We start from the raw sequence: 280838 nt of genomic DNA on the forward strand, positions 1-280838 counted from the left end.
CTGAAGATGGGAAGCAGCCTGAAGAGGCGGGGAGGAGAGAGGGGCTGAGGGAGGAGGGGAGGGGGGAGGGGTGGGGGAGGAGGGAAGGGGGGAGGGGGAGGAGGAGTAGAGGAGAGCCGCCTGAGAGGAGAAAGCCCGAGCACTAGCATGGGTGAAGGGAACCGAGAGAGAAGGAAGAGGGGCAGGTGGCTTCCCAGCTGCAGGCCCTTCTGGAGGCTGCACGAGATGCCTCCCCGGGGCACCGCCCCTGCCCTTCTGTGGGTCCTCCTATGCGGTCCAGGCAGGGACAGCACATCCTCCCTGGCCCTCCTGTGTCCCTGGCGTCCCTCCCTCGCCCTCAGCAACCAGACCAGCAGTGGGGAAGCTCCAGCTGCCTGGGTTCCTGGCCTAATTACTATCGTCTTTGGAGCTGCACCCTGGGGCCTGGGGCCTCGTTCTGGCCTCCTGCCCTCCCCACTGCCGGGTGATCCTGCAGCCGCATGATGGCAGGAACACCGGGCATCTGGCCGTGCCTGGCCCCTGCAGGCTCTGGGAAGCTGGGCCTAGGTCACTACTGCCTCTGCCTGGCCTAGCCTCCAGGGGCCTTTCCTGTCTCAGACTAAATTGGAGGCCTGCCCCTGCCCCTGCCCCTGGGGGGACTGAGGCAGGCACTCCTTGCCCAGGCCTGGCTGTGTGTGAGTCACGCTGGCGAGAGTTACACTCCAGAAAGGAGCAGGGGCAGCAGGGAGAACCTTTCCTGGGTGGGATGCTCGAGAAGGGTCCGCTGAGGATGCGGCCTGGCTCCTTGGGCAGCTCTGGCTGGGCCGCCCTTTCCTGGAGCCGGGGTTCCTGACTTGGGGCAGTGGATGGGCTCCAAGGAATTGCGTTGGTAGGGATGACACAAAGCCCAGCGCATAGTGAAGTGTCCCTGGGACACCTAGCACAGTGCCTGATACCCAGGGGGGCACTTACCACTAATATGGGCCATCTTGTTTAACCTCAAGGTGACATCCCCGCCAAAGAACAGCACTGATGATGGGACCACCTTGCAAGTTGTGTGTGTGTGTGAATGTGTGTGTCTGTGTGTGAATGTGTGTGTGAGTGTGAGAATGTGTGTGTGTGAATGTTTGTGTGTGTGTGTGTGTGTGTGTGTGGCTCCAGAAGAGGAATCGCCCCGCTTGGACGCGCACCAGTCGGAGAGCCAGCTTTTTCTGTGGCAGCGCAGACAGGGTGGGGCAGCTAGGCCGGGAAGGGGACTGTCACATCTGAACTATCTGAGCGAGAAATGATCCTGGGCACTTGTATCCAGACCGGATGGTGTTCCATGTTAAACGGGGCGCGGCGCCGGTGGGCAGGGGCAAGTCTCGGGGGGGCGGTCAGGTGTGAAGGTTGGCGGGCAGCACAGGCAGGTGGGTGTCTGTGAGACGATGCAGTAGGCCCCGGAGCCAGGTCTGTGGATCGGCCCCTGGAGCCGCTGGGGCAGGACCGCTCGTGGAGGGGCTTCTGGGGGCTGTCCTGGGGCTGGGGAAGCCACTTCCCAGTGGCGTGTGCAAGTGTCCACGGGTGATGGGAGGGGGCTTGGCTTTGAACATGTGTGATGCGTGTGACAACGTGTGTACAAGGACGGGGTGTGAGTGTGTGTCTGTGTGTCTATATGTGTCTGTGGATGTCCAGGGCGACTCTCTGAGCCGTGATGGCTTCAGCTTTATCAGGAGCTGTCATGTTCAAGGGCAGCATAATCCGATGTGGGGACCTAATCCTCCCTAATCCTTTCCGGGCATTTCCTCTCTGGCTTCTGACCCCCAGCCATCTGTGCTGCTGTGACCCCAGCCTCGGCCCCCAGCTCCTCTCTGGCTGTGGCCCCGTGGGCAACTTCAATTCTCTGCCCTTTGCCCTCACGATGTCCCTCTTCCAGTTGTAAAACCAAGTCCTGGGGTGGCGGGGGTGCACGCAGCAGCCGGCATCCCTCGCTGGCTCCTGAGTCCCCGGTCGCGTGGAGTGGGTGCCCAGGCAGGGCCGGGGGCAGGAGGGAGGGGAGGAAGGCTTGGGCCTCCTCATTCTCCTAGTCAGCCCAAAGTCGGGAGCCCTCCTCCTCTGCTCTGTCCGTAATTCCTGTCCCTTCTCCCCGCACCTGACCCTGGATTCCACCTCCACTTTCCCTGACACCCCTGTGCAGTCACGGTCCCCTGACCTCCCTGTGGCCACACGCCATTCTCCACCCACAGCTGGAGGGGCTGTTCTGATTGGGTTGCCCTACTTAATCAAGACCCTCCAAGGATTCCTATTGTCCTTTTAATCAAATCAGACTCACACAGGCCGACCAGACCCAACAGGAGCTGGTTGTGAGGCTGCTGGGACCTGTCTCTCCAGGCGTCCGCCCAGCAACTCTTGGGGCCTGCCAGCTTGTTCCACCCCAGGGCCTTTGTCCCTCCCCTCTCCCCGTACCTCCACTTGCTGGCTCGGACTGCTCTTCCCTGCCCCCTTCCTGACCGGCCCCTTCTCATCCCTCAAGTTACAGCTCCAAGACCACTCCCCCCAGAGGCCTCCCCCTGCTCTATCTCATTCCCCTCTGGGGCTACATCCACAGCACCTGCCCTTGTATGACATGAGCTCATTGTTTTTTTTCCTTCCACTTTTATAGACACATAACTGACATACAGCACTGTATACATTTACAGCGTACACCCTCATGGTTTGACGTACATACATCGTGAAACGATGACCACAGTGAGTTTGGTGACTATCCATCATCTCATATAGATACAAAATTAGAGAAACAGAGAAAATATATTTTCTCCTTGTGATGAGAACTCAGGACTTACTCTTCTAACAACTTTCATGTATAACATGCAGCAGCGTTAATTACATTTATCATGTTGGAGGTTACATCCCTAGCACTTATTTACCTTATAACTGGCAGCTTGTACGTTATGACTGTCTTCATCCCCTCCCCTGCCAACTCCCCACGTCTGGTAACCACAAATCTGATCTACTTTTCTGTGCATTTGTTCGTGTGTTTTTTTTGGAAGTATGATTGAACTACAACACAATGTTCGTTCCTCTTACACAACAGAGTGATTCCATATTGCTAGGCATTTCAAAAGGATCACCACCATAGTCTAGTGATGATCTGTCCCCCTACAAGGATATTACAAAATTATTGACTGTATTCCTCTCACTGTTCATTTCATCCCCGTGACTCATATATTTTGCAACTGAAAGTTTGTACCTCTTAATCTCCCTCACCTATTTCTCTCCTCCCCCCTATTATTTATTAAATTTATTATTAAATTTATTAAAATTTATTATTATTTTAGTTTATTATTTTTATTTCTATTATTTAATAATAAATTTTATTTTATTATTAAATTTTAAATTTATTATTTAAATTTACTGGTCTAGTTTCTGTTTCGCCACTGGAAGGTCAGCCCCATGAGGGCAGAAAACTGATCTGTCCTGTTTGTGGTGCAGCTCTAGCACCCAGAACGGAGCCTGGCTCTGAATACCCAGTGAGCGTATGAGTGCTGGGACCCGAGGGAACCCAGCGGCACCCAGTGAGCCCAGGGCCTCTGAGCTGTGCTGGCAGAGCTCACTCTTTTTTTTTTTTTTAGTGAAGAATGCCTTTTATTTATTTGTTTTTTATTTAATTTTTTTTCATTGAAGTATAGTTGAGTTACAATGTTGTGTTAATCACTGCTGTACAGCAAAGAGATTCGGTTGCACATATATACATTCTTCTTCATATTCTTTTCCATTATGGTTTATCACAGGATATTGAATATAGTTCCCTGTGCTATACAGTAAGACCTTGTTGTTTATCCTTTCTGTATATACCAGTTTGCATCTGCTAATCCCGAACTCCCAATCCAACCCTCTCCCACCCCCCTCCCCCTTATATGACAGCGCTCGCTCTTGACCCCAGGACACCTAGCTCCCTGCACAAGTTACAAGGGGGCTCTTCCCCTCACGTGCTGGCATGTTTACTCTCTGGAACCATCCTCTGCTCTGGGGACCTGAGGGCATCTCTTCTGCCCTGGAGCGGGGCAAGCTGGGGGTGAAGGGCGCGGCAGGGCCCCATCCTGACGCTGACCTTTGTCCAACGTTGTGGGTTTTCAACTTCCTCTGTAATCAACTTCCTATTTGACGGCTAGCTGAGGGCATAGGGACAAGTCACCACATCTCCAGAGATGCATCATCAGTCTCCCACCGTGAACTGTGCTCTGTGCTTCCCCATGGCCTGTGCATCCCCAACGAGTCTGTAGCTGAGCTGAGGAGACAGCACGGATGACCTAAAAATAGCAAGGTCCCGTGAGAGCACAGCCTGCGTGGCCAGAGCCCAGCACAGAGATAGGAAGGCTTGGGTGAGGGTGGGAGGTGGATGGGAAGAGGCTGGGCAGGTGGGGTGGGGACCTGGATTCCAGAGGCAGGAGGGACACAAAATTGTGAGTTCAAACTCTGGCTCTACCATCTACTAACTGTGACAGTTTGGGTTAAGTCAGTTAGCCCCTTGGTGCCTTGGTTTCCCCATTTGTATTTGGGGTACCAATCACTCCCACCCCTTAGCGCTCACTGCGGTTTAAATGCAGTAACTCCTGTAAAGGTCTTAGAACGGGGCCAGGCACAGGGCAAGCGCTGATCAGTGTTAGTTGTGTGGTTGTCATGATAAAGAGACGAGACCTGGCAGGAGGTGTGCGCTGGTGGAGGGGTGGATGCCGACACAAGTGGGCCCAGACACAGGGCAATCTAGTGGTTGAAGCCCAGGTTCCAAACCCAGTGCTCCCATTTACAGGCTGGGTGGCCTTGGTTCAGCCACCTATAACCCCTTTAGGCCTCGGTTTTCCTATCTGCAAAGTGAGGGTAACGATGCCGCCCCCAAGCCCTGAAGCTTAGAGGCAGTAATGCCTAGAAGACACCTAGCATAGTGCTAGTAATTGCTATTGTTTAAGAAGGCACAGAGAGGTTAAATCACTTGCCCAAGGCCACACAGCAAGGAAGCAGCCCAGCTGTGTTTGAGCCAAGGCAATGTGGCTCCAGAGCCCCTATGGCTCCCTGATGCACACCACTGTTGCCATTGCCCCACTGTTCATGGTATTGCTGGTCTTCAGGGGAGTGGCCCGGGCTGGTATTTGATGGAGGTAAAGGTGTCAGGGGTGATGGGGTGGGAAGGAGTAGTCTCTGGATCCTCTGGGCCTCGAAGTCCCCTTGCTACCCTTCACACTACACCCACCTCTGGCTGTGGGGAAGCCCTGTGACCGCGGTGTGGTCACATTTCTGAGAATCCCACACCTCTTGCCCAATCGTTACCGCTAGTGACAGAGCTCTTCCTTAGCAACGTATCCTCTCCCCTTCTTGTCTACCTGGGCCCAAGCCAAGGGCATCTCTGGCCGACAGGTGGGAACGGGACCAGTTTAATAGCGGCGGTGGCCATGGGTTGGGGGCCAGGGGTGTGCTGGGAGTGGGTGCCTGCCAGGGGAAGAGATCAGGGAGCCTGTGTCTCCTCTAGCTCCAACCCCAGGCACATCTAGGGGTGCAGCCAAACCCAGATCCCCTTGAGGGACATGCCCATGGAGCCGGCAGGGACTCCAACAAGCAGAGCCATCTCTGGCCTTGGCAATGGGTTGGGCTCTCCCAGATTCCCTTCCTCAGGGCTGTGGCCACCTCTCCCCTCTGTGCCTCAGCCTCCTTTCCTTTCTTCCTTTTTTTTTTTTAAGTTAAAATTATTTTGAATTTTATTCTATTTATTTTTTTTTATACAGCAGGTTCTTATTAGTTATCTATTTTATACACATTAGTGTATACATGTCAATCCCAATCTCCCAGTTCATCTCCCCCCCTACTTTCCCCCCCTTAGTGTCCATACATTTGTTCTCTACATCTGTGTCTCTATTTCTGCCCTGCAAACTGGTTCATCTGTACCATTTTTCTAGATTCCACATATATGCGTTAATATACGGTATTTGTTTTTCTCTTTCTGACTGACTTCACTCTGTATGACACAGTCTAGGTCCAACCACGTCTCTACAAATGACTCAACTTTGTTCCTTTTTATGGCTGAGTAATATTCCATTGTATATATGTACCACATCTTCTTTATCCATTCGTCTGTCGATGGTCAGCCTCCTTTCTTGATGGGAGACTGTGGCAGGAGGGAGAACCAGACCCCACAGAAGCGCATCACACCAAAGCTGGAAGGGACCGCAGGGCTGCCCTCCTGGGCAAAGACTCTGGCGTCTTCTTCCTGCATCACACTTTTTAACATCTTTGGATACCATCTGTACCGTCCAACTCAGTTTTCACAAACCTAAAATTTATTTTTAAAGGAAATTATATCATTACTCTAGGTGAATAACCATGAGTACAAGATGGTCCCCAAAGTAATATTCAAACAGTGACTTCAGCTCCCCAAGGGCAGTGGTTTGTGATTTATTGCTGTACCTCCAGAACCCAGAACAGTACCTGACATGTAACAGGTACTCAACATATATTTTTTGAATGAAGGGCCGGGTAAATGAATAAATATAGAAAGGAACGTGTGACCTGGATGTGGATGCTTAGAGAAGGTGCGGAGCCTTTGTTAAAACTAGGAAAAGCAGGGACTTCCCTGGTGGTGCAGTGGGTAAGAATCAGCCTTCCAATGCAGGGGACATGGGTTCGATTCCTGGTTAGGGAACTAAGATCTCACATGCCACGGGGCAACCAAGCCCGTGCGCCACAACTGGAGAGCCCATGTGCTGCAACTACTGAGCCTGTGTGCTCTGGAGCCCACGCACAACTAGAGAGAAGGCCGCGTGCTGCAACGAAAGATCCCGCGTGCTGCAACTAAGACCCTACGCAGCCAAATAAATAAATGAATATTTTTTTTTAAATGAGGAAAAGCGAGTATTTGAGAGGCATGAAAGCCACACCAGCCCCAAATGGAGACTTTCTTCTTCTTTTTTTAAAATTTATGTTATCAAAGTATAGTTGATTTACAATGTTGTGTTAATTTCTGCTGTACAGCAAAGTGATTCAGTTATACATATATATATATATATACACACACATATATATACGTATATATATATATACATTCTTTTTCATATTCTTTTCCGTTATGGTTTATCCCAGGATATTGAATACAGTTCCCTGTGCTATGCAGTAGGACCTTGTTGTTTATCCATTCTATATATGAGTCTGCATCTGCTAATCCCAAACTCCCAATTCATCCCTCCCCATCCCCCCGTCCCTTGGCAACCACAAGTCTGTTCTCTAGGAGACTTTCTTCTTCATATATCCATCGTGTCCAGGAGAGGGTCCTCAGCAAGGCTGCCCCAGTGATGGGACACATGCGTGTGGGGACAGACGCCAGTCCCCTCAGCCACATGTGGCCACTTCTGAGTCTACCTTGCAGAGGGCTGGCTGCCCAAGGGGACTCTCTCCTTCACGGGCCCCTCCCCGCCTTCCCCGCCGTGCTGGACAGGGCCATCGTCGCAGAGTGTGGAGTCACTGTCCTCGCCTGGCAGGAGCCTGTGGGAGTGGCCACCATGCCCCTTCGGCAGAGGCCTGGCACAGGAAGCCTGTCATCATCCTGACTCACGGCTCAGGCGGGCTGGGGGTGGCTGTCACTTGTTACTCTCACCTTCATACCTGCCTGGACCTAAGGATCATAGTCACACCATTCCTTCCTTCCTCTCTCCCAGGGGTATCTGCTTGGGGTATGGGTTTGGAAGGAGGAGGGAGGACAACACAAGAACACAACACAACGCAAGGCGGCATCAGCACAGAGCTTCGTGCTTCTGTGGAAGGGAAGCCGCTCTGCATGGGGCTGGGGGCGGGGTGGGGGGCAGGGAAAGACCCAAAACCCAAAGGGAGGAGGCTAGTGACACATAAACAGCCATCGAAATAGATGGTTACAAACAAGAATGGCACAGAATCATCATTTGTTCCAGTTGGGTATTTTAATTAAAAAAAAACGCTGAGCCCCAAACTTGCTTGATAGTGTCGGCTCTGTAACAGCCAGGCCAGGGAAACAAAGCCCCCCAAAACCCGAATATGGCACCATCCCCCCATCCCTGGGCCCTGCTGTCCCTTTACCACCTAGTGAAGAGGAGCGGGGTCATCCCTCCGGGACCTGCGACCTGTGGGGCAGCCAGTGTAATGGAGACCCCTCCTCACACGTTCTCCACCCACGCGTCCAGACCCCTGCCTCGTCTCTGCTGGGGAATGGTGGTCCTTGAGGAGGTGGCAGAGGGGGAGAGACATGCCGGGGCCATGACTCACCAAGGGTGGGGGGATCTTTAGTCAGAGCAGAAGTGGGGGTGGGACTTGGGTTCCATCTTCTTCCCACTCTCTCCTTACCCCGAGCTTGGGCTTTCACCCAGTTATGGGGGTGGGCGTTTCCCTAGTTTGGGAATAGGGGAAAGAGGCCAAGGGGAGCCCCTCCTTCATGGCTAAGTCAGGCCTCCTTGAGCCTGTGTTCCGGAGCTGCAAAGGGGACACCCCAAAGCCAGTGGCATTGATGGGGGTACATACATGTAGTCACCTTGGGTGGAAGTCACTGGTCCTGGCCAGAGCGCTGGGCAGGGCAACTGGGCACTGTGTCACTAGCGCAAACCTTTGCCAACACACTCCCACTCCCACGTGGGACTTCCCAGCAAGGTGCATGCCATTCTCCCCAGGAGGGGAAGAGGCTCAGCCCGGCGTGGGAGTCCAGGGTCTGGAGCCCCTACGCGGCTGGACTGAGCCAGGATCCCAGCTGGCCAGTCCTCTCTGCTCCTCCCCGTGGAGCTGGAAGCCCATGTCTCCCAGCAGAGCAGGTGACAGCAGCCCCATGGGTCAGCAAGACTGGACCTGCTATCCTTTTGTGTGCTCTGTAATTTACCCCTGGAGTCAGCCACTAAGTCATTTGCCGGGCTGATGCCAACGATAAGGGCCCTTATCAGTCGCTGGGATCTGTGGCCCAGACTCCTCGGCTCTGTTGTGGGCTCTGCCGCATCAGCCTCCAGACTGGCCTGGGAGGGAGGGACGGAACATTGCAGGTGTCCAGGCACTGCCACAGCCTCAGAGCCTCGGAACCAGTGTAGGTGAGCAGTTGGTCTATTATACACTCCCATCTTACAGGTGGGAACACTGAGGCCTGAGAGGGTGAACTGCCCCCAAGACTCTTTGGAGTCCTTGCAGCTTCTCTCCCCCGTATCCCCTCTCCCTCGCAGCACACACAAGCTACCAGCTCTGTCTCCAGCAACAGATGATGCTCCAACACACACACACAGACACATCAACACACCACGGGGAAGAGTTTACAGTTTACAATCCAAGTGGAGGGCTTGGGGGTCCATGACGGGTCCTAGTGGTAGCCCTCCAAGACAGTCTGGACCTAGGGGTCTGCAGTAGGGCTGGAAGGGTCTTACAAAGGGCACAGAGTAGTGACTCAGGGGAGTGGGAGCCTAGGGGGTTGGGTTCTAAAATCCCATGCAGCTAAGGCGGGGATGGGGGTGGCTCCCACTCCAGGGCACTGTCCCCATGTACCTGAATGTCCCTGCTTCGGAGGAGTTCAGCTGCCAACATCTCTTGCCCCAGTGCAGGGGCCCAGGTCCCCCCACACACACCTGGGGCTCACCACATCCGGCCCCAGGGCTGGCAGCTGAGTTGGGGGCAGGCAGAAGGGATGCGGATTAACTAGCTTCCCAGTCTTACGGTCATCGCCTTGCTCCAGTCCAGTCCTGGGTCCCTGCTGTCCAGGGGGTCCGCTGCAGGCCTAGGGAGGACGTGGCGGGGGGGAGTGGGGGAGGCAGATTCTGGTAGTTCTTCTCCCTCTTCCCCTTGGTGAGGCTCCTGAAATTCCCACAAGGCCCCAGGGAGAGCCCAGCAGCGTCAGCAAAGTTCCCCTTCAGAGCTGGCCTGTGACTTCGGGAAGTGCTTCACCCTGGGCCCCTGGGGTTTCCCTGGGCTCCAGGGGAAGAAGCCCTTGTCCCGCTAATAACTGGAAAGTCGTCCCGGGCCCCCCCGCCTCCCCCCATGCCAAGGCCCAGACGTCCTCCTCATGCCAGTGCTCAGGGTCTTGGGCTCAGAGGACGACATTCTGGGCACTGAGCAGCTGCAAAACCCCGAGTGCTGGTCTCAGCCATGAAACGGGGGAGGGGGAGGGGAAATAAAGCCACTCAGGCCCAGGGTCTCTAAGCAGAAGAGAAAAGGTACATCAAAGCACGGCTCCCCATCCTCCAGTGCGGAAATCATCCGTGGCAACAGACAGAAGTCAATTTTTGTTGTAGCAGATTCCTAGGAGGGGGGAAACCCTGGGAGGTTAAGGGAACAGGGAAAAGGGAGAGGAAGCAGGGCGAGGGGCACCACGGGCTCCGAGGTCTCCGGGGATGCGGACCTGTATCTATCTGAGTAGCCGGGTGCCCGAGGACCGAGCGGCGCGAAGCAGGTCCAGGGGTGGGAGCGCTCAGGAAGAGTCCTGGGGCGCAAAGGTGGGAGGTGGGCGTTTGGCCAAACACCTTCCCTTCAGAGCTGGTGCCCGGCTTCCTCTCCCAGTGCACCCCCTCCCCCAGAGCCGGTCCCAGTCCCGGGCCCGCCCAGCCTGCGCCCCGCCTGAGGCCGCGAGGGAGGCGCCGACGCCTTCCTGCTTTGCCCTTATATGGTGACCCGGGAGGCCGGCCCACGGCTACTTAAGCCCCAGCGCTGAACACAGCGCCCGGAACAGACGGTTCGGGCAGCGCGGCAGCCGCGAGAGTCCGGAGCGCTCGCGGGGAGAGGGGGAAGGAGAGGAAGAGGTGCGGGAAGAGGGGAGAGGAGGCTGCACGGGGCCGGCAGACATGGGGCTGGAGGCGGCGAGAGAGTTGGACTGCACGGCGCTGGGCGCGCTGCTGCGGGAGCCGCGGGAGGCTGAGCGCACGCTGCTGCTCGACTGTCGCCCCTTCCTGGCCTTCTGCCGCCGCCACGTGCGCGCCGCGCGGCCGGTGCCCTGGAACGCGCTGCTGCGGCGCCGCGCGCGCGGTACCCCCGCCGCCGCCCTCGCCTGCCTGCTGCCTGACCGCGCGCTGCGGGCGCGCCTGGCCCGCGGGGAGCTGGCGCGGGCCGTGGTGCTGGACGAGGGCAGCGCCTCGGTGGCAGAGATCCAGCCCGACGGCCCGGCCCACGCGCTGCTTGCCGCGCTGCTGCACGAGACCCGCGCCGGACCCACCGCCGTGTGCTTCCTGCCGGGTGAGCGCCGGCCCGCCCTCGTTCCCCGCCCCGTCCCCGACCCCCGCCGGGCCCTCCCGGCTAACCGTGTCTTGGTCCTCCTTGCAGGAGGCTTCGACAGCTTTCAAGCCTGCTGCCCCGATCTGTGCTCTGAGTCCCCCGGCCCCGCGATGCCGCCCGAAAACAGCCGCTCCGACCCCAGGGCTCCCTCGTATGACCAGGTGAGTTGAGATCAGGGCTCCTTGTCAGTGTCATGCAGGGTAGGCGCCTCTGGGGAAGGATTCTGTCCATGTCCACGGTCACCTAGGGGTGTGTGTGTGTGTGTGTGTGTGTGTGTGTGTGTGCTTCCGCCCCCAAATGGGAGCACACCTTTGTGTGTGCCTGGCGGGCGTTGCTGGTGTGCATCTCTGTGAGTCTGCCTATGTCCTGTGAGCAGCATCCTTTGGGGGTTTGAGGGGAATGTGTGTATCTTTGTGTGTGTATCTCTGTATGTCCCCCTGGGTCCTCCTGGTATTCCGGAGTCTGATCCTTAGGCAGGGATCCCTGGCTAAGAGCTCCTCTTGCCTGGGCCAGTCTGCCCTGTCTCTGTCCCGCTGGTGTTCAAGCCCTCCAGGCCTGGGCTGAGACCTCACCACTGTCCCTTCCCCTTCCCGTGCAGGGTGGCCCTGTGGAGATCTTGCCCTACCTGTACCTGGGCAGCTGCAGCCACTCGTCGGACCTGCAGGGGCTGCAGGCTTGCGGCATCACAGCCGTCCTCAACGTCTCAGCCAGTTGCCCCAACCACTTCGAGGGCCTGCTGCGCTACAAGAGCATCCCGGTGGAGGACAATCAGATGGTGGAGATCAGCGCCTGGTTCCAGGAGGCCATTGGCTTCATTGGTAAGAGGCGGGCCTCAGCCCCAGGGCCTGGTGGAGCCCCAGGGGAAGGGGCTGGGGCACCTGTCTCCTTCCCTGCCCACCTTCCCGTCTGACCCCCCTCGCCCATTTCCCTTGCAGACTCGGTGAAGAACAGCGGAGGCCGGGTGCTGGTGCACTGCCAGGCGGGCATCTCGCGCTCCGCCACCATCTGCCTGGCGTACCTGATACAGAGTCACCGCGTGAGGCTGGACGAGGCCTTCGACTTTGTTAAGCAACGCCGGGGAGTCATCTCCCCCAACTTCGGTTTCATGGGGCAGCTGCTGCAGTTTGAGACTCAGGTGCTCTGTCACTGAGGCTGGGTCCCACCATGCTGGCTCCCCCCCAGGGCGGAGGCACACAGAGCTGCCTGATTCCTGGGGACAGTGGGGGCCCCGGTTCCCCACTGTCCCCCTCACCTCAGGGAGCTCTGCCTCTTCCTTGGCGTTCAAAAAGCCCCCAGGTGGGCACGCTGGATGCAGGGATGCTGGACTTTCTCACCTGGTGCTCTTCTGCTGGGGGTTTGAGGGCCGCCCGTCGTTCCTCATTCCGGAAGGAGGATGGAGGGCGTGTCTGCTTCCCTCCTCCCCTGTCCTCTGACAGAAACCAACTGGACTCTACACCCACGACTCCCACTGGTCCGATCACCGTGTTGGAGCCCTCGGCAGCCTGAGGGCTCTAAGGAACAAGCTGTGACAACCAGGAGCCCTGCGTGTGGGGTGGTCCACGCCAGGGCCTGGAGCCTGAGCCCTGTGTGGGGCTCGGGGAAGTGATGCGGATGCTGTGTCTGGACCTCTTGCTTGCGTGTGTACGTGAGCGTTTCACGCCTGTGTTGGCGCTGGAAACATATTTGTGTTCAACTGACATTTAACACTCCCTCCCCCCACTTCCTCCCAGCCCTGTGGGCGGGGGTGGGAAACTTAGCACTTTATATTTATACGGAACATTGAGGATGTGTCAATAAAATATTATTTTGTTTGAGAAACAACTTCTCAAGTGTCTGATGTCAAGTCAGTGCCTGGGGAAGTGCTCAAAAGCTGTTGCTTTTCTTTTTTTGATAAATTTATTTATTTATTTATTTTTGGCTGCGTTGGGTCTTCGTTGCTGCGCGCGGGCTTTCTCTAGTTGTGGCGGGCGGGGGCTACTCTTTGTTGCGACGCACGGGCTTCTCATCGCGGTGGCTTCTCTTGTTGTGGAGCACGGGCTCTAGGCGTGCGGGCTTCAGCAGTTGTGGCACACGGGCTTAGCTGTTCCGCGGCATGTGGGATCCTCCCGGACCAGGGCTCGAACCCGTGTCCCCTACATTGGCAGGCGGATTCCTAACCACTGCACCACCAGGGAAGTCCCCCAAAGCTGTTTCTTAATCAGACCTTCCCTTCCCTTGTGTGGCGGGGTCTGGAAAATGGAAGGAGGAAGGTGCAGGGGTGACCTCACCGCACAGCCCGGTCCTCCCTGTGCTGGTGTCCTTCCCTAGGCAGCCTTCTGTCTCCAGAGCTGAAAGTGATGGTTTCTGGGAGGCTGGCTCCAGCCTTATTCCAGTTACCAGCTTCGGTCCTGTTGGGGAGAAGACTGTGTTTACCATTCAGAGCTGGACTCAGCACTGCCCTGGTCAGACCCCACTACATTTTTGGAGCATGTGGATGGACGTGTGTGTGTGTGTGTGTGTGTGTGTGTGTGCAGCCACGTGTGTGGCTCTTCCTCTGGGCGTGGGTGTCTGTTCTTGGCCTGCACACACCTATGTGTCCCGGATGTTCCTACATGCCTGCATGTCTGCATGTGCCCGTGCGTGTGGCTTCCCTGGGCTGTGTGTGACGTGCGCCCACGTTGGGGCAGTGCAGCCTGTCACCTCTTCTCCCACACCTCCGGGCTGGGTCCCCAGGTCTCAGAATGCCTGTCCCTGCCGGGGGTCATGGCAGCCCCTGAGCCAGAGCTCCTTGCTGTCCCCAGAAAGCATGTGGCCTGGTGTCTGGTACGGAGGACAGGTCACCTGGGATGGGCTTAGTTGTTTTCCACACCCATCAACTACCGTGTCTTCACTGAACATTGGTTACGTGGCCAGCGTGGACCGCCGATGAGACATGAGCCCAGCCTGAGCCAGACGTGGAGGGTGCTGGAAAGGGGGTGCTGTGACTTGCCCGAGAGCAGGGGGTGCTGAGGCCCTCGAGGACAGCTCAGTGAGGGCAGCTCCCGCATCAGCCTCCTCTCGGATGCTCCCAGCCGCTCGGAGTGTCATCTGGCTCACTCTATTCTGTCCTTCCAAACTCGGTGCAGGCGTCACCCCTGCAGAACGGCGACTCTTGCTCCAGGTGTTCTGAGTGCCTGGTAGGGCACCCCTGAGCGGGGCAGTGTAGTTTGACAGTTAGGGGGCCTGTTTGGCTTTACCTCTCTGTGTTTTAGTTTCCTTGTCTGTAAAATGGGGTTTTGTCATTAGCTCCCACCTCTTAGGGTGGTGTTGAGAGTTACTCCAGTCAATCCAGATAAAGGCTTAGCCCAGAAATGTTAGTTACTGAAGGTCCGAGAAGCGAAGGTTTTCAGGTGTGTAGTTGTGCACCTCGACCAGCCTGGCCGCTGGTGAGGGCAGGGCCTGTGGTCTGCTTGGCCCTGTGCCCGGAGTCTGGCGGGGGTGAGTGCCCACTCCACACGGCCGAATGAGGGACGAAGCCTGCCCGCTGTGCCTTGTTCCCTCTGCTCTGGGTGTGGGTGAGGTGCTCCCTGGCGGGGACTGAGCAGAGCTAGGGGTTGTTATCAGGGCTTCTGCAGGCCATGAGTGGGTCTGTTTGGACCTGTCCACAAGGCCCACACCCAGCTCGGGGAGGGTCGGGGGCATCTGGGGCCCTGAGTCATCGGAGCCTTCCCGCCCCCCAGCTACTTCTCACATGAAACAGGACCGGTGGCTGAGGCCGCTGCCCACCGCCCCTCACCCCTGCCTCATCGCATCCTGTCTCCACCCCACCACTGCACCCTCCCCTCCCCGTGTTTTTAAGTTGGCCTTTCAAGCAAACTGCGTTTCTTTCCCTTCTTTTCTTTCCCTCCCTCCCTCCCTTCCTTTTAAATTTATTTATTAAAATTTTTAAAATTGTGGTAAAAAATATGTAACAAAATGTACCATCTTTACCATTTTTAAGTGTGCACTTCAGTAACATTAAGCGTGTTCGCTCACATTATTGTGAAACAGATCTCCAGAACTTTTCCGTCTTGCAGAATTGAAACTGTACCCATTAGACAACAACTCCCCATTTCCCCCTCCTTCAGCTCCTGGCAACCACTGTTCCACCATCTGCCTCTGAATCTGACTTCTCCAGATAGCCCATGTAAATGGACTCATACACCATTTGTCCGGTTGTGATTGGCTTATTTCACTGAGCACAATGCCCTCAAGACAAACTGCCTTTCTTAACTACGAATCTGTTTCTCTACCCGAGCAGGGTGATTATGATTATGATTGTTTTACTGAGCACTCATCCGAAGCAGTCAGCTCTGTCCATCCCTACGAATGTTAACACCCTTCCTGGGCAGCTGGGCCACCTGTCTTCATCACATTCTCCCCATGATTCCGACCCCTACCTTTTGAGAAACACTGGATTCCAGCCAGGGCAAGATGCCGAGCGACCTCGGCTCGGTCGTTTCCCTTCACTGGACGTTGGTGGGGAAGGTGTCCCCCGATCCTTCAACTCCAGGATTTAAATCCAGGTGGGCACTTGGTGACCAGGCTCCAAGGATGGGCCTTTTGAGAGGCCAAGGGGTACAGAGGAGGGGGAATATGGGTAAGGAGCTTTAATTCCTGCACCTGTGAAATGGGGATAAAATGCTGACTTTGTAAGGCTGTTGTGGGAGTGACAGGGGTAGCACCCATGTGAGGGTCTAGGTATCCAGAAGTTCCACTTTTCCACAAGGCAGGCTTCTCTGGGGGCGCTGGTTGTCCCTGGTGTTCAGTTTGCGAGTTTCACTGCTCCCTGCTCTTGTGATTGTTTACTGTTCTGTAGGTATACTACAATAAAAGCTTATAAAAACGTAGTGACATTTTCCTCCTTCCACAGTCAGACTGGGGGCGCCTCAGGGTCTCAGGTAGTCTTCCCCACGTCTGAGCACAGGGCAGGGGCAGGAAAGGGGCCTCCCCAGGTTTGAGGATGAGGTTCCACCCAGCACTGCCGGCTCTCACTTTTCTGCGACGTTTCTCTGCCCCCTGGTGGTGGGAGGGGACCTGCGAAGAGATACACCCCCAAGTGGGACCCCCCGCAGGGTGCCTAGTGCGTGGCTCCTCCCCACCTCTCGCCCACTTCAGCCAAGCCGGGAAGGATCTGACCAGGGTCCGGAAGGCTCGGGCCTGGGCTGCGAGGCGAAGCCCAGATAGGAGAGGGCGGGGCTGCAGGTGGGGTTGGTTGGGAGGGGCTGCAGGTGAGGGCTGGAAAAGCTTCTATTTAAGGGCGGGGAGCGTTGACCATAAGTTTGTAATTAGGCTGCCTCATCTCGTGGGAATTGGTGCTCCTGCTAGCTGAGGGGCCAGAGCGGCCCATCTCCGGCAGCATGAGCATGGGAGGCCTCTGGCCATGGGTGCTAGCTCTGCTCTCTTTGCCGGGTAAGTGGTTTGCCTCGCCCTACTGCCCCTGTCGTTTTGGTTCTAGCCTGCGGAGTCCTGGGGGCGGCCAGAGGGCGTGGCTGGAGCCCGCAAAGGATGTGAATTGATCTGCATGGCTCAGAGAACGGGCTTCCAGGGATGTTCCTAGAAACCAGCTCCTGGGGGGCCCGGGGAGGACCTCCTGAGGACGCTGGGAGCAGAGGGCCTGCCTGGCAGGAGAGGGCAGGAGTGACACTCCAGGCGTTCATGCTCTGCTGGCCATGCCAGGCTTGCCCGGGCTGAGCCCATTTCCAGACCCCTGGGCTGACGAGGGGGGCAGGGGGCAGGGTCTGAGGCTAGCCCGCACCCAGCTGTCAGCGTTGGAGACTGAGGTCTGTCCCCATCTTCCTCCTTCTTGCTCCCTCCCCCGCCTCATACACACCCAGACTTCCCAGAGCCAGGGGCTGCCTTTTGAAGTCCAGTCTTGGTCCCGCTAAGGGAGCTCCTTCCTCAAAGTTGTTCAGGCTTCAGCAGCAGGTGGGGCTGACAGGGGAGGCCAGGAGGGCTCCCAGGACTCCCTCCTGGAGACCTGTCTTTGTGAAGGGCCTGGGTCTTGCCGTCTGACACCCCACTCCCACCCCACCCCATGTCCTGTCATCCTGTGTCACCACTGGGGGCACTCTGGCCATCGTGCATATGTACCTGTGTGTCTGGGCCAGGTTTCATCCTAGGAGTGCCCTCGGCCTCTCGCTGCTCAGGAGTCTGTGGGACCAGATTCTCAGAAGACCTCACCCCTGAGGAGACCCAGACGTCTTGGGATAAGGACATCCCTGCGATTAACCAAGGTGAGGGCACTGTGTCTTCTCTTGGGGTTTGGGGTATGAAGTTGTCCGTGTGGCGTGTGAAAACTGTGCTGAATGCTCAGAGAGCAGAAGAAGCTGGGAGGAAATGAGCCGGCTTTCTTAGTGGGTCTTGGAGAGTAATGGCTCCACGGGCAGCTTCTCTTTTTTTTTTGAATTTTATTTATTTTTTATACAGCAGGTTCTTATTCGTTATCTGTTTTATACATACTGGTGTATATATGTCAATCCCAATCTCCCAATTCATCCCACCACCACCATCACGGGCAACTTCTTAAGTCTATTTTTCTGCATCTTCTCTACTGGGTTGTTACTTTTATAAGAAGGGGGAAAACCAGAGGTTTATAAAAAAAAAATGGAGGGCCCCGTACTTTTATCAGGCCAGGTCTGGTGTTGAATAGAGTCATTAGTGGCTGTTTGGAAACAGGTCAGCCAACTGGTGCAGGATGACCTGCAGGTGTGAGGCGCTGGGGGTGGGGGGGTGGGGTGGGGGTGGGGGTCGGGGGGAGGTCCAAAGACCAGGAAGTGTGAGTCTCAGGTCTCCCTGCCTGGGGATTTCAGCTGAAGAATGAGAACGTATAGATAACCTGGGACAAAGCCGGTAGAAGTAAAGACTGGCGTTCAGAACGGGGTTGGGGGGTAAGGGGTAGGGGGAGACCTTGCCGTAGGGGATGGGAATCTGCCGGATGTGGTCTGCCCCTCCCCTTCCTCTGTGAAAAGCTTGAGCAGGGCAGTTCGCCACCTTTCGGTCACTGTGACTGGTTCTGGCCATCTCCAGACCAATCTGAGGCTTCCTCGGCATTGCTTTCCAGCTGCTGTGGAGGATTCTCTCTGCCAGGGCTGCTGGTGGCCCAACTACCTGTGAGCCTAGTGTAGTACCGGCCATAAAGCCCTTTACCGGGAGGCTTACACCCTCCCCAGCTGCTGGGAATGTTGGCTGCTAAGGCCTCGCAGCTGGAGACCCTCAGCCAGGGATGCCTGGGAAGCTATGCCCTCCCCTGCCCAGGGCGGCCCAGCCACAGCGACTCATACAGGACGTGGGTCTGGCCCCATGCCTCCAGGTGGGATAAGTCTGTGGTGCCACTTGGGGTCCAGAGCTCCGATGGGGTCCGGCTGGGGCTCTTCCCCAGCGCTCTCCAGCTCTCCCTGCTCCCACCATCAGTCACCTGCAGATGGCCCCCTGGCTCAGGCTCTGCTTCTGGGGAACCCGACCTCCAGGATGCCAGGCACTCTTCTAAGATTCCTGCTGGGGCTGATATCCTAGTAAAGAGGCTGTGGAGAGGGCTGCCAGCTGTGGCAGAGAACGGGGTTGGAGGGAGGGGGAGGGGGGAAGGGGAGGACAGGAGCCAGTACACACCCTCCTATGGTGGTGCAGGCTGGCGTTTCTGTCACTTGCCACTGTAAGGGTCCTGAGTATCACACCGATGGGTAGAGGGTGAGGTGGGACGGGAGAGCCCAGGGCGTGTTCTGAGGAGTGTGGCTTGGGCTGGAGCGGAGGATGAAGACAGCTGGAAGAAATGGCGTCTTCCTGAGAGCAGAGGGCCTCAGACGCAGGAGCTGGGACTGGATTTTTTTTTTTTTTTTTTTGGCCACGCCATGGGCTCACATGCGGGATCTTAGTTCCCTGACCAGGGAGCGAACCCGTGCCCTCTGCAGTGGAAGCGTGAAGTCCTAACCACTGGACCGCCAGGGAAGTCCCTGGACCTGGCTTGTGTGGATCTCAGGAGAAGTGCACCGTCTGAGCAGGGGAAGGGTGCGATCAGGCTGAGAAGCGTTGCACACGTTTGTAGACTGGGACCCAGGGGCTGTGTGACTTGCCTGAGGTCACTTGCCTGTGTGACGGCCTCAGAGCCCGAAGGAGGACAGACCCTGGGGTTGCTTGGCCTGGCAGCCAAGGTCTCTCCTGGGCCTGTCCTCGAGTCTGTGCTGTGGAGGGCATGGACCCACACGCTCCCCTCCCTTCCTTCCCAGGGCTCATCCCAGAGGAAACCCCAGAGAGCAGCTTCCTCCTCGAGGGGGACATCCTCCGGCCGGTGAGTGTGAACGTGCGTGCACACACGTGGGTGTAAATAACCTCACAGGTAGTGTCAGAGGCCTTTGAGTCCACCCCTTGGCATCACGGGGGGGTGACGTGTGAGGGATCCATCTTTGCTGCTCGTAGCTCTTCTTGCCAAAGTCAGAGCGAATGTTCTGTTAGGAATAAGCCAGCCTGAGGGAGGGTGACTTCTGGGGTGGTGGCAGCAGTCAGCCTGAGAGGGCTTCCTGAAGGAGGGGGTTTGGACCTTCAAGACCCAGCTTGCTACCCTACCCGGGGGAGGTGCTCAGGGAGTATCGGGACAAAGGAAGAGGTAAGCACAGGTTGGCAGAGTGGCTGGTGGGGCTATAGGGAGGTGTTTGTGGGGAACATCGGGGGTGGGAGCAATGGTCTCGGGACGACGGAACAAGAAGTAACACAGAAACCATCCTGCCCAGGGGTGGGGGCAGGCTCAGAAAGGGAGAAGCCTGGATGGGAATCGGGGCGACTTGCATTGCCATCTTTTAGGAGACACTTGCCTAAATTGGGGCGAGGGTGGGCAGAAGTCTCCTGAATAGGACAGTGGCCTGGCGTGAGCAAGGTCTGAGGCTGTCCACTGATGGCACAGCATAAGGCTGGGCCGAAGACTGAAGGCCAGCCTGGGGCAGGGCGGGAACCCCCGGGGCAGCGCAAGGCCCCTGTTCCCAGTTACCCAGTGAGTGCCGGGGGTAAAAGCAGGATCCAGTAAAACCTTTGGTACCAGTGGGGCAGGACGTGCTGGGGTGCTCTGAAGCCCAGGCTTCAGAGTTGGCAGAAGAATAAAGAAAGTTGCTAAGGCCATGGGTGTTGCCTTAGAATCAGCCCGAGGAGGACCGTGTCCCCATCTTCCCACCTGCAGGTTCAGAGGAGCTCTGTGGGCTGCTGTGCTCCAGGAAGGAGTGGGGGGGGGGCGCTGCTGGTGGAGCTGAGCCCTCTGAACTAGGCCCCCTGGGGTGCTGGGATTCCTAGCCAGCCTCTTCCTTTTTTTTTTTAATAATTTTGCTTGTGGCCTTTTTTCAAGTTTATTTATTTATTTTTAGCTGTGTTGGGTCTTTGTTTCTGTGCGAGGGCTCTCTCCAGTTGCGGCAAGCGGGGGCCACTCTTCATCGCGGTGCACGGGCCTCTCACTATCGTGGCCTCTCTTGTTGCGGAGCACAGGCTCCAGACGCGCAGGCTCAGTAGTTGTGGCTCACGGGCCTGGTTGCTCCGCGGCATGTGGGATCTTCCCAGACCAGGGCTCGAACCCGTGTCCCCTGCATTGGCAGGCAGATTCTCAACCACTGCGCTACCAGGGAAGCCCCAGCCTCTTTTGTCTTGTTTCTCTTCTTGATAGAATAAATTGTAAGTTCTATGTTATGTAGAAGAAAGGGTTGTGCTGTGCGTCGTAACTCACGGAGCTGGCCCGCTGACTTCCCAGCTTCTATCCCACTTCTAATGACCAGCCACCCTCATGTTCCCAGGGGGGTCTGCTGCTCACATCTTTCGGGCTCCCATGGCTGGAGGTGTGGCACCCTTGGGGGCAGGAAGCTTGGCTGACCTGGGTCCCTGAGCCGCCCTCTCTCCTCAGAGTCCTTTCCGGCTGTTCTCGGCGACCAACAACAAGTGGCCCAAGAACGGCGGCGTAGTGGAGGTCCCCTTCCTGCTCTCCAGCAAGTATGGTGAGTGAGCCAGCCCCTCATTCCCAATGCAGCCCAGGCTCCTCTCTGGGTTTTTGTTCCCTCTTCCCCTGTATCTCTGCGCCCCTTCTACTGCTACCACCCAAGTAGCCCTTCTACCAGAAGCGCTTCTATCCCTGCTGGCCCCTGAGCTGGGAGGTTAAAATCCTGGAGGAGCTGATGGGAAAGGTACATCTAGGGACTGTCTGATCCATTTCAAGACCAAATGGTCCAGAGGACAGTGATCTGCCCAAGGTCGCACAGCCAGGGTCTGTCTGGAACCCTGCTTTCTTCTCCCCACACCATCGCACTGCCCTTTCTAGACATTCCGTTTCGGGGGAGTGATCTGAAGCTTGGTTCCCTCCCCAAGTGCAAACTTCCAAGGGGCTGCGAGGGCTCTAGCAGCTGGGCTGGGGCGTCAGCCAGGGTGTCTCCTCTCCAGATAAGCCCAGCCGCCAAGTCATCCTGGAGGCGTTTGCTGAGTTTGAACGCTTCACATGCATCAGGTTTGTTGCCTACGAGGGCCAGAGGGACTTCATTTCCATCGTCCCCATGTCTGGGTAAGTGCTTCTGGGTATGTGTGCAAGTGTGTGTACTCGTGCATGTGCAGGATGAGAGCCACAGCTGTCTTCAGTTCAGCCTGGAATTAACAAAGCTGTTGTCAAAAACCTGTGTCTGGGCCTCTGTCCCGGGTCCAGAGTACCCCTGCCCATCTGAGTGGTTTGCCCAGTGCGAGCTGGACCTACAGATGCTCAGGGCAGGAGGTGGAGGAGACGTGGGCAAGGAGGTGCTCGATTCTCCTTTAAAGAGCCCTCAGCTCCATCTCTGGGGAGATTTTGTGGCCTGGGGAGTGAGTGCAGGTTTCATGAGACAGACCTGGCCTCCGATCTGGGTTCCACAGTGCAGGAACCAGGTGCCTCTGGAAAGCCCCCTAACTTCTGAGCCCCTTCTGCCTTCTCTCTGAAATGGGGGTGATGGCAATACTGCATTCCTAGCTTGCTAGGGGCCTAAGAGAATGTGGGTGAGAGCTTTGACTTGGGGCTCCCCACGTCCGGACATTCACGTAACGAGCTGCTTCCGTCATCCACGTTAGTATCGGCTCCCACCAACGCCTCGCAGTGCAGGCTGGAAAGGGGGTTCGCAGAGGGCCAGGCAGTAAGGGGACTTGGGGCCAGCAGGCTCGGGACTAGAGCCCAGGATGGGGACTAGCGGTTGGTGCCCACTTATCCCAGGTCTTGGGAGGAGGGGTGAGGGTCCTGGGTCTGCAGATTCTCTGGGCTGGTGCCCACCCAGCACTCTCACGGCCCTGCAGGTGCTTCTCGAGCATAGGGCGCAGTGGAGGGATGCAAGTGGTATCCCTGGGGCCCAGCTGTCTCCAGAGGGGCCCGGGCATCGTCCTGCACGAGCTCATGCACGTGCTGGGCTTCTGGCACGAGCATTCGCGAGCCGACCGGGACCGCTACATCCGTGTCAACTGGAATGAGATCCTCCCAGGTGAGCCGGGTTGTGAAAGGCCAGGCTAGGCCAGGGGGTGGGGGTGGGGGGGTGGGAGAGGTAGTCCTGCTGGGAGAAGGTGGCAGGAGGCATGGTCCAGGCCTGAGGAGTTGCCCGGCTATTTGGGAGTGGTCGTCCATCTTCCCCACTCCCTGCCTGTCTCCCATGGGGAAGGTGGGGTTCCTGCTTGCCTCCGAGACCTGGAGAATAGTCCAGATGCTGCAGCTCTGGGCCCTGAGCCTTCACTGCATCCACAGTTACCCTGAGCTAGGGCAGTGATTTGCTCTGTGCCTCGTTTCTCTTCATGGACACTGGCAGTTACCTGGGGATGGAGTTGATGGTCTTAGGAATCTTGCTCACTCATACTCAACCAGCTGCCCCTCATGCTCTGGACACTGCTGTGTGGAGTCGGGGCAGAGACCGTGTTCCAGCTGGGGCGCTGAGCTGAGACAGAAGTCCTGGCGGTAGTGGGCCAAGTGTCAGACGCAAGAGGCGCAGGGCAGCCCTGTGGGGCTCGGTGTGTGTGAGACGGGTGCTGATGGGCACCTGGGACAGAAAGTACAGGGAGGCCAGGCTGTAAAAGGTGGCAGTGGGAAAGCTGAGGCTGGTCTGGGGAGTGGGCCACTGCACTGAATGCCAGAGAGCAGCAGCTGGGTGCGGGGTACGGTGCCGGGGATCTGACTCCAGCAATGCGGGGACCCTGACCTTTGGCAGAGGGGGACAGCCTGCTGCAGGAGGTGAGGGGAGTCCAGACAATCGCTTCGTGAGGGAGGGGAGCAGAGGAGGTAAGTGATGACTTGGGTCTGGGGGTATGGAAACAGAAGAAGGTTTGGAAGGCTTCCTGTAAGCGGAGGCTTCTGGGGTGAGCGCCTTTGCTGCTGCTGTGGGGTTAGCCAGGTGAAATGGTCAGGGGTGGAGCCCGAGATGCATGCATGGACGCCCCCTCCACCCCAAGAAGGGGATGGGAAGATGGGTGGCACCTCTCAGGGGGACGGAGGTTGGAGCTTGAGATCAGAGATTAGTCTAGGGAAGTGGGGAGGAGACAGTGACACCATAGCCTGAAAATAGACTCTAATCCTTTTAAGTGCTCATGGAGGGACTTCCCTAGTGGTCCAGTGGTTAGGACCCTGCGCTTCCACTCCAGGGGCACGGGTTCAATCCCTGGTCATGGTGCGACCAAAAAAAAAAAAGCTTAAGTGTTCATGGAATTCTTGTAAAAACTTATGATAGCCATAAGAACTTCAAATTTGAAAAAGTAGAGTTAATACAAACATTTTGATCATGATGTAAAAAGTAGAAACTAATAATAAATCAAAATGAAAAAGGTTATCCAACTAGAAATTAAAATTTAAAAACCAACAAACCTTTCTTTTAGCTATGAAGTAAAAGAAATTGCAGGAATTCTTAAAACATGAAAACACATTAGAACCAATGGTTCCTAGCTAAAGCAATGCACAGGGAAAACGTGTAGACAAATACTTACATCAATAAACATAGAGAACAGATTAGGCATTTCAATCCAAGTTAAGAAAAAAATGAAAGCAGGAGGGAATTACTGAAGGTAAAAGCAGAAATTAATGAGTTAGACAACAAACAGCACTAATAAACTGAAAAGCTGTTTTGCTTTTGTTTCTTAACAATAAAACAAGTTAAACACCAGCTACCCTAATGGAAAAAATTGCTTAAGAATGGACAAAAATGAGAATACATTTGTACTTAGTTAATATGTACAGAACAAACTGCTAAAATATGCAAACTAATAACAGTAATTAACTGGAGGTGGGGAGGCGGAGACTCAGCAGGGGGATGGAGTGGGAGATTTATTATGAATCTTAACGTTTTCTGATTTTTGAACCAAATGAATCTATTGCCTATCCAAAATTATGTTTAATAACTTAAACGTTTTTAAAAGGGAGAACTAAGCCCTCTACTGGGCAGGTGTTTTCAGGCAGGTGATGGGATGTAAAGGGGTTGGAATTCCATTTTAGTGGTAAGGAGGCTGCTGGTGACCATGGGTGGGTGTGGAGGTGGCTGGCTGGGCCTGGGGGGTTTGGAGGGTGCAGCTCTTCTTTTAGAAGCTCACTGTGAGGGGCAGGAGTTGAGGGAGGGAACCTAGCCCCTCCCAGGCCTGGAGGAGCCAAGTGACAGGGAGAAGCAGGTGCTCTGGCCGATGGCGAAGGGCTGGACTCCACACCTGGGGGTGGGGGTAGGGTGCGGGTGCTGTTGGCCCGAGGCAGGGAGAGCAGGTGGCTTTGCTTCTGGGAACGGGATATCCCCACCGCAAGTGATGGGCTCAAGGGCCTCTAAGGCTGGGGTGGGGAGTAGGCACTTTATGTCGCCGGTAGGGGGCGTCCAAGACACTCTGAGCAGCGTGTGACTTCGTGGAAGCTGCAGGTCGTATAAAGATAGTCTCATACAAGGTGAGCTTGAGAGGAGGAGAAAGAGGTGGAGAGAAGTCTTAGGAGGCGATGGCGGGCCAGCCACCAAGTCCCTGTGCTTGCACATCAGCTGGTGCAGGTCTGGAACCCTCCCAGGGCACAGAGGAGACAGGGATCAGGGATCAATGGCGGGGGTGGGGAGATGCACATCTGGCTGTAGTTTTGGACCCCTAGGCTCAGGTAGGTTGTACATTTCCAGAAAGCCCCTATCACCTACCCTTCCTCCCCTGGCCCTCTTCCCACATCGCCAAGTATTTTTTCAGGCTTTGAAATGAACTTCATCAAATCTCGGAGCAGCAACATGCTGGTGCCCTATGACTACTCGTCAGTGATGCACTATGGGAGGTGAGGACCCCCTTTCCTTGCTTCCTTCCCTCTGCGCTGCCATGCCAGCTCCTGCCATGGTCTGGACTCAGGCCCCTGCCTGCTTGGGTTTCAGGCTCGCCTTCAGCCGGCGCGGGATGCCCACCATCACGCCACTCTGGGCCTCCAGCGTCCAAATTGGCCAGCGATGGAACCTGAGCACCTCTGACATCGCACGGGTCCTCAGGTTTTATGACTGCAGCCCGCTTGGCCATGACCCCCGTGCAAAAGGTGAGTGACAGGGGACAGAGTGATTTGGGGAGCCAAAGGAGGCTCCTGTGTTGAGGTGGTGTCAGCGAGGGTCGAGTGCTAGGAGGTGAGGCTGTAGAGGTGAGCAGGGGCAGATCACCAGGGCCTCACCACAGGAGATGCAGAAAAAGCACGTGAAAAAATTAACCCTCACTGACGATTATAAAACTGTTAGATACAGGAATAGAGGTCACTTTCTTAACTTTAACGTACCTACCAAAAACTCAGAGCAAAACTCATTTTTAATGTCAAAACATTAAAATTGGGACCAAGACAAGTTTTTCCACTATTGTCCCATCTATTCAACAATGTAGTGTAGCCATTGTGGTACGACAAAATTAAAAGTCTGAGGCTCGGGAAGGAAGCAAAAATTGCCACTATTCATAGATGACTACATTGAAAGTAGCAATCTATAAACAAATTACTAGAACTAATAAGAATTTTAAAAAGTAAATATAATCAATATATAGAAATCAGTTTTATTTCTGTATGTCAATAGTTAGAAAACATAATTCTTAAAGATACTGTTATAATAGTGAAGATAAAGTCCTAAGGAGTAAATCTGACAGAAGCTATATAAAACTTTTATGGAAAAAAACCTTATTACAATCATTAAAGAATACTTAAGTAAATACAGAGATGTATCATATTAAAAGGAAGACAATATAAAAATGTAATTCTCTACTGATCTACAGACTCAATAAATTCCCGCTGAAAATCCCAATAAGTTTGGAGATCTTGACAAGTGAGTCTAAAATCTGTATTAAAAACGCAAAAGGCCAATAATAGCCCAGACACTCCTGAAGAGAAAAAAGTGGAGGGACTGCCCTAGCAGACATGAAGTTATGTAGATTATAAAATGTCTTTATATATATAAATATATAGCATATAAATGTATAAACGCATATATTCATATATGTACACAGAATGTATATAAAATACCTTTATATAAACGTGTAGCATTGGTACAAGCGTAGATAATTGCCCACTGAAACAGAATGGAGAGTTCAGAAATGAATCCTCCTCAGAAGTGGACACTTGATAAAGGGGCATTGATCACTAGGGAAAGAATAGGGTAGCCATTAAATAGCTCTAAAGACAACTAGTTATCCATTTAATTTTTTTATTATTTTTAAAAACTTTATTTATTTATTTTTGGCCGTGTTGGGTCTTTGTTGCTGTGCGTGGGCTTTCTCTAGTTGCGGCGAGCAGGGGCTACTCTTTGTTGCCATGCGCCGGCTTCTCATTGCAGTGGCTTCTCTTGTTGCAGAGCACGGGCTCTAGGTGCGTGGGCTTCAGTAGTTGTGGCACACGGGCTTCAGTAGTTGTGGCTCGTGGGCTCTAGAATGCAGGCTCAGTAGTTGTGGTGCACAGGCTCAGTAGTTGTGGCTCGCGGGCTCTAGAGCGCAGGCTCAGTAGTTGTGGTGCACGGGCTTAGTTGCTCCACCACATGTGGGATCTTCCCGGACCAGGGCTCGAACCTGTGTCCCCTGAATTGGCAGGCGGATTCTTAACCACTGTGCCACCAGGGAAGTCCCTAGTTATTCATTTAAAAAAATGAATTCCTAATTCATCATGCACAGAAATTCTAGTTGTATACAAGACTTCCATGTAAACCAAAAAGAACTCTGTAACTTTTTAGAAGAAAATATAGTAAAATGTCTTCATGACCTTGGAATAGGTAAGGATTTTTTCATATAAGACAGGCAACATGAGACAAAGCTGGAAAAATTAAAAAATCCAACTACATTGATCATAATAAATACTATTTATTAAAAGACATAAAAGTGAAAATACAAGTTACAGATCAGAAGAGAATTTTTGTAACTAATTGTACTCAAAGTATATAAAAAAAAAAACTTTTAGAACTTAGTAAGAAAAAAACCCACAAAGTAGAAAAATGGGCAAGAGACTTAACAAGCAATTCACAGAAGAAACCAAATTGGGAAACACAAGATATTCAACATCATTAATAATTGGGGAAATGCAAATAAAGACCACAGTACCTTTTTATACCCCCTAAATTGGTAGAAATTTAAAAGTCAGATACTACCAAATACTAATAAGAATATGAAGCAATGATAACATTCATACTCTGCTATAAGAGTGTAAATCGCTGCAACCACTTTGGAATACAATCTGATATCTTATGAAGTTGAAGTGTATATACCCCATGAACCTACTCCTAGGTCTTGTTGCATGTGTGTACCCCCAACTCCAGCCATAGGCAATCACTAATCTACATCCTGTTTCTATAGTTTTGCCTACTCTGGACATTTCATATAAATGGAATCATACAGTATGTGATCTTTTGTGACTGGCTTCCTCACTTAGCATCATGTTTTCAAGGTTCATCCATGTTGTCGTGTGTATCAGTACAGTTGACCCTTGGTCACCGTGGATTAGGGGTGCTGACCCTCGTGCAGTCAGATCTGCCTATAACTTTACAGTCAGTCCTCCGCATCCTTGGATACACCAACCATGTATCGTGTAGTACTGCAGAATATTTTACTGGAAAAAAAAAATCCATGTATAAGTGGACCCATGCAGTTCAAACCTGTGTTGTTCAAGGGTCAGCTATACTTCATTCATTTTTGTTGTTGAATGATATACCACATTTTGTTTATCCATTTATCAAAGGATATTTGGGTTATTTCTACTTTTAGGCTATTATGAATAATGGTACTGTGAACATTCATGTATAAGATTTTATGTGGACATATATTTTCTTTTCCTTTGGATATATACTTAGGAGTGGAATATCTGGGTCCTTTGGTGACTCCATATTTAACTGCTAAATTGTTTTCCAAATTGGCTGCACTATTTTTCATTTCTACCAGCAACGTATGAAGGTTCCACTTTCGGCAAGCCCATGTCAACACTTATTCTTCTGATTACAACCACCGCAAGTGAGTGTGAAGTGGTATCTCATTGTAGTTTTTTTTTTTTTTAAAAATTTTATTTATTTATTTGGCTGTGCTAGGTGTTCGTTGCAGCACGGGGGATCTTCGCTGCTGTGTGTGGGCTCTTTTTATTTGTGGTGTGTGGGCTCTTAGTTGTAGCATGCGGGATCTAGTTCCCTGACCAGGGATCGAATCTGGGCCCCCTGCATTGGGAGCGCAGAGTCTTAACCACTGGACCACCAAGGAAGTCCCTCATTGTAGTTTTTTTTTTTTTTTTTTAATTTATTTATTTATTTATGGCTGTGTTGGGTCTTCATTTCTGTGCGAGGGCTTTCTTCTAGTTGTGGCAAGCGGGGGCCACTCTTCATCGCGGTGCACGGGCCTCTCACTATCGCGGCCTCTCTTGTTACGGAGCACGGGCTCCAGACGCGCAGGCTCAGTAATTGTGGCTCACGGGCCTAGTTGCTCCGCGGCATGTGGGATCCTCCCAGACCAGGGCTCGAACCCGTGTCCCCTGCATTGGCAGGCAGACTCTCAACCACTGCGCCACCAGGGAAGCCCCCTCATTGTAGTTTTGATTTGCATTTCCCTAATGACTTTGAACATCTCTTTACGTGCTTATCAGTCATCTGTATATTTTTGGAAAAATGTCTGTTCAACTCTTTTGCCCGTTTTTCAGTTGGGTTGTCTTTTACTGGTGAGTTGTAGGAGTTCTTTATATATTCCAGATACATGTTCCTTATCAGATATATCATTTGGAAATATTTCCTCACATGTTATAGTTTAACTTTCTAGATGGTGTCCTTTGAATATAGACATTTAAAATTTTGATGTGAAGTCCAACTTATCTATTCTTTTATCACTGTATTTTTGGTGTCATATCTAAGAAGGACTTGCCTAACTTGAGGTCATGTAGATTTAGTCCTATGTATTTTGCATGTGACTATCTAGCTCCAGCATCATTTCGTAGACTATTCTTTCCTATGTATAATGTCAAACATTACATACCTTTTTAAAAATTAAAGGAGACGTGGCAAGAGCTTTGTGGGTAACTATTTGAGGCTTGACTAACATGAGGAACAGAATTGAGAGGTGGCTAGAAGGGGTCATGGGTCAATGGAAAGTTTATCAAGATGGTGGACACACAGCAAGTTTGGATACTGAAATAATGACCCAGTGGAGAAGAGGGAATGGATTCGGGGGGTGTGGGCAGAAAAATATCTAGAACATTCAGGGAGGAGTTGCTCTTGTTGGGAGCTGGGGAGCTTCCTTGGACCTAATGGGAAGGAAGAAGATGGGAACAGATCCGAGTTCACATGCAGATCTTTTTTTTTTTTTTTTTTTTAAATTTATTTTATTTATTTATTTTTGGCTGCGTTGGGTCTTCGTTGCTGTGTGTGGGCCTTCTCTAGTTGCAGCGAGCGGGGGCTACTCTTTGTTGTTTCGGTGGCTTCTCTTGTTGCAGAGCGCGGGCAGTAGGCACGCGGGATCCAGTAGTTGTGGCATGCAGGCTCAGTAGTTATGGCTCGTGGGCCCTAGAGCACAGGCTCAGCAGTTGTGGCTCACGGGCCTAGTTGCTCCACGGCATGTGGGATCCTCCCGGGCCAGGGCTCGAACCCGCGTCCCCTGCATTGGCAGGCAGACTCTTAACCACTGCGCCACCAGGGAAGCCCCACATGCAGATCTTGATGTGCAGATGAGGGCCTCCATCCCAGGCTTTGACGGCATAAAGATTGAGGTGAGGTCTCCAGCCGAGAGGCTGGGGAGAAGAGGATGGATGTGAAGGAAAAGGTGTGGAGCTGCTGACTGGAGAGCAGGAGAGGAAACCCGTGAGAGACACATGGCCGGGCCACGGCTGGTGCTGGGCTGCTGGCAGAGGCGTGGTGCAGGTTAGTCACCTGGTCCTCTAGGACTGGGGTGTTGTGGGCAGCTCTGACAGAGGGGGAGGCGCCTGGGGATGTCTCCAAGGGAGGGGCTGCACCGAGGGCTGTGGAAGCCATGCCAGGTGAGGAGAGGGGTTTGGAAGTGAGGAGGTTGTGGAGCAAGAAGAAGGGGTTCGGGGGCTCAGCGGGGCTGAAGGATCGTGATACTGAAGCGAGTGGGCTGGAAGTAAAGGAGGCGGCCGTCAGAGGGTGGGCAGCTGGGACCCGTGACTTTAGCGGCTGTGGTCTTGGCAGGTGCAGGCAGGGACTGGGCTGTGAAGTCGCTGGTTGAAGCATGTCAGCTCAGATTGGTCAGTGTCCTTGCACGGAAGATACAGCTCATCGGGAAGCCTTTGGTGGGTGGGCAGGGTTGACAGGGATGAGGGCAGTGCTGAAGGGGGGATGGGGCCGACTGGCCAGATCACTTGGGCCTGAAATGAAGAGTCTTACAAAGCAGCCGGTGGCAGCCAGCTATGGTCCGGGAGGGGCAGTGAAGGGCCAGCAAGACCCACCCCACTGAGCACACGGGCCTGGTGGTGCTCACGTGTGTCCTGCTGACGCCCTGGGTTTGGGCGTAGCTGCAAGTATAGGAAAAGTTCTGGAATAGGCCTCGGATATGGGTGAGAGGTGAGGTGTTGCCCTGTACAGAGCAGCCCCGGGTGGTCTGGGTGACGAGGGCTGCAATGCTAGATCTGGGGTTTGACCATCAGAGCAGCCGGGGGTGTGGGTGGGAGGTTATGGAAGATCCCAGTGGCCTGACCTTCTGCTGGTGACCTCTGGGGCCAAGCGGGGAGGGAGTGGGATGGCTCTGTGGTCCTCGTCTCTAAGGGGGAGTTGGGAGTTAGGGTCTCGAAGGCATTGGGCAGCAGCATAGCAGGAGCATGGCGGGTTGTTGCATCCCGTGAGCTGAGGTCTAGGTCACTGTGACTGAGGCTGAAGGGGGCTCTGGCTCTCGCAGCTGCCATACACTGGCCCTCTGTGATTCTGGGGTAACCTATCTTTCCTCCTCTAGGGCTCCAGACCCACAGCGATGGTAGGAGCCCCACTCCCGCCTCTAGACCATACCTGCAGCAGCTCCTGAAGGCACTGTTGGCAGAATCCAGGAGCCCTGACCCCAGTGGCTTCGGGGCTGAAGAGAGCCCACGTGTGTGGAAGGCCCCCGCCCTGAGGAGTTCTGGTGTGGAGGCCTCTGCAAGGCCCCCCCAGCCCCCAGCTTCTTCCCTAAGGTCAAGGCCTGGAGCAGTGGTTCCTGGCATTGCCCTGGAGCAGTCCTGGCAGGCCCAAGTGCCCGCTGTACCCCCAGACTCATCTCTAGAAGCAGAAGACCAGCCAGCAATCGTCTAGGCTATTCTGGGGAACCCTGCTCTGCCAGGAGCCCGTGCACCCAGAAAACGCTTCATAAGGACACCCAGAGGTCAAGCCTGTGGCTTCTGCCCCCAGGTGGGGAGGGCGTTCTATGCTCAGAGTGGCCGGGTTGTATAACCCTTGGCCCCTCTAGGCAGCACCCCTGTCTTCCAGCCCCTCTGGCTACCCTGTCTAAGGCCCAAGCCTCTCCCTCTGCCCCTTCCTTCCCTGTCATGCTCCCCCAAGAGCTCCTGGGGACAGCGGGACCCTCTAGGTCTGTCGGGGGAAGGCAGGCCTGCCGGGGGATTCCTGACTCTGCCTGCTGCCATCTCCTGCCCCAGCCCTGGGGGAGTCTGGGAATGGGAGATGACCTCTCCAGGGCTCTAGGGCAGGGATCTGGAGGGGTGGTCCTCCCTGAAGGCCCCTGGGAGCCCTTCTGTAGTTGAGGCCCAGCCCCCCCGCATGGGCTAAGGGTTCCTCTCCCTCTCCCTCGGGTTGGCCTTGGGGGAGGGGCACCCAGTGGCTGGGACCCTGGGAGCAGCCTCGCTCCCTGACGTCTGAGTGCTGGGAATGTGGCTCTGCAGTCAAGCCTCCAGCCCTGCTCTCCAGGAGGCTTTCAGAGCCCAACTTCCTCCCCTGCTGCCCAGGGAGACAAAGAGGTGGCAGCCCTCCAGGACTGCACGTGGGAAACGGCCAGAACACAAGGACCCTGAAGTCAGGACCCAAAGCTGCTGTCACCCTGCGTTGTTGTCTCTGGGAACCTGGTCTCTATCCGACATCCGCCCCGCCCCTCCGGGGGACTTGGCCCGAGGAGGCCCTGGGAGGTGGGAAGGGGCTGTCGGGTTCCCCTGCTGGTCTGCCTTCAGCCAAGCCCGCTCCTCATCGGCTCCTGGCCTCCCCGGTGAGGGCTGTTCTCGGGGCAAAGGAAGTCTCCAGAGATGCCAGTGAGCAAGCTGGGAGCCCCCCAGTGGTGCTGTCCTCGGGGCCCGCTTGGGGTAGAAGGGAAGCAGGAGCCCGTGCCCGTCCCAGTGGGACCAGGTCCCTCAGGTGTCTTGGCAAAAGGTAGAAATAAAGTTGGGAACTTGCTCCAGGAGTCTGGTGCTGACTACCTCATACCCGAGTGCCTTGAACCCTCCCGATTGCCCTGGGACCCTCAGGTGGTGAGACCCATATTCCAGAGGAGGGAAGAGACTCAGGGAAGCAAATGGTTGTGCCCAAGGGAACACGGCTGTGCAGCCGTGCAGGGCTGAGGCGTGCCCTCTGCCAACCTCTTCACTGTGTCAGGGGACCTGGAGCCCCTGTCCTCAGTCTATCTTGGGTTTCAGTCTTGAGTCAAGGATTTTCTGAGACTGAACATGGGCCTGATCTCAGGTGTCAGTGTCAGGGAAGGATCGTGGTTGGGGGTGCTCTCCCCAGTCTTGCTCCCAAACGTGGGACGCGGGGTATCAGAGTTTAGAGTTTGGGAGCAGAGGCTCTGGCCACAGCAGGGTGACCACTCCCCTGGGAGATTCCCAAGCAAAGACTTTGGGCCAACCCTAGGATAGAGACAGTACACATACCCATTTATTAGAAATAAGTGGGGCTGTATCACGACCTGTGGGTCTCTGAATAGCCAAGCCAGGCCTCTGATACCCAGCTGGGGCTTCTCGGTGGCCACGCTGGGTCAGAGGAAGTGATGTGCTTTGTGTGCTGTGAGGCCCTCCCAGCTCAGAGGCTGCCTCCATTAAGATGTGGCTTTTGATCTCGGACTCTGGGTTCTCCAGAGAGGGAGGTGGGGCTGGCTGATCCTGATGGCTCATGGGGAAGACTGCTTACTCTTTCTTTGGGGGTGATCAGGGACAAAGCTGTCCTTGTCCTCTCCTTCCCTATCACTACAGGGCCCAGGCCTGTTCCATGAGCCCCATCCTGCCTGTGATGGTCCAGCCCTGGTCCAGCCCCTGGAGCCCCAGCATGGAGGGTGCGATACGTATGGGGCCCTGGGGTGTCAACCAGAGCCCGGTGGATAGCTGCCACCTCCCAGAGTCTACAGCCTATTCTCCAATCCCCAACCACACAGCTATGTGGGCTCGCTCGTCAATTTATTCACTCATGCAACACACATCTATTGAATTTAGGTGCCAGGCAGGCTCTGTTACAGGCACTGGGAGTAACTTGGGAAACAAGGCATGTTTTCTATTCTCAGTTTATTTGGAGACAGGGAGAGGGATGGACAGTAAACAGGCAAATAAAACATCTGAGATTGATAAGTGATGGGGGAGGGCGAGCATTTCTATAGGTTGTTGGCATTTCACCTGAGACCTGAATGGCAGGAGGCTGCTACCCTGGGAACATCCAGGGAAAGAGCAGCCAGTGCAGAGGCCCTGAGGCAGGAAGAAGCAAGGTGTGTCAGGCCAGTGCGAATGGGATGTGTGTGCATGGACAGGGGCAGACAGGAAGGGCCTGGTCAGCCAGAAAGGGAAGGTTTTCTTTCACGAGCAACAGGGAGCAGCTGCCGGAAGGTTCTAAGGAAGGGTGTGACAAGATCTGATTTAAAATTTAAAAAGTCATGCCGGATACTCCCTGGAAAACGAATTGGAATGGGGAAGAACAGCTGGTAGCCACTGCAGTTGTGCAAGTGAAAGTGATGGGGGTCATGGAAAGGGGCAGAAGTGGGTGCTTTGGGAGTATGTTTTGGAGGGTGAGGCAAGCGCACTTGCGGTTGGATGTAGGGGGTGAGGGCATCTCAGCAGTGAGAACTGAGGGGGGAGACCTGGTTCAGGGGAAGTGGGCGTGTGAAGTCTGAGGCTACTAGATGTCAAATGGGTGGGTCAGGGCGTGTGTGGGCTGAGTGAGCCTGAAGTTCAGGGCAGGGGATACTTTCGAGAGTCATCAGCATCCAGGTGGGCGCCAGGGGCTGGAGGAAATTACCCAAGAAGAGTTCAGGTGCAGAAGAAAAGGATCCCAGGACTGAACCGGCGCTGCGTCACTCTGTGCACGGTTTCTTAGCCTTAACAGCATTTCGTGACTGATGAGTCTTCACTGTGTGTGTGGGGCGGTGTCCTGGACCTTGTAAGATGTTTGGTAGCATCTTTGGCCTCTACCCGCTAGATGCCAGTAGCTACCCCCTTCCTCCTGTGGTTAAAGTCAAAAATGTCTGCAGACGTTGCCAAATGTCCCTGGGAAGGGGCAAAAATCACTCTGTGAGAATCACTGCTTTAGGATTTGGGAGAAGGAAAGGAAACTGAGGAGTGGCCTGTGAGGAGGGAGCAGAGTGACCCCCAGGAAGGGTCCACCGTATAAAACGCTGCTGAGAAACAGTAAGAGCAAGACTCAGAATGAGCCTGGCACTTGGTGGCGTGGAGTCACAAATGACCCACCAGGAGCAGATTCAGTGGAGGGTGGGGTGCAGATGCCCTACAAGGGTGAAGGGGAGAATGTGAGGGATTAGAGACAATGACCAGGCAAACGAGAAGGTGGCGGCTGCAGGGGGGGCATAGAGGGCTTCTTAAGGAGGGGGCGGGCCCTTAGAGTGGGCGAGTGATAGCTGGTGGGGGGGTAACTGAAGGAGCAGAGTCCTGGGGGACATGAGAGGGGTTGGGGTCCAGGGCATATGACAAGGACTTGCCCTAAGAGCGGAGATGCAGCTCGGATGCAGGTGCGCTTGGGGGATGGGTGCCTGCCGGATGGCTTCCATTTTCTCTTAAGTACAAAGCAAAGTTACAGCTTACGGGTAGGGGGCGGGCAGGAGGGGGGTGCCGATTGTGAAGCACGGGTAAGTGAGCTCACTAGGAAAGTCTGGAGATTTGCGGTCATGAATGTAAAGCGAGGCCAGTCGATGCAGTGCGTGTTCTGCTCTGGAAAAAGCAGCTGCTTGGTCAAAGGCAGGGTGGATGATTTAGGTTTGACCAGGGTTGGGGTTTTGTCAGGAGAGCTGTGATGGAGGGAGAGAGAATGATTGACTTACATCACAGAGGGCACGGCTCAAGGGTCTGGGGAGGTGGGGAGGCTGGGTCATACAGGGTGGTCTGGGGTAAGAGTCCCAGGGATTTGAAAGGCTGGAGCTTCTGGTGAAAGCTGGGGGGTGAAGCCTGGTTGGGGATCATCCCCATGGGCCCTCAGGGCAGGGACAGCAGCACCTTGAGCTGCTGGAACCCTGGCCCAGGAGGCAGTGGGGCCAGTCTCACCTTTCAGACCTGGAGAAGTGGTTCCAGGACTTTCAGAAATCCTTTTTTTTTTTTTAATTAATTTATTTATTTATTTTTGGCTGTGTTGGGTCTTCGTTTCTGTGCGAGGGCTTTCTCTAGTTGCGGCAAGTGGGGGCCACTCTTCATCGCGGTGCACGGGCCTCTCACTATCGCGGCCTCTCTTGTTGTGGAGCACAGGCTCCAGACGCGCAGGCTCAGTAATTGTGGCTCACGGGCCTAGCTGCTCCATGGCATGTGGGATCTTCCCAGACCAGAGCTCGAACCCGTGTCCCCTGCATTGGCAGGCAGATTCTCAACCACTGCGCCACCAGGGAAGCCCTCAGGGCTTTCAACTAAGGTGGCACATCTCTTGCTGTGCTCTCACAGCCAGGGATGGGACAACTGTCTCCCCTTTCTTTGGAAAAGATGCTACTAGGTCACCTTTCCCCCACGGCCCCTCTTTCCAAGGACATCCCTTGGGGATACCTTCATTTGGGTACCACCTGTCTAAGAAAAACTCACGTGTATGTCATCTGCTGATGCCTGTTACCATTACTCTTCACCTTTCCACAATCTTGGCCAGGTACTGGGGACAGAGAAGGGATGTCTGCTCTGATGGAGGGGGTGGTGCAACAAACCATCGGACTCCATCTTGCTCCGAGCGTGAAATTGGCACTGAGGGAGGGCAGGGTAACTCCCTCTGCCTGAGAGGTGGTGACAGGTGAGCAGACCTTGAAGACAGAGTAGGGGTCCACCAAGCACAGAAGGAAGGGTAAGGAGGGCGTTTCTGGCAGAGCAAACAGCCCCTGGAAAGGATTAGAGATATGGGAGCTCAGGGCACGTCCAGGGACCAGCAGGTAGCCTGGTGTGGCCCGGAAGGTGGGCCAGTGCCTGTCACTGCCTCCCCCTCCCCCCAAACGTGGCTGAGAATAATCTAGGCAGCTCCTGCTGCTGGCTGGTTGTAGATCTGGGACTGAACTCTGCCAGCCCTGGTGGAGCAGGATGATGAGGGAAGGTCAGATCTAGTTTGGGAAGGGCTGAAGGAAGCCCTGCTGGGGCCCGAGGTTCTGATTCATGCAGGGCTCGGTGGAGCAGGCAGCTGGGGACTGTGTGTGGAGGGGGAGATGAAGACCACAGAGAGGAACGGGAATCGAGTTATGTAACAGTCCCCACTGCCCCGAGAGCCAGCCGCTGGTCTTGGGGGTGGGTGGGGCTGGGAGGCAGCAGCGGGCGACACAGAGCCTGGGTGGGTGGTGGCTGAGCCTCAAGGACTCTCTCTGGCTGTCCTCAACCTAGGCTGGTACCCAGCAGGGCCTGGTGTTGCCCCTTCAGGGAAGGCCCAGGTGAGAATCAGCATTGACTTGTAGGGGGGAAAGGATGGGGTGGGGTGGGTATGAGCAGCCCTGGCCTCAGTTCCTGCAGAGTCCTGGAGGCCTGGCCTTTCAAGGAAAACAAGCCAACAGACAAAAGGCTGCTGCTGATTGCAGTGTCTGGGGAGATACCCACTGGCCCCCCAGCCTGAGAATGATGGGAGAGGGTGAAAAATGGTCCTTCTCAAAGCCCATTTGGGCCACCAGGGTGCTCAGATTCCCTGCCGTGGGACAGGGAACCACGGGGACAGGCAGGAACTTGCTTAAGTGGCTGCTTCCCCAGATCCAAAGGCCACCCCTCTGTCCTTCCTCAGGGAAGGGGTTTCTGAAACCTCTCCATCCCTGGCGACCGTGGGGTGGAAACCCAGCAAGTCGAAGGATGCATTCATGAAACCTCTCTGGAGGGGGCAAGGGAGGCTGGCCGCCTCTCCAAACCTAGCCTAGGTAGTACCTACCCCACCAGGCTGTAGGCACTCTCATCTAACAGGGGAGCTGGGTAGGCTGGCAAGAGGCAGGGAGAGCCCAGGATCAAGGAGGATGTCCCTCAGTTCTGCCATGTGGCTGGGGGGTGGTGGGTACCACCTGTCTGAGCCTGGGTAGGGGTGACACATTGTGGGCACCTTGAGGTCATACTCTGCTCCCATGAAGATGGAGCAGGCACGCTGGATCAAGGTCATGTCCTCTGGAGGAGACTTACTTTCAGAAGTGGATCGATGCTTTATACAGAGGATGCCGTGCACAGCTGCGGGCTAGCGACGTAAGGCCTGGGTCTAGGCTGGGGTTACAGCATTAGGGGCTCTGGAAAAGGTGAAAAAAGCGCCCTTGAGGCTGCCCAGGCTGGCGCTGGTGGCAGTGGCCACAGGGAGCGTGGGTAGGGGGAAGGTGTGTGACGACCGCCGGTCCTGCGCAGCTCTTTGAGGCCAGAATGAGGTTAGGGTGCGGTGTGTGCTTAGCCGGGAATTTCTTCTCACCCCAACTGCTTTTTCCAGGGCTACTCCAAGGGGGGTGCGCAGTTTGCGGGGTGGGGGAGGAGTCAGCAGGACTGGAGCAGGGAGGGGGGGGGGTCCCTACAAATGCAAAGGGAAGCTCTTCCCTTCGAAGCTGCCCCTGAGACCAATATTTTCTCTGAATTGAGTCAAAAAGACCCCGCCCTTGACTAGGTCTCCTTGCTATGCACCAGGGGACATCCTCTTCCTACTGGTCACGAGGTCGGAGTTTGCAAGTCCCCCCGCCCCCCTCCGCCTGAGTCTCAGTTGTTGCTGAGACTTGGGTCCAAGCCAGTTTTTTTCTTACCTCTTTGCCGTTAATGGAGGAAACTGAGGCAGCTGCAGGAGAAGCAGGAAAGCTGAAGTCGTCAATCCCAGGCTCTGAGAACGCGCTTGCCCCCCGCCCCGGGCTTGGGAGCCTTCTCAGTGGCCCCGGGACGCGGCAGGAGGCGGGACTCTGGCTGGTCGCAGACGAGCTCGGCAGGCGGGTGGCGGCAGGGGGCGCTCGCCACCTGGCCACGCGCGCCTCCTCGGGCTCCGCAGGCCCGACGGAGTCCAGTCGGTGCAGAGAAGCATTTGGGGAATGGGTTCGCAGCAGTCTCGGCTCACCTCACGCCCTCCGTGGGGCTTCTTTCCTCTCGGGCTCCGGTCAGGGGGTGTGGTTTATTCTGCTCCGGCGCCCCGACACAGCCACCCACCCTCTCCTTGGGGCTCTTGGGTGGTGGGAGGGGAGGTCTGCTCGCGCCCACCGTCCTAGACCCGGGGGCTCGGTCCTAGCCCCGCAGTCCGCAGGAGAGACGTCCCGCCTCAGCGCCCGCGGACCCGCCAGCGCCGCGTCCCAGCTCCCCGCGTGCACCGACCCTTCCACTTCTGCCAGCATCCTTCCTTTGGTCCCGAAGACCCCAGACGCCGGGCCCCTCTGACCTGCCGCAGAGCGGAGGCCGGGAGGAAAACGGGGTAGGGATGCCAAGGCGGAGGCCCGGGGCGCCGGGAGGCTGCGGTCCGCCCACCCCTCAGCGAGGCGCACCTCCCACCCACCCTGGGTCTCACCGCCCGCCCCGCCTCCCTTCCCTCCTCCTGCTCCCGCCTCCGGTCTCCTCCCTCCTCCAGCCGCGCTCTCTCTCCTCCCCACTCCCCTGCCGCGGCGGGCTGCCTGCAGACGCGGCTCCGGGCTAGAGCCGGCGGAGCGGAGCGGGCCTCGTCCTCCTTGCCTCCTCCGAGAACCGGCGGCGCGCCCCCTGCCCGGCCGGCCGGGGCCCCGCGCCCCAGCGTGAGTCCAGCAGCTTCCCAGCGGCGGCGCCCAACTTTCCCTCGGTTCCGGGCGGGGCGGGGACGGCAGCGGGACATCTTGGTAAACTTCTCCGGGGCAGACGGCAGGGATCCCGGGCGCCGGTGCAAGAGGATGTAGGAGGGCGGTGGCCGGCCCCGGGCGTCCCCCGCCCTCTTGGCCCCTTTCGACCTGGCCATGGGGCTCCAGCACCTTCAGCGCAGTCAGGGGGGCGACCCCCTCGTCTAGCCGACCTGGGTGGGAAAGCGCTGTCGCCGGCTGTGCACGCGCTGGGCGAGCAGCGCCCCTTCTGGCCACGTCCGGCCCCGCCATGGACCACCAGGAGCCCTACTCCGTGCAGGCCACTGCGGCCATCGCGGCGGTCATCACCTTCCTCATCCTCTTCACCATCTTCGGCAACGCGCTGGTCATCTTGGCTGTGCTGACAAGCCGCTCGCTGCGAGCCCCGCAGAACCTGTTCCTAGTGTCGCTGGCTGCCGCCGACATCCTGGTGGCCACGCTCATCATCCCTTTCTCGCTGGCCAACGAGCTGCTGGGCTACTGGTACTTCTGGCGCACCTGGTGCGAGGTGTACCTGGCGCTCGACGTGCTCTTCTGCACCTCCTCCATCGTACACCTGTGCGCCATCAGCCTGGACCGCTACTGGGCCGTGAGCCGCGCGCTGGAGTACAACTCCAAGCGCACCCCGCGCCGCATCAAGTGCGTCATCCTCACCGTGTGGCTCATCGCAGCTGTCATCTCGCTGCCGCCCCTCATCTACAAGGGCGACCCGGGTCCCCAGCCCCGAGGGCGCCCTCAGTGCAAGCTCAACCAAGAGGCCTGGTACATCCTGGCCTCCAGCATTGGATCTTTCTTTGCACCCTGCCTTATCATGATCCTTGTCTACCTGCGGATCTATCTGATCGCCAAGCGCAGCCACCGCAGAGGTCCCAGGGCCAAGGGGGGCCCTGGGGAGCGTGGGTCTAAGCAGCCCCGCCCTGTCCCTGGGGAAGTTTCAGCCTCAGCCAGATTGCCAACTCTGGCCTCTCAACTGGCTACTGCTGGAGAGGCCAATGGATGCTCCCAGCCCACTGGGGAGAAGGACGAGGGGGAGACCCCTGAAGACCCTGGGACCCCCGCCTTGCCCCCCAGCTGGCCTTCCCGTCCCAGCTCAGGCCAGAGTCAGAAGGAAGGTGTTGGTGGGACGTCTCCAGAGGAGGAGGGGGCTGAAGAGGAGGAGGAGGAGGGGTGTGAGCCGAAGGCCTTGTCAGCGTCTCCCGCCTCAGCTTGCAGCCCCCCCCTGCAGCAACCCCAGGGCTCCCAGCTGCTGGCGACCCTACGTGGCCAGGTGCTCCTGGGCAGGGGCAAGGGCACTGCGGGGGGGCAGTGGTGGCGGCGGCGGACGCAGCTGACCCGGGAGAAGCGGTTCACGTTCGTGCTGGCCGTGGTCATCGGCGTCTTCGTGCTCTGCTGGTTCCCCTTCTTCTTCAGCTACAGCCTGGGTGCCATCTGCCCTCAGCACTGCAAGGTGCCCCACGGCCTCTTCCAGTTCTTCTTCTGGATCGGCTACTGCAACAGCTCGCTGAACCCTGTCATCTACACCATCTTCAACCAGGACTTTCGTCGTGCCTTCCGAAGGATCCTTTGCCGCCAGTGGACCCAGACGGCCTGGTGAGCCCGCCTGCCCGCTGCCCGTGCGGGGTTGGTGCCAGGTGGTGCCAGAGCCACCCTACTTCTTGCCCTGTTTTATGTGGCCACCTCCGTAGGGCTTTCTGGTCCCTTCCCTGCTCCTGCAGGCCTCATCCCGGGAACCCCCTCGGAGGGGCAGGGTCTATTTGAAGCTTCCCCTTGCTGGCTTGGCCGTGGGGGGCCATCTTCTCCACCCCCTGCCTGTGCAGAGGCAGATGGATGAGGCTTGGACCTTCCTGAATGTAGCCGAGGCCAGGCTCCCTCCCAGAACCCCAGACCCCTGCAAACCTTGAGGACCCTGTGTTTTCTGGTTGATCACTTGCTTGTGGTGTTTTGTTTCTTTCTCATCTTCCCCTTGAAAAGAGCAGGGAGCCAGCCTTCTGCTTTTTCCAGGAGGGCCTGCTGCTGAGGAAGAGGCAGAAATGACGATGGGCATCCGTGCTGTGTGCCCGTGGTCCCCATTAGACCCTGGGTGGGGGTTTATGGGCTGGCACCATCTTTGGGCCCTTCTTCTCCTTCCCCCTGCTTTTGGAGTTGTAACTCCAGAACTGTGGATCATTTTCCTCACCCGGCGCCCCTCTGGGAGGCTGGTGGGTGCGTGGATGCCTCAGTGGGGGTGGTCTGGGGGTCTGGCCTCTGCCTCCACGGGAGAGCCCTGATCACTAGCATTCACCGCCTGCAAAACCCAGGGCAACAATAGCTTGCCGCCTACTTGCTGCAGGGAGATGAAAGGCTTCGCAGAAAGTTTTGAGCTCCGTGGGGGAACGCACTAGAGAACCAGAAAATGTGATTATTCGGTGATATAAAAATCCCCCTTTTCTGGGTTTACCACCGCCTGTCTTCCTATAGACTTTTGTTCTGTGCCTGGGGTGTGAATTCCTACCCCAAACTGGAAGTGGGGAGTGGCAGACAGAACCACGACTTTAGTTAAAGGATTTCTTCCAGAATGTGTTCTTATGCCTGCAAAGGTTTGAGTTATTACGCTGCATGACAACTTCTCGACATTTCACCTGCAACACCAAGAGGGTTTTCATTGGCTTGGACCCCCCAATGGGGGAGAAGTCTTTTGTCATCAAGCAGGCACATTGTTTCCCCAGGATCGCTAAAAATACCCACCGCATGGGAATGGTCTGAGATGAGAGCATGTGGTGGGGTGCTGGGGCTAGAGCAGGTGAGAAGGAGCCCCATGGACTCCCAGGGGAGCCTCCCACTGGAGTTCCTGGGCAGGGCTCCAAGCCCCAGATAGATCCCTTTGATGCAGAACTGATTCCACCCCGGGTGGGTACCGTCTGCCCATCTCAGACCCAGCCACGTTGCTCCACCCCACTGATGGGCCTCCAGGGGCCTCTCCCTCCTGGTCCCCTCCCCCACCCCAGACCTGGCACCTGGAGCAATTGGGAGCATGTGGGGGATGTTTTGCAGTCTTCCCCATGCGAGTGCCTGGCTTCACCATTAAGCCGGTGAGCATTTTGTCTTGGGGGCGGGGCTGAGCAGCACAGGCACTGCGGGCACGCTGATGGGCCTGGCTAGACTTGGAGGGATGCTGAGGGAGTTTTCTGGGGTGGAGAGAATGGAGGGGACCAAAGAGAGTCCCTCCTGGGGTGGGAGGCTGTCCAGTTCATTCCCTGGTCCCAGTGTGAGGCCAGTGCATTGCCTCGGGCAGGGCTGGGGAGGCTGGGCCCAGGGGAGGGGCTGGCTTATGACATCTGCTGACTGGTCTTGTGTGTGCCCCATGGGACCCCTGCTATTGTTGCCTGTGACTCCCTTGTTGTGATATGCAGGTTTTTTTTTTTTTTTTAAGTCTGAGCTATTTTATCAATAAAGGATATTTTGTAGTAAGCAAGCTGTGTCCTCATTGTCCAAGGGCTGCCAGAAGTAGCTGTTCCTCACCTACCTGAGTAGTAGACTCTGCGCATGGGCGCCCTCCCAGGGCCAGTTGCCCTTTGCTCCTCTGGGTGCGGCTGGCTGGTACCCACCCACCTGCCTGCCTGCTTTGTCCACTCAGCATCCCTTATCCATCATTACAAGTCAGTGGGGGCGAGAGTCGCCCGGGGAGCCTGAGACTGGCTGCCTGGGAAGGGAAGGAAGGGAGGGCATCCCAGAGGAGATGGCCTTTGGGCAGGGTCTTGGGGGAAGATCAGGAGTATACCAAGAGGGAAGACAGGAAGGTATTCTGGGCAGGAGAAAGCACACGCAAAGCATGTTGTGTTCGGTGAATTTGTGGCAGTTCAAGAGTCAGCCTGAAGCCAGCCCTGATGGGCGAGCAGGCACAACAGCTGGGGGCCAGCAGGGGTGGTCAGACACCACCCACATGGGATGGGAGGAACATGGGGAAGGGGGAGGGGGAGGAGGGGAGGAGGGGGGGGAGGGGAGGCGAGGGGGAGGGGGAGGAGGAGGAGGAGGGGGGAGGGAGGGTCTCTCTGAAGAATGTTTTAAGCTGCTGCCTTCAGAAAGGGGCAGGAGAGGGGGATGGAGCTGCTTTGTCAGGCTCTCCAGCACTAAGATTCAGAGCTGGAAGGCCTGCAGATGGTTCCTCTCAGTCTCCTCACTTCCCAGGTGAAGGGTCTGAGGCCCCAAAGGCACCCTATGAGCTGGGTTAGGAGCTGAGTCCACCAGGCTTCCTGTCACCGCAGAGAAGGTAGTCTCTGGCCCCCGAACACGGCTGGCCTGGTTCTGTGGGCAGGGGAGGCCAGGCAGCAGGCTGCTGTCAGGAGCAGGCGGCAGGGGGTGGGGTAGGGCCGATGCCAGTGGCAGGACCCCAGGGAGGGATGAAGCCCGGGTGGGGAGGGCCCAGATCCGGTGGGGGGAGGCCACCCCCGCCACAGCCAAGCATTCACACTTGAAGGGGGCCGTGGCTTCTGCCAGAGGCAACGACCAGAGACTCCAATGTATCCACCACCACGGGTGGACTTGGGGACACAGGGCTTCACTGAGGACTTTACAAGGAAGCCAGGCCCTGCCTTGAGGAGCTCCCAGCGCCTCCCACCAGCCTGTGCACCCACCGCTAAGGCCCCGGGCCTGAGGAGGGCGGATCAAGGTAGCTCACTTCTTCCCGTTTACTGAGCCCATGGCTCTTCTGCTGCTTCCTCTGATTACCTCATTTAATCCTATAAGGTAAGTATCAGCCCATTTTATTCCAGGGAAATGGAGGCTTAAAAGGATGCAACAGCTCGCCTGAGGTCATCCATGCCCAGGCTCCTTTTACTGGACCACACTCTCTGCTGTTGGCATGGGAGAAGAGCTCCCCACCCAATCTCTGGAGATGGTTGCAGAAAATTACTCCTGCTAGAGCTGAGCTGTTGGCAGTCCATTTTGAATATATTGTCTTGTTTAATCCTCATAACTTTGCTGGGTGTGACCATTTTACAGAAGAGGAAACTGGGGCTGGCCAGGGGATTCTGAAGCTGCATCTGGATGGATTCAGTTGGCAGCAGTGCTGTGATAGACTGCTCATGTCTGTCACTGCTAAGGAATGAGTAAGTGATGGTATGTGTGTCACAGGTTTTCCATTCCTGACAGCTCAGTCCAATCCCTGAATTTTATTAAAGAAGAGACTGAGGCCCAGAAAAAGATAACTTGCTTTGGACCTCCCCACCCCCTACTCCATAGCCACGTGGTGGGAGAGCCGGGTCTAGAACCCAGGTTGTCTGACTCTGTGCCCACCATACCACAGCTTCATACTGAAGGGATTGTAACCAGACTCAAAGAATAACAGGCTCACATTCAGGAAACATCTGCTGACAGTCTGCTGCATGCCAGGTCCTGTGCTAGGCTCATCCCTGTTTTGCTACTTTATTCAGTTCTCAGATGAAGAAACTGAGATACAGAGTCCTGGGGACTTGCCCAGGGTAATATGTGGTGCAGGTGGAGCTGGATCCCAGGACCCCTGGCTCCCACCCTGGCCTTCTCCTCCTCTCACAGCCCGTTCCTGCTGTTCTGTGTAAGTAGCACCCACTTTTGATTTCACCCTGAGCCCATCTGAGAATTAGTGGGTCAATGAGCTGGGCTCAGATCAGCAGAGATATGGGGTGAGGATGCAGCCCTTCTTCTCCCAGGAGTAATCTTGGTGAAAGCCCTGGAGGTGAGAGCAGGGACAGAAAGCAAGCAGGTAAGCCGTCTTGGCCAGGCACTTCTACCTTTTGGAGGCCCCTTTCTTAAGATGTCCCTGACCAAAGGGAGGCACCATTAGAGAAGACGTGGCGGGGAGGGCTTAGGAAGACCCCTCCCCTCAACTGCATCCACTCTGTGGGAATCTGGGTCTTAGATCACAGGGGGTACCCTTGAAGCAGAGTTTAGACACAGCCCCTGCCTCAGGCCAGCTACTGAGAAATCAGGGCGCTGGGAATTCCTCTTCGGAGCATTGTTGCAAGATGCACTCCTGACCCCTCGGCTCAGAAGGTACCCGTGGCAGGAGGGCCTGGCTGACCTGCCAGCAAGACTAAAGGTGGAGGGGGGCTTGTGGGTTCATCAGGCCCTTGCCCCTCCCCTTCCTCTGCATGATCTCCATCTTGTGTGTTTTGGTGGGGGGCTGCTGGGAAGGGGGTGTGAGACCTTGTCCAGCTACCACTTGCAAATGAGGTTGATGCTGGCTGGGAAGGAGGCATCTACCCAGCTGGGGTTGACACTAGGCAACTTTGTGTTCCTGGTGCAGGCCGGGAGTTCTGCTCAGAGGGCCTGGTCACTGTGGGCGGCAGGACTGGGGTGGGATTTCCATGCCAGTGAAAATCACTGGGGAGGTGGTGGGGAGGCCGGGGCCATACCCTGCTTCTGCCGTCATCTGTCTAGCTGCCCCCGGGCAGGGCTGGGTCCCTCTCGGAGCCTCAGTGTCCCTGTTTGCCCACAAGGGATTACCCCAGTGGTCCCCGAGTTCCCCAGCTTGAGGATTTATCTCTGCCCCACCCCCAGCCCAGCTCCCAGGAAGGTCCGGACATGGAGATTCCTGGAGTTAATCGGTTGTCCTTAGAGTCAGGCTCCTGGGCAGATCAGGTCTGTTTTTCTCACCTTTGTACCTCAGTGCAGACGCAGATTGGGTCTGGAATGACCGATCATTTCAGGGCCCCCTGAGTCAGGCAGTGGCGAGAGGAATAATGACCGCTCTGAGTCATTAGGGCCAGTGCCTGACATGCATCATCTGAGATCAATCGGAGAGATTGCTGTACCCATTTGACAGGTGAGGAAACTGAGGCCGAGGGAGGTTGAGGGACTTTTCTGAGGTCATCCAGAGCCGGCACACAAACCCACCCAACCTACTCTCAACTATGGCACTCACTGGCCTCAGCGCCCACCTCCTCAAGACAGGGGAGCAGGCCCAAGGGCCCCCAGCCCAGCAAAGCCCCTGCCCTGTGTGAGCTGGAGGGTCTCCTTTGCAGAGACCCCACGGCTTGGGGGCAGTCTCCCTGCTGCTGGCACCGGGCAGGCGGTGCGGAGCTCCCACCCTTCTAGGCTCTGCTGGCTGTTATTGGGGGGCGGTGGGGGAACTCAGCTAAAATTAGATTCTGGGATTCTTCGAGCTCCCGCATCCGTCCTTTCTTCTGTCCGTCAGTGGCAGCAGTGTGATGAAGGCTGTTGTCAGAAGGCCAGGGCTGGAAGAAGTCTGGATGTCAGTTTGCACCCTCCCCAGGGCCCGCTGGCTCTGATCTTCTTACACCCTCGCCTGGCCCTTGGCCAAAGTCTCTTGCTCTTGGCTTGGCTTGTGACCATCTAGTGATAGCAGTGATTTCAAAGGGAGAGGCGCCCCCCTCTTAATACCCACCCTCTACCCCTGGGGTTCTACCCCTGTTCCTTCCTCTCTCCCCTCTCTTCCCTCCCTTCCCCTCCCCTGGCCCTTCCCACTTCCCAGTCCTCAGGAATTTGCTCCCCCTTCTCTCAGCCTTCCCTCTTCCTCCTGCTGACCCTCTGACTTCTGCCTCTCCTTTGGGGACTGTCCTGACTCTTCCTGGGGCCGGCAGGCTCCGTGGACCAGTGTGATGGCAAGGGGATCGGAACACACTGGGGACCAAAAAAGAGCCTCCCTCCCTGGCAAGTCGGGGCTATTTCTGGCCCTGCTGCAGCCTTCTGGGGCTCCTGGCTCCCAGGCAGGCAGAGGAGATGCTGGGCCCCAACCAAGGGTGCGAAGGCCCTGACCTCTGAGTTCCCTGGGGAGGGGGCATGCCCCTTCTGGAGCTGGGGCGGGGGGTGGGCCCCTCTGATCTCAGAGCAGCCAGGGCTCAGATGGAATGCCACTACCTCCACCTGGATGGGGACCTGGGCTGCTTGAAGAAGGAAAAGGGCTGGCCTCTGGCAGTGGGGAGCCCGGGTGTCCCTGTGTCATCCCAGTTCCCACCCTAGCCCAGCTGCAGCTGGGAGGGAGGGAGCGTGAGAGGCTGCCTGAGCCTGCGGCCTGGAGTCCCTGGACACTGGGGGCAGGCGAGGTTTGAACCCGGCCCTCCCCGGGCCAGTGCAGGAGAGGGCTGGGCCGGGTGGTCACAGGCAGCAGGCCCCAGTAGGTCCCTGGGTGCCTGTTGTCAGGTACTACTTTGACACAGCTGTTGTAGCTGCAAATCCCAGCTGTGGCCTCTCCACCCCCTTCTGGAGTTAGGGTGGGCACAGGGCTGGCAGCCATTTGAAGGATTTCCTCAGTTGGTTCAGAAGCACTGGCCAGGGTCCAGAGGCTTGGGTCATGGTCCCAGCCAGGCTGCCAAGTTGCTGTGTGATGTTAGGCAAATCCCTTCACCTCTCTGAGCTTCGAATTCCTCATTGTCTGGTGGAGTTGGACTAGAGCATGGTTCAAATGATGTCCTGGGTGCTTCCCCAGGAACCCCTGGGCAGGGGCAGAGAGAGGAGGGGGAACTGAGTCAGTGGTCTCTGGCCCCCACCTCACCCCTGTCTTTTTCTGCTTGTGTATTGTTGAGGAAGCAGCTCCCCTACCTGCCCACCAGGCTTCCTCCTCTGCTGGCACTTATGGCCTCCATCCCCTTCCCACCTGAGGCTCATGTAACACCCCTCAGCCACCTCCCTGTCCTGCCCATGACATCTGTGTCCCAGGGAAATCTAGGTGGCATGAACCTTAGAAGGGCCATCTTTTTTTTTTTTTAATTAAAAAAAAATTATTTATTTATTTGGCTGTGACAGGTCGTCGTTGTGCCTTGAGGTATGCGGGATCCTTTAGTTGCGTCATGCGGGATCTTAGTTGCAGCATGCGGGATCTTATTTGCAGCATGCGTGTGAGATCTAGTTCCCAGACCAGGGATCAAACCCGGGCCCCTGCATTGGGAACGCAGAGTCTTAACCACTGGACCACCAGGGAAGTCTCAGAAGGGCCATCTTTTTTTTTTTTTAAATACATTTATTTTTATTTATTTTATTTTTGGCTGTGTTGGGTCTTTGTTGCTGTGCATGGGCATTCTCTAGTTGTGGCGAGTGGGGGCTACTCTTCGTCTTGGTGCATGGGCTTCTCATTGCAGTGGCTTCTCTTGTTGCAGAGCGTGGGCTCTAGAGCTCAGGCTCAGTAGTTGTGGCGCATGGGCTTAGTTGCTCCGCAGCACATGGGATCTTCCTGGACCAGGACTCGAACACGTGTCCCCTGCATTGGCAGGCGGATTCTTAACCACTGCGCCACCAGGGAAGCCCTCAGAAGGGCCATCTTGAAAGATATTCCCCCAAGGCAGGCTGCGGGCTGGTGGAACAGGGGGGTGGGCATGTGCCTGGTGGTGGCAGCAGCGAGCCTGTGCTTGACACTGTGTGTAAAGTAAGGCTGGAAGGGGACTTGAGCTGGGGGTTGGGGGGTCATGGAGGAGGAAGTGAGCTTAGGTCCTCCAGGAGGGGCAGGCAGGGGAGGGGGGGCTGCTGGGGAAAACATGCTCCCATGGGGTCATGGCCTAGAATGACACAAGGAGAAGATGTGGTTCTTAAGTAACCCCTGCTGTGGCCGCATGTGCCCGGGGGGCCTCCCTGGCAAGGGCAGGGACTCCTCTGCCTAAAGGTCCAGCATGGCACAGAGCAGGCACACAGGAACATCTGTTGAGCAAGTGAGTTTTCCCAGCAATCTGGGACAGCCTTGGCCTTAGTCACCTAAGGCTGGGAACCCTGCGCTCCAGGAATGCATCTCTGATTTGGTGTTTAATTTTTCTGCTTTGTTTTGTTTTGTTTTCCCATAGTTTCCTAGAGAAATTCTGTTGGAAGATTCCATCCTGGCCTTGGTTGAGCTACAGGCGGGAGAACTGTCCCGCAGAGCTGGGGAAGCACCGGGGCATCCCAGGAGGTGATGGCAGGGACCCATCCCGGAGTGTGGATGAGTAGAAGGGGCTGGACAGAGAGGGGACAGGCAGGGAGAGGGCCTGGTTGGGTCATCCCAGTGGCAGCATGAAAGCAGTACTTGGATTTGCAGTCAAACCTGGCTCCATCGCCTACTGGCCATGTGGCCTCAGACAAAGCACAAAACCTCTCCCAGCCTCCATTTCCTCATGTTTAAAATGGGATAACGTTAACTACCTTAAGATTGGAGAGGTGTGTTGAGAGGAAGAGCTGACACATAAAGTGCCCTAGTAGAGTGTGGGAGTGCAGAGAGGGCACCACAAATGGCAGAGCCGTTATGATTACTCCTCTGGAAGCCCAGGTCCTCTCCAAGGAGAGCTGGCAGAAGCCCCTGTCTCCCAGGTGTCCCCTGACTCACTGCTCAGTGGCCTGATAGAAGGAGGGTGAACTCTGCCCTGGAAGATGGCCTCATCCTGTGTATGGAATCTCCTCTACCGGCCTTCTGTCACCCCATGCTTCCATGAGCTTCTGCCAGGCTTTCTTCAGTGTGTTGCTGGGAGGGAAGTGTTCTCAGGCAAATGTCAAATACACCACATCTGTGTCTACACCCTTACTACCGTGCCTATGACAGACATCAGTAGCAGAGGCCAGAACTCTCTCTATGAGCTGAGATGAGGCTATAGGGAGTGCCAGGAAGGCATTCTCAAACGACAGCAGCTAGTGTGCAAACCTAGCAGCGAGGTCTAGGGAGACTCCTGGCCTTGTCCTCTGTGGGCATGGGGGACTGGGCCACCCAGTGTGATGTGAGGGGAGCTACTGGGGATGATAAAGGGAGTCCTCTCTGGAGACCTCTAGGATTCCTGCACTGCTGCTGCAGTAGGGGGTACTCAGGTATCAAATGTCAGCTCCCAGGAGGACCCCAGAGATTCCGAGAAAGCTGCATATGGAAACACATGTTCCAGCAGAGGGAAGGTCTGGGGGCAGGTTGCCGGGGTCAAGGTCAGGCATCACGGTGGGGATCGGGTGAGGCTGGGGACTTCCTGGGCCTTCACACTTGTTTTTTTTGGCCGCACCTTGCAGCTTGTGGGATCTTAGTTCCCCAACCAGAGATTGAACCCAGGACCTTGGCAGTGAAAGTGCTGAGTCCTAACCACTGGACTGCCAGGGAATTCCCTGGGCCTTCACACTTTGACCTGGGCTGCAGATGGGCAGGAAGAGTGGGAAAGGGATGCTGGGGGCACTTGGAAGTCTTATTTGCTCAGGAGTGTATAAAGTAAGGCAAGGATTGTTCAAGAGTCACCCAGCCCCAGTAGCTGAATGGCCTGTTATGCTGCTTGTGAGTCTGATCGCCCGGTTTGAGCGGATGTTGCTGCTGCCTTTGTTCCAGGAGAGGAATTCCAGGCCTCAATTCCCTTCACCTGCATAGTGCTCCACAGCAAGGGGGCCCATATGGCAGTCCGCATCCCTCAATGAGCATCATTACCCGCTGCACCTTCTCGGCCGCCTCCCCAACCAAGCACTTATCTCACTTCCCTGCTGTAGGTTTTCTCCTCAGCACTTGTCTCCAGCGGCATAGCAGCTATTTCCCCTACCTATCCTTCCTTATCTTTGTCCCCTCCTGGACTATAAACTCCACGAGGGCTGGGATATTTATGTCTTCTTCACTGCATATCCCAGGACTGACAGTGCCTGGCAAATAGTGAAGATGTAAGGGCTGGCCGGTCAGCTGCCCTGACACCAGTCTCCAGGGTGCTAAAGTGTCCCTGGAGATGTGATGAGGTGGAGAAAGCTATAGTTATTGGAACTCCTCCCGGGGAGGGAAGAATAGCAGAGACACATGGGCCGTTGGCTGAGCCGTCTTTGGGGAGCTGGGCAGGCTGGCTGTGAGTGGAGTGTGCAAGTTTGGGGCCGAAGGGAACTGCTGGGACTGTGGAGGTGGACAGAGGCTGCCCCCGGTGATGCCTGCTGCCCCCCATAACTATCTTGGCTGTGGTCTTGGGATGGACAGTCCAAAATAAGCAGTTTGGAGGGCCCTGTGCTGAGCCTGCCGGGACATCTGGGGTCCTTCCTGCCCTGCTTGTCCGGTGCGCTGAACTCTGTACCAGGTCTGAAGGGCTGCAGAGAGAGTCAACACCACCCTGAACCCTGGGAGCGGCGGTGTGTGTAGGGGTCGAGTGGGCAACGGAGAGGCCTCCAGTACAAGGTCACAGAGCACTGAGGGATGGAGTGCAGCTGGGGGTGAGCCTTGGTGGGGGCAGGAAGCTGGGAGGAGGCCTGCTGGAGGCCACACTCCACAGAAGACCAGTGGCTGCTGCCTCAGGCAGGAGGGGGGTGCAGGAGGGAGTGAGCGAGGGGGTTGCACTGTCCAGCCTATGGCTTGCGTGTGTGCTCCCTCACGTTCTGAGATGCCTTCTGGCCCCAGGCTGCCCCCCAGGGGCAGGGGATAGGGCCGGGGGAGGCCCGGGGCCAGCAGCCCTGCTCCAGAGGCCACGGACTAAAAATAAGTAGGGATGTCGGGTGTCCTGGCTCCAGGAAGTGGGGATGAGTGATGAGTGGCAGGAGGAGGAGGAGGGGGAGGCAAAGGGGCGGAGACACAGTCACAGCAGGAGGCAGCCCACAGACGGGGTTATTTTCTTCTCTCGGCCCAGAAGCCCCTCAGGCCGCTGCTCCCGGGGTCTGGGTGAGTGCCACTGGTCTCTGTGGACCTGTGGGTGTCCCCGGACCCCTGGCTGCATGCCCAGCACCCCATTTCCCATGTGCTCCGTTGAGACCCGGTCAGTGGAGAGCAGGAGGTGGGAACTGCGTGGATGAAGGAGAAAGGGACCAGGTTACGAAGGACCCTGTTAGGAGGAAAAGAATGAATCTGGGGCATCAATTTCATCTCTACCCTCTATCCTGCAGGTGCAGAAACGGGGCCGGCCGGTTTAGGGACTGTCACATAGCCAGCGATGGCTGGAGCCACAATCAGAGCAGGTCTCCCAAACTCAGCTCATGGCTCTCTGCGGAGGTTGGAGGGCTTCAGCTCAGATACGGCACAACCACCGCCCATATGCCCTTAGAGAAGGGGCAGGGGCAGGGCAGGCAGTGGGGAAGGGCCGGTCCGCAGTCGTGGTACCAGGCCGGTGTGTGTGGGTGGAGGTTTGAGGGCAGGCTGGCACCAAGTGCCCCACACGTCATCAGGGTTCACATGACACCCACCTCAGCCCACCCGCCAGGCTTCCAGACCCCTCTAGGGCTTGGCTTGTCATTGACATGCATCCCCCTCTGCCCTGCACACTGGGGATCGGGAGTGGCTTTGCAGATGCCGAGGGGTAACCTGGCGCGCCTGGCGCCCTCGGCCCTTCGGCTCAGGGGCGAGGACAGTGTAGAGCCCGCCTCTCACCCTGGCTGCAGAGCTCACTGGGGTGATATGGGTGCAGCCCCTCGTGTCCTGACTCTGGGTGCCCTGACCTCTGGCCTGGGGTGGCGACTCAGAAGATGCAGCCCCCTCTTACTCTGCCCAGGCTTCCTTGCCCCCCTCTGTATACCAACTCCCCTCGACTCGGATCCAGCAGGTGACGAGTACACCCCACTTCCCTTCACCCCCCTTCCCATCCTCCTTTCTCATCCTCACTCAGAAGCCTCCGCTGGGGGAATCCTGACCACGCAGAAGTTACGTGCCCTGGCAGCTCCATGCGGGACCGCTCTTGCTCTCCTGGGTGCCTGGGGCTGTTCACCGTGCCCCCCCCCGCCCCCCATCACAATTGTGAGAGTGCCGTGAGCCCCTTAGGTGGCCAGGCCAGGCTCTGTGCCACCCTCACCTGCAGGGACGGGCCTGCATGGTGGGTGGGGGCGCTGGAGGGAGTCCGGGGCTGACAGGCAGCTTGCAGGAGGGACCCCCGTGCAGGGACATCAGCCCCTTTATTCTGTCTTCTTGATTCCTCCTCCTCGTCCCGTTCCTCTTCTTTTCCTTTGTTTTATCAAGTCTGTTGATAAATTCTCTAGAAAGGCTTAAAATCCTCAGCCCCGCCTCACCAACTGCAGTCAATTCCCTTAGTGATCTCTCTCTCTCTCTCACACACACACACACACACACACACACACACACGCTCCTTCTCCCCCACGGCTCCACTCCACAGCAGTAAGCAGCTGCGGGGACCCCCCAGCCCCTCGGTTCTCTCCCCTCCCAGCTGGTTCAGGCCTCGGCCCTGGCTAGCCCTTCCAGGTTCTAGGGGCTGTTTCAGGGAGATGCTGGGGCCTGGGTCTCATCCTCGGGGAAGCTCCCTCAGGATGGGCCTGGAGGGGTGTTAAGAGGGCCCTGCTGTCATGCTGACGCCAGCCAGGCAGAGCTCTGAAGGCCTGTGAAAGGCCAGAGCCTCTTCCTCCCAGAGACCGGGATTACTAACAAACGTGCCCTCTGCTGAGGCCAAGCACGCACTTCCCAGCTGCCCACTCCTCTCAGCCCGGCACTCCCTTCCTTCCCCTAGGCGCTGGGAGCTGGGATGTCCCACCACCCGCTCAGTCTGGTGACCTTGAACTGGATGTTTGTCTGCAGGCTCTGTGGATGTGAGGCCAATGGCTCAGAGGGTGGAAGCAGAAGGGGCACCTCTGGACACACAGGCTTCCTAACGGGGGCTGCCCTCGACAGCAGGGAGCTGGATGGGAGCCTTGGCCTCTGAGGTCTCCAAGCCCCCAGATTCAGGACCCCCAGCAAACAGAGCCCAGGCCCTGCAGTCACCCTGCAGAAGCTCCCTAATTCCTCGAACCCTGGGGTGTCCAGTGAGTTGCTTTGCCACCTGCCCCGGCTCAACCAGGCCTGGAGCAGCCCCAGAGCTGCCCATCAACAGGGCGCTGGGGCTGGCATCTGCCCCTGACCAAGTGGGGTCCTTGGGGATGTCACTTCTCTTAGCCTGTTTTCTCATGTCTAAAATAGAAGAATTATCTCGAGACAAAATGGGATGGCGTCTGTACAGAGCCAGTGCATTGAACGTTTTGTTCCCCTCTTTCTTCTCACCCACATATGCTGTCTCTGACCCTTCCCAGAAGGTGCTGGAGGGTGAGGTGTTCAGGGATAGCCCATCTATAGGCTTGCCCACGTCCTGGGAATCATCTGGGGAGGGCCTGCGTTGAGGAGCAGAGTGGCCTTCAGAAACCTGCTTATTTGCTGTGTGACCCCAGAAAAGTTACTCGACTTCTCTGACTCTTGTATTGTCATCTGTAAAATGAGGCCCCTGCTGTGCCTCGCTCAGAGGGTCGTGGAGAGAGTTAAGGTGAGATGCTGTTGCAGAGACTCTGCCTGTGTTTGCTGTCAGGCTAGGCAGGATGGAAAGGAGGCAGGGCCTGGGGAATTGCGGTGTGGCTCAGAATTTTGCCCTGGGGAGACTCTTGGACTGGAAAGGTCCTGGCTGAGCTGAGGCTGAGGTGAGGGTCTGGGATGGGGCAGGGGCAGATGGGGGCCTGGGGCTGCCCCGGAGACACCCCCTCCCTGGGCTGCAGCACCAGCCAGGGCTGCTCCCTCTTCCCTCTGTTATTCACCAGTAATTGCCCTAAATGCTACATCTGTTGTCATGACAACATATTACCCATCTTTAGGTAAAAGCACTGTTTGCAGGGAGGTCAGGCTGTCTGCAGCCCCACCTCAGGGTTCCACGGCTGGTCCCCTCCCTCTCACCTCCCTCCTTCCATCTGGGCCTTTTGGAGAGGTCACTCCTGTTTTCTACATTTGCAGAATTTTTCTGTTCCTTTTGTCTTCTATGTCTCACTTTGGGTCTCTTTCCTCCTCCTCCCTTCCCTCATTCTCTCTCATCTCCTCCTTTCTCCCCTTCTCTTTGTTTTTCCCTGGATCCTGAGCCTCTCTCTTAATTTCCCTCAGTATCTGTCTCTCTCTCCCTCCTTCTCCCCCACCCTTGGGTGCAGCAGGATAGCATGAAGGTGGGTGGGGCAGGGCCTGCTGGCTGGGATGGGTCTGCTGCTCGGGGAGCCTCAGGAAGCCTGTGGGGCTCCCTGGTGTGGAGCAAGGTGAGCCCAGGGTAGGCATGTCCCGAGAGCCTCCAGCCTGTACGGTGTGTGGTCAGGAAGGCCTCCAACTCTTCCTGAAGAAGTGCGGGCCCAAGGAGCTGCCTTTATTCCTCCACCCCCGCCCCCTGCCTGTCCCTCTCTGGGGCTCCAGCCTGATGCTCCCCTGCCAGGGGCCTCACACACTTACTGAGTGCTCAGCACACGCTCAGCGCCGTCCTAAGAGCATCCACACAAGATGCCTTGCAACAGCTTCAGGAGGTAAGTGGCATTCTTCCATTTTACAGGCCAAGATATGAAAGATCAGAGAGGTTAAGCAACTTGCTCAAGACCACACAGCTAGTCAGTAGAGGAGACAGGATTTGAAGTTCCATTCCAGAGCCGATGCTCTTAACCACGGTGCTCTAACGATGACACTATTCACTGAGTGCTCACTAGGTGTCGGGCGCTATGCAGTTAGCAACATCTGGAACTCCTTTAGCCTCCACAGAAACCCTACAAGTTGGGACCATGAGCATCTGCTTTACCAACAAAGGACTCAGGACACAGAGAGGTCAAGCACATTTCTCAAGGTCACACTGTAGTCAGGGATGGGGGGCAGGATTTGAACAGGGGTCTTTCTGCCTCCAGACCCTGAGCTCTTAACTCTGAGAGCTGTTGTCACCTCTCCTTCTCTTTTGTGGGGAGGAGGCCACAGCAGAGGGAGCACTGCATCTGAGGGGCAAGGGCATGGCTGCACATGCACCCAAGTCCCTTCTTCACCTCCCTGATCCCCAGTAAAGTCCCCTCTGGGCCCCGCCGGTGGTGTTTCTTGGGAATCAGAGGAGGAAGCCACGTGGTGATAGGCAGGTTCCGGGCAAGTGGGGAGAAAGTTCCAGGTCACCAGGAGAGGCCCCTGATTCCGTAGCTCCAAGGCAAAACACAGCAAGGCACGAGCACTCCCGGGGCTCCCATCACTGGACTCAAACCCCCAGGATCTCGGGGGGCAGGAGGGCTGACATGTGGCTGGGGAGCCCGAACTGTCGCAGGCTGTGGGACCCTGGCTTCCGGACGCGCTCTCCTGGCCTGAGTTGGCTAGGACCATCCACAGCCCTTCTTGCCCCATTGCTCCAGTCCCTGGAGAGCAGCTTGGGCTTGGAACACACTGTCCCGGAGCGCGGCTGTCAGGATGATGGAGAGGCAGGTTATTTTTAACAGCTGAGACTCATGAACAGACAGGGCCTCTTCCAGGCCGGGGGAAGAGATGTCGACGGAGGGTGGGGACCAAAACTCCAGGTCCCCCCGCCCCATCCCACTACCCTCCTGCTCCATCCTCCTCGCTCCTAGGCCTGAGGGCCCACAGAATTTTCGGCAGGCCCTGGGCTGAGCAGGATCTTTGGGCAGAGGGTGGATGCCACCGGGCTGTCAGCTCCAAGGAGGACCTGGCAGTGGTGGGAACCACAGAAGTGCCCCCCGCCTCGGTTCCCAAAGCTGTAGGTCTAGGAGCTGATCAGGGCTCGTGTGCCACCCAGGACTGCAGGGCGCCCAGGCCTGGCCTGGCCTGCTCCATCCAGCTCCCGCCAGGCTCTTCTGTGCCCCTGAGGGAAGGGGCTCATTCTCTAGACTCCCCAGCCTCTTCTCAACTCGAGCTGGAACCCATGGTATGATGAAGTGTGGGCCCTGTCGCGGCCCCAACTTCCTTAGACGCCTCAGAGCTGGCTCCTGCTGGTCCTAACATGCCGTTTACTGGGCCCTACAATGAGCCAGGCCCGTGCTGAGCGCCTGGTCTGCCTTCCTTTTTCCCTGTGAGGATGGAGATGCTTTTCCTACCCCCATGTGGATGCCAAATTTTTCAGGTCTTGGAATGACCCTCGCCTGCCCTCCTGTGTGACTTTCAAAGGACACCCCATCACCTTTCACCAGGCTGTCTTATGGGAGCAGCCTGCAGCTGGGTGTGAGCTCTGGGCTGGGGGGCCAGGACCTGGTTTCTGCCCCGCACTGCTGCCAGGTGCGCGGGATGCGTCCCTCCTGCTCCCTGGGCCTGGGGCTCGTCACCGAGGCTGGGGTAGTGTGAGAAAAAATGCTCCCTAAGACCCTTCTTGTCTGAGGCCCAGACTGAGTCCACTCCAGGGTTCAGGCCTGACCAGCCAGGTCATGGAGACGCTTGATGGGTGAATGTGCCAGTTTTTAACATGCCCTTCACTTCTGGCAGAACCCCTCCCCACTCTGCACTCAGAGGGGCTTTTTGAAAGATTACTCAGGTCAGACAGAAAAGTGCACAGCCCAGTGACTGTTTCCATATGTGTACCTCACCCAGATCAAGGTGCAGAGCATTTCCTTCACTCCAGAAAGTCTCTTGTCCCCCTTCCCAGTCGATATCCCCAGGAGAGAACATCATTCTGACTTCTATCACCGTAGATTAGTTTTGCCTGTTCTAGAACTTTCATATAAATGTAATCAAAACATATATGATCTTTTGTGTCTGGCTTTTCTTGCTCAATATAATGTTGGGGAAAGCCATCCAGGCTGTCTCAGTACCTCAGTTTACTTATCCATTCCCTGTTGATGGACATGTGGATGGTTTCCAGTTTTTGGCAGCTATGAATAAAGCTGATAAGTATGTTTATGGATATGTCTTTTGGTGGACACATGCACTCATTTCTTTTGGGTAAATATCTCGGAGTGGAATTACTGAGTCATATGATAAGCAAATATTTAGCTTTAGTGGATATTGCCAAACAGTTTTCCAAAATTATCCTACCAAGTACACTTCTATTGGCAGTGTCTGAGAGTTCCAGTTGCTCCACATCCTCACTAGCACTTGCTGTTATCAGTCTTTTTCTCAGGCTGGTGAGCATGTAATGATATCAACTTCTGTTTTTTTGGGTTTTTAAAAATTAATTAATTAATTTATTTATTGCATTGGGTCTTCGTTGCTGCTCATGGGCTTTTCTCTAGTTGCAGCGAGTGGGGCTACTCTTTGTTGTGGTGCACGGGCTTCTCATTGCAGTGACTTCTCTTCGTTGTGGGCTCTAGGTGCGCGGGCTTCAGTAGTTGTGATGCACGGGCTCAGTAGTTGTGGCTCACGGGCTTAGTTGGTCCGTGGCATGTGGGATCTTCCCGGACCAGGGCTCGAACCCGTGTCCCCTGCACTGGCAGGTGTATTCTTAACCACTGCGCCACCAGGGAAGTCCTCTCCTTCTGGTTTTAATTTGCATTTTCCTGTTGACAAATGATGTTGAGCATTTTTCATATGCTTATTGGCCATGTCTTCTTTGGTGAAGTGTCTGTTCAGGTCTTTTGCCCCTTTGGAAAATTGATTTTTCTCATTGATTTATAGGAGTTCTTTTTTAAAAAAATATTTATTTATTTTTACTTAAAAAAATTTTTTTTGGCTGCACCAGACAGCATGTGGGAATCTTAGTTCCTGGACCAGGGATCAAACCCGTGCCCCCTGCATTGGAAGCGTGGAGTCCCAACCACTGGACCGTCAGGGAAGTCCCTAGGAGTTCTTTAAGTACTCTGAATATAAGTATTTTGTCAGAAAATGTATTTTTTATTATGATAAAATTCATATAACATAAAAGTTAACCATTTAAAAACACACAATTCAGTGACATTTAGTACATTCATGTTGTGTGACCATCACCTCTATCTTGCTCCTAAACATTTTCGTCACCCTAAAAGGAAACCTTATTTCCAGTAAGCAGCTGTTTCCCATTTCCCCCTTCTGCCTGTCCCTGGCAACCACTAAGCCACTTTCTGTCTCTCTAGTGTTATCTATTCTGGATATTTCAAATAAATGGAATAATACAATATGGGACACTTTGGTATCAGAACTTTGTTCTTTCTTACGGCTAATTGTTATTCCACTGTATGGATATATCACATTTTGCTTATCCATTCAGCAGGTGATGGACATTTGGGTTGTTTCCACCTTTTGACTATTGTGATTAGTACTCATGAACATTTGTGTACCTGTTTTCAATTATTTTGGGTGTATATCTAGGAGTGGGATTGTTGGGTCATAGGGCAATTCTATGTTTAGATTTTTGAGGAGCTGCCAAACTGTTTTCTAAAGCAGCTGTACAATTTTACAGTCTTACCAGCAATGGGTGAACGTTCCAATTTCTCCACATCCTTGGCAACACATTTTATTGTCCATTTAAAAAATTCTGGCCAATCTAGTGGATGTGAAGTGGTATCTCATTGTGGTTTTGATTTGCATTTCCCTAATGACTACTGATATTGAACATCTTTTCATGTGATTTTGGCCCATTTAAATACCTTCTTTGAAGAAACGTCTATTCAAATCCTTTGCCCATTTTTTAGTTGAACTATTTTTCTTTTTATTATTGAGTGGTAGGAGTTCTTTATATATTCTGGAAATCAGAATCTTATCAGATTTGTAAGTATTTGATTTGCAAACACTTTTCCTCATTCTGTAGGTTTTATTATTTTCACTTTCTTGATTGTGTCCTTTGATGCTCAAAAGTTTGAAAATTTTGAAGGCCAATTTATTTTTGCTTCTGCTTTTGAGGTCATGTCTTAGAATCCATTGCCAAATCCAAGGGCATGAAAATGTACTCCTATGTTTTCTTCCAAGAGTTTTATAGTTTTAGCACTTACATTTGGATATTTGATCCATTTTGAGTTAATCTTTGCATATGCTGTGAGGTAAGGGACCACCTTCATTCTTTGGCATGTGGATATCCAGTTGTTCTAACACCATTTGTCAAAAAGACCATTCTTTTTTTCATTGAATGCTCGTGGCACCCTTGTTGAAAATGTAATTAGCTGTAGATACATGGGTTTATTGCTGGACTCGTGGTTCTATCCTATTTGTCTATATGTCTAGCCTGTCCAGATTACAAGTGTATTTTGTTCTCTGAAGGACTCAGGTTTGTCTTCTTCACACTGGCTGTTTCCTTTGCCTGGAATGCACTCCCCTTCAGTTTCACATGATTCCTTTTTTATCATTAAGACCTTCTGCAAATTTCTCCTTAGAGAAGCCTCCCCTTGTCACTCTCCACCATGTACTCTGTTTTATTTTCTTTATAGTACTTATCGTGCTTGAATTTGTAAAATCCACGAGAGCAGAGTCTTCTGTCCTAGTTACTGGGCAGAAGGTGCCTGCACGTAACAGGCCCTTAAAACAGCACCGAATGGACAGTCACTGTTCCCTAGCCTGGAATGCCCTTCCTCACCTCCTGCACGGATTCAAATGCTCCCCGTCTTTTAAGATCACATCCAAATGCCATCACCTCCCTGGAGCCTTCCCAGTCTGTCTGTGTCATGGGGAAGGTTGGACAGGTGGGCTTCCTGCATTTGATTAGAAGCTCCCTGAGGGCAAGGACCCACCTCTACATCCCCACCTGCACCCCATAGCTGGAACAGGGTGGGCCCTTGCCAGGGACAGGCTCTGGTCCTGACCCTGGTCTGAGTACGGAGGACTGGGATGAAGGCAGATTTGGGTGAGGGACTTACCATTGGGTAGGATTTAAGCTGAGAGACAAAGTCAAAGATGGTTTCACCGTGTTTAGCCTCAGCATCTGGGATGATCATTATTCTCAGGTCAGAAATGTGAAAGTTAAGTGGGTGTGGAGATCAACTCTCCTGGTGTGGAGATCAACGAGTTCAGTTTTCCACTAGCTGACTTGGAGGCAGAGTCACAGACAGAAGTGCCCCGAGGCAACCAGGATTCCGGGCAATCAGAGCCAGAGGTGGCAGAGGTGGCAGAACCGGCTCCCGAGGACTGTGAGCCCGGGTGTGGTCTGTGCGGTGGATACAGGATCCTCAAAACCCTGAAAGTTAGTCTATATTAACCCATCTACACACCAGGAAACTGAAGCTCAGAGAGGCGAGCAACCTGCCCAGGGACACACAGCTCCTCAGTTGGAGAGCTGGAGTGCACATCCCGGTCTCCCACTCCAAAGGCTGCTTGCCCTGGCAGGACTAGCGCTACAGGAGTTACTTCTGTCTGAGAACTACCCTGGACCTCTGTCCCCTGGATGCATCAGCCGAAGGCAGAGACAAGGTGGGACAAGCCTCACATATGGAGGAGGTGGTGAAGTCACACCTTGGGCACCTGCAGAAGCTGTTTGTGAAGGAATTAGAATATCAGTATTTTTCATGTCGGCACAGGTTTGAAGACGTGACCTCGTTAGACTTAGTGGCTGGAGTGAGTAGAGATCCTAGGCCGAGACAGCCCTGGGCCTCCCTTTGGCCTTTTCACACCTCTCCTGTCCTCTTGTGAAGCCCCTCCCAGCCTTCCCCTTCCACCCTTCCATGGGGTGGGGCAATGGGGGAGAGGGCCCCCAGAGACCACTTGCAGGTAACCCTCTCAGTTGCCAGCCTTCCCTACTTCCATTTGGACCTCTCTCTGGCTGCTTGTGCCAGTAGAAGGCAGCCGTATGGTTTCCCAGTGTTCACGTGTGTGTGTGTGTGTGTGTGTGTGTGTGGTTATAACATCCTCGGCTCTGCAGGGACCAGCCCACCACGTGCAGCTCCCTTAGACAGAGGCTGGTTTCCTTGACGTTACTCCTGCCTTCCCTTTCCTTCCATCCAGTGGGATGGAGCCATGAGTCCACCCATCGGGCTGGTTTCCTTCCTCCCAGACCTGAGGAACAGACTCTGTCCACAGATAATTGCCACACCCACCACGGAGCCAGAGCTCTCCTCCCCAGGGAAGGGGTGAGGGATGGCTGGAGCTGGAGAGCAGTGGCAGAGAAGGACAGAGGGTTGAGGAAGGGCAGGAGGGGAAGAGGTAGCACTTCTGGCTCTACCCCCTGTTGCTGTGTGACCTCAGGCAAGCTCCCTCCCCTCTCTGGGCAGCTGTCCCTCCTCGGTGGACTAGGGAAGCACAGTGCTCACAAGGTCGTTCATGAAGATGAAGTGAGATAATACAAGTCAAGCCTGAGGACAAGTCTGCGCATGGCCAGTACTGGGGACTGGGGCGGGTGGTTATGGCGGCCACCGCAGTTAGCTGGGAGGCATGTGATGTGGAGTGAGGATGAGGGAGGAGAAGAGCCAGCAGCTGTGGTCAGGGTCAGGGGCTGGGGAAGATCCCACAGGGGGCCCTCCGCCCTCCCCTTTCGGAGCCTGGAGTGGGCTGGGGAGAGGAGAGAGTCTAGAGGGGACGGAGGAGGGAGAGGTTGTCACCAGGCAGCGAGGGGCAGGACGGGGTGTGAGGAGGTTGACGGGAGCTGGCACCTGGGCACCAGGTGGGCCATACGCATGAGGAAACACCTGTCCTTCTCCCCCGTCACTCAAGAGCCGAGGTCCAGGGCTAGATTACCCACCCCCCCACCCGTGCTTCCCCCGGGGAGGCCCCCCCTAGCTCTCCAGTGGCCCCATCACACCCACCCCATCTCCCACTGCCAGGCCCTGGACTAATGGGGCTGCGGGGAGATGGTTTCCCTAACACTTGGTCTGGGTTAATGGCTTCTCGCAGGCCCTGAGTGATGTCCTCGGCGCCTGCAATGAAGAAAACGTGGTTGTTGGTCCCTTTGCCCCGGCGGCTCCCAGATGCTCGCAATAGAATTACAGCCTCAAACCCGCCCTCCCGGAGCCAGGGCGGACTTCAGCTGCCCTCGGGATGGGGCCGGGAGTCCTGCCTAGCCCCCCTGCCAGGACCGCGTGGCCAAGGCTTTCGTGATGGGCTGGGACAAAGGAGGATGAGCGCTGGAGCTGGGGTCCAGAGTCTCAGCTTCTGGGTCACCAGGGACCCTGGGCCGCTCACTTGACCTCCTGGTCTGGTTTCCTTACCCTTTGCTTCCGCCACCTCCCTCTCTTTGGCAGCCTTATCTCTTTGGAGCCCAGGCTTGCCCATGGCACTTCTCTGCTTACAGCCTGTCAGTGGCTCCTCACTGCCCAAGGACAAAGTGCACCCTTGGCTGGTGCTGGGGACTCACGTTCAGCCTGCAGCCCTCCAGGGCTATTTCTCCCCGACTCCCTGAGTCTGAGCCACCCCAGTTACTTGCCATGCCCCCAAGTTGCCCCGTTCTCCAAGTAAGCAGGAGGCAGAAGCCTATGGTTGAGGACCTGGGCTCAAGGTTGATTGCTCAGGGCTGAGCCATCCATGCCGCTGATATCCTTGGGCTCCTCTTCTTCCTGAACACCCGTTAGACCACATTTCCCAGCCCCCTTGACCTAGGGATGAGTTGGGCAGAAGAGACACATGCCACTTCTGTTTGGCCCACAAAAGTCTCCTCCCTGAAATCCTCCACTCAGTTTCCCCTCTGCAGCAACTTCAAAGGCCACGGGCTAAAGATGGTGGCACCAGGGTGTGAATGGAGCCTGGGTCCCTGAGTCACTGCTCGGACGAGAGCTGCCCGACTCACACAGGACTGTGATGTGAGCTATTTGTGCTAAGCCACGGAGATTTGGGAGTCCCCGTTATAGCAGTGGGCCTACTCTGACTTACAAAAATCTTAGGAGAAACTGTGGGCAAGTCATGTACCATAAGACGACTCAGTTTTCTCATCTGTGAAATGGGACGATAATACCTCCCTCACAGAATTATGGAATGAGGTAACATCGGGCACCTGGCACTTAGTAGCTCTCAGTAATTGAAGCTGTTTGACATCAGCTCTCGGCCTTTGCAGGTGCCGTTCCCTCTGCCTGGCTGTTTCTCCCCTGCCTTCTCCATTCTGGGCATCACTGCTCAGAAAGAGCCCCAGCTTTAGGGCTCCCCCACCTGGGCTCTGCAGCCCGCGGACACACTCTGCCGCTGTTTTCCTCGCTGTACCCTTCTCATTTTGTCTGTCTGCCTGTCTGTCTCTCCCTGGACTGGACACTGCCAGCAGCCCTTGTGGACCCTGGCACAGAGCAGGACCCACAGTGGCTCTTCGGTTTGTAAAATGAGGCTTGTCCGGCCTGTCTCTCAGGCTAGGGCTGAGTCATGAGGGGACTGAGGCCCTCATGGGAAACTGCTTGTGGAAAGTGGAAAAGCCTCTCCAAGACTCTTAGGGGTCCATTCCTTGACCCAGAGAACCCCCAGCGCCCCGTTCTCGCCTCAGCCCCACTCCCCGGCTCATCCACTGAAGTTCTCGGCCGCCTGGGCTCTCTGTCTCTGAGGGCTCAGGACGGCAGCTGTCAGGGCCACTGGCCGCAAAAGCAGCACTCAGCTGAGGCCTGTAAGCCCGGACAAGGCTAGTAATCCCCGATATAAGACACAAGCCGGCTGGGGGCTCCTACTGACGCTGGGCCCTCCCTCTCTTCCTTCATATGCTCTTCCTTGCCCTCCTCCACCAGGTGAGGCGGTGAGGCTGCCTCGTCTGTCCCTGTGACTATGGGGTGAGGGTGGGAGCCACCCACAGGAGGCGCGGGGTTGGGGGAGGAAGGGAGGTGGGGACTCTGCGGTGAGGGAAGCCTGTGCTTTCTGGTTCGGTTGTGACCTGGGCCTGTGAAAGGACAGGAGGAGACAGTGTTGGGTGGGTGCTGGCCAGCCCCCCGCCGCTACCGCCCCAGCTGCCGGGTAAGTCTGGGGCGGGAGCCCCTGTCCGGGGCGTGGGGTGTGGGCTGGACCTCGAAGCTATATTTCCCTCCAGCACCTCCTCCGCCTCCTTCACCGATGCTTCAGATCCCAGGTGGTGCCTGAGTGGAGGGGGAAGGACGGACGTAGAATGAGACACCAAGGTCATTGTCCACAGGATGGTTCCAATTTGCTGCGGGGCAGCGATTCACCCCAGATGGAGCCCCAGTTTCTCCTGGGGGGCTCGTCCAGCGTGGTGAGGATTCTCTGCAGTGTGTGCAGGCAGGGCTCCTCCCCCGGAGCCCACGATGGCCCTCGGCCACTGTCCCTGCGGGAGCTCTGCCCATCGACCTCCTATCGCGAGACAGCCTGGGGAGCGGCCGTGGGCATCCTGGTTTTCTTGCCTCCAAGTCCACCTGCCGTATGAGGCGCCTGCAGGTAACCTGGACACACAGATGACATACCGAGGAACCGATAACACCTTTATTGACATTGATATTGACAGGCTTCTAAATAAAGGAGGGAACCATGCTCCGTCTCCCCTCCCCCTCCTCCCCAACACAGCAGCTCCGATCGTCCCTGCTCCTCTCTGGTGACATTCGTGGGGCCCCTTAGCCCACTGTCCTCGCTCAGCTCTGGGTCCTGCCTTTCCACCAAACCTCGCAGCTGCAGCAGTTCCCCACGTTTGTCAGTGTTTTCAGGCCCTGTTTTAAATGGCACAACTGCCGTGTATGTAATTGTTCCCTTGTTTTTGGAAACTTAGGTGGCTTCTGCTTTTTCAGCACAGCAGAAAATGCTACATGGAACAGTTCTGAACATAGTGCTTTCTCCTGCATGAGCTCAACTCTCCAGGAGAGATTTCCAGAACTGGGGCTGCTGGCTCAAAGGACTCCAGTGTTTTGAGTCAATGCACATCAGGGTGGAACGGCCCTCAGAAATGACCTGGTCCCTTCATCCATGAGATGAGGAGATGAGATCCAGAGAGGAGAGGTGGCCTGATGAAGGTGACCCGGCAGGTTTGTGGGGCTGCTGCGGTCTGGCCCAAGTATCTGCTGCTCCTTCCTCTTCTTGAAGCTTTGTGGTCTAGAAAAGAGGACCAAGCTGCTGCAAATGCTCCTCCAAGGAGATTAAAAAAAAAAAAATCTTAATTGAGATCTAATTCACATATAGTTATATCTATTGAGATATAATTCATAATATACTATATAATTCACCCAAAGTGCACACTTTAATGGCTTTTAGTATGTTCACAGAGTTGTACAATCATCACTACAATCAATACTAGAACATTTTCATCCCCCAAAAGAAACCCTTGATCGATCATCTCCAACCTCCCACTCCACTTCCTACCCCCAGCCCCTGGAAACCACTAATCTACTTTCTGTCTCTATGGATTTGCCTACTCTGGACATTTCATATAAATGGAATCACACAATATGTGGTCTTTTGTGACTGGCTTCTTTCACTTAGCATCATGTTTTCAAGATTCATCCATGTTGTAGCCTGTGTCAGTACTTCATTCCTATTTATGGCCAAATAATACTTCATTGGATAACTATACCAACATTTATTTATCTACCCATCAGTTGATAAACATTTGGGTTATTTCAACTTTTTAGCAGCCTGGAGCCTGCCTGGTTCTTGGTGGAGGCCTCAGGCCACTGGCAGGGCTTCCTCTCCCCAGGTACTGGCCCAGATCCCTCTCTCTTCACCCAACTCTGCTTCCAGCGAGCTTTCCCCTCACAGCCTGCAGGAAAGTGCCAGGAAACTGTCCCTCATGGCTCCATTTCCCTGGAGCGTGGGTGGAGGGCACAGAGAGAATACTTCCTGGGAAGGACTGGGACTCAGCTGGAGAGCCCTAGGCCAGAGTTCTGGGAGCAGCTGCGTCACAACATGCAGAATCCAGCACCCAGCACGTATTAATGTGTCAGTCTGTTTGTTCATTCACTGATTGATTCATTCATTTACTCATTTGTTCATTCATTCATCATTCTCTAGACGAGCGTGTCCTGTGCACTGGACCCAGTGCTGGGATGAGGCCCTTGGGGAGCCATGGTCTGCTGGGGACAGAGGCCTGTAACCAAACCCTGGTGACATAGGGCAATGCTGCTGGAATCCAGGGTGGCTCAGGGCCACAGCCCAGAGCGAAGGGAGACCAAACAACAGGAGAGAAGGAGGGCGTCAGAATCTCCTTGGACATGTATATACTTGCAATAAATAATCTGACAATGAAATTAAGAAAAACTAGTCCACTTACAACAGCATCAAAGCATAAAATATTTAGGAATAAATGTAACCAAAGAAGTGAAAAACGAATACTCTGAAAATTATAAAACACTGTTGAAAGAAATGAAAGGAGATCTAAATAAATGAAAAGACATCCCTTGTTCATGGCTCAGAACATTTAATATTGTTATGTGGCAATACTCCCCAAACTGAACTACAGATTCAATGCAATCTCTGTCAAAATTCCAGCTGGCTTCTCCAAAAAATTGAAAAGCTGATCCTGATATTCATATGGAAATGTAAGGGACCCAGAATAGCCAACAAAATAATGAAAAAGAACAAAGTTGGATCTGATCTTTCTGATATCAAAACTTACTACAAAGTTACATTAACTAAGACTGGCTGGTGCTGGCATGAGGTTACAATCCAATTAATGGATAGAATTTAGAATTTAGAAATAATCGCTCACATTTATAGCCAATTGATTTTTGACAACGGTACCAAGACATTTCAATGTGGGAAAGAATAGTCTTTTCAAAAAATGGTGTTGGGACACATGTAAAGAAGGAATTTCGATCCCTACCTCACACCATAACAAAAATTAATTCAAAATGGATCAAAGATTTAAATGTAAGCCAAAACAACAAAACTCTTACAAGAAAACATGGACATAAATGTCATGACATTGAAATAGGCAATGGTTTCTTAGATATGACACCAAGAGCAAAAGCAACTAAAGAAAACATTGATAAATTGGACTTCTTCAAAATTAAAAAATCTGTGCTTCAAAGGATACCATCAGGAAAGGGAGAAGACAACCTAAGAACTGAGGGAGAGGTAGATACCCAGAGGCTGCCTGTGTTGTCCTGCACACTTGTGAGCAATGGCCTTGAGGGTGGCCAAGAAAACCTGATTAGTGACATGATTTACAATTCATTAATTCAAAACAGAGTTAGGCTCAGAAACAGTGCAGGTTACCATGGGGCAGAGGGCTGTTTCACCCCAGGGTCTTCAGCAGGGCACTCTGTCACGTGGGAAGCAACATCCTCAACAATGCCCACACCTGCCATGTAGTATCAGCCAGGTGTCAAGAGCATCCCCCTGCCCTTGGGATCTAGATAAGATGGCCTTGAACCCCAAATCCCATGGTCTGTCCCCCATTCTTCCCAATTTGGCTCCCACGATGATGTCTGGTCCATACCACAGCTACCTTCTGCGGGTCCCTAAGAAGCCCCCTCACACAAAGCATCATGGGAACAGCAGATGCTTCTGAGCAGTTGGTCATCCAAGTCCTGCAGAGCAAATAACTTTAAAATGACATTTTGGGCAACCCCAGATTTGTCCCGGGGGCTCCTCACTTGCCTCCTGCCGTATAGCACCTCAGTTCACATCTCCACCCCACCCTTGTCTCCTTCCCTCGTTTTCCCTCATTTCCCACCTTCTCTGTGGTGGTGGAGAGACACCACCATGGCCCCTCCTGTCGCCCAAGCCTGCCTTTTTTGAAACATTGCCTCCTGCCTTGGCAGGTTGCAAAGAATTTTTTAAACAGGTATGTCCTTTCTCCTCTCATCAGGCTGGCTGTACAGTCACTCTGGGTGCACCTGACAGCCCCTAGGCTACAAATATGCCTAAGTCCGTGGGCCACAATCCCCTGCTGGGTATTTCTCCCAGGAAGCTCCCACCCGGGTTTGTAGGAACCAGCATGTGGATGTTTCTTGTGGTGTTATTTACAACAGTGAAGAGTGGGATTAAATCAGTGGTCCAAATAGGTAAACAACAAGGTCCTACTGTATAGCACGGGGAACTATATTCAGTATCTTGTAATAAACTATAATGGAAAAGAATCTGAAAAAGAATATATATATATAACTGAATCACTTTGCTGTACACCAGAAACACACAACATTGTAAATCAACTATACTTCAATAAAAAAAAATTTTTTTTAATTAATGCTCCTACATTAGCAGAACAGACAGGTGTGGGCCACACAGCCGTCAGGAACAAGGTGGCGTACAGTTACCGGGAGATCCTAAAAATACAGTGCTGAATGAAAAACCATGTGATGGACAGAGGCTATACCATGACATCACTCCTGTGAACTGAATACACAAACACATGAGAATCATACTAGAAAGTTCTAAGGATACATGTGTATCTAAGGACATCCCTGGGAGTTAGGAATAATCCTATGAGTGGGCCTCCCAGGACCTGCAGGTGAGGCTGGGCCTTGCACGGAGGCACGTGACTAACTCAGGCACTCAGAAAGCAAGAGGCGGAGGGAGTGGGTAAGGGCACGGCGGCTGCAGAGAGAAGGTGAGCCGTGGCAGGGGGGTGTGAGAGAGTTGCATGCGGACATGCAGGGTGGGGATGAGGGGACCCCATGCTGGACAGCAGCCTCGAGGGTCAGGATTGGACGTGCAGGCCTCTGACTACGTGTGCCCGGGCCGGGGCTGGGGTGGGGAGGGCTTGGAGACCTGGCCTTCCGTGTGCTTCTCTGCTGAGGTCGGGCTTAAGGCTGAGCCAGCCAGAATTCATGGGCCCCCTCTGGCTGAGCACAGAAGGCGGCCGTCCCCAGTAGAGGGGTGTGAGCCTTGGCCCCTGGAAACAGGCCAAGCAATGCGGATGCTCAGCGATGTGCGGACGTGAGCAGCTCCGCCGCCCCGGCCAGCCGGGAGCCAGGCCTGGCCTGACCTTCCTCCCCCTCTGCCGACATCCACCACCCTGGAGGTCAATGGCTCTGCTGGGGGCTGGGCTGGAGCCGGAGGGACCCCCAGGGCAGAAGGGAGGGGAAGGCACTGTGAAAGCCTCGCAGCTGGATCTCATCTGCCTCTTAATTAAAGCAGCCCTGTGTGGTATGTGCGAGTTGGTGGGGGCTTGGGGAAGGGGCTGCTGGGCTTCCCACCCACTCATAGGCAGCCCCGAGAGCCAGCCCACGAGGGGAGTACGAGGGAGGGCCGCCGTGGTGCTCTGGGCTCAGAGAGACAGGAGGTGAGGGGTTCCCTGTCCCTGCCTGTCCCTTACCAGTGCTGTGGGCTTGGACAAGCTGCTTCCCTCCTCTCTAAGGAAGTTGTGAGGTAGGTAAACTTCCTTTGTAAACTGCTAAACGCCGCCTGAGTGGGAGGTGGTGTGGAGAGCTGGCCTTCCAGCCAAGGATCCGATGACCTCGGCTGGGCAAGCAGAGTGGTCCCAGGGGGCAGCCGGGCATCTGGGCTACAAGGTGGACCCTTCTCTTTTGCATCCCCTTCCAGAATGGGCAGCTGGGTCCAGCACCCAGGCTGGGGTGAATGTGAGTCCAAGACAGATCCCCGCCCTGACCGGGACACAGGTTTGGAGGCTGCAGAGGCTCTGTCAGTTTGCATTTTGCAAACTAGAAGGGATTGTTCTCATGAGAAAAGTTATTACGATGGTGAGATGGGTCTGATACCTTTGGAAAGCAAATCAATGATGAGAGAGCGGCCAGTCTGTCTGCATACGGCAGGCCCACGGTAGGAGCGTGAGCTCCCCAGAGCCGCTGCTCAGGGATGAGGCCCTAAGTGGGTCGTGAGAGCCGCACTGGACAGCTGGCCAGAGCTCTCACCGCTTGGCCGTGACAGATGCACTCAGAGTCCTGGAGACACAGCCCAGGCCCCGCTGCTTGAATTACTCACAAGTGCACTAGCTCAGCACCACCTCCCCTGCAGCGAGGTCCTTGCTCAAGGTCGCAGGGATGGTCAATAACAGTCCTGGCCAGCATTCAAGATCTCAGGGCCCTGGGCAGCTGCTCAACACTGGGGGGTTTCCGCTTTGCGGCCCCTCCCAGAAAGCACACGTGTTTGGAAACTTGGTTTTGCAGCAGCCCAGCTGGCAGCTCTGAGCCCCACTCTTGTCTGACTACCCTTCCAACACAGGGGTTCCATCCACAGGATGTCACATGGCCATCCGGGGTCTGCTTGCATCCTTCCAGGCACAGGGAACTCACTGCTTTGTGGGCACCTGGGCCCAGTATTTTCAGGTGGATAAGGAAGATGGGATGCAATCAGATCTTCAGTACCGGGCACCGTGCTGGGCCATGGAGGTGCCCAGGTCACGTGTGCCCTCTTTGCTCCCAGTGTGGGCAGTCCTTCTTGTTAGAAAGTGCTTCCTGTTGTGACCCAAAGCCAGTGACTCCAGCCATTGGAAGTGTCCTCAGGCTACCCTCTGGAGCTGTGTAGAGTGGGTCTCGTCCCCTCACCTTTCCCAGACCTTTCACCATGCCGGTAGAGTCCTTGAGGTAGAGCAAATCACTGTTGGCCGTAGTCGGCTGTACCTCTCCCTGCAGGAGGATGGGGTATCTGTGTCCAGCTGAACCAAGGTAGAGCCGTGTTACTTGCTTTGGCCAATGATAAGTGGGCAGAAGTTCTGTATGTCCCTTTCAGCAGAAGCTGTAAGGGCCAGTCTGTGGTTTGCCATGTATCTTTTCCTTCTGCCACCAGACAGAATATTCTAGATGAAGGCTACTTTGTCAGCTTAGATCCCAGCAAAGGTGACAAGGATCAGAGCCACAGCCAAGCCACGTGAGAGAGAAGCCATTGAGATTTGGGGATCTTTTGTTACCACAATAAAACGCAGCCTATCCTGTCTCATTTGCTAAGGTCTCCTCGAAAGTGTGATCTCCAGGATCAAGGGGGTGTGAGCAGTGTGGAATAGGATGGGATGCCCTCCATGAGCAGGGATTATGGAAGTATCTATTAATTCCGCATCAATTACAGCAGCAGCACATGTGCTCATAATAACTTTGGATGAAACCCACTCCTTATGAACACGAACTGCTGGTGAACCAGGACTTTCTCATTCCCTGCTTAAGCAAAGGAGCACTTACACCTGCAGAGACCCCTTGCCCTTCACTGACATTCAATTTCACCCTATTGGCTCTCAGCCACCTCCCTATCCTGCTGGGTTAATTTTTTGAACATCTTGTTATGAAAGTTTCAAACATGCAAAACAGTTGAAATAATTATACAGTGAACACCTGTATACTCACCACCTAGATTCTACAATTTATATTTTACTATGCTTGCTGTATCATATATCTATCTATACATCGTTCTACCCTTCTATCAATCCATCTTACCTTTGGATGATTTTCAAAGTAAGTTGCAGATATCAGTAAGCTTCCCCACCCACCCAAACATTTCTGCAAGTACATTGACTAGAGTTCAATATTTGTTTATGTTTTTTAAGGTATATACAGCGAAAGACACATACATTTTCAGAAATGCAAACACCTGTGTAACCCAAACTGCCCTCGAGATAGACAACATTGTCATCACCCCAGAAAGCTCTTTCGTGCCCCTTCCCTGGCAATGTCCATCTTAACCCTCTAGAGGCAAACACTGTTATTTATTTATTTATTTATTTATTTTTTGCTGTGTTGGGTCTTCGTTTCTGTGCGAGGGCTTTCTCTAGTTGTGGCAAGTGGGGGCCACTCTTCATCGCGGTGCGCAGGCCTTTCACTATCGCGGCCTCTCTGGTTGCGGAGCACAGGCTCCAGACGCGCAGGATCAGTAGTTGTGGCTCACGGGCCTAGTTGCTCCATGGCATGTGGGATCCTCCCAGACCAGGGCTCGAACCCGTGTCCCCTGCATTGGCAGGCAGATTCTCAAGCACTGCGCCACCAGGGAAGCCCCCAAACACTGTTTTGATAGGTTTTGCCTAGTCTAGAAACTCAAATCAATAGAATCTTGCAGTGTCAGACTTTTAAAAAATCAGCATAATATTTTTGAGATTCACCCACATTGTTGCCTATACCTGTAGTTTGTTCCTTTTTGTCATTGAATAGTGTTGTGTGATTATATCACAGTGTGTTTATCTGTTGTCCTGTTGGTGGATACCTGGGCTGTTTCTAGTTGTTGGCTATTATGAATGAACCTGCTAAGAACATTTGTGTACAAGCTTTTTTGTGTGGACATATATCTTCATTTCTCTTGAGTAAATATTTAATATTAGAATTGCTGACTCATAGGAAGATATATATTTAATTTTATAAGAAACTAACAGATCTTTCCCCAAAGTGGCAATGTCTGAGAGTGCATCCACTGCTCCACACTTTTTTTTTTTTTAAAGATTTTTTTTTTGGATGTGGACCACTTTTAAAGTCTTTATTGAATTTGTTACAATATTGCTTCTGTTTTATGTTTTTGGTTTTTTGGCCCTGAGGCATGTGGGGTCTTAGCTCCCCGACCAGGGATCAAACCTGCACCCCCTGCATTGGAAGGCGAAGTCTTAACCACTGGACTGCCAGGGAAGTCCCTGCTCCACGCTCTTGGGTTAATTTTGAATCTGGATCCCATCATTCAATGAACGCACCATCCTTTCCAGCCAATGTGACCCTCGAGGTCGATTAATATGCATACTATGGCCCGTCCAACTCACTGCCTAGAGTTTTGGGCAGGATGGTCCCCTGTGGCTGAGTATCAGAGGCCCACTCTATGAATAATTAGTTGTTCAGTCACCTATGAAAATACGCAATTGTGCTATAACCTGTGAACCTCACCTCCAGGGCGTCATGAGATAAGTTTGTCAAATCGAGAAATGCTGTGCTTCTAACATCCTCCTCCAAATGCCAGTCAAATATCAAAGTGGGGAAGGGGACCATTGCTTTCCTCTAGAAGAGCCTGCAGATGCTGTTTTCAGCTCTTGTAAATAAAGCTGTTGAATAATTTAAGAATCGTGCTAGAGATAAAATTTAGGCTTATCTGTGTGCAGGTTCCTGAATCCCTTCTTTGAAAATGGGCACAAATTTCTCCATCACTTATCCATTGGCACCTTTCATGTCACTCTGATTTTTCAGAGGTCACTGATGGGGGGTGCTTGATCATGTCTGCAGGTTTCTGTAGCTTCTTGGGCCCGGGGCAGGGGAGAGAAAGGAGGGAGGCAGACAATGGATATTATTGAACACGTCAGTGCACTGTGTGTGTGTTATACATGGACTATCTCATCTCAGGTGCTATTATCATCTTCCTTTTCAGATAAGGAAATTGAGCTCCATGAGGTCAAGTAATTGTCCAAGGTCACAGGACTGATCAGTGGCAGACCTAGGATTTGAAAGATTGCTTGACCTCAGATCTTTCTCCTACACACTCTCAAGAGCTCTTTGGTGACCTTGCGTACCAGTTATGAACTTCAGACCTGTGTTTCTGGGGGAGGGGACACTGTTCCATTGGAGCAGCAGGAAAGCTTTGCTACCACTGAGGAGGACCCAGACCTGACTGAGGTCAGCGGGGACGTGGGGCTTGGAAGTGAGCTCTCTGTTCGTTACTGGTGCATCTGCTGCCCATGCCCTGGCTGGTCCTCCCGGGAAGCCAGGAAAGTGGAAAACAAATGCCCAAGCTCACCAGTCAGTAAGTGGGGCAGGGGCTTCCCTGGTGGTGCAGTGGTTAAGGATCCGCCTGCCAATGCAGGGGACATGGGTTTGAGCCCTGGTCCGGGAAGATCCCACATGCTGCAGAGCAACTAAGCCCGTGTGCCACAACTACCGAGCCTGCGCTCTAGAGCCCGCGAGCCACAACTACTGAAGCTCGCGTGCCACAACTACTGAAGCCCACGCGCCTGGAGCCCGTGCTCTGCAACAAGAGAAGCCACCACAATGAGAAGCCTGCGCACTGCAACAAAGAGTAGCCCCTGCTCGCCGCAACTAGAGAAAACCCGTGCGCAGCAACGAAGACCTAACACAGCCAAAAATAAATAAATAAATGCTTTCTTTAAAGCCATAGGAAAGCTCTGGACACACACGCAGAGTATAAATGAAATATGTTACAGAGAGGATCAAGCCCTTGCAGGAGAGAAGAGACTGGCAGTTGCTTTCATACTGCCTAGCTGGGGCGGCCGTCTAAACTGGGTAGTGGAGGAGCAGGCCTGACAGGTGGAGGGACTTTGCTGGGAAAGGAGAAAATGTCCAAATGCTCAACAACTGGGTAAACCTATGTGGTAGATTAGAATCTGGAGGAGCCCCCAATATAAAGCTACCCCTTAGTAGCTGGCCTGCTAGTTCTGCTCCATGGGGTTTGGCTGAATAAGCATCAACTGGAGGCGGGTCTGGCAAACAGAAGGAGAATGAGAGAGAGACAGAGACAGAGACAGTACTTAGATCCAACGCCCTGGAGGGGAAGGTACTGAACTCACCCTTGAAATATTGAAACCTCCATGAAATAAAACTAACTCAGCTCCCATCTAGCGCAACTCTTTTTTTTTTTTTAATTTAAGTACAGTTGATTTACAATGTTATGTTAATTTCTGCTATACAGCAAAGTGATTCATATATATATATATATACGTATATATATATATACGTATATATATATACACACATTCTTTTTTTAAATATTCTTTTCTATTATGGTTTATCATAGGATACTGAATATAGTTCCCTGTGCTATACAGTAGGACCTTGTTTTTTATCCATTCTATATATAAAAGCTTACATCTGCTAACCCCAACCTCCCACTCCATCCCTCCCCCAACCCCCTCCCCCTTGGTGACCACCAGTCTGTTCTCTATGTCTGTGATTCTGTTACTGTTTCATAGATGAGTTCATTTGTGTCATATTTTAGATTCCACATATAAGTAATATCATATGGTATTTGTCTTTCTCTTTCTGACTTACTTCACTTCACTAGTTGCATCCATGTTGCTGCAAATGGCATTATTTCATTCTTTTTTATGGCTGAGTAGTATTCCATTGTATATATGTGCCACATCTTTTTTATCCATTCATCTGTTGATGGACATTTAGGTTGTTTCTATGTCTTGGCTATTGTGAATAGTGCTTCTATGAACATAGGGGTGTGTGTATCTTTTTGAATGATAGTTTTGTCAAGATATATGCCCAGGATTGGGATTGCTGGATAATATGGTAATTCTATTTTTAGTTTTCTGAGGAACCTCCATACTGTCTTCCATAGTGGCTGCACCAATTTACATTCCCACCAACAGTGTAGGAGGATTCCCTTTTCTCCATACCTTCTCCAGCATTTGTTATTTGTAGACTTTTTAATGATGGCCATTCTGATCAGTGTGAGGTGGTACCTCATTGTAGTTTTAATTTGCATTTAACTAGAAATGGTGAGCATCTTTTCATGTGCCTATTGGCCATCTGTATGTCTTCTTTGGAGAAATGTCTAATTAGGTCTTCTGACCACTTTTTGATTGGATTGTTTTTTTCTCTTGTTGTTGTTGAGTTGTATGAGCTATTTGTATATTTTGGAAATTAATCCCTTGTTGGTTGCATCATTTGCAAATATTTTCTCCCATTCTGTAGGTTGTCTTTTTGTTTTGTTTATGGTTTCCTTTGCAGTGCAAAAGCTTATAAGTTTGATTAGATCTCATTTGTTTATTTTTGCTTTTATTTCTATTGCCTTGGGAGACTGACCTAAGAAAACACTGGTATGATTTGTGTCAGAAAATGTTTTGCCTATGATCTCTTCTGGGAGTTTTATGGTGTCATGTGTTATGTTTACGTTTTAAAGCCATCTTGAGTTTTTAATTGTGTATTGTGAGAGGGTGTGTTCTAACTTCATTGATTTACACGTGGCTGTCCAACTTTCCCAACACCACTTGCTGAAGAAACTGTCTTTTTCCCATTGTATATTCTTGCCTCCTTAATTGACTATAAATGTGTGGGTTTATTTCTGGATTTTGTATTCTGTTCCATTGACCCATATGTCTGTTTTTGTGCTAATACCAAGCTGTTTTGATTACTGTAGCTTTGTAGTATTGTCTGAAGTCTGGGAGGGTTATGCCTCCTGCTTTGTTCTTTTTATTCAGGATTGCTTTGGCAATTCTGGGTTTTTAGCTCAACTCTTTATAAGATCAGTGAGATAAACCCTCATGCTAGCCCTCTGACAGAGGAAAGGGTGTGGCCTCTGCTGGTGAGGGGATATACCTACTTCAGTGTCTATTATTCTTTTATACACAATGTCTGGCTTATAGTACAAAGTTATTAGACTTACAAAGGAGCAAGAAAATGTTAACTCACAATCAAGAGAAAAAGTAACCAGTAGAAGATCCACATATTACTTAGATGTTGGAATTAACAGACAAAGACTTAAAATAACAACTCTAAATATCTTAAGGTGTTTAGAAATAAAATGAACAAACTAGAGAAATGGAAATGCTAAAAAAATTAAGCAGATGGGACTTCCATTTCCAATCTGGTATGTAAGGAGCTTGGAAGTCATTACTGCATCCTAACAACGAACAAAAAACTGAACAAACTGAAAAAGTCAACAACTCTTCTTAGAGTGTTTAGAGAAGTAAGGCCACAGGGCAAACTGCTGTCCCCAAAATTGAAGAGACAGACAGGCAAATGCAAAGAATCAAAACATGATGGAGTAGGGACTTCCCTGGTGGTCCAGTGGTTAAGACTCTGTGCTCCCAATGCAGGAGGCCTGGGTTTTATCCCTGTCAGGGAACTAGATCTCACATGCCACAACAAAAGATCCTGCATGCTGCAACTAAAGATCCCGCATGCCACAACGAAGATTCCGTGTGTCGCAACTAAGACCAGGCACAGCCAGATGAATAAATAAATATTAAAAAAAAAGAATTATATATAAAGAAATGAAAAAGAAAAGTAAACCCATAACAAAAAACAAGACAAACAAAAACAAAAACAAAAACAAAAACATGCTGGAGCAGGAACCTCTGTGGGAACAAGGACTGGGGTAGGAAACCTAAAATGTAATTAATGAATTGCTGGAGGGTCAGTGTGAACAAGTCTGATCTTGACTAGGTTCTCACAGAGAATATCAGAGAAAAATCGTCTCATGCTTCTGGCAGAAGGAGGTTAAAGGAACCACTTTGAAATATGCTAGAGAATTCTGTTCTTAAGGTCTGTCCTCAAGAGAAACTATTTTACCAGAGCCTAAACTGTTGGGGTTTTTGTCTAATGGACTTGGAGAAAGTAAAATATCCAGGTCCACTCTAGTCATCTTGGCCCACCTAGCAGGGAAAAACTAGGGAGCATGTGCAAAGTTAACTGTTCAGAGGCACAGGCTCACTAAAAGACTGGAATCTAATCATAGAACTACAGAATACTTTCCCTCCCCTGACACCTTATCACCACATTACTAAAGGCTTATTTACCACAGTACCTTTTACTCAGTACATCCTGTCCAGCTCTCAGGAAAAAAAATTACAGGCACGCTAAAAGGCAAAAAACACAGGTTTTAAAAATTGAAGTATAGTTAATTTACAGTGTTGTGTTAGTTTCAAATGTACAGCAAAGCCATTCATTTATATATATATATTCTTTTTCAGATTCTTTTCCATTATAGGTTATTACAAGATATTGAATATATTTCCCTGTGGTATACAGTAGGTCCTTGTTGTTTACCTATATTGTATATAGTAGGATGTCTACGTTAATCCCAAACTCCTAATTTATCTCTCCCCACCCCCCACTATCCCCTTTGATAACCATAAGTTTGTTTTGTATGTCTGTGATTCTATTTCTGTTTTGTAAATAAGTTCATTTATATCATTTTTTAAGATTCCACATATAAGTGATATTATATGATATTTGTTTTTCTCTGTCTCACTTAATTCACTTAGTATGATAAACTCTAGGTCCATCCATGTTGCTGCAAATGGCATTACTTCATTCTTTTTTATGGCTGAGTAATATTATGGCTGAATAATATTCCATTTTATATATATATATATATATATCATATCTTCTTTATACATTCATCTGTTGATGGACATTTAAGTTGCTTCCATGTCTTGGTTATTGTAAATAGTACTGCTATGAACATTAGGGTGCATGTATCTTTTCAAATTAGAGTTTTCTCTGGAATATGCCCAGGAGAAAAACCCAGTTTTGAAGAAACAGAGCAAGTATCAGAACCAGACTCAGATGTGGAAGAAATGTTTGAATGATTAGATTAGAAATTTAAAACAACAATGATTAATATGCTAAGGGTGCTAATGGATAAAGTAGACAGTGCACAAGAACAGATGGGCAGTGTAAGCAGGTGGATGTAAATTCTAAGAAAGAATTGAAAAGAAATGCTAGAGATAAAAAACACTGCAACGGAAATGAAGAATGCCTTCGATGGACTCATTAGTAGACTGGACATGGCTGAGAGAAGAATCTCTGAGCTTGATGATACATCAAGAGAAACTTCCAAAATGGAAAAGCAAAGAGCAAAAAGACAAAAAATGGTACAGGGTATCTAAGAACTGTGGGACAAGTACAAAAGGTATAATATGTGCATAAAGGCACATAGAGAAGAAAGGAAAAGAAAGAAAGAGGTTAAATGTTTAAAGCAATAATGATAGAGAATTTCTCCAAATTAATGTCAGACACAAAACCACAGAATCAGGAAGCTTAGTGTCTTAGTTCAGTCTGCTATAACAAAATACCACAGACTGGGTGACATAAATTTGTTTCTCACAGTTCTGGAGTCTAGAAGTCTGAGATCAGGGTGTTAGCATGATCAGGTACTGTGCCTGGTGAGAGCCTGCTTCCTAGTTCATAAGTGGCCATCTTCTCACTATAACCTCACATGGTGGAAGGAGTAAGGGAGCTTTCTTGAGCTTCCTTTACTAGGGCACTAATTCTATTCATGAGAGCTCTGCCCTCATGATAATCACCTCTCAAAGACCCTACCTCCTAATACACTATACTGGGCACTAGGTTTCAACATATGAATTTTGGAGGAATACAAACATTCAGACCATAGCACTCAGAGAACACCAAGTATGATAAATTTCAAACAAACAAACCCAACAACAACCCACTACACCTAGGCATATCGTATAAAAACTGTAGAAAATCAAAGATTAAAAAAATCTGGAAAGAAGCCAGAGGGAGGAAAAACTTACCTATAGTGGAGCAAAGGTGAAAATTATGTCTGAATTCTCCTCAGAAATCATATAATCAAGAAGAAAGTGGAGTGAAATACTTAAAGTGTTGAGAGGAAAAAAAATCCATTAACACAGAATTCTGTACTCTGTGAAATTATCCTTCAAAAGTGAAGGAGAAATAAAGACTTTCTCAAACAAAAATTGAGGGAATTTGTTGCCAGGATACTTGCCTTACAAGAAATGTTAAAAGAAGTTCTTTAGAGAGAAGGAAAATGATATAGGTCAGAAAATTGGATCTACATAACTAAAGGAAGAGCATCAGAGAAGGACTAAATGAAAGTAAAACAAAACTTCTCTTATTCTTAATTGATCTAACAGATAACAGTTTGTTCAAAATAATGACAGCAACAATGTATTCAATTATGTACATATATATACTTATGTGTGTGTATATACATATATAAATATACACACATATAAGTGAAATGAATGACAGCAATGATACATGGACTGGAGGGAGGAATTAGGATTATTTTGTTATTATAAGGTACTCACATTGCCCATGAAGTGGTATAGTAATATTTGAAAGTGGACTTGGATTCGTTGTAAATGTATATTGCAGACTCTGGAGCAACCACTAAAAAAAAAGTGTAAAAAAAGAAATATAACTGATATGCTAAGAAAGGAGAGAAAATGGAATCATAAAAAATACCCAATTAAAACCACAAAAGGCAAAAAAGGAGTGGAAGAAAAGAACTGGAGCCAAGAACAAGGTAACAAATAGAAAATAGTAACAAATATGGTAAATATTGATCCAACTATATCAATGATCACTTTGAATGTTAATGGTCTAAATACATCAAGTAAAAGACAAAGATTGTCAGAGTGGATCAAAAAACGAGACTTCACTATATGTTGTCTACACCATATCCACTTTAAATATAAAGACACATATAGATTAAAAGTAAATGGATGGAGAAAGATATACCATGCTAATGCTAACCTAGAGAAAGTGGTTTTAGCTATATCAATTTTAAGACAGAGCAGATTTCAGAGCAATGACAGTTATTAGGGATAAAGAGGGGCATTACATAATGATAAAGCAGTCAATTCTTTAAGAAATCATAACAATTCTTAATGTGTATGCATATAACAACAGAGCATCAAAATACGTGAGGCAAAAACTAGTAGAACTGCAAGAAGAAATAGATGAATCCACTATTAAAGTCAGAGGCTTGAACACTCCTCTATCAGAAATGGACAGATTCATCAGGCAGAAAATGTATAGACTACTTCATTCAACAACAGCAGAATACACCTTCTTATCAAGCTCACATGAAATATTCACAAATGTAGATCACATTCTGAGCCATAAAACATACCTTAGCAATTTAAAACAATAGAAATCATGCAATGTCTGCTTTCATACTAAAATTGAATTAAACTGGAAATCAATAACAGAAAGCTAGCTGGAAAAATCCCCAGATAATTGGAGGTTAAACAACACACTTCTAAATAATACATGGGTCAAAGAAGAAATCTCAAGACAAATTTTAAAATATTTTGAACTAAATAAAAATGAAAATAAACATCAAAATTTGTGTGATGCAGTGAAAGCAGTGCTTGGAGGAAATTTATAGCATTGAATGTATATATTAGAAAAGAAGAAAGATCTGAAATCAATCATATAAACTTCCACCTTAGGAAACTAGAAAAAGAAGAGTAAACTAAATCCAAAGTAAGTAGAAGGAAAAGAATTAGAGCAGAAATCAGTGAAATTGAAAAGAAGAAATAGAGAAAATCAACAAACTCAAAAGCTGGCTCTTTGAAAAGACAAATAAAATTGACAAGGCTTTAGCCAGGCTAAGAACGAAAAAAAGAGAGAAAACACAAATTACTAATACCAGAAATGAAAGAGGGGACATTACTACAGATCCTTTATTAAAAGGATAATAAAGGAATATTATGAACAACTCTATGCCCACAAATTTGATAACCTGGATAAAATGAACAATTCTTTGAAAAATGCAATCTGCCAAAGCTTACACAAGAAGAAATAGACAATTTGAATAGGCCTATATATATTAAAGAAATTAAGGCAATAATTAATAACCTTCTAAAACAGAAAGTGCCAAGCTCAGATGGGTTCACTGGTGAATTCTACTAAACATTTGAGGAAGAAATCTACCAATTCTCTACAATCTCTTGCAGAAGATAGAAGCAGAAGGAATACTTCCCTAACTTACTTGGTGAGGCCACTATTACCCTAATACAAAAACCAGACAAAGACATTACAAGAAAAGAAAACTACAGACCAATATCTTGCATAAACATAGATGCAAAAACCTTCAACAAAATATTAGCAAATTGAACCCAGCATGTATAAAAAGAATTATACACCCCAACCAAATGGGATTTATCCCAGGTATGCAAGGCTGGCTCAACATTTGAAAACCAGTTAATGTAATCCATCAACAAGCCAAAGAAGAAAAATCACATGATCATGTCAATAGAGGCAGAAAAAACATTCACAGAATCCAACACCCATTCATGATAAAAACTCTCAGCAAACTAGGGATAGAGGGGAACTTCTTCAATTTGATAAAGGACATCTACCAAAAATGTACAGCTAACATCAAACTTAATGGTGGGAAACTAGAAGCTTTACTGCTAAGATCAGGAAGAAGACAAGGATGTTCCCTGTCACCTCTCCTTTTCAACATCATACTGGAAGCCCTAGCTAATGCAATAAGACAAGAAAGTAAAATAAAATGTATACTGATTGGAAAGGAAGAAATAAAACTTTGTCCACAGATGACATAATTGTGTGTGTAGAAAATCTCAAAAAATTAACAACAGCAACAAAAAAACTCCTAAAACTAGTAAGTGATTGTAGAAAGGTTGCAGGATAGAAAGTTAATAAGCAAAAGTCTATTGCTTTTCTATATATCAGCAATGAACAAGAGAAAAATTAAATTGAAAAAAAATACCATTTACATTAACACCCCACCAAATGGAATACTTAAGTGTAAATATAACAAAATATGTACAAGACATATATGAGGAAAATACAAAACTCTGACAAAAGAAATCAAATAAGTAAATAAATGGAGAGGTATTCCATGTTCATGAATAAGAAAATTCAATATTGTCAAGATGTCAGTTCTTCCCAACTTGATCTGTAGATTCAATACAATCCCAATCAAAATCCCAGCAAATTATTTTGTGGCTATTAACCAACTGGTTCTAAAGTTTATATGAAGAGGCAAAAGACCTAAAATTGCCAACACAACACTGAACGAGAAGAAAAAAGTTGTAGAACTGACACTACCTGACTTCAAGACTTACTATAAATCAGCTGCAATCAAGATGGTATGGTTTTGGTGAAGGAATAGACAAATAGATTAATAGAATAAAATAGAGAACCCAGAAATAAGTCCAAACAGATATATTCAACTGATCTTTGACAAAGGAGCAAAGGCAATACAATGGAGAAAAGACAGTCTTTTCAACAAATGGTACTGGAACAATTGGACAGCTGCATGCAAAAGAATTAATCTAGACACAGACCTTACATCTTTCATAAAAATTACCTCAAAATGGATCAAAGACATGAACGTAAAGTGCAAAATGATAAAACTCCCTGACGATAATATAGGAGAAAATCTACATGACCTTGGGTATGGTAATGACTTTTTAGATATAACACAAAGACATGAGTCCATGACAGAACTATTTGATAAACTACACTTAATTAAAATTTAAAACTTCTGCTCTGTGAAAGACACTGTCAAGAGAATAAGACAAGTCACAGACTGGGAGAAAATACTTGCAAAATATTTATCTGATAAAGGATTGTTATCCAAAACATACAAAGAACTCTTAAAACTCGATAATAAGAAAATGAACAACTCTGGGACTTCCCTGACAGTCCAGTGGTTAAGACTCCATACTTCCAATGCAGTGGGTGTGGGTTCAATCCCTGGTCAGGAAACTAAGACCCCACTTGCCAGTGTGGCCAAAAAAGAACAACTCAGTAAAATGGAAAAAGACCTGAAGAGAAACCTCACCAAAGAAGATATACAGATGGCAAAATAAGCATATGAAAAGATGCTCAACATCATATGTCATTAAGGTACTGCAAATTAAAACAACAATGAGATACCACTACACACCTCTTAGAATGTCCAAAACACTGACAACACCAAATACCAGTAAGAATGTGGGAAAATAGGAACTATCATTCACTCTTGGTGGAAATGCAAAACGGTACAGCCACTTTGGGAGACACTTTAGCAGTTTCTCACAAAACTAAACATATTCTTACCATATAATCCAGCAATTGTGCTACTTGGTTTTTACCCAAATAAGTTGAAAACTTATGTTCACACAAAAACTTGCATATGAATGTTTATTAATAATAGCCAAAACTTGGAAGCAGTTTTGTCATTTGGTAGGTGAGTGGATAAACTGTGCTACATCCAGACTATGGAATATTATTCAGTGCTAAAAATAAATGAGCTATCAAGCCATTAAAAGACATGGAAGAATCTTTTTTTTTTTTAATCAGTCATCAATTTTATACACATCAGTGTATACATGTCAATCCCAATCACCCAATTCAGCACACCACCATCCCCACCCCACCACAGTTTTCCCCCCTTGGAAGACATGGAAAAATCTTAAACACATTTTATTAAGTGAAAGAAGCCATTCTGGAAAGGCTATGTACTATATGATTCCAACTGTATGATATTCTGGAAAAGGCAAAACTATGAAGACAGTAAAAAGATCAGTGGTTACCAGGAGTTTAGCAGGGGAGTGATGAACAGGTAGAGAACATAGGATTTTCAGGGTACTGAAACTACTCAGTGATACTACATCACTACAGTGATACTACAGTGGTGGATACCTGTCATTATACATTTGCCCAAACCCATAGAATATACAACACCAAGAGGGATCCCTAATGTAAACTATAGACTTTGGGTGATAATGATGTGTCAATGTGGGTTTATCAATTGTGAAAAATGTACCACTCTGGTGAGGAATGTTGACAGTAGGGACAGGGAGTATATGGGAACTCTCTGCACTTTCAGCTCAATTTTGCTGTGAATATAAAACTGCTATAAAAATAAAGTCTATTAAAAAATAAGCAAATTGAAATTCTGGAATTAAAAAATACAATATCTGAAATGACATATTCATTTAATAGGCTTGATAGCAGATTGGATACAACAGAAGAAAGGATCGGTGAAAACTTAAAGGCCGGTCTAAATAAATTATCCAAACTGAAGCGTAGAAAGAAACCACCACCAATAGCAGACTAGAGTAAAAATCAGCAGCCTATGGATCCATGGGCCAAATCTTGCCTTCTGCTTATTATTTTTTAAATCTATTTATTTAATTTAATTAATTAATTAATTTTATTTTTGGTTGCGTTGGGTCTTCACTGCTGCGCGTGGGCTTTCTCTAGTTGCAACGAGTGGGGGCTACTCTTGGTTGTGGTGTGAGGACTTCTCATTGCAGTGGCTTCTCTTGTTGCAGAGCACTGGCTCTAGGTGCTCAGGCTTCAGTAGTTGTGGCTCGCGGGCTCTAGAGCACAGGCTCAGTAGTTGTAGCACACAGGCTTAGTTGCTCCACGGCATGTGGGATCTTCCTGGACCAGGGATCAAACCTGTGTCCCCTGCATTGGCAGGCAGATTCTTAACCACTGTGCCACCAGGGAAGTCCCTTGCTGCTTATTTTTATAAATGAAGTTTTATTGAGACATAAGCATTCCAATTTATTTAAGTATTGTCTATGTCTGGTTTAGTACCACAGTGGCATTGCTGAGTAGTTGTGACAGAGACCATATGGCCTGAAAAGCCTAAAATATTTACACTCTGGTCCTTTAGAGAAAAAGTTTGCCAGCCCTTGGGATAGAGCAACAAAACCAATGAAACAATATTAAATAGTATGACATATGTATAATTGGAGTCCCAGAAGAAAAGGAGAGAGAGAATGGGGAGAGTAAACAGCTGCAGAAAGAATGACTGAACATTTTCCAAAACTGATGAAAGACGTCAACCCACAGATTTAAGAATCTCAGTAAAACAAGTAGGATAACTACAAGGAAGGCTATTTCTAGGAACATTATAATCAAGCTAGAAAACAGAAGTAAAGAGAAAGTCTTAAAATCAACCAGAAAATATAGTCATATTACATTCAGAGGAAAAACAGTAAGAACGATAAGTGACTTTAAAAAAAAAACGTATTTATTTATTTGGTTGTGCTGGGTCTTAGTTGTGGCATGTGGGATCTTTGTTGCGGCATGTGGGATCTTTTAGTTACAGCATGCGGGATCTAGTTCCCTGACCAGGGATCGAACCCAGGCCCCCTGCATTGGAAGCATGGAGTCTTAACCACTGGACCACCAGGGAAGTCCCACTAACTTATTAGAAACTAAGGAAGCCAGAAGACAATTGAATAACAATTTTAAAGGGCTTAAAGGAAACAAAACCTGCGAACTTAGAAGTCTATATCCAATAATAATCTCCTTCAAAAATAAAGGCCAAATTAAGACATTTTTAGACAAATAAAACTTTGGAGAATTCATTGTAAGGAAACCTACACTACAAGAAATACTAATGGAAGTTCTTCAGGCCAAGGGAAAGAATCCCAGATGGAAGTCTAGACTACCAGAAGGAAATGGAGAGCATCAGACGCTGTAAACATGTAGACAAACAGAAGAGACGAATTTTTTTTTCACAACAGAAAAAAAAGCCTTTGGGCTGTTTGAAGCAAAAAATAATAAAAATGTAGAAATAAAATATATGGTAACACTAGCACAAAAGACTGAGACGGTAAATAAATTATACTGTTGCAAGGTTCATTTATTATCTTGATGTGAGTGATGGATACAGGGGTGTGTATATATTTGTAGAGATTCATGGAGCTGTACAGTTAAGATTTGTGTACTTCATTATATGATAATTATACTGTACTTCACTATACATAAAAAGAGAGAAATAATGGACACGACAGAGCTGTCAGCTGTACGGGACTCACAAATAGAGCGGATGTTTATGTTTGTCACGGGGAAGTCAGGTCCTGCTCCGTGGAAGAGGTCGTTACAAGCCGAAGATGGAGTTGGGCTGAGGTTCAGTCTGCTTCCTGCCGTGCTGACAAGGCAGGAATTTCCTTCTGTGACTGGAGCCCTGCTGGAGCCCGTCTTGCTGTCTTCATGGAGAGATACACCAGAACTTGACCCATGACATGAAGGGCCCTGAGGCCTGGCCTTCCTGTGCTGGGACCCGGGGGGGTGGGACTGGGGGAACTGGAAGACAGCCTTCCTCCTTCCTGGGACCCTCTTGTTTGTGGTGAGGAAAACTAGAATGTCAGCCTGGAAGAGACTTCTGATTCAGTCAGTTCCCTGCTGCCATTTTACAGAGATAGGACTTGGAGCTCAGAGTGAATAAATTCGAGAAACTGGATTTGAAATCAGGCCTTCTCTTTGTACTATAACAGCTGCCTTGGGCCCACTTAAGCTTGTCCTGCCTGAACAAAGCTAGAGGATCCACAGTTATCTCTTTCTCTGCCCCTTTCTTAAAAATCCTCATTCCATCAAAGCCCTTGCTTTGTTAGTTCAGGGGAAAGCAGCTGATGAAACTAATTCATACTATAGTATGAGTGACTGATACCCATTTAAAGCCTGCCTGAAAGGGCATGTATATTAACCACCTCCAAGAAACCATCCTCACGGTGTGATCCCATTCAGCATGGCAGGCTGAGGAGGAATATTTTGGGTCAGGGGCAGGCAAAGAAGGTGAGAAGAGTTACCAGTCTGGAGGCACCATAGGGTAGGAGGGAAGGCAGGGTTCCGTCTCCACTGTGTCCCACCCTGGGCACATGATATGGCTTCCCTGCGCCTGGTTCTTCCTCTATAAAATGAGGGTCACACAGGAGCTGGTGAACCAGGACACTTTGCCTAACGCCTCTGAGCCTCACCATAAAATGAGACACAAGTGCCTCCTTCACAGGCCGTGGTGATGGGTAAGCAAAATGGTGTAATGGGAAGGAAAATGCTCAATTAATGACAGTTCTTTTTTTTTTTTCTTTTTATAAATTTATTTATTTTTAGCTGTGTTGGGTCTTCGTTGCTGTGCACAAGCTTTCTCTAGTTGTGGCGAGCGGGGGCTACTCTTCGTTGCGGTGCGCGGGTTTCTCACGTGGTGGCTTCTCTTGTTGCGGAGCACGGGCTCTAGGTGCGCGGGCCTCAGTAGCTGTGGCACGTGGGCCCAGTAGTTGTGGCTCACGGACTCTAGAGTGCAGGCTAAGTAGTTGTGGCGCACTGGCTTAGTTGCTCCGTGGCATGTGGGATCTTCCCGGACCAGGGCTCGAACCTGTGTCCCCTGCATTGGCAGGCGGATTCTCAACCACTGCACCACCAGGGAAGCCCAATGACAATTCTTATTCTACTGTCTACCTATGACACCCTGGCAGGCCACTTACCATCCTGTTTTCTCACTGTAAAGGGAATAACGGCCCCAGCACTGCCTGCCTCGCCAGGCCCTGGTGTGGATTAGAGGCGGTTTGGGTGATGACGGTGGTCAGGGGGCCAGAAGAAGTGAGGAGGACTGGATGGGGCCCGTGGCAGCTTCCCACAGCTCTGGGCCCAGAGATGAGTGGCCCCGCTGCCCCCCTCCGGCCGCAGAAGCACCAGCTGCTGTCCTGCCGTCTCCGGGCTGTGTTTGCTCACTGACTAGGGCCACAGGAGCCTGGGGACCCGGAGCCCCACGCCTTCCCCAGAAAGACCCCCAAGGTGGTGTGCTCTTCTCTTGCTCTGGGGATTTAAAACTGTTTTATTTCCAGAATAAAGAGAACAAAGCCCCTCTGACGGCAATAATTTTGCGGTAATAAAAGGAGGCTTCACAGGCTCTCATTAAGAGGTGCGCTCAGGGAGTGAGACAGCTCTGACAGCTGTCAGTGCTGACTGTCACAGAATCACGGTGCCACTCCTCAAGGGACCAGGAGGAGGGGAGGGGACCGTGGGGGACAGCCTGGAAGGCACGCCTGCCCAGCCCCATCCCTGGGCTGCAGATTCTGCTCCGGAAAATGGGGTTCCAGGTAAAAAGGGTCAGGAGCATCAGTTCCTCGTCTGGCCCCTCAGAGTCACCTCAGGTGGCTCGTGGCCGTGTCTGTAGCACTTGCCATCTGATGAGAAGAGCAATGAACATGGGCCAGGACAGGATCTCAGGGGCCGTCTGGACTAGGTTTTGCAAACTCTTGGTCACATGTAACCATTCCTGTGCCCATCACACATCCGTCCCTGCTGAGCCTGGGGGCAGCCTCGGGATTCCTCTTAAAATGCCACTCAGACTGCCGCGCCCAGTTGGCCTGTGAGTGGAGGCCTGTAGAGCCACAGCCAGACCCCAGGGCCCGTGCACCCCGGTGTGGGTGGATCCATCCCGCGGCTCGTTTTGCATGGGGGGGAAACGGTGACCTAGGCCTGGCTGAGGGACCCGGACAGATGCTTAACATCTTCGTCCTGAGCCCTGTTTCCTCTGGCTCAGGCCAGGAGATGCACTGAGTCCTCATGTGGCCAAAAGTCCACGCAAGTGCACGTCAGGGTTAGCTGGAGCTCCGGTCTTAAGCTCTGGGAAAGTCAGGGTACCATACCCCAGTTCTTTTTTTCACCGTTGTGTCTTTCCTCATTGATCTGAGGCATCGAAAGGGTAGGGTTTGTCCCATTTTGGTCCCAGGAATGGAAGCTGGCCCCTCTGTGTAGAGTTGAACAGGGGTAGGAGTGCAAACACCCCACAGGTCACAGGTGCAGGGAAGATGCATGTGTTGGGGCCAGAGGTGAGAAGGCCACTTAGGAGCCCCCAAGGAGGCAGGGAGGGAGGAGCGGAGGGACAGAGAGAGGAAAGAGAGGGGAGGGGACTGCACACACCACAGTGGGAGGCCTTCCGCAAGGCTCCCTGGGTCCTCAGTCATGTGACTGAAACTCAGTAGATGTCCCCTGAGCCCGGGTAGCAGGGTTGGCCAGGAGGAGGCAGTCCCAAGCTGCCCTTAGAGAAGGCCCCTGGACTCCCCACCCCAGGCCGAGGACAGGGGGACAGGGAGGGGCTCCAGGCAGTGTCACTGAGCTCTTGGGGTCAAGGGGCAGGGGCAATACCCGGGCTACACTTTTATTCCACAGCAGTGACGTGAGGGGCTGTGGAGCGCTGGGCACGTGGTGGGTAGACTCCATGGGTGTGAGGCTCGCCTCTGCAGGCTGCCATTTTCGGTTGTGCAGTGGCCGACCTGTGCAACAGGACCCTTGCCATGTGCCAACCCATGGCACAGCCAAGGGGTCTTGGGAACATGAATCCTGCATTCACTCTTATGCTCTTCTTCTCTCTGTGGACCACTCGAGCCAGGCTGTCTGGGTTTGTATCGTGTTCACCAACCCAGCTTCTCCCTGGTGCCCCCCAGCCCAGCCTTGGCATTGCTTGTGGAACAAAGATGGAGGAAGAGTCTCCACTTTCAGGAAACTGGCCAGTGACAGGTCTGGGCACTGCCAGTATGGTGACTCTTTCTTGTTATATAGTTTCTCGTTTTGATGGAACATCTCTTCCAATAGTTTCTTGAGAAAAGGCACGGAAGAGGAAGTTATGTCTGAAAATGTCTTCAGCATCCCATCCCACTTACCGGATAGTCTGGCCAGTGTATTCATCCAGGTTCTTGTAGCAGACGGCTGGCTCCAGGGCGGATTTGACCTCCCTGGCTGGTTGACCCTTTTGGCTCCCAGCTGCAGGGGAAGCATCCCCCGACCTCACGTTCATGTCCCTTTCGCGACCTCACGTTCATGTCCCTTTCGCGACCTCCTCTGTAACATCCCGTCACTCAGAAGCCCTCAGCAATCATTACAAACAAGGCAAATAGGCAAAGAAAACACTAACAAATGGCAACTTTACCAGCAAAGCACATGGAGATCACATTCTAGGAATGTATCTTAACTAGAGGCACCTCCTGGGGAAAAATTGAAAATACTAATAAGAAAAAAAAAAGCCCGCCCCTGCCTCCGCCATACTCGGCTCTAACAGCAGCTGCCTCCTGTTTGAGCAGACCTACCTCCCAGGAGTATTAAATTTTTTATTGTTCCTTTTTATTTTTTATTTTTTTGGTGGAGAGGGTGTTTATCTGTTGAACCAGTAGCAGCGGCAGTAGAAGGAGAAATGGGGGAACTGCAAAACTGGTTCGCGGTGTCTGCCTTGCCTGGGGGTGGCACATGGGGGGCTCCCAAGCCCGCTCTACTGGGCCTTGCAGGCCACACAGGACACACACACTCCCGGTCTGTGTGTGACATTGTTACGGGGCTCATGCTATTAGAATGAATAGAGAAGTGAAGGGGGGACAGGTGTAGTGGTGCCCCGGCTGGAGTTCTGGCTGGTGGGTTTCTGGCAGGAGGGGCCATCTACTAGGAAAGGCACAGCTGATGTGACCCCCTGCCCATCCTTGGGGAGGCTGGAGGGGACAGGTAGACTCCACCCACCACCCTCATCCCCCAGCTCCAGTGGGGGAACTCAAGGCCGGTGGCTGGCCTGAGGTCACCAGCATCCAGGAGGTTGCAGGACCCTCCTGGGCCTGCCCTAGGTCCCCACAAAGGCAGCTCGCTTTCCTGGCGGCCCGGGTCCCTCTGAATGCCCATCGCGGAACCCCGAGCGCTAATGGCGCCTGGCACAGCAGCCTGGAACCAGGGTCCCTGTGCTCCTCCCCGGGGTGCCGGGGAAGCTGGAAACACCCCAGCGGTCCACCCCAGGGAGAGGGTTAAACACAGTGCGGGAGCCAACGCACGATGTGCAAGGAAAAACCTCCGAGGGCGTTTGTGAGAACACCCAGAGGCAGGACTGTATGCTGAATATGACCTCATTTGTGTAGAAAAATAATGACTGTATATTTTATGAGGAAACGACGAACCTCTTATGCCTGTATGTGAGTTTTAAAAGATTCAGAGGAATACTCCAAAATTGTTAACAACGATTATTTGGGCAAGGGAGACGTTTCATCTCAGACATTTGGTATTTGCTTGAATTGTTAGCATGAACACGTATATGTTTCTTATGGTGTATTACTTTCGTTAAAAAAAAAAGAACTAGCTTTAGTCATTACCTGTGGAGACAGAAACATGTTTTGGGGAGGGGGAGGTAGTTGAGAGACACATTAGCATTGTCTGGAATATTTAAGTTTTTTTTTTTTAACAAAGATATTCTCGAGCAATTTAAATACATCTTAAAAACCTAGTAAATAAATAAAAAATAAAACTTCTGGCTGTGGCTTCGGAGCTCCCCCCAACCCGTACCTCCTTTACTCCCACTCCGCTTAGGAAGCTCAGGTCTTAGGAAGGTAATTCTTTGCAGCTGGAAGAAGGCCTGTAGAGGCCTCACTGGCTGGGCTCGAGCAGGTGCCAGGCCCAGAGAAGCTGTGTGCTCTGGCCAGGGCAGCTCAGCCCTCAGGATCCCAGCTCCATGGGGCTCTAGGGGGGCCCAGAGGTCACATAACTTACCCAATCCTGCAGTCAGCTTCAGAGGAGCAGGGCTGGACCCACGAGCCCAGCAGAGCTCCCCAGAAATGGATGGTCCCCGCCCCACTGTAAGGGCAAAACACCATTCCAGTCTCTAAAGCCCTCCAAGTCCCCCTCGTTGGGTTCCCCAAGGGGCCCTGGTGGTCCCTGAGCCCACCAGCCCAAGGGTCCACACCTTTGTCCAGAGTGAGGCTTGATCCAGCATGGGCTGGGGGAGGGGTGTGTGCTTGGGTGAGGAGGTCCCAGGTCCCTTCCCAGGACCGAGCTCCTTCCCCCTCCTCACCCACTCTGCTCCTCAGTGGCTGGCAGGTCAGCTCCTGCCTCCCGAACTGTCATGCCAGCTCTGAAACACACCCATCTCCCCGACTTGGTTCTGGAAAGCGCCCTGGACAGGAGCCAGGAAACCCATCTTGGAGTCCTTACTCTGCCCCAACCAGTCTGGTGACCTTGGATCTCCTTTTCCCTGGGGAGTGAGAGATTTGCCACTTTCCTGCCTTGTAGGGCAAGAATATTAGGAGAGCTGAGGGCTGGAGAAGGCAGAGGAAGCAATGTTTTCATTCATTCGATGCTCAGCTTTTACGAAGCACCTGTAGGATATCAGGTACGATGCTAAGGGAGACCCAGATAAAGGAGAAAGGGTCTTTACCACTGAGGAGCTCACAGTGCAGTGGGGTGGCCAGCTGACAAGTGGACGGAGAATTATGTGGAAATTCTACATGAAGACATTTGAAGTAGCAAGACAGTCCTTGAGTTCTGCCTGGAGGAGTTCAGAAGCTTTGCAGAGGAGGGGGCATTTGATCTGGGATTTTAGGGATGGCTAAGCGTTCACCAATTAGAAGAGAACAGAGGGGCCTTGTAGGCAGCAGGCAAAACGAAGAGAAAGCAAAATGTGTTTCTCCTAGAGATGCGTTAGAAGGGTAGTGGTGGAAGACGAAGCTGAAGAGGCAGGTGGGCACTAGATAGTGTTGGACCTTTTCATCAGTTAGAGTGCTTCTGGCTGCAAGTAAAAGAATTGCCCACTTAAAGTGTGTAAACACATGTAATGTTTTATTATGTCACATAACAAAGAGAGGCAGGGCATTAATTTAAAAACTCATGGTATGGTTTATATATATATTCTTTTTCAGATTCTTTTCCCTTATAGGTTATTATAAAATATTGAGTGTAGTTCCCTGTGCTATACAGTAGGTCCTTGTTAGTTATCTATTTTATATATATATAGATATATAAATACATATATATTATAGATATATGTATCTATAATATATATATATCCTTCCCCCCCCCTTCCCCTTTGGTAAGCATAAGTTTGTTTTCTATGTCTGTGGGTTTATTTCAATAAAAAATTTTTTTTAAATTTTTTAAAAATAAAAATTAAATAAATAAAACTCCTTAAGTCCCCAATCCCGCAAAAAAAAAAAAAAAAAAACAAACTCACGGTATGGTTAAGGAACATTGTTTTCCACCTTGGGCTGGTCTCCTCATGGTCACAAAATGGTTGCCATAGCACTAGACAACATGCCTGCACACATCCAAAGACACAAAAGGATAGTTTCCCTAGAAGCCTCAGCAGATGTCCCCCCAGGTCCCCTTATCTAGGATTGGGTCATATGACAAGGCTTAGGCTGTAAAGGGGTCTGGAAAAAAGGCGGCTGGCATTTTCTCTCACTAATGGAAGGCTGAGTGGGCCAGTAAGGAAGAAGGGTGGAAGTAGAGGACCTGGCAATGGCCACTGTTAGACAACCAGAGAGTCTACCAGGGTCTTGAATGCCAAGCTTATGAGTAAGGACACCATGATGAAGCAATGGGGCAGCCATCAGAAGCCTGTGGCCAGGGCAGTGGTGGTGTAGGCTGAGTGCTGGCGAGCTCTCTCTCTCTCTCTCTCTCTCTTTCTCTCTCTCTCTCTCTCTCTCTCTCACACACACACACACACACACACACACACACACACACACACACACACAGGCGTTCTCACCTTATTCCCCAGAGGAAGGAAGGGTAATTGGGAGGGGGTCACCCAGTTCCCAAAGAGCAGTGACCTAACTTGCTCAGTGATTCCCTGAAGGTGGTGGTCTTGGGGGCGGGGGGGGCGTCTGCAGATGGCAGTGGAGAAGGGAGGGGCCTGGGAGCCCAGGCCAGGCTCAGGGCACATGGAAGGGCAGGGGGCCCCATGCCAAATTCTTCCCCACCAATGCCTAACATCCCACCATTAAAGCTTTATTCCTTTGGTTAAGCATCGCCCTCCTCTATTTTACAATACAAATACCCCTAGCAAGGCAAAGACCACAGTGGGAGCAAGTTGACAGTAACATCATTATCCCAGAAAGGGCCCAGGGCAGCTGGTTGGAGAGGAGGCCCTAAGAGTAAGGAAGGGGCCACCCAAGGCTACCACTGCTGACATTCCTGGGTTTTCCTGTTCTTCCTCTGGAGCCCTCACTCTACCATTGAGGAAGAAGCAGCAGGCCCCCATCGTGGTTGTGGCCCCAGAGGCCCAGGCTGAGGATGGGTCAGCTGGGCAGCAGTGGGACCAGAGGAAGAAGCCTCATGGCCTTCAGCCTCCCCCGAGTCCCTGTGAGAAAGGCCCTTCTCCTGAGAGTACGGGCACTGTCATTCTGTCCTCCTTACAGACAAGGCAACTGAGGCCCAGAGAGGCCCGGCACACGGCTGAGGAGCACAGCAGAGGGGAGGGAAGAAAGGCAGGATTCTGCACGTGCCTCCTCTTGCTGGTGCTGCTGGGAGGTTCGGGGCTGTGGGCTGGGGGAGGGGCTCTCCCGATCTCAGAGCAGAGCCACCGAGCTGGCTCTGGGCTCCCCACAGACGGGTGTGAGAGAGAAACAAACTTCCATCTCGCTCAGGTGCTGTTGCTCCAGCAGAAATGAATCCCGTTGGACACGAGCCCCTCGCTTTTTGGAGTCCTGCTCCGTGGCCAAGAGCTGTCACCACATCATCTCCCTTGGGACCTGCCCTACCCTGTGGGATTCTCTGAGTGTTCCCACTTGGCAGGTAGGAAGACTGAGGCCCAGGGCAGTGAGGTGGCCTGCCCAGAGGCAGGCCCTGCAGGGCGGCTCCAGCCATGGGCTTCCAGATGGGGAAAGAAGGGGCAGTGGCCTGGACGGAGGCAGGGCGGCGCGGGGGGACAGTAGCTACGCTGGGGGTGCAGATTTGGTGATGGGCGGGGTGTCAGGGAAGGTGGTCTGGGAGGAGGGTGGGGAGGATGGGGGCCGAGCCCTGTGGCTGGGGACACGGGTAGGGAGGCCATAGGCCGAGGCCGAGGTTCGACCTCATCGGCCTGCCTCTCTCCTACCATCCGGTGGGTGTGAGGTCCCATGGTCTGAGCCGCGGCTGTCCCCGTGCCCCTCCATGGCCAAGCACTGTAGCATTCGGGGGATACGGGGTGTTGTGAGGATGAGTCAGGCCACCGGCCACGGAGCCCAGCACAGGGCAGGGGTGAAGAGCGCGCCAGGGAGCGAGATGGCCCAGGGGTGAGGCATTTACTGTTGGGCGGGGGGGGCGTCTCAAGGGGGTGCCCGCAGCAGCCCCCAGTCCTCTCAGCAAGTCTGCCGCGAGAGCCTGCCGGCAGCTGTGAGTGCAGGTCTCTGCCGGCTATGCCAGAGCCTCTGAGAGGCCTAGGACGAGGCAGAGGATCCCGCGTGCACGTTGCTGGGAGCAAACCTAGTGGCTTCCGGAGATGAGCCTCCTCCCCACCCGCCCTCTCCCCGATCGTCCCTGAGTCACCAGCACCCTTCCCTTCCACTCGGTTCCCTGAGATGCTTGCTGTCCCCCACTGTCCTGTGAGTCACCTCTCCACCCTCAGCATCCCGCCCGCGTGGTGCGATCATTGTCCCCGCTCCCCCAGCCCGCTCTCTCTGCACAGCGCTTTCAAAAGGCTGACTGGATGGCTTCCCTGGTGGCGCAGTGGTTGAGAATCCGCCTGCCAATGCAGGGGACACGGGTTCGAGCCCTGGTCTGGGAAGATCCCACATGCCGCGGAGCAACTGGGCCCGTGAGCCACAACTACTGAGCCTGCGCATCTGGAGCCTGTGCTCCGCAACAAGAGAGGCCGCGATAGTGAGAGGCCCGCGCACCGCGATGAAGGGTGGCCCCCGCTTGCCGCAACTAGAGAAAGCCCTCGCACAGAAACGAAGACCCAACACAGCCAATAAATAAATAAATAAATAAATTAATTAAAAAAAAAAAAAAAAAAAAGGCTGACTGGAGGCGGGCCGTCAGGCGGGCAGGGCGCTCACTCTGCCTCTCACCTCCCGGTCCATCTTCTGGGCCTTCTCCTGGGCTGTCTCCTGTCAGGTGGGGAGACTGACCGAGTTGGAGGGCTGAGTGCAGGGCCAGGGTTTGGGGAAGGTGCTGGGCGCCCAAGGGCCTCAGACGGATGGAGAAGTTTCAGAAGGTGTGACCTCCAAGGCGCCTGGGCAGGCTTCTTAGCGGTCTGCTGCAGGCCCACCCTCTCTTTAGCTGGCATGGAGCCCACATTTCCACCGTTAGAGGTGTATCCCTCCAGGCCATGCACCGGGTCTCCAAGAGACCCCGCCGAGATGAATGAACTCAACTCCGGCAGGGCCGCTTCAGTTCTTGGCCATGACTTCACTCCTCAGGTGCTCTGGCCACCTGCTCCCAGCTCAGCACAAGGCCCCGCTGGGCAGTGGCCAGGGGAGCGTGCCTGGTGGGAGCAGGCAGAGCCGGCCTTCCTGCTGTCTGCCCTCCATCCTGCTCTGCGGCCACCTTTCTGGACCTTGGGTCCCCTTTTACAGCATGGGGGGGGGGAGGGGTGTTCTTTGAGCTTCCTTTTGTTTCTACATCGGAAACCAAGACCCACTTCTGTTTGCAGCTGTGACTTTGGTCAAATCACTTGACCCTCCTCAGCCTCAATTTCATTCTGTGTGGAGGAAACAGATAGTGAGAGCCCCCGAAGGTGAGATTTTTGATGGAAGACTCGTAACACCAGTGACCCCATAGGCCTTTACCATCTGCAAGGTGTTTTCACGCAAAATATCTCATCGGAGCGCTCCCAAGGACCCTGAGAGGTGGTGATGCTTTCATCTACCCCCCACCCCGGCCCCACACTTACAGTTTGAGAAACAAAGGCCCAGCTACGGGGGGACAGGCACAAGGGCTGGTCTCACCTCCAGATTCCCTGTCACTAGATGAAAGGCCAGATCAGGGAAAGGCCTGGGCACAGAGCAAGGGGCAGCTGCTCCGAATGTTCTTCTCCCCTTTCTCTCCCTGATCGGCCATCTCTGGGAAGGCAGATGAGCAGCGGCCCTTCCCCAAGTGCGGCGTGAGGGGGCAGGGAGGTGCTTCTGACAGCTGTGCAGATAATCAGCACTTCTCCCTCGCTGCTAATAGCATGTTTAGCTTGCCGACTCCTCTGTTTGCCTGGTGCCTCCCACGGGCCCAGAGCTGGGAGTCTCTTAGCTCTTGCTTGGGGCGGGACAGCTGTGACAAAGGGGGCCTGCCTGCTCCCCAGCCCTGGTCCACCCGGCACTTCTGTGCTTCGGCTCCCCCCACCCCAGGGAGCTGCCTTCAGGCTCTGGGAAAGTGGAAAGGGCCTCCTGCTCCTGGACCCCTGGGTGCCCCAGCCCTCCGAGCTCAGCGCTCCATGAATCTCTTATCTCCACGCAGGACCAAGTCTGGGTCCTTCTGCACAGAGTGGGTCTCATGGGCCAGCGGGACCGGGGCCAACCCCCCTTCAGATTACACTTCCACCCCTTCCTGCAACCCCGTTACCTCCCCCAGGCCACCACGGGACACATCTCACGCTTGGAGCAGGACGGACCCCAGCTCCTCAGGCCCCATCACTCCTGAGCTCTCACTTGCTAGGTTAGTAGAAAACCCAGCTCACACTCTCAGGGGCTTTCCTCCTCTGGCTGGTCTGCAACCCTTAAGGGTTCATGGACTTCCCCAATGCAGCCTGCCATATTCCCCTCCATGGGGAGAAGACTCTTTGGTTTGGCTGTGCCCACTGTCCTTGGCCTGGTGCCCTCGGACTGGCGCCTTCACGGCAGCCCTGGCTTCTTTGCTCCTGGGCTCAGCTTCTGCGTGATGCAAGGCTTTTCCCTTAGGGGTCCATGGCCCTCTGCTGACCCACCAGCCAGATGGAACGGATCCCACAGTGGATAGCAGAGGACCGGGGTGAAGACACTGGTCTGTCTGTCCATCTCCCATCTTACGGGGGACATCACCTCACGAAGCTGTGATTCCTTGTTTGCCATGCGGCTCAGTGCTGGAATGGCCCCTCCAGCAGGCGGGGGGCCTGGTCCATTCGCCGTGGTGTCTCTAGTGCCTAGAGCGGTTGCCCAGCCACCATCTGCCGACAGAATAAATATGTAAAAGTTTGTTCTCTTTTCCCTTAACATTATTTCACGAAGAATTTCCCAAGTTTGCCGTTTTTCTGGGCTGCGTAATAAATATCCTGCCTTATTGACACATCATTCCGTTCCCCCCCTGCCACTTACAGAGCATTTTGGCTGAGTCCACTTTTGTACTATTATAAATAATGTTGCTATAAACAGCTGTGCACATATAGTTATTTTTCCTTTTGCAATTATGTCTTTGGGAGGAATTCCAAACAGTAGGATTACTGGGTCAAAGAACATGGCATATTTATGGCCCTGGATATGGTGGGACTGGCTAATTCTCAGCCCCCAGGCCGGCCCTGTTGTCCCCAAGGTTTGTCTCTGAGTGACGCCCACAAATGTTCCTTCCCTTTGGTGCCAGAAGTGACCCCAGCGTGCAGGGGTGCTCCCTCTGGCTCCTGACGAGCTGGGGGCCAGGCGCAGTGGCAGGGGGTGCTGGCGGGGCAGTGAGTGGAGGGGTCAGGGGGAGGTAGCTGTGGGGACGGTGCAGATGAGGCGTGTCCCCCAGATTCTGGGGCCAGGAGCCCTGTTTGTGGGCCCAGGAAGGCACTGCCTCTCCCGGACCCCCTTCTTTCTCTCGGATCAGCTCTCTCCTCTCCTGGAGCCCCTACTTCGGTCTCTGAGTGGGGGGAGCAGTCCCCACCTGGAGGGCCACAGGAAGAAGGGAGGGGGGCTCTGGTGCCTCAGCTATTCCTGACTTCCCTCCCCAAGGCCCTCGGGTGGAGAAACAGAAGATATGGAAGCTGGTTTTGAATTAAAAGTCTGCATCATTGTAAAAAATGGGTCTGAGATCCCGTCTCCCCCAACATGCTCTGTCTGCCTTCCTCCTGGTCCCCTGCCTCCAGCCACCCCTCACTTCCTCAGCTCCCTGAGCCCCCTTAACCCGTCATCAGCACCCGGAGCCAGGGGCCTGATGGTAGAGGGGGAGGGGCCCACATCAGCCCCTCTGGGCCCTGCCCCAGAGCCGAGAGGAGGGCAGGGTGCACCCCATCTCAGGCACACCTCCCCTGTACCGGGGAGGCTCATTCCGGTTGGGGTGTCGGCCTGGTCGGCATTTAATGGGTACCTGTGAGGTTTCACTCCACTGATGGCGTCGTGTATTGGGAACAGTAGTGCGGTGCAGGAGGGGCCTGCTGTTTCTGAGAGCTGGCCGAGCCCCAGCCCAGGCAGCGATGGGCAGCAGTGAGGCCCCGTGTCCCCAGGCTCTCCCCTCTAGAGCGGCGAGCAGGCTCTCCCTGTACCTCCTTCCCTGGTCCTTCTGGCTTCCAGGTCTCCAGGGGCAAGTTCTGGGAAGCAGCGCAGAACGATCACAGGACTTGGGAGCTCTCGTCCTGTCTCTGCCACTAACTGGCTGTGTGATCCAGGCCCCCTGCCCTCTCAGTCCTCAGCTGTCACAAACACCAGGGTGCTGACACTCACTCCTGCCTTGGGCGGCTTGGGTCAAGGCCTCAGCAGGGTGAGCCTCGCGGGCGGCTGACCCGGCACAGAGCTGGCCACGTGGCTGCAACCCAGGTGGGGTGGGCATCCGGGAGGAGGCTGGTCCCTGTCTCTCGGTGGCACCTTTGGCCTGGAGCTAGGGGCCCCTCTGGGGTTAGGGCCGTCAGCCCCGCTTTCTTCAGCTTCCCCCTCCTTTTCCCACACCTCACCCTGCTTCGCAGAGATGGGGAGCTTTTTGCTGGCTGATGAGGGGAACAATGGTTGTGGGAGCGTGTGGGTGCCTATGGCGGGGCTGTGATTTTCCCGGACAGGCAGGCGTGAGAGGGAGAAGAAATTATTCTGTCTAAAATCTCAGAGATGAGCTCGTCTCCAGAGCTGGCAGAATGACTGCTTCGTGTCTGGGCGGGGAGGCACGAGATAGGGTGGGTTTTAGGGGCAGGATCCCAGGAAGGGCCACAAAAACCAAGATGACTTTTATGTCTGCCCAGGTGTCACCCCTTACAAACAGCGGTGACACCCATCATAACAGCCAGTCCTCACAAGGAGATCCCCCAGAAGGACCATCAGGTGGGTGGGCATTGTAATTAACCCAGTTTACAGATGAGGATACAGGCTCTGAGGGGTTAACTGACTTGCCCAGGTCACAGAGCCAGTTAGTGGGAGAGCTAGGGCTTGAACCCAGGCCTCTGGGTCCTCAAGTTCCCATCTGTCTGGCACCTCCTCCTAAATGACCACATGGAGATGATATTTCTGAAGATGAAGCCAGGGTTGGGACCACTGAAGCAAACAGCAGTTGCAGTTTATGTTCTGAATCCTCAGGCAGGATTTGCCAAAGGTTCCCCGCTACCCCGACCGTAACCTCCACCCTCAGTAGTGTGTCTTTCCTGCTGGAGGAGAAGAAAGGTTAGATTGGGAAGAAGGCTGTCCTACTGGGACCCCAAGTCCCAGGGGGTGGACTTGGCAACTCTCTGGGATTCAGAGGGAGTCTCAGAATCTGTTGGACTCCTAGCTCTCTGCCATGATGATTTTTTTTCCCACCATGAAAAAGCAACCAGCTAACAATGGCTAGAGACTAAACCCTACTCAGGAATCTCTTGCTTCTTTCCTGGCAACATTTCATTTACATAGTGGGAATTCCTGTGGTGACAGTCAGGTAAAAGGAGGGTGGGCAGGGGCTCTTGGTGACAGGTCATTATGGTAGCCATTGGAACTGATCACAAACGTTCAAGTCTCTTTTATCCCAGGCCCATCGGAGGAGATGACTTTTCTATCCACTTCAATTCAGCCTGGCCATCCGACTTGCTTTGACCAATAAATAAAATTGTGCCCAATAAAAAGTGATGTGGGTATAACTTCCAGGCAGGAAGGAGGGAGTTGATAAGAATGTCTGGGGGCCATGGTGTTGACGCCCCTTGAATTTGCATATCGCCATGCAGCTCACAGCAAGCTTTCACAGTCGTTTGGGGCTGCATAATGCGTCGGTGAGAGCAGACTGACATTAGCCACTCCTGAGTCCATCTTCCTCCCATTTCCTAACTGGGTGTGGTTCATCAGATACCCCAGACTCTCCCAGACTCGTCAGCTCCTTTCTAATTAGGCAGGGTCACACCAAAGCATAGAATTCCCAGTGTGTGGGCTCTTCCAGGCAGAAGCATTAAGTGGTCCTTCTTGTCTCTTTCCTTGTCTCTGAGGTCCTGGACACACCTGTTGAGTTGAAGCCTCCATCAGACCGGGTCACGAGTGACTATGATATACAGAGCCTTCCTGCTGACCCACAGTGGACATGTTGCATGTGCAAGAAATCAAGTTACTGTTTGAGTCATTGAGATTTAGGGGCTGTTTGTTGCTACAGCATAGCTCAGTTTATTGGGACTGATAAAATCACCAAGCTAGTCAATAAAAACCTTGCCCAGGACTTTAGAGTTAGGACCTAGGCCTTTCTAGTGGGCTGGACTCATAAACCTTGCTGCTATATTTTCCACCATGGGAATGTGGGAGCTGAGAAATAATTTTTTAAAGAGAGAAAAGGCACACATCAAGGAGAGGTGGAGATACATCCCCAGCATTCCATTTCCTGCCTAAGATGCAGATGTGTAAAAGTCCCCTGGGTCCTTTTATGAAACACTTCCCCCTTTATTATACAAGTTTGGGTTGATTTAGGTTGATCTCAACCAAGAGTCCTAATACTGAGTGAAAGGGGATTTGGGACAAGCCTCCACTTTCCAGATGAGGAAGCTGAGGCTCCGAGTGGGTAAGTGGCTTGTCCAAGGTTATAGAGCCATTGAGGGCAAGTGTTCACTTGCTCCCTTTCTTAGTAAAATAATTCAAACAGTAAAGATAAAATGCTAATCTTCCCTTCTCGCTCTCCCAATCCCACTCTCCAAAATTAACTACTCATCAGTTTGGTGGGCATTTTACCAAACTTTTAAAAACTATATATTTACAAATTAAGGTACACCACATTCAAAGAGTTTTATTAGAAAAATGGGATATTACACCCATTTTTCTGAAATTTGTTTTTTTCACTCGTCAGGTTGTTGACACTTCCAAATTATATCTGTACCCAGCCCATCTGGTGATATGCCAGGGAGAGAAGTGGTGAATGAGGCCAGGGCCCAGACTCAAGGGAATCAGGTCAGAAAACCCTGGGAGCGGGGGAGTGGGGAGAGAGTCTGGGCAGAACCTTCCAGGCACCTGGTTTCGCCCCTTTCAAGGCTCCCAACATCCCTCCAGGAAGCAGCTCCTCCGGCCAGCTCTGCACCAGAGGAGCTTGGCCTTTTGTTTAAATTGAAACCTGCTCCCCCACTGAGTACTCCCACTGGCCCAGTACTTTCCATTAATTCTGGGGCAAATTGCTTTAACCGCCTCCCAGCCTCCCACGGTAGATCAGGCAGGGGTGCAGCGTCTCCTGCCGACTGCAGATGCAACTCCTGCATCCGGGGCCTGAGAAGCACCAAAAACCAGCTCTGCAGAAGGTGGAAACAAACACCAATACTGACCAGGAGGAAGTCAGGAGCCCAGAGGCTGAAAACCAAGGGCCCAAGGGGCATGGAAAGAACCAAGAGGAAACCCAGACGACCCAGACAGCCAGAAGGCAGGCAAGCAATTAAAGGAGGGGGCTGAGTTTTCAATTAACAGGCACCTCTGCTAGCAGTAGATAATTAGCGGATTAGCAAGGCTGTTAGCAAGGCTGCTGCCAGCGAGGACTGGGGCAGGTCCCTGGGCATGGGGAACGGGGGGTGGGACTGGGGCTCCAGATTCCACAGGAATGAAAAGGCAACTTCAGGCTCAGGAACCTGAGGGCAGCTGAGGGTCGTGGGACTCAGCAGGGATGTAGTGTACAGGCTGGAGGGTGGGAGGGCAAGCCAGGAGTTGGGGTGGTGATGGTGGTGTCATTGAACTGTCCCCTGGCCTGCAAGGGCCGGTGGTTTGCAGAGCTGTCTCTGCCTGGAGATGGGCTAAGGAGGGAGTTGATGAGAATGTCTGGGGGTCATAGTGTTGACACCCCTTGAATCTGCATATCGCCATGCAGCTCACAACGAGCTTTCACAGTCATCTGGGGCTGCATAATGCGGGGATGAGAGCAGAGACTGACATTAGCCACACCTGAGTTCATCTTGCTTCCACTTCCTAACCAGGTGTAGCTCATCAGACATCCCAGACTCTCCCAGACTTGTCAGCTCCTTTCTAGTTAGGCAGGGTCACACCAAAGCATAGAGGAGCCAGCGTGTGGACCCTACGGCTGTATCTTCCCCTGATAGGGAGTTTGAGAAGGGCACTGCTCCAGAGAGTGGAGCCTTCATCAGCCTGAATCCCTGAGTGGCCTGCATGGAGCAGATCGCCCTCCCAGCCTCGAGAAGACATATAGTGGGAGTGAAAAATACTGTTTTAAGGTATGAGATTTCAGAGCTCTTTGTTACAGCAGCATAACCAAGCCTATCCTGGCTATTACACAGGGTGACCCTCACCTCCCTGAGCCTCTGTTGCCTCATCTATAAAGTGAGTAAGAATGATACTCACCTTGAATGATTATTGGGAAGTTAAGTGAGATGGTATATAAGTTGGCTGAAGGATCTTCTCAGTTCCTGGGTTGCACGCCTCCTCCAAAAAAGAGGAATGTTGCCATGTGCCAAGGTCAAAGGCCGGGGGCATTTGCTTGGCCACTGCTAATGGTTGGAACTTTTATAGTGCTGGGCAAAGAGTTTAAAAGTTGAGCTCACATGGGGATGGGCAAGGTCCATGGGATGCTGGAGGCCTGGGCTGACCCTCCCGGGGGGAAACCAGGCCAGGTCGCTCCCTCTCTGCCTTTTCCAGCTCTCTTATTTCTGCGTTGTGGGGAGAGAGGCTGACGGCTGCTGCCCTTGTCCATGCCTGGCGAGGGCTGGCTGGACCAGTAAGTGCTTCTCCCTGAGCTACTGGGACCCAGACGGGCTTCCCTTGGTTCTCAAAGGCCTCAAGCCATGTGTGACCCTAGTGAACCGCCAGCAGCACAGGCTTTCCCTCTGCCCCCTCTCCTACAGCATCCCCGGCTTCCCTTCCTCTCCTGGCTACCCGCTTACCCTACCACCTGTCCATCATCCCCTTCGGCCTGGTCCTGAGCTGGTCCCACTTTCCTCCACAGAAGAGGAGCCAGGTTACAGGAACAGTCAGGAAGCGGCTGACTGTTCTCCATTCCGTTTTTGGCCTATTCCCCACTGTTCCTGTTTGGTCTACAAGATCAAACCCTTTTTTTTTTTTTTTTCCAGCTGATCTCATTCCTCCTGGAGTTTCTGATGCTCTGCGTCCAAAGCCTGAGCAACTGTTTCTGTTCACTTTCCAAATATGAAGCCTTCTCGCCCTCTCTCTGTAGTTGGCTCCCTGCTCTGAGCTCACCTGATTCTTTAGAGGCAGAATGTTCCAGGCACAGCCTTTTAAAATTTCCTTCTTAGTCTGAGCATGTTCCGTTGGGACTCTTCCCCTCTCAACCCAGGAAGCTGCCATACCACCCCCCCCAAACAAGCAGCCACAATGCCTCTTCTCTGGGGCCTTCCTGCCCACCATGACTGAGCCCACAGGTCTGGACTCTGAGATGCACAAATGCAGTCAAGGTGACCTCATGTCCACGGAGCATCTTGATCAGGAAAGCACTTGACTCTCAACTGTCTTACTCACAGCCACAGATCAGCAGGGATTGGCAGTTTCCCTCGTCTCGCTCACAAATGAATCCTTGTCCTGGCTAATGCCAGCAGCTGCCACCCTAACAGCCAGAGGTACAGCCGCCAGGCCTGCGCTGTCCAACACAGTGGCCACTGGCCACATGTGGCTTTGGGCACTTGAAATGTGGCTCCTTCCTTTGTGTCAGGCAGATGAGACTGCTGAGGCTCACAGCATTAACTGAGCACCAGGGTCACAGAGGGCAGCAGGAAGCAGTGCTGGGCTGAGTCCCGGGTCTTCTGGCTCATGTGACTAGTTGTCTACCCAAAAGCCACCCTCCCCTTCCTTTCCCTTAAAGCTGAGGATGGCTATACAACCCAGGATGACTGATGACAGATGTCCTCTGAGTAGGGTTTCCAGGATGGCTACTGCTTTCCCGGCAGCTCTAATGGCTCTTCAACTTTGCCCTTCACCTGCCACTTATTCTTCTCTGAGGCATCAACCACCTTGTGACCATGAGGATGAGGTACCTGATGAGGATGGCAGAGCTGAAAGGACCCTGGTCCCTGATGACCTCACTCCAACCCTAACAACTTGACTAGCTGTGGCCTCCTGACCTCTAGACTTCTTGTTACTTCAGGAGAAAAACCTAAAACCCTATTTGTTTAAGACACTGCTGTCAGGTTTCTGTGTTTTTGTTATATGCAATTCTAACTGATCTTCTCCCGTGTCCTTTGGGAATTTTGGTCATGGGCAGAATTTACTGGTAGGAAAGGAAAGCGCTCAGGGAATCTCTAATCTCACCATTTGTCCTCTCAAGTTTGCAGGGACAGATGGAAAGTTAGCAGGAACCTAGGTTTCCTCAGTGGCCTGGTGGGTGAATTCTAGGAGGATTCCCTCGTCACAGAGCATGAGAGCCCAAAGGAGGATGGCCACAATCAGAACCATTCTTTTCACATTACTGATGAAGAAACTGAGCTCTATGTCAGTTAGGGTATGTTTGGCTGCAAGTAAAGGAGACTCAAGTAATGGGAGCTTAATTAAACAGGAGTTTATTTTACTCACATAACAAATCTATGTGGTCGCAAGACTGTCCCACAGCCCCCAAAAAGCCAAAGCATGAGGTTGGCAAGTCTGAGATTTTCTTGGTATTTCCCTCATTGTTGCAAGATGGCTGCCAAAGCTCCAAACATCACATTCTCATTTAATGGCAAACAAAACTGGAAAGAAGGGAGGACAGAGGAGAGAAAAGGGGAGGAGGCTTTCTATATAGAAGACAATCTCCAAGAAGGATCCCAGCAGAGTCCTCCTTCTTTCTCCTTGCCTGGGAGTAGGTCACATGATTACCCCTAGTTGCAGTGGAGGCTGCCCAGACAAGTAGTTAACAAAGGGCAGAAGTGCTCCACAACCATTTCCAGTCATGATCCATTCCCTGGCTGGGCACATTGCCACCAAGCCAAATCAGAGTTGTGTCGGCAAGGCGTGAGGAGAGAATGCCTGCGGGTGGGGGACCGATGGGGCACCTGACTTGTCCAGGGTCAGACAATGACTGGTGGAGAAAACAGGACTAGAACTCCAGTCTCCTCTCCACTGGTCTCTGAGTGGGAAAAACCTCTGTGTTCTGGTGCAGCAGATGCTGCTAGAGTATTAGAATTCTGTGCTATTGGAGGAGTCCATGGAAGCCAGTCATGATTTTCCTGTGCCCTCTGCTGGAGACTGACCAAGAATGGGTGTGTGATGCCATTCTGGTCAGTGAGCTATGACAGAAAAACTGCTTATGGGGATTCTGGGGAAAGTTCCCTTACTCTTAAAAAGACATATCCAGGAAGAGGTGTCCCCTCCTCGGTGCTATCCCCTGCTGGATGTGATGGCTAGAACTGTGGCAGCCCTCTTGTGATAATGAGGGAAGCTGATTTGCGAACAGAGCTGGCCCACTGAGGCAGGCAGCATGAAAGGTGCAAGAGGCTTGGGTCTCTGTTGATGCCACTGCAGCGCTGAGCTGAGCAGCGTCAGGCTGTCCTACCTTGGGGCTTCTTTGCACAGGAGGCCCATCTCTCTTATTGTTTAAGCCCCTTCTAGGTGGGCCTTCTGTTCCTTGCAGCTGAAAGCATTCTAACTAATCCACCCGTTTGCCTCTGCTCCATGTCCTGCTCCAGAGGCAGGTGCAGACCAGCACCAGGCAGCCGCTACCCGTTCTTTGCCCACACATCTGGAGCTCAGCCTCGTGCGTCTAGCTGTTCAGTACATAACCACGCTGCCCACCACAGCCAGAAGGAGGTTGAGAACTGCATTCACAACCCCAGGCAGTGGGCAGGAGTGGTTTGGGGAGAGGTGTTATGGGGGCTGCATAAAAGAAGGTCATTCCTGACCTTCAGAACCCCACCATGGCCCTGCCCAGCCCAGCCTGGCCCCCAGTGACTCTGAAGACAATGCCAGCAGCCACCTTCCAGCTGCTCCTGGGTGGGGTGGGGCAGAAAGGTTGGTGGTTAAGTGCTGGAGAATTCCCAGGCCCTGGGGCTGGCCCAGAATTGGTTTTTGTTGCGGGAGTGTGACCATTCTGTCCCCGCAGCTTGCCTGGTACAGGATGAATACAGGCCAGTTGAGTACTTTTCTGGCAACTGATTATATAGATTTGCTTCCACGTGGACTCTCTTGCAATGACCCAGGACCCCACGAGGGCCCTCCCCCAGCCATTTGTGTTGAAACACAGCATGTTAGCCTCTTTGCCCTCTAGGAAAGGGACTCTTTGGCAGGAAGAAGGGCCTAGAGGGAGGTATATCTTGAGGCACTTTCTTTCTTGGAGGAAATGCTAGAGGGCCCTAATGTCACCGCTCCCCCATGCCACCCACCACCAGCTGCCAAGTGAAGCCTGCAAATTGCGGATTTGATCATACCTCCCCCCGTGCAGGACTCTGATGGTGCCTGCTGCCCTGGAACTGCCGGGCAGCAGGGAACTTCACATTCTGCTGGTCCAGCTTCATGTTGCTGGGCTTTTTGCTTGTGCCAGTCCCCATGCCATGATCCCCTTACCGACCCAGACAGTTGTGCCACCCCGGTGTGGCCATCAGAGTCATACGGATTGGTTCAGGCATGGGCATATGTGACTCTTTCTGGGCCAAAGAGCGTCAGTCCTGGGGATTCTGTGGGAAACTCTGGGAGAGGGATGTCCACACCTCTAGGTTTGTCAGATGGAGAGTATACAGCTGGCACTGCCGGGGACCATCTTTGTCCCCCAAGGGGCTCAGCCTAAGAATGAAACCAACCCAGAGGGAAGCAGATAGGAAAAGCTTTAAGGGACATCCTGATGACATGATTGCAGCACCTGAATGCACCTATGCCGGAAAGCTACCTCTGGACTTTTCAGTCACTTGCGTCAAGAAATTCCCTTTGTTCAAAGAAAACAAAAAACAAAAAACGATTTGAGCTGGGCTTTTGGGCATTCACATGAAAAGTCATTCATTATGGGACTTCCCTGGTGGTCCGGCACCAGGGTAAGACTCAGTGCTCCCAACGCAGGGCGCCCAGGTTCAATCCCTGGTCGGGGAACTAGATCCCACATGCATACCACAACTAAGAAGCCCGCGTGCCACAACTAAGACCCCGTGCAGCCAAAATAAAATAAATAAATAAATAAATATATATATATATATATATATATATATATATATATATATATATATATATATATATATATATTTTAAAGTCATTCATTATGAAGAGAAAGGCAGGACGCCCTATCAGGCAGGATTAATTCCTCCTTTATTGCTCTGCATATGCTGCTTTCACAGCACTTACCCACTCGGGTAGCATTGGCTGTTTCTTTCTCCACCTGCCCAACAGAACCGTCCCTCTTGAAGGACTGGACATTGCTGCCGCCTCAGCTGCCATTGGACCTCAGGTGCAGCTCATTATACTCTCAAGTTGAGTTAAATTCCTTGGCACATTTTTTTTCATCTTTGGTCCACATAAAACCCCTCTCTTGTTTTACTTATTCTCTTTTAGCTCTGTATCTCTCTCTCATTCCCTTCCTCTGCACAGGATACATGCGAATGGATCTTCCCCGCCCCCACCCCTCCCCGGAACTGTATACGTTCTTGCAAAATGGCTACTGTCTTTACGTGGTTTTTAATTTACGCAAATGGTAATGTTTTGGTTCTTGCAAAATGGCTACTGTCTTTACGGGGTTTTGAATTTATGCAAATGGTAATGTTTTGGTTCTCATGTTGTTTCTTACTTTTTAAACTCAGCATTGTTTACTCATCCATGTTGCTACGTGTGCATTTAATCTCTTCTAGTTGCTGCATAACTCTCCACGCTGTGAATCATGCCCACTTTCCTTTCCATTCTCCCCAAAGTGGGCACCTAGGTTGCCTCCAACAGCCTTTGCCCCACCCCTCCACGGCCAGAACTCTGCAGTGAACATCGTGAGATGCATGCTTATGGGTCTGCGTCAACTTCTTTCGCATCTACACCTGGAAATGAAATTGCAGGTTTTAGGCGAGGTGGACTATTGACTAAAATACCTCCACAGTGGCCTCTTCAGTCTACCCTGACCAACATCCCCACATCTCCATCCAACACAACCACTTGACTTTATCCAGCTAAGTTTGACCTGTCTATAGATTGTGTTAGTTCTCTGCTGCTGTGTAACAAGTTACCACAAACTTAGTGGCTTAAAATAACATACATCTTTAAAATATTTATTTATTTATTTTTGGCCACATTGGGCCTTCGCTGCTGCGCGCAGGCTTTCTCTAGCTGCGGTGAGTGGGGGCTACTCTTCGTTGCGGTGTGTGGGCTTCTCATTGCGGTGACTTCTCTTGTTGCAGAGCATGGGCTCTAGGCGCACAGGCTTCAGTAGTTGTGGCACATGGGCTCAGTAGCTGTGGCGCACGGGCTTCATTGCTCCACTGTATGTGGGATCTTCCCGGACCAGGGCTCGAACCCGTGTCCCCTGCATTGGCAGGCGGATTCCTAAGCACTGTGCCACCAGGGAAGTCCCCACTTTGATTCTTTAATCCACCATCTGAGTATCCACCTTGTATGGCATAACATCATTTTTCTCTATAAAGTGAGTCAGAGTTTTCCCAATAAGAACAACTCTTTCCCCACTGGCTTGTGATGCACCTCCTATCACATACTAAGCTCCCCTATAACCAGAGATCCAACTCTGAACTCTCCATGCTGTCCCAGCAGGTTGTCTATTCTTTCATTAACGCCATATTGGTTTTTTTGTTTGTTTGTTTTTAAAATGACGTCATTGTCGTATACCTGAATATCTATGGGAGTGAGTTTCCTGCCCACCCCCATTTCACTTAGGCATCTATAGACCTTTATTTCTCCTCACAGATTTCAGAGTAAGTTTACATAGCTGGAATTGTTATTGAGATTACAGTGAAGTTTAGATTAATTGAGGGAGAACTGACATCGTCATATATTGGGCCACCCCTGCCAAGAGCGTGAGATGACTACTTGGGGAGTGTCTACACCCCCAATTTGTGCCCATTCAGCAATTAGCAGGAACTAGATAGTTTGATAAATCAATGCTAGGGAGGAAATCTCCAAGGGGGAAGGAAGAGAGGGCCTGGAATGTTCCTCAGCACCAACTCCCTCTTTTCAGCCAAGTCAGGCAACAGGGAGGACACACCCTGCTGAGCCCTAGAGAGAGGGGCCAGAGCCCCTCTGCCCAGATGAATGCCAGCCTAAGTCCTCTTTTCCAGATGACGTACAGAAGGAAAGCCCATCTAATTCAGGGAACACTGGCCCCCAACCACAGGGCGGGCCTCTGTCCCTCTGGGCCCAGGGACCCAGTTGCGTGTGTCAGGACATTCTGGGTGATTCGGTCTGGCCTGAGCCCAGGGTGGGGCTCCCGAGGTCCAGTTCAGGTAGGGCCAAGCCCCAGTGAGTTTCTCTGTTTCCCCCGAGGTCTGGTCAGCCAGTCAGTCTTGCTGCATGGCAGCTCCATGTTTTCTGCGCACCGTTTGATGAGCACACTGAATTCTCAGTATCCCAACCAAGATGCAGGTCTGAGAGATGTGCTTCTTTTTAAATGTCCAAATTGCAGCCAACAACACAAACAAAACACATTTCTTCCAAAGAAGCAACAGAACTGAGGACAGAAACTCTGCTAGATGACAGACCTGGTGTCTGCCATCACAATCCGTGCAACTTTCAAGTCTGAAGCATCTGTCTGGGGCTACTTCTGAGCGTTAAGTCTCCCTAAGAAGGAATGGTGGGGGCCTACAGGAAGCTGTGAAACTCAACTGCCTACACAGACAGCGTTCCCAGAACAAAGGCGCCTCAGGTCAATGCAAGTCTGTACTCTTAGGAGGCAACTTACTTCTAATTAAAGGTGGTCTTGGGTTTTTTGGTTTTGTTTTTGTTTTTTTTTTCCAGATTCTGAAGCTGAAGTGTACCCTGATACAAAAGAAGGGTAAGATGGGGGACAAAATGGATTCTGAAAATGCTAAAAGGACATTGCAACCTGGGTTAAAGTGAACAGATAGAAACATATAGCCTGCGTAGATAGACACAAAACGGCACAAAGAAAGTAGAGGAATGGCCACACCCTGGAGGGGAAGGGTGAGGGCAGTCAGATCAGGGCTGGCGAGTCAGAGAGTAAGTGGGGGTATGAACCCAGCCAGGCTCCGATGTGGCTTTGCTCAGTGTCACAGTGTTCTGAAACTGTGGGATTCTCTGGCTGTCATTACATGGAGGGCAGTGTTAAGAACAAAGCACAATCATCCCCTCCTTCATTTATTCTGTAAGCCTGGCCTACTACTTGCTGGTCCCCTGCAGTGTGCTGGGAACAATCAAAACATGAATGAACCTATACACTCCTCGTTCACCTGAAGTTAGGGTGGAGACAGGAGTCGGGTATTAATCAAGCAACCACACGAATAAGCACACTGGTCACAGGGCCAGCTGAAACTCGGGCACCTCGTAACTGCATTAAGTTCCTGACTGTGGTCTAGGCTTCTAATCAACAAAGGAAATGACACAAAGGAGGCCTGACTTGTTTTTCACGAAACAAAACTGGCTTCTGGTGATCTCTTTTCGAAGTGTCCCCGGCTCGGGATTTTGCGAGAGCCTACACTCCAACTTGGCAGCACATGTACCCTGGGAACCTCTTTCATTAGAACCTGGCGGCCCACGCGTCCTTATCCTTCGGGTACCCCAGGTCTCGCGGACGCCTCCAGGGGTCCCCACGCACCTGAGGGGGGGGGGTCCACCTGGGAAGGCGAGCAGCACACGACTTGGGACTCACTGAGGCGCCACGGTCACTCACGCTGCCCCCAACCCCGCCCACACAGGCAGCCCCGCCTGTCCGCAGCCAAGGCCGCGTGGCCACGCAGCGTGCAGCGCGGCAGCACGCCAGGGGCGGGGCTCTGGGCCCAGCGCGCGTCCCAATTGGCTCTCAGAGCTGCCTTTCAGACGGCGTGCAGAGGCCGCCCGCCGGCACTTTTCGGCTGCTGCTTTGGCGGGAGTCGGCGGCTGGTGTGAGGTGAGACCCGCTGGGATCGCTCCAGTACTGGGCCGGGTCGCACCAGGCCCAGGGCCACCCAGGGGCCTTCCCGCTTCGGGCGCCGACTCGGAGGGCCTCTCTGGGGCTTGGCAAGGGTTGGACGGAGCGCCGGCCCTGTAGGGCTCGCTGTGCAGGTGAACCCCACTGTGGGGTCCGTGGCCTGAGGGGCAGCCCCTCAGAGAGCCCTGCTGTGCGTGGTCCTTGGCCTCTCGTCACCCTGGACCCAGGGCCGGTGCGGCAGACGCCCTTTCTTCCGTCTCGGGGCAGCTCAGGGAACGCTCGCTGTGGGTCTGTGAGGGCCCCGAGTTCTGAGTCCCCCCTGCCCCCGCCCCCGGGTGCGGGCCGAGGGGTGAAGAGGTCATGTTCAAGCCGTGGTTCTTTGTAGGGAACAGACATCCCAGATAGGGGAAGGGGTTTGGATGTGATTCTTTGGTCAAGCTCAGATGCGCACAGGTGCCAGGCATTAGGTGTGATTGACGCGGCGGCACACGGGAGGGCATGTGCTGCGGGGCCAAAGGGACATGGGGACAGTGGCGCTGGGCTCCGGCCAGCGGAGGCCCTGTGGGGTGCATGCCAGAGACGTCAGGTCTCAGGGGTATTTTAACAACAGCCGCTGGAGACCCCGGTTTTGTTTTGTTTTGTTTTGTTTTTTAAATAAGCTCTCTAGTTTTGAATGTTGAGGTTAATTCGTCGCGTTTTAGAATATTGCAGGGCCAAAGAAAATACATCTGTGAATTGCATTTGGCCCTCAGGCAGCCAGTTTGGCGTCTCTGCTGTAGATGTCCTGCGGGGAGGGGCGTCCAGGCAAGAGCTACAGACTGACAGAGAGATCCCCATTTGGGGGGGCTTGGGTGCTAGAAAGATCTATCCCAGAACTGACCTCTGGATTATGTGAGCTGAGTAGTTGACTTGGTTGGCGACTGGGAGTTACTCCTTGCCTTGTCTTTTAGGGTTAGCACGGATCTAGTGGGGTTGGGTTTGAGAGTGGGGTTGTTCTGAGGCTGGGGAGCAGACATCCTCCTTGCAAAGCCGGCAGGACTCCTCAGATTGCAGCCTGGGCTTGGGGACTCCCTGTGCCAAGTGTCTGTGACTGGGGCTGTGAGAACATTTTCAAAGGAGGAAGGGCATTTGGGATGAGGCTACCAGAGGCGTGCACTGGGGAATTGTGATCCTGGTACGGCTTTGGCCTCATGGTTCTAAACTGCTGACTGGGGAGAGGAGGAGAGACCCAGAGGAACTCTGGGAGAGGAAGTTACAGTCAGTCATCTAGCATTTCCTGGGTCCCTCCTCTGGGCAGGGCAAGCCGCTGGGCGTACAGAGATGAGTCAGTTGCAGCTCTTGCCCTCAGGATACTTTCAGATGATGTGGGGAAATGAAGCCTCAGCCCTGGAGAAGGCTTCTTGCCCGGCAAACTTGGGCTGGGGGAACCAAGGAAGAGAGGAAAAATCTAGAAGGTGATGCAGAGGCATCACGGACTTAGAGCCGTGGGCAGAATTTGGGGAAGTGGTAGGGAAGGGAGAAGGCACTCCTAGGTAGGTATGTGCCCTGTAGTGGGGTTAGGGATAACGTAAATAACTGAATCAGCCTACCCATCAGGGACGTGGTGAGAGATCAGGGTAGAAGGGTTTTTAGGGCCCAATTTCTGGGCTGGGAGGGGTTCAGTGCTGTCCTATGGAAGATAGATGTTACATTGTGGTAGGAAGGAGGAGGCTGAGGAGATACCAAGTGGGGTCTTCTCTGGAGAGTGCGATGTAAGAGGATACCAGCTGTGGAAAAGTCTGACTTATCCCCAGCCAGGAGACCATTCCTTGGGAACAGGTCCGTGTGGCATCTCTCTGTGTTCTGACACCCCACCTGTCCCCCATCTAGTACCCCAGGCCCACATTGCTGTAATGATTCAGTGGATAAAGGGCTGTCTTCTGGTGCCGAGGGGAAGACCATCTGAGCAGGACCTGGTGGTCTCGTGACAGTGGTCCTGTTCCTCTTTGGCAGTCTCACGCCTCCTTCCTGCCAGGCCAGCCTTGTTCCTTCCCTGTGCACAGAAAGGGTCTGAGTCTCTAGTACAGGCCCATCTGTGCCGTGAGATGGCAGGGTGGGTGTGGATGGTGAGACAAACAATCTCCTTCATGTTAGCCTGAGGGAGCCCTAATCTGAACACTCTGAGACCTTTTGAGGATAGTTGGCTCCTTGGTGGGACCAGTCGGATGTTGGGGGGGAAAGCTTTGGTCTGAGCCAGCCCCCAGATTCCAGCCCTGGTTCTCACCACTGCCGGCCTGGGTGTTGTCTGTCTGTCCTGGGGTGGGGGGATGGGGCTCACTCCAGGAGCCCCTGGTTGTGGCCCAGATTCCAGTACCTCCTCCATCCTTCTTCCTCTCCTCAGGTCAGGTTCCTCTGGAGAGAGAGAGAGGCAGAGGTGGCTGGTTCCCAGATGTTATAGACCCCGTGGACACCATGTTGGAAGCCAGACTCCAAACCCAGCAGAGAAGCAGCCAGAATGGTCGGGAGGTAGTGTAGCCTTTCCCATTCCCAGAACACCCTCTGCCCTCCCACCTCCCGTCCTGTGCCCCTCACTCCTGGAGCCTCCCTCCCTCTGCCAAGGACTTTGAGTCCTCTCATCTCTCCCTGTGGCCCTTTTCCAGACCAGCCTGTGGTCCTCAGGTTTTGGGATGAAGCTGGAGGCTGTCACCCCATTCTTGGGGAAGTACCGCCCCTTTGTGGGTCGCTGCTGCCAGACCTGTACCCCCAAGAGCTGGGTGAGTGATGGTAGAGCCAGGCCCTACCTTGTGAAGCTTGGTTCTGGGAGCCATGGCTCCTGCGGCTTTGGGAAGCAGCTTCCTTTATGTCTCCCAACCTCAGCCCTCCCCTGCACCAGCCTCTGCTGTCTTTCACGGAATGGGCGCACTAGTATTGGTTGGTTGTTGGTCTGGGGCTGGCTCCTGGCTCCCAGGCCTGGGAGAGTTGGGTGGGGAGGTGTAAAGGGGCTTGAGAGGAGGCGTAGAGCGTGGCCAGAGGGCTGGGGTCTGACTATGCCTGCATGAGTCCTGTTGTTCAGTTTTAGGGACACTGCCCACTCAGAGTCAGTGAGCACTCAGCACATGCTTGTGTGTCTGTGCCACGTGCTGGTGCTGATGGGACCCAGGGTTCTGGTGGGGATTTAGGCTACATGTTCTCTGCTGTTGATGAGAGAACTTCTCAGAGACTTTAATACGCTGTTCTCCAAGAGGGTGATCCTACAGAGGAGGCAGCCCTTCCATTTTGACCATGGAACCCTCTTTCCTAAGTGAGCTTCAGGATCTGGGGTCAAACATCTTTTGGGAACTGCTGTGCTATAATCCTGTCTCCTGGTAAACTCGATAGTCCGTCAGGCAAAGACCACAGAAGACAGAGCAGGGGCTTTCCTTTGCCGGTTTGCAAAGGCCCCCCCAAGGACATGCTGTCCCTGCCCTTCTTGGGCAGGAGTCCCTCTTCCACAGAAGCATAATGGATCTAGGCTTCTGCAATGTGATCCTGGTGAAGGAGGAGAACACCAGGTAGTCAGAGCTGGGGGTGGGGCAGGGTGGTGGGCAGGGCCCTTGGGTGCAGGGCTGCTGGGGCCCTGCTTTGTGGTATCATTTTCTTCCTTCCTCTGCTCCCAACCCACAGGTGGGGACAGGCAGGCTTGGAGCTTTCCTGCAGTTCCTTCTGTGAGCTTTCAGGCCCTGAACCTGTACCCTACTCGCTGGGGAGAGGGGTAGGAATAGGCCACAGACGGGCAGGTGCTTCCTCTTCCTGCTCCATGATAAGCCAAACTCAGGTGTTCCCAGTCCCTGGGGCTAGGGTGATCCCTTCCTGATGGAATGCCCTCTGTGGGCCCTCGTCAGGGGCGGGCCCTCTGAGAGATCTACCCCCTGCTCGGGGGCTGTGCCCAGGTTTCGGGGCTGGCTGGTTCGGAGGCTCTGCTATTTCTTGTGGTCACTGGAGCAGCACATACCCCCCTGCCAGGATGCCCCACAGAAGATCGTGGAGAGCGCTGGGTGAGGAGGCAGGGACTGGGGTCTGGCTGGTACTTCTGGGATCCTTGAAGGGATGACAAAGGCTGTAGGCAGGGCTGATTGAAAGGGCTGGTTTCTAGAGTGTTAGCTTGGTCTGGGGCCCTTCCTTAAAGATGGCGGGTGAAGACTGGAGGCTGTGCCCTGGGGCTTCTGTGGGGCTGAGGGAAGTGAACTTAGGCCTGCTCCAGCCTGACACCACTGCCTCCCATACCACAGGGTTCAGAATGTCATCCCTGGGAGGGCCCCAGGAGGGGCTGGGGCAGGCCAGGTGCCCAGCCACGTGAAGAGAGAGGTACAGCGCATCTTGGGCCACATCCAGGCCCCACCCCGCCCCGTTCTGATCAGGTAACTCTGTGCTGAAGGGTGCTTTGGGCTGGGGCCTCTGCCCTTTGGGAGAGAGCATTGGCTGGGCTTGGGTAAAGACTAGACTCCCCTCCTGGGGAGCTGGGTGGTAAATTTACCAGTCTGAGTAAGCCCCTGATCTGGACACTGTGAGACCTTTTGAAGACAGCTGCCTTCTTAGTGGGACCAGTTGGATAAGGGGGAGGGGCTTTGATCTGAGCCAGCCCCCAGGTTCCAGCCCACGTTCTCACCACTGCTGGCCTGGTGGTGTGTATCTGTCCTGGGGGTTGGGGCTTGGGGGTCACCCCAGGAACCCCTGGTTGAGACCTAGACTCCAGTACCTCCTCTATCCTTCCACCTTTCCCCAGGTCAGGTTCCTGTGGAGAGAGACAGGAGGTGGCTGGTTCCTCCATCTTATAGGCTCTCCTCTTCCCTCCCACATTCATCCTGCTGTCACTACTTGCTCCCTCCTCATCTGTCCTGCACAGGTCTGAGCTCCTTAGATGCAGGGCACTCTTCTGGGGAAATGGAGGGATGCTCAGGTTAGAGTGAGGAGAGATGCACACGCCTGCAAGAAGGACAGAACAAGGGCTAGGACTGAGCATACCTGCAGGGGAGGAAGGGACTTGTAAGCCAGGGACAAAAGGGGGAAAGGAGCCAGCCTTGGGGAGGTGAGGATGTGAGGGAACAGTTCTACCAGAGGGAAGAGCATGAGCTATGGCTGCGGGAAAGGGCCAGGTTTGCTCAAGTAGCTGATGTGGTCGGAAGCTGGCAAGTGAGGGAGAGAGTTGTTGGAGACAAAACTGAGAGGTAGAAGGGACCAGATATGCAGGGCCATGCAAGAAGTTTGGATTTGACTTCCAAGTGCAGTGAAAACCAATGGAAAGGTTTTAAGCAGAAAATGACAACAAGATTAATTGAGGTCAAGAGTAGAGAACAGGTCATCTGGGGAAGCTGCTTTGTTAGTCCAGGTGAGACGTAATGATGGGGGATGGGCATGACAGTAGAACTTGGGAAGACGGATGGAGAGACCAGTATGAAATTATCAGGACTCACTGATGGATTGGAGGGTTGCAGTGGGAGCAGTGAGGGCGGAAGGGGAAGCTGCAGGAGAGCTGGGTTTCTGGCTGAGCACCTGGTGGTGTGGTTGGAGGGGAGGGGGCAGGCTTGGGGAGGAGCGAGTTTGGCCCACAAAAGGTGTTTTGGACATAAAGAGTTTCTGATACCTGACATGCTGGTGGAGACACTGAGGCAGCTGCTTATATATATATATGAGTCTGGAGCTCAGAAGAGAGGTTGGGGCCAGGAACATGTATTTGCAGAGCTTTAGCACATAGATGATGCTTCAGGCCGGGGGATGCGTGAGTCATTGAGGGAAGGAGGGCACAGGGCTGCACATGTCGGGCTCGGCTGTGTTGAAAGTGCTAAGAGGTCAACTGAGCAAGGACAGGAAGTAGAGGTTGTTGGTGACCTACGACCAGCCCTCCATGTGACAATTCTTTGGCTTTTTCGAGACTTCCAGTCCCTTGACCTGAGCACCTTTACACCAGCCATCAGCCCCCCTCCTGTCTTTCCTGCCCTCCAGGCCTAGCTTCGATTCCAGGGCTCCTTGTGACGAAAGTGCCCTTGTGAAGGAGTCACTGGGCACAACCCGGCTGTGTTTGAACCCAGCTGCCTGCCTTCTCTGCACCTAAGCAGCCAAATGTCACTAGAGAAACACACACTGGGTGGACCTGTTTCCTTTATAAGTGTGATTCTCAGAGGGGCACACTGCACTCTCCAAGGCTCCAATCTAGACTGCTCCTTCTCTAACTTACCCACTGTTGACCAACCGCCTCATGCTTCATGGAGAAATAGAAGCCATCAGATGAGGACATGCTGTGTGTCCCGCACATCTCCATGCTGCCTGCGTCTACGCTTCTGTCCTCATCTAAAGCCAGTCCCCACATTGGGCCTCTGGACAACCCCTCCCCAGAGATTTTGCCCCTTCAGTTATCCCCTTTCCTTCTTGTATCACTAACTCCTCCCTTTTTAGTTCACTTTTCCCAGCAGTTTGCAGAGACAAGGCTGGTTATGCCTGGAGAGAGTCTTGGTTCTGTGGTCTCCTTTGGGGTAAATGGAGGCAGGGAGATGCTCGGAGGCTGATAGGAGGCAGCTGCGCCATGAGGTTGTGTTGGGAGACAGCAGCACTTGCCAGCGCGGGCTCTGCTGTGAGGCCCGCCTGCTAGTCCCAGCACCCGCCCTTAGCTTTCTCTCTCACCCAGCAGCTTCTGTGACCTCTCTGAACCTCACTTTCCTCTTCTGTTAAGTGGGGACAGTAGTAGTGCCCACTGTAGAGTTCTGGCCGGCCCTCTGGGCTGCCGTGGGCTGCCTCGTGGGCCGCGCCCTGCCATGCCTCAGACTGGGTGCTGCTCTCCAGGCTGTTCAGCTGGGCACTGCTGCGGATCCTGAACTGCTTCTTCCTGAACGTACAGCTGCACAAGGGCCAGATGAAGATGGTCCACAAGGCCGCCCAGGCAGTAAGGCCCACCCTCCATTGGGACGGGGATGGGATGGCGGGGACAGAGGAGCAGAGGCTAGGCCAAGCCCTGAGTCAGGACCAGCCCCATCAGCTGGTGGGAAAAATCCAGTGCTCTTTGACGACCTTCTCTTTGTGTCTCACGGTCCTGCTCCCACGAGACTTCCTCTAACGGCTTTTCATCATGGTCTTAACAACCATTACGTCAGTGCATTACCTTAAAAGCTGTTGACAGAGCTCCTCTGCTTTTGGGAGATGTGCTCACAGGAAGAATGCTCAGCTGAACCCTCCCTCCCTCCCTCCCTCTGGGGCTGCCCTGGGTCTGGAGGCGCTAGGTTTCGGCTCCCTGCATCTTCAGGGTGGGCGGCGGATTGGCACTTCCCTTTGGCTCTCCCTGGAGCAGGGCTCGCCGCTCGTCCTCCTCTCTACCCACAAGTCACTCCTGGATGGGATCCTACTGCCCTTTGTGCTGCTCTCCCAGGGCCTGGGCGTGCTCCGTGTGGCTTGGGATCCCCGCACCTGTTCCCCCATCCTCAGGTAAAAGTCTTGTGCCCTTAGACATACAAGGGAGAGGTCCCCAGGCCGGGACAGGGGTGTGTGGGGATGTCAGGCGGTATTCTGGCAGCAGCTCCCCGGAGGCCCTCTTCCTGGCCCCTCTGCTCTCAACTTTGTGCCACCCCAGCCTCTGGGGCTCAGATGGAGGGTCAGCTGTGGGCTCTAGGGCCATGCCTGGCCTCAGAGTGTTCAGGCAGGACCCCGGCTGGCCCTGTGTGGACCAAGGCTCTCACTATCCTCCTGCTTGGTCCCATCTCCTGAGCGCCTTCCCTCATCTGCCCTGTGCCCCACAGAGCTCTGCTGAAGAAACTTGGGGGACTTTTCCTGCCCCCCGAGGCCAGCCTCTCCCTGGACAGCTCTGAGGGGGTCCTTGCAAGGGCTATAGTCCATGCGGTGAGTGCTGTGCCCAGTGGTTGTTTATGGGGCCAGGCCAGGGTACGGGGGCCTGTTGCTGTTCTGGCTTTGACACCTGCCTCTCCCCACCCACTTCCAGGCTGTGGAGCAGCTGCTGGTCAGCGGGCAGCCCCTGCTCATCTTCCTGGAGGAGCCCCCTGGGGCTCAGGGGCCTCGGCTGTCAGCCCTGGGTCAGACCTGGCTGGGACTGGTGGTGCAGGTGGTCCAGGTGGGCGTCGTCCCAGATGCTATGCTGGTGCCAGTGGCCATCTCCTACGACCTGGTTCCAGATGCACCCCGTGACACATACCACGTGAGACCCTCCTGCCCTGGGTACCCAAGTGGACACCGTCTCCAGAGAGGAGGCACAATATTGTGTCTGTGGCTGAGTTCCCCTCAGGGCTTGGCTAAGGGGGGAGTGCAAAGGAATTTCAGCCCTACGGTCGTTATCCTGTGGCACCTGCTAAGGCTGTTACAGTCATCCTCTCATTTCATACTCAAAAGACCTTGCTAGGGAGGGATTTCTCCTGTTTCACAGGTGAGAAAACGAGCTTGGAGAGGTCATGGTCATATACCAGTTTGGGCCCAAGATGAATTTGAGCAGAAAGCGTGCCCCAGGCAAGCCGGCTCCCCTAGCCCCTTTCTCCCTGCAGGCCTCGGCCCCACTGGGGCTGTGGACCGGAGCTCTGGCTGTCCTGCGGAGCCTGCGAGGCTGGGGCTGCAGCCGCCGAGCCTGCGTCCGTGTGCATCTGGCCCAGCCCTTCTCCCTGCACGTATGGACCCCATTGGGCAAGGCTGGGAGTACCTGGGGTCTGTCTAGGGCTTCTGGCGGCCTGGCCCTCAAGGCCACTTCAGGGATAGCATTACCTACTTCAGATGGGCTGTATGCAGGTGTCCTGGTGGGCCAGGGCAGACCACCTAAGAGCCTTGTTCTGGGCAGGAATACATCATCAACGCCAGAAGCTGCTGGGGCAGCAGGCAGACCCTGGAGCAGCTGCTGCAGCCCATCGTGCTGGGCCAATGGTAAGGGCAGAGGAAGATGAGGGTCTCAGGGGCAAGGCAGGCAGCTCTTAGGCCCTGGCTTGTGAGCTGGCACCCTCTCCTCCCAGAACCACAAACACATCACCAGCTCCAGCCTTCCCCCACCAAATAACTTTGGGTCATCTCAAACCATGCCAGGCACCCCTCCTTGCCTGTAAGTTGAGTGCGGGTTACGGCACACAGGCCTGGAAAGGACTAGGGTTACACAAGCCACCTCTTTCGGGGATGGGAAACACCCTCACCTTTGAGAAAGCTCTGGGCTCCCCCATGATTGTTTTTAGGTTTGGTCCCTTCATCTTGTGATCTGTGTCTCTATCCCAGTACCGTCGTCCCCGACACTGAGAAGGAGCAGGAGTGGACCCCAGTAACTGGGCCCCTTCTGGCCCTCAAGGAGGAGGACCAGCTGTTGGTCAGGAGGCTGAGCCGTCACGTCCTGAATGGTGAGGGGAACCTCGGTCTGGCCTTTGAGGGAGGCTCCTGAACACTGTTCTCAGAGTTGGCCAGTCGTCAGGGCCCTCCTTTCCAGGTGGGTTTCTGTACCTGCCCCCTCTTGCATGGCCCGCTTGGGACATGTGAAGAAGAGTGGAACACCTTCCCCTGCCCCTGAGGAGGGGGTCAGTCAGGGAGAACGTGATGGGGCCACTAAGTGAGAGCACACAGGCGGCCGCCCAGCCCGGCCTCAGGCGCATCACTTCACTCTCTTGGGGTGACATCAGCTGAACTGAACAATGTATGTAAGGGACGTAACACAGTGCTTGGCACAGAGGGGGCTCTTAACAGCACTGTTATCACCATCTTCTCAAATGTCCCTTCTGTGGCAGAGACTGTGGGTTGGTGGGTAGTAGACCTGCAAGAAGCAGGGAAGGTCCCTGAGCTCCCAGCCTGGCTCTCAGCATGTATTTGATACATGCCACTTCTCCACTGGGGAGGGTGGCACCCGAAGACCAAGCCTTCCCAGGGGTGGAGTCGTATGGGGGTGTGTACGTGGCTGCTGCCGGGGAGGTGTGTGCTTGACTGGGAAGGCTTGCCTGGTGACGGAGGGCCCGGGCTGCCGGGCCTCCGCCCCTGAGCGGCATCCCCGCACCCCTGGCCCTAGCCAGCACGGCGAGCTCGGCGGTGATGAGCACGGCCATCATGGCAACGCTGCTGCTGTTCAAGCACCAGAAGGTAGGGCACGGCGGGGTGGGGGCCTGGGGGAGGAGGCGTGGCCCTCCACTGAGCCCCTCACTGCCCACCAGGGCGTGTGCCTGTCGCAGCTCCTGGGGGAGTTCTCCTGGCTGACAGAGGAGACGCTGCTGCGTGGCTTTGACGTGGGCTTCTCAGGGCAGCTGCAGTGCCTGGTGCAGCACGCGCTGAGCCTGCTGCGGCCGCACGTGGCCCTGCTGCGCGTCCAGCAGGGGGACTTGCTGGTGGTTCTGCGGCCCGGCCCAGGCCTCACGCACCTGGCACGCCTGAGCTCCGAGCTGCTGCCCGCCTTCCTGAGCGAGGCCGTGGGTGGTGAGTCCCTAGGGCCTGGGATGGGTGGGATGTGTGTAGGGGTGAGGGGAATGGCTTCCTTCCTCACGTCCGGCCCCTCCTCCCCCAGCCTGTGCCGTGCGGGCGCTGCTGGCGGGCAGGGTGCCGCCTGAGGGACCCTGGGAGCTGCAGGGCATCGAGCTGCTGAGCCAGAACCAGCTGTACCACCAGATCCTGCTGCTGATGCACTTGCTGCCACAGGACCTGCTGCTGCTGCAGGTCAGGCCTCTCCCACCAGCCCAGCTCGGTCCTGGGCCTCCCCTTCTTGGCTGTAGGAGGGGGCCCACGCTTGCCCGAGCCCTGACCCTAAGATGTCCTGCGGCAGTAGGTCTGGTCTCTGTCTCTGGCCGGGCCCCTGCCTGGCTCTCCTGAGGCCACATGGATGCCTCTTTCTCCCCAGCCCTGCCAGTCTTCCTACTGCTACTGTCAGGAGGTGCTGGACCGCCTCATCCAGTGTGGGCTCCTAGTTGCCGAGGAGGTAGGAAAGGCAGCTGGAGACAAAGCCCCTGCCTGGGTCTGGCCTCCCCCGGAGTGACAGCGGCCCGGGCTCCTCCTCTGGCATGTGTGTGTGTTGGGGGTGTGTGTGCGTGCGTACAGCCCCTGGCCTAGCAGAGAGAGAAGCCTGGTCCCCGCCTCGCCACTCTCCGCCATGGGACTTGTCAGACCGCATCTGCCCTGGGCCCGTGTGTAGCTATAGTGACAGGATCGGACAAATGCACCTGAGGGTTTCTGCATAAGCCCCGCCCTCCACCTTTCTTGTCCACAGGGGCTGTGGCCCTTGAGGGTGGGTGCTCACTTCCTCTCACCCCGCAAGTTGGCTCCACAGCTGTGATGGTCTGGTGTGGCCTGGGGCATCCTCCTGGGCTCCCCAGGTCTGCGTGTGCTGGTTTCACCTCCCTGGCTGGCCATGAGCCCGGTCTGGGGGCCTCGGGGCTGAACCTTGGCCAGCCTGACAGGGACCAATGGCTCCCACGGCCCTCAGACCCCAGGCTCCCGGCCAGCCTGCGACACCGGGCGGCAGCGTTTGAGCGCGAAACTGCTGTGGAAACCAAGTGGGGACTTTACCGACAGTGACAGCGACGACTTCGAGGAGGCTGAGGGCCGGTACTTCAGGGTGCGCTGGGAGAAGCCATGAGGGGAGGGGGCCGTAGGGAGGCAGCGGGAGCTGCCCTCACCCTGGCCTGTCCCCCTCCAGCTCAGCCAGCAGTCCCGCTGCCCTGACTTCTTCCTCTTCCTCTGCCGCCTGCTCAGCCCGCTGCTCAAGGCTTTTGCGCAGGCTGCCACCTTCCTCCACCAGGGCCAGCTGCCAGACACTGGTGAGGCCCGCGCGACCGCGGCCGTCCTGAGGAGAGGCTGAGCGCTCAGGGTGGGAGCCCTGCCTGCGTGGGGCCCCAGGCCTCAGACCTCTCTCTCCCACAGAGTCGGGCTACGCAGAGCAGCTGTTCCGGTTCTTAGAGGCCACGGCCCAGGAGGAAGGGTTCTTCGGTGAGTGAGTCCCGAGCAGCCAGCCCAGGCCCTGGGAGGCGGGGAAGTTTTGCTGGTGGCTGCCGCCCCCTAGTGGACAGCGAAAGCCCAACTCCAGGAAGGCCGGCTGAGGAGTCCAGAGAGGGCCTTTGGGTCCAGCTTGAGCCCTAATCTTCGGTTGTCCCTTCCTTAGACAAGAGCAGGAGAGGAGCTGGGCCCCGGGGCTCCCTTCCGTAGCCTTCACTTCTCTTTCCTCCAGAGTGTGTGGACCCAAATCTCGCCATCAGTGCCGTCTGGACCTTCAGAGACCTGGGGGTGAGAGGGGCCGGTCTCTCCGCCCTCCTGTCCCCCTGCCTCCCACTCCCATACCCTGAAAGAGCTGTTCAGGGGAGCCTAGCTGTACCCACCCTGGGATTTACCCAGGGTCTCCCACGAATAGGTGTGGTGACAGTAGTTGGAGAAGGTAGGACAGTTTTCCTGCCCCTCTCAGTCTCCCAAACCCCTGGCTCATTCTGCTCCCGGGTGGGGCCCTGGGGGTGTTTTGAGAGGCAGGCAGCATTTGCCCTCAAACAAACACTGAGGCTTAAGGGGCCACAGGTCTCACTGCAGTTTTCCAGGGGAGGGGCCCAGCCCCCGTGGTGAGCGCTCAGAGCCCTTCTCTGTGGCCCAGGTGCTGCAGCAGACGCCCAGCCCTGCAGGCCCCATGCTCCACCTGTCCCGCACCTTTGCCAGCCGGGACAATCAGGAAAGGCTGGAACAGTTCATCCGGCAGTTCATCTGTGGCTAGAACTACGAGGAGGAGCCGGTGTTGAGACCTCCCAGCCCCAGAACACAACTGCCCTGGAGCCAGAAGGCTGGACTGGGAGGGGCTGCAAACCCCGAGCTGGACTATAAAATCTTTGAGGTCTGACTGTCCCTTGCCATCTCTTGCTTTCTGCATCCTTCGGTGTGATAAACGAGAGGACTGGATGAGTCCTCTTTTCCCAAGCTCAGCAGTGTCGGTCTGTTTGGTGTGATTGTGTGTATTTATTTGCTCTTTCCTTCCCCACTGTGTGAGAATGCCCTATCTCACTCCTTGAAACAAATCCTAAAGGAAGCCAAAAAGAAGTTTATTGAGGAGGAGAGCACCATCTCCTCCCCATCTACCTGGAAGGGGAGCTACTCAGAGGGGCTGGCACTGGGCCTCTCCCTGTGCTGGGCTCAGTGGGAACAGATGCCCCCACCTTGTCCCGCGGTAGAGGCCGTCACACCACCTTGTTGACGATGACACCTAGTCCTTCGATCTCACACTGGACTTCGTCGCCCTTCTGCAACAGAGTGGGCCGTGAGGCTGTCTGTCAGTCCTTTGGTGTGGCACGTACACAGGCCTGGATTTCTCAAGTCTGAGCCCACCCTGCCAGGCCTTCTTCCTCATTTAGCCAACCTACCTTGAGAAAGACAGGAGGTTTTCTGAATACACCAACACCTGGGGGGGTGCCAGTCAGGATGACGTCCCCTGGGAAAAGAGTGACGAACCTAGGGCAAAAGGGCCAGGTGAGACCAGGGGCCGAGGTGGCTACAGCCTGCCATGGAGCGCTCGGTTTAGCCTCCAGGTGGGTGTTTGGGGGCAGGGCTCCACCCCACTTACTGGGAGACCCAGGCTATTAGCTCTTCTGTCTTAAACACCATCTGGTTGGTGTTGCTACTCTGGACCACCTCCCCGTTCACTCGGCAGCAGATCTTTAAGTTGTGTGGATCTGAAATGCAAAAACAACACTTTGGGGTTCTCCCTTCTTTCCCTCAAACCCCTCCCAATAATCAGCTGGAAAATGAAAGCACAGGGAGGCCTTGTGACTCGCCAGGTGAGAGGGCTGTCTGCTGGGCTCCCTGTGCTTGCTCCTGGCGCTCCCTGCCCTGGGACTGTGTGTGGACACTGGCCTCCGCAGGCCTCCCTGTACCCACCACATAGCAGAGTGCCTGCCAGTGGTCCCCTGGGTGGGTGTAGGAGGGGATGTTCCAGACTCTCAAGGGGGAGAGAAAAATGGCTGTTTCTGCCTTAAGAAACAGATCTGTCTACCCACAGCAGAGGCTGACTTGGCATCTATAAAGCAACAGGGTAACAGCACAAGCAGGAGTAGTGAAGACTCCTGCACCTGAAGGCTTACCTGTAATACTGTCCCGAGTAGACAGTACTTTTAACTTTTCGGTGTTTTATACATTCACAAACACCACCCCCGCCCCCACCCCAGGGATCACCATTTAACTTCTCTGATGACTGACTGCACGGGGTGGCGTGAGGCTGAACTGCACGGACACGGCCCTGCCCAGATGGCTGTGCTCTGCTCTCTTAAGCACCGTCTCTCTTCCTGGCTCTCACAGGACCTCACCCAGCCACTGTGTAGGCAGGCAGCAGCAGCTACAAGCAGCAAGGGCACGGTGAAGGTGCAGGGGGCTCTGGAACAGCCGTTTTCTGTGATGCTCAAAGGCCAGCTCTGCTTCTTTCCAACTTAAAGACTCTCCCAGATGGTGGCAGCTGGAGGAAGCCTGACCCACCCATCCTGAGAGCACTGTGCTTCGTCATTCACTTCATGAATGCAGATTCACCACCTCTGCAACTGTGGCTCTCCATGGGGTGAGGGGACAGGGCGAGGCCCACTAGAGAACTCATGGCCCACACTGAGAGATTTGCTCTAATATAAGCAACCAACGAAAGGGCAGCTGGGGATAGGGGGCCCACATGGAGCCAAACCCCTCACTCCCGTTTCCCAGAAAGCTGCTTTCTCTTCACTGATGTATCTAAGAGCAAGAGGAGTCACCAAGTGGGCTGTCAGAGACCTACCTGCTACACTGTCCTTGGTCACCAAGGCAGGGCCCAGGGGGCAGAAGGTGTCAAAGGTTTTTCCCAGCAGCCACTGCTTTCCATTGCGTCTCATTTGCCAGTCACGAGCACTCACGTCATGTGCCACAGTGAAGCCAGCCACATGGGCCATGGCATCTGTGGCCTATGGGGGGCAGGGGGTTTGGCCAGATTGGAGGTTAAATCATGACACCAACCCCTGTAACAAAGGATCTCAAAAGCCTTGGTCCCACGTTAGTGGCCAGAGGTGGTGGATGAGAGGCAAGGCAGGGTCAGGAGCAGGTAGATGCCAACCACCTCCCAATGCCGGGGACAGATGGCACTGCCCTTCCCACCTCACCTTGATGTGCTTGCCCTTCTTTCCAACGACCACGGCCAGCTCCACCTCCCAGTCCACCTCCTGCAGAGCGGGAAACGAGCAGTGAGCTGCCTGCTCTGGGCCCCGCTCCTCTGCCGAGGCGCTACACACCGCCTCAGGGCCAGGGCCCCTTAACGGTGGGGTTGGCTGCCGGCCCCCATCTGTAAGACCTCGAGCCAGAGTGGAGTGAACAGCAGGGGAGGTATCACGTGCAGACCCATCAACTGGGCAGTGGCAGGCAGCACCCCAAGAGGCAGGCAGAGCTCTCCGAGCGGCTGCAGAAGAGCAGCGTTTGTCCGGGTAGGGAGTTTAAGAGTCACTCTTGATACTTCCAGAAAAGGATGAATACCAGGTAACATCAGCTAACCCTACTGTGTGCCAGGCACTACTCTAAATGCTCTAACGCACTAACTCAAATAATAACGAGAAAAAGATCAACATGCCGAAATAAATGTGGGCCAAAGGCTTGAATAAGCAATTCACAAAAAGGAATACATATACATGGCCACAAAAAGGAAAACATGCTCGGCCCTTTCCGTAAACCACAAAGTGCCCTATAAAATAGATAACAATTTAGCCTTTCAAACTGACTGCTCTTTCTAACAGTAACAACCAGAAACACAAAAAAGAACTGGGTTCCTTGGGGAAATGGCTAATTCCAAGTCTGAGACAGAGAGTACAAGATGAGCCTGTAATAGCTTGGCCATAGCAAGGAAGTACTCAGAAAGTGATATAGATGGGGGCCATCTTGAAGGCCCTCACTGGCCAAATTGAGACCTTTTGAGTATCAAAAAGAATGTAAATGATAGACTATGACATATTGAATAAAACTAAAAATCAGGAATTTACAGTGATACTAAAGGGACATGGGTTAAAAAAAGAAAAAAAAAAAAAAGAGGGAAGCAGTGTTTCTTCAGAGTACCAGCTAATGAAACAGAGTACCAGCTAATGAAATAGACAGACAGAAAAAATCACCTTTTTCTAACCCTTACTGCAATAATGGATTCAGGTAAGGATGACCAGATGACCCCTGGATGAAAAATTGTGAGGCAATAAGATAGTCACATGGTTTCAATGTCTACCCTGCAGATTGTTTACTAATTACCACAGTGAAATGTACCTTTACAATGGAGAGGTCACATGAGCATCAAGTAAACTAAGGGATCAAACTTCAGGGCCCGACAAGAGTCTCCCAGTGGGATGCAATGCAAGTACACACCTGTTGCTACAGACTGAATGTTTGTGTCCCACCCCCTCCACCCCCCAATTCATATACTGAAACCTAACCCCCAAGGTGATGGTATTAGGAGGTGAGACCTTTGAGAGGTGATTAGGTCATGAAGGCAGAGCCTCCATGAAGAGGATCAGTGCCCTTATAAAAAGAGATCCCAGAGAGCTCCCTTCTACCACGTGAGGACATAGTGAACAGACAGTCGTCTATGGACCAGGAAGTGGGCCCTCACCAGGCACCAAATCTGTTGGCACCTTGATCTTGGACTTCCTTGACTCCAGAACTGTGAGAATTAAATGCCTTGTGTATGAGCCATCCATTCTGTGGTATTTTGTAATAGCAGCCTGAACAGGTTAAGACACCTGTGTAGAACTTGACAAAAATGTTTAACCTGAATCTAATCATGAGGAACCAACCAGACAAATCCAGAGTGTGAGACATGCTATGAGACAACTTGCCTGGTTTCTTCAAAAAGTGTCATTAAAGATAAAAAAGGGCAGGGGGAAAAATTGCTTGACATCAGGGGCCGGCAAGCTATGGCCCACAGACCAAATCCTTGCTTGTTTGCTGTCTGTTACTGTAGACAAAATTTTCCTGGAACACAGCCATATTCATTCATTCACGTATCAGCTATGCAGCTTTCATACTTCACAATGGCAAAGCTGAACTGCTGCAAAAGACACTATTTGGCACTCAAAGCCTAATACTTACTAACTGGCCCTTTGAGAAAAAGTCTGTGGATCCCTGTTCTAGATAAAAGGCACTAAAGAGACATAACCAAATACAATGTATGACCTTGATTGATCTTGGACCAAAACCAGAAAACAAAACAGGACCCAAATTAAAAGTCATCTTTGGGGGCAACTGGGAATATTCCCAATTGGACTGCATATTAGATATTACTCATGTTAACTTTCTTAGTTGTGATAATGGTATTATGGTCATGTAGGACATTGTCCTTATTCCTAGGAGATGCATGTTGAAGTTTCTATGAGTGAACTGTCTTAATGTCTATAACTTACTTTCAAAGGTTCTTCCCACTCCCCCTCCAAAAAAAGTGTGTGTGTGCCTGTGGGACACGAGGGAAGGAGAGGAAGAGGGACAGGGGGAGGAAGAGGAAAAGCAAATACGGCAGAATGTTAACAGTGAATCCAGGGGAAGAGTCTGTGGGTAGTCACTGTACTTTTTTTCAACTTTCCTGTAATTTCCAAAATATTCCTAAACTAAAAATTTGAAAGTATTAGTAAGGGTACATACACTACTGGTAGACATATAAATTGCTTTTGCAACTTTTCTTAAGGTCACTTTGGCTGATTTTTGAAACCCTGCCTACACTCTGACAAAGACATTCAAATTCTAAGAGTTTATTCAAAGGAAATAATCACACATTCATGGATGTGCATAGTGTATAGTCTTTTCTATAAGGAGTTCACTGCAACACTACTTATAAAGGCTAAAAACTGGAAACAACCTATCTAGCAATATGAGGACTACTGAATAAATTATGGCCATTGATACAATAGGAAACTAAGCAGTAACCTAAAAAATGTCAGGGGAGAATATTTAATGGCATGAAAAACGTTCTTGCTGGAGACTTAAGTAAATGGTAGGCATATGTACAGTATAAATAGAAACAGGAACAGAAAAACACTGGGAAGATATACAGCAAAACATAAATGTTGCAAGCCCTGGGCAGTGGGAACATGGGTGACTTCTCTTTATGTTTATCTGTATTTTATTAATTTTCTATAATGCAAGTATATTACTTTTGTAATCAGGAAAAGATATAAATTAACTTCTCCCCCCCCACCCCCGAGAGCAGTCTTATTACTGTATAATCCCCTGGAGTTTCTGTTTAATGCACTACTGAGCAACAGGTGGTTCCTTTAGACTGGAGGCTGAGCACCTGTGTGATGGGCCCCAGTGACTCGGGGGGACGGTGGGGAGGCACCAACCTGGCTCTCAGGAGGGAGGACGACCTCGTCGTAGGGCCCCACGATGGAGCTGGCAAACTTGCTGAAGATGATGGGCTCCTTGGGCACGGGCACGTTCTGCTCTTTGCAGTGGTCCACATAGTTCATGCCCACGCACACCACCTTGTCTGGCCGTGTAACTGGGGCCAGGAATGTCACTTCTGACCGTGGAAGGACTGGCAACTGGGCAGCCAGGGCTCTGCAGAGACCAGAGCAGGAGAGAGGGGCACTCTGGGGAGATCCTGCAGCAGCTACAAGTTTTTAAAGTGTATTTCCTAGATCAACCATCGGAGTCAGCAGGAAAATCAAGCGCAGTTACTGTCCTTTGACATCAGAGCGCTGTTTATATTTATCCAGTGTTGATTTCCTCTCCCCCATTAGGTGATACATGTCCATGTAAGAGAATCCAGAAGGTGCAAATGGGAATAACGGAAAGGTCTCTCTTCTACACCTTCTCCTAGTCACCCTGCTCCAGCCCTGGAGAAAACCACTGTGTCCTACGTAGCTCTTCACAGCCACTCTCTGCATACTCTTCTCCCATCTTTTTTTATGCAAATGATAGCACAATTATATATACCTTTTAAAAATATATGTATGTTAGAGATCTCACCATAACAGTATACAGCTTCCTCGTTTTCGTATGGCTGCATATTACTACACAGTAGAGATACACCCAATTCTCTACTGAGGGACACAGAAGTAGTTTCTCATCTTGCGAGAATATGAAAGTAGGGGAAAAATACTGTTACCAACACTGTATGCTGTCAAACATCTGTATTTTTTGTCAGTTAAATATGTGAAAATGACACCTCAAAGTGGTTTTTTGTTTTTGGGTTTTTTTTTTTGCCACACCACGCGGCATGCGGGCTCTTAGTTCCCGACCAGGGATCAAACCCTCGCCCCCTGCAGTGGAAGCGCGGAGTCTTAACCACTGGACCACTAGGGAAGTCCCCTCAAAGTGGTTTTTAATTTACTGTTCATCAACACCTTCAGACCAGATTCCACAGGACTCCTGGCTTCAGGGAGGCCCCAGCTAACCTAGCCCAAACCCAAGAACCATCTTTAAGAACCTCCTGCAGTCCTCTCTCCTAATGAGCTTCCCAAGATGCCTCTTAGGAACCCAGGTTCCAGCCCCTCAGGCAAGCAGGAACTTAGTGCCCCAGGGAAGGCAGTGTGACAAAGTAGAATTCTGGCTCCACCACCAAGTGTGTGGCCTTGGGATAGTCAATCATCCTCCCTGGGCCTCGGTTTCCCCCTCTGTAAACTGAGGATGTTGTCATAAAAGATTTCTAAGGCTCTTCACTAAGAGAACAGGTGAGAAACGAAGGCTGGGTTGCAAAAGAGGAGGCAGGTGGGAGGAGGGAGGGGGAACGGGGTAGCTGCGGCAGGGCACTGCTGCCTGCTGATTTACCTCTTTGCCACTGAGAGAGCGGCCTCTCCCTGCCCCAGGAACTCTATCATCGTCTTGGGCAGTGTGGGGTCAAAGGCGCTGAGGTTGATGACACCTCCACCATTCCCTGACTCCAGGCCCAGATGAGGTCCCGTCAGGTGGGGTGCCCGGAACTGCACCAACCTCATGTCTCTGGAGGGTTGAAAGGGCCAACGCTGAGCCTGCAGCAGAGCCGTGAGCCACCTTCTTCTACCAGAGACCAGCATCGGAGCCTATGGAGAAAAAAGTGGGTCCTAGGGGACGGAGAGAGTCCGAAACCATCACTGGGGTTCCCAAAGCTCCTCAAGCTGCAGCCCAAGTCCTTTTGCCCCATGAGCCATTCTTGGCTCAGCACATGGGAAGTGGTCCAGGTTTTAACTTATTTCACGTGTTTCAAATGAAACATTTCTAGCGAAGCAACTACTTCACGCCAGCCACTGAGCTAGGTCCCAGGGATTCCAGCCTTCCGTCAACCAGTGCTTTCTGAAAGCTCAGGCTGTAGCTGGCACCACTGGGGCACCGGGCAAAGAATGTAGGTCAGACACACTCAGCCCTGCCATCCTACCTACAGGGGAGACTGATGTTAACAACGGATGCCGTTAAGTAGGATTCTGCAATTGGGACTGCTGCTGTGTAGATCAAGGGCCCTGTCTTTGTCTAGTTTCTTGAGGAAGTGTGGGCTGGGCTAAGATGAGCAGGGCTAGGAATTAGTTAAGAGTGGGGCCCAGCATGAGCAAGAGATCACAGGTGAAACTGGCTTCACAGCTGCCACGGGTAGTTTTTTAAATGCCAATTTGATCCTGTTACCCTCCTACTTAAAATGCTTTCCACTGCTCACATGACCAAGCCAGAACCCCTTCCAGGCTGTCGCAGCCTTTTAGGAGCAGCCCCCGCTTGCCTCTCCAGGCAGTAATTATTTAGTGGCTCCTGTGCTGGAGTACAGGCTGCCCTAGAAAAGAGGCTGCAGACAGAGGGCAGGGTCTACACCTGACAGGCATCACAGGGCTGTCTCCCCTCTGGGTTCTGAGGCCACAGCTGTCTCTTTCGCTGCCGAGTCCATAGTGCCTTGCACTGTGCCTGCCACACAGAAGGCTCTCAGCTACTCTCTGTTCAATGATCAAATGCCAGAAGCAGGGGCTGGACTCTTCACTACTTGGGAAAGCTTGGTGATTGTCAGCCTCAGGAGGGGTGGCTGTGCCTTCGCTCCTCAAATCACTTACAAAGTATCAACAAGGCTCAGGTCCCATTTTGAGTTCTAGGCTCCACGCCAAGACAAACCCCATTCTCTTCTTTTGTTTCTGAGTCTGGCCTCCACCCCAACAGTCCCTCCTCTTCATGGTTCCTTGCCTTTAAAAGTAGCCCTTTAGGGATTCCCTGGTGGCGCAGCGGTTAAGAATCCGCCTGCCAATGCAGGGGACACGGGTTCAAGCCCTGGTCCAGGAACATCCCACATGCCGCGGAGTAACTAAGCCTGTGCGCCACAACTACTGAGCCTGCGCTCTAGGGCCTGCGGGCCACAACTACTTGAGCCCACGTGCCACAACTACTGAAGCCCACGCGCCTAGAGCCTGTGCTCCGCAACAAGAGAAGCCACCGCAACGAGAAGCCCGCGCACTGCAACGAAGAGTAGCCCCCGCTTGCCACAACTAGAGAAAGCCAGGGTGCAGCAACGAAGACCCAACGCAGCCAAAAATAAATAAATAAAATAAAAAAATAAAAGTAGCCCTTTATGCTCAAGCACATGGAGGTCATCCCAGACTCCTGGTTCTCTGATGATTCCATCTGCCTTGTTCAGTTAAACACTCATTAGATCCAGGTCACTGATCTGATCGCTGTGCTGGCCGATGAGTTTAACCAGAAAACCAGGAGTTTTGAACCTCCCACCCTCCTGTCTTACACAAGCACCAACCATGCCACTGTCAGGGGCTGTTCAAGCTAAAGTGTATGCACTCATATACTCCACACACTAAGATTATTATCCCACTGCATGCCAGGTCTTACTTTGTTTTACCTACAATGGCTGATTTAATTCTCTTGACCACTGTGGACGGTAGGGACTGTTGGTCCCATTTCACAGATGAAAAAACTAAGGCTCAAAGAGGTTAAGGGATTTGCCCAAGTTCCCAAGGACAGGAAAGAACTGGGACTTGAATCCAAGTCCAGGTGACACTGAAGTTCTTGGTTTGGGCTAAAGTGTCCTAGGCATTTGGGGAGTTGGACACTTTAGCCCAGAGGTGGTTGTGAGAAGTAGGAACCTCCAACAGGAAATCTTCTGGAGGCCCAGCGACACCCTGCATGCCCTGAAAACTTGATCTCCTGCTGGCTACTGCCTCAGGGATAAGGCTGGTCACCTGCTCTCCCAGATAACCGCAGGCCCCACTGACTGCTCTTCCCACATGTCAGGCCCTTGCAGGTTCTCATTCCGCGCCCTCTAGCAATCCCCTCAAGCTGAGCGCCTCATTTTACAGAAGGGGCACTGAGGCTGAAGGAGGTGAAGTCACCTGCCGAGGTACCTGAAAGTGGCCCCGCTGCTCCTGAGGGAACCACTGTGCCGCAGAGCCTGAGCTCAATCCGACTCTGGAAAAGGGTCCCTAAGCAAAGAGGCAGGGACATGGAGCGGCAAAGGCGCAGGCGAGACAAAGGTTTGCACCTGGGACCGCGTCCCACCATCCACTCGCCTGGGTCCCTGTGCCAGTCCCCCACTTTCCCTGTATGCCCAGCTCCGTCCCCTGCACTCAGTGGGCGCCCAAGAGGGCCCGCCCGCCCAGTCCGTGTGGTCGGAGCGGCCGGGCACCAGAGTCCAGTCCTGCCCTCAGCGGGAGGCCCGGAGGAAAGCTGAGGCCCGGTGCACCCCGCCGTCTGGCCTAAACCTAACCTACCTGGCGCCCTGTGCTGTCGGGATACGACTCGCGGGCCCGAGGCCAAGGTCACCGGGCGCCTGAGCGCAGGTACAACGCCCCAGAGACCGCAACCAGCCAGAAATTCTAACGCTACGACGGGGAACGCCGCGCCGCTCCTGTAAATAAGGCGTCAGCAGAGGCGGGCGCTCCTTGGTGACGTCACGGGACAACGGCCAATAGCAGGGCGTCTAGTTCGGTGCCGGAAGCCAAGTCGCCGAGGGGGTGGGTCCAGCGCCCGAGGGTGGGTAGTCTTTCTCGCGTTCCTGTAGGCCTGTGGGTGCGGATCTGACGCCGGCGAAGCCAGGCGGATACCCCGGACGCCACATGCTCGAAGGCACTCGCTCTCGGGGCGGCGTGCGCTTGCATGAACCCGAAAGGGGGTGCTTCTTGACATTTTGCGCCCTGGGCGCCTCGCTGGCCTCGCCCGCGTCGGGCCCAGCATCTGGGCCAGGCCCTGCTCTGATGGTTGAGCGAAATGCGTGGAGACCAAATTCTGGCGCGCTGGTTGACAAAGACAGCTCTTTTTGTCTACTGATTGTGCCATATCAGTGAAGAGAGGAGTGGTGATTGCACCAATTTTACATATGGGGAACCTTCGGTCGGAAGTATTTTGCTTAAGATGGCATTCTTAAGCAAAATTACAGCCTTTTACAGCCCTGTCCTCTTATGCACTATATGGGACTGTGCGCAGGGTAGTAGGAGGCATAACCTCCATCGTTAGAAAACAGGCATTCTAGTGGAGAGGTGGTTTAATTAAACAGTTACAATCCAGCTCTCCAGGCATAAAGACATACGAGGGGCTCTGGGCAAGAAGCCCAAGACTTAATAAAGGAGCAGATCATCAAGGGCTTTATTTGCCCCAGAAAGGAGTTTGAGCCTTATCTAAGCACACAGGAGGCCACTGGAAGGTCCTCACTGGGCGGAGTGCCGTGATTAGACTTGCACTTGAGAAGTTTTGTTCAAGGAAAGGTGTCTGGGTTAAGAGTGGTGCAGCTGAGAGCAGTGGTGGCTTGGCGTAGTGCAGAGATGGTGAAAGTCCAGAGATGTTTAGAAGGCAGAACTGATGGCCCTCAGTGATGACAGGAGGTGGGAGTAAGGTGGAAGGAGGTGCAAGGCCGACTCGTAGGTCTCTGGCCTGGTAGATGGCAGTGCCATTCATGGAGACGGGTTCTGGAGAGGCAGCAAGTCTGGGGGGAGGATGGTGAGCTTAGTGTTGGATGGGTTGTATTTAGTGTGCCCATGGGACATTCAAGGGGACTCTGCAGGGTGGGCCATTGGAGACACGGATCTGGAGCTTCGGCTCTTGTCCGGCTTGAAGATAGAGGTCAGCATAGAGACATAAATGGAACCTGGGGTGTGAGAGTCATCAAGGGAACGTGCTAAAGAGAGCCTGGCGTAACCCCCAGTCAGGAGATCTGTAAGGATCAGCCAGAGAGATTGAAGGGAAACACAGTGAGAGGAACACATAACTTAGGCAGAGGTCTGGCAACTATGCTTTCTAAACGCCAAGGAGAGAGGACTTCCGTCCTGGACAAGGTGGAGGAATGGATAGGATTTACCCTCCTTCGTGAAACAACCAAAAAACTCATACGACATATGCAAAACAATGGTTTTCAAGAAATCGGACCTCAGGCAATGAAGAACAGGGATCTCAGACATGAAACACATGAGACAAGCCCTGCGGTTCCCCAGATTAATGCTTTGAGAGAGTTTCCTCTCCCACGGCACAGAGAGGGGGAACTGAGGTGAAGCCAGCATTCCCCATAAGTTGCAGCAATGGAGCTGAGGGCCTGGTGAGACCAAGGAAGCTAGAGTTTACAGGACAGAGTACTAAACAGGAGACCTGGGCAGAAAGGGAACACAGATCTGCAGATGTTCCCCCTCGAGTATCCAGCAGAGTGCTGAGCAGTGCGTGCCTGTGAGGCAACGACCTGAGATCAGGGAAAGATTCATCAGAAAGAATTAGAGGGAACAGTGTTAAGAGATTGACAGGGCCAGGAACAGTGCCTCTTCCCACTAGTCTGACTGGAAAGACACAGAATTCGTGGAACATTGAGTAGAGTACTCATAAAGATCTTGCCTCCGTAACGGGGAATAATGAACCCTAGACTAAACAATGCTCCAGTCCTGCCTGACAAATCGTAAAATCAAGACACAAAAGGATCAAACTTGTCTCCAAGTAACTTAAGTACATCACAGACCAAGCTCAATCATGTTTATAGAAAATTTAAAAAATATATCTAGCATCCAACAAGGTAAACTTCACAAGATCTGATATCTAATCAAAGATTAGCCAGCTTGGAAAGAAGCAGGAAAACATTACTCAGAATAGTAAAGCAATTTAATCCAACTTAGAACTGACAGATGTTAGGATTAACCGACAAGGACATTATAACAGTTTTTTACAACTGTACTCCGTGTGTTCAAATGTTAAGTAGAGGGACTTCCCCAGTGGTCCAGTGGTTAAAACTCCATGCTCCCAATGCAGGGGACCCAGGTTCGATCCCTGGTCAGGGAACTAGATCCCGCATGCCGCAACTAAGAGCCCACATGCCACAACTAAAGATCCTGCATGCCTCAATGAAGATCCTTCACGTGCAAATAAGACCTGGCGCAGCCAAAAAAATAAATAAATATTTTTTTAAAAAAAGAAAAAGTAGAGACAGGGAAGTTAAAAAGAAAAAAAAGACCCAAACCAAACTTCTACTGGTGTAAACTGCAATATCTGAGATGAAAAATACACTAGATGGATTAATGGTAGATTCAACACTGCAGAAGAAAAGATTAGTGAATTTGTAAACATAGCGCTAGCTTTTGGGCTGGCACATCTATCTTCTGATAATTTGCCAAAATGACCAACACAAAAGGAAAGAGGAGAGGTTCTCGATAGATAAATGTTCTCTAGGCCTTTTAGAAGACATGGAGTCGTTCCTTTGGCCACATACATGTGAATCTACAAGAAAGGTGATGTTGACATCAAGGGAATTGGCACTACTCAAAAAGAAAAGCCCATCACTGTTCCCACGGCAAAACTGGAAGAGTCTATGGTGTGTTCCCACATGCTGCCAGCATTGGTGCAAACAAACAAGGGCAAGAGTCTTGCCAAGAAGATTAACGTACATATTGAGCATGTTAAGCACTCTAAGAGCTGAGATGGCTTCCTGAAACATGTGAAGGAAAATGATCAGAAAAAAGAAGGCAGCCAGAGCAAAAGGTACTTGGGCTCAACCGAAACCCAGGCGGCTCCACCCAGAGAAATGCAGGCATTGGTTCTCCACCTGTGAGAACCGTGGAAAGGAGCCTGAGCTGTTAGAACCCATTCGCTATAAATTCTTGGCATAATAGGTATTAAAAACAAAAAGACCTCCGGACTGTAAAAATGTTTCTCTTAATTGAGAAGTGTGGTGTCCCCTCCCCCAAAGAAGTGTTTCCAGCAAACTTTTTTTCTTAAAAAAGGGAAAACATAGCACTAGGAACTATCCAAAATGAAATAGAGTAAAATATGATTTAAACATGATGAAAAGACCATCAGTGAGCTGTGGGGAAAATCCAAACCACTTAATATATGTGTAATTGTATTCCTAAAGTAGAGGAGAGGGAAGGGGGAACAGAAAAAAATATGTTTGAAGAAATAATGGCCAAGACTCTTCTAAACTTGATGAAAACTATAAACCCACTATCCAAGAATCTCAACAACCCCCAAGCACAAAACACATGAGGAAAACGATACCATGGTATAGCATAATCAAGTTGTTCAATACTAGTGATAAAGAGAAAATCTTAAAAGCAGCCAGAGGACTTCTGTATCCAGAATAATGGAGAAACACTTGTTTCTATTCCTCCTGCTAAGCACAGCTAAAAGCCTCTACGAAACAAACATAAGACTCTGAAAAGGAGATGAGAAGGCAGACTGGCCTGGGGTCTGCACACCAGTGAGATGATGCAGCAGTGAGTTCTCTGGGTTCTTTTTTCTCATGTATCCAGACTTGGTCCTGGAAGCTGGCAGCCTGGGAATGGCAGTGGGTGCAGACACAAAAAGCCCCAAGAAAATCCTCCTCTTGAGTCAAAGGACCAGGAAAGAGACAGCCTAGCAAAACAGAAAATGTAGACAATAACTGCTGTACTCCAGCCAGACGACACAGAAAAAAACTGTGGTCCCATGCCCACCAACGAGGCAGAGTAGGGAGCCTAGATCTTCACCCTTGCCAGGCTGTCATGAAGTGCCTCAACCCTTCCCCCATGTCAGAGCGGTGAGCGGGGTGGTTCAGAGAAGGGAAAGTGGGGAGCCTGAACTGTCCTCCCTGCTGGGTAGTAGCAAGGTCACCCTCCACAGTGGAGGCCATGTGGGGAGCTGAAGCTCCCACCCTGCTGGGCAGTAACAAGGATCCTCTGCTCCCTGGGTGTCCTGGAGGCTGACTTAATGAAAATGAAAAGTAATATATCAAAATTTGTGGGGCACAGCTAAGACAGTACTCAGAAGGAAATTTATAGCTCCAAATTCTGATTTTAGAAAAGAGGAAAATTCTCAAATCAATAAGCTTAGCTCCTAGAAAAAGAAGAGCAAAATAAACCCAAAGCAAGCAGAAAGACGGAAATAATAATGAGCAAAAAAATCGGTGTAATAGAAACCAGAAATATAGTGGAGGAAATCAATGAAACAAAAAGATGTTTCTTTGAAATGATCAATGAAACGACAAACTTCTACCAAGAATGACAAAGGAAAAAAGAAGAAAACACAAATTACCAAGATCAGGAATGAAACAGGTGATATCACTATAGACCCTGAAGTCATCAAAAAGATACTAAGAGGCTACTATAAACAAGTATACACACATAAATTTGACAACCTCAGTGAAATGGACCAATTCCTTGAAATACAGACTATCACAATTCACCCAATATGAAACAGATTATTTGAATAACACTATATCTATAAAGGAAATTTAAATTGTAGTTTAAAAACTCCTGAAAAAGTACTATCCAGTCCCAGATGATTTCACTGGAGAATCCTACCAAATATTTAAAGAATAAACACCAATTTCTATATAATCTATTCCAGAAAATAGAAGAGGTAGGAACAACGCTTTAATTCATTTTATGAAGCTGGTATTACCCTGGTAACAAAAAACAAAGACAGTATTAAAAAAAAGACAACTACAGACCAATATCTCTTATAGATTTGAAACAAAGCATTAGCAAATATAATTCAGCAGTATATAAAAATAATTTTCTGCCATGACTAAGTGGGCTTTATTCCAAGAATGCAAGGCTAGTTCAATAATCTTGGTGAAAGTTTCACAGACGTTCACCAAAAACATAATATAAGAAAAAGATTGATGAAGTGGACTTAATCAAAATTAAAAGCTTCTGCTCTGCAAAAGGATGCTAAGAGTATGAAAGAACAAGCAACAAACTGGGAGAAAAGATTTGCAAACTACGTATCTGACAAAGAACTCATATCTAGGATATTATAAAGAACCATCAAAAATCAGCAGAGAAAAAACCAATCTAATTAGAAAATGGGTAAATGACATGAAGAGATGTTTCACTGAAGAAGCTATTCAGATGGCACGTGATCACAAGAAAAGATGTTCATCATCACTAGAGATTAGAGGCATGCACATTGAGACCAGGATGAGATATCACTGCAGATTACTAGAACAGGTAAAATAAAAAATAGTGACAATCCCAAGTGCTGGAGAGGATGTAGATAACTGGATCTCTTATACATTGTTGGTGGGAATGTAAAATGCTATAGCCACTCTAGAAAATTGTTTGGCTGTTTCTTAAAAAACTAAACATCACTTATAATATAGCTCAGCAATTGTACTCCTGGGCATTTATCCCTGTACATGATTGTTCATAGAAGTGTTATTTGTAATAGCTAAAAACATGGAGACAAACAAAAGGTTTTACGATAGGTTAAACACAATGTGACACATCCATACCATGGGATACTACTTGTTAATAAAAAGGAAGTATTTATTAATTAACGTGTGTACATTGTTTTTTTAGACATAATGGTATTGCATACTTACTAGACTACCGTATAATGTAACATAACTTTTATATGTACTGGGAAAACAAAAAATCCATGTGACTAACTTTATCACGATATTTACTATATTGCAGCGGTCTGGAACCAAACCCACAATATCTCCGAGGTGTGCCTGTACACCCTCTTACACACATTTGGATTCTGTACAGCAACAAAATAACTCTAAATGCGAGGCTAACCTTCTTAGGAATGAAGAAGTTCTTACCCTTTCCCAAGAGTCGTATCCATCATTGGCTATATTATAAATTTATTTATTTATTTATTTTTATTTTTGGCTGCATTGGGCCTTCGTTGCTGTGCACGGGCTTTCTCTAGCTGTGGTGAGCAGGGGCTACTCTTCATTGTGGTGCGCGGGCTTCTCATTGCGGTGGCTTCTCTTGTTGCGGAGCACGGGCTCTAGGCATGCCAGCTTCAGTAGTTGTGGCTCGCGGGCTCCAGAGCGCAGGCTCAGTAGTTGTGGCACACGGGCTTAGTTGCTCCGCGGCATGTGGGATCTTCACAGACCAGGGCTCGAACCTGTGTCCCCTGCATTGGCAGGCGGATTCTTAACCACTGCGCCACCAGGGAAGTCCTGACTGTCTATATTAAATACTCTTCAAATCTAGTAACAGCCCCCTGAATATTCTGTTGCCTAAAATGTAAAATTAAGTTCTGACACTTGTGTGTAAAGTCAAATTGGGAAGGAGAGAGACGAAGCAAATGGGTAACATATCCAAATGTAACAATCAAATAGAAAATACGCAAAGCTACTGCAGTTCTCCTGAAATCTGTCACAAGGCCATAAATGATATTGATGGTTTTCTTCTATCACTGCACATTCTGTATTTACCCTACCCTCAGTGAGAACCTCAGCTGGTCAGGGTTTTTTATCTAGAGGAGTGACCTAAACTTTCATTCCCTAAAGGTTTGAGCCCTCAATCATCCTGCCTTTTTTGGTTGCTGTAGGTTTTCCTTAACCTTTGCTGTTTTCCTTAACCTTTACTATTGCTGTATTTTTCATTAAACTTCACTACTAACATATGTCCTGTGAGGGCAAATCTCTGCCCCTTTCATGATGGAGAAGGTCCAGTGTGATCAACCTGCCCCTAGAGGGCTGGCTGGTGCCAGGGGGAATGGTGCCATAACGGGGACCCACACTGGTTTCTTCTGTTGGCAGATGAGGCACTTAGCGGTGGCATTAGCCAGGTCAGCCTTGGTAAGGGGAAGTCCATGCTGCTGAGACCACGCATGGGCTCCATTCCTGCCATCCTGGCCACTTAGTTCATGGGCCCATTGAACAAGCACTAGGGTGGGTAGGAAGATCTGTAGAGTACATCATTTTGTCCACCTGATTACTAAGTTTCTCCTCTGCAGTGGATGCCTTTTGGTGGGCGTTCACATGGACATCACAATCTTCACAGTAAGTACCCATTCAGAGAGGTCCATCCACATACTTCTCCAGACTTTCTTGTTACTGATTGTGATGATTAACTTTATGTGTCAACTTGGCTTGGCCATGGTGCCCAGAAATCTGGTCAAATATTATTCTGGATGTTTCTGTGAGGGTGTCTTTTGGATGAAATTGACATTTAAATCAGTGGGCTCTGAGCGAAGCACATTGCCCTCCATAGTGTGGGTGGGCCGTGCCCAATCAGTTGAATGCCTTAACAGAACAAAGACTGACCTCCCCCAAGCAAAAAAGGAATTTTGCTGGCAGATGGCCTTTCAACTCAAGCTGCAACTCTTCCCAGAATCTCCAGCCTGCTAACCTACCCCATTAGAGTTTGGACATGCAAAGCCTTCACTATCACATAAGCCAATTTCTTAAAATTATCTATCTATCTATCTATCTATCTATCTATGTACGTATGTTGGTTCTATTCTCTGGTGAACCCTGACTAATTCTCCAATCTTCCATTCCTGTTCCATCCAAGTCCTTGACCATGAAGCCAAACCATTAGCAACTGATCATGAATCAATGACCAGTAGGTTCAAACTTCTGCTAATCTACTGCTCCAGAAAATCAAATAGGCTGCCCAAGTTCTATCCACAGGGAGGATTTTTCTTTACCATTGACCTTCAGGGTCATCCTTGAATGAAATGGTCATGCTGCAGCTTATAACTTTTGGGAGGTATCAGCATCATATCATGCAGACCCATCTTTAAATTGTGCTTAGTCTTTTCATCCTCAGTAAACTGATCCTAAAGAATATCCCAGGAAGCCTCAGTCATGGGTTGAGGCAGAGGAGGCAGCGTGACTGGAGTTGGTTCAAAGGAACCTGAGCCACCTGCTCCTATAACTTAATTGTACCTCTCACACCTGCTGGAGCTCAGCCTCTTCTCTACTGCTTCCACCGATGACAGATTGCTGCCGCACGTCCAACCTTCTGGGTAGGGGGTCCGACAACACCTTGGTTGCTCCGGAAAGCTCAGGCCTCATGGCCGCTTGATAGCCCACGGATAGGTGTTCAGTCTCTACCAAAGCCCAAGAGCAAGCCAGAGCTGTTTCTCGAAAGGAGAGCAGTTATCTCAGAAGAGGGTATGGACAGGTTCCACAGTCCTAGTGTCTGACGTGGTGACTTCCCACCCTGATTTGCCATAAATGCTGCAGCTATCAGATGACCCCTTCCCCAGCCACTGTCTGATTGCAAGTGCACAAGAGACCTTGAACCAGAATCACTATGGGATGTAATGATAATCCACGACCGCTCTGCAGCGATAACAGACCACATCAGCCCCCTCGCTGGTTCCCTGCATCCACTCGGCCTCCTCCAATCTGGTGTCCAGTTTCACTCAGAGGGGGATTTTCAAAACACTCATGTGACAGTACCCTTATCAGTGGCTTCCTGCTGTTCTCAGGACTAGGCCGAAGCCTTCAGGGGACCTTGCCCCCTGCCTGCGTCTCCGTCCTGCTGCCCTCCCCATTTCACCCGCTTTTGCGCCCACGATCCGGGCTCTGGCCTCAACAACCCAGCCCCTGATTCTGGGCAGGGCTGTCTCCCCACCTTTCCAACCCTTTACCTAACTCACTCCTACTCATCTGTCAATGAAAACATGATCAGTTGATCTAAGAAACAAATGGAAAATTTTATTTGAGCCAAATTGAGGATTATAACCCAGGAACAACAACTCAGAACAAAATGCATTTCCATTCTTTATACCCTCCTTCCACTGAAAGCACGCCTCGCATTTTCCTTGCATATTGAAATGTTTCCCTGATAATTTTAGTAGCTTTATTACATATGTTATAATTCTCAACCTTAAAACCTTAACCTCTAGAGAAAACCAAGAAGTAATTGTGAACTGTTTGTCATATCAGGATTTCCTGACTGGCACTTATGAATGTATTTTATAACCTCTAGAAACATATACCTTCTCATAGAATTTCTTTCTTCAATGTGATACAAGAATTGGTGGGCTTTGGATTATTTCTGGAGCCAGACCTCTGGTCCTGTAAAGATTAGACTTGTAAAACAAGGATAGTTGTTTTTAATTCCTCAAAGAATTGGGTGGCCTCCTCAATGATAGCAAAGGACTGACATAGCCATTCACCTATGCTGGACTGTTTTACTTTCCCTCATTTAGCTTAAGGGAAAAGCCTCCTCTCCCTCAAAAAAAAATTCCTATCAGGCTCTAAACTTCAGCTATGGTCAGTTTACTCAGACCGGTGGCCTCTCATTTTGGTAATCCATTTACAAACACTTTTGTGGAGCCTCCCTGGGTTTAAGAAGTTCTTTAAACTAACTGTGGCCCCTGGTTCGGCCTTTGATCTGGAGAGATTTGCCTACAGCCTCAGGTGGTTCCATTTCTAAAGGTAATGATTTAATAGGGTCTTCTGAGTGGAAAGGCAATTCAGACAGAAGATTGAGAACTCCAGTAAAGGAAGATAGAGGGGAGCAGTAGAGTTTTAGGTACCTTTTATATCATTAATCTTTGATTAGCCTGTACAAGTCTTTCAATGAGGCTATTTTGGAATTTTGAGGCCTTTCGGGGCTTCTGCATACCAATTTTAAAAGGTATAATAATTTAAGATGAGAGCTCCCTAAAATGTCAGTAATTTGGATGTTTTTCCCCTTCAAAGGATCCAAGGAGCTAGCCCTACAAATATTTTTCCTTGCTAACCTAATTTTAGAAAAGTGAAAAACACTTACCACTGTTGTTTCCAGTAGACCCTGCAGGCGCAGATCCAGAAGGCTGCCGGCTTTAACTGTGCACTCAGAATTGTTCTGGAGTGCCCAAAGAACCCCATCTTGGCCATTTTAGGGCCCGATTTCCTTTAGTTCCCAATTAAGTACTTGCAAGTATATATAAATCCAGCTGGTATTCCCATGGGTGGCTGTTTGCATGAAAGCTGTCTGGCCTTTGAGGCACAATTTCCCAGTATTAATTTTGCAGCCTAATTCAGATATGAGTTACGATCTGACCAACTTTCTGAGGACAGCGTGGTGGATTGCATGTGAGCTGAGGAGTTACCCTTGGGTCAGTTGGACACTTTTACATGGCCTGGTTTCTCCCTGGTGCTGCCAGAGCTGCTCCAGGTCTTTGCTCAAACCTGCCAACCCCACCTGTAGCCGGAGTTAATGTCAACCTTTAAGTTAAAGGGTCCAGAGATAAGAAAGGAAGCTACAAACAAACAAACCCCAGATGGAACCAGCTGGGACCAAGATGGTGATGAATCTGACCTCCAACACACCCCAAGTCTCATTACATGTTGATTTCACTACTTTAGCATATTAAATGACACACCTGGACCAAAAAAGGCTAAAAAGGGGGTGGAAAAATCACTGCCCCTTCCCCAGTAGACTAATGGATATGCCTCCCCATCATTAGCCTCATTCCTCCTCCCTTTGCTTTATTTTTTTAAATTAAACCCCTCTCACCAGGTGGTCGAGAAGTTGATCTATGAACTTAGCTCCTGCTTCTCCAGTCTCTGGCCACTGAATGCAGCTTGTGCTGTGTCCATCTCAGCTTCGGTTTCGTTATTTGCCTACTTGAACCCTAAGGGAAAAAGACCCCTCCCCTGCAGAGGCAGAGAGCCTCGGCCAGGCTAGGGCCCGAACAGGGTCCATACGACTTAATTCAGTAACAGTGTGACAGCCTAAAACCGTCAGGGGTGCTCGGAGTGTTAGGTTACCAGCCTCTGTCTTGCCGCCCGGACGAGCAGTATTTACTTAAGGTTTGACTGGGTCTCCCTTATTCTTCAGAGCTGAATAATTCAGCCTCTCATTTCAGTAGCAAAAGTTTTGTTCAGACCATATATCAACTCCTTTTTTTTTTCCGATTTAAGCCAATTTTAACAAAAAGCCACCTATGTTTCCCTGGGCCTCTTACCCAAACCCCCTAGGTCCTGCCTAAGAAATGCACGGGTGCCCCTTAAGACTCCAAGTCTTAAGCGAAGCAGCTCAAAATTTTCAGGATCGTCACTCGAACAATGAGAGCCGGATATCAGGAGAACTCCCCGGAACACCTGAGGAGTACCGAGAAGCCGGTGGGGCTCAATGGGCCATGCTGGTTCTGGTTCCGGGTAAACTCCAGGTGCCCTCTGGCAGGTGTCTCTGATATCCTGCCGGCTACGTCATGCATGTCAATGAAAAAATTAGTTGATCTAAGAAAGAAATGAAAAATTTTATTCGAGCCAAATGGAGGATTATAACCTGGGAACAGCATCTCAGAAAGCTCTGAGAACTGTTCCACTCATTAGAAGTCAAGGCATAGTTATATCAGTTTTTTGAGACAGAGGGCTGGACATTAAATGACACATTATTGACAGTTTACACAGTCCAGACCTAAGCGTCATCGTGGCCCCTTACAAGATCGAGAAGGAACGTTATCTTTTAAGGAATCGTCTTGTTGGTGCTGGAAGAGTGCTGCTCAGGCCGGCTGAGGCGCCCTACACTGCCAGCCAGCAGAGTTGTTTCAAAGAGATTTTGACCCTGGTGCCATTGAGAGCTGGCCCTTGACCCTGCAGGCTCAGGGCCTGAGACACCCACCTCCCCCGCCTCACCCCCTGCCCCCCAAGGCTGTCGCCGTGACCTCCTTCCCCATGACCTTCAGTGCAGCAGCCTTACTGATCAATCCCCTCCCCCTGTGCCACCCGTCTTGGGTGCCCGTCTTGAGGGGGGCTCCAGGGGGGAATGCTTGCAAGATGTCCACAGCCAGGCAGGGGAGGTAGCGCTGGGCGTGCTGGCACCTGGCCCCCCTTCCTTCAGGGCACGCTGGAGTCTGCAAAGCGCGTTCACCACCCACAGCCTGACGTTAGTGGCCGCAGCAGTCGAGAATTTTTCAGCTGAAACTGCCAGTCAACCCAGTTTTAACTGGCTTCGGAGGGAGGGGGAATCCTCTTAGTGACTCTTATGACTGAAGAATCTAGAGACTGGGGAGTGGGGGGTTGCTTAAGGTGCAGTTTGATTTTGAGCTCAAGGGCTGACCCCTCCCCCTAAGCCCCCAGTCTTGTTTTCTTTCTCTGCACCCCTCAATCAGACCATCTTCTGCACTGGCTTCATTCCCATGGCTCCTCATAGTGGCAAAATGGCAGCAACAGCTCCAGGACTCACCCCTCAGCTTCAGATAGTGAGGGAGCAGCGTCCTTCCCCAGCATTCCCAGCACAGGTCTCCCTGGGCCTCATCAGCTGCAATCAGGTTGGCTGCCCGCCCCCCAACCAGCCACTGTGACTGGGGAGTAGGGGGTTGGGTAATGCACCAGTTGACCTGGGCCTGGTCTTGGAGGTCGGGTGGACCCCAGGGCTGCACGGATAGAGTGGAAGAGGGATCCTCCGGCGCTGCCAGGAGAAGAGGGAGGACGCTGTGGAGGCAGAAGACTGATGTCCAATCAGCTGACCTTCCTCATGGCCCCCATGGCGCCCACATCGGTGGGAGAGAAGCTCCCAAAGGCCTTTTCTTGCCAGGGGAATGGAGGAGGCCATGCCAGGCAGGGGGATGGGCAGACATAGATCCTGCAACCACAGGGGTTCAATAATGTGCAAAGCCAGCCAAGAGAGCTGAACAGAGGGAGCCCTGTGCCCGGGTCGCGGTGTAAGAGCAAAGACAGGTAGGGCTGGGGCAGGAGAGTTAGAGGGAAGATGGGCTTTCCTGCTAGAGGAACAGTCGGAACAAAAAGGCACACCGCAGTTGGCAGGGAGCCCAGTTCTAAGGCTGGTGGCCCTTGGCAGTCGGGGCAGCTGTCGGGGGCGATCTGCGGGTCGGATGGTTCCCCGGCTGGTGCCACCACCCAAGAAAGGGCCATGATCAGGTGCCTGCTCAGGAGGCCCTGAATCCTTTCCAGGGCCACACCAGGCCTTCCTGCCAGGCCCACTCCCATTACACGGTCCTCCAGGACCTCGCGGCTCTGGCCAGTGGCTAAGTAGTTTCTTCCAGTTGCCCTCATCTTGGCTGGCTCTGGTTCCGGCCCACAGACACTGCCCCCTGTGCAGATTGGGCCCTGACTCTACCCCACTCTCTTCTTCAGTCTCTGAACCCCACAGAGCTCACTCTGCAGGCAGCTAGAGTCTGCACATTCTCTGTTCAGGCAAAGTCCATGCGATTATAGCTGATCACGTGAAACCGGAGCTGGCCGGCCCCTGTGAATTGGCGAGAGGGCTAGGAGGGGGCCCAGGACCCACTTTGGGTTGGCAACTGTGTCCATGGCCTTCGGGGCTTGTCTGGGATGAAGGTTGATGGGGGCAGTGAAAAGAACAAGGGACCATGTTAGGATGACAAAACCTGGCTCAGGGAGGGCCCGTACGAGGTCTCAGAGCCCTCCTGACTCAGCGGCACAGCTCCTGTCTGGACTGTGTCCACGTCCATGAGGGAAGGCGGGACAGACAAGGGAAAAAAGGCTTCCGAGCACTGTAAACAGACATCCCGAATACTGTACTAACGAGGGCTCCTCAACTCCTGGCTCTGAGCCTGTTTTCTCTTGCTTTATTCACAGTTCTAGGAGACGTCCCAGTGCCCTGCAGTCCTCCCCGGCCAGCTCGGTCCCCCAGCCTGTAGCTACCCTCGTGGGCCAAATCACAGCCTTGGAGATTTTTTTCTTTCTTCTTTTGGCTGCGCCTCGTGGCTTGTGGGATCTTAGTTCCCCGACCAGGGATTGAACCCAGGGCCCTGGCAGTGAAAGCGTGGAGTCCTAACCACTGGACTGCCAGGGAATTCCCTGCCTTGGACTTTTGGCCTTCGGTGTCCCCACCGACTTGAATATCCTGAAGGCAGAGCCCGTGTCTCATCCACCGTGGTCTCCTCACGTCTCAGCCCGTGCCCCGTGTGTGGATGGTGTTTACTAAGTGTGGATTGACGCCTCCCTTCGTGTGGACCTGGGAACTCAGAACGAGGAAGGAGCAAGGAAGAGGGTCATTGGGGCATCACTGCCTGGTGGGTGGGAAGAGGTAGGAAACGTACCCAGACAGACACGTAACACACGCCTCCTTCCCATGGGGTCTCGGACAGCCCAGACGTTTCTCCTGCACTGCCCAGAGCACTGTCTCCTGTCTGGCCTTCTAGACCCTACAGGAGCCTGGCAAGTGGGTAGGTGGGGTTTTTAAGCTTCTTTTCAGGATTTTCAAAAGCCTTGGGACTTCCCTGGAGGTCCAGTGGTTAAGACTTCGTGCTTCCACTGCAGGAGGCACGGGTTTGATCCATAGTTAGGGAACTAAGATCCCCACATGCTGTGTGGCCAAAAAAAAGAGAGAGAGAGAGGGAAAAAGAAAAAAAAAAAAAAAAAGCCTAACAGGTAAGGCTAGGCTGGCTAATCCAAACATGCACTTTATGTGCTTTGGGCTGGCATGAAATCAGCCCCGTGTGGTAACAGTTATGCCGTCTAATGAGAGTTATATGTGTCCTAGTTAATAAAACAGGGCTGACAGTGTGTCCTCACTCCCAGGACCCAGCTCAGTGGACTCTGTGTGTGCTTGTGGAATTGTTACTTGATACAATTTTCTGAGGGAAAACCAAGTGGAGAATGAGGCTGGAATATGAAAATGCCTTTGAGGTCTTGAAAGAAATGACAAGTAGCTTCCCTTCCAAGTCGGTTTCGGGGTACGGTGTGGGGGGGCGAGCCTGAGGGCAAGAAATTGGTGACAAGGCTGGTGTGTGGTACCGTCGCCCCCTGGTGGTCAATGGGAAGCAAAGCACTTGGGCCCAGAGGTTTTGCCTCCAGGGAACCTGAGGTGGAGGAAGAGGAGCCATGGATCTTCTAAATCATAGACTGGCCATTGCTCTGGAAAGCTGTGCTGCAGAGCAGAGTGGGGAAGTGTATGGTTGCCTTACTCAGTGTCTTTGGTCCTCGTTTTTCTCCTCCCATACCGTAAAGTTTGTGAGAATGAAGGCGTCAAGCCAGGCCCATGGGATGCTCAGCTCTTGCTCCTGGCCCTGGGCAGGTCAGCGCGGCCATGCAGTGAGGGGTGGTGGGAGGGTGGGGTGTGTGGATAGCCTTAGCCAGCTGGCCCCCAAATGGGCCTTGGGGTTACCAGGGCAACTGGGAACCATCACAGATTCATTTGCAGCACCTGGAAACTCCTTCTGAAAGGTCTGTCCTTTCTCTGGTGGCTTATTGATATGAATCACCCTTCTATAGAGAGGGGAAAAAATGCATGAAAACTTCAGTGGGATAAGAAGGAAGGATGCTCATGTTTATTAAGAAGCTAGTAAATAATCATAATCAATCATCAGAACAATCCTATCAGAGATTGTTCTTCTGCTCATTTTACAGATAAGGCAACTGAGGCTCAGCCAGGTAAAGACATGCTTAAGATGAAATAGAAAGCTCCATCATGAAATGGGCAGTTCAGTGCTGACACCTGGCCTGGAGCCACCTGCCTGCGTCCAAGTCCTGGCTCCACTCTTTAATGGCTGAGGGGCCCCAACATCTTTCAGCCCAGCTTTCCTGGCTGTGCCCAACAGGCTGTGACCACGACAAACGTTCTCAGCACAGTGGCCAGCCCATGCAAACGCAGGACATCCCATCCCAGGCAGCAAGGTCAGGGCTCCCTTGCCTGGATTGTGCCAAGGCCCTGGGGCTCCGGTAGACTGGAGCCTTCGGTGTGTTTGGTGGTGGAAGGGGGCTCCCGCCATCTATCCTCCCGGTTACTGATGACACACCCATCAGCCAAACAGTGGAGGTGACGTCACATGGCCTGGGGGCTGGCCCTTGAAGCACTAGCAGACCCCCCAGAACCTCCGTCTCCCCATCCCTGAGTTGGGGAACCCCTTCCTCTCCTCCCCTCAGCTTCTCACTTCTTGCCCCTCCTCTAGCATAACCCTCACTGACCCAGGAAAGGAAGATGTCTTCAGGCAAATTCTGCGTCTGCCCTGTGACCTGCACCCTCCAGCCAAGGGGACACGCAGAAATGACTTCCTGGAACTGGCAGAGAGAAATGACTTGGGAACGAAATACAAATGGCACCTCAAGGAGTTACCCTACCTCGCGGCTCTGTGTACAGGCTGCAGGGCTGGAGCTTCTCATAAAGGCTTCCCAACCGCGGGCATCTCTTCTTGGCTCCGCCTTCACTGACGGCACAGTGGGAACTTGAAATTGAGTGTGGAAATCGGCAAACGCTACAATTCGGGGAATGTTAAACATTTACCAGCGTGGCACTGGGCAGAAGCCACGGCTCATAGCAGGGATGGGAGGGGCTGGACCAAATTTCAGAGTCGGGATAAAGCCAACAAGAGCCCCTCTCCTTTGTCAAGTTTATTTTATTAAAATATACAGGACTGAATATTGGTGGGCGCTGAGAACAGGAACCACCCTCCTAGGCTGCGTCCAAGGGAGACATTTCTGCCATGCAGACACGCGGCCGGTTCGCATCCCAGAGTGGGAGCCAGACCCCTCCGGGTTGGACGTGCAGCCAGTCTGGCCCAAGGCCGGGGCGGGCAGGGCATGGTGGTGACCCTCTCCTTTGGCCTTGGCCCCTGAGAAGCAAAGCCACACCAGCTGGGAGGGCTGGGCTGAGGGGGTGGGCATGGGGATGGGGGAGAATATCCCTGAGCCGGGGAAAGCTGATGCCCTCCTGGAGGAGGGGAGAGGGAGCCCCCAGTCAGACTGGAGATGGGTGTCAGTGCAACTCCAAGGGGGAGGACCACATGTGTGTAGGTGCCAAGGGGTCCCTGTGGCCGAGCCAGGCCGATCTCCACGGCCTCCGCCACCCTGCCCTTCCTCTGAGGGCCCTGCTCACCCTAGGGCCAGGCCTGAGCAGAGATGGGGCGGCAGCCGATGGAATGTATGCTTTGGGAATGTTCCTGGGACGCTCCGTGCTGCCTGGGACTGGGTTTCTTGCCAGGGCGGCCTGGGCAGGCGGGAGCAGCCTCTCTCTCTCTCCTGAAGTTTCTGTTGACCCGCCACCCGGCCTCTGGCCCCTTGGCCCTCATTGTTGGCGCTGGCTTCAGGCTGACGCCAGCCTCCATCCTCAGAGCAGAACCCAGCCAAGCAGAATCCCCAGGGTTTGTGCTTTTGAACGTTGGTGAGCTGGGCTGGGCGGGGGGTGGGCTTCAAGCCCCCCACTGCTCTGAGGCACAGAACGGACTCTCCACAGAACCCTGGGGCCACCTGATGGGGGCCAGTGGCACCCAGCCCTCAGCCCAGCAGGAGGGCCTGGGCTCCCCTCGTGGGCTGCGGCCTGAGCTGCTGGGGGCGTTTGTGCTTCTTGTATGGGGTTGGGGTGAGTCTGTGTGGAGGGACGGCTACAAGGCTCCAGGACCCTAACCAGGAAGAGGGCGTTCATCCAGGCTGCTGGGCTCAGGGAGACGGGGGCCAACAGGAAAGAGGGAGGGAGAAGTCCCTTCCCAGGCCTGCTCTGCCCACCCGGGCTCCCTGGGGGTCAGGCCCTGAGCCATGTGACCTCTCCTCAGGACCCACGATGACCTGGGTGCCTGAGGGGTGTGGGCAGACCCCCTGCTGCATCCCCACTGAGCCAGCCTGGGGGAGGGGAGGTGGAGTTGGCAGACAGTTCCCCTCGGATTCCCCACCAAGAGACCCCCTCCCCAGCTAGAAAGCCCCCTTCCTGGGGTGGAGGAGAACAGAGCCCACTGGTCCCTCACCACCGGGGCTCCCACCAGCTCAGTGGGCTGGCAGGCGTCCTGGGACCCAGGGAAACGTTTCCAGGAAGCAGCTGCCTCTGTCTAATTACCACCTCTTTCCTAGTCTGAACTCCCTTGACCCCCAGCTGCCCCTCCGGGGTCCTGGGGTCAGGGCCATCCTGGAAGTGTAGTCAGCGGGCAGGGCGTGGCTTGGGGAACGAGAAGGCCAGAGCAGCCTCCGGAGCCTGGCCCCTGCGTGGTGGGAAAGAAGGGTGGCAGAAAGGAGGGGCGAGTGGGCTCCCATGGGAGCAGCCTTTGCTCTGGAGACTGGACCCTCCTTGGCAGGGGAGGCAACACCCAGCGGCCAGTGGCCTGAAGACACCGCTCTTTCAGCTGCCCCCGGAGGCCTGGGAGGGGGCTGGTGGGAGCTGTGTGGCTCTCGTCACCTGGACCCAGGTCCCAGCCAGACTCCGCCCCTCCCTAACCTTTGTCCCCCCGCACCTGCGAGCCCAGAGGAAGGATGTGCATGTGTGTGCGTGTGTGTGTGTGTGTGTGTGTGTGTGTCTGCAGCAAACTATTCACTTTGTGCAAATACATTAGAAACAAGCTTCTCCTGGAGGCTGCTCCTGGCGGCATCTTTGGGGCAGAGGTGGTAACAGCCACTCAGGGACACCCCTCCCCCCCACGCGTCCTAGATGACGTTCTCGAACAGCTGCATGGAGCTCATGATGCTCTCGTCCTGCATGGGGAGAGAGGACGAGAGGCCCGGTCAGCTCCGGGCTAGCAGGGCCCAAATCCAACATCACGGTGAGCAGATTCTCATCAGGGGCCCGGAACCCTCCAGGGGCTCTGCCTGTCTCACTGGGCGAAGGGGGAGCTGTCAGGCACAGCCTGTCTCCAGCCCCATGGCCTGATGGTCAGGCTGTCTGGGAGCTGTTAACTCACTGATGGACCAAGCCGCCCCACCCCCGGCTGAGCACTCAGATGGAGGCCGGGGGCCACCGAGGGGCCGCCCGGGGGGTGAGGCCGACAGCCGAGGCCAGTGGAGGCCCAGCGTCCTGCCCACTGAAGGCGCTCTGCAGAGGAGGGTCAGCAGCAATGCTGGGGGCTCCAGGCTCCTTCCCACAGTGTGACCCTGTCCTGAGGGCCCCATGTCTCTCCCCTCTGAGGGGAGCCACCGAGGGCAGGGCTGAGGGACGTGTGCCCAGCTGGGCTATGGGCTGGCAGGGGCGGGATATGGGGGCCCCCAAGCCCTGACACCGCCTACCTTCTGACAGGTCTCCAGGAACTCATCAATGGTCACCACCCCGTCCTGATTCCGGTCCATTTTCTGCAACTCAAGCCACGCCCTCTCAGTGAGTCTGTGTCCCACCAGGGCCAGCCCCTGCCCCAGGGCTGAGGACGTGCCAGGGGGTGGGGGGGTGGGCTCCTTCCACCCCAACCCGTCCCCTCTGTCCCCTCCCCAAGATCCAGGCCACGTAAAGTGCCCTCTCCAGCCACCTCCACCATGCAGCCGACCTCTCTGGCATCTCCCCAGTCCGTCCCCCACCCTAGACACTTTCCGGCAGCTCTCCTGGGCTCACGCTCCCCAGAAGGCACCCCCACGCTCGTCGGAGCCCCTCACCTTGCTGACAGCCAGCCGGGGCAGCTGAAGTCAGGATGGAGGCCTGTCTAAAGGGCCCCCAGCAAGCGGGAGGCGGAGCCCTAGCTCCGTCAGTCCCCATGGATACAAAGCAGTCACCCCAACCCCCTCCTCCTGCAGAGAGGTCCCTGGCGGAGTGGGGGGCAGCTCTTGGAAGGCACAAGAACACTGCTGGGGGGTGTTGGCTACCTTGGAATCTGTGAGCCCCTGCCTGCTCTGAGACGAAGTTTGGCAGATCAGTGAGCGGGGATGGCTTTAATTCGCTCCTTGGGATCCGGACAACCAGCCCGATGGGGGATGCAAGCTGAACCTCCTCGTGGGAGCGGGGAGGCTCACAGAGGGGAGTGGCAGGCCCAGGACTGCCCTAAGAGCCGAAGCCCCTTCCTCTTCCGGCCGCCCTTCCCCGCGCAGCCCGGGGCTGGAGCGCTCACCTGGAAGAACCTCTCCACGTGCTCCAGGGGCGCGTCCTCCCGCAGGATGGGGTAGGTGTGGCGGCCCATCATGTCATAGATGGACTTCATGATGGCCAGCATCTCCTGCAGGGGGGCCGGAGGGGCTGGCCTGAGCCTGGCTGTAAGGAGGTGGGGTGAGGGTTCGAGGGTCTGAGGGGAGGGGCTGCATCCAAGGGTGGGGGGCACCTCAGGGGCGGTGGTGGGTGAGTGCCCGGGGCTGTGGGAGCTGGAGAGAGGCGAGCTCACCCTCACCCAGTCCGCCCAGCACAAGCTTCTAACTCTTCAAGAGCAGTTGGAGCTAGATTTTTAATGCAATCTCCAGAATTTGAAACTGTAGCAACTATTTCAGAGACAGAAAAATGTTTGGGCCAGACGAAACCAGACTGTGGGCCTGTGTGGTGAGGGACCCCCCCCCCCCCGCCCCCGTTTGCATCCTGCCTTAAGGGACCACACTGCTCCCCCTTAATTGGTGGGAGCCAACGCCAGCTCCCCACCCCTGCTCCCAGCTTCTCCACTTGTGTCTCCCTCAGGACCTCTCTGTAAGAAAGGATGATCCAGGACACCTGTTGAACAGGATCAAGACACGTGGTGAGGGGCACCAAAGCTCCACGTCCCCTGCACCCAGGTATCCAGGCCTGAGAGCCCGGGAGAGGAGGAGAGTTCCTGGCCGCTGTCCCCTCCAAGGCCAGGCTGTGAGCTGTGTCTATGGCCAGGGAGGGGGGAGAGGAAGCCAGGGCAGCAGGAGAGAGGAGGAGAGAGGCTGGGGATATAGAGCAGTGGGGTGGGGGGCAGACAGGTCACTCCCAGCCTCCCCAGCCACCCCCGTACCTCTTTGGTGATGTAGCCGTCCTTGTTAATGTCGTAAAGGTTAAAGGCCCACTTGAGTTTCTCATGGACTGTTCCTCGCAGGAGGATGGACAGACCGACCACAAAGTCCTGTGGAGGAAGGGGAGGGGGAGGAGTGACAATCCAGCGCTCAGATTCTATTTCCGGTTCGCGGTGTGGCTTCCACTGAAATTCACGCCTATATAGGTGAGGCACCTCCAGCACAGAGTGGGCAGATGGTGTCCATCAGGTCAATACAGTGTGAGTGTGTGTGTGTGCGTGTGTGTGTGTGTGCATGTGTGTGGCGGGGATGGCATAGTGGCTGGAACTGATCATCTCAAATAAAGACATTCAAACGTATGGTGTCTTAGACCCATTTAATACATTGCCACTGACAGAGAAGGCCTCAGGGTGCTCCTTTAATGAAGGGGGTGCTCTATTTTCACTTTACCAAGTGTCTGCATTTCCAGGTGCTTGAAAACTTACAGCTTAAAAACTAAACTAACAGTGCTCAGTTCTGGGGTCATGCCATACCTGTGTGCAGTCACAGGTGTGACAGATAGTTTATTACTAATGTGAATGAACGTTCGAATGGCTTCCGTGTGAAAACTTCAACTGTTTTGTTATAACAGTTGGTAGAAAGCAAGTCTTTCCTGCCCCTTCCGGAGGGTTTGCAGGTTGAGCCCTCCCTGCCCCATGGGGTCCTCTCAGGCTGCTCCGAAAGAAGGGGAGCAGAGAAGGGCAGTCTATGGGGGGGAATGGAGGACAAGCGGACTGTGGAGGGACAGGGCTTTGCACCAAGGGGCTTGGTCCCACTCAAATTTTATTTTTTATTTTTTTGGCCATGCCACGTGGCTTGTGGGATCTTAGTTCCCCGACCAGGGATCGAACCCAGGCCCCAGCAGTGAAAGTGCTGAGCCCTAACCACTGGACCGCCAGGGAATTCCCCCCACTCAAATTTTAGATTTTCTGGATTAGAGGAAGCCTGTATCATGAGAAATGAAGACTAAGGGAAACAGAGAAAAGCAGTTTGGAAGAAACAAAAAATTATTCCAGGAGAAAAAAATACTTAACATAAACTATTAGATTCAGAGATTAGATATCTGGCATCCCTACAATAAGAATAGGGTGCTATAAAGAAGGAATACTTGGGAACAAGAGGGAGCTCTTGGGAATTAAAAATGAGAAAGCAAAATGACAGACTCAGAAGAAGCTGGAAAAGCACGTGGAATCTTCCATAAAGCAGTGTGAAAAGGCAGAGCTGGAAAATAGGAGAGAAAAGCGGATAATGAGAGGTCCACTCCAGAGGGACCGAAACTTGACCAGCTGGAGTTCCAGGAAGAGCCGGAGGAAATGGAGGGAAGCGTGTCCAAGAGGCAATGAAGGGGAAGGCTGTGAGTGTTCAGGTCCTGCTGTGGACCTAACGATGCGGGGAAAGAGCCCACAGTGTGGCCTGCAGGCATACATCACGAGACACTTCGGAAAACGGGTGCAAGGACAGGATCCTACAAGCTTCCAGAGAGGAAAACAAAACCAAACAGAAACAACAACAACAATAACAAGATCAGGTCCTGTACACAGGGTCGGGAATCAGCAGGACAGCTTCCGCCGTAGCTCTGGTCCCACACAACAGATCAAGCAAGAGTGAGAACGGAACGAAGTCACTTCCAGGCGTCCAAGGGCTCAGAAATTACCTCCCACATACTCTTTTGTAGGAAACTCCTGGAAGACGTGCTTTTGAAAAGAGAGAGTAAAGCAAGGAAGAAGAAGATGAAGGATTCCAGAACCAGGAGACCCAACCCAGGAGAAAGGGGAAGAGGTCCCCAGAGGGCACCCAGCACCAGGATGATGGAGCTGGTCAAAGGCTAGGGAGATGCCCATTCAGATGACTGGAGAAGGACGGAGTTGAATTACTGATGAGGTCACAGACACCAGGCAAATGACAAATCGGGACCACAGTTAACTGAAGGCAAAATAAAAATGTGTGCAGGAAATGGGAACATAATCACCGTTCACTGCAAGGCTCAGCTGGGGAACAAATTCACATCATGAGTAAACCGAGAGTGCTTAGCCAATCTGAATCCCATCGTTCCGGAAAGCCAGGGGATGGGAAAGGTGTGTGTGCAGAAGACTCAACTCCTCACCCGTGCAGAGAGTCAACGGGCAGCATCTAAAGCTGGGCAGTCGGGAAGGAGCAATAACAGGATATTAGGCGACAAGAAGACAAACAGTGACAATCGGCTAAAACAAGGGAGGTGGTTCCTTCCTCGGGTGTATCTGGGGGATGGTAACTGCTCTTTTTCCAAAGCACACCCTGTAAGTCTACTGGAGTCTGAAAGTCCTGTGTGTGTATAAGTGAAGAAAATAAAGATATACGAAGGGAGACACAGTGTGATATTTCTTATGTGCCTGAGTTTGAGGAATGCTAACCACTGAAGCTGAGCTCGTGTACGGTTTACAGAAGGAGTGAGAGTCAGAGCATTCTGGAAGCCACATCACGCCCTCTTCCCTGGGGTCTGACGGGCTTTCCCAGTGGGAAGCAAAGGCTCGGACTCCTAAGCTGGGCACCAGGGAACAAGCGGGTCCCGCACAGGACCCACTCTTCCCGTGTGGGCATGAGGGGACCCCGGCACCACTGTCCTCCCAGCTAGTCTCCTCAGATGCTGTGTAGAAGCCCTCATGGTCAGCCACGCTCAGAACTGTCCCTACTCGGTGTCCCTTAGCGGGTGTGTAGTATAATAGTGACGGTGCTAGGAGAGAGGTGGGTCGGAATGTCCCCTGCGAGACCACTGGCCCATCCCCAGTCACACACAGATGACCCCAAGCCTAGCCAGCCCACGTCCAGGTGCTTGCTGGTTCTAAATTTCCAGCTGCACACAGCACAGCTTCACGTGGGACTGTCGCTCGTCGGAGCTCCTTGGTCTCAATGCCGAGGTGTATGAAGCCCGTCATATCCACAGCCCCTGCTCTGTGCTCTCCCTGAGGGGCTCCTCAGCGACACCGGCTGGGACACCCCAGAGAGCAGAGCAGGCGCTCAGTGTGGGGCGGGGGTGATTAGGTCACGGGGCTGCAGGCCTTCCCGAGGGTACCGACCACAGCCGTCATTTGGCCAGTGGCACAGGGAGCGAGTTACTGCCGGGGCAGGTAACGGACAGGGCAGTCACCAGTGCTGAGGTTTGCTTGTTCTGCCATCTACTTACTCTTTCAGGTGAGGGCAGGGAAGTTACAATATTTCACCATATCAATAAACTCTAATTAATATGTATGTGTCTTATCTCAAGAATATACACAAAGGATTGGGATCATTGTAAATATGGATAAGCTGACCTGACTTTCTGTTCTAAGAGCACGTTGAGAGGTTTGGTCTGAGGTAGCGAGGAGGGCTGAGAGTCTCCCCCCAACCCCTCCGGATATTTCCTGACCACAGGGATCCCCACCCATGGTGCACCCAGGATTAGGCCCTGCCCGTTGGAAGGTCCCTGGGAGACACACGCCCTCCTCCCTTCCTGAAAAAGGCCTCCTAGAGCAGAGCATTGATATCAAGATGCCGAAAGTAAACAAGCAAGAAGGTCCCCAAGGTAAACAAACCTCCCCATAAGAAATCAGAGGAATTAATTTCAAGACGGAGAAGCATGACCTTCTGAGAAGGTGCCTAGCAGAAGGGGGTCAGCGCCAGCGCCCCCCGCTCAGCCACTGACAGCACCTCCCCAACAAAGACCCACCATTGACCACCTTAAAGGGACCATGGTGAGAGGCGACCACAGGAGGGTGATGGAGACCTTCCTGACACCCGCCACTATGTGGGGGCCCTGCTAAGCTGTCTGGTCATCTGATTCCTGAACAAGAGAAACCATCATCAAAGTCCTGCTTGGGTCTGTCACACAACTGTTTCTCACACTTCATTCCCAGGAGCCTCAGGTACCTCTTAAAGGATACACAAGAAACTGGCCACAGGGGTGGGACCAGGGAAAGAAAATGAATTTTCCCTGTTTACTCCTTTATACTGATTGGATTTTTACCATGTGCAGGCAGAACTGAAAACAAAAAAGCTGAAAACACTATAAGTTCACAAATACACTAAGAGTGTGGCCCGGGGAAGGTGAGGCCCCTGTGGTCACAGAGCTGGCCGTGGCCTTGGGCTGCCCCACCCCGGCCGAGGGTCAGTGAGCGGACCAGCTGGAGCAATAAGGGAAGCTGAGCAGCATCTCGAGTTATTATTACCCCAGCTGGTGCAGGGGCTTTCTCTCTCACTTTCCTGTCAGCCGCCCTTGGCCTTGGAAGCCGAGCTGCGGGGTTATCGATCAAGCCTGGCTCTCAGCAAGGTTTTCCTCTCCGAAGAGGTTTCAGCTTTTCTCCTGCAGCTATTTTTAGGGGCCTGGGCTCCACAGCTGGGGCCTCAGTGGAGCCCACGTGCTGCCGCACAGAACCCAGGCAGGGCCCTCCTGGGGGCAGGCGGCTGGTGGGGGGAGGCCAGGCAGGCTCGCTCACAGTGCTGCTGGGATGACCCCTGGGCCTGCTCGGGCGGGGAGGCTCTGCCTGTTTTCGGGCAAGGGGGTAAGTTCCAGGGCGGGGTGCCCAGATCCCCTTAGCACAGACCTCTAGTTAAACCTCGCCCTCTTTTCAAATGCGAATTCACGTTGGGTCACTACCGTCTCAGCGTGCCTTAATAGCTCCCTTGGCTTGGCGGGGCTGGAGTGGAAGGAAAGGCTGAGAATAGGGTGGCCAGACAGCAAACTCAAATTTCACTGACTTCACAGTCAGGCCCAGGGCCAGCCAAGCAGAGTCCACTCGTTCCCTGGGTGACACACTGGACCGTTTACACCAGGGTCATGTCTGAGCCTCCGGCAGCCCCGAGGGGGTGGCGTGGTGGCCGGGAGATGCAGGACCAGGGGACGTGGGAGGGGTCGACAGGGACCTACCTCAAAGCGGATGGCCCCGTTCCCGTCTGCATCGAAGGCGTTGAAGAGGAAGTGCGCGTAGGTGGTGGAATCTGGGGAGACCAAGGGCAAGGCTGGGAGTGTCGGGGCCGCCTGAGCCCCTACCCCAAGCACCCGCAGCCTATTGCTGCTGAGCCCTGGCCTGGAGTCCCCCCACTGCCTGCCGGATGGAGGCAGCACCGGGCAAGGGATACTGGGGAGGGCGTGTGCGGGTGAGGGTCCCCTCCCCATAAAAGGGATGCCCACCCTCTGCAGGGCTGCCACAGCGAAGCGGGAACTTTGGAGGAACTGGGGGCCTGGGCTCAGACTCACCTCCTTGAGGGAAGAACTGCGAGTAAATGAGTTTGAACGTGTCTTCATCCACCAGGCCCGTGGGGCACTCCTGCAGCAGGAAGGCACCCCTCTCAGTAATCCCAGCCACCCCCGTCCCACACCCTGACTCCACAGGGCCTGGGCTCTCTCCTCCCTCCTGCTGCCTGAGGCACCGCTGGGCTCCACCAGCCCCGGGCTGGGGAAAGCCTGGTGGGGTGGGCACGGCGGGAGGGGGTGGTGAGTCCCCTCATGCCAGGTCGGTCCCTCTGCAGGTTCCTCCCCTGCACCAGCATCGAGACACACAGAAGGGGGTGGGGTGCCTTCAGAACACTGACTCTAGGACCTGGCCCACCCCCCAGACAGCTCTCCCACAAAACATGAGCCCCATAAAGGCCCTGGGATATTCACTGTGCCGTGGGAAGTGTCCAGAAGGTCTGCCTGCATCCTGCAGCCAGGGACAGGAAAACCGGGGGGATCAGGGCCTCTCCTGGGGAGATGGGAGGCACTCACATTCTTGAAGCCCCTGTAGAGGGACTGCAGCTCCTTCTTGGTGAACTTGGTCTGTGCCTGCAGCTGGTCCAGCCCCTCCGGCTGGTGGCGCACCGTGGACAGCTCCAGCTCACTCTCGCTGCTGTCTGGAGGGGGACACAGACCCAGGAGGGTGGAACATGCGGCCCCGCCCCCATCTTGCTCCAGTGTGGGCACTGTAAGGGGCGGAAGTAAGGGGTGCAGGGACTCTCCTCGAGCGACTACCATGTACAGTGACCCAGGCTGTGCACTGCACAAATGTACAGGCTATAGAGGAACAGCACACTCAGGAGTTGTGCCTCCTGGTCTCTCTGCTGCCCTGCTCCTCATATAGAGTGGGCCCTGCCCGCTGGCCTCACCTTGAGCGTGCCACCCTCTCAGCCACACGGTGGGATGGGGATGAGAGTTGGGAGCAGGTCTTGTCCTGGAGAGACACTGAACAAGGGGAGGTGGGAGGGGAAAAAACAGAAGACAAGCACAGGGGACCTCGACCTTCAAGATACAATTCCTGGACCACCTCCTCCACGCACCTCTCCCTGCCCTGATTTCCCCCAGGAATTGGGAGGCCACTCCTCTTGGCTCATCCAGCCTAACATGCTGCTGTCCAGCTGCATTTGGTCTGGGGCTTTTATTCACATTTGAGTAGGAGGTCAGACTTCAAGGGTCTGTAGGGCAGGGACCAGATCTTTTCTTTAATAACCACGCATCAAAATATTAACTAACCATGGCTACCCTTTGCAGGGGAGGTAGATTTCAGGTGATCTTTAATTTTTTACTTATGGGTTTTGTTTTTTTTTTACATTTTCCTAATTTATTTTAGTACGGCACATATCAAGTTTATAATATAAAACAAAGCTATAAACAAAACGGCATTGAATACCTACCCCTTGCTGAGTAGCAGGCTCACATATTATAGAACTTCCCACTGAAATGGGCAGCGCCATCCCCACTGCTCTGTCACCATCCCGTCTCCCCTCTTGCCCAAGGAACTGTGAGCCCATGGTTACCTGCACAGCTGTTTGCTTGCTCCCAAACAGGTGAGCCCTGCAACACGGCCTCAGCAATCAAGGCTCTGTGATGGTAGGAGCTTGGGGGAATTTTCTTCTGTGAAGTAGGAAGCAACTTGAGGGTAAGGATGGGGGTGGGGAGGAGGTACTGGAAATTTAGAGAGAAGGAAGGAAGGATATAGCTCTCTTGCAGAATGGGTGCATGGATGGACCAAGGCAACAGAGCCTGACTGCTGGGTAATTTGCAGAGAGCTCTTGAGAGGCAGTGCTCATGGTAGAGGCCCAGGCATGGAGCTGGCACGGAGCTGGCCCAGCACAGGGCTCAGCCGGATCAGGCTAGGTGTGTGAGGCTCTGCAGGCCCGGGGTGGGTCATCAGAGAGGCTGCCTCACAGGGTTCACCCTGCAGCGTGTTAGACTTTGACCACAGTGACATTAAATTGGAATCTAAAACAATAAGATATATTTAAAATCCCAAATATTTGGAAATTAAAAAACACACTTTTTTTCCTTTTTTTTGGCTGTACTGTGTGGCTTGCAGGATCTTAATTCCACGACTGGGGATTGAACCCAGGCCCCAGGCAGTGAGAGCGCAAAGTCCTAACCACTGGACTGCCAGGGAACTCCCTAAACAACACACTTCTAATTAACCCCTAGGTTAGAGAAGAAAAATCACAAAGAGAATTTTGAAATATTTTGAATTAAATGATAAGGAAAACAACATACCATAATTTTCTGGATGCAGGTAAATCAGTGTTTAGAAGGAAATTTTTAGCTTTACATTCCTTTATTAGAAAAGAAGATAGGTGTAAAGCCAGCAATATAAGCTTCTAGAATCTAAAAATAAGAGCAAATTAAACTCAAAGTTATAAGAAAGGACATAATGAAAATAAGAGTAGAAATTAATGAAAAAGAAAACAGGCAAACATAGAGAAAAAGCAATAAAGTCATTTAGAAACTCAATAGGCAAGTCATAGACTGGAAAATATATCTGCAGTACGCATATCTGACAAAGACTCATTTCCAGAATATAGAAAGCACTCCTGCAAATCAACAGAAATAAAACTAATAACTCAATCTTTTAAATAGGCAAAAGACTAGACCACTTCACAAAAGAAGAGATACAAATGGTCCATAAGCAGAGGAAAAGATGCTTGACAGCATTCATTGTCAAAGAAATGCAGATATTCCAATGCAACATACCCAAGGATCTATCATTTCAAAAACACTGACAACACCAAATGTTGGTGAAGATGTGGAGCAACTGGAACTCTCATATAATATATTGTCGGTGGAAGTGTAAAATGGTGTAACCATTTTGGAGAACTGCTTGGCAGATTCTTATAAAGTCAAACATACATCAACCTTATAACCTATTTACCTAGGACAGATGAAGACATACGTGCACAAACAGACCTGTACAAGAATATATATAGTAGCTTTATTCATAACAGTCCCAAACTGGAAACTACTCAATCAACAGAAGAATGGAACTGTGGCACATTCACATAACAGAATAGTATATTCCATTTAAGAAAGGATGAACTACTGATATATACAACAACGTGGATGCATCTCAAAAATTATGCTCAGAAAAAAAGCAGAGATAAAAGAGTTCATACTTTATGATTCACTTACATGAAATTATAGGACAAGTAACAGTAATGCATGGTATTAGAAAGCAGTACAGCAGGTGGTGGTTAAAAGGGTGTATACAGTTGTCAAAATTTACTGAACTGAACATTTAACATCTGTGCATTGTATTGTATGTAAGTTATACCTCAATTAAAAAAACATAACTGCTTAGACTTTTGCCTTTGGTCATGATGGGGTAGTGAGTGTTAGACTTACCTTCCCACCACAGTCAACTTGAAAACTGGAAGAAATATGTGAGGCAAGTATTAGCAGGCTTTGGACTACAGCACAGGACTACAATCTTTGGGAGGAGGGAAACATATGAAGTGAGCTCCACATTCACCCTGGGTATGGGCTGGGGACACTTTCTGTGACATGGGGAAATGCTGATGAGGCAGAGATCAGAGTTTGCAGCTGCTGAGACAGATGGACTTGCAGAGCAGCATCCTGGAGAGGAGGGAACTACACAGAGATGGGGCCCCAGAAGTCTGTGTGGGGTTCCCTTGGGGCTTTGGCCAAGAGCTGGGCTACACATGTTCTGAATGAGACTCCGTAAGGCCCAGCTGTGAGCAGCTGTTGGGGGGTAGTAGGACAGAGACCTGAAAAGACATATCAGAGTTCATGCAATGATGAAAAAAGTTGGGAGTTCTGGCTCATCTAGAATGGAAATACTTCCCTATGAACTTCAGGCATTCAGCTGAAACCCCAGAAAGGCCGTGTCTTGGGAGAAAGCACAATGCTCTAGAACTAAGAACAAAGTTAAAACAAACCTATTCTAACAAAGTCTAAAATAAAGTCTGTGCAGATGAAGGGATCTGCCAGGAATTTAAGTGCCTGTCAAACTAAAATTCAATGGCTTTTTATGAAGATAATATAGTCCAGATTCCCTACAATATACCACCCATAGTAGCCACCATATAATAAAAAATGAAAAGACACGAGAAGTAGGAAAATGTAACCCAATGATCAAGAGATAAAGCAGTCATCAGAATTAATAGGTTTTTAAATTATTAGAATTATTATTTAAGTTTAAAACAATTAGTACCAATATGTTGAAAGTATTAAGGGAAAGAAAAGTGAACAGATGGGAATCTTAGCAGAGAAGTAAAAACTATAAAAAAAAAAACAAAGAAAAGAACCAAATGGAACTTCTAAACCTGAAAAAAACTCAACATCTAAAAAAAAATTCACTTGATGAACTTAAGTTTAGACACTACAGAAAAATAGGTCAGTGACCATAAAGACAGGTCAATAGGAATTATCCAAATTGAAAACAAAGAGAAAAAAATACTAATAAAACCATGCATAGAGCCTTAATGACAATAACAAGCAGCCTAATATGTATGTAATTAAAATACCAGAAATAGAGGAAAGAGAAAGTGGGACATAAAAAATATTTGAATAGATAATGGCCAAAATTTCCCCAAATTTGTTGAAAAATATCAATACACAGATTCGAAAAATTCAGTGATCCCAAAAAGGATAAATAAAGAGAAAACCACACATAGGCACATCATGATCAAACTGATGGAAACCAAAGATAAGGAGGCAATCTTAAAAGTAGCCACTGGAGAAGGGGAGGTCCTACAGGAGAACAGCAATAAGAAAGATAGCTAACTTCTCATGTGAAATGATGGAGATCAAAAGACAATGGAACAACACTTGTAATTCTTTAAAGAAAAAAATCTATTAACCTACAATTCTATATTCAGTGATCTTTCAAAAAAAAAGGTGAAATAAAGGCATTTTCAGATAAGTGAAGGCTAGAGAATTTGTTGCCAGCAGAATTGAACTACAAGAAATGCTAAAGGAAGAACTTCAGGATGAAGGGAAACGACATCAAATGGAAATCAAGTTCTGCAGGAAAATAACTGGCAGCTCAGAGAAATATTTTGAACTGGATGCATATGATAAGATAAATCAGAATTTGTGGGGTGCAGCTAAAACAGTACTTAGAGGTAAATTTAAAGCCATAAATGCCTATTTTAGAAGAGAGAAAAAATTTTAAATAAATAATATAAGCTTCCACCTAAAGAAACTAGAAATAGAAGAGTAAAATAAACCCAAAGCAAGCAGAAGAAAGGAAGCAGGAAAAGCAAAAATCAATGAAATTGGACTTCCCTGGTGGCGCAGTGGTTAAGAATCCACCTGCCGAGGCAGGGGACACGGGTTCGAGCCCTGGTCCGGGAAGATCCCACATGCCGCAGAACAACTAAGCCCGTGTGCCACAACTACTGAGCCTGCGCTCTAGAGCCCGCAAGCCACAACTACTGAGCCTGTGTGCCACAACTACTGAAGCTCGTGCGCCTAGAGCCCATGCTCCGCAACAAGGGAAGCCACTGCTCGCCGCAACTAGAGAAAGCCCGTGCGCAGCAACGAAGACCCAACGCAGCCAAAAATAAATAGATAAATAAATTTAAAGAAAAAAAATGTAACTATCCAAAAAAAAAAAGACTAAGTTCTGGGGATCTGATGTACAGCATGGGGACTACAGTTAGCAAAACTGTATTGTATACTTGAAAGTTGCTAGGGGAACAGATCTTAAATGCTCTCACCACAATAACAACAAAAATGGTAATTATGTGAGGTGATGGATGTATCAGCTAACTTTATTGGGGTGATCATTTCATAAACATACACAATGCTACGTGTTAATTATATCTCAATACAGCTGGAAAAACAAACAAGTAAACAAAAAGAAAATTATGTGCCCATTTCACTTTTGAACATAGATGCAAAATCTTAAACCAAATGTCAGGTCAGGTAACTGAATCCAACTGTATTTTTTTTTTTTAAAGTACACTAGGGTCAAGAAGGTTTTATTTATAAGAGTATAAGGAGAAAAAATCATATGAAAATCCTAATACAGAAAAGGCATTTGATAAACATCCACATCTATTTATAATTAAATAAATAGACAAAAACTCTTAGCAGGCTAAGAATCAAACGGAACTTTATTAACTTGATGCAGCTTATATTTGCAAACCATATATTTATTTACAGACGATATTAGGTTTAACGGTAAAGGCTCAGACACATTTTCTTTAAGATTTGGGACAAGGCAAGGTTGGCCACAGTCACCACTAATTGATGTCCGGCCAATGCTCTAAGGAAATCTTGAAAAAGGCAAAAAAAAAAGCACCCCAAAAAACAACAAAAAAACCCCAAACAGTGTAAGAGTTGGGACGTATAAGATAAAACTAACATTATTTATAGATGGTATGGTCCCTACAGTGACAAAAAGAATCAATATACCTGAGAGTTGAGTGAAGTTGCCAGATGCAAGATTAATTTATGAAAATCAATAGCAATTTTCTACACCAGTAATAACCACCTAAAAAATATAATAAAAAAGATAACATTCATAATAGCAATAAAAATTAAAAGTATCTAAGTATTAACCAAAACTCAAAGGACTGCTATATAGAAAGATAATCTGAATAAAAGAGACATTCTATTTTAGATAGGACCATAATAACATTATAAAGATGTTATTTCTCCTGTAATAAACTGTAAATTCAACACCATCTCAATCAAAAACCCAGTTGGAGTTTTTGAAGACCTTGATAAATTTACTCTGAAATGTATAATGAGGAATTAAAAAATCCATAAAAATCTAGAAAGGAAGAGTAGAGGGAGTTTTCCCTATTAGATACTAACACATATTCGTAATCACTGTAATAAAAATTGTGAGGCTGGTACAAGAATGGACGACAACTCCATCCTGTGGGTGCTCATGTCGAAACCCTGGGCATAGACCTTCCTCCCAACACTCAATCCCCACGCAAACCCTGCCAGCGCTACCCTCAACCTGCACCTGCCTCTGAGCCCCTCTCCCACCTCCACTGCCCCCACCAGACTCCAGGGCTCCATCATCCCTCCTGGCTTCTCTCCCTGCTTCTGCCCTGGATCCCACCGGTCTATTTTTGAAATAGCGCTGGAGGAAGCTGCTGAAGACATATCCTCAGGTACCCCTCCGTGCAACAACCTCCCGCACCAAAGTCCTTAAATGGCCAATAAATGTGCTCCCCCGCCCCCAGCTCTGACCTCATCTCCCAGGTCCCTCCCTTTGCTCCCCCGCCTTCAGCCATGCTGGCCCCTCTGGCCCCTCAAACCCACCAGGCACACTCCCTTGCTCTTCTCTCTGGCTCGAATTCTCTTCCCTTGGAACCCACATTTCCTTCAGGCCTCTGATCAATCATAACCTCCTCAGGGGTGTCACACACATCCCATGTTCCTATCTATCCCTCGTCTCTGTTTTACTTTCTTCATTTGGCCATGACTCCCTGGCATATGCATATTTCTCTGTTTACTGGTGTGATGGACAGAATTGTGTCCCTCTCTCCCCAACTCATATGTTTAAGCCCTAACCCCCAACGTGATGAGGTCTTTAGGAGGTAATTAAGGTTAAATGAGGTCATAAAGGTGGGGTCTTAATCCAATAGGTTATGGTGACCTTATAAGAAGAAGAAGAGTGATTCCCCCTCGAACATGAGGGGGAGGAAAGGCCATGTGAGGACACAGCAAGAAGGTGGCCGTCTGCACGCCAAGAAGAGAGGCCTCACCAGAAGCCAACCCCGCTGGCACCTTGATCAGGGACTTCCGGTCTCCAGAATTGTGAGAGAATAAATTTATGTTGTTTAAGGCCCCTGGTCCATGCTATTCTGTTATAGCAGCCCGAGCAGAACAAGACAACTGGCTCTCCTGCCTGCTCACTGCTGCACCCAGCCCTGGAACAGTACCTGTATGTGAGGCACGCTCTGTAGCACATGCTGGATGGGCGGATCCCCCACGGCTATGTTTGCTTGGGTGGGTTCGTGGATTATTGCCTTGGGTGTCAATTTTAATGTCTCTAGTCCAGGCTTACCTCCTGAAGCAACATGCCGTGTGGTTCACACCTGTTGGGCAGGGGGTGGGTGGGGAATCAGAGAGAAAGGTGATACTCCAAGACTCAGGTGCAATGCCAGCACGGTCAAAGGGCACCCTGGGCAGAGGGTCCAAGGTGAGCCAAGGGATATATGGGCACGGGAGCCACGGAAGTGCCAGAGTGGAGGAAGGGCTTGCCTGATCTTCATTCCAGAATGGCCACTCTGGCCTCGGGTGTCAAATGAGGTGACATAGAGAAGAGAGACTGGCAGAGGTGTCAAGAAGGAAGAAGCCACTGCCCCTGGCTACCAAGTGGACCAGGGCTGGGAGGGCAGAGCCCAGGATGACCTCATGTTTCTGACCTGGGAGACTAAGTGACTGCTGGTGCCTTCCACCAAGACGCAGGTGTTAATTACCCAAAACTGGAAGATAAGGCAGAAAGATCACCAAGGGCTTTTCAACGTCACACTAGAACACTTGCTTTAGGAAACTCTGCTTGACTTATTTTCTATCCATCAGAGCCCAGGTGCTGCGAAGCTAGATGTCAACCAGACTGACGGGTTGCAAATGACTTGTGTCCACTAGGGACGGAATGATTTCCATCTTTGGAAAACATGGCCCTTAAAGTTACTGGCTATTAATTTGCCCTTTGGAACATCAACCAGTTTTGATTCCTATGTAGCATCAGTTTCTGAAACAGCTTTGCTCTCCTGCTTGTTCCCTAAACAAGTGAGAGTCAAGTTTTTAACTTTGACACTTGCACTTGGGCCGGCAGAATACAAGAGGCAGGGGAAATCCCTCGTGTTTCTTGGCTTGGGAAATAGCTACCAGTTCTCTACGCCCACCCGACTCCTGGGCTCTGTGGACCCTTCCCCACCCTCCTTCCTGAGGAGCTGGGTGCCCCTTCCTCCAGAAGCCCGATGCCACAGCATCCTGCCCGGCCCGCTGGCCTCACGCTGGGCTCTGTGGGGTCGTCTCAGGAGCAGGGAGCCCGCTTCCTTCCTGACGCCCACGGCGTCAGGCCAGGTGCCAGGGACCCTACCTGCTCCCAGGGGCGCTGGAGGCCTCTCCTGGCTCTTGCACAGGAGAAATGCACAGGTTCCTCCCTCTTTGGTTAGTTTCAGTGGAGACGCAGCCAGATCTCTTAGGAGCTGCCCAAGACATCACACCCTCCTTCTGCAATCACAGGTGCACTGGCGATGAATGGACCTAAACAGCCACCGGCACGGCTTTCCTCAACACGCTGAAGAGCCTCGTTTGGCAAAACTGTGAAGCCAACCTGCCTCTATCATCTCCCTGCGCTCAGCCCTCCCCTCCCCTCTCTAGGGGCTAGTCCGGGGCCATCCCCTCCTCATTAAGTAGTATTCATTGATAACCAGGGGGTCAGCAATACAGATTTCACCTCTCTATCAAACAAGCATTTTGTCAAAGGAGTGAAAGCATGAGGTTTGAAGAGAATTGTTTTAAGGCTAAACGTCTCAAGGTCGTACCACAGCCTGATAGGTGACAAACCAGGCTTTCTTCCCATTGCGTAAAAGTCTCAGTCCCTGTTCCCGTCCCCCACTCCACGCAGCCCCCTCTGCGCAGGACCCACCTGCAGGGGCTTGGGAAAGGTGGCTCCGAGTCTTTCATTCTCTGAGCTAAGGGCACCAGGTACGGGGTGAGGGGCGCTTTTCACCTGCCCGCGTGCAGGAGCCTTCCCACAACCCTGGCTGCCCCGACACCTCTGCGAGGCTCCCCACTAGGCTGCTTCTCCTGCCAGCCAGCACCCAGCTTTGCTTCCCTTTGCAGCAAGACTCCAAGCTGCCGTCCACACTCGATGGCTCCAATCCCTCCTGAACCCAGCTGCTGGTCAGCGTGCCCTCGGTGGGCTGCGGCGCATTCCTGAAGCCTGCTGTGAATGGGCATATCCAGCCGAGGACTTGGCACACGTAGGAACCAGGGGTGGGGGGCACTGGCACAGCCAACAGGCAGACCAGCCCCGGATCAGGGTGCCAGCGAGGCGGGGGCACCGGGCTTTGTTGTGATTGAATTTGAGAATTCACAAGGCATCCATGTGGTCATCAAGGGGAAAGCTCAGGGACTTCCTTACACCAAGGCTGGGTTACAACATGAAGCTTAACTTGATTTACCAACGGGAGGCTCTACAGTCCCTGCATTCTTGGGGCCTCTGAGTCCTCCATGTGGTCCCCTCCCTCTCTGCTGGTCAAGTGACACCTAGATCTTGGGGTCCCACAGAGGAGCCCCGGGGACTGCCGTGGGGTAAGGGGAGGCCTGTGGGGCAAGACTCCCTTCTCAATCTGAGCAGCGCCCTTTCTATGTGTCGGGGGTCCAGGCTTCTAAGCAAGGCTTCGTTTGAGGTTCCATCAAACTGCTTTGAAACCTCTGACTGTGACTAGATGTGCAACAGTCGAGGCACTGACTTGCGGAGGTGGGGAGGGGGCCTTGCCTAAGTCCCCCAGCCCACAGCAACAGCAGGCCTGGGCTCCAGCCCACCTCCCTGTCTTGCAGAAGCCACCCACACAGAGCCTGCCTCTCTCCTTCCCTTTCCCAGGCCCGGGGGCCCAGGAGCCCGGACCTTACAGAGCACACAGTGAAGGACACCCACCGTGGTGAAGTGCCTGTCAAGTGCACCCTCCTCTCCCGCTAACTTCTAGTGCACAAGTTAGTGATGTGTGACGCTGGGGGGAATCTGGGCTAGGACATTTTTGGTAAGAAATGACGAGAGCTAACACATACAGCACTCACTCCATGCCAGGCCCTGCTTTATGAGCTTTGCGCACATTCATGCAGCTCTACGAGGGAGACTTTTCCCACTTGGGATATGAACCCGGACAGCTGCCTCCACTTTGGACTCCTGACACCTGCACTGTAGAAGGCCGGGACACAGAGCTGTGTCCAAAGCCGCCTTAGCCGTGCAGAGTTAGAGATGCATCCAGGACGGGTGCGCCAGAGTTCGAAAAGGTACTAGCTCTGCCACTCCCTGAGCCTCAGTTTCCTCATCTGTAAAGTGGGCCTGCTGTTGAGGACAAAATTATGATGTGTATAAAGTGCCTAGTGCAGAGAGCGCTCACTAGATGCCGGCTACTGTCATTGTCATTAGCATCCCAGATCTGGAAACTCTGCCCAGGGGCTGCAGGAGTCTTGAGGGACTTGCAATTTACCAAGAGTGGTGGACCCCGCCAAGGAGAAGGGAATCCAGGATGCTCAGAACATCACCACGCCCTCAGCAAAGGTAGCAGAGGGTGTTGGGGGGAAGAAGAGCAGGAGAAGGAGTAGGAGTAACAGCAGACCCATGGGCCTGCTCCAAGCCAAGAGTCGGCTGTGGACCCACCAGGCTCCTGGGTCACCTTTGCAAGGCCGGGCCCCCATGGGCAGCTGTGCAGAGGGCAGCTGCAGAGGGCTGGGGCCGCCACTCAGAGGCAGCAACAGGGTGGTGGGCCAGGCTGTGCGTATCTCTGCCTTGGGCACTACTCTCTCTTGCTCTGTTCTCTATACCTACGTGTACTCAGGCCCTCGCAATCCAGCCTCCTTGCCGCCACCCCAGCCAGTGGGACCCTTCCCTCAGAGGGCATTTCCCAGGGCTGCCCTAAAGGGAGGGTCAAGATCCTGCATTGCTTGCGTTCCTGGCAGCGTCACACTACCTGGCATACAATGGGTGCCCAACAAGTGTGGCTGAAAATGGCATATGGTCTACACAGACTCAACACCTGCTGTTTGCCAGGCAGTGCTGGGCACACTCTGGGGCCACAAGTGTATGGACACAAGTCCGTGTCGCCCTTGGAGAGCTCACATTTGGTGGGGACAGGGACATAGAAAATTTCAGGTCAGTGTCATCTAATACAACCTGAGGGGCAGGGATCCAGAAGGGTCAGGGAAAGTTCCCATGGGAGATGGTGCCTCTAATCCAACCGCTCACTTACAGACAAAGAAGCAGAGCTCAGATTGGAAAAGTGATTTTCCCAAGTTAAGGACAGCAGGTCAGGGACCACATCAGAGCTGAAAGGCAGTTCTCCTAGTCCCAGGTCAGAGTTCCTTCTAGAGCAAGGACGCTCATCCTCCCCACGGACACTGGGCCTGAGCATTCTTCATGGTGAGGGCTGCCTGTGCCTTGCAGGATGTTTAGCAGCGTCCCTGGCCTCTGCCCACTAGATGCCAGTGGTACCCTCCCTACCAACTGTGACATCCAAAACGCCTCCAGGCATTACCAAACGTCCACTGAGGAGCAAAACTGCCCTCGGTCGAGAGCTACTAGTCTAGAACTTGGGAAATCTGAACTGAGATAAGAGAGGCAGCAGCCAAAGTCAAGCCCTGGGTCACAGATGTGGACGAGAAAGTCTGGTGTCAGGGCTGGGCCAGCCTTGCAAATAAGCACCAGGCTTACCAGCCCAGGCTCACTTTTTACCAGTGTGCTCGCACTTCTGAGATCCCTTAGATTTGAGTCTCACTTGTAACTTTTTCAAAGTGCTTCAGCTCACCACACCCCTGTGAGGTGTATAAGAGAAAATATTCTGTTATTATCCTCATTCTACAGATGAGGAAATTGAGGTTCCAGAAGCTTAGATGCACCAAAGTCACCCAGTGAGCTAGTGGCCAACCCAGGCTGGAACTCCCCGCGATGGGGCCGCCCCAAGACAGAGACTGACAGGGCGGAGAGAGGAAGGTCTTTCAACTTCTGCATCTACTTCTGGAAGCCTGCGTCCCTAGAACTCAAATCCATTAGTTCCTAACAATCCCCAGGGACACCATAACTCTGGTCTCTTACAGATGAGAAGTACGGAGGCTCAGAGAGGACAAGAGCACGTCCAACTGCACACCAGAAGGCCTGGAGGGGAGCTGGGCACTAGCCCTCTTCCCTCAGTGCCAGCTCACCTCCAGGCTGGGGCCGAAGGGTCTGGGCTCCTCACGGTCCATGACAGTCCCTTAGACACTGCCTGACCAATGGGTCCTTCCAGGCACGTAGCGGGCACCACTCCCCATCAACATGGAACATCTGGTACTTATAACTCCCTCCCTCTGACGCAGGCAGGGGAGGCCTGTCTGAGTGAGAGAATGTTTTCATCTGTGAATCAGTTCTGCTATTAAGAGTGATCATTCTATCGCTAATTATTGGCGATAGCAATGGTTCACAACGTTTGTGCATTTATTACACACCAAGAACAATCCTGGGGGCCATTAAAGCCCTACTGACTAAAGTGTGCCGCAGCCCCATGGGGCAGGAATTATTGGCCCCACTTTACAGATAGTCAAGCTGAGGCTCAGACAAGTTAAGGAGCTTTACGGCCAGTATGTGTGGGTGCCAGGATCCCAACTCAGACCTGGTTGACTCTGAGGCTCTGTGCTTCTCCCACTGCATCGAGACCCCAGAACTCCAAGGGGCACAAATGGGCAAATATACCAGAAAAGACAAACTCATTAGAGCCTGAAGTGGGTTTTTTTAGCAAGTTGAATAAACCATCCGTAGTCTTGCGCATCCGATCCACCCTGTAAAGAAATCCCTCTTAGAAATCACAAAGGTAAACTTCAGGCTGCCAGACCTGTGAGCATGTTGGGCTCAGTTAAGAAGGGTTTGTAGTACTAAATAGAGTGAGCCTGGCCGCTGCTCCCGGCCTCTGGTGGTCCCAGGAGGACCCAGGAAACGGGGAAAGAGCAACGTAGTGGCCTTGGTTTCCCCAGTACCAACCACCCCACTGCAGTCTCCAGATGGGGAAAGGATAGGGGATAGTGGGCAGGCTAGTGTCCCCGGGAAGCGTGGGTCCTCAGGGCACAGCAGTGTGGGATGCCCACTTACCCCTACCTGTATTGCCTATGGAGTCGCCTGTCATAGATTCCTCCTGCCAGGGTCAGTATCCATCCAGCCAAGTGCAAGCCCAGTTTGGGCAATTTTCTTCCCCAATTAAAATGTAAAGTTCAAGGTGGCACTTCTCAGAACCACCTTGAGCAAGTCCCTTCTCTCTGGGCCTCCTGAACTCACCTAGAAAAGGTGTGATGCCGCCCAGTGGCTTCTGAAGGGCACATGGCCGTGGACTTCAGGAAAAGAGCCAGCCCTGGGCTCTGAATGGAGCTGGGCCTTGCTTCCTGGCCCTGGGCCCCTTCCTGCCCTCAGCAGCCGTTTGCAGGGGGTTGTGGCTCATCCCTAGGCCGGAGAGAGGGGCTGTGGGGCAGTCCAGCGGCAAGGAGAGGTTCCTCCTCCTCCCCTCTCCGGGCCTCTGGGTCTCAGTCCCAGGAGCTGGAGCCTGGCAAGGTCAGCAGAGTGCTGAGGCAGGCAGGATGCCCATCCTCCTCTGAGAGGACAGTAGGGGCACACAGGTGACAGGAACAGGACCGGCTGGCCCCGTCCCCACAGTCCAGAGGTTCAGGGCGCAGAGGATAAGTTACAGCCCTGGTGGGTCAAGGTCCCCTTCACAATGGGTGTGTCCTGGAGGGGCTCCTTTTAACCTGCCCAGAAGTGGGAGAGAGGTACCTAGGGTTGGGAATCAACTCTAAGGGTCCCTGTCAGGGGTCCCAGGGAGGCCATCAGTGTCTGATTTAAGAGCAGGTCTGTCTCCTCAGTTAATATTTTATTGGGACCGAAACGTGGCGCCTGAGGGTTTGGTTACCTATCCCTGAGCCTTGCCAGGGGAACGGGACTGCGGGTTAAGAGTCGAAGGAACGGCCCATCACTCAGCAGAGGTTTTATGTTACTCGCTGCTGCAGCCTGACGCCCTGGGCTGAGGGTCCTTCCCGTTATCTTCACCCTGTGCCACCCCCCACCACCGGGCGGCCAAGCCGGCGGTGCTCACTGCGGGCGGCTAAGACCGGCGGGCCTAGGACAGCCAGGGGTGCCCTCTCAAGGTGTCATCGGCATCTCACTCACACCCACCCCAAGCGCCGCGCTTCCATCCCCTCTGGGACTCTTCGGAGCCCAAGCCCTCTCTGCCCCCTTAGTCCCAGGCCAGCCCTCCGGAGCCGGGAGGGGGCGGCTGCCGAGGCGGGCAGGGCCGCGGAGCGCAGCGTCCCTGAGGGCCGCTCCTCGCCGGACCCGAGAACCCGCACCCCGGAGCGCAAGTGCTGCTCCCTCCCCTCTGACCGCTGGCCCCCGGCGCAGGGCAGCGGAGGGGCGGGTGGCCGTGCGTTACCTTCCATGGACATGGGCTCCAGGATGCCGAACTGCTTGAGGACGGCGATGAACAGCAGCACCACCACGGCCATGGCGCACAGCTCCATGCCCTGGATGCCCATGGCGGCCCGGGCTGCCTGGGGCCGGGGCGTGCCCCTCGCCCGCGCGCTGCCTCTGGAGGCACCGGGGCCGGTGCAGCCTGCCCGGCCTCTAGGGGAGACCGTGGCTCACATGCTCCCGGCAGGCGGGGCTGCGGGTGTCGGCGGGGCCGGGGCCCCGCGGAGGGCGGCGGCGGCGAGCTGGGACCGGCCAGGAGGTTGGACCCCGCGCGGCGGCCGAGCAGAGCGCAACTTTCCGAGTCAGCCGGCAAACTTCGAGGCGCGGCGGCGGCGGCGGCGCGGAGCGCAGCTTGGGCGGCCGGCGCGGGCCAGAGGCGCCTCCATGCCCGGCGAGGGCGCCGCGCCTCTTTCGCCCCCTCTCCAGCCCCACGGGCTCCGGGGCGCGGGGGCGCGGCGGCTGCGGGGGACCCGTGCGTTCCCGGGCGCTCCCGGCCGCCCCAGCCTCCATCGCGGCTCCCCGCGCGCTCATTGGCCTAGGCGCGGCGACCACCGGGGGAGGAGTCCCCTGCGGCCCCCCCGCGCCAGCCCGGGAAGGGGCGGAGGGAGGCGGCCCCGCCCCGCACGGGCCAGCCCCGAGACGGAGTCTGGCTCCGAGCCACCGCTACCCCGCCAGCCCCCGGGAGGCCGCGCGGTCGGCGGTTTCACCGAACCGCCCGTGCAGGGTGGGGCCGAGTGGCTGGGGAGGGGGCCGGGGCCGGAGAGGAAGGGAGCCGCAGCGCCGCTCCCCGTGGGGAGTCGGGGCTCCCCTCTCCTGGCGGAGGAGCACTGAGCCTGGCCACCGCCAATCTCCGCCCGGCGGGCCAGCACAGAGCTGGCCTTAGGAGGATCCGGGGAGCCCTCTCGACCCAGGGTATTTCCTACAACCATCAGCCCACGGCCGGAGATTGAACTTGGCCCGGGTCTGGCCCCCGCTGAAAATGGAAAAGTTGGTATCCAAAGTTCTCCAGTTCTGGAAACCCGCATGCGCTCGAGGCTTTGGGAGGGAGTTGGGCTTTACCATTAGAGTCTATGGAGCTGAGTTCAAATTCTGACTTTGCTGCGTGACCTTGGTCGAGTCACGGACTTGCCGCCTCCTCCTCCTCCCCAAAGAGGGGCTGGTGCCTGCCTTTCCGGCTGTGGGAAAGAGCTGAGCGGATGCCAAGTGCTACGCGCGGGCAGTGCAAGGGAGTGCTAAATCGTTTGTGGATCGCTTTCTTCCTGCCTGGGTACACTGGGTAGGAAAGGAAAGCCGCGGAAAGGAAGGAGAAAGGAAGGGGAGAGGAGGGGGCGTGGCAGGGCGGAGCCCGGAATCCTCCAAGCCCCCAAACTCCGGGACTTGAGGGCGGGAGCCGTGACTCTCCGCTGCCCTCCAGCGGGCGCTCCGCACCGCGGTGTCCTCACCAGCCCAAGACTCCGAGCGCTTGGAAGCGTGCGCTGCTGTGAACACTAAGTTCTCCTTTTCTCTGTTGTCTTAGTGGAGGGGGAAATCCAGCCCCGTACCACGCTTGTGAGCGTTAACCCTGTTTGGACCTGAGGCCTGAACAATAGCAGCTTCCATTTATGGAGCCTCTGCTACCCACTCTGTCATTCATTCAACAAATACTGAGCGTGTACTGCGTCCCAGGCTCAGGGGACAGTTCCCAGGGCAGGGCAGGGCAAGGCGGGGCGGAGCGGGGCGGGAAACCGCCGCGTGAGCCGCTGAAGGCCCCGCAGGAGCTGCAAGCGAGCCAAGCCTTTAGCTTTACTTGTAATCCTTAAGGGCTCCCCCAGTGGGCATTCCTCTTCCCCCATTTTACAGGTGAGAAAACCGAGACCTAGAGGGTGGATTATGGAAGGGGATACAGGTGCAGCCCAGGCCTGCTGGATCCCAGAGCAGATGCTGTCCCAGGAAACCGCACTGCTCCTGGTGGAAGCTGAAGCAGAGAGAGGCTGTGACGTCTCTTTCCGCCTGTGCAGTTCAACCTCACTATTTAACACACCTGGTTAAAAGACTGAGTTATTGGAGATATTTTTAAAGAACTGTAAATGCACAGCTTTCAATTCCATTTAAGTGGGCATGTGGTGAGTCTCCACTGACCAAAGGCAAGAGGTCTAAGTACAGACGCTAACGATTGCAGGAGAATGTGGTTCTGTTAGAGCCCATGAGTTGCTTGTGTGTAAAAGTCTAGAAAGGTTAAAAAGCCTCCTGCCATCTAATTTACACACTTAAGTGCTGAGCAAAATCTAGCCTGTGTCGCAGCTAGTTCCCACCAATCCTCGCTCAATAGCCTGGTTAAGAGCCCAGTGATACGAAACCTCCCTAAGCCTGTTCCTCATCCATAAAATGGGGGTGATAATCCAACCTCTCCAGGGGCTTGTAAAAGATTGAATTAGACAAGGACTGGCATGTGTCACAGGCTCCGATGGCCCCTGTTCTTGGAGCAGGATGTGTACAGGGTGCCAGACCTCAGATAGATAGGGGGGCAGAGAAGAGAGCAAGCAAAGGAAGCCATCTCGGGGGGTGGCGGGTCCTCCTGAGCTGCCCCAGCCCTGCTCCCTGCCTCAGTTTCCCCTGGTGCTGCCGAGCATCTCCCCTGTGAAGGCTTCAGTGACTGCCCATAAACACTGAGCTAGAAACGAGACATTGATCTCTGGCTCTGCGGTGTAAAATATTAACGACGCCTAAGTGGATACCAGGGCTGAGAGCAGAATGTCCGCTCGGCATTAGCAGCCCGGGCCAGGGGCCTAATGGATGGGAAGCTGATTCCCCTGCTCGTTCACTAGCCCGGGGCCTGCCAGCTCTGGGGCCAACCTAGGTCCACGGAGGCTGTGCTGGCAGCCCTGTCACACCTCCTCTTGCCCAGGACCTGGAGAGTGGAGCTGGCAGACAATCCCCCAAGTCCCACACATCCTCCCCACACCCATGAAGTGCCAGGCCAGGCCTCTCCCAGCTGCCTCTAGCTCCGCCCAGGGGGGCATTTGCCCTGGCATGCGCTCACCCCTCCCCCACCCGCCAAAGGCAAGCTGGGTGTCGGCAGTGCTCCCTGCCAGCTCCCTGCCTTGGGGGAGGGGCAGGCTCAGGGGAGGGGCACAGACAGAGAAATCTCTGCAGGGCAGGGGGCTGAGGGCTGCCACAGATGTAGAGAAATAAGAGGGAGCCACTGGCTCTTCCTCAGATGACGAGGGAAGCCTGGAGGGCCCTGAGCCCTCGCTGGAGAACTCAAGAGGTGGAAGAGGTCCCCGAGGCACTGGTGTCCTCATCTAACTTAGAACGTTTCAGAGACCCAGCTGCTTTGGAGCTGGGTGGGGTGCCCTCTAAACCTAGGCTTGCACCCCGACGCCTGAGGTTATGGTTTTCCTTTGGCCTGGAATTTTTTGGGGTTTTTTTGGCCTGGAATATTTTTGAGGCCACTCCAGTTCTGCCTCCAGGAAACCAGCCCGGATCACACCACCAACCACCTGCATTAACCCTCTCTCCTCTGAACCCCCAAGGCCTCTGCTGCGTGGGCCACACCTTCTGCGCTGTGTGTCTCAGCTGTCAGCCCAGACATCTTCCACGTCATCCGTGCTGCCCCACCGCTCTTGTGGGCAGGGACCCTGTCAGTTTGGCCAACATTCATTGGATGCCGCATGCCTGCTGTTCCTGATCACCTAGCTGCCCAAGGATTTCAAGAGGTCTTTTGACTCTTAAGGGAGGAATGAGGATGGACACATGCTGTTTAGAGGGACACATTGCCTGCAAACAGCCCAGCAAGTTAGTTGTTCCTGTCCCAACTCTCTGGAGGGCAGGCCTCCCTTGGTTCTAGTGCATTCTACTGGGCAGAGCAGGCGTTATGCAATTTATTCATCCTTCTCATATTTCATAACAACCAGACAAGAATGCCCAGGAGTAGAATTCCACAGGCCAAAGAAATGCCTCTAGGACTCCTCCCTGTGATGTCCCAGGGCTCCTCAAATGCAGCTCAGCCAAAGCCGAACACTCGGTCTTGCCCCACACCAGCACCTCCTCAAGCTCCTTATCTCGACCACTCAGGCCAAAACCCTAGCTCTTAGACTGGGCTCTGCCTGTCCCCACTCCTGCCCAGTCTGTCACCTAGCTCTGGCACCGTGCCTCTTTCTCATCCATCTCTGCTCCTGGTGGCAACCAGCCCAGCCACACCATCGTCCCTCTCTCCTGTACTCGCGACATCACCCGCTGCCCCAATGCCTCTCCCCACCTCCACTCTGTCCTCCTATCTCTTCTCCATTCGGCAGCCAGAATGGTCATCTCAAGGTGAATGTCAGGTCCTCTCCTTCCCTGGCTTGGTAATCTCCAGTGGCTCTCTGACTCAACACTGGTTGTGTTTGCCTGCTTGGTATCCCTCCCCCTGATTTGGTAACAGCACCCTGATTTCCTTTGTTGAACCCCCTGCCCTTGCCAGCCTCAGGCCAGTGATTTCAGAGGTTTGGGGATATGACTGGTCGATCAGCATCAATTCCTCTTTTCCTACTCCACAACACCCCTCTGCTGCCATGTGACTGACTCAGGGATGGGCACCGGATGGGAGCCAGGTTGATGAGAGACCTCATGGGACTGGCCCTGGACAAGCAGGAGAGAAGCACTCTCTCTTACTATGGCAGCTAAGTGGCCACCCCGCCACCATGTGAGGACAGAGAGCCTGAGAATGTAGTCACCTCATGAGAAAGCAGAGCAAAATGTAGAGAGAAAGAAACAGTCCAGTACACAATACTGTGTGCCTGGATCCAGCTGTGCCTGATGGCACATTCAAACCTATATCTTTCTGTTAGAGGAGCCAATAAATCCTCCTATTGTTGCTTAAGCCAGTGTGAGTTGGGTTGCTGTCCCTTGCAACCAAGACGGTCCCGATGAATGCATTTTCTACTACTCACAGAACAAAGACCAAAATCCACAACAAGCCCCATAAGAGCAGCTGACATCTTCTGAGCACTTACTGTGTACGAGGCACTTCAACACAGCTCATGTCCCTCATTCCTCACAGACCCCGATAAGGCAGGGGCTTGGCAAGAGGAAGACACTGAAGCACAGAGCGGTTAATGCTTTGTTGAAGGGCACACAGCTGATAAACCACAGCGTTAGGATTTGAACCCAAGCAGTCACGCTCCAGCGTGATTTTAATTCAACACCACTCCGTGCCTGTGGACCCATGTGGTCAGGCTCCTCCTCCTCTCCTTTGCTCATGTGACCGCAGCCACACTTGCAGGTACCAGGATTCTCCCATCCCCAGGTCTCTGTGCAGGCTCTTCCCTGAGCTGTAGTACCCTTCCTCCTCCTCCCCTACACACATCCTACTCATCCTTTGGTTCTCAGCTTAATGTCATGTCTGCAGAGGTGACTTCCCTGCCCTCCTCCCCTTTATTAGTCTCTACATGGCCCCTATCCCATTCCCTTTTTGCAGTTATCACAGTGTGAACTTAGATATTTATTTGTGTGTTCATTTATTTGTTTATGCTCTCCCACTAGATTGTAACCTTCCTGAAGATACAGGTATTACCTGCCTCGTATGAGTATTTGCAAAATGTCAGATGATGCCTTTTCTCCAATTATTACAGCAGAGGGTGTCCTGTGTCACTAGCAAGAGCATTAGACTGGGAGTCCAGGAGAACCAGGGCCAAGTCCTTAGTTCCAACCCTAGCCTGTTAACAGACTTGGCCAAGGCATACCACCTCTCTGAGCCTTCCTTTCCTTCTTGCAAAATGGGGTAACTTGCTGACATTTACCTGCCTGTCACACTATGAGCTATGAGCATCTGATAAGCTGATGGATGTGAAAGAATCCAAAAACACACACGAGGGACCTTGTTCCTGAAGGAGCCTGCTTCCTCGGAGCCAGGACCAGTTCTCTTTGCCTTGTAGCATCACCCAAGTGCTGCAATCAAACAGACCCGTGGGGCCACACAGAACCCATCCACACAATCTCTGTTCCAGCCCAGCTTCAGATGAAATGTGAGAGATGTATGGCCACAGGTAACAGAAAACCTTCATTCATTAGCTTAAACTATAAGGAACTATAGCATGTCACACACAGGAAGTCCAGTAGGAGGCTGGCTCCAGGGGCAGTCAGCTCAGATCCAGCAGTATATTTAAGGATCTGGAATCTTGTATCTACCTACACTGCCAGCCACAGAGCATCTACCTTATCCACAGCGTACTGACCTCATGATCACAAGATGAATGCCTAGTTCCAGACATCACGCCTTGACATGACAACGTCCTGGGAAAGAAGGGACCATCTCTTCCTATGTCTCTTTCTTATAGCAAGGAAAACTTTTCCATTAAGCTTCTCATGAACAATCCCTCATGTTTCATTGGCTGGAATTGTTTCACATGCCATCCCTAAATCAGTTGCTGGCAAGAGGAGTGAGACCACCACTGTAGCAGAGACTGCTAGCCCTCCATCAAAACTCATTCTCTTCTCTTCTACAGTAAAAACAATGTCTTAACCAGGGATACGGCTGCCGATAGTGACAGCATTTCTCAGACTCCTTTGCAATTAGGGGTGGCCATGTGACTAAGTTCTTGCCAGTGGAAGTGACGGGCTGCTTTGGGCACACTGTCACTTAAGACAGTGAGTAAGTCTCCTACTCATGCTCCCAGACATGTTGATGACCAGACTCAGCCATGTAGATCATGACAAACTTGGGAGGGGGCTGGGGGGATGGCGCCACAAGATGGAAGGGCTCTGGCTCCCTGAATGACCACATGGAGCACAGCCTCCCACCGATCTGGACCACTCACCATGAGCTGTTAAGGGAGAAAGAAATAAACTTTTAAAAAGATCAAGTGAAAGTTGGCTGTTTTGCAAGTAGAAGTGGAAGAGAAGGGGGAAATACCAGATATTGAAGGCTTCACAGTGCTGGAAAAGGAAAGTGCTTTTGGACCAAACAGAAGAGAAAAGTGCAAAAAAGCATCTTTCAAGGGTCCTTTAAGATTTACCAGTCGGGACTTCCCTGGTGGCACAGTGGTTAAGAACCTGCCTACCAATGCAGGTGACGCGGGTTCAAGCCCTGGTCTGGGAAGATCCCACATGCCGCGGAGCAATGAAGCCCGTGCGCCACAACTACTGAGCTTGCGCTCTAGAGCCCGCGAGCCACAACTACTGAGCCTGCGTGCCACAATCACTGAAGCCCGTGTGCCTAGAGCCCATGCTCCACAACAAAGAGAAGCCACCACAATGAGAAGCCCGCACACGGCAACGAAGACCCAATGCAGCCAAAAATAAATAAATAAATAAATAAATTTATAATTAAAAAAATAAAGATTCACCAGCCAAACATTTAGCCAAACAAAGGTGAGAGGAAGTGATGGGTAGGACAAGGAAGCCAAGAAATAGAGCAGCTATCAGAGCTATATTCGGAAAAGAACTTTGGCAATGGTTACTGACCAAGGAACCAACTGGAAGCAAATGGATCAGAAACTGACCGAGTCTTTGAGGGAATTATATTGTGGTCAGAAGCCTAGTCCCCAAAAGCCCTGTGACTAATTAAGACTTACAATAACTCTTGGGCCTCCCAACTTGCACTAGCAGAAAACTTGGGCAGCTCTATGGCCCCAAAGGAAGGCACACCTCCCAACACCTACTTCCAATGTGGCCAAATGAATACAAATGGGAAATGGAGAGGGAAGGTCCTCCTGGAGGGTAAGGCTGGGACCTTGGAGGAGGGGACATGGTGGGTGGTCTCAGAGAGCAGAACTGGGCCGCTTGAGCTTTCTCATTTCACTGCCAGGGCAGGTAGCCCAGGAATCCTCACTATACAAATCCTCACTATACGTGTTTCCTGAATTCAGAGAGTGAGAGTTATTTTTAGTGAGTTTCTTAGGGAACCATTGACTGAAACCGCCCACCCTGGCAAGTCATGATAATGACAGCTTGCATGAGGTATCTCACAACAGGAGGTCCCAATAAGGAACAAGGAACTAACAAGCTACCGCCAGCTGGAAGAATTCGGGAGGGGCCAAAAGGAGGAAGGAGACGTCAGCCCATAATATGTCCTGCCAACCTCCCAGAAACCTTCGAGCTGGAATCCATCTTGGCTGAGAGATGTACGTACCACCAGGAAGGACCCTGAGTCAGACCAAATATGGGCACAAGCAAGATGATTGGCCAGAGACAACCTAGAAACTAACCCCATTACCATAAAACCTGAGACTGCGAGCCACGTGCAGAGCAGTTCTCCTGGGTTCCCTTACCCCACTGCTCTCTGCCCAGGCACCCCTTTCCAATAAAGTCTTTTGCTTTGTCAGCACGTGTGTCTCCTCAAGACAATTCATTTCCAAGTGTTAGATAAGAGCCCACTCTCGGGCCCTGGATGGGGTCCCCCTTCCTGCAACAAGTTCAGGTCATGAGTGATGTGTTATCCAAATCTATCAGATTCCTGAGTTTTGGATAACAAACATGAGAGTCCATGAAGGAAAGACAGCTCAAAAATTTTTCTGAATCTGTGCAGTTCCTGAGTTTGGATAGGGAGAGTTCTGACAGCAATGATACTTCTATTTGTAATTTCTGTCTAGCAGGATTTGATAATTGCAGTGGACCACTGTCTACTGTGTGTTTCCCGTTCTTACCTTATCTCCCTTAGGTTGGGAGGAAGTGTGCTATAGACATGGAAGAAGGATGGGCACAGGTGTTTGCTGGTGAACAGGGACAGAGACTGCCAGCCCCCACCAAAATTCATTCTACCCTTCTGTGGTGACAAACAGAGTTGTTCCTGAACACATGGAGCTTGGGACTGCATTTCCAAACCCCCCCACGGTCTGGGAATGTGATTAAGTTCTCTCCAGCAGAATGTGAGCAGAGGTGAAGTGTGCCCCTTCTGGGTGGAGCCCTTACTGCACTGGGCATAGCTTCCCCTCCCCAACCCTACCGCTGGAGCCCACATGTGGCGGTGACCAGCCTTAACCATGTAACAGTGACACAGCTCTAGGGGTTGGCAAAGCCACAAGGTGGAAGGCACCTGAATACCTGTGTAGAGCAGAGCCTCCGACCAACCTGAACACAGATCTCAAGATGGTCAAAGAGAGACAAATAAACTTCTTTGTTCTTAAGCCACTGGGTTTTGGGCGTCTCACTGTTACAGCACCTGAGCTACCCTAATTAATACAAATGTGATGGCTCAGATCAATCAGGACTACCCCCTGGGGCGAGGAAGAAGGCTCAGCTCTTCTCATGGTTGAATCTGGGGCTGAAACCAGAGCTCTCTAAAGGGGGAGAAGGTAAGGGGTAGATTGGGGCAAATAAGCAACAGTTTCTGCACTAATATCCCTCTCCTTATAGTATCTAAGCCCAAGGCCCAAGGTCTCACCCCTCTACCCTCTGAGTAAAGAGATATTAAGTAAAGAGAGTCAATTTCCTCCAATGCAGAGTTTTAAAAAGGGCTGTGTCTCACCAGCCTCTACTGATAGGCCTCTCCTTGGGTGGGGCTTAGACAAGTCAATGCCAGAGGTATTTACTGAACCCTCAGTCTATGGGTGGTCCTGGTGAGCGGTCTGCAGTCAGCCTCTTGTGAAGACATTTCTTAGATGGGCCATTAGAAAAGTTCAAGTTCAAGAATACTCCCTGCCATTTACTGAGCCAGGTACCTGCTAAATGCTTTATAAGAATTACCTGGTTTCATCCCCACATCAACCCTAACAATGGAGGAAACAACATCATTTACCCTTGTGGCAGAGACTTCTGGTTACATAGACTTAGTATCTGTTCTTCCCTTCTTTCTCTCTAACAGAATCCTAATTTTGTTGGGGGACAACCATGTGTTCTGCTAAAAAAAAAAACACTACATTTCCCAGCTTCCTTTGTGGCCAGAGATGGCCATGTGACTCAGTTTGGGCCAATGAAATATAAGCAGAAGGCATTGGGTGGGGCTCCTAGGAAACCGTCCTAAAGGGAGTGGGACAGACATATGCCTTTTTGCATTTCTTCCCCCCCTGCTTTCTGGAATGGGGTTATGATGGCTGTACCGGGAGCCACGAGAGAACAATACAGGATTCTGCTGACTTGAGCTGCCAGACTAAACCTAACAACTACCTACTTCTGGATTTCTCATTATTTGAGAAAACTAAACCCCTGTCTCATTTAAGTCATCATTACTTAGGTTTTCTGTTCCACGAAGCTGAGGAGAAACTGAGGCTTACAAGATGTACCCCAGGTGTTCACAGCTGGTAAGAGGCAGAGCCGGGGTTTGAAGTCACTCTAAAGTCAGTGCCACAGAGAGGTGGCTGCGTGCCCCACAACCCCTTCCCCTCCATCCTGTCCTTGAGGCCTCTTCCTTGCCAGTCTTCTAGGTGAGAACTTCCTTCTAAAGTCCAGTCCCCACCTGAGGTCTCCAGCTATTTGTCTTGCTGCTCCTCACCACCTCCAGGTTGCCCCACTCTCTAGCCCAGTGGTTGAGTGGGTTTTCTTGGCCCCAGTCCTCATCAGCACTCCCCAGCCTACCTTCCTGCCTTTCCTCTCTGGCCCTGCTGCTCCAAGAGCAACCGTGGAGGCATAGAAGCCCACGATGAGGACAGAGGAGAGCTTGGCTGAAAGATGAGGGTGGCCTGGATTGAGGGAGAGGCAGAAGGTCTGGACAGGAGGGAACCTCACTGAGAGAATGAATGAAGCCGACAGATTTTGCACATCCCAAATGCAGCCGGGGAGGAAAAGCTGTAGCTTTTAAGTCTCTGCTGCTGATACAGTGATACAGTGATTTTCTCATAACTTACTGTTTATAACAAAATGGTAAAAAAAAATTGAGATTGTTTTTAAATGGCAGTGAGGTGTAGAGGTTAATAGTGCAGGCTTTGTAGTCAGGCTGCATGGGTTCAAATCCTGGCTTTTCCACTTATTAGCCATGTGATCTTAGGCAAGTAACTTAACCTCAATATGACTCAGTTTCTGCAACTACAAATGGGAATGGTAATACCTATATCACAGAGTGAGTGTGAGGGTAAAATAAATTAGTACATGTAAAACACTTAGAACAGTGTCCTTTGCCCATCTGAGGGCTGTAGCTTCTGTTGTTATTACAGAGAAAGGATTTATTGCACATCCTAATGACACTCAGAGACCAAGCAGGAACATGGGTGAGTTTGAATACATCGGTATTTTTTTTTTTTATAAATGTATTTATTTATTAATTTATTTTTGGCTGTGTTGGGTCTTCGTTTCTGTGCGAGGGCTCTCTCTAGTTGCAGCGAGCGGGGGCCACTCTTCATCGCAGTGCGCGGGCCTCTCACCATCGCAGCCTCTCCTGTTGCAGAGCACAGGCTCCAGACGCGCAGGCTCAGTAGTTGTGGCTCACGGGCCCAGCTGCTCCGTGGCATGTGGGATCTTCCCAGACCAGGGCTCGAACCCGTGTCCCCTGCATTGGCAGGCAGACTCTCAACCACTGCGCCACCAGGGAAGCCCAACATCGGTATTTTTAACCATACAAATGCCACTACCTCTCTCAGCTCCCTTGAGTGCAGAAAAGGAATTTCCAATCATAATGGATTAGCTGGCATCAGACTTATCTCACCACTAAAAACAACTGGACAAAATATGTAAAACAACTCTATGCGGGCACTGGACAGCAATGAACACAGAGTAATGGTCCTTGAGAGAAGGAATCACATTAAATTCATTTCATCTTTATCCCTGAACATATTTTCCAAAATGCTGGGCAGTAAAACCTCCCAGTACTGGTGGTCACACTGGGTGTAGGAAAAAGAGATCAGAGTTCAGAACTGTTAAAGTGGCCATGATTTGAGGGGGCAGGGGTCTGGAAAGGAAGAAGCCACCGACAAAGATCAGCCCCCAAAATCTACATGAAACTATCCTCTGCATCCCTGGTCAATTCTTAGGCTGTGTATGAGCAGGGAGAGATTCCAAGAGGGCTTGCAGAGAATAACTGCTGGGGAAGCTGATTGCTGAACAGAGATTTCAGAGGTCATACAGCTCCAAGGAAATACTGAGGTTCAGGCCCAACCAAACTGGAGGACACTGGTGAACCCCTGTGCTTTCTTTTGAGATCCCAGAAAGGCCACACTCTGGGATTAAGACCATGCCTTAAGAAAAGAGCTACAGTCTATAAATAAGGAAAAAAGCTGAAACAGACCTGCCTTAACAAAGCCCAAAAGCAAACTTTGACAGAATTAGTGTGATTTGCCAGGAATTTAACTGCCTGCCAAAACAAAGCTTAACACTCTTTACAGGGAGAGAAACTAATCCAGAGGATCTACCACGTATCATTTACAATTCTCAGCTTGTAATAAAAAATTGCTAGACATGAGAAGAAGGAGAAAGTGGCTGATCATAAAGTTAACAGAAACAACCCAGAGATGACCCAGATGCTGGAGTTAGCAGGTAAGGACTTCAAAATAACTATAATGAATATGTTTTTAAAAATGGAAAAAGAAATGAATGAAAAGATGAAATTTTAACAGAGAATTGGGATTTTGTATCAGTTAGGGTTTGCTAAGGGAAGCAGAACTACCATGAGTGATATGGAATAAGGGCTTTATTATAAGAACGAGTCCTTTCACAGTTGTGGCAGTTCAGTAAAGAAGTCTATGGAAGGCTGTTCTCTCTACGTATCCCTGAAGTTGCTGTAGGTCATTAGCACCAGAAGGTAGGGGAAAAAAAAAAAAACCAAGGACAGGAAATGAAGGTAAGAAAAAATTGGAACCCACATCTGTCTCCCCCCGCCTTCAACCCTGACAACACAGGTGACCCACAGAAGCTGATCCCATCTGCCACAGAGAGCTGCACACGTGCCTGACTCAGTATTCAACAGAAAATTAAAAGTCGTGCCAAGAAACAAGAAAATACAGCTCACACTCAGGAAAAAAAGCAGTCAAAAGAAACTGTCTCTGAGTATCATGAGATGCCAGATTTAGCAGACAAAGACTTCACAGCAGCTATTAAAATGTATTCAAAGAACTTAAGGAAATCATATTTTAAAAATTAAAAGAAAAAATGACCAATGACTTAGGGATGGAGAATCTCAATAAAGTGATAGAAAATATAAAAGAACCAAATGGAAATTCTGGAGACAAAAAGTGAAATAACTAAAATTTTAAAATTCGTTAGAGGGGTTCAATAGCAGATTTGAACTGGCAGAAAAAAGAATCAGTAAAGACAGATTAATCTGAAGACAGATTAATAGGAATTATCAAAACTAAAGAACAGAGAGAAAAAACATTGAAGAAAGATGAAAAGAGTTTCAGATACTTGTGGGCAAATATTAAACATACCAACATATATGTGATAAGAGTCCCAGAAGAACAGGAGAAAGGAGCAGAAAAAATATTTGGAGAAATATTAGCCCCAAATCCCCCAGTTTGATGAAAAACATAAATCTACAGATCCAAGAAGCTCAAATAATCCAAAATATAATCATGAAGATATCCACACCTATACACATCATAGTCAGTAGTTGAAAAACAAAAGACAGAGAGAAAAGCTCAAGAGCAGCAACAGAAAATTGACACATCATATACAGACAACAATATGAATTTAAGCTGATTTCCCATCAGAAATTATGGAGTCTGGAAAGCAGTGGAATGACATAATTAAGGTGCTGAAAGAAAAGATAAACTATCATCCAAGAATTCTTTATTCAGCAAAAACTATCCTTCAGAAATGAAGATAAAGACATTCTCAGATAAACAGAGACTGAGAGAATTCATTGCTATCAGACCTGCCTTATGAGAAATACTAAAGGAAGTCCTTCAGGCTGAAAGAAAATAATTCAAATCCACAGGAAAAAATGAAGGGTGCCAGAAATTGTAAATATGTGAATAAATTTAAAAGACTGCATAAATATATTTTTTAAAAGTTCTACTCTTAAGTTCTTTAAAAGACATAAGTTTGCATAAACCAATAATTATAACACTGTATGCTTTGGCTTATAACATGCATAGATATAATATACGTGATGATAAAAGGAGGAGAGAGAAAAAGAAAATATATTGAAGGAAGGTTTTTATATTTTACTGGAATTAATTTAATATTATTCTGAAGTAAACTGTGATAAATTAAAATGTATACTGTAATCCCTAGAAGATCCACTAAGCAAGTAACTCAAAATAATATTTTTAAAAATCAATAGGGGAATTTAAATGGTACAGTAAAAAAAATATTTGTTTAACACAACAAACGGCAGTAAAGGAGGAAGGGAGAACAAAAAAGAGACAATTAGAAAAGAAGTTGTAAGACAGCAGAGGTAAATCCAACCATAACAATAATTACGTGTGAATGGATGAAAAATGAATGCAAGAAAAAAAAAAACAAACAGAAAAGAATATAAGGAAGATATGGGACAAAGGGCAAAGTTTAAAAAGTCTAACAAATGTGTAATTAGAGTCCCAGAAGAAAAGGAGAGAGAGAAAGGGACAGAATTAAAATCTGAAGAAATAATGGTAGAAAAATTCCCAAAACTGATGAAAGATATCAACACACAGTTTCAACAAACTCAACAAAACCCAGGCAGAATGAATACAAAGAAAACCACAGCTAGGCATGTCATGGCCAAACTGCTGGAAACCAAACGTAAGGAGAAAACCTTAAAGGCATCCAGAGGAAAAAAGATATCCAAGGGAATAACAGTACAAATGATGATAGAGTTTGCAACAAAAATCATAGAAGCCAGAATACAATGGAATAACACTTTTTTCAAAGTACTCAAAGAGGAAAAACTGGCCAACTTATAATTCTATACCCAGCAAAAATTAAGACATTCAGAGTTTAAAACAGAGAATTTGTCATCAGTAGACATGTTCCACAAGAAGTACTAAAGAGATGAAGTTCCCCATGTTGGAACCAGCTTCTAGGAATAAGTCTTTGCCCATCACAGGAATCATGGGATCTCTCAGCATCTCAGACCAGAATCAGGGCCAGTGGTCTCTGGTAGGAAAGGAACTTCCTGTTCCTTAATTAAGCAGTTCTAGGTCCCATGGTTCTCATGGTCTGGAAAGACTTAGAAGGCATGAGAGAACTGAGCTACTTGACCATGTGCACACATCTCCAAGTGTCACTGTGATGGTGGACCCCTCACTGCCTACTTATGGGAAAACTCTCTTTTGATTGCCCAGTGACCTGTTTGATTCCCCCTTGGTCAGAAGGAGAGGATCTCTCTTCATGCCTCCATCCCCATACAAGGCATATCCAAATCCCCATCTAATGTCCCAGGGGTTTACAAGAGTCTAGTAATACTGAACGAGTGATGGAAGGAGGGATGCTTGAGGGCACCGTGTTCTCAGGGCCCCTCATCCTATCCCTGGCCCACCGTGATGGACAATTCCCATTCCCTCTGTCACTTGGAGGACTTCTCATCTCCTCTTGGGTCTTTTCTTAACCTTACCCAGCTCCAGCCCAGGGGAACCAACCAGCTCCAGAATGACAGGACTGGATAAGGCCATCCATAGCTCTTCTCAGCAACTTCACTTCAGACCCTTATAGTTTATGCAATGTCCACCATGTTGATTTGTGTTTCTTTGGGTAAATTTGTATTTCTTGGCTGAACTTGGCTTTCCCATCTCTCTGTACTGGCAAGAGGACTGGGTAATGGTGAGTCAGGAGATCTAGGGCTGTGTAACCTAAGTTACATTGCTTCCCACTTCCTTGGGCCTCAGTTCTTCATCTCCAAAGTCGTGGATTCCTTAATCCCAAGGACACCCCCTCATATGTTGTCCTGAGACTCAGGTGCGCGCAGGCACATGAGAGCGCTCTCTGCACTGAGGGGGTCCATGGACATATTAACTAGTGCCGTGGTATTTTAACGCCACGCTGAATTAAGGCTGGGTCCTTGTGCGCAAAAGGTACACGGGAAGCATCACTGGCCAACTCAGAGTCTTCTTGTTCCCCCTGGCATTCACCCCAGTCACAGGGGGTCATCAATCCTCATGTCTTATGACACCGATGCTAAGTGCTCTCAAGTCACATCCTTGTTGCTGATCTGTGAAGATGTCTGGACATAAGCATTTCTTTGCTTGAACTTGAGCTGAGGGCCCAAGGGTGTCCTGGGGAATTTCCATCCGGGATGCTTGGTGCCTGTTTCTCGTCTTCTGCGGTGGCCTCTGGCAGCTCAGGGAGGTGTGTTTATTACAGATGCTCTGCGTCAGCTGGATGCAGATGAATGACTTGGGATCTGAGATGGAAACCAGCAGGGGAGAAGCCAGAGCTCCAGACTGGGAGCTGGAAGTCCAGGATCTGAGCCCAAACTTTGCCTCCAGCCTGTGGCCCCCAACCTGTCCATCCTCCTCTCTGAGCTCAGTGAAGTGAGGGAATCGGGTAATAATACTCACAGTAGCAGCTTCATCTACTGAGTGCTTACCATGCGCCAGGCACTCTCCTAGGCACCGACATACATCATAGCATTTAATCCTCACAACGCCCCCATCAGTATCCCCAATCACAACTGCAAATAACAGAGGCTGCAGGACTTGCCCTGCGTACTGCTCTCCAGAAGCATCGGGATTCTAACCTGAACACGCGCACTGAGAAGTTCCTTGGAAACACCCAAGGATTCTCCCTTCTCAAGGGGCTGGACTGGCCAAGGGCGGGTACCTGTGAGGCCACCACGGAGGAGAGGTCAGGGCCCAGAGGAGGAAAAATGGTTTTTGATTCTTCCTTCAATCTGGAGAGTTCAGAGTTAGAAGAGTCTTCATTCATGCGTTTACCCATTCAACATATATTTTACTGAGTTCCTACCTTGTGCTTGGCAGATACAGTATTAAATGGGGCAGACACGGCCACTGGCCTCAAGGAGCTTACATTCTCGAGGGGAGACAGACAGTGAAACAGTTACAATCGACATGGCAAAGACTGTGATGGGAGAAATACGTCAGAGGAGCTCCCAGCTCAGACTCGAGGCCCAGAGCAGGTTTCCCAGAGGGAGCTTGGATGTGTCCAGGTAGAGGTCTGAAGGCAAAGAAGGGTGAGAGGCGGATTTGGAGCAGATGGGCCAGGCTATGGAGCTCCAGGGCAGAAGAGTGCCCCACAGCGCGAGAGCAGGGGTGGGTGCGGTGTGGGACTGAAGGGGAGCCGGTAGCATGGTCATAGGGAGCAGAGGCCGAGGTTGAGGGGAGTAGGAGGCTAGGGCCAGGCAGGGGCCCAGGGTCAAGCTTGAGTTGGGACAGGGCTTCATCCTGAGGGCAAAGGAGCATTTGGTGTGCTTTCTCTATAGCGACCACTCTAACTGCAGTATGTGATATCACTTACTGTAGACTCTAAGAAAACACAACAAACTAGTGAGCATAACAAAAAAGAAGCAGACTCGCAGATATAGAGAACATTCTGGTGGTTACCAGGGGGGAGAGGAAAGGGGGGAGGGGCAATATAAGGGTAGGGAAGTAAGAGGTATAAAATAAGCTACAAGGATATATTGTACACCACGGGGAATATAGCCACTATTTTCTAATAACTATAAATGGAGTATAACCTTTAAAAATTGTGAATCACTACATTGTATACTTGTAATTTATATAATATTGTACAGCAATTGTACTTCAATTAATTAACTAACTAAATACAGTAAGTCCCCTACATACGAACGAGTTCCGTTCCAAGAGCACATTTGTAAGTCCAATTTTTTCATAAGTCCAACAAAGTTAGCCTAGGTACCCAACGAACACAATCAGCTATATAGTACTGTACTGTAATAGGTTTATACTACTTTTCACACAAATAATACATAAAAAACAAACACAAAAAATAAAGAAAACATTTTTAATCTTACAGTACAGGACCAAAAAGCACAACCACTTGTAGAGGATGCACGCACGTACAACATATGCCAGACATATGAACTAACTTACGTGATTGGACGTGCAAATGCACATTCGCATCTTTGAAAGTTCACAACTTGAAGGTTTGTACGTAGGGGACTTACTGTAAATAAATAAAACCTGGAAGCAGCTTGAGGGGCGGGGGGAGCACGCACAGCCCACGCCACTGCAGCAGCAGGAGGGACGGGCCTCTGGCTGCCCTGTGCTGTACCCCAGTGTCCAGGGCACAAGGACAGGTGCCGCCCAGGGCTTCCCTGAAGTGAGCATCCTGGCCTCTTCTCATCACTCACATGCTTACCAAACGAACAGACTGGAGTCCAAATAAATTGTGTGTGAAACGTTGAGTCTGTCCAGCTGCCCATCATAGCCTGAAGCAGCAAGTAAACAGAGGATTTAGTGACAGAACTCAGGGGAGACAGGATGTTTTGTATTTGTACAATCTTATACGTTAGGAGCAGTTTCACAGCTAACATTTCCTCTGGCCCCTAAAGCCTGGAAGACAGCCAGGGATGTCAGGGATGTAATTATGATTCCTATTTAACAGATGGGAAAACTGAGGCCTGGCAGGGTGGGAGGGTAGGGTGGTGGTGCAAAATGTCTTCCCAAACGTCATCCAAAAAAAAAAAAAAAAAGAAAGAGGCAGAGAAACATCGAGAACCCAAGTCTGACTGATTCCAAAGCCAGCCAGGGCTCTTAGCCACCACATCGCTTTCAAAATATAAAGAGGGCATCAATTCATTAAACCGCCTCTGCTAGCCCTTCTCAAATGTGTTTGCAACAGAACCCTTTTCACGGAACACGTATTAAGATCCCATGGCCCACACTTGGAGAAACTGTTCTCCCGTGTAAGCTTGTAGGGAGTAGCCAGCGTGTCTTAGCGTGAGCCCAGCTCTGGAGTCAAGCAGACCTGGGAGCAGATCCTCGTCCTAGCTGTGGGGACCTGGAAAAGCCGCTTTCCCATCTCCTCTGGGTTCCTCACTGCATTGTTGGGAAGATTAAATAAAATGATGCTCAGAATTTTTCTATTAATAGTTCCTTCTCTCTGTTCTCCCAATGCCTGCTTTCTGGAACTCCTTTTAGATGAAAATTGGACCTACTGCAATCTCCTCCATGACCTTTAATTCTGTTTCATATTTTCATCTCTTTATCTTTTAGTATATATAACTTGATAGAAATTCTAGGCTACAGTGCCTTGCCTTTTAGGGTAATCATTCTGCTATTCAACCCATCTACGACATTTTCTACATTTCAGCAATTATAGTTTCACTTCTAAGATCGCTGATGCTTTTGTATGCAGATAACCTCTTCTTGGATCTCTTTGAATATTAATTATACTCATTCTGTTCTATGCTTTTTCTCTTGCTGGTCTTAGTAACTCTGTGTTATCTTCATTTCATTGAGCTTAACGCCTCTCTTTGATGTTGTTGGTTTTCCTCAAATGTTGGGTGGCTCTCGGGCCTGTGTCCATATCTGCTTGTAAAGCGCGTGTGGACTCATCCCTGCAGAGAGGATGGGGCAGGTGGGGTGGGCGGAGCATGAGGTGTACCCATGGCCCGTCTTCTGGGACTAGGATCCCTGTGCTTCTTGGGCGTTGCCAGTCACCCCAGGCAACTGCTCTGCTTCTCAGGTCCACACGCCCACACTTAGCTCTGGTCTGGTGTGGGCACCTCCACACACAGACGGGTGGTAGGGGCGTTCCTCACCAGGATGCTGCTACTTCTGTACCCCTTCTGTCCCCGTCCAAGTCCAAAGGCTGCGGCACTCTCTATGTCCCTTTGTTCGGTGGTTTCCCTCTTCAGTGTGATCCCACCTGCCTTCTGCCTTTTGGGGATTCCTCATAAGTTCTGGCCCACTGAGGTCACCCCTTCTTCATTCTTTTCTGGCTATCTTTTCTGCCTTTCTAGGAGAGCTGGGAGCACATATACAGTGTGCTGTCTTGGCCCGGTCTCCTAACACGTAAACCAATAGGAGCTTGATCTCAGTAACTCCCACCTCTCTGAGGTTTGCGAGAAAGACTCATGAAGGCGACACTTGCCGAGCCCTGGAGCGTGCTGGGCCCTGAGCGGAGATGCCCACCTCGGTTCAGCTCTGCAGTTGCGTGCAGTCTGGTTTATCCATTGCTAAGGATGCACCAAACAAGGGACCTTGTAAAGGCCTGAGCCCAAAATGGGAAGGGAGCACCCCTGAGCCTTCAACCCCCAAATGACCCCCATTACCTGCTAATGAACCTAATCCATACATTCATTGTTTCCCCGATTCTTAGTGGAGGAAATTAACAAACAAGGAAAGTCAGACCTCTGTCGGAAACCCAAATGAACCAAGATAGGCCTTATGTATATTTTAGAACAGTGGACTCCAAGTACAGTCGGGTCACCAGTACGTTCTCCCAGTGAAGGCTGCCCCGGCCTCAGTGACCACTGGTGTGTCACATGCTGCTCTTAGGCTTGGCTCCGGGCAATCTGTCCAGAGCTTAGGAGAGTCGGTCTTTCCCTTGTGTTCTGGGCACCCCTGGCTCCCCTGTCCACGCCTCCTCTCTCCATCTGACTGCTGAGATGCTGTATTAGGGTTCCCTTGATCAAACTTGCTCAGCAAAGGGATTTATCGGCCCTTAAACCAAACTGCAGGAAGAGAAAGGACAAGAATGACCAGACACATGGGCTCAAACTGGGTCTCACCTTCCAACCCTGCATGTCAGCCTCACTCTCCCCAAATGGCTTCTTCCGCGTGGCGTGATACTTGGCTACTAGAAGACACCAGGCCTGTAAGTCACAGCCTCTCTGTTCCAGACCTGGGGCCACTCACTGTCAAAAGATCCGAGAAAGGCTGTCATTGGCCCAGCCTGGGCCTGGTGCCTGGCCTGCCCGTGGGGTTTCCCCTCCATGACTTGGCCGGCTGGGTCGGGGGTCCACCTCTAGACCAAAAAGCATGCGAAAAGCTGGGGGCCCTCATCCCAACCAATGTGTAGCACAAAATGAAGGTCTGGAACACGGATAAGCGCTTTTCTGGATAGAATGAACAATAGAATCCTTCTGCAGATTCCAGGGGCCAAGCTCAGGGGGTGGGCACAGGAGCCAGAGACCTTTAAGTGTTGGCATTCGTGCCTGGCTCGCCCTGAACAACCTCCGTCCAGTCTTACAACTTTAAATCCCATCTTTGTGCTAATGATTCCCAATTTTCTCTCTCCAGTCCCCAACCTCTCTCATATGCCAATTGCCAAATGCCTACTCCATACTTCCGGTAGGATGTTTTTAGATGTTTCAAACTGAACACACTAGAGCCGAGCTACCGCGCCCCACCCCCGATGGGGAAACGGAGGGTTTTCCCACCACAGTAAATAAGCGCTCAGATCTCCAGATGCTCAGGACAAAAACCTTGACCCATCCGTCATCCTGGACTCCTCTCTTTCTCTCTTACACTCTACAAGCTGTCCATCGGTAAATCCTTTCAGCTCCACCTTCAAAATGCCTCCAGGACCCGCCTGCCTCTCATACTTCTGTTACTTCCACCCTGCCCCAACCCGTGGTGCCTGGTGACCGGTGATCGCACGCCCGGCCACCCCCCCAGCCCCTGCGGCTTATTCTCCACCAGCAGCTGGAGGGGCAGCTCAGGGCGGAAGGCAGCTCCTGGCACTGCGCTGCTCGAATCCCTGGGTTCCACCTCACTCCTACAGCTGGAGCCTCCACAGGGGCGCACAGGTGCTTCTCCATCCGCCCCCAGGCTCTCTGAGCATCTCCACATGGGCCACCTCTCTGTTCCACAGACACGCCAGCTTGCCTCCACCCTGGGGCTTTGGCCCTGGCCGTCCCTCTGCCTGGAAAGCTTCCCCTCTGGCTCTTCTGTCACCGCCCCAGGTCTGTATTCAAATGTCACGTTCCCTCCAAGCCCTGCCCTGGGAGCCCCCATCCATCTTCCCTGCCCTGTGTAATTTCTATAGCCCTACTCTTTTCTAACTATCATTTATTTATCAATCTCATTTTATATCCTATAAACTCTAGGGGGATTTTGATCTGTCTAGTTCCCTGTTGTGTCCCCAGGACCCAGGACAGCACCTGGTAAACAAACTCGAGGGCTTGCAGAGTGAAAATACAACTGGATGCTCTCAGCCTGGCCTGGGGCTGGAGGGCAGGGGGTCCTGGAAGTTTACACGGGACCAGCACCAGCCCAGAGACCTCGCCGGGATGGGAAGCCCTGGCCCAGTTGTTCTTCTGCAGCAGCGGGTGCTGGCCTAGGACAGGCCACCACCGCTGGTTCCCTCCTTACTGCTCCCGCCATGGTGTCCAGCACAGCTGGGCCTGGCCCAAGTGGCCATGAGGATTTCACTGGGCAGATCAGGTAACTCTTCCTTAGCACCCCTGTGTCAACTTGGCTGGACCTCGAGGAAGAAGGGACGTGGAGCTCAGAGTGGTGCTTCTAGCAGCCCCTGGTCACCCAGCCAGGCAGGGATGGGATCCAGTGCAGCCCCCCAGTCCCCCCTTTATGGCGATGGCCTCCAGAGGGCGCTGGGGAGCACCGCCAGCGGGGAAACGCAGCGCAGGAGACCTGGCCCGGAGATGCTATAATATTGATTTGGCTCCACCCGCAGCCCCCGGGCCCAGGCAAGAGCAGTTTCTGGCCTGGGGCCTTTCCAGGGACCCATTCAGGATGGCCTCCCCTGTCACCCCAAGGAAGCTGGTGTCCTCGCCCCTACAGCGCTGCAGGGCTGTAGCCCCACCTTCCTGCTCCTCCCAGCTCAGCCCTGCAGCTCAGCAGCTTGAGCGGCTCCTCCCTGTGGCTGCAGCAGCCAGAGCGGGGAAACACCGGAAACCTGGGCCCCTCCCCGAAGAGGCCAGGCAGGGGGGCAGGGTCTGCAGCAGAAACCGGGTGAGGGGCCCCCCGGCAGGGAGGACGAGAGAAGGACCAGAGTGGGGAGGAAGGCCCTGAGTTGGCATTTTCGGGTTTGCGTTGGGAGACCATTAGGAGCTGAATTATTAAAGATGTGTGAGAGAAGAGGCTGGTTTTAAGAAAGCGTGAGTAAGCAGGACTCTCTCACAGCAGGGCACAGGATCGAAGGCAATCAATTGCCATAATGGCTGCAAATATTTACTAGGCTTAATTGTGAATTTGGGCGCCAGTCACGTACTTAACACAGGGGGGGTCCTGCCCAACACACCCCCATCAGGCTGCCCAGAGGGATGCACCCCCTGGAGACAGGCCAGTCCTGTGTGAGGGGCCCCCATGCCATAGGCTCCCCGGGGGCACGGGCTCTGAAGTGCCCTCCTAGCTTGGTCACATCTCACGGGCTGCTCAACCTCCCGGGTCTTCTGGACTCATCTGTGAAATGGGCTGATGAAGCCCACCTCAGCGCATGTGAGCCCTCCCAGGAGATCAGCACTGGGTAAATGCAAGTCCTGTTGGCCCGGGCCCAGTGGGTCAGGAGGTAGAGGCCCGCCTGAGAGCAGATGCTTGGGCCTCCAGTCTTACACTGGACCCTTGCTCAGTTAAAATACAGGATCAGCTTAAGTCTCAGAAGTGGGGTGCTCTAAATAGGAGCCCCAGAAATGTGAAATGGTTGGTGTGGGGCTGCCCTGAGGCTTGGCCTTGAGCCGGGAGCCAGAGCATTTACTATGTACTCACTGTGTGCCAGACACTCCTGGGCTAAGTGCTGTGTCTTATTTAAGCTTCACGGCAGCCCAGAAAGGAGAGTTCTTTGTCTTCACTTCCTATTTTACAGATGAGGAAACTGAGGCTCAGAGAGGTGGAGTGACTTGCCCAAGGTCACACAGCTGGTAAGTGGCAGAGCTAGGACTGGAGTCTAGGTCCCTCCCGCCCTTTCTAGGAACCCCGGGGCTACACTGAGACCTACCCATTCTCTGCTCTCTCCTCCTCCTCCGTGGCACCCCCTCTTCCTTCCATAGGCCACTAAGAGGTGCCCCAGCCCCAGCCAGCCGCCCACATGCCTGAGGGCATATCTAAAGGCAGGTCTTCTGTTTACTCCTCTGCCAGGTGTGTTCTACCCAGCAGCCCCTGCACCCGAGATCCGTGCTGGAAGGGGGCCTGCACGGACCAGGCTGTCCCAGGGGGCGCTCAACTGATCTCTAAGGACCCTCTTGGGACCTCCCTGGCGGTCCAGTGGTTAGGACTCCTCGCTTCCACAGCAGGGGGTGTGGGTTCGATCCCTGGTTGGGGAACTAAGATCCCGCATGCAGTGCGGCGTGGCCAAAAAATTTTTTAAATTAAAATAATAAGGACCCTCTCGTCGTGGACTGAGGATGTCGCTCCAGGAACAGCACCTGGTCTCTTCCTCAGTGAAGCCCATGTGGATCGCAGAGGACATGTAGATGGTGAGCACGTGTGCACACACACACACACTCTTACACACATACACGTGCACACACCCATGCAGCTAAGACAGCACGTAGTGGTTTCCAGCAGCCCCACAGACTCACCTCAACCACCTCCCAGCCGCCCACTGCACACCCCACCGCCCTGCTCAAAGCGCTGAGACAGGGCCCTAGCCTCCCTGTCTGGGTCCCTCTTATTTCCCGAACAGGGACACTGAGGCTAAGACAGCTGCGTGGAGTAGAGGACCGAGCACAGCCCTGGGAGTTCCCAGACCTAGATCCTGGCCAGTTCACATTGTCCTTCCAGGCCTGTTTCTCCATTTGTACCAGGAAAACTCGTCAGGTCCAAGAGTAAGGAAGGCAACAGGAGCTAGGGGAGGGGCGGAGTCTGCCACTGTATTGATATCTGATGCATCTTCCCAGGCCCAGGGGAGATGGGGGAGGGGTGATTTTGAGATCCTTGTGGGGGGCAAGGATAAGCTGCTCCCAGACCCTTGCCTCTGTCCCCACTTCCCCCCTAGAGGGTGCAGGGCACCCGGAGCTCCACATCTGTCCAGCACAGGCTGGCAGCACGTCTTCAAATATCCCCAACTAAGGCCAGGCCCCGACAGCCCAACCACAGCAGGTTCCCAGGTGTGTCTGGGGGGACAGGTCAGATGGGGCCCTGCAGGCATGGGGTGGGCAGAGGGGAAGTCCTCCCGGGTCCTCTTCCCTCCCAGCTGTCCGCAAGCCCTGCTCTGTGCCAGGTGCAGTAGGTGCTTCATAGGTGTGCACTGGACGGATGGACGGATATTTCCCTCTGTCAACCTCAGGCACTCCTGGAAGGCGAGGGTGATGGCGAGGCCCACCTTGCAGGATCAGCGTGAGGACGAGCTGAGGGCAAAGGCGCAGGCACCAGCACCTGACCACTCCGGTCCCCTCTTCACCGGGGACGGCCCCTTGCTCAGGCCACAGCAGGTGCTCAAAGCCGCACAGACTGTGGCTGTAAATGAAACAATGCCCCCTGCTTCCCGGTGTACCAGGAGGCGTGAGTGTTTATGTGTGTGCGTGCGTGCGCAGGCACGTTTCCTGAAAGAGCCAGCAGGGGGCCTGCCTGTCACCTCAGAGTCACTGAACTGGGATCCCTGAATGCAATGGGGCCATTAGGATCCTGGGTGGCAGAGCCAAGCGGTGGCAATCAATGGCCAGAGATGCAGTGGACGTGGTTAGTGTAACACATAGGCAGCAGCGTAGTCTGAGCGGCAGGACGTCTGGCCTTGGCTAGTTGACGCAGGGTCCCCAGAACTGAACGGGGTGAGCAGCCTCCTAGATCTGCGTCTAGCTCTAGATCTAGAGAACAGAACCTGGCTTGAAGCCCCAAAAGAGAGAGTGAGCTTTGCAAATGCCACTTGATCAGGCACCTGGTATGTGCCGGGCATGGTGGTGATGTGACAGGGCAAGTCCTTGGAGGAGCTGACATTCGAAGGGGGAGAAAGGCCAAGAGGATGGCACGGGCTCACATCCCCCCCGGGGAAGAGCAGGGCGGTGGGGCCAGAACTTATCCAAGGTTCGAGGGAAACCACCAGGGGGTTTTGGCAAGACAGTGACTTATTTCAGTTTGCAAAGCTGCCTCCGGCTGCTTACTGGGTGGAGCGTGCCTGCGGGGGCCACCTCCAGGGAGAGACCTCTGGCAGGAGAGGCGGAACTGAGAAGAGGCAGAGAGGAATGGGCAGCTAACCTCAGGTGCTTTCCCCACCTTCACAAGTGCGGCCAGAGGCTCACAGAGGTGAACTGATCTGCAGGGGTTACTGGCTGATGGGGCAGAGCTGACGGGGGACCTGCTCTCCCCAAACCCTCACACTCCAGCCCAATGCTCCCAGCCTCTCCATCCACCCCTGACCTGTCCCCGCCCTGGCTCCTCCCTCCCCTCTGGGGTCAGCCCCTCTGTTTGGGGGTGGGGAGGGGACGTGGTGGCCTTGCCCTGTGAGCCTCCCCTCTGGCTGGGGGGCCCCGCTTGCAATCGTCCCGCTCTCAGCCAGACCCCGGGGCTGCCCATGGCTCATGAGTTTCTACTAACCCTCTCACTGCTCTCTTTCTCTTTTCTTTTGCAAACTTGGAGATGGTGCGAGGCTAGCTTTTCCCTCCTGCTGGGCTGTGCTGGGTCAATCCTCTGGACGACTGCTTCCTCGGTTTCTCCTTCCTTCCTTTCCCTGCCTCACTCCCTCATTCATTCACCTACTCTTGGCTGTGCTCTGTTCCAAGGCCTGTGTGGCGTCTGTCACTCCCCTCCCCAGTCCCAGGATTCTGGTCACTGCTCAGGACCGATCCTAAGCTTGTCCTTCTCTGGGAGGGACAGCTCTTGGTCACCAGAGTGGGGGGCCCAGGCCTGTGGACCCACCAACACGGCTGCACCCTACTCTGCAGGGAGGCGCAGCCAGCACACCTGCCCTCCCCACCTCGCCCCTGGCCGCTGCCTGCCACTCCTATCACTGGAGCCCCCTTTCCACCTCCCAGCCCAGCCTCAGCCAGGCAGGGATACAGACCCCTCATATTTCCCTCCAAATGGGGAAGAGGCCATAACAGTGTTGTGTCTTTTATTTTGCAATGCAAGGGCATGAAAAACAAACATATTTTTAAAAACCCTAACTACTCTCTACCTTCAGCATTATTTCAAAAGAGAATGAAGATGTGAAACACCAGAAGGGAAATCGTTTAGTTTACTGACAGTTCACTGCCCGTCTTTCTGAATTTCACCTTGGAGACCCATACCAGCCTACGGACTGGCCGTCAGGAGCCTGGTCTGTCCATCTTGGGAAGCGTTCCTGTCAGCTCCTTGTAGGCTCCCCCCACTCCACATCTGGCACAAACCCATGGCTCCTGTCCGAGCCCGGTCCCTTATCCACAGGAGGAGGACAGCTAAAGAAGATCTGCTTTTTGACACCCTATGATTCACCCTGCCCTCCTGAGGCCTCTGGAGGTGACCTGAGAAGGTAGCACTGCCACCCACGCACACCCCGGCTCCGTGACTTCATGGGCAGCAGCGGGGAGGGGAGGCCTGTTGGGGAGAGGATCCCCAGCCAGCCCTGGGCTTAGCTCAGGGCATCAGGAGACAGGATGTGTCCTGGAAGAGAGGTGACAGCCCGGGAAGCCCAGATCCCTCTGTCCCTAAGCCCCAAAGGTGTGAAGATGCGGGGTGGATGGGCAGGTTGGTGGCAGAAAATGCAGAGCTGGTGATTTAAGATTAAAATAGTCCTGCATGGTGGACATGCTGGTCTCTGCCCCCTGGTGGGCACATGGGGGAATGCCTATCAAGAGAGACTGGCAGGAAAGGAGTGAGGCAGGCAGTGATGGTCAGTGGTGGCCAGGCCAGTGGGCACCAGGCTCGCCAGCCTGTAAGCGTCTGCCCGGGAACTCCAACCACCTGGTCACCAGGGTTCTGCCTTTTCCCTGAGCCTCCCCAAGTGCAGCACAAACGTTTCCTCCCATCCTGGAGCATCTGGAAGCTATTGTTTTCGCTCCCCACCACCCCAAATAACCCCCAATCTTCCTCCACCCCAGAGGGCAGGGAATTGGCTCCCACAGCTGCAGGGCCACCCCCCCCAGTACACACACCATGCGGACACAGGACCATTGGGCCCCTGTGTCTGGGCGGGTGGCCCCCAAACACCTTTCTAAGGGTCCCCCTGTCCACCCTTCCAGTCAGTGCCCAGTGACCCCTTCCTCTGCATCCCCATCCACCCCCTCCTGCCTATTTTGATATGGCCATTTGGAGGCAGGCAGTGGGGGAGGCCAGGTGGGCAGAGGCCGGAGCAGAAGTGGAGACTACAGCAGCCCATTATATCCGTCTGGAGAACGCCAACCTCCCTGCTAACGCTGAGGAAGAGAGTCAAGGTGCTCAAGGTTGACTTTTAATGAACTTAATCTTGTTAGCAAGGCCCCGGGGAGAGGTTTGGGAGGCGTTCTGAATGCTGGAAGGGCACAGAGTCTCTCAGGACCCAGAAGGAGCATCTAAGGAGAAGCCAGGAAGAGGCAGGAATGGGCAGTGGCTGTAAAGGCAGGAGTCACAAATATTTTGGTTGGACAAAAAGTGCATTCAGGTTTTTCCGTAAGATGTTACAGAAAAGCCAGAACGAACTTTTTGGCCAACCCAATACATCCCAAGCTCCCAGGCCCCTGTGCCTGGGTAAAGGGGATGGGGAGAAATCACAGATTTTAGAGCTGGTTCTTGGCCTTGAAAATTGCCCTCTCCAGCTCTAATTTCACAGATAGGGAAACTGAGGCTCAGAAAAAGGGGGAACTCCAGCTCAGGGTCACACAGTAAATCCCCATTATCACCAGCGACGCCTCTAAAACCACAAGGGATAGCACTACCCTAGCCCTTTACAGACTCTGGTAGAATCCCCAAAACCACCCTCTATTGTATCTATTCAATGGATGAGGAAATTGAGGCTCAGAGAGACCAAACAACTTGCCCAAAGCCACATACCAACATAAGGTAAGCCAGTACAGGAGACCACCACGGTATCACAGTGGAGAAGGTAAACAGCCATGCCACGGGTGTAGAGGTTTTCGTGTGCATATGACAACAATCTTCTTATTTTTTTTTTTTTAAGATTTCTTTTTTTGATGTGGACCATTTTTAAAGTCTTTATTGAATTTGTTACAATATTGCTTCTGTTTTATGTTTTGGTTTTTTGGCTGTGAGGCATGTGGCATCTTAGCTCCCTGACCAGGGATCGAACCCACACCCCCTGCATTGGAAGGCGAAGTCTTAACCACTGGACTGCCAGGGAAGTCCCGACAACAACAGTCTTCTTAATGACCTCATTATTCTTGTAACCATTTTACAGATGAGGGAGGAAACAGGCTCAGAGAGGTTAGAAGCAATTTGCTTCATGCAGAGCTATGTTAAATATTTAAACAAGGAGGCCATTGGACTGAGGTGGCTCTAATGCCTTGGTAGCCTACGGAAGCAAGCCAAAACCTTAGCCAGAGTCAATGTACTCAAACTCGAGAAAATAAAATTTAAGAACAACCAATCACAAACAGCTAATTAGGCTTTCCCAAATAAGACAACCACTTATGCTATAGCCAATCAAATAATTTCCTTGTCTTGTTTCTGCATCTTCTTTATAAAACCACTCCCCTAGCTCCCGTCGGTGGAGTGCTCCCAACCATCTTTGGTTTGGCACTGCCTGATTCAAATCAATGTATGCTCAAATAAACTATTGAAAATTTTAGTGTGCTTATGTTTACCTTTTAACAGCTCTGGTGTCAAAAGTGGGATATGAAGGTGACCCCCCCTCCAGTGGCTCCCTGGAGCAACATGCAACCAGGCATAGCCACCTGCTGAGCCCTTTGCACTCACTGCTTTCTCAATGCACCTAAAGGTCATGGGTAAGTCCCTCTTGGATAACTGAGCTCCACAGTTTTTGCATTATGAGCTCTCTCACTTTGAGCATTTCTATTACCAGACTGGGTCCAGAGTTGCACTGGGTCCATCTTAAACATTATAAATGTTTCTCTGACTTAAACTGGAATGGGTCAAACTTAAACTGGACTAAGGCCTCAGAAAAGCAAAATTTTGTTTTTTGTTTTTTGTTTTTTTGGTTTTTTTTGGCTGTGTTGGGTCTTCGTTTCTGTGCTAGGGCTTTCTCTAGTTGTGGCAAGCGGGGGCCACTCTTCATTGCGGTGCACAGGCCTCTCACCGTCGCGGCCTCTTTTGTTGTGGAGCACAGGCTCCAGATGCGCAGGCTCAGCAATCGTGGCTCACGGGCCCAGTTGCTCCGCGGCATGTGGGATCCTCCCAGACCAGGGCTCGAACCCGTGTGCCCTGCATTGGCAGGCAGACTCTCAACCACTGCGCCACCAGGGAAGCCCCAAAATTTTGTTTTAAGGAAAGGAGAGGAAGGAGAAAATGGGTCCCTCCGATTCCAAAGAGTCTGGGACTCCCCTATCTGGTCTAACTATATGTATAAAAATTACAGGCCCAGAACCTGTGTCTGTCTGAACAAGTGGGTTAACCTAACTAAAGATAAGCTTGAATCACAGTGGTTGCAGTGGGAAACTTTTAACTAGATAAGCTTATCCATTTACGAGATGCCCTAGAGATTAAAGGAGCCCCAAACTTCCCCCAAAATATGGGATGCATTTTTGATTGGTACACAGAAGTTTCTGAGACTAAATGAATCAAAATTGTCTCTTTTAAAGAGTTCAATACTGCCAGGAATATTTACTGTTTGTCCCAGCTAAAACCTGATGATAAGATATTGGAAAGGATTTTTTTCTTTAAGAGGAACTCTATGGTCAGAAGTTGGCTGAATTGGAGACTGATATTCAGAGCCTGATAGGAACTTTTTTGAAGCCTTCTTTCCTAAGCTAAAATAGAACTATGGGACTTCCCTGGTGGTGCAATGGTTAAGAATCCACCTGCCAATGCAGGGGACAAGCCCTGGTCCGGGAAGATCCCCCATGCTGCGGAGCAACTAAGCCCGTGCACCACAACTACTGAGCCCGCACGCCTAGAGCCTGTGCTCTGCAACAAGAGAAGCCACCGCAATGAGAAGCCTGTGCACCGCAACGAAGAGTAGCCCCCGCTTGCCGCAACTAGAGAAAGCCTACACGCAGCAACGAAGACCCAACGCAGCCAAAAATAAAAATAAAATAAAATAATATAGAACTATGTATCCAGAGGGAAAGACAGTATTCTGAAGCCTCTGTGGAACCATGTGTTAAAACGTTCCAAAGATACACAGCTCTAAATCTAGAACATAGAAACGTTTTTAATTTCCATCTTAGCTGGAAATCTCCTTGATATAAAGAAGCAAATTGGATGGGTGGGTCCAGCCCTTGATATCATTTAGGCTGCAACCCAGTTCTTTGAGGAACTGAAAACGACTGCTCTTGCCTTTCAAATTGCGTCTTTACAAGAACAGAAAAAGCAGCTATAGAAGCAATTCAAAGCCCACCTATTCTTTTTACCAGTCCCAAGGGAGAAGAGCACAGAGTGCTGGTTTCCAATCCCAGGGAAGGATTCTAAACACTTCTGCCCACTGCATCTTCTTCTATTGGCGTCTCCAAGGAAAACAGCACAGTCAAGCACTGGATGGAACGCTTTACTTACATAGAGAAGAGACCAAGCAAGATAGATTCTGATAATGGAGACTGGTTCCCCATGGCCAGCAGGTCTCTCCTGGCAGCTGATACAGGGCAACTGACCTATGAGCACTCCTCTCATGCCACAATGGAAGAACCCTGTCCCCTCCCTGCAGAGGACAGATACAACAGTGGGTGGGCCAGCTACCATAGGATGCACACGCTTTAAGCAGAGACAAAGGAATATTCAGCAGGTTAAACAAGGAGGGATATTCCCATACAAGGTGAAAAGCCCAGCACAAGCTGTGTGAGCTCTTTATCTCCTGGTAAAAAAGTGTTCTGGGTCCAAGGCCCATTCTCATGCGGCTGAGTGAGGGGGTCAAAAGACTGCATCTACGAGACTGCCTTTCCAAACAATTTTCAAATAAGATAAAATACTGAAACACAAAACATGTTTATTAATAGACCCAAATATCTTTAGTCCCTCTGTAATAAGAAGCCAAAAGTAGATAAACCTATTTTCAGTAATTAATGTTTCAGTATTTTATCTCACTATGAGGAAGAATATGCTTCCAGAAATTATGAAATGTATTGATAAGTTTGCCAATGTACAGAATGCTGGTGTAACAGATAGTCCACAATTGCTCATTTCTTGGTTTCACTAGAAATTAAGGTTTCTAAGGGTTAAGAATTCTAATCAATATATATAATCAAAACTACAAGAAGTCATAAAAAAATGACTCTGTATACAATAAAAGTAGGATGTGTTTTGGTACGAAAAGGTATGGAGTGTGCAAATGCAATTTTAAGGGAAAATAGAGTTATTTTGTTTTAAAGCAGAATAACTGGTCGTTTTAGAATGAGAAATTGTATAAAATTCCTAGAGATCTGATATGTCCTGGCATAATGTAATCATAATTCTAGTTATTATCTTAAAATGTTGTATGTCACAGAAACAATAAAAATTCCTTGTTAACTGCATTATAATGAACTCTCATCAGATATTTAGCCATGGCTACTTTTAAGTCTTTTGACATTTACAGACAGTTATGGCTTTACTCTGATGCATTTGCAAAAGTGCTTCCTCTTCAAAGAGATTCATGGAAAGAATTCTTACAAGTACAGATTTCTGATAACTTTAAGATCATACCACTGAACTGAATCAGAATTTTCAGAACTCTGATGGAGAAACTGATGAATTCACAAAACTACTGACCCAAGGTCAAGTACTAATCAAGAATTAGTTACATGGTGTTGGTGGGAACGTAAAGTGGTGTAGCCACTATGGAAAACAGTATGGAGGTTCCTCGAGTTGCTATATGATCCAGCAATCCCAGTCCTGGGCATATATCTGAAGAAAAGTCTAATTCAAAAATATACATGCACCCCGATGTTCGCCGCAGCACTATTTACAATAGCCAAGACATGGAAACAACCTAAATGTCCATTGACAGATGAATGGATAAAGAAGATTGGGGTATATATATATATATATATATATATATATATATATATATATATAATAGAATACTACTGAACCATAAAAAAGAATGAAATAATGCCATTTGCAGCAACATAGATGGCCCTAGAGATTATCATACTAAGTGAAATAAGTCAGAAAGAGAAAGACAGATATCATATGATATTACTTATAGGTGGAATCTAAAATATGACACAAATAAATTTTTCTATGAAACAGAAACAGACTCACAGACATAGAGAACAGACTTGTGTTGCCAAGAGGGAGGTGGGGTGGAGGAGGGATGGATTGGGAGTTTGGAATTAGTAGATGCAAACTATTATATATAGGATGGATAAAAAATAAGGTCCTACTGTATAGCACAGGGAACTGTATTCAATATGCTGTAGTAAACCATAATGGAAAATAAAAGGAAAGGAATTAATTACATGAGAATGAATGAACTGATGAGGATAATTATAAATTTTATGACTTTGAAACATTGCTGATTTTTCAATGGTTTGTTTTCAGATTTAAAGAACCCCCTTTCTCCTTTCATTTAAGTAATCTATATCACAGCAATTTGGTAAAGTATACTTTTGTAAACAAAAATGGTATATATTTATCTTTTTCTCTCTACCTGATCTCTGCAGAATTCAGAAACTCTTATTGGATATTCTTATTTTTTTATGACAATGTATGTATTTGCATAAATTCAATAAGAATCTGTCCTCCTTGTAACAGGACAAAATTGGACAAGTCCTTGACTTGGCTTCTTAGACTAAAGAGGCTTTTAAAAATTTAATAAACTAGGGTTGAGCCAATAAAGCCCCGAGGTATCACCAAGCTTTAAATGCAATATCATATTTAAGAATAGGCATAAAATCACTATTCAAATCACTATTATTTGCTCTTATGCAAATAACCAGGCCAAATTTAATGAGACTAGACTTATTTTGAAAAGAAATTCATCTTATTGTGATTAGAGGGGTAATTGTAGAGAGAAAAATTATGTTTCTGTAGAAAACTTTAACACCCCCTTGTGGAGGTCAGATTCATTGTCTTGAGGTTTTGTTATCTACCTGTAAACTGCACTGGATCCTAAATTCTTCTAGTTTCCTCCAATATCTGGCTACAACTCTCCAAACTAATGTTTCCAATTTTCTTCCACCTTTCCGACTTAGAATCTCTGAGAACAAAAACAGTCCTTTTCCCCAAGCCCTGCAAACTACAGCTGAACGACTTGATACGAACTTCAGAGAAATCATCACACCAGCTCACGGATGGATAAACTTTGTGCCTGTTGCTGTGCGATCCACTGAGAAAGTTCACTAGAACATCCAGTGATATCACCAGAGACATTCAAACTACAAAAGATGCTTCGAGCCCAACATCTAGGAACCCAACATCCAGAAATCTTCTTGACTGGCTGTCCTCTGGACTCAGAAACTGATACATAACCTGTTCCAACCATTAGCCTTTGTTTTTCTTTTGTTTCCATAGAAACATGTCTTATTAAATACGATTGCTTGTACCATATAGGCTTAATTTTGGAAACCCACCAGCAACACCTCTTCCTGAAATGAGACTCAACTGTTTCACTGAACTGACCTGCTCTCAGGACTAAGAGACTGGTTCAGAGAGACGGAGACATCTACCAACTCGAACTCTAGACTGTGAGACTTCTTGGAGAAATTTCAAAGGCAAGGAACACAGGGTAACAAACTATGCCACCCGAAAATATGCCTCTTTGGCTTATGGGTTATTCTGAGCTGATAAAATGGTTTCAGATAACAGAACTGCTTTAGATTATTTGCTGGCTGAACAAGCAGTCTGTGCCATTGCAATGACCTCCTGCCGTACCTGGATCAACAACTCTGGTATAGTAGAAACTCAAATACAGGAAATTAGCAAACAAGCCACTTGGTTAAAAAAGGTTGATGCCTCTTCAGGTGCATTCTTTGATTTACTTGATACCAACTGGTTTGGTTCATGGGGACCCTGGCTAAGCAGCACACTCAGTCTCTTGGTATTATCCCCCCGACAGTCACCACCGCAGTCTCCCTGGGGGCCTATGTTCTCTTAGGGGTCTTAAATACAAGTTTGAAGCCATCAGCAGTACATCAGATGGTCTCTCTCTCTATAAAAAATAGAATACCACTCAGCCATAAAAAAGAATGAAATAATGCCTTTTGTGGCAACATAGATGGCTCTAGAGATGATCACACTAAGTGAAGTAAGTCAGAAACAGGAACAAGATGGAGAAACAGGAAGAAGATGGACGAGATGAAAAGCAAAAACAATTCTCCCATGGCCCGACATCATAACCTATGAATTTCACGATGAGATAAGTCCCCTGAGGGTGATGGAGAGTGGCAGTAATACCAAATTGTTGGTCAGTCTCTCATGCATGAGAGGATGACCAAAAGGGAGGAATTGTTAAAGTACTTAAACAAGAGGCTGTTGGACTGAGGTACCTCTAAGGCCTTGGTAGCTTATGTAAACAAACCAAAACCTAAGCCAGAGTCAACACACTTAAATCTGAGAAAATGCAACTTATGAACAACTAATCAGAGACAGGCTCTCCCAAATAAGACAACTGCTTAAGCTATGACCAGTCAATTTCCTTGCTTTGCTTTGCTTCTGCATCTTCTCTATAAAAACCTCCCCATTAGCTCCTGTCAGTGGAACACTCCTAACCACCTTTGGTTTGGTGCTACCCAATTCAAGTAAACTCTTAAATTTTTTTTGGCTGCACCGCAGGACTTGTGGGGTCTCAGTTCCCTGACCAGGGATTGAATCCGAGCCATGGCAGTGAAAGCCCAGAATCCTAACCACTAGGCCACCAGGGAACTCCCTTGAAATGTTTAGTGTGTTTTTTACCTTTTACCCTTTAAGAGCTATGAGTGGCAGAGTTAAGATTCTTTGCTGTTTAAAAATTGTTTTTAAAATGTGGAAATAAAGCCCAAGAGCATTGCATGATCTTCCGGGCCCTGCTGGGCCATTGTCCAGTGCCTGCCCAGGGCATCTGACTGGCCAGGGCAGCAGAACTAAGCAGTGCAATTGATTAGGGCCCAGACGTTGTACAAGCCTGTAAAGCTGATAAGATGTGATGATTTCCTCTTCTCTGTGGCAGAGGGTGGTGGTTTCACTGCCCTGGATCTTTCTTAGTTTCATACCTGAGCAGTAATACCTCCGTGTTCCTTTTATTTCCATCCTCTCTAGAACTCCCTGTGTTTCTTTCTCTTTTGCATCAGCTTTGTCACTCTGCTGGTTGCCTCATTAAGGACTTCAATAGAACCTGACACACGCTGTCTATTTGTAGGAGAATGATATTTTTAACACATCGAGAATGATGCTTTGACAATTCAAGCCAGCTGTGCCCAACTTTGTCTGTAACCTTGGGTCTCTGCTATCTCAATCTGGAGCCCAAGCCCTCTCTCCTGGCCCCTCCCAGCCTCTGCCCCATACCTGCCTTGTCCCTGGAAGCCCCGGGCCTGCTGCAGGGGTGCGGTGAGAGGCCCAGAAGACAGGGCTCTCCCCGTCTTAGTGTGGACTCCATGTCTCATGTCCAGGTATTAAATGTGATTTTTCCCTGTTGAGTTTGGGCAGAGGTCCAAAGGCCAAGACCAGCTCTGCAGGTCACACTAGGGGACTGAGAAACTGACTCTGTGACTCACCCCTCCTCACCCGGAGAAGAGAAAGGTTGGAGAGGCAAAGGAAGGGAATGTCTCTGGAAAGGCTGGTTGGTGTGCTGGGGTGTCACCCCTCCTCCTCCCACAGGGGGGCTTTGGTCCTCTGTCCAAGTGAGGGGCTTCTGAGAAGCCTGTGGGGATCTGGGCACGTGTCCCTGGAGTCTGGGGGATGCAGGGCCAGGTCGGTCGGACCCACACCTGGAAGAGGTCAGGGTGATGGTCATGGCTACACTGGCCAGAAGTAGCCAGGGTGATGGGAGGGCCGTGGATACCCACATAGCAGCAGTCATGGAGGCAGAGGGTGTGTTTCTGCAGGGCTCCCTTGGACCCAGTGGAAGAGAGCTGGGGGCCCATCCTCCTCCAAGAAAGACTGCCTGGAGAGGGGAAGTCTCAACAGTTGGGCTTGATAAACAACCACTGGGCGGTGGCATTGGCCTGGCCCCGGCACCCAGCGGGAGCAGAGTGGAGAAAGAGAAGAGATGCTCAGAGATGCCCACGCCCTGCCCTCTTGCTCCAGCCTTAAGCCTGAAATGAGTCAGGGGGAGGGGATTCCGGGGTGAATGAAGGTCTGGAGCTCTAAGGCTTCCCTGAGTACCCGCTAACACCTGAAAGATGACCACAGGATGTGCACAGAATTTCATCTGAAGGGCCGGGAAGAGCAATTCCACAGAGCAAACTGAAAGGCTCAGAGGTGACAAAGAGCTGCGCTTCCTCTGACTTATTTCATACGTTGATGTCAAGTATTTGTGCTTTAGCAGCCGCCCACGTCTCACCTCCCCGCTTCCTGCTCCCAGGCAGCTCCTCCCACCCTGGCCATCCTGTGAATCCCGGAACCAGCATTCCCCGGAGCTGGAAGGGGCTCAGAGGGGGACCAGCAAGCCCAGGCCTTTGTGATTGTTGTCAGATGAGGGACCTGAGGCCCGGGAGGCAGACTGCACCCTTAGGTGACACAGACCTGCAGTATCCTCCTTCCCTTTCTAGAAAGACTGAGACAGAGGGAGCAGGAGAAAGCACCCATGAGCCTGCAGGGGTATCAGACGGGTAAAAAGGTTTAGAAAAGGTGCATAAAGCTACCAGCAGTAAAGACGCCCATGGATTGAAACTCCACTAAGCCAGGGCGCTCACTGACCCTTCCAGACGCCCTGCGGAGCAGGTGCCGTTCCCTACACCCCTGCCGGGTTGGACAGATGAGGAGGGGGCTCAGTGTGGGCAGGAGAGATGCTCCAAATCACCAGCCAGCAGGAGCACGTGGGAGTGGCTAGAAGGATCATGGCCAGAGGCTTCTGAAACTCCAGGCACCTCCCTCTGCCCCTGGGCCCAGCCCCCAGGCATCTCTCTTCAAGGACCACCATCTTCAAAGTTCCATCCTCCCCCAAAATGACAGCCTGGAGAGGGGAATTCTCAGCAGCTGGGAGGCAGGGCTTAGAGGCATGGTGAGCAGAGATGGGATTTCCCTTCTTTTGAAAAGCCCGGGGTGACCCTGGGCTCCCATTCCCAGCAGCGGCAGTGGTCCAAGTGCCCCCCGGAGGTCCCTGAGGTTGCCCCTCTGCCTTAGACTCACATTCCCATCTGAGCTCCCTCTGCAAACCATCACTGTATCAGAATCCTGTCTTCTGATTCCTAGAGATTTATTATTGCTTTTGAGGGTTTTAAACCATTATTATTCGACCGATTTTGAGATGATTGATTATACGCTCAATTTTTAATTTTGATCCTTCTTAAAATAGCCTTCATTAATTTGACAAGTATTTGGGGCCTGTGCTAGGCAAGCACCAAGCTCTGTGCTAGGCACTCGGGACAGGGCAGGGAACAAGATGGGGGACCCGCCCCTGGAGAGGGCACAAAGGTCAGGTTTTCCAGCCCAGCCCCGCTCGGCCTCGGTCCTTTGTCCCTCAGTGTCCATGAGCAGCTTTCAGCTTTGGCTGAAAAGCCAACATGTCACATGTCTACACTGCCTCATCTTTATGTTTTAGAGATTCAATTTGATTTCTCTTTAGGGAATCATGTGATTTCTTTAGCTTCCTTCGCATCCTTCCAAAAACAGGATAGAACGAAAGGACACACAAGACCCAAGCCGCTGAGGGTCTCTCCTTCCAGGGTCTGAAGCTCTTGACACCACCCCTTCCTGGGGCGTCCTGCCAAGGAAACTGCAGGACCCCAGACGCAGGAGCCCCCCTCCCTGTGCCTGGTCTGCATGGTCCGCATGGCCCAGCCCGGGACGAGGTCCTGCTCCGCCCTTGAGCACCTGGCTCGGGGTGGGGCAGGCAGGGAGGCAGAGGGGCAGTGGGACCCACCCAGCCTGCTTGGACTCACTCCCACTCAGGGCTCCTCCGCAGGCCCGAGTCTGAGAGCACAGGCTCCAGGGGAGCCCCCCGCTGCGCCCCTGCTAGAAATTCCACGTTGGTGGGTTTTATAGATTTTGAAAGATGGCTATCACTGATTGAGCACTTTCTAGACACAGGCCTTTCTACACGCTTGCTCGTTTTATTTAATCCTTGCTACAGATGTCATATCTGTCTTTGCTGAGGGAGGAGAGAGGTCCCCAGTGAGGGAGGGAAGAGGGGAGAGGACCCCCGGCCTGAGAGCCGCCAGCTCCCTCCCAGCCTATGCTCGCTGTGCCTGAGTTGGCGCGCCCTGGAGAAGGAAGCCCTCTTCCCGCCTGCTTGCCCTCCCCAGACCCACGGGTGCGGGAGGCCCGCCTTGGCACTCGCTGCCCACCGGTCACAGCACAGGACTCTAGGGCTGGGCGTCCCTTCCAGTCCTCCTCTCAGGACCGCTGTCCCCCGTCACCCCTGCCCCATTCAAGGTGGGCACAGTTTTAAACCCCAAGCCTGCCCCTTCCTGCCCCCTTGTCCCCAGTCCTGCCAGAGCAGTCCTCTCCTCGAGCCAGCTTCCCAGAGATGAAGCGGAAGGAGAAGCTGATGACGTTGCCCAGGTGTCTCTTGCAGCCGTGCTGGCACACCTGCAGCCTCAGGGCAGCGCCCTGGGCCCGGCCAGGGGCCTCGCCGCGACCCGCCCTCGCCAGGCCTGGCCCAGGGGCCCTTCTCCTGCCCTCGCTCTGCCCAACCAGCCACAGTACCGGCCCCCCCACCCCAAGCCTGCTCTGGGCCTCCTCTGCCTGCGTCTCCCCAGCCTGGCACTCAGTCTTTCCTCTAGAACTCTCTCTCTCTCCCGCCTCTGGTCTGTCGCTCAGTCTCAGTACCAGTCCTGTGGGTCTCAGCCTGTCCCTCCGTGTCTCGGCCTCTCTGGCCTGTCCTTCTCTCCTCCGAGCTCTGTCCCTGCCCTCTGCCCTCTCTCGGCCTTTCCCAGGGCCGCCTGCCCCTCAGCCCAGCCCAGAGCCCCCGGGGGCCGGCCAGTGCCCGGCCGGGGTCAGCCCTGCTCCTGCCCCAGGGCCGGCCCCTCCCCTGGCTCCTCGGGACCCAGGTGCTCACTCTCCCTGGAGGCAGAAGGGCTCCTGCAGCTTCCTGGGCTGGGAGGGCATGAGGGCGGGGGTGGGCACTGCTCTTGAGCTCCCAGCAACAATGGGGGAGGTGCCACTGGTGTGATTTTCAGCTGAGGGTGTGATCTCACTGCAAAGGGGCCTCATCCAGGTCCTGGGGCTTCTGTGCAGCCCGAAAGGGAACAGTCCTGCTCCCATCCACCCACCCCCTGCCCAGGAGGCTCAGGGGCCAGGGACCCTGGGCAGAGCTGGGGGATGAGTGGGGTCTTGGCCTTCGGCTAGCTCTTCACCCCTGCCCTCTGCTCACTGACCCCAGTCCCAGCCCGGCGGGTGCCTCTGTGGAGTGGAGAAAGGGGAGATGGGAAGGGATCCCTGTGTTGAGGGGGATAAGGAAAAACCAAGGATGTGACTGGAGCAGGCGTTGCTGAAGACCCACAGCCCACATTCTCGGAGCACCCGGTGTGCGCAGGCAGCTCGCTGAGGCCCTTCTGGGCATCAAAACAACCCCATGAGCTACGTACGTGTGGTGGAGAACAGCACTGCAGCATTCTCCTCTGCTCTTTCACCTACAGAATTCAGATTTCGTTGGGGGTGGAAATGTGCCCAGCTTGAAAAAAAAACGCCATCCCCCGCCTTCCTTGCAGTCAGCGTGGCTCAGTTCTAGCCAGTAAAATGTAAGCATAAATCTTCCAGAGATTTCTGTGAGAGTGTTGCTTTCCTGACGTAGGCATTACCACTTCCTCCTTTCCCCTGATTTCTCCTTTCTCTTGTCGGGAACAAAGCCATGATGGCTGGAGCCAGAGCAACAACTTTGCAACTGTGAGGGAAGAAGCAAAAAACCCCAAAGACCTTGACTCTGATATCCCCAAGCTGCTAAACCAGTGCCAGCCACTGCCTAGCCCAGATTTCTCAGATAGGAGATACATACCTCTGTCTAAATTAAGCCACTGTTGTTTGGGGTTTCTGTTGGCAGGCAAGTAAAAACATTCCTTCCAAAGTGAAAGACCAACTGTTGTACCTTGCACTCCTAGCCAGTGAAAGGACGTACACAAGGGGCTTCTTGTGTACCACAGGTGCTGTGCTGCTCCAGACTGTCTCCAAGCACAAGCAAAGGCTGTGCAGCAGGTCCAGGCTGCGTACAAGCAGCTCTCCCCTTGGGCCTGATGACCCAGCACATTCAATGGCGCACAGTGTGTCTGTGGAAAGTTAGGGTGCTCTGCAGGGCCCAGGGTAGGCCCCGATAGGAGCCTCTGCTTTTGAGCAAAGCCATGCTTTCTTTTGCAAAAATCTCTTCTTCTTTTGACACTACTTCTGGCTCACTCCTGGGCCCTCGGGGAGATGGAAGGCCTGACTGTGGGACACCAGGTGACCCTGAGACCTGAGCTGCCCATCAGGAATTGAGTGTCCACCTCTCCCCCAGCTCTAAAGGGGCATGCACAGCACACCACCATCACACACAGGTGCTATGTATAAGCTCAGGGTCGGGGGTCTAGAAGGCTCAGGTAGGTGTCTGCTCATACACGGGGCTCAGACCCCCATGGTAACAGCTGCATTGCCACCTTCCCCTCAACCCACACCTGTGGCCTCATGGGGAGTCCCTGAGACCGTTTGAGGAGGAAAAGCACGTGTATGTAATTTATAGACAGAGCTGCAAGAAATGCTGGCACCAACTCAAAGTTGACCTGGCAGCCCACTCAGAGGGGAAGGGCAGTGGAGAAGGGAAATCTTCCTGGTGGGCAGAACGCTGAGTCCATCTGCTTGTCTGGAAGGAGGGGTGGCCCGAGGTACAGATTGACATTGACTCAGTGGTGAGTACTAAGCATGCGTTCAGGGGTCAAGGAGGTGGAGGGAAGAAGGCTGGAGGAGTGCTGACTAGGAGGTGTGAGGATGTCACAGCCCTTTGTGGATGTTGTCCAAAGGGCAACCAGGCCTGAGGAGGCGCTGAGAGCCTGGTGGACGAGATGGCCTGTCCGTGCACATCAGTCAGACCGTATTCCTGGCCATGAACAAAGGGCCATGGGGGACTAAGATTACTCATGGGTCCAAGAAATGAACTTCCCCTCACCGGGCTGATCTGGCTACAGCTGTTGTCGGGTGCCCAGCCTGCCAGCAGGGTGACAATCCAGCCACCAGGTGGCAGGTCAGCTCCACCCTGGCAGGGACCATCATTTACTCTTTCTGGAATTGACATTCATTCTGAACACAGACCTCGCTTTCTGCCCACCTTGCTTCTGCCAACAACACGGCCCATCACTGTGTCCCACACATCATTGTTACTGACCCAAAGACTCAGTTTACAGCAAAGAATTGTGGCCAAAGGCCAGTGCTTACAAGACCCACGGGCCTCCTCCTATCCCCCACGCCCAGACGCGGTTGGACTTCCAGAACCGCGAAAGAGCCCACTGTACACTGGTTCCACTGCCAGTTGTGAGATTCAGGCGCTGTCCTGGATGTACCACCGCATATGCTGTTCCTCCTCCAGCCAGGAGAATGGGTCCAGAACCAAGGGAAGCACCAGCCCCCAACCACACACTTGCAGCATTTTTGCTTCTCATCTCCAATACTTTGGGCTCTGGATAAGAGGTTTTAGATCCCTAAAGAAGAATGCTGGGACTTCCCTGGCGGTCCAGTGGTTAAGACTCTGCGCTCCCAATGCAGGCGGCGTGGGTTCGATCCCTGGTCAGGGAACTAAGATCCCGCATGCCGCACTGCGCAGCCAAAAAAAAAAAAAAGAAGAAGAAGAAGAAGAAGAAGAAGAAGAAGAAGAAGAAGAAGAAGAAGAAGAAGAATGCTTCCCCAAAGGGGAGACACCAGTGCATCTGCTGAACTGGAAGCTGAGACTGTCACCTGGCCATGCGGGGCTCCTCACACCACTCAGGCCAACTGACATGAAAGGGCGTTGGCTGGGATGAATGATGCTGATTATCCAGGGGAGAAGGTGTTACCCCTACATGGGGTGGAGGATGGGAACTATATCTCAGACCTAGTGAATTCACCACGCAACCTATTCATATTGCCAAATACAGGGATCAAAGTGGGGGGGGGGTGGGGTAATAGGTAGGATGACCAAGGGCTCAGATCCCTCAAGAATGAGAGTTTGGATCACTCCACCATGGGTTGGTTCTTAGCTGAGGGCCCTGTGGTGGATTAAAATGGCCACAGATTTCATACTGCAATTCCACAGAAAAGTAGTCTATTTCTCCTCCACTAGGCTGAGCCTATGATTGTTTTGACCAATAGCATGCAGCAGAAGTGATGCTGTGTGAGTTCTAGAGCCTCGGCCTCAAGAACTCTCTGCCTTACTTATTGGAACATCCCTTCCTGGAAGTCAGCCGGCTTGTACCTGAGTCCACCATGCTGTGAGGATGCTCAAGCAGCCATGTGGAGAAAGACAGGCACTGAGGCACCAGACGTGTGGGTGGAACCTTCCTGAACCTCCCAGCCCAGCCCAGTCACCAGCTAAGCAAAGGCAAGTGAGTAATCACAACTGATGCCATGTGGAGTAGAAGAACCATCCGGGGGGAAGGTAGGGGGGCCCGCCCAAATGCCTGACCCACAGAATGGGGAGAAAAAAATGGTGGTTGTTTTAAGCCACTACATTTGCGGGTATTTTGTTAGGTAACAAAAGGTAACTGAAGCATCTCTCCTTCACACTGGGGGGCTGAACTCTCCAGAGAAATCCTCTTCACAAATCATCTTCCCTCCAGGCTCTAACCATTCAACTTTCTATACTTTTGATAAGGGTAAAAGCTTCAAAAGCCATATACAGTTTTCAGATAAATCCTTGAAAATTTGCACCTGATCTGGCATCTCACTTTGAAACATGATATTGAGTATATCTTGGTGCTTCAAACACATTAAAATTCTGTTAGGGACTTCCCTGGTGGTCCAGTGGTAAAGAATCCGCCTTCCAATGCAGGGGACGTGGGTTCGATCCCTGGTCGGGGAGCTAAGATCCCACATGCCTCGGAGCAACTAAGCCCACGCGCCACAAGCGCCCCAATGAGAGAGCTCACGTGCTGCAAACTACAGAGCCCATGCGCCACAACTAGAGAGAGAAAACCCTCATGCCACACCTAGAGAGAAGTACGAGCGCCACAACGAAAGATCCCACATGCCTCAACGGAGATCCCGCGTGCCACAACTAAGACCCAACACAGCCAAATAAATAAATAAATTTTTTTTAATTAAAAAAAATCTGTTAGTATGTAGTTATATATCCTTATGTATTATAGACAAGCTAATTTACCTTTTCATCCCCGTACCTTTCTACTACCACTCTTTTTTTTTTAACATCTTTATTGGAGTATAATTGCTTTACAATGTTGTGTTAGTTTCTGCTGTATAACAAAGTGAATCAGCTATACGTATACATATATCCCCATATCTCCTCCCTCTTGCGTCTCCCTCCCACCCTCCCTATCCCACCCCTCTAGGTGGTCACAAAGCACGGAGCTGATCTCCCTGTGCTATGCGGCTGCTTCCCACTAGCTATCTATTTCACATTTGGTATCTACTACCACTCTTTTATCATGCGTGCTGGTGGTGGTGGTGGTGACTTTATGATTTTACATGGGGGTGACAAAACCCCAGGAGAGATGAGTATCTCCCAGAGGTGGATGCGGTGGCTGAGAATCTGGGTCTCCACTTTGGGGGAAGGGGCAGGAATGTGTCCCTTTGTGTGGGGAATGGTCACACTGTGTGTCACACAGGAGCATGTGGCTGCAGCTCCGGCGTCTCTACCGGAATGCGCTGGGACATGGGGCGTTTCCCATAGCGGCAGGCAGGGCCCTGGCCTTGTCACATCCAGGCCTCCTTCTCTGGCCCTGTAGAGTTTCTGCAGACTTCCCAACAGCCGAGAGTAAATGCCTCTCTGCTTAAACCAGCCAGCCTGGATTCAGGTGTCTGCCACAAAGACCCCAGGTTACTCTGTGGGTGACATTATTATTCCAGGCTTACAGTTAAAGGCACCCAGTCCCACTGTCCTCGTGGGAGCCAGACTTGAGAAGGGGGTCTGTCCGCTTGGTGGCTCAGCCGTGCCCCTGGAGAGGGGGCCTGACATTCTGATAGGAAGGACTTTCGGGTGCCGGGGAGATAAGCAGAGCAGCGCAGAGTGCCAGCCTCTGGGTCACTGAGGACGGCCTCCCAGCGTTGGGGAGGGATGCACTTCTGGAGGCCACGCCAACGGCTCTGAGCTGCCCGGTCCCGGGCCCACCCATCTTAAAGGCCACCGCTGCTGACTGGCTCCCGACTCCGTGTTGGGGCTTTTACAGCCCAGGGGTGACCCCCAGGGCACAGCAGCAGCAGCTGGCCCGGCCCCCTGTCCTCGTGCCACCCGGTCCCTGAGTCCCGCCCCCTCCTTGCCGAGTTGCCGAGGCTCAGGACAGCCTCGTGTTCCACTGGGCCACGCTCCCTGGCTCCTGCTCCAAGATGTCCCAGAAATCTGTGGCTCAGGCCACTTCTGCTGAATGGAAACCACCCCTATCGCCAACAAGGGTGCAGTGTCCCGGCCACCTGCCCGCCTTCCGCAGGCGCCAGCCCAGGACACCCAGCTGGGCCCGGCTGAGCGCGGGGACAGAGCTACACTGAATGGCGCGATTGTCCTCTGCACCCAGAGCCCCGGGAGGCTCCTGAAGGAGCAGAGGCACCTCGTCTGCGCATGGCTGATCATTTCACGAGCACACGGAGCCCTTGGTGTGAGCAAGGTGTCCTCAAGGGATGTGATGGGACTGCAGAGCTCAGGCCCGGGAGCAATGCTCAGTGGAGAGAGGGGTGCACTGGGGTCCCGGCTCCTCTGCCCGGGAGGGCGGCTGCTGCCTCCGCAGACCCCGAGCCCCGCTTCCCGCAGCTCCCGAGAGAAAAGTCAGGGAAGGCACACGTCAGGGTGGGCGCCCTGCCCGCAGCATATGGAAGACGCTCCAGGTCAGAGACCTCGCTCACCCCTGACCCGTGGGACCCGCTGACTCGTGTGACCTTCCTGATCCCGCAGCTCCCGAGAGAAAAGTCAGGGAAGACACACATCAGGGTGGGCGCCCTGCCCGCAGCATATGGAAGACGCTCCAGGTCAGAGACCTCGCTCACCCCTGACCCGTGGGACCCGCTGACTCGTGTGACCTTCCTGATCCCGCAGCTCCCGAGAGAAAAGTCAGGGAAGGCACACATCAGGGTGGGCGCCCTGCCCGCAGCATATGGAAGACGCTCCAGGTCAGAGACCTCGCTCACCCCTGACCCGTGGGACCCGCTGACTCGTGTGACCTTCCTGATCCCGCAGCTCCCGAGAGAAAAGTCAGGGAAGACACACATCAGGGTGGGCGCCCTGCCCGCAGCATATGGAAGACGCTCCAGGTCAGAGACCTCGCTCAGCCCCTGACCCTTGGGACCCGCTGACTCGTGTGACCTTCCTGAGAGTCGGTCTGCTCTTTTAGTAAAACAGAGTGACCCTCCGTGCCAGCCTCACACAACTAAGGATCGCGTTTTCCGTGTTCCACATGGCCTGGCAGGGTGTCTGGTAAACATGTCACCAGGGGAATGGGCAGGGCTGGGCAGAGCCCTTGGTGGTTCCTGGGCCCTGCACCCCTTCCCCGCCCCCACTGCTGCATGGCCGTGACCAGCCATTCAGCAAAGGCTTCCACACGGCTCTAGAAGGAGCTGACGGGAATAGACGCTGCCATCTAGGAGCCCACCGAGCTCAAGGTGGGACCTGTGGGCGTGGTCCCCTCGGCCCCGTTTCCTCTCGTTGTGACCCCAGACACACCCAGCCTGCCCCCCGGGCTTGCTCTTCCCCGTGTCCACGCACGCTCAGGTGTGCAAAAGGCCTCAGCAAGGGAGGCACACCACACCCCAGCCCCATCCTGAAGACCACCGTGTGCCAGATGTTTCTGCTGGAAGTTGGAAGCTGGAGCCAGGGCTCAGCAGGAGAGAGGCCTGGGAGTGGGGTGGGTGCTGGATGCCGAGGACAGGGGAGGGAGAGACAGACACTGGGGTCACGGAGGGGCTGCAGGATACACAGGAGGAAAAGGAGGAGCCTGAGCTGCTGCCAGGAAGACCCTGGAGATGCAGGCCGGTAAGAATTTGAGCGTCGAATGAATGGAGAAAGAAGACGTGATGTACATATATATGCAATGGAATACTACTCAGCCAAAACAAAGAACGAAATGATGCCATTTGCAGCAACATGGATGGACCTGGAGATTATCGTACTAAGTGAAGTAAGTCAGACAAAGACAAATACCATGTGATGTCACTTATATGTGGAATCTAAAATACGACACAAATGAACTTATCTACAAAACAGAAAGAGAATCACAGACATAGAGAACAGCCTTGTGGTTGCCAAGGGGGGAGGTGAGGTGGAGGAGGGAAGGGATTGGGAGTTTGGGATTAGCAGATGGAAACTAGTATATATAGAATGGATAAACAAGGTCCTACTGTAGAGCACAGGGAACTCCTGTGATAAACCATAATGGAAAGAATATGAAAAAGAATATATATATGTATAACTGAGTCACTTTGCTGTACAGCAGAAATTAACACAACATGGTAAATCAACTATACTTCAATAAAATTGGTGGTGGTGTGATGAATTGGGCAATTGGGATTGACATGTATACACTGATGTGTATAAAATTGATGACTAATAAGAACCTGTATAAAAATAAATAAATAAATAAATAAAATAAAATTCTTCAGATCGTAAATCTAAAAAAATAAAAAAGAATCTGAGCCTCCAGTGAGGCGAGGCTGGGTCCATCAGAGCAGACCCGAGCCCGTCGGGCGCACAAGGCCGGCCACACGAGGGCGCCACAGCTCACCTCTGCTCCCTGTTCCTACCCTAATGGAAAACAATTGCTTTTACTCTGCTGCAGAAAAACAGCCCTGTGAAGATGTCAGCTTCCCAGTTAAGCTGTTTGTATGAAATTGTAGTAACCTCATGTTTCTGCGTCGTCCCAAGAAGCTGGAGAGAGAGAGCGCACATGGACCCCACACGTGTATTCACAGGCCCCAGGGCCTCCATGGAGGCTGTTCTGGGGAAGAGAACGGTCAGAAAAGGGTGGCGAAGCAGCACAGGTGGCAGGGGCTCAGGGAAGCAGAAGGGAGGGAACTGGAATCATGCTGGGAGCACCCTAGAGTGGGTGTGCAGGTAAAGGACAGGGGCCTGGCCTGCACACACTGCTGGCCCCACCCCCATCAAGCCTGGGAGGCTGGGGCCATGAATATACCCATTCTCCAGGCAAGGGGACTGAGGCTCCCTGGAAAACACAGTGTCTGAGACAAGGAACAAGACACAGCTCTCAGGATCCAAGTCTGCACCTTTTCCTTAAAGTCAAAGAGGCAGAGTCTCATGCACGCCTATGTGTGTGGTCACAGGAGTGTGCATGGTGTGTGTGTCTGTGCGGCGCACACACCTGTGTGTGATGTGTGTGCACCCACATGTGCTTGGTGGGTGTGCACAGGTGTGAGTGTGTGGTATGTGTGTGAGAGTACAGGGGTTGCATGAGGTCCCCTCTGCATCTCTTACTGCATCACAGACACCAAATATCGCCAACAGCAAGTGCCGGCCAGTCATTTCTGCCACAAACTCCCAGAACGCAGCATGAGGTAAAGAGCCAGCCCCAGCCCCTGGGCTGCACTGGGCAGGACCGAGGAGGGGCTGAAGCCCAGGCCTTCTCTTCACCAGGCTCCTGCATGTGTTAGCACCCTGCAGGTGAGTATCAGCCCCCCTTTTCACAGAGGACTTAGAAAGGAAGACTGTGTCACCCAAGGTCACCCGGCCGGCGAGGCTCTGAAGACCCGCTCCATCCTCCCAGCTGGGAAAATTCCAGCATGGTCCTAACGATCTGTCCCCACCTCCCTGGGTCCCGCCTTGAGGTCAGCACCCTGCGTGCAGCAGGCACCGATGAATGGGAACAGGCGTGAATGAATAGAAACATGTCCCCGCAGAGGCAGAGGTGGTGTGGCCCAGGCTGGGGTCCCAGGGTAGGTCTCTGCGCTCAGAACAGACCCCCACCTTCTTCCCAGCCAGCCCAACCCCTACCTGAGCCCTGCGGGGCTGTGCTGGACAGGATCCACTTCACCAGGCAGCACCGCATCAGTGCCTGGCGGGTGAGCCTCGGCCGCTGCCACTTAACGCCCTCCTTCTTGCTCAGCGGTGTGCGCCCGGGATCCCCCAGGAGACTGCCGTCTGACACCTTCATCACCTCCTGCAGCAGGAACAGGCAGAGTGGCCCTGAGCCCTTGCTCCCCAAGGGGACCGCCAGATCGTCCCCAGGCCAGCCCTGAGGCCGTCCTTCACTCCACCCAGGGTCTTGCCTTTCAGGGATGCATGCCAGGAGCCCGCAGTCCCACTGCTGCCCCCGCCCCTGGTCATCTCCTGCCCGGTTTCTTAGCAGCCCCACTCTCTCTCCAAGAGCCCTTGGTCACTGCGTGGCGAGGCCACCTTGCAGGCACAGACAGTGTCCGCTAGAAAAAGCTGCGCCAGTGATCCAAGCTGGAGGAGTGTGTTGAGAATGACGTTAAAGGCCACCGTGGGGCTCTGTGCACCCTGTGTTCCCACACACACTCCCCACCAGCCACACCAGGCTGCTCTGTGAACACACCCCTTCCACACTGGAGCCCTGCTCATGCTTTAAGATCCCGCTAGCAAGTCACCTCCCCCATGAAGCCCCCCTGGCTTCTAAAGCTGAGGGAGTTGAGTCTGTCCTTACATCGATAGTTCCACAACAGCACGGACTGTGCAGTGGGAATTTGCTGGAAGAACTCCCGATTGAAGGCAGGGTCTATGGGCAGCGTTTCGCCCACTAGGCACCCTGGTCTGTTACGTGATGGGGTCCCTGGAAGGAGGGAGGTGAGGGTCCAGACTTGCTCATCAACACCCCGGACCCTGGCACGGGCCTGGTTGTCAGAGCCAGACAGTCCCTTAGAGACCACAGTCCAAACCCCTCACTGACTAAAGCCCAGAGAGGGCAGCAGATCTGCACAGGGTCACACAGCAAAGTTGGCCTCCTCGCTTCACCCCAGAGCCCTCGATCTTTTTTCACCCTGAGGCAAACCGAGGCCGCATCAAAGGCCCGAGGACCTCCCCAGGAGGGGGCACATGGATGCAACCCACTACCGTACTCTGTGCAACCATCTGAAGAAACAACTCAAACAACTGATGGGGGAGGGACTTCCCTGGTGGTCCAGTGGTTAAGACTTCACCTAATGCAGGGGGTGCAGGTTCAATCCCTGGTCCCCTGGTCGGGGAACTAAGATCCCTCATGCCTCACCGCCAAAAAGCCAAAACATGAAACAGAAGCAGTATTGTAACAAATTCAATAAAGTCTTAAAAAAAATCCCAAAAAACAATACTGACGGGTAGAATCTTGGAGGAGGAGCTGTGGGTGGGAGGTTAAGATGCTGGGCCGTGAGTGTGGCTAGGGAAAGGACAGCCCGGGTCACAGTGGAGGCCCGGAGTGGTGAGATTTGTTTTCCTACATCAATATTTTGAGCGCCCTCACCTGACCTGCCAGTGGCCCACCATCCTCAGTGCCCAGGCTGGCAGCAGGATGGCCCTCTGGGCATCTGTTGAGTCTGGTTTGCTGCCCTTGTGCCATGCCTCCTGCTTGGGGCGGCTGTGCCATAGGTGTGGCTTGGCCCGTTGGGTCGCTGCCACAGGTAGCCCCAGGTTCGTGGTACCTGGGATGCGCGGCCTGAGCTCCAGACGTGGGAGGAAGCAGCGCACCCCCGTGGGTACCAGTTCTGAGTGGGTGGGTTGATTGGCCAGGACAATGGCCAATGGGGTGACGGGTTGGTGATGTCCTTCCAGGGTTGTGGGGTTTCACGTGTGCTACATTTGTACAGTCCTGAAGAGTATATGGGTGTCCGAAATAAATCACAAACAGATGTACATTCGAGCAAGTTCTGCAGATGCAGAGACCCCAGCGCAGCCCCTGCCTCGGTCAGGTTCTCAGGTACAAGGAGCAGAGAGACGGACCCAGGCTGATGGTAACTGGAAAGGAATCAGCAGTGGGGAGCCCAGGCCAGTCCTCCCCGGGAAGGACAGAGAGCCAGGCTGGGAAGACAGACCAGAGCAAAAAGCAGGAGGCTGGATAGCCAGACCTGAGCCACGGTCACCCATGGGACAGCAAGGGCACCTCCGCTGCTGCTGAATAGCACGACCCAGGGGCTAGCACTGCCATCCCAGGGGCACTGGGCCTGGGACCCCCCACTGGCGTGATGGCCCTGCTGCCCCTGGAACCTGGAGGCTGCTGCTGGGGGAGTCTCAGTTGAGGCACTAGTTCCAGGTTCAAGGTCAAGAGCAGAGGGGTCAGATTGTCCCAGCCCAGGTCATATGCCTAATCCCTGGCTGCGAGGAGAGCTGGGAAAGCAAGCTTCTGGCCTTTTAGATTCTTTCATGCCCTCTGTGGAGGCTTTCCTGAACTTGAGGAATAAGAAAAACCCTACAAATATCCCCTAAATTGTGGAGTTTGTGCGAATGCCCAGGTGAGGGGAGGCTGGCGCATTGCCTCCTGCAGGCTCTGGTTAGGAGGGAGAACCCTCCAGGTGCTGAGTTGGCTCATGACCCCATGAGGCCCGTCCACATTTGGGGCTGGGCGGTTGGCCTCCTGGTCAGCGTTTGGTGAAGTGGCCGCCTAGACAGGGCAACATCCAAACCCCTTATCCTGACTTTCAGGACCTTCCCAGCCAGGTCCCAGCTGCCGGTTTTCCCTCCTGTAGTCAACACCCCCGCAAGCCACCTCCCCAAGACACACCCTCGGCGGCACCCGCCACATTCCTCCTCTTCTCCAAGGCTCAGCTTGCCAATGGGGGGGGGGGGTGTTAGTGGTGCCCAGAGCTGCAGTTAGGGTGGGCACTCACCATCCCAATGGGGCAGAAAGAGGGGGTGAGCGGGGTTGGCCAGGGGCCCCAGGGTGCCAGGGATGCTGAGGGAGGCACCCTATACACACGCACACACATGCACGCACATGCATGCACACACACGCACATCCACACACACACGCACATGCACACACACACATCCATACACACACACACGTGCGCACAGGCACTGCCCAGGCTGTCAGAGAGAGAGAGACCTTCTCCATTATTAATGATCTGCTTAAGGAGAGAAATAGCCTCGATGAATAAAGTCTTTCTTTTGGTCCAGGAGGTGGGTAGGGGGAAGACGGGCAGCTGGTGCTTCATTATTTCCTGAACTCTTTGCTGTAGGCTCTGCATATGGGCTTAGGAGAGAAGAGCAGAGGGAGAAACTGAGGTGGCCCTCAGCATCTCAGGCAGGAGCTGTCTGTAGGGACCCCACCCCCCATCTCAGGACGGCGCTGGCGCTGCTGGCAGGGGCCGCCCTGGCAGAGCCTGAGGCTAGTCCTGGGCACTCTGTCTTGCAGCCAGGCCTGAGCTGATGTGGGGAGACCCAGCCGATGGCCCGGGGTTCTGTCCTCCTGGGACGGCTAGGAGGGCCCACAGGGCAGGGCTGAGAGCCCCCCTCATGCATGTCTATTCTGGGCCTTAAGGTCACCTCGTTGTCATGACAATCCCAGGAGGTTGGCAACACCATGCCCATTTTAAAGATGAGGAAACTAAGTCTCAGAGAAGCTTGGGGGCATGCCACGGCCACACTGCACTCATGGCCTCCCGGTTCCAAAGTTCAGGCAGTCTTGGCCACAGGCTGTGCTGCTTAGCTTTCCTGGGCCAGGCCCCTGACAGGCCTTGGAAGATGGGGAGGGGCTCCCAAGCCCCCCAACCATGTCAGAGTAACGGTTTACTAATGTCCCAGGCTAAGGAGTACCTCTCCTGGCGGAGAGGGTTGGACGAGGGTGGAGGAGCCCTGGGCCATGTCCTCCAGCTGGCTGAGGGCCAGGACCCCGCTGTGAGGCCCACAGGCAGGGCCCGGGATGGCCTCCCACTTGAAATGGGTGAGGGGGTCCTGACAGCGAGGAGAGGAAGGGCCCACGGTGGCTGGGCACGAGCAGGGCCACACAAGTGCCAGGAGGGGCCGAGGCCCGAGTACTTGGCCCAGCAGAAGGTGGGGGAGGGAGGAGGCCGGGGAAGGGACCACCGGCTCAACCTCATGACTGGTTGACACTCATCTGTCTGAAGGAGGGTCTGCCGGGGCTGTCAGGGAACGTTAGTGGCCACTCCGGACTCCCTCCTCCTGAATGGGGGCTCTCGGGCATCGAAGGAGGGAGCCCCGCGAGGTGACACCACCTCACTCCCTGAAGCTTCTGTGCAGGGAGGTGACAGAGCTGAGGAGGCCTGGGTTGGCGAGGAGACTGCAACACAAATGAATCCCTGGCCAGCCTGCTTTGAGGCCCCAGGGGCTTCTGCTGCATGTCAGTAAAACCCAGGGCCTTGTGCGGGCCTGCAAACCCCTCAATCAATCCCGCCTGACCCTGTGAGCCCATCTCACCTCCACTGCCCGCCTCATCTGTTCTGCACGTGCCCGCCCGCCCGGCTTGAGCATCTCACAGCTCTGCACCTGTTGCTCCTCCACCACACACCTCTCCCCCCACCTCCACACTCCTCCCCCTCCCCTGCACACTCCTCCCCCTCCCCTGCACACTCCTCCCCCTCCCCCTGCACACTCCTCCCCCTCCCCCTGCACATACCTCCCCCCTCCCCTGCACACTCCTCCCCCCTCCCCCTGCACACTCCTCTCCCTCCCCCTGCACACTCCTCCCCCTCCCCCTGCACACTCCTCCCCCTCCACTGCCCACTCCTCCCCCTCCCCCTGCCCACTCCTCCCCCTCCCCCTGCACACTCCTCCCCCTCCCCTGCACACTCCTCCCCCTCCCCTGCACACTCCTCCCCCCTCCCCTGCACACTCCTCCCCCTCCCCCTGCACACTCCTCCCCCTCCACTGCACACTCCTCCCCCTCCCCTGCACACTCCTCCCCCCTCCCCTGCACACTCCTCCCCCTCCCCCTGCACACTCCTCCCCCTCCCCTGCACACTCCTCCCACCTCCCCTGCACACTCCTCCCCCTCCACTGCACACTCCTCCTCCTCCCCCTGCACACTCCTCCCCTCCCCTCCACACTCCTCCCACCTCCCCTCCACACTCCTCCCCCCTCCCCCTGCACACTCCTCCCCCTCCCCCTGCACACTCCTCCCCCTCCCCCTGCACACTCTTCCCCCTCCCCCTGCACACTCCTCCCCCTCCACTGCCCACTCCTCCCCCTCCCCCTGCCCACTCCTCCCCCTCCCCCTGCACACTCCTCCCCCCTCCCCTGCACACTCCTCCCCCTCCACTGCCCACTCCCCCCCCTCCCCCTGCCCACTCCTCCCCCTCCCCCTGCACACTCCTCCCCCCTCCCCTGCACACTCCTCCCCCTCCACTGCCCACTCCTCCCCCTCCCCCTGCCCACTCCTCCCCCTCCCCCTGCACACTCCTCCCCCTCCCCTGCACACTCCTCCCCCCTCCCCTGCACACTCCTCCCCCTCCCCCTGCACACTCCTCCCCACCTCCCCTGCACACTCCTCCCCCCTCCCCTGCACACTCCTCCTGTACATTCAAGGCTGACTCCTTCTCCCTGTCAGGCCTCAGTCAGACCAGGTGCTGGGAGACCCTTCTCTCTAGGTTGCCATTCATCATCCATATCAACACCTGCTGTGCTTCCCAGCACACTGCTTTTGAACCTACCCTATTTATTTGTTTACCCCGGTGCATTTCCTTCTCTTTCTCCTGGAATGTCAGCTCTGCGAGCTGGCCCTGGCCTGTTGTGTGAGCTGCTCTTCCCCATCACAGAGCCCGACACCCAAGAGACCCTCACGTCCAAAACTCAACAGTAAAACAACAAAGCATCCAGTTAGAAAACGGGCAAAAGACAGGCACAGGCATTTCACCGAGGAAGACATACAGGTGGCAAATAAGCCCATGAAAAGTTGTTCCACATCATTAGCCATCAGGGAAATGCAAATAAAACCATAAGGAGATATCACTCGTACCATGGGAACCGCTAAAATCTCAAAAGGTCACATACTATATGATTCTATTTATACAACATTTTACAATGACATTTTAGAAATGGAACAGATTAGTGGGCCAGGGGTTAAGGATGGGGGGAGACGTGGAAGGGGGGAGGTGGGTGTGGCTATAAAAGGGCAACACGAGGGGTCCTCGTGGTGATGGAACTGTTCTGTGTCGCGACTGTGGTGGTGGAAACACAAATCGACATGTGATAAAAGTGAGCAGCACTACACACACACACACACACACACACACACACACACGAGTGCATGTATTATAAAACTGGGAAAAGGGTACTTAGGGGCTGTTTTACTTTCTTTTATTTTACATCTTTATTGGAGTAGGATTGCTTTACAATGGTGTGTTAGTTTCTGCTGTATAACAAAGTGAATCAGCTATACATACACATATGTCCCCATATCTCCTCCTCTTGCATCTCCCTCCCACCCTCCCTATCCCACCCCTCTAGGTGGTCACAAAGCACCGAGCTGATCTCCCTGTGCTATGCAGCTGCTTCCCACTAGCTATCTATTTTACGTTTGGTAGTGTATATATGTCCATGCCACTCTCTCACTTCGTCCCAGCTTACCCTTCCCCCTCCCCGTGTCCTCAAGTCCATTCTCTACGTCTGCGTCTTTACTCCTGTCCAGCCTTAGGGGCTGTTTTATTTCTTACAACTGCAAGTGAGTCTACAATGATCTCAATAAAGTTCCCATTAAAAAAATACTCTCGTACATACAAAAAAAAGAATACTCAAAAAATCCAAACACACACAAAACCCTCAATAAATACCCTAAAATGCCCCGGTGAAAGCCCCCTAATGCTCTCTCCATAATTTGCCTGAGACCTTCTCCCCTCCTGCTCTTGCCTGATGCATTTTAACAGCGGATGGAGCCATCCCTCCATCCTCCATGGGCCTCAGGGGATGGGCAGAGTTGGGTGGCAGAGACCAGTGAAGCCAGAAGATCTGGGGCCTGAGGTCACACAGCGTCCCCAGCAGTACATCTGGCCATGTAAGCATTGTGGGCCAGGTCCCAGAAATGGCCCTAGGCTGGCCCCGGGGACCTGCAGTCTCCTTGGAGGCTCACAAGGTTCCCTCAGGGCAGGGGCTGCAGGTGGTCGGAGCCATTTCCGCCCACTCACCCCAGACTTGCAGCTCCTGCCCGGCCGGTGGGGTCCAAGGGCAGGTCTCAGCTTCCTTCCAAGTCCCCGGGTCTGTGGGGAGCAGAGGAGGGACAGAAAGGGCACTGCACTGGCGATGCACCTACTTTCCAGCAGGTACTGAGCTGGGTGCTTTATTTAACGCTCACACCAATCTTTCGAGGTTCCGTAGGCCCTCCTGCAAATTGCCCAGCTGAAGCCCAAATCCTGTAATAGGACTTTCTCACACCCTCTCACCAAGCTCACCCCGTTACCCGTGGTGTGTGTCCTCTCTCCGCCAAGGGCAACAAGGGGTCAACCAACTTGTTCACCTTCAGGTGTGTCCTGCTGGGCTTTGGCTGGAGGGGGTGGAGCACCTGGGAGAATCTCGTGCCTGGTACAGGGCATGACGTAGACTCTGGGTGCCCGCAGCATCCCTCTAGCTCCAGCTCTGAGACTCAGCAGCCCACATAGCGGGGGAGGGTGGGAGGAGCTGGAATTTAATGCCGTTGTTTTGTTTTCATGGCGTTGTTATGGTTACCTCAGCGACTGCTACTAGCTCTCCTTTTACGATAATGATTTACAGATTCCCTTTTAAATGAGCTTACTGAAATTTAAAATGTGAGTTAATTTAAAGGAAAAATAAGAAACAATAGCACAGGTTGCGGCAGATAAAACCAAATCGGTGAAGGCAGAGTACAAACAGCTAGGAAATTTGGAGTCTGAGCACGGACTGAGGTGTCCCGTACAGTGACCACTCCCCGCATGTGACTACTGAACATTTGAAATGGGGTTAGTCCAAATTCAGATGTGCCATCAGTGCAAATACACACTGGGTTTCAAATCCTTCTTAGTAGAGTGTAAAATAGCTCATTAATAATTTTTATATTGATTACACGTTGAAATAATATTTACATTGGGTTAAATAAAATATATTATTAAAAATATATTTTTTTTACTTTCTTTAATGTGTCTGCCGGACCATTTAAAATGATACCTGTGCCTTGTAATGCATTTCTATTGGCCAGCACTGTTCTAGATGGTTCTCAGACCTGCCAGTTGGGGGGTGTGGGTTAGCCTCCCGCTGCCAGGGCACACCCTGACCCCAGCTCCTCTTTCCCACCCAAGTCCAGGCTAGTGTCAGTCAGAGTTGTTTCAGAAAGGTGAAACAACCTTTCTGGTGAAAGGTGAAAGGTGAAAGGTCTGGTGGAGTGTGGAAGAGAACTGGGGGACAATGAGGCAAGTGGCTAACTTGGGGGGCTGCCCAAGTTGAGGGGACTACAGTGTGGGGGGTTGAGCCAGGCCCAGGCAGCGGGATGGGTGGTGGAAATATCAGTGTGATGAGTATTTAGGATCTGCTGTAGGTGTAGGTAGTGATGGAAGGGTCAAGGTGACTCCTCAGTAACTGTGACATTGTCACCATGGAGATGGGTACCGGAAGCAGAACAACCCCTCATGCCTCCCAGCTCCCCCTACATGTGGTCCAGATTCTCCACGAGGACACTCCATTCTCAACCATCACCTGAGAGTTTTCACCACCGCATAGAAAGAGGCCAGATCATTTTAAACAAACCACTGGGACCTGGACCGGGACAGCCCACCTTGTGGCTCCTCACCCCCACCAGGCCCCCAGAAAAGCCAGCAGTCCACAGGGCGGCTGTCCCTGCCCACTGCCCCATGCCCAGCGTGCACAGCTCCGTCCTGTGGAAGCCCATCTGTCAGGCCGTCAGGGGCACTCCAAGGCCAGACCATTGCGCAGCTGGCTCAGTTTCTGTGGTTCTCGCCCGCTGGGCTCCAGAGAACCCCCAAAGAGCATCTCAGGGAAGGCGCGGCAGAGGTGACCTGTGGGCACGCGGCAGTCTTTGGGGCGAGAACATCCAGGCTCCCTTCCTCAGAGGCAATGTTATTGAGTCAATGCATATGCAAAAGGCACAGCTAACTTCTCCCAAATGTTTACAGGCATTTATGCATGAGACACAGCATGAAGAGTTTCATAAGAGCCACCAGGACCCACTGGATGCTGGTTCAGAAGACACACTTAGCTGAGGAGGGGGAATTTCAAGCTGGTTGACGTTATTTCAGTCAGTACAGTGGGAAGAGGTCTGTGGTCAGCCAGACAAGGACTTGAATCCTGGACCCTCACCTCCTGGCTGGGCCACGTTGGACAGAGTACTTGACCACCCTGATCCTCAGTTTGCTCATCTGTAAAATGGGGATAATAACAGGGCTTCACGGGACTATGGAGAAGGTTAAACGAGGTGACATGTACAACCCCCCCAAGCAGGAGTGATTAGCACTATTCTTCACCCTTCTGATGCTCAGTGCAAGGGGCAGGGCCAAGCCCAGGGCCCAGTGACATCAGCGGGGACACCCAACTCCCTCTGCTCAGCTGGCTGCACATCAGAATCACCTGGGAGACTTCCTCACCTCTGCCCACCCGGGGGCTGCATTATTGATTCAGTGGGGTCTGTGCTGCTCTATTTTTATAAAGCTCCTCAGCCAATCTGAAAGTGCAGCTAAGGTTTAGAGGGCTTATCCCACCGGATAGGAAATTCTGGGCCTTGTCTGTGGGAGGAAGGAGTCTGGGGTTCGCAATCTCCCTCCTTCCCGGGGTGGGAGGATGGGGCTGGGGCTGCCTCGAGGCCAGAGCCTGGGCCAGCGGGGACGTGCAGCCCTGCCGAGCTGTGGGGCTGCCTGGCGCCCTGACCCCGTCCATGGGTGCTCCTGCAGGCAAGCTCACTGAGCGCCCACTCATCTTTGCTTGCTCTATCTCCATCACTTGGGACAGATGGCAGGAAGTGGCAGTGGGCGTTGTGTCGTGCGGGCCCCGAGGATTTGGGATAGGGAGGCTTTGGGGAGCCTCGATTCTCCTCCCACCCCTGAGCACCAACAGATACGGGCCAGGCGGCCTGCCTCCTGAGAGGGGAGCTGAGATTGTCATGAGTCCCTGCAGAACACAGGCACGCACACACACACACACACACACACACACACGCCTGGGTGCCGCCCCTCCCAGAGCACTGGAGCAGGGGAGGGGAGGACTGGGTCGGTCCTGCCCTGCCTCTGATGCTGCCACCTCGGCCAGGACACTAGCTCTTCACCTGTCTCTTGCTGCCCAGGCAACGAGGGCTTCTCATCAACCCAGCGGTGGACTCAGAGCTACCCACTGACAACACTCTCCCGCTGGCGAGCCCTTCCCAGGCTCTACTCAGTAATCCAAAACTGATAACACTGACACTCCCACCATCTACGGAGCTCTCGCAACGCGCCAGGGGCTGTGCTAAGCGGGTTGGTGTAGGATCTTATTTATCTAGGAGGTCGATGATATTTCCTCCAGGAAAACGAGGAGACCATGGAACAGAGGAGCTAAATAACTTGTCTGAGGACACACAGCTTGGGCATGAGGGGGCTGGGACTGAGCCCAGATCTGCTGATGCAGAGCTGGGCTAACAGCTGGCGAGGTGCAGCTGTGTTATCTCCGCAGCCACCTTCGCTCCTGGCCGGGCTCGTCAATTACAAATAGCGGGGGGTGGGCCTTGTGACAGGTCAGGAGGCATATGTGTGGGGCGGGGCGATCTGCATCACAGCATCTTGGAGCTTTTGGTGGTGGCCCCCCTCACCTCTACACCCAGCCGCCACTGCTCAGCACAGGGCCCGACCTCAAGTGGGGGCCTGGCAGAGGCTATGAGCGCATCTGAGGCTCAGATGGGGAGACTGAGGCCCAGGGAGGGGATGGACCCCACCCGAGCTCACAGAGTCACTTGGGCAGAGTTGGGGCTAGAATTTGGCTCTCTGGGCTCACTGCCCAGAGTGCCCATCTTGACAGAGGATTTCTTTTTGGCCTCACCCCACAGCATGCGGGATCTTAGTTCCCCAGCCAGGGATTGAACCCATGCCCCCTGCAATGGAAGCGTGGAGTCTTAACCACTGGACCACCAGGGAAGTCCCAAGAGAGGATCTTAAAACAGGGCCAGGCATAGCACCAGCAGCGGGGACTCGGATTTATCCCTTGCCTGCCCCAGAGGCATGTGCTGGAAGCAGGGGAGGACAGGGGGCGGCCGCAGAGCTGGAGATGAGGCCGGCAAAGGCCAGCAGCTGCTCTGCCTAGCTGAGCACGGCACAGGCGCGGGCCAGCCTGATGGAGGGGAGGGCTGGGCAGAGACTTCAGGCAACAGATCAGAGCGGGGAGGTTGGGCCAACCGGGAGACGGGACAGGCCCCTCTCAGCTGTCCTGCTCAGCTCAGCTCTGCAACCCCCCTCCAACTCTGGTGCCAGCAGGTCCCCTTGGTTCTCTCCCTGTCACATGGCCGCTCTGTGGCGCTCTAGGATGTGGGCTGATCACAGCTGACAGATGCACCTGTTCCAGGGAAACATCAGTCAGCTGGGGATGGGGAGATGGGGAGGGCAACACAGTGACTCACTCCACACTGAGCCCTCCTTTCTGCTCTGTCTCCTTCCGGCCCGGGGCTGGAGGACCAGCAAAGGAAGACTTGCCAAGTTCTTTCCCTTCTCCTTTCTTTGCCTTGGAAACCAAGGCTGCCCCTCTTTCTCACAGAGGCCACCTTCAGGGCTCTGCAGCTGCTCGTGGGCATCACCAGAGATGCCTTGGGGTGGGGTGGGGTGGGAGAGTAGATGGGCCCCAAGCCAGCCCGAGGTGGCAAAGCAGCTCCCTCTCTTGCAGAAGATTTTGATGAGAAAAGGGCTCCTGATTTCAAAACACTGGGGTCCTTTCCTTTGCAGCTCTGGATCTGCAGCCCAGACAAGGGGCTGTGGCTGGCTCAAGGTCACATGGCTAACCAGGAGACGTGGCCAGGGGCGGGATCTGACTTATGTGCACTCTCTAAAGGATTCGGAGGGTGCAACAGGCCACAACTCCATGGAGCCAGCCCCCCACTAGGATGGGGCACCTCCTCAGCTGCCTGGTCACAGGCACGCCCCTCTCTCCCTATAGCCTTCTCCCATGACCTCCCCATCCATCCCCCCAAGCCCTAGGCAACTGAGCTTTAGAGCAAGACAGAGCAGGGTTCAAATCCCAGCTGTAACACTTTATAGCTTGCAGTCATGGGTGGGCCTCAGTTTCCTCATCTGTAAAGGGAGTGCAATACCAAGAGCGACCTCGGGGCTGCCTGGGGGTCCAGGGAAATAATGCAGGTGCAGAGCCTGCTGGAAAGACCATGGAGGGAGGAGTGGCCACCTCAGGGCTCCTGCCCTTCAGCCTTGACCTTGTCCCAGGCTCCACCTAGAGAACAGTCAGAGCCACCTCACTCCCCATTACAGTTCAGGGCTTTGATTACTTTGGAAATAGGGGAGAAGATTAGGGCCCACCTCCCACAAATGCCCTGCAAGAAGGCAGGAACCTGGGCAGGTAGCGGGTCCCGATGGACATGCCGGGTCATGAAGACATCACTCCCTGAAGACCCAGGAGCAGAGCCTGCAGTTCTCTTTGCTCCTTTCTCCTAAGAGTTCACGGAGCTCAAGTCCTAGTGCTGGGCTGGATGAGCCCCGCCCCCCCGTCCCCACCGCACTGGAGCCTCGTGTCTGTGAAAGGGGAAGTGGCAGTGCCTGCCCTCCCAGGACACTGTGAGGATCCACAAATGACAGTGACAGGCACTGAGGGTGGATGAGTCAGGCAACTCCCAGCCTGTGCTCTGAACCGTAGTCCCTGTTGCCACTAGAGGGGAAGGTGATTTTCACAATCCTCCTGCTGACCTTGGTGAGGGACCCAATGGTGGCTTCCCTCAGACCACTGTCCCTGCCTGGCCCAGCACCAGAAGGTGTGGGACCCACTCCAGCCTCTGGCCAGCCCAGCTGCAGGAGGGCCCCCAGCAGGCACCGCAAGATCCGCTGGGGCCCGGCTGTGAGGGAAGGCGGAGGCCAGTGTGGGGTCACAATGGCCAAGGGAAGGGGCAGATGCACCAGCGGGACTTGAGCAACTCACTCCACCCATCCGGCAGGGACAGGGAGTGGCCTCCTGGCAGGTAGGGCCGGCAGAGGAAAGGCAAGAGAAGGAGGACTGTCCCATGCCTGGTGGGCAGAGTGGGCTGCGTGCACACCTGCGTGCAGCCTGACTCTGTAGAAACCCCCACCTCTGTGTGCACGCAGGTTGTGCAGCACAGGCAGCTGTGGGCACAGTCGCAGGGCATGGCTGTGCATTGCATGTTCATACTGACAACCCTGGATGCATGTGACCTGTGCCAGCTATGGCACGTGTGTGCAGTGAGTATGGCATGTGAGCGTGCATGCAACAAGGCGCTAAGTTTCTCTACTTCTGCCCTGTCTGCCTGAAGGTTGTAGGAGAGACTTAAGGTGCCTGGAGAGAAAATACCTTTTCAACATGCCCTGTCGCCGGCCTCGAAGGGTTTCCTGTCAGCACTTCTGCCAATCCTCCTGGCACCCCCGAGCAATGGAGCAGACAGAGCAGGGGTGGCCTGGGGCTCTGGGGTAGTGTGGCCTGGAATCAGCAGCCACAAGCTCACTCTGGGCTGCTTGTCTTCATGGGTGACAGAGAGGCAGGAATCCATCTCTCCGGGGGGTGGGATGGAGTTGGGGGAGACTGCCAGATGCCAGCCCAGTATCCATTCTTCCTTACCCACAAAACCCTGATTTTAGTTGAGATTTATTTTTGCCCTTCTTTCTACTTCCTGCTGCTTGTATGTGCTGGCTGGAGCTCCAGCAGCCATTTTGGACCTTAAGGTAACCTCAAGAATGGAAGCCAGTGAGACAGATGGAGCCTAGTCCCTGCTGACCGTAGGGCTTCCGTGCCAGCCTTCTATTGCCTCCCTCCGGACTTCTGCATGAGAGAGAAATGCAAGCAACCTTGCTCAAACCACTGTCATTTGGGCTGTTCTGTTACGAGCAGCCAATCTAATCCTGGTGTTTCTTCTTCCCTCCAAAGCAAGACTGTCCCAAACATGTGGGGAGCTGGCAAGGCATCAGGACAGATTTTCTGAGTGTTAACTATTCTGGGGGTTAGCTTATTTCCCTTTCCCTCTTTATTCTTCATTTAATTATCCTTCATCCTTCCCAACACCTCGCTACCATCTCTTGAACTTTGTTCCAGGCATTTTCCCTGCACTCTCTGTCTCCAACCTCCCAAGAGCCCCACAGAGTAGGAACTAATCACATTCGTCCTTGTCAGGGGTCTCCTAGCCCTTTAGGAAGTGGATATTCATTAATTACTTGGATAATTAAACGATGCACTCACTGACCAGCCTTCAAGCGTAAGACACCCCCTCCCAGCACTCAGCCTTCCCCCAACGCAAAAGGCCAAGGGCCCAGGCTCAGGGTCAGCACTCTGGCACCTGTCCCAGGGACTTAACTGAACCGGGTGGTTGACCCCAAGCTCCTCCTCCGTCCAGCTTCTGCTCCACAAATACCCAAAGCTCCTGCCGTCCAAAGCGGGCCCCAGGAGTCTAGCCTCCCAGCCAGGACACACCAACACTTACTTTCCCAAAAGCGACCCTACAGGAGACAGCGGGGGCTGGGGTCAAAGGAGGAGGCACAGCAAGGATCCCGGGTCCAGGGCAACCCCCAGAAGCTCCCGCTCCCCACCCGCGCCGGCGCCTACCTTGGCCCGCTGCATCCTGGGCACCGGAGGAGACTGTTGCCGGCTTCCCCACTGCGCAGCCGAGGAGAACAGGACTGCCGGGCCGGTCTGGCAGCTGCCTCATGTTTGCTGGGACCCAGACGTAATTGTTACCGGCGGCTCCGCGCCCGCCCCCTATCCACCCGCCCTCCGGGCGCGCTTCTACCCTAAGCTCCGCCCCTTCTGCTCTGTCTCCTCCCCCGCTCAACCTCCCCCCGTGTGTGTCTCTCCCTCTCCCTTTCGCATCTTTTCCGTCTCTCTCCCAGGCTCTCGGTCCCACACTCTGGGTATAAACCACTCCTAACCCTGCCCTCTCAGCCTGTCGCCGGGGGTCTCTCTCCGTGTGTCCCTCTCCCCCGCCCCGTCTGTCTCTAGCACACACTCTGCTCCCCAACCTTGGAGCGGGGAGGGGTGGGGGTTTGCCGAGAGCGCGGGCTGGGGGCAGGGCGCTCCGGCACAAGTTCCCGTCCCAGCACGGGGAGGCGCGGCAGTGGAGCGCGCAGAGGCCAGCCCTCCCCTCCTTGCTGCCCCCTCTCTCATCCTACTGGTTCCTATGGACACCAGGTGGAGTGACCCCATGACCTCGGGCCATTGCAGTCAGGTGGGCTGTGGAGGGGGATCTCCCTGGTGTCCCTCCAGCCACCCTGCAGATGACCCCTGGGCACCCCTGGCATCCGGAGCATCCTCCTGGTGGGGACATCGCTCTGGGCACTGGGCCCTCAATGGCCCCACTGATGGGGGCTCACCACCCAGAGATGGTGATGGCTACCAGGGCCACGTCACGTGGGTCACAGGCAGGGGTCCTTCAACTAGTTTCACGGGTGCCCCACCCTTAGTTATCTCCTTTCACCGCACGTGGGGCCTTGCCGTAGGGGAGCCCTCTCCAAACCTGAGCGCCTTATACTCGCCAGGGAGCCTGGCATCTGTTCCCATCGTCCGTGTCTCAGGTTGGGACCACAGCAGGACAGCTGAGGGACCTGACCAGACCTCCTGGGGGTTGTGGTGGTGGAGGAAAGGGGTGAGGGCCCCTGAGCATCCTGGGGAGGGGGGACCCTTGCTGCCCCTCAGGAGGGCAGACTCCTGGGCATTTGCTCAGCCCCCAGGGAAACCGCCCAGGAGCCAGGTGCCTGAAACCTCAGCCAAGTTTCTCTTTTCTGCACCCTGAGGAAGGAGCCAGCCTGTGCCACTGGTTCCCCTGGAAACAGAGCCCTGAGACACCCCCTCCTCTGTGCACACAAGAGCACTTGCGCGCCCTTCTTTTTTTTTGTTTTTTGTTTTTGGGTAGTTTTTTTTTTTTTTTTGAGCCAGCCAATCAGCTCCAACTTTCAGATCCTAGGAGGAAGAAAATAGTCTGGAGCTGTTTACCCACGGAGGGAGGAGGACTATTTCTGGACCAGGAGGCAGCCCAGGTGTCTGGCCCCGCTGGACTTCCAGGACCGCCTGGGCCTCATGCCAGGCAGGAACTCAGCAGACCCTGGACCCCCCCGCCCCCGCACCTCCATGGCTGTGCCCTGGAAGAGGTGAGGGCAGCTGTAGGGTCAGGCTCAGAGGTTGAGCTCCTTGCGAGCCTGGGGGCCTTTTCACCTGGTGACCTTGGCTCTGAGCAAGCAGGGATTCCCTGAACATGTTGAGTCCTCACAGTGGCCTTGGCAGGGAAGTGTCATTATCTCCGCAGATGATGAAAGTGAGACCCAGAAAAGTTAAAGGATCTGCCCAAGGTCATAGGCTAGAAAGTGACAAAGCTGGTGCAAAACGCCTGTTCCTTTCACCCCTAAGTGAACACGTGGCTAAGACCCGCCAAACCTCCCACACTCCATACATCAACTTGGACACCTTGCCAGTCATGCCATCCAGGACAGGTCTGGCCTTGGTTATGGCCTGGTCCTCCGAGGTAGAACCAGAGAAGGCCCCTCCCCCCAGGTTTGTCGTCAGGACTGAACTTCCACTACCCAGAGATGCTTTCTTCTGAATTAACAAGCTAATGAGCTCCCAGCTACAAGAATACAGGGCAGCCGCCCTCCCCCGCCAGGCCGCCACACCCTTGGGCCTGGGGTACCTTCCACTTCGGCTGCCACCAAGGGGGTGCACCTCATAAAACACACATGGGGGGGTGCCCCGCCGTGATCTGTGCCCCCCATCCTCCCTCCTCCCCCAGCGCCCTCGGGGGCTTTTCTAGAGCGCTTCCAGCTGGTCCCACACAGGCCTGTGGGGAATGCAGGGATGAGAAAGGGCAGGAGAGCGTGGAGGTCAAGGACACCCCAGAGCAGGGCTCCCCACGTGGGCCTCAGCGGGCCCGACAGTGGTGTGGGCACATGGGCAGCGGCTAACTCTCCCTGAGAATGTCAGGGAGTTTCCAGAGATTCTTTGGCAGTGCATCAGACCCAAAAAAGGTTAAGGAAGGCTTCAGGACGACCCCGCCTTGTCGGCCACGAACTCTTCAGCCTGATAGGTTTCAGCTGTGGTTTTCCTCATGCTGCAGAGTGGCGAGCCCGAGGATGCGGGAGTTTGGAAGGGGGAAGGAGGGGATCATTTCAAGCCTGGAGGAAGGCTGAGTAGCTTGCATTTGAGAAGAAGCAGTGGCAAGCCATCTGAGCTGGCTCAGGGCCTCACTCTAATCCCATCTTGGTGAGGGGCTCACACCACCCCTACCCACAAGCCTTGGGGGTCTTCCGGAACTTCCTCAATTGTTTCACACAATCCTCTCCACTCCAGGCCCAAGTTCACACCACTCCTCCTCAGTACCCAAAACCTGGCCCCATAGAGCCCCAGTTTGTATGTTTCTTCCGGACCCTTTTGGGCCCTGGTTCTGCCTGCCCCTGGCTGAGGGGCACAGAGAGACAGACAGACAGAGACAGACAGAAAGATGTTCAATACAGTTTCAGGGTTTGGGCCCTTGCTCCGCCAAGAGCCCCTGCCTGTGAGGAAGGCCCCCTCTGGGTGGAGGTGGGTCTCACCAGGCATGTGGAAGCCCCTCCCCACAGGAGCTCAAGAAACGTCTGTTGCCCCAAAACAGTGCTTCCCTGGACACCACAGCACTCGGGTGTCACCATGAGCTGGCACAGCTGTGGAATTGGAAAGTCACCTAATGCAGCCTTATTTGTGTCTTCCACTGGCCCTGGAAACCTCTTCCGCTGCCCGCCGTCCGGCGGCTGGATGGAAACCTGGCAGACCCGGGATGCCACTTGGTAGAGAGATACGGCCATTCACTTCATCTCAGACAACAGTCTCAGCTGGGGTCCAGGCCCTGCTCAAGGCCAGCCCTCCTGCTGCACAGCCCGGGCCTCCGCCCAGCTCAGGTGGGCTGGGGCCTCCCACTGGAGCTGTCCTGAACGTCACTCTGGGTTTGGAAAGTATACCTCTCCCTCCTGCGGGCACCTCCATGGGTCCTCAGAGCCTGGCCACCACTGGGCACCTCTGCACCTTCCCCCTGACCGGGGTACTTCACGTAGGTCTCAGGGGTGCCAAGGAGCCCCACCCCCCCCAGGCAGCTCCATCTCAGCACAGCTGAGGCTTGTCCACCCCCCCAGGCAGCCTCCAGCTGACCCTCCCTCCCACGAGGCCCTTGTCTGGGCCAGCAGCCCTCTTCCTGGCTCTGCCGGCAAAGCAGCCAGCCTGTCTCTTGCGCTCTAGACCTCGCAGGTGGGGCTGGGACGTGTCTGCTGGATTTCTCAAACTGCAGGGGACACCTGGAAGGCTCTGAAGTCTTTCTTTAAAGCCCCTTCCTTCTGGCTTGATGCGAAGGGAGGGTTCCCCACCCCTCCCCTTGGGCTCATCTCACCTCCCCCAAATCTCTCCCCCAACCTCAAAGCCTGACTCCTGGGTACCCTCAGTATGGTGAGGGCTCGGGCTGCTGAAATTGTGCATCGTTGGCGGGCAGAAGTCAGGGGCCGGGTGGGGTCATCTCTGTGCACACCCTGCCTTCCCCTCCCCCGGTGCTGCAGTGCTCAGTGTTTGTAAGATGGGTAACTGCTAACTGCTCCAGGGGTAGCACATCCGTGAAGTGTAAGGAAGGATTAGGGGCCATGGAGAAGAGGCTTCATTCCAGCGTTCCTGGGGTGTGGCCCAGGCTGGCCACCAGCCTCCTGGTTCAGTCCCTGCATTCAGGTCTGGAGAGACAGGGCACTAGGAGCTCAGAGCACAGGCCCTGGGTCCAGGGGGGTAAGAGGGACACTGACCTTGACCACCCAGAGAATTCAGGTATCACCTGAGTTATAAAGTTGCCACCATTATCAGTTGATTCTTTGGGGTAAGTTGTGCCCTTTCTACTCAGCCCACGTCCAGTCCTGTGCCTTAGTTTTCTCAACCATAAATAGGTAAATAACAGTGTCTATCTTGTAGCTAATACATGTGAGTGCTTAGCACACTTCCCAATTTATACTCAGAGCTCAATAAATGAAACTCTGTCCCCTCAGGTAGCCTGAGCAGGCCCCTAGCCGTATGGCCCTTCCTTTGCACACCTGGAGCCAGACGGAACTACACTGGCCAGCCACCCGGGACCTGACACCCTGGCCCATGTAGCATTTCTCTGGCAGAATCTGCCACTCGTTGCTCATGGCCTTTGCTCTGGGATGGCCAGGCTGGCAGAACTCCCAGGGCCTCCAATCTGTCATCCCTCCTGCCACAGGGACAGCAAGGACACTTGGATCACATCTCCTGGGAGACGGAGCCTCCCTCCCACACACCCACAGGGAACGCGGGCTGACAGCGTGCCCAGGAGGAAACCTCCAGGGCCACCCGGGTCAGGGCATCTGAATCAAGCCCTGGCGGGGCTTCAACTTATGGGACCTTGAATCAGCCACAGAGCTTCTCAGAGCTTCATCTGCTCAACCGTGAAACAGGGATGACGGTCCCCACCTGCTTCAGGGAATGTCGTAAGAACAGATGAGACTGTGACCTCGAAGGGGCTTTGTTTCACACATAAAGTAGGATGAGCATTGTAGGATCTCAGCATTTTACAACTGGGAAAATATGTAATATACTTCTCTCTGTGGCTATTTCTGTCTGTCACCTGCTGAGTGCCACCCCCCACCCCCCAGGTTACCAGAGCCCACATTGATGCTCTGAACTGAGCTCCTTTGAAAAGTCCATGTGCAATGCCCTAGGCCAAGGTTTCTGGATACTAAATTCAATGAGTGGCAGCCTTTTCCAATTCACAGGGGGAAAATCAGTTAATTTTTTTAGGACTATTAACTTCTGATCATGCTGGACTACGTAATTTGGACTAAATTCCCAACTGAGGACAACTAAAAGCTGCTCAAAAAATATATTTTTTAAAGTTTGATTCAGGGGTATCAGGGAGCAAACAAGGCAGTAAAAAAATCACAGGGCCAAGATCTGGGAAGAGAAGGAAACCCGGAGATGTGTGCTGGCAGCTGGGGTTACTTTCTCCCTAGGGGGTCTGCTGATCCCAGAAGATACTGCAAAGGTGCTGGGCAGAGCTGTTAACAGCCTCTGGGACTAAGGAGGTCAAAACTAGGCCCACCAAGAGCAGGGGGTACCCGGCAAATCTTTCATGCTTTGGGTTGGGACCCCAGAGGGTTTCACCCCCAGAATATGAATGAACTAGAAATAGACAAGTGCTCCAAGGGACTGCAAATCATCTCAGTCCCTGAAAGTAAAGTAAAACAACCTGGTTTGCAGGATCCCAAGGCATCTGCCCGAGGTAAACATAATCCTCATGGAGCAAGGTGATTTCATTCTGTGCCTCAAGTTATTTCTACAGGTTTTCATATAAAATGTGTGGCACTCAATTTTTGCCAAGTATGCGAGGAGACGAGACAATACTAACAAAAACCAAGAGAAACAACAGACACTGGAAACAGACTCACAGAGGCTCTGTATTAGGGAGTTATTGAACTTTAAAATAACTATACTGAGTTTGCTCAAATACATAAAAGATAAGATAGGCAATTTTGATAGAGAACTAGAAATGATTTTTTAATCATTTTCTAGTTCTATTTTTATCCCATCAATCTCATTCTTAAAATGCAGGGTGCTACAGTTCCCCACACAGGGCAACAGATGAAAAGCAAGCCAAGAATCCTCTGGGAAAAGCCCAAAAGAGGCGACTGTGCTACATTCAAGGATGCTGGTCTGACAGTGTGCTTGCAATAGTGACAATACATTGTGTAGGCACCATCCCAATTTCTAGTAGCAAATTTGTTGCTGGTTTGCAAGATGCAACTAAGCGTAGACACCCTCTGAAACTCAGCAGACTCTAATCTTGAAGGGCTTTGCTCCTTTGAACAGGGACCCATCTCCCTCTTCGCTTAAATCTGCCCAGACCCAGCTCTGCCCCTGGCCCAGAGAAGTCATGGCAAAAAAAAAAAAAAAAAGCAGCATTTGAGTATTTGTTTTGTGCCAGGCCCCTGCCAAGGCATTCCCACACATTGTCACATTATTCACAACCCTAGGAGGCGGCTATGACTATTTTCCCCATTTTATAGGTGGAAAAACTGAGGTCTAGGGGACCCACGGACCATGTTCAAGGTGCCCTGGTTACCAAACGTTAGAGCCAGGTGTGAACCCAGGTCTGCCTGCTCCCAGTGTGGGCCCCACTCCCCACCTGCTGATTGCTGGGGTGACCCCTGGATGCCTGTGGTCAGAGAAGCCCTTGGATTCTCCTCTCCACACTCACTCACTAAGCACCAACCACATCCAGGGCCCTAGCCTGGGAGAGCTGAAAGATCCAAGGCCAAGACTTAGCCAAGTGAGAACACTTTAATGGATCCGAGGTCCTATCCACCTCTTCTTCTCTCCCCTCCTCTTCCCCATTTCTGGAACTCAGGGTCCAGCACGCAGGGAGGGCACAGGGATGGACCAGGGGTGATGCCCAGTCACGGGCATAGGATTGAAGAAGGGCCACAGTGCAAAATCCTCTTGTGGCCACCAGATCTCTCCTGGGAAAGCTGGGTGGCGACTGTCGAAGAGGGTACCTTCTGGGGAGGCGAGCGGGAGCCCCCGCTCCAGCCCACATCCCAGGTCCCTCCTTAGGGAGTCAGTGCTCAGAGAGGAGCCGCGGGACAGCAGTGTGACTTCCAACCCAAGGTGCAGACGGGGGGCTCAGCCTTCACACGGGCCTCCCACATCCCCTGGGGGCCAGACATCCAGGCCGGGGTCTGTGGAGGGTCCTGCCCCCTGAGCAGTGGAGGGCTCAGGGGCCACGAGGCAGAGCCTGCAGCCGGCCCAGGCCCAGGCCATGGTGGCCCCTGGCCTGCTTGGTGGCTTTACCTGACTAGTGTGGTTGGGCAGGAGGGGTCCCTGTGGCCGACAGGTAGTGGCAAAAGGTAAAGAGGGGACAAAGGGGGGAAAGGGCTTCCCTGGGGGGAGGAAGTGAGGGCTGGGGAGGGGACAGAGTGAAGTGGGGCAAGTGGGATGTCAGAGGAGAGGAGGAAAAGGGGCAAGGAGCTTGGAGAGGTGTGGGAGGCATGGGCGGGTGGGGGGGGGCAGATGGGACAGAGTGGGGCTGGGCAGGGCCTCTGTCCTACCCCAGGGGCTGAGGAGGCTCCACTAGGCGGAGAACAGGCCCGTCCTGGAGCTAATATCTTGCGGCAAGGAGGGTGAGGGAGACACACCTGGAGGAACCTGTTGGCTCTGAGATCCAACAGAAGGTAAGTGTGTTTTTGAGCGTGAATGAAGGGGTCGTGAGCAGAAAGGCGTACAAAGGGAGTAGCAAGATGGGCTCAGGGAACTGGAATTGGGGGGCAATCCAGGCCTGGATGCCAGCCTGGGCTCTGGTGGCAAAAGCGACAGCAATCCTCTGGTCCAGGCCAAGTCGGCAGGGAAGGCAGGCAGCCCGGGGCCGCGGGCATCACCTTGCGGCCGTATCCCTGCTGTGGATTAAGAACAAACAGGGGAGGGGGAGGGGGAGGGGGAGGGAGGGGGAGCTGAGCTCAGGCCCATCGGTCCCAGCCAAGTCCCAGAACCCTCCTGCCCTCCTGGGCCCTGGAGACCCCAGATCCCAAACCCTTCCCTTCCCTTCTCAGCCCCACCCTTGGGCACCAAGGAATTAAGCGGGGGGAAGCTCACTCACTGGGGTCCTACAGCTTCAGGGAGGTGACCCGCGGGATGTGGAAGAGCTGAGTCTCCTCAGAGCTGGCGGAGCTACAGCATCGCAGGGAACGAGGGAGTGAGGCCCCCAGGCCAGACCCTGAGCCCCGCCACAGGAACAAGCCCAGAGCCCGGAATCTCCTGCCTCAGAAGCTCTTCAGGGGTAGCAGGAGTGCCCCAAAGCTAGGTCTGGTGGATGTGCTGCAGCAAGAAGGATTCGGGGCAGACACACGGAAGAACTTTCTGGCCCTGGAGCGCCTCAGATTGTGTGACTCTTCAGGGTTGGGCGTAAGCCTCCCCTGCCTGCAGGTCTCAAGAGGGGGTGCAGCAGGGGCCGGGCCCAGCAGCTGGAAGGGCTCCTTCCTGGGCCCCTGCGGCACCCCACAGGCCTGGCGGCCTCCTCACCTGAGGCGCTTCCGGATGGGACGGAAGTATTTGGAGGTCTTGACAGCAAAGATGATGCTGGGAATCAGGAGGAAGGTGCACCAGCCCAGGCAGAACCAGAAGGCGTTCTGCAGCAGAGGCGGCGAGGTCAGCGCACCGTGCCTGGGCACTGGCGTTTTCCCACCCCGCTCTGCACCCCCACTCCCCCCGCTGACTCAGTGTGGGGCACGGGGACGCATTCTCAGAGCTGAGGGAAAGGACGGGGGTGCAGGCCCGGGGCAGGGCCCCGCTCACGCTGCCCCTCCCATGGGGGCCTCCACGTCCACGAGCCCTGATGGGCTGGGGGGCACTCACCCAGGGGTCAGCTGCCATGTCACACAGGATCACACGGCCGTTGTCCAGCGCTCCGGAGAGGGGCTGGCAGGTGGCGATGCGCTGAGTCACCTGCGGTGTCAACATGAGGCAGGTACATGCAGACACACCCAGACCCATAGGTGCTCAGAGGGAGGCTGACAGGGACACAGACAGGCCCAGGGACACAGCGGGGAGCCACTGCACAGCCGAACACAGACACACGGATGTGGCAACACAGAGAGGGGAGGACACGCTGCCATCAGCTCATCGCTCACCTCCTGCCCTTCCCACCCCGTTCACCAGCCTGGGTTAAGCCCCTACTGTGTGCCCAGAGCTGTTCTCTAAGTCACACTCTCACTGGGAGGCGACACGTGTGCACACACACACAATGCACTGCACACAAGCACATACTTGCACACACACATACTCGCACACGCATGTTCAGACACACTCAGGGTTAAGCGAGACCCCTGCCGGTCCATTGTGGGTGGGAGACAGCCCGCAGAGGCTGTGATCAGCAAGGGCCCGCAGGAGGAGGTGGACTTCGAGGGCAGGGTGGGCCTCAGACAGGCTAGGCGAGGGGACCAGCACCAGGAAGGGCGGGGGGCCAGGTGTGGACGGCATGTCCTAGAGAGCCACAGCCAGCCCGGTCCACGTTCAGGCCTCAGAGAAGGGCTATGGCAGAGGTTGGGGGATGGACAGAACCCAGCCAGCCAGATGCCAGGTTTGGGAGTTTGGGTTCAATCCTGAAGGCCTAGGGCACCCCCAGGGGCTCTCGGGGGGCAGAGGAGGTTGAACAGCTGGTACCGCTGGAAGCTCGCCTGAGGCCAGGAGGGTCTGAGCCCCCCACTCACCTCCTCTCTCACCCAGGCCACGTACTGGGAGAAGTAGCCCATCTCCCGGGTCAGGAAACACTCACTTTCCTGCAGGAAAGAGAGGAGCCCTGGGCTGGTCGAAGTCCCAGGGCCAGCAGCCCTGTCCCCCATGCCTGGCACCATCAGGACAGGCCGAGCTGGGTTTCCTGCGAGCCACGGTGAGGGGGCAGGGCTGGGCAATCCTGGGGTGGGAGCCCTGTGAGCCTGAACCCTTCAACTCACCTCTGACTCTGAAGCCGCCCCCCCACCCCTGCCCCATCCTCCCACTCACATTCTTCAGGATACGGGTGGCCCAGGTAGGCAGCTCTCCTTCCAGGTGAGTGACTCTGTCCAGGACATTTGAGGTCTCCGGCTGGGGGAGAGGAGAGAGCTCAGTCAGGGAACAGCTGCTCATGCACTCATCCATTCATTAACTCAACGTGCGACACACAACGTACTCACCTTGGGATGGGCGATGTTAGGCCCTAAGGACAGAGGCCAAATATGGTGGTCCTCAAGGATCTGCTCACCCACCCTTCCCACCCCACCCTCAACTTCCAGGGGGACTGGGCAGAGCAGGCGAGGTCCCAAGCCAGCTGGGCCCGCACGTCCTTCCTCCCTCTGCTGCCCACCTGCTCCACCCCACCCCCCCCATCCATCCCCAGCAGCCACCTGGAGAAGTGGGGCAGAGGATGCCAGGGCATGGACACTGAGGTTGAGCTTAGCCTGTGAAAAAGAGAGCAGGGCTGGTCAGGGGACGGAACTGGTAGGAGGGAGGGTTCCCAGCATCCCTCTCCTCTTCCTTGCCCCCTCCCTGCATCTCCTCTCCAGGTCCCAGACTCCTTGAGCCTCCAGACTTACCACAAGGCTCTGCTGGAGGAGGAGCTTCTCCTGATGGAGGTTTCTGAGCCCCTGGGCCTCCTTCTGCAGCTGCTGCCCCAGCACAGTATTGCCCTGAGGGGAGACAGATCAGAATGGCACTCTGCCCGGGCCGAGACAGCCTTTGCCGACACGTCCTTCACCAAACTGTTCGACCAGACATACTGGAGGGATGTGGAGAGTGCTGGAATCGGAGGTTGGGCTCAGAGGCAGAAAACTGAGGCCTCCTTAAGTTCCTTGGCCAGATCTGGGTTTGGGGGCCTGAGCCCAAGTTCCAAGTCCAGCCCTAGCTTGCTCTGCGCATCGTGGGGGGTAGGGGAGGGGTGTCTATGAGATGTCTTGAAGAGAACTTTTTAAACTCTCTATATTTGTAAATACAAAGTGCTACTTTTTCCAGTACATTTTAAGCTTCTAGAGGCAACTGTCATGATATCTGATCCATCGGGCTGTCCTCACAGCATCTGTCCCAGCAGATTCCACAAGCGGTGTGCACCTAGCAATGCTTGCCCAGCTGTGTGATGTCAGACCACATCTGAAGTCATCTGATCGGAGGTGGGTGATAATCCACTTTAGAGATGAAGACACTGAGGCCCAGAGATGAGGAATGATTTGCCCAAGGCCACACAGCCAGTTGGTGGTAGAGCTTGAGCCAGAACTGATGCTACAGAACCCTTCATCCCAGCTGGGGGTCCAGAGTCTCAGCCCTCGGTGGCAGGGACCCTCAGTCCCCTCCCCAATCCAGGGACTCCCACCCCATCCCCCCTCCCAGGCCTCTGGCTCCGGCCTGCCAAGTGGGGTCTCTGCTCCCTTCTCACTTGGGTCTGGGACAGTCTCTCCAGCTCCTGGGCCAGCTTCTCCACGCTGATGTTCACCACAGGCTTCTGAATCTGGAGACGGACAGGAGAGGCCAAGAGGGGATGAACCCCGGCTCCCCCAGCCCCAGAATTCCCAGTCTTTTCAAAAGCACCCACACCAGCTAAGTCTATTGTGACACATCAGTCACAGTGGGTTTGACCTGAAATTGTGAAACATGAGATATTTTCCATTAGGAAAGAAGAAAAAATGAGGCGCCCTCTGGTGTAACCCAACGGAGAGGTGACGTCCCACCAGCATTCGGCACAGCAGTGGGTTCAGGACCATGGACAGCAACACATGCTGTTGGGTGGAGACACACTCATTCTCGCCCAGCCCAGGGGCTGGCACCTGGGGCACATGGTCTGGAGACATCCCCAGCAGAAGAGGCCCCAGGGACATGTGGAGGAGTCCAGGGACAGTGGAGGGCCAAGACAAGGTGAGACAGCTCCCCGACCCCCAGCTCCTCTGCAGGCCCCTCTGCTCTGTCGTGGTCTGGCCTGAGGTGCCCACTGCTGACCTCAACAAGGAAGCCTGGGTAGTGGATGCTCTCGAGCCCACTGCTCTGCAGGGCCTCCAGGTCCTGGCGGGCGGCTGGGCTCAGCAGGTCCAGATTCTTCACGTCCACTTTGAGTTTCTGCAACTCCTGCTGCAGCTTGGCAGTGTACTGGGAGGGAGGGAGCAGGGTGGGGCCGTGCTCAGTGGCTCAGCCAGGACCCCAGAGCTGCTATCCTAGGTGAGGGGTCAGCAGGCCCTCAGGGCCCTCCTTCTGGGTATCCAGGGCCCCTACCCTGGACACTCCCAGCCCCACACAGGCTCCCAGCAGGCCTCTGCTCCCCACCCATCCGCAACTCCACCTTACCCCCAGCAAGACCCAGCTCTCCTCCAGCACCTATCTGGCTACTGGAGAGCAGCACAGACCTTCCCAGGCCACCCAGAAGAAAAATAGCTTCCCCGGCCCATCTTTATCACATCACCTCGTGTTAAGGTCTTCACAGCACCTGTGTGCTATTTACTTATCTGGGTACTAGTTTACTGCCATCAGCTCCATGAGAATGGCACCTTATCTGCCCACTCTGTACCAAACCCTCAGCGTCTAGAGCAGAGGCTCATGTGTGGTGGGTGCCGTACAAATTTGTTGAATGTGTAAAAATGAGTGAATGAATGAATGAGTGAATAGACACAATCATATTTCTAAGACAGAGCACAGTTTAAAAAGGGACTCGACATTTTCCAACCATTGCTGGGAGAGATTTAAAGGGCATGAAATTCAGCCCCAGTGTTTCACAGGTGAGAGGCTGAAGACAGGGAAGAACATCAGAGGATGGAGCCCCGCTCAGCTCACCTCTCGCCACCCCCCACAGTGCCTTCCCCAGGGGGAGAAAAGGCCCATGCTCTCAGAGGCAGGGGTCTCAGAGCAGCATTTCAGGCACCAGTAACACACAGGTAAAGGAGATGTCTCAAGGCGGGCAGAGTCCTCCTGGTGCCCGGGAAAGCACACCTTGTCTTAATTATCTCTACATCATCAGCTCACTATTATCTCCTTCGAGGACAAGTTCTCCTAAGGTCACATTTGGTTTGTTGCCAGATGGCCCCCAAGGACTGCCCAGTCCCTCTGGACCTGAAGCCCTATCTGTCCAGACTCTTCTGTGACCTGGACCCCTCCCTTCCCTGGACCAGGGCTGAGAGCCCTCCCCTTTCAGCCAGCAGAGCACAGGGCCTCGCCTCTGCTCAGGCCCCCTGCTGCAGCCCTCCGCGGCCAGCCTTCACCCTGTGGCCTTGCACCAGGACAGTGCCTGCTCAGTGGACCTCTCCTCTGATTAGAGACGCTGAAAGAGGAGATGGCTACGGCATTAAGGAAACTGCCGCAGGCTATAGTTTAAGGCATGGATTTGGGACTGAACTCTGGACCACTTGGCTAAGCTACGCTGCAGACTAGGAGCAGGTGGTGGGTTCAAGAGGAGTTGGAAGGTTTCTGGAAACAAGGCAGAATCAGGAGTTAGCAGTTTAGGAGGGGTGGGGGGAGAAGCAGGTGGGAGAAATGTGGTTTTCCCAGGATATGCTTGGGAAGGGCTCCTGGGGGGCCCTGGGGGCCAAGGCAGCTCTCCTCCCACCTCATTTAGGCGTGAAGAGAGGAAAGGAGGGGGTGTTTTACAGCTTCTGTGCACCCTCAGGAGAACCACATTCTCAAAGTACGTCTCCTCTCATGAAGGAGCACCTCCTTTTCTTTGTTCTAGAACTGTCTCTTGCCAGTGTGAGTAAAGTTCTCCAGTTCTACATACCAAGTTCTGGCAAAGCCCAGTGGTTAGGGCACAGGCTGTGGGGAGTCCTCCTCCAGTGGTACCCAACTTCATCACCGTCGTTTTCACTGTCACACCCCCTCGCCAACCTCCCCGCTCCCAGCTGGAGCATCCAAATCAACGCCTGTCCTCAGTCAGGACACACAGCCTAGGCCTCTCACTCACCGTCACCGCCCTGTCCGGCCTCAGCCGCTCCTGTGTCCGGTTCTTCCGGGAGCACAGTGCTGAAAGCTGGTCAGAGCCTCCAGGCATTCACGCACTCACCCACACACTCTGGAAGCTGCCCTGGGCTCTAGCCCTGGGCTCTAGCCCTGGGCCAGGTCCTGAGCTTGCACCTGGGTCCTCTGCCCCTGAGGCGCCTCAACTGCTCTTGCAGACTTCTTGGGTTCAAGGAGATGGTCCCTCCAGCAAGGCAAGACCAGAAGAGGGGGGATCTGCAGGAGGGCTCCCCACTGTGTTCCAGAAGGTTCTCTCACCTGGCTGATATCCAGGTGCTTCTCCAGGTCATAGGAGTCATTGAGCTGCAGGACCGTCCAGAGCGCAGCCCCTTGCTTGCACTGCCTGGGGAGGAACGACAGGCATCAGAGATGAGAGGAGGGAGGGCAGGTGGGGGCTGACGTCATCCTAAAGGGATGCCCACCTCAGCACCTCCTCACACCCCGTCCCCCAGCCCAGGCTTCCCGCTCACTGATAGGCCAGGAGGACGCTGAGGTTCTTCTTCAGGCCCAGAAGTTGGGACAAGTTCATGGATGACGGCAAGTTCCCCGGGGTGTCTGCAAACTGGGGATGGGGCACAGAGGAACGGGCCTGGAGCGGGGAGTGGCGGGCAAGGCCACCCAGCTTCCCAGGGCCTAGTCCCACGCCGCCCTGGCACAGCAGAGACCACAACCCTGTGACTCCAGCCCACACCTGCCTCTAACTCAGATCACTCCTGGGCCCTAAATCCTGGCAGGGACCCTCCCCATGAATCTCCAGGAGGGTGGCCGGCCTGGTCTTCAGCAGAGGATCCAGGCCAGCATCTCGGCTCACCTGCTCAATGTGATAGGGAACAAGGATCCCCAATTCCCAGACTCAGTGTTAGGAGGGCAGAGGGGCTCAGGTCTGGGTGCCATCCTTCGAGGTCCCTGCCTGGGGCCTGGGCAGCCTTCCGGGGACTCACTGGCTCTTTTCTCTCACTGGTGCTTTTCCATCTCTTTCCTTAGCCGTCTCCATCATTCCTCCTGTCTCTCTCTCCCTTTTAACCCCTCGGGCTCCTGCTTCCTTCTAAGCCTCCTGCTCTGCCCACATCTCTCTCCACGTCCCTCTGGGCCCCAGAGCGGGGCAGGCCCACCTCATATAGCTCCCCGCTCTCCCAGCTCCGGCACACCAGGGTCTGCACGTTGCCACCCACCAGGAAGGTGGCGAAGACAAGGAGGATGAGGGGCGCAGCGAAGAGGAAGCTGAAGCCCACACCCCTGGGGAAGGCGGAGGGACAGGGTTGAGACAGGAGGGAGGATGCCCTGGACCATGCCCTCCATCCCCATCTCCATCCCAGGGCCAGCGTGGTCAGTGAGTCAGCCCCGGGGCAGAGCCCTTCGGGGAGGGGAGCCGGAGGACTGAGCCTCCAGGGCAGGAGAGAGGACTCAGAACTGCTCACTGCCCCCACCTCCTCCTCCCCCCTCCCCACTCTACCGCTGGTGCCCTGGCTGGCCCTGGCAGCCTAGAGGAGAGCGCAGCTGTTTTGCTCAAAGAGCCAGGGCTGCCGGCCTCTGGGCCGAGGATACATGGAGGTGACCAGCTCCAGAGCTCAGCCTCAACAGGGCCACCTGGCATGGCCAGCCATGACCCACCAGCAGAGGCAGCAACCTACAGCATCTGAGTAGGACCTGTGCCACTGACCAAGGCTTCTTTGTGAGAAGGCATGGCCCCATGCCAGGATTTGAGGCTTGGAGAGTGAAACATGGGCTGGATTTCACTCACCCCTTTGGCCAGGCACCTTTACACAGTGACCCTCCTGCACAACTGAATGTGGCAGCCCTGGCCATAGAGACTATCTAGTTCAGGGCTGGCAAACAGATTCTAGCTCTGGTGCCACCTCCTAATGGTAGTGCTGCCTGGACACTGGGTTAAGCAGGATTCTGAGGCTGTATCTGGGCTCAGAGAGAAAAGGTGCCTATTAATTATTAAAGTTGCCACTGGCGTGGGAAGGGGAAGTGCTTCTTATTTGCATTCCTGCTCTAGGCCAGCCCTTTTATACAAACGAGGACACTGAGGCCCAGTTGGGTTATAATTTGCCCAGGGCCACCCAGCAAGTCAGCCCAGAGCCAGACCAGAGCTCAGTCTCTTGATCCCCAGGACTCGCTCCTGCAGCTACACCAGACGCTGCCCATGGGCATGAGAGGAATGTGCCAGCCCGGGGGCGGGGGGAGAGACCCTCCCCCTCTCCCCAGCCCTTCTTACACCATGAGGAAGCGGGCTCCAGCCTCGCCCTTGGCTTCCGAGTGGCTGGGGTCTTCCCTGTTACAGAGCCCCCAGATGCCCAGGTTGAGGCCCAGCAGGTTACAGACCACCACAAGCAGGACCACAGAGCACAGCACGCAGCCCACAATCCACCTGCCACAGAGAAGGTGGGACGTCACGGAAAGGGCAGTAGTGGGCACAGGAGGGGCTGGTGGAGGACCTAGGGCTGGGTGGGGCCACTACCCCAAGGCTGAGGCTTCAGAAGTGTGACTTCCTATAGGGTCCCCAGGCTCAGATCCCCAGGGCACACAGCCAAGGTGGGGACACGGAGGCCCAACGAGTGAGGGGTCTTGGCTTAAATGGAGGCGGAGACTTAGTATAAGGAGGGTTGATGAGGGCTGGAAATTGGTTCCAGGGTGGCTGAGGAGCTGAGCTGCCCATCCCACCCGCCCCCACGGGTTCCCAGGCACCTGTATTTCTCGTATCTCTGCACCTCCTTCAGGTAGGGGCGGCTGCTCTGTTCCATCTCCTCCAGTGCTTGGCTCCAGCGAGCAGCCGCCTCCCAGCCTGGGAATGCTTCGACCAGTGTCCTCAGCTCTCTAGGCTGCTGGGCCACCACCTTCTTCAGCTCTGCCCAAAGCAGCAGGGGCTTACGGGATGGGGAAGACCCCCAGGGGCCCAGGGAGGAGACGGATGGACAGAAAGAACATCTGAGACGCACAGAGGTGGTTTGCTCTCTGTCCAGGCCCCGCCAGGAGGACAGCCTCCACCCCCACCCCCCACTACCCCACCCCTCTCTCAACGAGCCTCGTTGGTAGGGGTGGGTGGGGGGGCATCCTAGACAGCCAGCCTGGCCCCCGGGCAGGGCCTCACCTCTGATCACGTCGGCCGTCTGCAAGGCAGCCAGAGCCGGGAGGGCGTTGAAGGTACTGTTCTCCTGCCGGAACCAAATGCAGCTGTGCCTCCTGCTCTCCGCCCGGGTGTCCTAGCTTGGGGGACCCCTGCATCACCAGGTCCAGTGGGAGAGCATCCCCCCTCGGTGCTCCCAGCCCAGGAAATCAAGAAACAGGCTTCCCTTTGCTCTCTTGGTCAATGCCTTCTTCTCCCCTCCCTCGGCCTAGCCTGACTCAGTTCCCCCAAACATTGCTCCTTTCTGTCCCCACCCCTCTTGCTTAGACTATTGCAGTAGACCCCTAGCCATCCTCTTATCTCTCCCAGCCGCTCTGCACAGGACCGCCAGGTCTATTTCCCTAAAGTCCAGCTCCAGTCTATTCTTCCAGCCTCAGGCCCCATTTCCCTCCTCCTGGAACATTCTGCTCTAGTTACCCAGCACGACTGACTCACCGTTTCCCCAACCCCGGCATTTTCCAGGCCCCGGGTCACAGGTGCTGACTCATGCTGCACCTTCCCCCACAGCCCGTCTCCACCCAGGAGAGCCCGCCTGTCGTCTGGGGCTCAGCTTGCGTGCTCGCTCCTTGGCCATCCCAAGACCCCACCCACTGAGGGTACTAGCTCTTCCTTCTGAGCTCCAGGCCTGCCTCCCCCACCAGACCCCGTGCACACAAGGACCAGCATCGCGAGCCTCCAGCCCAGGGTGCCACGTGGTAGGTGAGGCCCTGATGTGACCCAAGTCTTAGGTTCAACTGGGTTCCCACCCCCAAAAGAGAAAAACTGAGGCCCCTCACATTTGAGTTCCCAGCCAGGTTGCGAAGAAGTCAGGTAGACTGGGGCAGGCACTCACCTCCTGGACCATGCTGGAGAAGTTGGCCTCTGGGACACCTTTCAGCCGCTGCAGGGCGTCATCCACAGAGGGCACCTGAAATGGTTTGAGGGGGTTGTTATGACAAAGTCCACGGAGAGGCCTGGGAGGGGTCCTTGGGGAAGGATGGGGGCAGAGGCCTCTGAATACTCAGTGTCCTCGTGTGCGAGATGGGGACCACCACAGCCCCGAAGGCCCTGCGTGGCAGTGAGAACTCAAGAAGCGAAGTCACATGAGGCTCACGGCACAGCGCGTGGCCCAGGGAAGCTCTCACCCCACTGCCAGGATGACCATCATTAACCCTGGGTGCGTGGAGAGGGGAGGGGCAGCCCAGGGAAAGGGACCAGGAGTCCGCTTCAGGAAACACCCGGAACAGAGGCTGCCCAGGGATTCCTGGAGCCGCGGGCAGAGCAGCCCCTTTCGCCCCAAGAGGCCTCAGTCCTGGGCCTGCACCTGGCTGAAGTCAGCTCCCAGCTCCAAGGCGTGGGCTCTGTCCAGGGCCTCTGCACAGCCCCGGCAGCCGGGCTCCTGCAGCAGGGCCAGGAGGCGCTCCCGGTGCCCCTGGACAGCCGGCGCCAGGGCCTGCTGCCCCTCCTGAAGTTCCGTGGAGGTGGCGTTCAGGGCTCGGAGCTGGTCCACGGAGACCTGCAGGGCTGCGAGACCCACATTTGGACTGAGTGGTCTCCACTGCTGCAGCATCCTCGGAGACCTTGCAGGAGGCAGAACATCTTTCCCTCCCAAACCCAAGGAACTGGTGGTCCTTAATCTCTGTAGTTATAATGGAAACTGCCCTGGGGCACGTTAAGCCAGGAGTGGGCAAAGGTGCCAGAAGGGATCCTAGGATAAAGCCGTGAGAAAGTCAGGGGTGGGGACCGCTGACTTAGTGTAAGAAATGCAGGGCTGGGCGAGGGCGGGGCCTGCCCCCCAACGACACTCACTCTGGCCCAGGCTGAGCACGGAGGCCAGGACCTCATACACGGTGCTCTTGAGCTGGGTGTGGATCACGTTCCCAATGCTCCTGCTGACACCTGGAGAGCACAAGGCAGTCTGCAGGGCTGGCCCCCAGGAGACTAGGGGCCTCCCCACCCAACCATCCTCCTCCCCTGGGTTCCGGAGGGTGGTCTTGCGGCAGAGTGGCCGCCGTGCTCCCCAGCTGGACCCTATCCCCGCCTCTGCGAGGGTGTGCCCAGGTGGAGCCCGGGATGAGGGGATGAGAGGCCTCCCCAAGGCAGGCCTGAGCTGGAACCCTCACCATCCAGTTCCTCCAAGACTTGCTCCTGAGGAAGGGAAAACTGCTGTGCCACGGCCTGCAGCTCCTAGGCAAACACAGGACCGTGAGGCTGCTCTTTCCTGTCACTGGACGCCCCGGCTCCCGTCCCTTCCCCAGCCCTTATTCCCCCACTACCCACCACAACTGGGCCTCCGTCCTGAGAATACCATGGGTGCTGTCATGGATTACAGTGAGTCTCCAGCAGGGGGCAGTCAGGTGCGTGCTGGAAGGGGCACCCTCTCTAATTTGCAGGCTATGCACGAATTTGCAGGACCTACCCTGCTCTGTCCTGCCCATGGCTGGTGCTCATGGGGGGCATGTGCGGGGTTACTTGGTGCTCACCTGGGGGACACCGGAGACCAGACCCCGGAGGCTGAGCAGAGTCTCCGGCAGGGCCTTGGCACTGGGGCCCATCTGCTCATGCGTGCGCTGGTTGGTGACAAAGGCAGTGACCACGCCGATCCTGCAGGGATGGGGGAAGAGGAAGGGGCTGGCTGGATGCCCGTGGGCACCTTGGGCCTCGGCCCACGCCTCCCGCCTGAGCTGGGCGCCCCTCACAGCAGCACGAGGGTGGTCAGCAGCAGGAAGGCCACGAGGGTGCCTCGCTCGCAGGCCATTGTCTTGTGCTCCATCTTCACTCGGCCCCCACAGCGCCGGCGGCAGCGGCAGCAACAGAAGCAGAGCCCAGCGGTGGGTACCACCAGGAGGTAGAGGCCGGTGATCACGGCACACACCACGTAGCCTGCCTCATACCGCACCACCTGGGCAGGGCAGCAAGGCGTGAGGGGCTGTCCTGACCCTCCCATCCCAGCCCCCTCCCGCCTGACTCCAGAGGGAAACCCGAGGGGAGGGAGGCACACGCGGGGGCGGGGCGGCGGGGGCACTATGCACACATCTCGCATCTCCTTTAACTCTTGTGAGGGGCACCGTGTCCTCAGTGTTATTTACCATCCTACAAACAAGGGAACTGAAGTCCAGGGAGGCGAGGGCTCCCTGCAAACCCCACAGCCGCTGAAGGGCAGAGCCGTGGTTAGAAACCAGGTCCGCGGACTGCAGTGCTCACGGAAAAGGGGAAGGGATGCCAGAAACCCCACCCTGGGGCACACCCAGCAAGGTGGGCTGAGCCCAGGAGGCCCTTCTCCTTCTTCGGCCCCTCGTGCTCACCCCTGAACGCCCTCCCCCGGCAGCGCCCCCACTGCTCACCTCATCCGCCTTCACGGAGGATGGCTCATTCAGCAAGGCCTTTATCAGCTCTAGGAAAAGAGTCAAGCTGGGTCTGGGGGCGGCGACTGCCCTGCCCCTGTGTCCACCCCCGCTGCCAGGCAAAGGTGGGCTCTCCGAAGGGGGTCCTCCCACCACCTCGGCACCCTCGGAGAAGGCGGTGTCACCACAGCCCGGAGCCCCTGTGCCTCAGCCGGGCTACAGGAGGCTGTGTCTGCAGGGAGGCCTGGCTCACCCCTCCTCCTGGGCCCCCCAGGTAGGCCCTGCAGCGGGGAAGCCGGCAGCCCGGTTAAAAGCAGCGAAGGGGCCTGGCCTAGCAGCAGCCCTTCCCCTAAGAGGCAGGGGACAGGCTGGGAGCTGTCCTGCCGCCCCTCCCGGTCCTCACAACCACCACGGCGCCACCAGACCCAGAGAAAAAGCTCAACCAGCTCTTGGAGAACTTTGACTGTAACTTCCTCTACCTTAGGACAGAGAAACCGCGGCTCAGAGAGGAAAAGGGGCTTGTCCAAGGTCACACAGGAAGGTGATGCCCTGGGTGGCCGGGCCTTCTGGGGAGGAAGATGGGGCGGGGAGTGCTGCGGACCCTGCCCTCCAAGTGCCTGCCGACGGTGGGTGCGCCCCTCGGTGGAGAGGAGATTAGGGTGCAGAGTGGGGACCTAATACCCGCCGAGGCCCGCCCGGGGGAGGGGCGCACTCACCGGCGGGAAGGGGGTTCAGCTGCACCACGGAGAGGAAGCGGCGCACGGTGCCGTAGAGGGGGTCCAGGGGCCCCGGCGCGCGGACGCGAGGGGCCAGCCAGCGGGTCTTGGCCGCCGGGGCGAACGCCAGGCGCTCCGCCGGGCCGAGGGCCCCGCAGTCCGCCGCGCCCGCCCGCCTTAGGGCCAGGGCCAGGGCCAGCCCCAGGCCCAGCAGGGCCGCCAGGAGGCCGGGCGCACGCACCATGGGGTCGGCCGGTGGGCTGCGGGCCGGGCGGACGGGGCTCAGGCGGCCGAGAGTGCGGGCCGCGCACGGGGCAAGCCGTGCATCCTTCACCAGCCTCCGTCCCGCTGCTCTCGAAACCGGCCCGACAGGTTTGGGCTACCTGGGCACCCGCCCGGAGCGCGGCCGGGGCAGGGGCGGAGGCCTGGGCTGGGGGTGGGGTTTGGGGGGTGGGGGGCAGGGCCTGGTCCGGACCCGCTCCCAGCGGCCTGGGGTGGGAGCCTGGGCGCCCTCTTCCCTCCCCAGGTGCTCCTGGGAGGGCTGCCTCCGGAGCTGGGTGGGGAAGGCACCTCAGTATCTCTGGGTTATCTAGGATGACCCAATTTCAGCTATTACATCCTGCGCCCAGACGCAGCCGTCAAATCTGGGGCCTGGGAAAACAACCACCCTGTGAAGGTCTGGCCCAGAGTGCGGCAAGACCAGCCGCCAGGCCCAGGAACCAAGCTCCTCCCCCAGCTCCCTCTGAGGCCTGCTCTGTTTCCTGGGGTCATGCCTGTGCCCGTGCCAGGTCATTCTGGAGCACAGAGGCCACAGGGCTTTGTCCAGAGCGGCTCTCTGAGGGGCCACTGAGACGGGCACAATCCTTTGGGAGAGTGAATCCCAGCAAAGCTGTGCCCAGCAATGTCCCATCCAGTCATCAGCTGAAAGAACTATCAGGAATATGCCCAGAGATGAAGTGAGAGAGTGGCATGGACATACAGACACTACCAAATGTAAAATCGATAGCTAGTGGGAAGCAGCCGCATAGCACAGGGATATCAGCTTGGTGATTTGTGACCACCTAGAGGGGTGGGATAGGGAGGGTGGGAGGGAGGGAGGGATACGCAAGAGGGAAGAGATATGGGAACATATGTATATGTATAGCTGATTCACTTTGTTATACAGCAGAAACTAACACACCATTGTAAAGCAATTCTACTCCAATAAAGATGTTAAAAAAAAAAAGAAGAAAAAAAAAAAAAGAATATGCCCACAGATGTGTCTGCACAGGCCTCTGTTTTGTCAGTGGCTGTAAGCCCAGTACCCAGAGGGTGCCTGTAGCTGAGCAGTCGGGGGAAATATTGCTAAATGGATGGAAGATGTTCCTGGCAGCATTATTCATGATACCGGAAGCAGCCCCGATGGCACTACCGTGAAAAAATTGGTGAAATGACCATCTCACATACTGGGCTGTCATTAAAGAAAGTGATGTGGAAATGGCTCTTCTGACCTGAAAGATGCCCACAGTGTACTAACAAGTGTGAATAGCTGATGACAAATAGCTGAATACATGGAGTGAAGGCATAAAACGATGATCATCTCCGGGTGGAATCATGGGCAATTTTTAATTCTCTTCTGCTCGTCTGTGCTTCCTAATGTGTGTGCAACAAGCATGCAATTACTTGTGTTCAAAGAAGTATTAGAAGTTTGTGAGTTTCCATAGCAGCCCCCATGGGAGCCCTGGAGGGAGAGGCTGGGTCTGTCCCTGCGTCCCCCCAGCTCAGCCCTGGTCTGCGGGGTGTGTGAGGGGCACAGGGGTTTTTGGCTGCTCACGGGAGTCTGCGGTAGGGAAGTGATTTAAGTTTAAGTCACGGCTGGGCCTGCAGCAGAGTGCCCACGCTTCCCACTGCTGCCCTCACAGTTTTCTCAGAGCCGGGGGATAGGAGTACGCAGTTGTGGAAGGAATAGTCCAGTTAATAACGGGGTGCAGACAGGAATCGGAGCCTCATCAAAGGGTGACTCAGAGATGAGGGTCACGGCTGCAGTGGGGAATGGGCTGGGGGTGCCCTAGCTCCTCAGGTCCGGGGCGGGGGGGTGCAGTCCAGGGCCAGCACTTACCCCTGGAGCCCAACCGCAGTCGTGGAGGAAGGCCCCTGACCCCTCCACCCTCTGACTGTGCTGAAAAGCTAGACGCAGGCCGTGCCCACCCCTCACCCTTCCCATCTGACTCACCTGAGCTCAGCAGCTGTGCTGGGGGTATCTCGGCCTCCTGGAAGCTGCCGTCAGGAAGGGCTGGTCTCCCCAGAGCCTGCCTGCGCCTCCGCACTCTCTGCCTCCAATGTGAGCTGTTAGAAGGAATTACTCCCCTGGCCATCACTTTCTATCAATAACTTGAGTCCTGCCACCAGCAGGATGGAAATAGCCCTTTCCCAAGTTGATATAATCCACCTATGTGATTTAGTAACTGCCATTGAGGCTTTTTTGTATTTTCTGACTTGGGTGCACCCAAGAGAGTGCAGGAGAGTTGAGGTCCCAGCTTCCTGGGGAGGATTAGAAACCCTTGGAGCTTTGGGAAATAAGCAGCCCAGGCCCCCAGGTCCTGTCTCCCTGCCAAACCCTTCTCAACTATTGTAATTAAGCCAATCAGTTGCTACTGCTATTGTTTTCCTGTGTCTCTAATCAAAGCACTGCACTTTGAAGATAAGCATTGACCCAAGAAAAAAACAAAACATACCAAGCCTCTTTTTTAGCATAGGGCCAGGAGGGTTGATAAAGATACTGAATCTGCCTATTTGACAGGTGGACAAAGTGAGGCATGGAAGAAGGGATTTTCCCGAGGTGGTGGCCAAGCCAGGAGTCTCCTTCCTGAGCCAGATCCTGATGGAACAATCTATCATCAAACTGGCTGGTCAGCCTGAGTCTCCTCCCCTCCCCCAGCCCTAACTGGGAGAGCAGGTGGGGCTCAGGGGTCAGCCCTGGGTGCTGGGCAGAGGAGGAGATGAAATGGCTGCTATAATTGAATTCCTTGGAGGAACAGACGGAGCGGACTGTGTGGGGCTGGGCCCCTCGGCAGCAGGGATACCCCCGCAGCAGCCTCCAAGGGCATGGGGCTGGCAGGCAGTGGGGCTGGAGGGTTTCCAGATGTTGGGAAGGGGGTCCAAAGGAGGCTCTGTCCTGCTCCCTCCTTTCAGTCACACCTTTCTGGGCACACCTGCACGTCCCTTCCTCCTGCTACTCCTGGGCCCCGCTACCTTCCATGGAAATTCTTTGGTTGATGTAGGATAAGCTGGCCCTTGTTACCTTGGGAACACTTCCCAGGGCCACTTTCCCACACTTGACTTCAAACATCATCAGAAGTTTGATGGACCCCAAACCCCACAGCCCTGAGGTCAGGGAGGGGAGAGTGGAGGTGGAGACCTGGGTGAGGAGAGGGACTCTGCCCTGATTCAGAAAGCAGTTGGGCCCAAGGACACCAGGAGCGGCCCTCTGGGCTACCTCACGCTGCCCGCCCTTGAAACAGAGAGGAGGAGATATCCAGCAAGGAAGCAGCAGATGAGAGGGCTGGTTTTTCTTCTTTCTGGTCTCAGGAGTCAATGCTGTGCCCTGGGAATGGGTTGTAAATCAACCCCAGGGACAGATCATCGAGGCTAGAGCACAGCGTTGCCTTAGTCAACGCCCTTTTGATGGCAAGAATCAGAGATCCACTTAGGTCGCTGAAGGACCTGCTGAAGGATTTAAAAAGTGAGCATTTATTATAGGGATACGGGACATTTGAGGACCCCAAGCATGGGAGGTGGAGCTGGGTCTCAGGAGGGCTTGGGGCTGGAACAGGAAACCCACTGAGTGCCCCCTGCTCTGTCGCAGGGGGTCTCCGGGTGGAAGCCTCCCCCGCTGCATGCTGGCCGGTATCCTCTGCAGACCGACAGGGCAGAGAGGGCCGTGCTGCCAGCCCAAGGCTACCTGTTCTCCCAGGTCTGCTGGTGCCAAAGGTCATAGCACCGCAGGCCACATCCTAAATCAGAGCAGGAAGAAACTGATGGTGCCAACCTGAGACAGCGTCCCCCAGGCCACTGCAGTCCAGCCCTTGGAGACAGCCTTGCGTGGGTCAGTCACTGCTGCTGGGCCCACTGCGGTGGCTGGTGGGTGTGTGTGGGGATGGCCCCCTGAGCAAGAGGTAACATCTGAAAGATGTTGGTCCCAGTCATGGGAGCAGGACTCTGGTTCCAAAAAGCCACCAATGTATCCTTCTGAACAGCTTTTGGTTGAGAATTCAATGAGAGGAGAAGGGGTAACCATGGGTATATTTTGGAGAATTTCTACCATCGTGAACCCTGAACCACGAGAGCATCCTGACTTCTCGTTCCTCATACCTGCATCCAGCCACTCAACGCGTCCTTCCAGTGTCCCCTCCTGGGCATTTCTTCAGAATGGACCATCGAAAGTGGGTATCAGGCTATGTGACTTCTCGGCGTCAAACCGTCCAATGGCTCCTGCGCCAGCCTCGGGATAGAAGTGAATTCCTTAACTTGGCTCACCAGGCCCTTGGCCACTGGTCCCACCTCAGTCCCCCCGGCAATTTCCCGAGTGCTCTGCCCTCCCTGTGACGTTCCCCTCTGTCCCGTTCCTGCCACAGGATCCCCTCTTCTTCACTCTTGTTCCCATCTTGCACCCCACTTCTGTTCATCCCCTAAGACTTGGCTTGGTGGCCATTTCTAGGAGGCTCCCCGGACCGCTCCCCCAGGCTGAGTTGGGGGCTCCTTCAGGCTGCTTCCCTATCACCTGTTCACCAGTCTGTCTCCCCCACATAAACAAGCTGTATTTATTCATTAGGTTTTTTTAAAATTTATTTTTTGACTGTGCAATGCGGCACGTGGGATCTTAGTTCCCCTGCCAGGGATGGAACCTGGGCCCCTGCACTGAAAGTGCAGAGTCTTAACCACTGGACCACCAGGGAAGTACCAACAGGTTGTATTTTATACACCTTCACCTCCTCCTCAGCCCCACGCATGGTCCCCGGCACACAGACTGTTCTCCATAAATGTTTCCCTAGGCTTGAGGAGAGCAGATTTCAAAACCTTTAAAGATAAGATTTTCTTGCAGCCAGAGAGTCTGAAAGTGAGTGTGATTCAAGAATAGATGGGAGAGGGGAATTCCCTGGCGGTCCAGTGGTTAGGACTCTGCGCTTCCACTGCAGGGGGCACGGGTTCGATCCCTGCTCGGGGAACTAAGATCCCACATGCTGTGCGGTGTGGCAAAAAAAAAGAATACGTGGGAGAATTTCCCCAAACCGAAATTCCCCGTGGTGGTGAGTGAAGCTGGCGAGGAGGGGTGGGGTGGGTCGGGAAAGGGGGGAGGCTCTTTGGGGAGGAGTGTATCCGTGGGAACGTCTTCATGAGCCTTGCCCAGCAGTAAGGATGGGGCGCAGCCCAGAGGGAGGCCACAGGAAGCACGTGGGGCTTTCAGCAAAGTGCTCCAGCATCTCAGTGAGCATTGCTGCAGGCCGGGTGCAGGTTTCAACATGGCCAGCTAGCTGTGGCCGGAAGGCAGCAGGTGTGTCGGGATCTCAGGCAGGCAGCTTTGTCAGAAGCAGTCAGAGTCAGGAGGGCAGGGGCTCAGGCAGACAGAGATGGCCATGCTCTGGTTTGCCGTGGCAGGATGAGCTTGTAGAAGAGGCAGCCCAGTACTGAACAGATTCTCCAGGCAGACTTGCTGTAGGAAGGTTCTTGGTCAGCTGAAGACTTCAGCCTTTGCAGCCCAGGGCCCCTGGGTGGGCTCTGCACCCTCAGCATGGCCAGGGGAGTCCCCATGAGACCTGAGGGTCACCATGTCCTCAAGACTTGATCTCTGTGTCAATTGGGAGGACAGCATCTTCTGGCCTGAGCCAGACCTCCTCGGCTGCCCTCTCTCTCCAAGGTCAGGGACAAGGGCTTGTCCCAAGGTCAGGGCCCAGGCTTCATCTGACACTGACATCAGCTCCCTCCTCACCCTGTGGCACTTGCGGCCATGGCCTCTTGGGGAGAAGACAGACAGAGGCCTGGTTTGCAGAACCTGGGGGCCATCTGTGGGGTCGTGTGGTCCAGGAGCACCACAGGAGCCGGCTGCGCCTCCCCTAGAGCCTGACTTAGAAGGGAAAGAGGCACAGGTTGGAGATGGGCCGCGGGCCCTATTCTCCAGTGCAGCCTCCTCCCATCACCACAGTAGGTGCCAGGGAAGGTTGTTGATGGTCCCTCTCTGGAGGTGCCATGCGTCCATTGCTTCCCCTTGGGTGCTTGTGACAGCACCACTGACCAGACCCTCAGGAGCTGTGTCTGACCCCTGAGTCTCCTCTTGGGCACATTCAGGGGCCCAGGAGGTCCAGACCAAAAGTGTTAAAGAGCAAGATCCTACATTGTAGCTGGGAAAACATGGCTCCACCCTCTGTCCCCTTGAGACAGCTCTGCGAGGACACAGGCTATAGAAGCAGAGGCTCCTCGGGAGCGGAGGCCTGGAAGAGGGGGGTTAAGCCCAAAAGATAAGCCCACCCAACCATGACCAGCAGATGGGTTACATCGTGGAGAGTTGAAGAATGATATCTAAAGTCCACAGGGTAGTTTCAGGTGGTGTGTTGCCCGCTCTGAATCAGAACCTGTCTCCTGTTCAACATCGACTACGTGAAACCAGGAGGAATGGTGCGTGGTCCTGATAACAGAGTGAGGATCCGAAAGCATCTCAATCCACTGGACTGGGGGATTCAAACCCGCAGCACGAAATGGAGCCAGGAGAACTATAATAGCCAATTCACAAACAGATTCCTAGATTCATAACTGTTTGTGGAAACAAAAAGACCATAATGGGCCAGCTGAACACACAGTAGCACAAGGTAGCACATTATTGAGGTAGCACCTCAATAATGAGGTCAGACAGCTAAGATGCCTTTGTAATGCTAGCCAGCCTGAGAGGTCAAAGGTCCCCCCTGCGGAGGCTCAGGGCCATTGTCCTGTGCTGCTCAGCCCTGCTCTGGAATTTTAACTCCCTCTCCTGACAGCCACGACTAGGTAGGTGAGGAAGGGCCAGAGCACCAAGCCAGGAGCGGCCACCTGTGCCCAGGAGAGGACCACCCCCAGAGGTCAGGAGGAAGGACAGGAGAGTCGGGGAAAAGACCCCGTTGGCTTCCAGTCTTCCATGCTGGAAGCAGCCAAGAGACCTGCCCTGCCTGACCCCCCAGCCCCACCCCGACCTGTCTCCTTCCTTCTCTGCCCCGCTGCAGACCGGGCCACGAACCTGGTCACAGCCGCTGAGGACAAGGACGGGCACATGCAGCCCTGCTGGGGCTCCACGCCGGCAGCATTTCCCCTTTTCCGTGCTGCTGGTGTGTCCTCCAGGCTGACGACGGGGCTGAACACGTCAGGGTCCCCCTAGACCGTGGATGAGGACATAGGAACCCCCCTGACACCCAAGAGGTCACAGGCACTCCTGCACCCCTGCAGCAGGCCCCTGAGAAGTGTGTCCGCAGTGACCACCCCCTAGGGGGCAGGACGCTCTCTGCAGGAGGGAACTGGGTAGCTGCTTTTCCGGGCCTCTTTTGAAAGGGAAGGTCTTTCTTCTCTGGGTGACTTACAGTGGGGACACTGCCCTCACCCCCATTTCACTAGAGAAGGACAAATCCAAAGTGAGGGTCTCATCACGCTGTGCATTTATCCGACATACGATCACTGCTAATTGAAACACAGGTACCACAAAACAGAAAGTGTGGACATACTCTCCTAGGAGTGTGAATTACACATCAGTCTGTGTCTCTCAAACGTAAGGAAGCCACATAAAACTGTGGGGTGGCTTCTGAATCACATACTCTCATCCAGAGAAATGCCAGCTTTTGAGGAATGGGGACAATGGCGAAAGCATTCAGTCTCACCGGAGACCTTCTCTTCCTGATAAGATGCAAGGCCCCAAACTTCAGTGTGGAGAACTGGTGTTTTCAGGGCTGTGAGGGAGCTGTCATCTGAGCAGGAGCCTTGGGCTCCGTCAGCAAGAAGAGCAGAGACGAAGCTGGGGTGTGGGGCCCTCAATCAGGCTGCAGATGCCCAAACCAGATCACCGGCAGAGGTCTGGGTTGCATCCCACTGAATTAGAATCTCGGGGGGGGGCTCAGGTGGATGCAGGCTCGCGAGCTCCCCGGGGCTCCTGATGGGCCAAGTGGACCGAGAGCCACTGCCGTGGGCAGTCCCAGCCCCGTCCCCCAGGAGAGCAGCCCTTTTCCTGGAGCGCAGGGGTCTCCACACCTCACACGCTGAGAAAATTTCCTGCGGGGATGTGGGGAGGGGCTGCCAGGACTCCATTCTTGCCTGCGGCCATCTCCACCTCCACCTTCTCCACCCCCCATAGGAAGGTGCCGCGGTGCCAGGCTTCAGGGACCAGATCAATACAGGTCTGTGGAGTATATGTGAGAAGCGGGGATCACGTTGGGCCCCTCAGCTGCTCTCAGGGCGTGAGGGGCAGGAAGTAGCCGGGTAGCAGGGAGGAGCTTGGGCGTCAGAAGAACCCAAGAAGCACCTTTTGGGAAGCCTTCAGTTAGATGTGGACCAGCCGGGATTTGGGGAGTAACACCTGTCCCCAGAATGTTTGGAGATGCGGAGACCTCCCTGCCAAGGTCCAGCAGCCTCTGGGGTTCCTTGGGGGGTGCTGTTGGGGGCCAGTGAGGCCACAGTGAGCTCTTAGGGATGGGCTACTGTGCTGGCAGGAAAACAAATGAGTCAGTGACCAAAGCAGTGGAGTCCCCACCTCGCTCCAGCTGGTCCTTCTGAGGCAGAGGACAGTGGGAGAAGGACCTCAAAATCAAGACGACAAGGGGGCAGTGACGCCCAAGTGCAGTGGACAATGGAACAGTGTTTTCGAAATGCAGAAGACAGTGGGGCAGTGCCTCCTCTGAATGCAGGAGAGGATGAAGGGGTCTCTCCCAAATGCAGAGGAGACCGGCACAGCACCCTGGGGATGCAGAGAACTTGGGAGCAATCCTTCAAAAGCAGAGGACCGTGGAGCAGCGACCCCAGATGCAGAAGATGGCAGAGCAATGAAGGGAAGTGGATAGCTGAGTGGCGCCTTTGCATTTGTAGAACAGTGGGCAGTCTTCGAAATGCAGAGGACATCGCAGCTGTGCCTTCAAAATGCACTGGACAGTGGAGCAGGAACCCCCAGTGAAGCCACAAGAGTGGCAGGGATGTCTTAGTACAAGAGACAGTGGAGCAGAGGCTCCAGACGCACAGAGTGTGGCTCAGCACCTTCCACACGCAGGGGAGAGAGGAGGACCGCCTCCAGATGCAGAGGATGATGGAGCAATGACGTCCAAAGTAGTTGGCAAAGGAGCAGTCTCTTCAAAAGGCAGTGGAGCAGTGCCTTTTCAATGCAGGTGAAGGGGGGCATCGGCTTCCAAACAGAGAGAGGGCAGCAGTGCCTCAAGCTGGGGCCCCCACTTCCTGGCTGGCTGTCAGCCTCAGGCAGATCCTAGCAGCTGCTCTCTGCTCCCGCACATCGGCTCCTACATCCCTTAGCCAGTGATGGTGCCTCCGATCCTTCCCATGCTGACTTCCCCATCAATCATATTTCTCTTGCCCCTTCCACCTCATCTCTCTGGTCAACTCTTCTTCCCAGTCTGTGATTAGGGACTCGAACCTGGATGTTCCAGGACTGGCTTTCTATCTTAAAGCCAGAAGATTAGTAACCTTAATTACATCTGCAAAATCCCATCACAGCAGTGCCTAGAATAGTGTTTGTTGAATAACCAAGGGACAGGAATCTTCAGGGGCTATCTCTAGACTTCTGCGTATGGTAGGTTTCTTTATTGTAAAGCTTCTCATTTGTCTTTTTTTTTTTTTTTTTTAAGGAATTCCTTTATTTTTATTATTTATTTATTTATTTATTTATTTATTTATTTATTTTTGGCTGTGTTGGGTCTTCGTTTCTGTGCAAGGGCTTTCTCTAGTTGCGGCAAGCGGGGGCCACTCTTCATCGCGGTGCGCGGGCCTCTCACTATCGCGGCCTCTCTTGTTGCGGAGCACAAGCTCCAGATGCACAGGCTCAGTAGTTGTGGCTCACGGGCCCAGTTGCTCCGTGGCATTTGGGATCTTCCCAGACCAGGGCTCAAACCCGTGTCCCCTGCATCAGCAGGCAGATTCTCAACCACTGCGCCACCAGGGAAGCCCTCTCATTTGTCTTTAATTTGCTAATATGAACTCTGAGTCTCCCAAAAGGAAGTCTTTTATGCCAGCCGTTTCTGTTAAGATTAGATACAACTGACTACGTCAGAAAATCCAAAATAACAATGGGTAAACCAAAACAGGAATGTAGTCTCACATAAAGTGAGACTGGAGGTTGGTCATCCAGGGCTAGCCTGGCAGTTCCACGAAGCAACAACACCCAGGCTCCTCCTCTCTTTTGTTTACTCTGGCAGTTTCTAACCTCGTGATTGCCTCGTGGAACAAAATGAGGGTTGGAGGTCCAGTCATCACATTGACATTCCAGGCTGGGGAACAGCTGGGAGGGGCTGATATCCCTCCTGGCTAAGGCAACTTCCTTTAAAGCAGCCTCTACCCCCCCACAACCCACCCCCCGCCATGTCACTCCCAGACCTTGAATTTACATTTCATTGACCAGAGCTCGATCAGAAGGCCACACAGAGCTACAGGGAGGCTGGGAACATGCTCTTTGGGCTGGGTGCTCTGTGCCTGGAATAAAGCCAGGGTTCTGTGGCTCAGGAAGAAGTGGGGTGTGGACACTGGGTAGATCCAGCTTTCACTGCTACCCTGGGTGCTCCAAGCATATTTGACTACAGATGCCTTTGCTTTCAGAGCACAGTTCAGAAAGTGTGTTTTCCTTTAACCTGCAGAATAATGTGTTACGTCTAGCTGCCCAATACGTTTAGGTTCTACTCTCCTAGTCCCCGAGTAGTGAAAGTATTTTAAGACCAAATTATATAGTACTGAAGAAAACATAAACATTCATCCCTGAATTGTATCAAAACAGGATCCTGTGCTTGCCAAACCCAAGCCACATCATTCATGTCTTCGCTTTCCCCTTTCACTCGTGTTTGACTCTGCTGGTACTCAAATGTGGTACAGCACGCATGACGGGTACAACAGCTCCAGGCAAAACCTTCAAGGCGCAGGGGAGCCGCAGGTCCTGCATTGGGGCCCATCCTGCCAGCTGCAGCACCGGGACTGGACCCCTGAGCAGGGACTGCTGCCTGGAGGTCCCCAGCTCCTCCTCTCCTCGCCTGTCCCAGTCGTACAGCTCAACTCCTGCCCCGCATCCTCCTCCTCCACTTCCTTTCAAGGTCACTTCTCTGTTGGAGGCCTTGGAGCAAAGGAGGACCATCTCAGGGCACCTGTTCACCTTGCAGCTGGTCACCGCCTGGCATCTGGGGAGCTGGCCTTTTTTCTTCATCCCTGACTCACCACTAAAACAATTATGTAAAGATCTCTGACTAACAGCTAGGGGGTAAAGGAAGGTGACTGCCGCAGACGAAGGAAAAAATCCTCAAACTGAAATGTCAGTCATCATGTTCCTAGCAACCTGCTCAGCTCTCGCCAGGGGAAGTTTCTCCGGGCCTCTGTCCGTCCTCAGGCCCTTCCTCCACCGTGTTGTCTTAAGTCTTCCTCCTGTCTCAGGTCCTGGTATTGAAAACCCCAACTTGTAACCTGAGGGTACTATCATCAAGGGATTCTGTTCGGGCTGGGATATGAGCGCCTTCCATGTACACAGCAGGTGACACTTCAAGGACACGTCTGTCATACTCAAGAGAGGTCGGCTCTGGGTTCCGGCCTCTCACTTCAGACTCATTAACCTCTTAGGACCTCAGTTTCCGCAAATGCAAAAGGGAGGTTTGGTCTTGCTTGATTGCTGAGGTTGGCCCCTCATCCGCACAAAGTGACGGCTGACTTCCACTGATTGCAGCAGGACGAGTTCTGGCCCAGAGAGCATCGTTCCCGCAGATGAGGCAGGCCTGGGACGAGAGGCAAGGGTGCCCGTTTCCAGGGTTGAGACAGAGCCGGGGTCTTTCTGGCCCAGAGGGAGGGAGGGTGCAAACCCAAGAGACGGAGAACATCAGGGCGTCGATGGAGGGGCAGCTGGGGTGAACGTTGATGCCCCGCGAGGTGACCCGTGGGATGAATGACTGCAAGCTGGGAAGCGGACGGCTCGAGGATGGCCAGGCCAGGAGCACGCTTTGGTGGTGAGGGCACTGCGCCCCAAAGCAGACTGGGCCCTTCGAAAGGAGGCGGGACAAAGCAGGGATGTGGGTGTCAGCAGGATAGCTCAACGAGAGGAAGAGCTAAGGGAATACGCTGGGACCAAGGATCTAGACTAAACTGGGGACCCGGCAGGATGTATGGGGTCCAGACTCACACATCAGAGTCAGTGTAAGGCAATGAGGCGGCACACCTGCGGTGGACAGAAGTTTGGCATCGAGAGGTAGCAGCACGGGAATTCCTTGGCGGTCCAGTGTTTAGGACTCCGCGCTTTCACTGCCAAGGGCGTGGGTTCAATCTGGTCAGGGAACTAAGATCCTGCAAGTCAGGCCGCGAGGCCAAAAACAAACAAAAAAGAGGCAGCAGCAGGCTAAGGACAGCAGGAACTAGATACGCAGGTGGGACCCAGGTGAGTGCAGATTCCCAGACACCAGCAGGTGAGCGTAAGTCTCAGCAGGCAGCAGGCAGCCAGGGCAGGAAAGCTGGCCCAGCGTGGTGGGAAGAAGGAGGCCCCGGCCCTGGAGCCTGCTGGGAGCCCTGCAGGGTCAGCTCACGGACTCAGGTCCCTCCAAACCCAAGTTCTCATAAGGAGGCTTGGGCCAAACGTGGCTCCTCTCGGGTAGATGTAAGGCACGCAGGAGCACCTGGAAACTTTCAGGGAGAAATGGCCTTTGCTGCAGGTCGGGGAAGCGGGCACAGCGGGAATCCCTTCCCCTGATTCTCTGGCAGATGAAAATCCTTGCGATTCAGCAGCACCTGTGGAGGAGCCTCTGCACCTCCCGTCTGCCTGTCCTGGAGAATGGCCCACAGGGGACCCCATCTGGTCATAACACCCCCCTACGTGAAATACTTCAGGGCTGCTCGTGCCCCTAATAATGTTCCGTCCCCAGCGCTGGTCAGATGCTGCAGCAAAGACAGCGTCCACGTGCACCAGCCCCAGCCCCGGTTCAGCCTCCTCTCCCGGAGGCCGAGGCAGACTGCATTTCCCAGCCTGCCTTGTAGTTGGGTTGAGGCCATGTGGTTGGTTAACCCTGGCGACCGGGCTGTGAGCAGAAGTAGAGGGAGTGATTTCGTGGCCAAAGCACAGCAGGGCAGGTGTGAGGTCCCACAACTCTCCCCCTCTGTGCGGGGCCCCTGAAGCCGCACGTCAAGGTGAGGATGCTACAGGATGGTGGCACCTCCATCAGCCTGGATCCCGGGGCCTTGGCAGAGCTGCCAAACCCAACACTCTCCGTCCCTGCCCCAGACGACACTGGGCCCCCAGCCCTGGGCCACCAGAGTGAAAAATAAATCCTCGTTGGGTTAGGCACTGAGATCTGGAGTTCATCTGTTACTGAAGCATAACCTAGACGATCCTAACTAAATACATTCCCTCCACCCACACCCTGTGGACCAGGCGCTCTCCATATGTCTTCATGTGCTGGTCGGGCTTCTCATAACCAACCATTATCTCCAGAATTTCTGCCACTCCCCTCCAACCCCAGACAGCCACGCTGAAGTTGCTCTGCCCCCAGCCTGCCGGTGTTTCATGCTTCTATTTCTCTGCTGTTGAACAGGCTGTGCCCCGACCCAAGTGCCCTCCTGAAGTTCCTGGTGGCTAAGCCTCTGACTGCATCGCCCAGTGGGGCTGAGGCCCGAGCACCTGTCTTGCGCCTCTGCTCTGAGAGTGTAACTGTTTCTGTTCCTCTCTCCACTTGACTCAAGTTTCTGAGAAATGAGTCTACATCCCTGGAAGAACTCGGAGCAGGCTCACCGGGATGCTGGACTGGGTTTCCGTGTGAAGGCCTCGCTTGGACCAGAACCACCCAAGGGCATGTTTCCGGGAAAGGGGTCTTGGGCCTCACCTCAGCACACAGTCAGAAGGAGCCTCAACTCAAAGGCACGGGGCCCTCCTTCCTGGCCGAGAAGCCGGGGTCAGAGCTATCTCCCCACAGCAGGTCGTGTTCTGCTCCCCCATCCTTCGGCCTCCGGTCATTTCCATGGCAACAACTTCACAGACCTGACTCTGTGGGAGACGGGGTGATGAACCATGTGTCAGCTGTTGGTTCTGAGGGGCGGCAGGAGCACAAAGCAGCAGCCCCAGCTGAGCAAACGTGTATATTGAAAAGGAAAAGAACTATTTAAAACCTGTGTGTGTGTGTGTGTGTGTGTGTGTGTGTGTGTCTGTAAAAAGCTAAAACAAAGAGCTAGAATTTGGAGTCCTTAAAAGAAACCCTGGGTGAAGGTGTGCTTCTAAAATCTAAAACCATAAGCCTCGAACGTGACTTGAAGTCAGCCCCGGAGAAAGCGCATCTTTCAAAAACAATGAGTCCAACAGAGAACAGGACATCCCACATAATGAGGCAAACTATCATTAGAGAGCTAAAAATAATTTCAGGTGTGTTTTGCCAAGAATTCAAAAGGCTTTTCAGTCCACAGACCTCCACTGAGTACCCATTGTGTATCCACCACCGTGCTGGGAGCTGGGAGCATGAGGGGATGGAGGAATATTTCTGCAACTCTGTTCCCTGAAGATATAAAAGGAGCAGCCTAAATTAGCAGGAGCCATGGCAGGGATCAGGGTACAGAGGTGCGCTCAGTAATGACAAGAAAAGAGAATCATTTTCTTGTTGTGGTTTCTCCATAGACAAGGCTTCTAAAGAGACCAATCACCTCATTCCTCTTTGAAGCAGACAGGCTGAAAATCCTGTTGGCAAGTCCACAGGATGTACTAAGAATGACATGCACCGAAGTGGTGAAGCCACCCCAGAGTTTGGAAGGGATGAAAAGCAAAGTCCTGTCATGGAAACGTCAAGCAAAACTTGTCTCCTATTGTTTTGCTCAGCAGCGAGACCAGGAGAGTACCAGGTCCACTCGCCTTGACTGTGGCCCTGGAGCCCGCTGCTGGGGCCAGGCCCAGCTCCCCTCTTCCCTGCACTGGGACATCACAGGACCCTTTTCATCTGTTTCTTCACCTGAAAGTTTGGTTTATGAACAGTCCCTCCCTCCGGAGGCAGAAATGATATAATGTATATTCAGCACTTACACAGCTCCTGCTGCGTGGCAAACGCTCAATAAATGTTGGTAATTATCAGTATCAGTATAATGAGCCTGGGGCTCATTAATAAATTGAAAATCGCGGGGGGCATAGCTCTGTGAAGGTAAATCATTTTCCAGACTCCTCCACAGGCTGGAAAAAGATGAGTCATTTTCAGCTGAGGCTGGTAAATTAAATAGGTAATTGAAATGAGTAATGTCATCTGCCCAAAAGTGGATGATGATGACGATGATGACAAAAAGGAAACCAGTTCCCCTTAGCGGCTCTGGACATCACAGGTATCTCCAGAGGTCTGACTGGTCCCCGCCCCTAACTGATTGGTACAACACTGCCACCTGGTGAAGCCAAAGGGAACTACAGGGCAGTTCTTGGACAATAAGCCGCTTAAAAGAGCAAAACCGAAGCTGAGCTCCTGGACAGCAGTGCCAGGGGATCCAGCACACTGCAGAGATCTCAGTTCTCCCTTTCGCCTAATCTTAAATTAATGTGATCTACTCAGCTAATTCTGAGTCTTTGCCAGGCAGTTAATATTTCCTTCCTTCAAGGGTAAGCTGGGACGAAGTGAGAGAGTGGCTAGTGGGAAGCAGCCGCATAGCACAGGGAGATCAGCTCGGTGCTTTGTGTTCACCTAGAGGGGTGGGATAGGGAGGGTGGGAGGGAGACGCAAGAGGGAGGAGATATGGGGATGTATGTATATGTATAGCTGATTCACTTTGTTACACAGCAGAAACTAACCCACCATTGTAAAGCAGTTATACTCCAATAAAGATGTTAAAAAAAATTTTTCCTTCTTTCCCTTTGTATCTCTTTTTAAACGTGGAGACGTGAATCATACACACATACTCTCATACATTTATTTGCATTTTAGAAAAATGTCGAGTACCATGCATACATAAACCTTAACTGTACAGTTTTGACAAACAGATACACACTTGTAGAATCCACATCCAATCAAGATAAGGAGGAACATTTTCATCATCCTAGAAAGTTCCCTGTGCCCCTTCCCATGCAGTGCTCCTTCAAGAAGCAGTGACTCTTCTACCTTCCATCACTATAGATCAGTTTTGTCTTTTCTAGACTTTCATATAAATGGAATCGTATTGCATGTACTGTATGTTCTGACTTCTTTCATTCACATGATGTTTTTTAAATCCGTCCATACATCAGTAGCTCATTCTTTTTATTGTTGAGCAGTAGTCCATTGTGTGAACATGCTGTCATTTAGTTTTCTATTACACTGCTGGTGGACATTTGGGCTGTTTCCAGTTTGGGCTACTAAGAACGGCTCTACTAGGAACAATCCTGTGTAAATGCTTTTGTGAACAAATGTTTTCCTTTCTCTTGGGGAAATATTTAGGAGTCAGAGTTCTGGGTCAATGGGTAGGTATATGTTTAACTTTCTAAGAAACTGCTAAACCATTTTCCAAAGTGGTGGTAGCATTTTTACCTTCCCACCAGCAGTGTATGAGTTTCCTTTTATTTCTAAAGTTTGGAGGAGTCCAATTCTATATGAGCAGTGAAACAAGAAGAATAAACGTTCACATAAACTATTATGTCAGCATTCAGTGAGGCAGATGTTCTTTCTAAAACTCCCCACACAGATGGAAATGCTGGATTAAAACATCGTAAGTGGGACTTCCCTGGTGGCACAGAGTTTGAGAATCCACCTGCCAATGCAGGGGTCACGGGTTTGATCCCTGGTCCGGGAAGATCCCACATGCCGCGGAGCAACTAAGCCCGTGCACCACAACTACTGAAGTCCACACGCCTAGAGCCCATGCTCTGAAACAAGAGAAGCCACTGCAATAAGCCCGCGCACCACAATGAAGAGTAGCCCCCGCTCTCCGCAACTACAGAAAGCCCGCACGCAGCAACGAAGACCCAAAGCAGCCAAAAATAAATAAATAAAATTTAAAAAAATAATAAAACAGTATTTAAAAAAAAAAATCATAGGTCTGCCCATAGAAATGTAAGAACTACTTTCAGGCATCAAAACCAAAAAAAAAAAAAAAAAAAATCGGGCCTTCCCTGGCGGCGCAGTGGGTAAGACTCCACACTTCCAATGCAGGGGGCCTGGGTTCAACCCCTGGTCAGGGAACTAGATCCCACATGCCTCAACTAAGAGTTCACATGCCACAATTAAGGAGCCCACGTGCTGCAACTAAAGCGCCGGCGAGCCTCAACTGAGACCTGGTGCAACCAAAATAAATAAATAAATATTTTAAAATATCATTTCTCATTAAAAGGAACCAAGGATCCTTGGAAAATGGCTGATTCCAGCTTTGGTACAAGGAAGGAAAAAAGTAGGCCTGGAACCTTCTCCCGTGTCAGACAATAAGGACAGAGCAGCCAGCATGAAGGGCTCCCAGTTTCCACATTTCATCATAACAAAATGATGGGAGATAATATTCCCAATACAGATATATGACAAAGAACTTGTATCAAGAATATATATAAAGAACTTCCACAAATGAATCAGAAAGACAGAATCTTTTTTTTTAATGAACAAAAGACTTGAATAGCTGTAACAGGGAAGAAACTTTGTGTTCTATTACAAGCTAATCACTAAAGGGATGTTACCTATAAGCTTAAATTATACATAATGGTCCATCTCTAAGAACCCTGCCTCCCAGGTAATGAATTTTATGCTAAAATCCTTTTGTTTAGTTCACAGGAAGCATGCTGACCAGACCCACCTGTGAATGGCTGCAGGAAGGAAGAAATTAGCACATCCCCTCTGGAGTCTGGCCAGAATCAGGACTTTACCTCTTCCCCTTTTAGTATAAAAGAAACCTGAAATCTAACTCGGGGAAGATGGTTCTTTGGGACACTGGTCCACCATCTTCTCAGTCTGCTGGCTTTCTGAATAAAGTCTTTATTCCTTGCCCCAACAAGTTATCTCTCGATTTATTGGCCTGTCATGTGGTGAGCAATAAGACCTTGGACTGGGTAACATAGTCACTTAAAAAAAAAGCAGACATCCAAATATCCAATTAGAATTTGAAAAAGTGATCAGTATCATTAGTTATTGGAAAAATGAAAATTAAAACCACCATGAGAGACCACTACACATGAACTGGATGGTTAAAATTTTAAAGACTAAAATTACAAAGTGTTGACAGACTGGAACTCTCATGTTTTACTGATAGAGGTGTTATACATTGGTAAAAGTCATTTGAAAACCATTTGATATTATCTTCTAAAGCTAAACATATGTCTGCTCCATGACCCAGGAATTCTACTCCTAGGTATATACCGAAGAGAAAAGCATAGGCCTATCAGGAATGTTCATAATAGTCCCAAACTTAAACAATTCAAATATCTATCCACAGTAGAATGGATAAACAACTACTGTATATTCATACAATGGAATACTACACCATCAGTGGAAAAGAACAAATTACTGATACATCCAAGAGGGTTGAATCACACAAAATATGGAGTGAGGAAGCCAGATATAAAAGAGTACATACTATATGATTTCATTTGTAATTTTATTTATTTATTTATTTTTGGCTGCGTTGGGTCTTTGTTGCTGTGCATGGGCTTTCTCTAGTTACAGCGAGCCGGGGCTATTTTTCGTTGTGGTGCGCGGGCTTCTCATTGTGGTGGCTTCTCTTGTTGCAGACACGGGCTCTAGGCGCGTGGGCTTCAGTAGTTGTGGCTCGTGGGCTCTAGAGCACAGGCTCAGTAGTTGTGGCACGCGGGCTTAGTTGCTCCATAGCATGTGGGATCTTCCCGGACCAGGGATCAAACCCGTGTCCCCTGCACTGGCAGGCAGATTCTTAACCACTGTGCCACCAGGGAAGTCCCTATGATTTCATTCAAATTATGATTTAAAATATGTAAAACTAGTTGAGGATAATAGAAACCAAAACAGTGACTACCTAGTGGGGGCAAGGAGGTGAGAGGTTAGGAAGATGAGGTTGGGTGGGTGCATTGACTGGAAGGAGGATGCGGGAGACTTCAGGAATAATGGACGTGTTTTGTATCTTGACCTAAAG

General features: G+C 53.0%; 7 protein-coding genes, 1 long non-coding RNA gene and 1 other non-coding gene across 14 annotated transcripts; 4 read left to right on the forward strand and 5 right to left on the reverse strand.

Moving 5' to 3' along the window:
• Nucleotides 1-10751: 10751 nt before the first annotated feature.
• On the forward strand, nt 10752-12984 carry DUSP2 (dual specificity phosphatase 2). The gene is made up of 4 exons (XM_059942722.1): nt 10752-11163; nt 11251-11363; nt 11801-12020; nt 12138-12984. The coding sequence occupies exons 1-4, from the start codon at nt 10776-10778 to the stop codon at nt 12350-12352; spliced, it is 936 nt and encodes a 311-aa protein (XP_059798705.1). The 5' UTR covers nt 10752-10775; the 3' UTR covers nt 12353-12984.
• Nucleotides 12985-16565: 3581 nt separating this feature from the next.
• On the forward strand, nt 16566-31871 carry ASTL (astacin like metalloendopeptidase). Its single transcript, XM_059943481.1, has 9 exons — nt 16566-16611; nt 17310-17435; nt 19422-19483; nt 21071-21161; nt 21601-21718; nt 22471-22652; nt 25354-25435; nt 25530-25684; nt 31540-31871. Exons 1-9 carry the CDS (start codon nt 16566-16568, stop codon nt 31869-31871), a joined length of 1194 nt encoding a protein of 397 aa, XP_059799464.1.
• Nucleotides 31872-35692: 3821 nt separating this feature from the next.
• On the reverse strand, nt 35693-39346 carry LOC132376815 (uncharacterized). The gene is made up of 4 exons (XR_009506434.1): nt 38698-39346; nt 38102-38202; nt 36557-36840; nt 35693-36327 (listed from the first exon to the last, which is right to left on the reverse strand). It is a non-coding gene; the product is annotated as an uncharacterized LOC132376815 (long non-coding RNA).
• A 194-nt stretch (nt 39347-39540) lies between these two features.
• ADRA2B (adrenoceptor alpha 2B) lies at nt 39541-43145 on the forward strand. Its single transcript, XM_059942408.1, has one exon. The coding sequence runs from the start codon at nt 39989-39991 to the stop codon at nt 41330-41332; it is 1344 nt and encodes a 447-aa protein (XP_059798391.1). The 5' UTR covers nt 39541-39988; the 3' UTR covers nt 41333-43145.
• Nucleotides 43146-86427: 43282 nt separating this feature from the next.
• TRNAW-CCA (transfer RNA tryptophan (anticodon CCA)) lies at nt 86428-86500 on the reverse strand. The gene has a single exon. It is a non-coding gene; the product is annotated as a tRNA-Trp (tRNA).
• A 5399-nt stretch (nt 86501-91899) lies between these two features.
• On the forward strand, nt 91900-125833 carry GPAT2 (glycerol-3-phosphate acyltransferase 2, mitochondrial). The gene is made up of 22 exons (XM_059943482.1): nt 91900-91929; nt 112880-113065; nt 115731-115844; nt 116548-116621; nt 117000-117104; nt 117339-117467; nt 119884-119983; nt 120386-120519; nt 120831-120930; nt 121031-121243; nt 121584-121703; nt 121871-121953; nt 122293-122411; nt 123068-123138; nt 123210-123468; nt 123557-123705; nt 123887-123964; nt 124469-124600; nt 124682-124802; nt 124906-124971; nt 125210-125265; nt 125621-125833. The coding sequence occupies exons 1-22, from the start codon at nt 91900-91902 to the stop codon at nt 125735-125737; spliced, it is 2556 nt and encodes an 851-aa protein (XP_059799465.1). The 3' UTR covers nt 125738-125833.
• Nucleotides 125834-126038: 205 nt separating this feature from the next.
• LOC132376617 (fumarylacetoacetate hydrolase domain-containing protein 2A) lies at nt 126039-135821 on the reverse strand. 2 transcript variants are annotated; one of them, XM_059942352.1, is made up of 8 exons: nt 135657-135821; nt 132760-133010; nt 131331-131547; nt 128127-128186; nt 127769-127931; nt 126578-126686; nt 126378-126445; nt 126039-126257 (listed from the first exon to the last, which is right to left on the reverse strand). In XM_059942352.1, exons 2-8 carry the CDS (start codon nt 133002-133004, stop codon nt 126235-126237), a joined length of 885 nt encoding a protein of 294 aa, XP_059798335.1. In that variant the 5' UTR covers nt 133005-133010; nt 135657-135821; the 3' UTR covers nt 126039-126234. The 2 variants fall into 2 exon arrangements, with proteins under 2 accessions (XP_059798335.1, XP_059798334.1); XM_059942351.1 differs by having other exon boundaries at nt 126378-126465.
• A 16564-nt stretch (nt 135822-152385) lies between these two features.
• KCNIP3 (potassium voltage-gated channel interacting protein 3) lies at nt 152386-240648 on the reverse strand. 2 transcript variants are annotated; one of them, XM_059893435.1, is made up of 9 exons: nt 240523-240648; nt 225886-226051; nt 162402-162526; nt 161892-161961; nt 161562-161632; nt 156646-156753; nt 155797-155901; nt 154991-155053; nt 152386-154462 (listed from the first exon to the last, which is right to left on the reverse strand). In XM_059893435.1, the coding sequence occupies exons 1-9, from the start codon at nt 240535-240537 to the stop codon at nt 154415-154417; spliced, it is 771 nt and encodes a 256-aa protein (XP_059749418.1). In that variant the 5' UTR covers nt 240538-240648; the 3' UTR covers nt 152386-154414. The 2 variants fall into 2 exon arrangements, with proteins under 2 accessions (XP_059749418.1, XP_059749416.1); XM_059893433.1 differs by having other exon boundaries at nt 154991-155059.
• A 6593-nt stretch (nt 240649-247241) lies between these two features.
• PROM2 (prominin 2) lies at nt 247242-262002 on the reverse strand. 4 transcript variants are annotated; one of them, XR_009506400.1, is made up of 24 exons: nt 261600-261987; nt 260884-260933; nt 260239-260441; nt 260023-260143; nt 259663-259726; nt 259349-259438; nt 258864-259063; nt 258393-258467; nt 257525-257588; nt 257122-257281; nt 256652-256804; nt 255543-255666; nt 254901-254992; nt 254689-254773; nt 252433-252579; nt 251876-251947; nt 251043-251135; nt 250854-250907; nt 250474-250554; nt 250182-250250; nt 249328-249417; nt 248995-249101; nt 248573-248790; nt 247242-248369 (listed from the first exon to the last, which is right to left on the reverse strand). XR_009506400.1 is itself a non-coding variant. In XM_059942413.1 (24 exons), exons 1-23 carry the CDS (start codon nt 261841-261843, stop codon nt 248580-248582), a joined length of 2502 nt encoding a protein of 833 aa, XP_059798396.1. In that variant the 5' UTR covers nt 261844-262002; the 3' UTR covers nt 247242-248369; nt 248573-248579. The 4 variants fall into 4 exon arrangements, 2 of the variants coding, with proteins under 2 accessions (XP_059798396.1, XP_059798395.1); XR_009506399.1 differs by having other exon boundaries at nt 247242-248372; XM_059942413.1 differs by having other exon boundaries at nt 248573-248643; nt 261600-262002.
• Nucleotides 262003-280838: the final 18836 nt, after the last annotated feature.

Source organism: Balaenoptera ricei, chromosome 13 (assembly GCF_028023285.1).
Source record: "Balaenoptera ricei isolate mBalRic1 chromosome 13, mBalRic1.hap2, whole genome shotgun sequence".
In the NCBI taxonomy this organism is placed as follows: domain Eukaryota; kingdom Metazoa; phylum Chordata; class Mammalia; order Artiodactyla; family Balaenopteridae; genus Balaenoptera; species Balaenoptera ricei.

What these genes read in the sequence shown, in the direction of transcription:
- LOC132376617 (XM_059942351.1), bottom strand. Translation starts at nt 133,004, where the DNA reads ATGCTGGTCTCTGGTAGAAGAAGGTGGCTCACGGCTCTGCTGCAGGCT. An exon ending in GCTCTCTCAGTGGCAAAGAG is followed by an intron (nt 131,548 to 132,759) that starts GTAAATCAGCAG and finishes TGGTCTCTGCAG; the next exon opens with AGCCCTGGCTGCCCAGTTGC. An exon ending in TCCTCCCTCCTGAGAGCCAG is followed by an intron (nt 128,187 to 131,330) that starts GTTGGTGCCTCC and finishes CCCGCTCTGCAG; the next exon opens with GAGGTGGACTGGGAGGTGGA.
- DUSP2 (XM_059942722.1), top strand. Translation starts at nt 10,776, where the DNA reads ATGGGGCTGGAGGCGGCGAGAGAGTTGGACTGCACGGCGCTGGGCGCG. An exon ending in CGCCGTGTGCTTCCTGCCGG is followed by an intron (nt 11,164 to 11,250) that starts GTGAGCGCCGGC and finishes TCCTCCTTGCAG; the next exon opens with GAGGCTTCGACAGCTTTCAA. An exon ending in GGAGGCCATTGGCTTCATTG is followed by an intron (nt 12,021 to 12,137) that starts GTAAGAGGCGGG and finishes TTTCCCTTGCAG; the next exon opens with ACTCGGTGAAGAACAGCGGA.
- PROM2 (XM_059942413.1), bottom strand. Translation starts at nt 261,843, where the DNA reads ATGGTGCGTGCGCCCGGCCTCCTGGCGGCCCTGCTGGGCCTGGGGCTG. An exon ending in AGTCTTGGAGGAACTGGATG is followed by an intron (nt 259,439 to 259,662) that starts GTGAGGGTTCCA and finishes TGTGCTCTCCAG; the next exon opens with GTGTCAGCAGGAGCATTGGG. An exon ending in ACATGGCAGCTGACCCCTGG is followed by an intron (nt 249,102 to 249,327) that starts GTGAGTGCCCCC and finishes CCTCTGCTGCAG; the next exon opens with AACGCCTTCTGGTTCTGCCT.
- GPAT2 (XM_059943482.1), top strand. Translation starts at nt 91,900, where the DNA reads ATGTGCAAGGAAAAACCTCCGAGGGCGTTT. An exon ending in CACCCCGTGACACATACCAC is followed by an intron (nt 121,244 to 121,583) that starts GTGAGACCCTCC and finishes TTCTCCCTGCAG; the next exon opens with GCCTCGGCCCCACTGGGGCT. An exon ending in GGCTCCTAGTTGCCGAGGAG is followed by an intron (nt 123,965 to 124,468) that starts GTAGGAAAGGCA and finishes CACGGCCCTCAG; the next exon opens with ACCCCAGGCTCCCGGCCAGC.
- ASTL (XM_059943481.1), top strand. Translation starts at nt 16,566, where the DNA reads ATGGGAGGCCTCTGGCCATGGGTGCTAGCTCTGCTCTCTTTGCCGG. An exon ending in TCCATCGTCCCCATGTCTGG is followed by an intron (nt 21,719 to 22,470) that starts GTAAGTGCTTCT and finishes ACGGCCCTGCAG; the next exon opens with GTGCTTCTCGAGCATAGGGC. An exon ending in TCAGTGATGCACTATGGGAG is followed by an intron (nt 25,436 to 25,529) that starts GTGAGGACCCCC and finishes CTTGGGTTTCAG; the next exon opens with GCTCGCCTTCAGCCGGCGCG.
- KCNIP3 (XM_059893433.1), bottom strand. An exon ending in ACGGCTACATCACCAAAGAG is followed by an intron (nt 155,902 to 156,645) that starts GTACGGGGGTGG and finishes GCCCCCCTGCAG; the next exon opens with GAGATGCTGGCCATCATGAA. An exon ending in TCCTGGAGACCTGTCAGAAG is followed by an intron (nt 154,463 to 154,990) that starts GTAGGCGGTGTC and finishes CTCCCCATGCAG; the next exon opens with GACGAGAGCATCATGAGCTC.
- ADRA2B (XM_059942408.1), top strand. Translation starts at nt 39,989, where the DNA reads ATGGACCACCAGGAGCCCTACTCCGTGCAGGCCACTGCGGCCATCGCG.